At 46.9% G+C, this 267,452-nt stretch overlaps 4 protein-coding genes and 1 long non-coding RNA gene across 13 annotated transcripts in view; 3 read left to right on the top strand and 2 right to left on the bottom strand.

Annotated features, from left to right (window-relative positions):
• The window catches only part of LOC105470562 (clarin 3), a 15,194-nt gene extending 3,157 nt beyond the window's left edge, over nt 1–12,037 (bottom strand). The window contains exons 1-2 of the mRNA XM_011722668.3: nt 11,648–12,037; nt 2,683–2,862 (exon numbers count right to left, since the gene is read on the bottom strand). Coding sequence (XP_011720970.2) covers nt 2,683–2,862; nt 11,648–11,876 — 409 coding nt within the window. The 5' untranslated portion in view covers nt 11,877–12,037. The remainder of the gene's footprint in view (nt 1–2,682; nt 2,863–11,647) is intronic.
• Nucleotides 12,038–24,482: 12,445 nt separating this feature from the next.
• LOC105470569 (protein tyrosine phosphatase receptor type E) lies at nt 24,483–206,068 on the top strand. Of its 8 annotated transcripts, none has more exons than XM_024789393.2 (21): nt 24,483–24,689; nt 101,429–101,451; nt 161,372–161,487; nt 166,635–166,734; nt 167,009–167,082; nt 168,793–168,929; nt 174,381–174,471; nt 179,234–179,310; nt 179,972–180,008; nt 181,387–181,484; nt 184,511–184,630; nt 186,683–186,846; nt 188,242–188,377; nt 188,850–188,999; nt 189,361–189,454; nt 190,999–191,075; nt 192,192–192,326; nt 195,611–195,736; nt 196,624–196,790; nt 198,548–198,683; nt 203,056–206,068. In XM_024789393.2, the coding sequence occupies exons 3-21, from the start codon at nt 161,379–161,381 to the stop codon at nt 203,128–203,130; spliced, it is 2,103 nt and encodes a 700-aa protein (XP_024645161.1). In that variant the 5' UTR covers nt 24,483–24,689; nt 101,429–101,451; nt 161,372–161,378; the 3' UTR covers nt 203,131–206,068. The 8 variants fall into 8 exon arrangements, with proteins under 8 accessions (XP_024645161.1, XP_024645159.1, XP_070925025.1 ...); XM_024789391.2 differs by lacking the exon at nt 24,483–24,689 and adding an exon at nt 24,952–24,970 and having other exon boundaries at nt 186,686–186,846; nt 203,056–203,777; XM_071068924.1 differs by lacking the exon at nt 24,483–24,689 and adding an exon at nt 24,953–24,970.
• LOC139356160 (uncharacterized) lies at nt 49,132–57,513 on the top strand. The gene is made up of 2 exons (XR_011607576.1): nt 49,132–52,348; nt 53,998–57,513. It is a non-coding gene; the product is annotated as an uncharacterized lncRNA (long non-coding RNA).
• A 6,679-nt stretch (nt 206,069–212,747) lies between the features above and the next one.
• On the bottom strand, nt 212,748–241,924 carry LOC105470588 (marker of proliferation Ki-67). 2 transcript variants are annotated; one of them, XM_071068922.1, is made up of 15 exons: nt 241,614–241,924; nt 241,114–241,283; nt 238,718–238,796; nt 238,509–238,624; nt 234,843–234,909; nt 232,007–232,052; nt 230,445–231,521; nt 228,937–229,112; nt 227,623–227,935; nt 227,414–227,532; nt 227,133–227,304; nt 224,246–224,401; nt 216,460–223,295; nt 214,839–215,273; nt 212,748–212,863 (listed from the first exon to the last, which is right to left on the bottom strand). In XM_071068922.1, exons 2-15 carry the CDS (start codon nt 241,203–241,205, stop codon nt 212,798–212,800), a joined length of 9,750 nt encoding a protein of 3,249 aa, XP_070925023.1. In that variant the 5' UTR covers nt 241,206–241,283; nt 241,614–241,924; the 3' UTR covers nt 212,748–212,797. The 2 variants fall into 2 exon arrangements, with proteins under 2 accessions (XP_070925023.1, XP_070925024.1); XM_071068923.1 differs by lacking the exon at nt 230,445–231,521.
• Nucleotides 241,925–258,649: 16,725 nt separating this feature from the next.
• LOC105470602 (uncharacterized) overlaps nt 258,650–267,452 on the top strand; it is a 167,501-nt gene continuing 158,698 nt past the window's right edge. Inside the window, exons 1-2 of the mRNA XM_071068705.1 lie at nt 258,650–259,151; nt 259,246–259,657. Coding sequence (XP_070924806.1) covers nt 258,650–259,151; nt 259,246–259,657 — 914 coding nt within the window. The remainder of the gene's footprint in view (nt 259,152–259,245; nt 259,658–267,452) is intronic.

Genomic DNA, 267,452 nt, shown 5'->3' with positions numbered 1-267,452 from the left:
CCTGTGAAGAAAATCAGGGCCCTCAAAGGGTTACTTTGGGCAAAAGTCAGGCCTATCAAAGCATTAGGGTCAAGAAGCCTCAAGGGGCATTTAGAGGAAGCCAATCTGTGCGAGGCCTTCTCCTAGGCAGGCAGCAGAACGCAATCTGCTCCTTCCACATCAACCTCTCAGGCTGCTTTCTGCCCACCTCACAGCCTCCCTCTGTGTGTGAGAACTTGCCCCTGAGCCAGGAAAGGAAGGTGGCAGGAATTCCCTCTCTATCCAATAATTCTTTGTGGATAGGAGTAGGCAGGGCTGCAGGGAGGCTGTCTGGCCCCTGTTTTTATTCCCAAACATGCATGAGGCCTCTGCTATATGCAAAGCCAGCCCATACTCCACTGTGGAGGAGCAAAGATGTGGAAGCCACAGCCTATGGAAGAGGTGGCAGACTTTGAACCCTGCAGGCTGCAGACACAGCAATGCTGGGCCCCTGTGGTTTGGCCGGCGCCACACCTGGCCCTCCACTCTGGCCCTGGCACCTGTTTTCCCTCCAGGAACGCAGTCTTCCTTTCCCACTCACCCCTGTGGCTGGGGAAGGGCCGACTCCAGCCCCAGCTCCAGGATGGGCAGGTAGCCTTAGTCAATCAGTGGATGGCTTGGGGAATTCAACCCTGCTGGCCACAGAGATTGGTCAAGGGATGGGAGAAGGGCAATGCCAGTGCAAAGTAGCCCAGGACTTTCTTTGAATTTGAAGGAAATGAGAAGTTTTTTTCTCCTGGGGCTGCCACCATCAGCAATGAGCCCAGAGTGGCCAGCAGTCATCTTATCTTCAAGAGGATTGATCCAGCCAATTAATGAATGATGGAGTCAACACCGAGGATTCTGATAGATGGAGCAATGGCAGGAAACAGTCCTCATGACACGGGCCAAGACCCTAACTCGAGCTGTGTCTGAAGTCACTGCTTCTCGTGCTTTCTTAGTTACATCAGCAAAAGTAAAAATAATCTATCTCTTTGCCCTGGCCATGGGTACCAATTGGTTTACCTTTGGTTTTGGTTGACAGGGGTGAACCATCATCATGCAAGTAGCTTGGGCAAAGGACTCTGGCATTCAGGTGAGTATATCTGATTTTGTAACAAAGTCCCTTAACCTCTGACACTCAGCTCTGCTCTAAGAAAGAGAAGCAGTGATATTCATTCTATAGGACTGTTGTGCCTCATCCACAGTGGCTGCCCTTTAAATTGGGGGATTTATTTGTTTTTACCACCAAGCAATACAAGCACAGAAAGAAAGAGCCAGTCATATATGAATGTGGTTAAACCAGCCTGACCCCAAATCCTCGGAGCTGGGGTGTGATTATGTAATGCAACCCAGCCCACCTGTAGTCCTGGCTTAATGCTTTTCCATTTTAAAAAGCATCCCTCACCGTCCTACCTGTGCTGCGCTGGGGCCGGTTTTTACATCTCAACTCTACATCAGTGATCTCACATTGGGAGTTTGAAAACGGTCACGTGGCTGTGCTTACACCATTCCAATCACCAGGGCTTTTTTCTCTCTTTGTTTCTCCCCACTGGAGAGCCAGTTGTTCATACTCCTCAGCACATCTCTACTACATGGCATGGAGCTGCTGGCCTCCTCCAGCCACCTGCACCTGCCTCGTGGTAAGGATGACACCCAATGGAGGGACAGGATGGTGCTGCTCTCAGCCCCTCCTTTCAGGCTTCCTGACATGTCTGATATCCAGAGCCTCCTTCTTGTGCTTGAAAATTTCAGGCCTGTGTTAAAATGTGTCACCTGAAGCTTCTGTGAAGCCACCTCAGAAATCATTTCCTTAGGACAGGCTTCATTCCCAAGGTCCAGTTGCAATGATGGAGAGAGGGAAAGAACAGGGGAAACCTGGCTGCCTGGGGGGAGCAAGGCCCTGAAGACAGCTGAGCAGGGCAAAGAGGCACTTCCCTGGCCCTGCTCTGGGCAGATGGGCAGCCGCAGAGCCCTGGCAAAACCCAGTGAAAGCCAAAAGACTGTGAGTCAAAGCTGGGACCCACTTCCCATCTGGGCTCCATCCTCCCAGCACCACACCCATGAAACAAATAAAATAACCAAGCAACACCACCCAGCCACACTCCAGGCTCACAGGTAGCCCACAAGAAAGGTATTGCCCCCAGATTCTCTTATGTGCCATTATCTGTGGCTCTGTGGCACAAGCATGCAGAGATGTCATGTGTGGAGACTAAGTGGACTCTTGTCATGTGGAAGAGGAAAGAGAAGGAAGAGTGTGCCAGTGTGTTCATGTGTGTGTGGGTATGCACATGTGTGTGTGTGTGCATGTGTATGTGTATGCACATGTGTGTGCTTCTATATGCCACACAGAGCTTAGTTTGGAGTTAAGCACATGGCAGGAGCCCGGTCAATATTTTGTTGACTTTTGTGCATTTTGACTTCTTCTGTTAGAGTCTCAAAAGCAAAGGCTGGCTTGTTATAAGTCTCCTCAATAGTGTATTTAAAACAGAATTATATTTCCAGAGATGCTTCATAAACACTTTGGATTGACAAAATAAACCCCAGCCCTTAGCTCATGGGAGGTCCTCATAGTTTCCTTGGTGTAAACGTGACTGTATGTTCATGCGTGTGTGAGAGGTGGAGACACGGGGACAAGAGGGATGCGGTCCTCTGCAGAGCACCGGGTCTCACAGGGCCACTCACCGCTGAGCCCGTTCCAGGTGTACACCCCCATCGGCCCCAGGAACGTCTGGTAAGGGTTGCTGATGCTGTTGTAGAAGGTAAACCCAGAGCTCAGGAGCGACGTGAGCAAACTCAGGACCAGGAACAGGATAGTCACCAAATGCAGAGTTTTTTGGGAAGAATTATTCAGTATCCCTAAAACTAAAATAATGTTTTGTGAGTGCATAGCACATAATGCAAATACCAGCTCTGGGCTGGCATTCCTCCCCACCCTACCCTCTTAGGTACTTGAGTTAGCAGTTGTTGGATGTCAGTAGAGATATCAGGAACCTCCAAGTCATGCAAGAATAAGACCTGCATTCCCCACAGGAGGCTGGTTGTTGAATCAGTGGTTGGATGGGTATAACCGCGACACTACAGATAACTGGATATTGAGCCTGGTTTTGAAGTCCCTTAGGAGAGAGTTTGCCTTCCTGGATACTGGCAGCAGGGCTGGCTAGCCTTCCCACTATGAGCTCAGGCTCCGTCCTTGCCAAGGTGCTTTTCACAGTTTCATCAGTGCCCCTGTTGCTCTAAGCACTAACTCGGCTTCCACTTGGAGGCACTCACAGGACGGGTCACCCTGAAAACTTGTGCACTCTGAGAATCCCATAAGCCCTGTGGTGTCTGGGGTAATTCCATGAGTCAGGGGTGGCATCAGCAGAGAAAAAGCTAAGAAAGGTGACCAGGAAAGTGGAAGCTGAAGGCTGACATAAGAAATTGACTTCTGTTAGTGCAAATTGAGGTGTGAGTCCTACTTCAGACTCCACTTTCCTGGAGACAGAGAGGACCAGATGCCCACAGGGCTCCAATGCTGGAGGCGGTTGGGAATTTGCCCGTGAGTAAGCCTTGACTCTGCTTTCCAAGGAGAACTCTTCTGAATCCTAACAGCATTGCATGAAAAGTACATATTTCTTAAGTGCAGAGTAGCTCCAGGCATAGAAGGACACTCATAAAATGAAGCAAAGGTGCCCTGGCTGTCAGTCCTGGGTTCCTGGTTTTGCAGGCTTCTGACCCCCACCAGCCATATCCTCCACCTGCTCTTTTGTGGAGGATGCAAGGCCCAGGCACCACAGGGGTGCACTTACATGTAAGCCCAGCCCAGCCACGGGCTGTCAGGGTGCGTGAGGCCCTGTGGAGGAGGCCAGTACATTAAACAGTGTTTACAGGGACGTTCCACGAAAGTCACCAGGACATGGGAGAAAGCGATTTGGGAGAAAGTTCTGAGTCACAGTAAGGCCACAGCAACATCACTGGGAACAGGTGGGTCAAAACAAGTGAAAGTCTCTTTCTTTCCGTGCTGGTTTCTCTGATCTCCAGGGAGAGAGCCTTGGAGACCTCACATCTTTATCTGGAGCAGCTTGAAAGAACAGAAAGCGAAAAGGCCAGGAGGATCTCTGTTTCCTGGGCCTAGGGGTGGTATTCCCTCAGCGTATGCCCACGGATCGAAGGTCAAGGAGTTCCTAATGGAACCAGAGTGTCACAAAGAATTCAGAGAACAGGCATGGGAGGTGGGAGACCCCAGGGTGCTGTGGGCACCCATGGGAGGGGCCACCAAGTCCCCTCCCCTTTCCCTCCCCGCATCACCGTAATGATTGAAAAATGCCTCTTTATGCTGAGCCCAAATCTGCATTTCCACAACTTAAACCCAGGGGTCCTAATTCTCCTTTGGGAATCATACAAAATTCACTTGCTCCTTTCCTGCCTGGCAGCCTGTCCAAATATTTGAGGAGGGATATAAATCCCAACATGATTAACAGCCCATGTCTCTGGAGTATTCTTTGTTGGGTGTGACTGCAGAGTCCCTGACAGCCTGGCCCGCTACACATACTTTATTCTGACTCTATTTCTCTTTCTCTTTTTTTCTTCTTTTTTTGGAGACAGGGTCTTGCTGTGTCACCCAGACTGGAGTGCAGTGGCAAGATCATCGCTCACTGCAGTCTTGATCTCCCGAGTTCAAACAAAGAATCCTCCTGCCTCAGCTTCCGGAGTAGCTGGAACTACAGGATGTGCCACCACAACCACGCTCAGCTGATTTTTTTAAATTTTTTCTTTTTGAGTTGGAGTTTTGCTCTTATTGCCCAGGCTGGAGTGCAATGGCATGATCTCGGTTCACCCCAACCTCTGCCTCCCGGGTTCAAGCGATTGTCCTTCCTCAGCCTTCCAAGTAGCTGGGATTATAGGCATATGCCCCCACGCCCGGCTAATTTTGTATTTTTAGGAGAGATGGGGTTTCTCCATGTTGGTCAGGCTGGTCTCCAACTCCCACTATCAGGTGATCTGCCTGCCTTGGCCTACCAAAGTGCTGGGATTACAGGCGTGAGCCACCATGGCCAGCCTTTTAAACAATTTTCTGTAGGGACAGGATCTCACTATGTTGCCCAGGCTGGTCTCCAGTTCCTGAGCTGAAGTGATCCTCCCTCCTTGGCCTCCCAAAGTGCTGGGATTACAGGCATGAGCCACCACACGTGGCCAGATAGACACGGGGCTCCCAGTGAGACCCGACACTCCCCTTGGACAGGAGGATATCCTCACTCCATTTTTGAACCTCTTAATTCTATCCGTTCACTATCGTTTTCTTTTTTGGCTTTTTAATCAGCAGTGTTCTACAAGGAAGAAAAGTCTCCTCCCACTGAACAGACAGTAGGCATGAAGGAGATGTGGCCGGCAGCTTGCAACCAGGTGCCTGAGACACAGCCTCAGGGGCTGCTGGCAAAAGGGTCCTGTGGTAAAGACGCTCATCCAGAGAGAGCGGGCATCCCAAGTGGTGCTGGTCTCAGGGTAGAGCTTCCTAGACCAGGAGTGGGAGAAGCCCCAGAAGCAGCAGTGACAGGTAACCCAAGGGCCCTGGCTGCAAGGGAGAGTGAGAAAGTGCAGGAAAGAAAAGGGCAGGAGAGAGAAAAGGGCAGGAGGAGGGCAAGGTGGATATGCCTCACAGTGGTTGGCATGGCCGCATGTCCCTTGAAAACCCATGGGAGAAGGGAGCAGACCAGGAGATGACCGGGCAAGCCTCAGCTCAGTGGCATGAGGCTGATGGCTTCACCACCGTGGCAAGGGAACATTCTGCTCCTCAAGTGGAACTGGGGACTGTGAGCAAAGTCCAGCTCGCACAGGTACAGCCTACTTGAGCTCAATGATGACTGGACTATTTTGAAATTTCTGCTAATAACTCATAGAACACGGTGAAATTCTCAGCATAGTCTTGGGCTATGCATCCCAGGGAAGAGCTCTAGCGGGGCATGGGTCACACCAGCCACTGCCTGCTGCCTGGGTGGGGATGGGTGGGACCTGCTGGGCCTGCCTTCTGGGTGAGTGGGATGTGGCCACCTGGGCTGGGATGGTTCCCATCCCTGACCTCAGGTGACGTCTCTTGCCTCTGCCTATTGCGCACTGTGGAGGTGCAGCGGATGCGGGATTCATATTGCTACAATTTAGCACACACTTGTTTTGAAAGTAGTAGAGGATGACACCGGAAGAGAGGAGGAATAAAACTACAGCACGTAGGACACGCCTGTTCAGGGGCACAGGTCAGAGGCTGCAGCTGAGTCACTGCTGAGTCACCATAAGGGGAATCGCTTCCCATCCCACACTCGCCAGCTCCTCCTGGACGCTAAAGGGAAACTCCGAGGTCTATCCCAAAGTTTGCTGGGGACTAAATGAACTCACTCCTTAGCAAAGTTTGGTAACCAGTAAGAAGTAATTTGGTTACTTAACTAGAAAATAGAAACTTCACTGTTAAAACAAAAACAAAAATTTAAAAATTTAAAAAGCTGTGTCCAAGGCCCCTGAAGTGGCTTGCAGTATTTTTCTGCTTCACACACTTCGTAAAAGCGGTTTTTGGATATTCATTGGTAAATAGTTCACATTCCATTTTTTTTTTTTCAGAGTAAATTAGAAAGTGACAATTGAATTTAGCTTTGTTTGTGACTTTTGGTAAGGTCTAATGATGTGACTTTTCCAAAGGGAGTCATTTGGGGCCTGTTGACTCATATTTTCTGCATTTTAAGGTGACAATTCATCTTGATTCTAACTGCTGGATTTTGAAATTATTTTCCGGCTTTCTGAATTTCCTGCCACACAGGTCTGACAGCTGTATCTCCCCTCCAGCTCCTGGCTCAGAACTTAGACAATAAAAGCTGAAAATTCAGGGAAAGTCATCAAGAATGAAATGACAATAAACTTACATAGCATCTGACAGCTGCTCTCTGCCTGTAAAATTAGCAAACACATTCCGTTCTTTTTCTTCCTTTTAGGGGGCAAGCGTGTGAATCAGGAAAGCCACCTCACAGGTGGCGCTAATTGTCCCAGGAAACAGCCAAGAACAACGTGGCCACAGAGGAGAGCGCCTGACCCGCAGATCCCGCAGCTGGGAGGCAGAAGCGTGCTGCTGGGCAGTGGATAATGGGTGCCGCTGAGAGCCGTCCGGACATCCGGGCTCCCCACGCAGGGAAATGTAACCCTTCAGGCCCCACTGGCCATCTGCCTTTTGAGTTCTGGTTCTCGGTAAGTCCTCGGACATCAAGGGAGAGCCCATGGCTTTGTGAGTGGATGGGTGGGAATTACCGTGACTCCCTCCATAAACACCTGGTCACCAGGGAGCCTGAACAGGGCAGCTCCCAGTACCTGAGGGAGGAGCTCGTTCTATCAACAGATCTCCAAGTGTGACCTGGTAGCTCTCCCAGGGAGCCCAGGCTGGTGCCCCAGCCTCTCAGAAAGTTGCCAGGGTTCCTTGGGGAGAAGTGGCCTGAGCCTGGGCGGGCACCCTGTTTGTCCTCTATACTCTCCCCTCCCAGTGTGGTGACATCCCTCGGGGCAGAGGATGAACACTGCTCTCCAGGAGACTCTCCTTATGCGGACAGGACAGGAGTAGTAAGGTGGGGGCTCTTTATGAATTCTGGAGAAATAAACTTCATTTGTTCTTCTCTTTGCAATTCATTAGTTTCTGCAGCAGATTTATTTTTCTAATTATTTTTAGCCTGGACTAATGGTGCAATGTTGAGCTCCCTGAGAACACGTGGAGGTCGGTGGAGAAAAGAGAACTAGCGGGCGGGGAAGTGCCAGGTGGGGAGAGACTCGCGCCAGCTGCAGTGGGTCCTGACCCGGATGCAGCACTGAAAGGCCAGCCGGGAGCCAAGCTTTCCCTCAGTCGGCCTTGCTTCCTTTGCAAGGTTGTCTAGAGCTTTTTGCCAATCAATTAATTTAATTTCAAGCAGGCCACATCCAAAGGACTTAAAAAGCAATACCCAGTACAGCAATGCCTGTCACTCTAGTGCCTGGCCTTGGTTGTTGTCAACACTGAATTAGGATCACCTGGGAAGATTTTTTAAAAAACGAGCAGGTCAGGGCCTCACCCCGCGGAGATTGCTATTCATCTGGTCCAGGTGGGGATGCTTCACCCGCATCCCAGGTGATTCTACCTTCCGCTGCAGGCAACGTGACTGCTCAAAGTCCCACATATCTGCAAATCAGACTGTTCTTGGAACCGAGAACAAAGAGTGCAATGTCACAAGAGGAGAAATATCTCTCATAATCAAGTCCAGCCTGGGCTGGTGACACGCTGTCTCCACAAAACATCAGAAAAGTGGCTGGGTGTGGTGGTGCTTGCCTGTGGTCCCAGCTACACCAGAAGCTGAGGCAGGAGGATCTCTCGAGCCCAGGATGTAGAGGCTGCAATGAGCTATGATGGCACCACGGCACTCCAAACTGGGCGACAAAGCAAGACCCTGTCTCAGAAAAGAAAAGTCTTGCCGGGTGCGGTGGCTCATGCCTGTAATCCCAGCACTTTGGGAGGCCAAGGTGGGAAGATCACTTGAGGTCAGGAGTTTGACACCAGCCTGGCCAACATGGTGAAACCCTGTCTCTACTAAAAATACAAAATTTAGCCACCCGTGGTATACATTCCTATAACCCCAGCTACTAGGGAGGCCGAGGCACGAGAATTGCTTGAACTCAGGAGGTGGAAATTGCAGTGAGCCGAGATAGCGCCACTGCACTCCAGTCTGGGTGTGAAGCAGCCTGGGTGATGAAACAAAACAACAACAACAACAACAAACTATCATAGAAACTTTTCCTGTCAAAATGATTCTGTAAAAAATACGTTCTGGTCAGCGCGTAGGCTGAGTAATATTTGAAATGACATTCACGGGAATTCCATGTCCTAAATGTGAATGACTCATCTTGCCATGATTGCCAGTGTGAGGAAACAGAGCACACCATGCTTCCGGATCCTGACCACATTTGCAAAACACAGAGTTAAAGGAATGACTTCCTTTTACATGGCACCCAAGATCCAGAACTGAGAGGGAGGTGGGTGGCCACAGTGTGAGCTTACACCTCCTAGCAGCTCATTTTTCAGGATTCTGTCCTCCAACGGGGCTTTGCAGGCATGTGTTCCCCCCAAACCCTTGCTTCCATGCAGACCTGCACATACCATGCCCCAGCAGTGAGTGCAGGGCACCGATTTTAACTGAGGAAGGGTCTTTCTCTCACACTGGATGGTGAGCCCTCCAAGGCCAGGAACCATGTGCAATTCCTTTCAGTCTCCTGAGCCCCTCATACACGCAGCAGCTGCTCAGGGAAGTGTTTTGGAACAGAAATCAGATCTCCAGAACTTTGGGAGTAGCAAAGACAACCTGCTCACAGGTGGACATACAGGACCTGCCACTTTTCATCTGGATGTTGGGCAAACCAGGATGCAGCCAGTCAGCCTGAGCTGCCTGTACCCTCCAAGTTACACACTGGAGAATTTCCTTACCAGGTCTGAAGAACGATTTTCCCCACAGATTGACCAACGTTGGCTGAATTACTTTGGCACTTTGAAATCAGCCGTCATTGCTTCCTTCTGCTATTTTGTTTCAAAATCTACAGACAAAACTGGCTCAATGTGATAAATACCATGCAGAAATACAGCAGAGCTTTGCAATAATTATTACTCTTGGGAGACTCTTGATGTGACCTCGCCCTAGCCAAGAAGCTCATGTGGTCAACTTCTCAATTGGAACGGTCAGTCCACCACTGTTGGGCAAGAAAGGGGCATTTATACAGATTTGATTCTACTGCCCATGGTTGGTTTCTGATTTGAAAGAAGCCCCGGGTGGCCATGAGAAACCATAGGAGAGCACCCATGTCTCATTGTGCACACTGCAGGGCTGCTCCCAGGTGAAGCGTCCCAGGATTGTTAGCAGCTGAACACCACAAGTTGAAGGTTCCAGTAAGATGACTTTCCCCTGTCTGAAAGAACTGCTTACAGGTGTTCAAGCTCAACGATTATTACAATCATTGGCAATGAAGGCCCCCTAGGCTCTGAGGGGTCCTTAGGTGTCAACCAGAGTGACAGTGCAGCACCTTCATTCATTGGGTGGCGGTTCACCTTCTGCAGCACCAGGAGGTTGGGCAGTGACTTGTGGAAAGTCAGAATGTGGCTCCTCAGTAACAAAGACTGAAAGTAGAGATCCAGCAAAGGGAAGGCAAATATTCTGCCTCACTGTGCTCTCACCTGGGCTGCCGCACCTACCTGGCCCTGGGCCCTTTCAGGGACGAGTGCCTGCTCTGGTCCTCTGACATCACCATGCTCACCTGCATGCACACAGGGCTTTAGAGCCAGGTCCTGACCCATCCTGGCCTCCTCTGAGTCTCCATGCATAGAGATAGTTGATGCTTTCTTTGAAGCCATTTATCTCAAATTGGAAATCAACTGGTTCCAAACAGACACCATATGGAAACCAAAAAAAAACTGGTAGGTTTTGTCTCTTACAATTTTTTAAATGTGTCTGAGGTTTCAGGACACTTTTTGGTTTTGAAAATGCTATTCATATAACTGAAAGCATGACTGAGTCTTTGAAAGTTGCTGGAAAGCCAATGTTCCCCATCCTTATGGGAAGCTGAGGTTGACACCAGAGGAGATGTCCCTGAAAGGCTCTGGCAATGCCCGGGGAGACGCTGCTTTTGCTAACATCTAAATGACAAATGTATAACTTGGGAACACAACCAGGCTGCTTTGGATTTAAGAAAATAGTTTCATTAACAAAGTCATAAACACACTAGAGCTAGAACCTACAGCTAGTGTCCAGGACTCAAACTTCTTTTTGCATTACACAAGGACTAAACATTACATGTGTATAGGGTAGAAAATGATGCATATTTATGAGTCAAAAGGTAATGATTGTATGATACCCAGTAATGTCTGTATAATACTAGCATACAACTTTGTTCAAAACAAAGTCCATTTAATGTGTTACATAACTTACAAATGTTTTTAAATTTAGAAAACATGAAGGTAGGTATCAAACTTCAAAAGCCAAATAAGTAGCTAAATCAACTTATTATTCTCAATGAACTTTTAATATTCTTCCATTGAGAGGATGGCATTATTATATAAGAAATCAGGAAATAAAAAGTTTAGGAATTCCTATCAAATATACAATTAATAAATTAATGGAAATTTAATATAATTCCCAACGATTAGATATTTTGGAGGTAAATTCAAATCAGTTAAAGAAATGAACTTGAGAAACAGAGATAATTAATTTCCCATTTTACTCTTTCCTGCATAGATGCCACTTGTGAAATTCTAGACAGAGGTTGTGGGTCCAACTAAAAACCCAGTCAATACAGTTAAAACATGCATTCCTACTGGCTATTCAATGCCATATTGCTGTCACATATTTTTACTTATTTACTTGTCAATCAACTTGGTAGGTGTTATTTAAATATCACCACTGCTGGAATGATTTAGACTATTGTACTAATAGACACAAGCAGAACTGAGGAAGCTCAAATAATGGCATGGCAAATTTCCAAAATTATCTTGTATTATTAGACTTGCATCGTCAGCCTAACCCAAAACTTACAAAGAAATTATTTTTGAATGGTTATTTGGCCCAAATATAGAATGACATAAACCTGAATTCAATCTCATGATATCCATTCAAATTAGTTTATCATTTACCTGCAAAGTTTTTGTTTGGTTCTGCAAGTCCGTGACTCAATTCTTGACTACTTTCCCCATGAAAAAGTCCATAAGTGATGAAAATGCTCCCATTTGAAGCAGAGTCTCTAACAGCAATTGTACTGGTGATCCATGCTTGTGTCCCAAGAATCGAGCAAATTACAATGAAAGACCCAAGGCTGGTGAAAAAGCTTGATAAGAACATCAATGTCTTCTTTGTGGTAGGCATTTTCACAGGAAAATAAGTTCTCTAGGACAAAAAAATGAATATCTTCTTATAATACTTTTGGACCTTATCATTTGAAGTCTAGTACTTAGAAATAGAGTGTAGCACTTTGTTGTCAAATATAAAATCTCACTCTTCCTAAGGAAGGGTTATGCTAATGGACATTGAACTCTGAACATGGTCATAAAATTTACAGTAGCTGAACTTTGGTCTGGAGTAAGAGGCTGCTATGGTTACAGCCAACCAGCATGAACAAGGGGTGGGTATGGTCTTCCCAGGGACTTCCTCAATCACACAATTAATTTATAATCCTTGGCCAAGTGTCATGGAAGCAAGTTTAGCCTACCATATCATGACAGGAGTAGAATTCCTAAATAATAGGGTGTGGAGGATCTGTATTCCCAAAGTGTTGCTGAGTCTAGCAGACAACAACCATGAAATCCCAACTTCTCCAAGAATTATTGGAAATATGTAAACATATACTTCTCTATTGTGGACATTTATGTTGTTTCAACTTCGCAATTATGACTGAGAAAGAACACACAAATATCTTTAGGCATAAACCTTTATTCATAGCTCCACTTATTTCCTTGCTTAGACTTCTAGAAGTTTGATAAAGTCTGTGGATTTTTCTGAAGTTGTTGCTATGCATTGCTCAGTTTCTTTACTCACTGGTGATCTGACTCTTATAATTGTTCCAAGAGGAAATCCTAAGGAGGGTAAGCCTTTTGTCGAGTATACTGTGGAGTGGAAAGAGAAAAGCTTACACCTCCTTATGTTTTATAGCTCTCTATTTTAGACTTTGTATCAGAGAGGTATGGCTTTCAAACTTCCTCTTTCAAATTGGATCATATTTGTGTATTATTTAAATTATATCTTGAGAAGTTTCATCTTTATCACTTTTTAGTACTCTTATAGAGGTGGTTCTGAACGTTCTTGCTTTCGGTCATTATATCTGTATCCACCCTGTTGAGTGGTAAATAGTTTATAAATGGTCATTTCTGGACTTTAGAAAAACTCTCCCATTTGGCTAAAAGATCATTTCATTCATAGCATGTTTTCCATACCACTTTTTACTGTATTCTTTGATTATTTAGTAATAGCATATTAAGTTGGTGCAAATGTAATTGCGCTTTTTGCCATTGAAAATTGCATTTACTTTTAATGGCCAAAAACGCAATTACTTCATCCTCTACTTTTCTTTATTAACACCTAACTTATTTGTGGAATTAGCTGATCATCTGTCTTTTCCGTTATTGTGACTAGATGACATGCTCTAGGAGGTGGACATGTTTGTTTTATGTACCACTGGATTCCAGGGACTCTCAAAGAGCCTGGCCCAGAGAAGACACTCAGCAAACATTTGTTCAATAAATTATTGGAGATACGTACACACATACTCTACTACTGTGGACACTTATGTTGTTTCTATTTCAAAATTATGATTAAGGAAGAGCAATGCATGAACATCCTCATGCATGAACCTTTGTTCATATCTCTGATTATTTCCTAGCTTAGACTTCTAGAAGTGAGTCAGTCTGTGTATGTTACTGAAGCTGTTGCTACACATTGCCCAGCTGCTCATTAGAAAAAGATACCAGTCACCCGCCATGCCCTTAATACAGTGAAGGTACACACTTTCCTACATCCTCAAAACATGTATATTATTGGAAAACTTACTGATTTTTCCATTTAAGTCTATTAATTTTAACCACACTTCTAAAGGGTGGGACAGAATTTCAGTAGTTAGTTTCTTCTGGCCCTATTCCTAGTGTGGAAAATAATTTTGTATTTATTATTGTATTTTGTATTACATAGGCCCATTACAAAAATGTATTCAAATGGAACTGGCAAGAATAAAGAAGAAAGTAGATATAATAAATAATTTATCCTAGAAGAAGTAATTGTGTTCATAGTTGGGCAAAGACTTTCATACCGATAGCTTTATGTCTTAGCTTCCTGCTGCTATAACTGAATACCCGAGGCTGGGTGATTTATAAAGAACAGAAATGTATTTCTTATGGTTCTAAAGGCTGAGGAGTCCAAGGCCAAGGGGCTACATCTGGTGAGGGCCTTCATGCTAGTGAGGACTCTGAGTCCTGAGGTGGCACAGGGCATCATGGTGGCCAGAAAGCAAGTGGGCTGACAGTGCTAGCTCAGGTCTCTCTTAGTCTTCTTATAAAGCCACCAGTCCCACTCCGGAGAAAACCCATTGGTCCATTAATCCATTAGTCCATGAAAGAATTAATACACTCATGAGGGCAGGGCCCTCATAACTCCATTGCCTCATAAAAGTGGCAACTTTCCATACTGCCACACTGAAACTCACCAATATGAGTTTCAGAGGAGACAAACATCTGGTGTAGCATCATGCACACATTTATAATAAAACCGAGTCCTACTCTATGTTCTATTTTATAATCTGCTTCATAAAAATTTCAACAAATTGCCATGGCAATCCTTTCATGTCAATAGATCACGTTTACCATTGTACAAACCAACCACAAATTATTTCTACAAACCCTTTTTGGTGGACATTGAGGTTGTTTCCAGCTTTCCACTGTTGTACCCATGATGTGGTGATACTCCTTTTATGTTCAACCTTGCTAACCTTTCTAGGATTTCCTTGAGATAAATTCTGAGAAGGAGAATTGTTGAGTCAACAAAAAATATGTGTACACTAGCAGAAAGTGTGTCCCAATTTAAATTTCTACCAACAGCATTTTGCATTAGAGTTCCCAATTTCCACAGCTTCCCCACAGCATAGTATTGCTAGTATTTTTAATCTTTCACAAGCTGGGAGACAAGAAGTAGCTTGTTGGCATTATTTGATTTTTACATGTCAGTTAGAGTTACTATATTTTAATAGGCTTATTACCCATGTGTAGTTTTACTCACACAGTTTTCTGTTTATGATGTTGGCTCATCTATTATATAGAGACGTTTTTTATTCATGACTTTTTGTAAAGACAGTAAACTTTTATCAGTTCTGTGTATCTTGTGGATATATATATATGTATACTGAAATATATTCATTGAATATATATATTCATTTTGTTATTTGCATTTCAATCATATTTATACATTTATACATTTTAAACATTATGTGTAGATATTTTACTGGCTCAAGTTAAAAATGTCTATGTAACCAAATATTTCAGTCTTATACTTTATACTTTCTGGATTTGGTATCCTAACTCAACAGTTATTAAGGCTATTTACATATCAACTCAAGTTTGTGTGAAACAGAAAAGTGATTTTTTTTTTTTTAAGATACAGGATTATTTCACATTACCCAAGGCGAGGTGACAATGAGAACTCAGGAAATTGCTAGAACCAGAATTTCTGTTGTCTTCTCTGCTCCTTACTGCATATCTGTTTCATTTCCTGGGTCTTTTTCTAATATTAAATTTTATCTTTGCTGCTATTCTATTGCTGTCTTTTATTTAGTTTTTCCTTTACTAATTTTCTGAAATGAATGTTTTATTTTCTTATTTTGTTTTTGCATTAATAAAATATTTAAAACCATGAATATTTCTCTCTCTCTCTCTCTCTCTCTCTCTCTCTCTATCTCTATCTCTATCTCTCTCTCTCTCTATATATATATATCTTTGGCTAGGTTCCATAGGTTTTTATATATGTAAATCGGCATTTAACATCTTTAAATTGCATTTTTTATTTCCTGTTTGTTGAGGACAAAGTTTGTAAGATAATTGTATGATAGCATTATTTCTATTTTGGTTATTTGTTTCCAGTTTTCTATAATTTTTAATCAAAGAATGTGATCTTAAAATATCTACTCTTATGGTTTTATTGAGATTTTATTTGTAGACAATTTATAATCAATGCTTACAACATTTTATGTCACTCTATGCTATTCCATTTAATGGATTTACCCTCATTTATTTAACGATGTTTCATTTTGGCCATTTTGGATATTATTAAATTTTTTGCTTATATAAATTTGCTTGAATACAGATCATTAACTATATCCTTAAAATCTCAGGAGAATTGCTGACTCAGATAGACATTTTTAGATTTATTATATTAAATACAGATTGACCCCAAACTGGCTTGCAATTCATAATCCCACCATAAATGTAGGAGAAAGCCCTTTTTTCTCTAGCACTGGAAAATGTTTGTAATTTTACATGAAATATTGCTTTAAGTTACCATTCTATGGTCTGCTTTTCTGTCACTATAGTTTTGGCTTTTCTATAATTTCATAAAAATGGTATATTATAGTAAGTAGTCTTCTGTATCTGACTTTATTTTGTAGATTCATCTAGATATAGACACACATTTGTTGATCCACTCAGCAGTTGATGGACATTTTGGTAGACTCCAGTTACATCGATACATTATATTTGTTAAGAGGAAAGCTGTTATGCATTTGAGTACAAGTCTATGTGTGGATACCTGATTCCTTTTTCTTGTGTAAATAAATAAGAGAGATATTACTGGAACATGGTAAGTGTATATTTAACATTATAAGAAACTGACAGACTGATTTCTCAAGTGGCTGTTCTACTGTGCATTCCCACAAGAGATGTATGATAGTTTCAGTTGCTCCATATCCTCACCAGCACTTGCTATTATAAGTCCTTCAAAATTTGTCATTATAATGAGTGTTTACTGATATCTCACTGTGGTTTTTATTTGCATTTTGCTAATACTAATGATATTGGACATCTTTTTATGTGTTTGTTTGCCATTCATATACTTTATTTGGTGAAGCCTCTGTTGACATCTTTTGTCCATTTTCTTATTGATTTGTCTTCTTTTTGTTGAGTTGTAAGAATTCTTTATATTTTACACTCAAGATACAATGTTTATTAGATATATGTTTTACATATATCATATATTTATTAGATATATGTTTTACATATATCATATATTTATTAGTTATATGTCTTGCAACCATTTTGTTTCAGTATCTGGGTTGTTTTTTCATTTCCCTAACAGCGTCATTGAAGAGCAAAATTTTAAAAATTTGGTGAAGTCTCACTTACCAATTTTTTCATTTTATGGAATATGGTTTAACTATTATATTTAAGAATTTTTTGCCTAATCCAAGAGCACAAAGATTTATTTTCCTGTGTTTTGTTCTAGAAATTTTATGCCTTTAGGTCTTATATTTAAGGTTATAGTCTATTTTGAGTCAATTTTTGTACATGATACGAGGTAAGGGCTGAGGTTCATTTTTATGCGTGTGGCTAGGATGTTGTCCCAGTTTGGTTTCTTGAAAAGATTATCCCTTCCCTGATGAACTGCCTTGGCGTCTTCTTTGAAAATCAGATGACCATATCTGTGTAGGTCTCTTTCTGGATTCTCTATTAAGAGATCTTTCTTTCCAGTCCTGTGTAAGCTCCAGGAACTGTTTGTTACTCGGCTTTGCCATGGCTCCCTGCCTGGTCTCCATAGCTTCCTCTGAGGTATGTGCCTCGGCACTCAATTAATGATTCCAGGGATCCCTCTAGATTTCTACAGCTTCCCTCTGCAGCTCTCTCCTCTCCAGCACTCACCACCAATCCTAGCACTTTGGCCTCCTCAAACCTTGGTTTCTTTCTGTTCAACTCCAGAAGACCATTGGCTTCTTTCGTTTCCCCTTCTGCACCATAACCTGGAAATTTCCTCCTTGAAAACTTCCTGGGGCAATTGTCAGTCTTACTTCACGTGTTTCTTTTATCTCAGGAATCATGGCCTTGTGCTGCCTGATGTCTGATGTCTATTATAGAAACCATTCCTTCATATATTATTTTCTGTCTTACTAATTTTTTAAGACTATAGGGCCATTCTGGCCTTCTTATTCCATCACAGTCCAAGGAGGTAGTCAGCCTTCACTGAATGACCACACAGCTGTCACATTTTCTTTCCCTTAGAATTTTGTAGCTACCACTTTATTGTCTTTTTGCACTGAGCGTTGCTATTGAAGAGTCTGAGGCCAGCCATATTTTTTCTCTCTGTATGTGACTGAGTTACTCTGATAGCACGGTTATAAGAGTCTGTTTGTGAAGTGCAGCCATACCCACCTAAATTTTGTTTAGATTATTCTGGTTCATTTTATTCTCCTTTCATGTAATTTCTCTTTTCAATTTGCATATTCAGTTTATTACAGAAACATTTTTCTGTGTCATATTTCTAAATTGTGTGTTCCACTTGTTGAAATTTTACTTGCAGACACACCACTTATCCTCGTATTGGGTTGTCTTTGACCTTCATATCCACTATCCACCCTCTTGTAATTGCTTTATTCCTTTTATATTTTTGCTGTCTATTCACTGTGACTTTCTTCCACAATGATAATTCATTTTTAGCTAAAACTTTTTCCAACTTATGTATTAAATCTTAAGTTATATGGCTTGGACTCTCAACTGGTTTTCTTTGAAGTTTTCTTTTAACTTATCTCTGTTGTTTTATATCTCATTATTAGTCCCTTGTGTAACTGAATCTTTCTTATTATAAGTAAGTTCTTACATAGCATAATACATGCAGAGGAAACTGCTTCCGCCCATTGGATTGGATGTTTTTCCAGCCTGAGGTGTGCTTACCCTTTCTTTTCTTTTCTTCTGCTATGTTGGTGTAGATCCCATTGGATTGAATGTTTTTCCAGCTAAAGGTGTGTTTACCCTTTCTTTTCTTCTCTTTTGTTTGGGTAAATCCTAGGGTATTTCTTTTCATCTTGCTTAGTTTAACATGAGCAGTTCTATGCAACCATTGGTTTATACGAATCCATGATTAGTGAGTTCCCCTGACATCCTTCTTACCTTATCTGGGGCTAATTTGTCTTAGCTTCTCCATGCATCACTCTTTGACTGGATGGTTTTCTATCATTTTTTTCCTAAATACATCCAGGAGGGAAAAAGTGTACAGATCTTTGCCAAACATGTAAGTCAGATTGGCTTAAGCTCACAGAAGTTTGGGGTGAGGGAAATCTTCCATGTGACATGATGCAGGGCTTCCAAGAAGGTTTCCAGGACATCATTTTGCTCTTTCTGCATCTCTGGGTTGCGTTTCTCTTGGCTCTGCTCCCAAGTTCATGGACTTGGATCCTCATTCAGAACTTTTATCCTCTCAGCTTCAAGTTTATTGCAAGAAAGAATCGTATGCCTCTCCCCTAGAAATCTCTCAGCATTTTACTGGCTCTAATGCTGCCACACACCCACACACCTAGAGCTGGACAGAAGCAGGGAGAGGTCTTGTTGTGTTGTAATTAGGATTACTGCTGAGTTTGGGGAGGCAGAATCGATGATCTTGCTTCTACAAGCTCTTAGCTAATCAGAATCTCCATGCAGTCAAGGACCTTTTCTAACTAGGCTTGGTAATTGCACAGGGCATGGCAATGGGGACTATCTTGCCCCTCTCCTCAGAGTAAGAGGCAGCCTGAGACTCTGCCCCTGAACAGGAACTTCCTAAGGGATGGGCTAGGGCAGACTGAGTCTGGGTGTGCATAAAAGGAAGGTGATGTCAGAGCCTGTGATGAAGAGGCCTCTGCAAGTTGAAAACAGTCTAGAATACGAAGCCCTCACTGCCATGCTTTAGGAAATGAAATATGTAAAAACTAAATTTCTATTGTGCTTAGTAACTGCTAAGAAATAAATATCTGTATCTCATTCTTAGGAGAGCTTTCCTTAGTGCTGTATTATGTCTCATTACCAACTTTTTCCTCAATTGCAAGAGCAAACTGAGATTATATACCAGGTGGAAACTAGGTGAATAATACATCATCCTACCAGTGATAATGTTCTGTGGATTATGAACTTCACTGTAAGAAATAAAGAATTTATGTCATAAGTCTTATCATTTCTCAAGTTAGAGGAAAAATATCCTTTTGCCAAAGTATAGATATTTCTGAGAGTCCTGTGATTTTTGAGTGAGGAACACGAGTGTATTCAATGCATTATGAGATCATCTGAAGCAGGCCATGGAAGGCGCCAGTCATGGTGGTGCATGCCTGTAGTCCCAGCTACTCAAGAGGCTGAGGCAGGAGGACTTCTTGAGCCCAGGAGTTCAAGATTGCAGTGACCTATGATCACACCACTGCACTCTAGCCCGGGTGACAGTAAAAGACCCCATCTCAATGAATAAATACATAAAATAAAATAAAACAACACTGAGACACATTTTTATCAAATTTCTTGAAAACAGTGATAAGGAGAAGATTTTAAAATCAACTAGAGGAAAAGGGTACACCACCAAAACTACTGATAATAAGCAATAAAGGATGAATCTCAGAAAGAGTTTGCTGCCTAAAAGAAATTAGAAATAACATACTACATGATTCCATTTATATGAAGATACAGAGTAGGTAATACTACCTGCGGTGATAGATTTCAGAATAATGGCCATCTTTGGCAAGAGTCGGGAGATTCTATCGGGGGAAGAAACATCAAAGAACTTTCTAGATTGATGGAAATGTTTACTGTCTTGAGAGGAGTATGCATTTCACTAGCTTATACACTTGTCTTTACTCATTGGCATATCCCTTAAGATCTGTACAATACATGTGTACTATTCATCAGTGAAAAGCAATTCAAGAAAAATAAAAGAGTTCAAATGTGGTAAGGATCTGGGGGAGGGCCTAATTATTGTTTTTTTCTGGGTGAGTAGAGGAATCTTCCAGCAAAAAGACCTGTCCTCTTGATTTCAGTAATTGTTAACACTTGGGCATAACTTGGAAAAAGAGGAGAGGGAGGAATAGTTGGGTAATGTAAAAATAGATAGTTCTGAACCTATTCATTATTCAATCTGGTACATCCTAGAGATCAGAATAACCATCCTGACTGTGGTTACTAAAAGTTACCTCTTGGTGGGGACAGGTCCTGAACAAAATCATTGAAGGACTCTGGTGTTGTCTCAGTGTATTAGTCTGTTCAGACATACGTGAGACTGGGTAATTTACAAAGGAAAGAGGTTTAATGGACTCACAATTCCATATGGCTGGGAAGGCCTCACAATCACCACAGAAGACAAAGGAGGAGCAAAGGCACATCTTACATGGCGGCAGGCAAGAGAGCATGTTCCCTTTATAAAGGGAACTGCCCTTTATAAAACCATCAGATCTCGTGAGATTTATTCACTATCATGAGAACAGTATGGGGAAAACCCACCCCCATGATTCAATTGCCTCCCATAGGATCCCTCCCATAACACATGAGGACTACGGGAACTACAATTCAAGATGAGACTTGGGTGGGGATGCCGCCAAGCCACAGCACTCCGTTTTCCCTTCCTTGCCCTGCCCCACAGCCAATCAATGATCAAGAACTGCTTTTTTTTTGGCCGGGCACGGTGGCTCAAGCCTGTAATCCCAGCACTTTGGGAGGCCGAGACGGGCGGATCACGAGGTCAGGAGATTGAGACCATCCTGGCTAACACGGTGAAACCCCGTCTCTACTAAAAAAAAAAATCAAAAACACTAGCCAGGCGTGGTGGCAGGTGCCTGTAGTCCCAGCTACTCGGGAGGCTGAGGCAGGAGAATGGTGTAAACCCGGGAGGCGGAGCTTGCAGTGAGCCAAGATCCCGCCACTGCACTCCAGCCTGGGCGACAGAGCAAGACTCCATCTCAAAAAAAAAAAAAAAAACAAAAAAAAAAACCCTGCTTTTTTTCCTCCTAAGGCTGAATAACTTTATGAGAATGTTTCTGTATGATGTTTAAAAGCAACTTCTTATGTGCTTTCCACACATTGATTTGCCTTTTTTTTTTTTTTTTTTTTTTTGCTTATCCTCCTAGACAGTATTCCTGGCCTCAGCATTTTAATTTTAATTGACATCTATTGGGCCCTCTAAGCGTGATGGGCAGTATCTGATTTTCTGCAGAGAAACCCAAAGGCCCAGTCCTCAAGTAAAACAGAAGACAAGTAATTGCAGTTAATATCAATAATTGCAGGAGCACTGCCTCAAGCTGTGTTTTAGAGGAAAGGAGCTAAATGGTTGGGTGTAGGGGAGGCCTGGGGAGAGCAGGCAGATGGCCAACCGCTGACTGGCCTGAGACAGGATCAGACAGCCAGTGTGCCAGGGAGCTAAGAGGACTCTGTGGACTCAAGAAGGGCTCTAAAAGATGAGGGCGGTGAGGTGTTCAGGAGGGCAAGAGGCGGGTGAGCTCCTCAAAGCCTGGGAGGAGGATAGGGGAATTGACTCTGATGTCAACAGGGACCTTGAGCCTATGAGAGGCAAAATGAAGATGGTGAAGAAGGATGAAGGGCTTCCCTGTGGTAATCAACAGGGCCCTGGCACAAACACCTCTGAAAACACGCTTCTGTGTGACAATGATGAATGCCTGTAGACTTTAGAAAGAGCTGAGAATTTTTGGGGTCCAGCAGAGAAGATATTATGAGGAAAGAAGAGCCATCTGCCTCCCCATCATGTTACCAAGGCTGTTCACTTTCCAATAGCAGATGTCTGACAAAGGCAACTTGTTTCTATCTTCTTAGCTCACAGTCTCTGCCTCCTCAGCCCTGCAGCGTTAACAAGCAAAACTGTGCTTAGCAGAGCTTTGTAATTATGGCCTTCATGTACATAAGCCTGGCTCTGCAGACCACAACAGCAGAAAAAGCCAAAGCCTGGTGACGTCATGGGCTACCTGGCCCCACCTCAACCTGGGCTGTTCCTTGGAGATGCACTCAGGAGGGAGCCGCCCACCCTGCTGGGCTCTGAAGTGACCAGGCTGTCTGCTGCTGCTAACTGGGGCCCATCCTCCTCTGCTCTAACAGCCCAGACACCTTCAGTGAGTACCTCATGGCTACTGAGGTTACTTTAGGAGATTGAGTCTGAGGAGCCATGGAGATCAGCAGAGCCTAGGCTGCTGGAGTTTACAGCCCTGGGGGTAGGGAAAGAGGGCATGACAGACACCAAAGGAGCAAATAAAGCCACAAGTAATTCCAAACTGTGATGGGGGCTGTGGAAGAGAGTGGCAGAAGAGATGGGTGCAGGGTGATCTTCCAGAAGCCACCAGTAAGAAGGAACCAAGTGCATTGGTTGGAGAAGCCCCAGGCAGGAAGGAGCTTGGCTCTGGCACTGAGAGAAAGGAGCCGTGGTTGGAGCCCAGCGGGCAGGGGTGAGAGGCTCAGAGCAGCCAGGAAAGTCAGGCAGGGCCTCGTGGGAGTTTGGATTTTATTCTTCATGGAGGCTTTTAAGCAGGGGGCTAGCAGGACCTGGTTTCCACTTTGTGAGGTGCCCAGGACCAAGTGTGAAGAATGGATCATCTGGGAGAGTGGGTGGGAAGCTGGGGAGCCACTGCAGGCTTTGGAGGAGTACAGGCAGTCACAGGAGGGAAGGGCGAGATGCATGGAGAAGCCGGTGGGAAGCGGACTTGGGCCCTCTGGGAGGTGGACTGGAGGTGGGACATGGAGGCAGGGATAGGGACGACTGCAGAGAAACCAAGTAAGAGCAAGAGGCAGGTCTGAGACAGCAGGAGACAGCCAGGAGGAGCTGAGCTTGCAGGAGAGGGCCCCAGAGCGATGCTGTTTAGTGGTTAAACATGCGGATGGTGGTTAAAGGTTTGGGGCTAGAAAAGGCCCCCAGGGACAGAAATGGGCAGGGCAGGGCAGGAAGGTGGAGCTCAAGTTCTCCACCGGTTTCGCAGCTCTCTGGCCCCTGTGGAGGGGAAGTCCCACTCTGGGCAAGTCACCTGCTGGTGGCCTCTGCCAGGAGGTGCCCATTGCTCTGCAGCCTTTGGGGTCTGTAGCTCTGTCTAAACAGACTTCAAGTATGCTAAGAGTCGTCGGCTAGCAAACGGTGCAACGTGGGGTAACACACCCTAAGTGCCACTTTCTCCCCATTCATTCATTCATTCATTAGCCTAATGAGCTGGGCCCCTACCACAGAATGCAGCTTCCCTCATGAGGGTTGGGCCGTGGCCCCACCCAGAGGGCACGACACAAAGGTTCAGAACCAAGATGCCACCAATGTCCTTTCTGCTCCTCCCAGGGAACTGCCTTTTCTCTGAAACCTCCCTAAATAGCCTGAGTGAAATCCCCTGGAAGAAGTCGGCTAGACAGCAGGCCCAGTGCCTGATTCGGGCGCTCCTCTTTCTCTTCGTGCGTTTTTAACTTTGACAGATGCTGCCTTAAGGACAAGCGAGCCCTCTTCAACATCCCCCAAACAGGCGCCTTATCCCCACCTCTTTCCTGAGGAGGCCACCAGGCCCAGCGACCTCCCAGCTCTCCCAGCTTCCTCGCACCAGAAGCGCACGGGGTGCCCTGCGAGTCCCATACCTGCTGCAAGACCAGGGCGAGTCCCCAGCCAGGCCACTTCCTGGTGCACAGGGATAGGGCAGGGAGAGGCAGGGCCTTGCCTTTGCTCTCCTCCACATGTGAGTGCCTGCCATAACTTGACCCTCTACGCACCTGGGTCCCGGCGGAGGGGCTGGGCCAGGCCTCCCCGGAAGGGGCACCGGCCTTGGGTAAACGGACACCCACAGTGCCTAGGTGCTCTCAGGGCAGGGCCTCAGGGCCATACCCGCCGCGCAGGTGGGGCGGGGGCCCTGGATGCGCTCCCCGCGCCGGGCACCAGGCGTCGCCCCCGCTCCTCTCAGCGCCCGGGCCCCCGCCCCCGCCGCGGAGCCGCAGCCGGAGCTGGAGCCGAGGCGGCGGCGGGACCCGGCCGGCCGGACAAATTTCCTGCTCCGCTGCGGACGGCGGGCGGCAGGAGCCGGCGCGAGCGGCTTCAGGAACCCACGGCCTCTGCGCGTCCCCGCGACCCTTCTTCGCGCCCGGCAGGCACAGCCGGGCGCCCCGGAGGGCGGCGGGCGGGCGCCCGGGAGATGCAGAGCCGCCGCGGCAGCGAGACCTGCGCGACCGGACCGGCCCCCCCGAGGTGAGCGCGCGCGTGCGGGCGGGGACACTGCGCTCCTGTGGGGGACCGTGCGCCCCGGGCGGCCCGAGCAGGCCGGGGACGCTGCCTCGGCCGCCGCCGCGGGAGGGAGGGGCCTCTCGGAGGCTCAGAGTCCCGACCCTGTCCCCGCCGCCCCCGCGGCGCGCCCAGTACCAGCGGCTGGGGACCGCATGACGCCCGACCCTGGCCCGCGGCGCGTACCCTCACCCGGAGTCCCCAGCCCAACTTGGCGACCACAGTGGCAGTGCTCACGCTCCCTCTCGGTAAACAGGAGGAGGGCGCGCGTGTCTGCGGGTGGCGACAGTGCGCGGGGGCCGGCGGCAGGGCGGCGTACGTGAAAGCGAGCGACACCGAGAGGGGGTGCAGGCCTCGCGTGGGGGGCTGCGCGCACCGAGGCTGTAGGCTGGCGCCTTTGAAGAAAGTGGCTCGAGTTGTGCCAACTCCGGGAGGGGCCGGCGCGCTGCCAAGATGCTGCCCCACAGCCAGGCGCCCGCGCCTTCCCAGGGAGGCGGGCAAGCGGAATGCAGCAGCCGCGCGGGGTCGGAGATGCGGCGGGGAGACCCTGGCAGGTGGTCCAGGCCGGACTGCCGCGATTTGCAGGGTCGATGACCTCCCAGGGCTCTTGGGCACAGAGGCCAGCGCGGTGCCAATTCTGAGCGCTCTCGGGACCATCTGGGGAAGGCCAGGCAACCCACAGGATGGGGAGGCAGAGCCAAGCCGGATGGAGACCGCGCTGGACCTGACCTAAATTCCTTCCAGGCATGCAAACCTTTCCAGAAAGGTTAGCCAATTATACTTGCAGAATTATGATATTGATTTGTCTTGAGTCGTGACCATTCCATCAGAGTTTCAATCCAGGAAACTCAAAGAAAGAATATAGTTCTCTGCTTGTATTTTAGAGTGAATGAGCGTATGGGTGAGTTGAATGAACACCAGCAGAGTGATCACGTGATCCAGAAATTACTGTGTCCGTGTCCAGTCAGCTCTGCCTTTGGCCCCAGGTACGCCTTGACCCAGGGCGTCTGGAGGTCTTTGTGTCCCAAAGATGAATGAAGTTCTGCCTCTGCACACTAACGACTCTTGCCCATTTAAACTGTGTGTAGGGGTGGTGGGGGTGGAGGGGTGTTTCCAAAACTGGGAGGCTAGGCCAGAGGAGGGCCTGAAATGGTAGGGGCCAGTGGCTGCGCAAGCATCTGACCACCACGGTCACTCGGCCAGCATGGTATGGGCAGAGCTCTGTGGTATGAACAGGGTTGGGGTCTGTACTTACCAAGCATAGGCTCTTGGCATTTGGGGAGCAAAAGGTCAGAGGTGAGGTAGAGCAGGCCCAAGAGGTGGGGGCTGCGCTGTCAGTGAGAGGGGCCTGAACGCAGCACCCAGCCCTTCCCAGACAAGGCCCTGCCCCTGAACGTGACCTTGGGGGCCAAGATTTTTGTTCATTGATGTTGGTGATGCCTGTGAGTCACCACCGCCCCCTCCCTGCTCCAACAGACCGTTCCCATGTGGACAAGAGCTAGGAGCTAGATTTGTCTCTGGAAAAGGTCAGGTCACTGGATGTGTCCAGATGGCTTGGGACTTAGTCATACACTCCCTCATCAGTTCCAGTCAAACCAGTTGAGGGCAGTGGATGAGGGCATTGTTGTCTTTATGTGTGATACTTCTTGGAGGCCCTGGGTGGACACAAAGTGAGGATAATGCAGAAAGCCATACAGAGGCCACCTCTCATTTCTGTGGGGGCCACCCAGCTGAGAGAGACACGCTCCCTGTGTCAGCACCCCCACCTCCACGGAAGCCTGGAGGAGGTCCTGAAGCACCCTGCCCTCATGGGAGCCCCCTCTTCTCCAGGGATGCATGTGTGCAAACCATTGTCCCTGAGAGTAGATGTGGCTGTGCATGTACATCATTGACCCTGAGAGGAGAGGTGGCTGTGTGTGCAAAACATTGTCCCCGAACCCCAGTAGAAGATGCAGTCACAGTGGGGGTGATGGCAGATGCATCAGTTTCAACTCGTGAAAGTATGCTTCTCCCAGACGTGCCTCAGTGGGTCCACTGTGCTCCATTTCCACCACCAGTAGCCTAGTCTAAGGTGCACCACTGATCCATATTCCCTCCCTGAAGGCTAGAGGTGTGTTTCTAGGCCCGGCCACTCCTCTGCAGTTCTCCGCAGCTGCCCACTTGACATTTATCCCTGGGATATCAAATGCCGCTTGACTCAATGTGTCAAAATCAAACTTGTGATCTCTCATCCCCTTCCAGTACTTTCCCAGTGTTGTCTTTATCCATCCAATTTCACCAGCCTCCATGTTGCTTCTGAAATATATGCCAGACTATAGTTTCCATGAAGAGAGGACAATATTGTATCTCCAGTGCCCAGCCATGTACTTGCCAGTGGAGCCTTGGGGACTACTGGCCACGGATGAACAACTTGGAAGTGAGATCTTCCCGAAGTACATGTGCTGATGGAGCAAGCGTGTGTCTGTTGCGTGGATGTTGTATGGTTGATAGGCAGCCACACATTTTTGCCGATGTGGATGGGCATGGTCCATCCAGGGGTCATGTGGCCAGCCCTTCTGGAGATGCTGGACTCACCTGCTAAAATGACTGTTGGCTTGGACCAGAGACACCCCAAGTGACCTCCCAGGGAGGCAGGCTTGGGAGCAGAGAGGGAACAGGATCGAAGCTGCCCTGTATTCCCTTGCTAGACAAGTCTTTTTCATTCATAATGTCTGAGTCACCCTTACAGAAGTTCTGTTGCCAAAGCAGGAATGAATGTATCCATTAGGGTAAGACTGGCCTTCTTAATATTTGAATATCACTTGGGAAAAAAAAAATTACAGTTCTAAGAACATCTCTAGTTTTTCTTTTGGCTTTTTTCCTGCTGAACCAATGGCTTTGTCTTCCATGAAGCTCCCAAAGCTTTCCAGATCCCAAGACTCAGCTCCCTGCTCTCAGTCTCCTTCCCCTTTATCTCCATCTTAGGAACTCCTACCCATACCTCAAGGTCCACCTCAAAAGTCTCAGTCTCCACAAAGCTTTCCTGGCCCCCCGACCTGAGAGGAATCTCTCTTACTCTTGGTTCCATAGAACGTTATTTGTGCCTGTCCTAAAGCACTTACTGGACTCGATTTTGATTTCCAGTTCACTTGCTCAAGTAGTTTATCTCCTCCACTAGGCAGCCAGTGCTTTAAGGGTGGAGGGTGTGTCCCTGAGAGCTTGTACTTTGGGTTCACTCAGTCAAATTCTGACTCTGGTGCGACCTTGGCTAAATGACTCAAAATGTAGACTTCAGTGTTCTCTTCTCTAGAATGGGAGTCATCATTGCTACTTCCCAGGGCTGCTGCTGTGAGGGGAACATAGGATACATATAACTGACAGGCCACATGGCTGGTATGCAGTAAATTGTGGTTATCTTTCCCCTACAACCTCTAATGCTGTGCATTGCACATGTAAGAATCAATGAAGTTTGAGGCCGGGTACAATGGTTCACACCTGAAATCCCAGCACTTTGGGAGACCGAAGCACGCAGATCACTTGAGGCCAGGAATTCCAGACCAGCATGGGCAACATGGTGGAACTCTGTACCAAAAACACACAAAAAATTAGATGGGTTTGGTGGTGCACACCTGTAGTCCCAGCTACTCAGGAGGCTGAGGTGGGAGAATCATCTGAGCCTGAGAGGTCAGGGCTGCAGTGAGCCATGTTCACACCACTGCACTCCAGCCTGGTTGACAGAGTAAGACCCTGTCATGGAAAAAAAAAAAAAAAAAATCAATGAAGTTTGAATGAATACATGAACCAAGCAAAAACCATACGAATAGATACCTTTTGTGAATCATCCAGATTGGTAAGTCAAATCAGTATGGTGGTGACATGCTAAATAACTTTATTTTTTGCATGACAATCTAAATGATTATTATGTAAATTTTGTGTGATGAAGTATTTTAATCCCATAATGTTATCACTTACCATGAAGGCCATCATTCTTCAATATTCACCATTGACTCCAGTGATCGATGAGGCAGAAATGCAACTTGCTATGCACATTAACCAGGCTCGTGGCCTGAATGAAACCTGGCTGCGTGTGAGGCACTGCAAAAGCAAACAAAACCCAGCCCTGAGAAGCAGTGTGGCCTAAAATGAGGTGTATGGAATCAGGGTAAGAGAGCAGCTTCTAGACCAGAACATAAAGCTAGGAAGCTGTGGCCAACCCTAGAAACTCTCAGAACTTCACTTTGCTTATCCAAAGAAAGGGGCTATCCTGGGCCGTCTCTGAGCCCCTCACAGCTGCCACACTTCCGCCCGATTTCACCCCTCCTCACCACTGGGCAGGAAGGGCTGCTGACTCTGTACAAGGCTGGATCCCAGGCAGGGAGGCCGCCTGTTTCTTGGCTCAGCACTTGGGCCACATGTCTCCCTGCTCTGGACACCAAATCTAGAGAGAGAGTGAGGAGAGGCCTGTGGGTACATGTAGCATGCTGCCAATTTTAGGTACTGGCCCTGGACATACCAAGAGTTTATTTTGGAGGATTAACTTCTCATTATTTTGTCACTAGGATTTTCTTTTTCACCAAAAGCGGAGTGCTGGGTGATATTTCAGATGGTTGGGATTTTAGATCATCCATACCTGAGGCAATAGGGGTTGATCGAATGTTTACTAATCCTTGAGCAGACACAGATGAGCAGTTGTGGGGCCGGTCACTGCTGGATGTGGGCTAGGAGACCCCTGGTTTGGGGATTATGAAGGCAGCCTCCTTTTCTTCCCTGGGATCTGGCTGCTGTTCTCCCAGTCATACCCATCATGGTCCGCCCCGTCCAGGTGTTCCATGTGAGGAGTTTTGATGTGGTGCACAGCCTTTGAACTGTTACAACACCCTGCTCACAGCCAGAAATGTAGACCCCAAGTCTTTCTTTCAACTCTACGAATACTTCAGAGGCTTTGATTGAACTTATGAAATAAAAATTCTTAACAATATATTTCAGAAAAATAAACATATCCTTTTATATTCATTCCCAATGAAATAGGGGCCAGATAAAATATTTTAAAAGGGCATCTGTTTTTAAAAATGTCTTTCAAATGCAATCAAGAATGTTCAGTTAATCCAGTCTGTTATGTATATTGTAACGAGTAACAAAAGAGGCAGATAAATCTTTCTCCCAAAAACAAATATAAAGTCCAGCAGGGAGTAGGGAAATGTTTGAAGAAAAGAAAATTATTCTTAGTTATGTGCTAAAAACCAACCGCGTTTTGGGCAGGTGCTTTGATGTTAGTGTTTGTTGGGTGGAGAGTAAAGAATTGATAGGAAAACTTGTTCGGATCCCAGGTCTGGGTGCTGGCTACACATTTGATCCAATGGAAGGGCTAGCATGGGAACAATAGCGTTTGGCTGTGAGCGCCCTGGGCAGGTACATGACTCTGTCATCAGCTCCCAGGGATGGACAGCTGGTCCCACAATGCCTGGGGTTCAGAGCTCACTCTGTGCATGTATGTGACATGGAGAGATGGACGAAGGTAATAGAATTGAGTAAGAGCCTGTCCAGGTAGCAGTGGAGGAGGCCAATGGCAGAGGCTCTCCCTGCCGTGATTTTACTGTCTGAATACCAGTAACAAGTGGAAGCCATGGGACTTTATTTTCAAGGGGAGGTGACACAGCCTGGGGCTCAGGGAAAGGACTTAGGAGCAGAAGGACTGGTTTCATAGAGGCCCATGAAACTAAGGCTCTGGACAAGGCAAGGGACTTCCCCTGGCCCAGTGTGAGCCCAGGTCTTTACAGGGGGGAGCATGATGCCACCAAGAGAGCTGCATGGGGAGCGATGGAGGTGGTACGCAGAGGCCTGGCCCCATGCTCACCAAAGGGCCAGTGGTCTTACACAAGGCAAGGGACCAGGGGACCGGAATCAAAGGCCTGAGGTGATGTGAGCCCTGACTTCTCCTTTGCCACAGTCCCTTTGTCCTCAAGGCAAGTCACTTAATTTCTGTTCAATAAATACAGAAACATAATTTTTGGTTATTAATGTCCCTAAATCTGTTTGGACATTTCCAGCTGAACATTAGTCACCAGTTTTGTACTAGGGAGAAAATTAGTTCCATCTTTCTTCTCAAGTGCGATTTTTAAATGTCCTATCACGTAGCTACTTGATTACAGTGTATTATTTTAAATGACCTCTGTACTCAGTCCTTTTATTTTGGCGTCCTCTCACTCCAGAAGGACTTGGCAATTTTCAGTCTGTGTCTCCGCAATAGGGCTTTCATAGGTCTGTGGTGCAGACTGGTTTGCTCTCCCCGACTCCTCGGCTAACATGCACAGGGGCGCTCTGAGGGTCGGGAACGCACCCACGAAGCACAGCCCAGACAAAATGGAAGCTCCTGTCCAGGCAGGTTCCCGGTGAAACTCAGGGGAGCTCCAACCTTCCTTTCTTCTCCAGTTTATAAAGAGGCCAGCCTCAGAGGTGGACACCTACTTCCATGATTTGATGTCTGACCCTGGGACTCTCCTCTCTACCCTGCCCCCACCTCATCCACCAGCCTTTTGGTCTGAAATCCTTGTCATGGGGTAAAGCTTTTTATTTTGTTGTTGGAAACACAGCATATGGTTTGCCTGTGTGTCCCCTTCAAATCTCACGTTGAAATGTGGTCCCCAGTGTTGAAGGTCGGGCCTGGTAGGAGGTACTGGATCATGAGGCAGGTCCCTCCTGATTACTAGCACCATCCTTTTACTGATGAGTGAGTTCTTGCTCAGTTAGTTCACATGAGATCTGGTCATTTTAAAGAATGTGGCACCCCCCACCCACTCTCTCTCTTGTTCCCACGCTCACTGTGTGACATGCTGGCTCCCTCCCTCCTCTGCCTTGATTGGAAGCTTCCTGAGCCTCACCTGAAGCAGGTGCCAGCATTATGCTTTGTGCACAGCCTGCAGAACTATGAGCCAATTAAACCTCATTTCTTTATAAATTACCCAGCCTCAGGTATTCCTTTATTGCAGCGCAAGAACAGACTGACATACACAGCACAGGCGGAAATACAGGCTTCGCAGACAGTGGTGGCCTGTTTTCCTGACACCATCATTATTCCCAGGACAGGTGCTACTCTTAACTCTTCCAACCCCATCCACTTGTTACAAAACACACTTCCAGAAAAAGGCTAGGTTGTTACTGAGGTAACATGGGATGGATCTTTGGAGATGGGAAGGCCTCCAGACTCCTCTGGGGAAGACAAAGTAAATCCTCGCTATGGAATGCTCTAGCTCGTTTTCTAGATTCCAGAGAGACCTGCTAGTAAATTCAACTAAGAGGTTGGTGTTCAGCACAGAATATTTCCTACAGATGTCGGTGTTTCTTTCCAAATCCTTCCTCTCTTCAGGGTACTTTCCCACTGTTCTACTGTTCTACACGTAGGAGAGAAAGCATTTCTCAGATGGTGAGCTTTTATCTTCCAATGGTTGTCAACTAAGGAGACCTGGAAGTTCCCTTTCCACCTGGAATGTGAGCCCTGCGTGCGGGGTATGAGATAAGGACCAAGGAATGACCCAGGACAATTTCAGAGCACAGGGGTGACATATCCTCATGTCAGGATGTGTAGCTCATATTCAGACCCAAACACTCTGAATCTCTGAAGCAGAAGCTCTCTTACAATTCCTGGGGAGGAAATAAGTATGAATTAATAAAAAGCCTGAATATTGTGGATTTTTATTACATTCGAGATTTATAGTAACTCAATCCAGGCCAACAAAACGTTGCCTTCAGGTACTTACTTTAATGAATAGAAAGCATGTAAATGCTCTTCCAAAGAGAATAACACATTTTAGCAGCTTAAATATGTAAAAATAAAACTGTACAGTCTTAGTTGCACTAGGAAGTCTACTTATCAAAAAAAGAAACTTCTGTTTCCAGCCACATTATTTCAAATCATCCCAAAACTTACATTGTTACTAGTAAAAATTTTTCCTTGTGATTAAGTATGGTTTTCCTCTTTCTGAAAGCAGCCTTAGTTTCATAAACAGTTGAACATTTAAGTACTGGATGAAAAAGTACTGTGAACCAGTAACCTCGTCTTTAATTTTGAATTGCTGTTTACTCAGCACTCTCTTTTCCTAAGCTCATAGCAGCCCGTCATTCAGTGCATCAGTAATTCAATAAATTACTTTTTGCCAAGGTTGCAAACATCAGCTAAAGTTCAGTCATCTATTGGAGATGTAATCAGTCTGTCCATTTAAATTCCTTTGCGCAAAGTCCAGATTTTGGCCCAAAGTAATATAAAAATGCAAGAGCCAGAAATTTAATAATTTTATACTGTGTTGTGCCAAGCCAGGACTATTCTTAGCTAGCCAACAAAATTCTTTCAAAGGATGTTTTTTGGTTTTCATCAAATGTAGGTAGTGTTTAGGAGTCTGTAATATCATTTAGAAGGAACAAGTGGAAGTATTAAACCTGTATTGACTACCTGCAGTATATAGAGGATCTATGACTTACAATGGTTTCATTATAGTTTCTCAAATTTACAATGGGTTTATTGAGTTTTGGGTACATTTTCAACTTATGATACATTCTATTTACAAGGGGTTCATCAGGATATGACCTCACTGTAAGCCCAGGAACATCTGTACAAGCACTGCTTAGCACTGGAGTTACCAAAAAAAAGGCACAATGGCTTGTGACATCCTGTGGATGCTCCAGGTCCACAGGAAGACAGAACTCACTTCCAGGGAGTGTTAAATGTGATGCTGGACACTCTTGTGGAAGAGTGGAGACCTGGAAGGGCCTCCCCAGGTAGCGCAGTGACATGGTCTGGCTCTGTGTCCCCACTCAAATCTCATTTTGAATTGTAATCCAAATAGTGATCCCCACATGTTGGGGGAGGGACCTTGTAGAAGGTGATTAGATCGTGAGGGTGGTCCCCCCATACTGTTCTCATTATAGTGAGTGAGTTCTCATGAGATCTAATGGTTTTATAAGTGGCTCTTCCCCCTTCACTCTGCACTTCTCCTTCCTGTCACCTTGTAAAGAAGGTGCCTTGCTTCCCCTTCCACCATGATTGTAAGTTTCCTGAGGCCTCCCCAGCCATGCTGAACTGTGAGTCAATTAAGCCTCTTTCCTTTATAAATTACCCAGTCTTAGGCAGTTCTTTATAGCAGTATGAAAACAGACTAATACAAGCAGGCTTGGTTTACTGGGCCATTTCATAGGCAGCTGACAGAGATTGAGCAATCCAGACAGAGGGGCTGCCATGTACTTGCTTGGCAATAGGAAGTGGTGTGTCCTGTCGGGGAAGAGCAGGTGTCTGCATGGAGCTGTAGCCCAGGGACAGAGGGGATGGGACGAAAGAGATGGAAAGTTTTAGGATCACCCCAAACACTTGTGCACCATCTAGGAGTCTGGATTACATCTGATGGACCAGCAGTTCTTAACCTGTCTTAAATTATGACCCCCTTTGAGATTCTAAGGAAGACTATGGACTCATTCTCCAGAAAAACGCATGTGTGCACACAGTCATTTTTATAGTTTCAGTGAGTCTTTCCTAACACCCCTCCTCCCATCCTGAGGCTCACAGGTTCCAGGTGTATCCCGTTTGTGCGGCCTGGCCAGCCTCACAGAGCCCAGCAGCATGCTCAGCTGTGAGTTTGAGAAGGGGCCCCCTGCTGGCTGTGTGTGGTAAGCCAGAATAGAGGTGATGGGGGAAACCGACTCAGCAGGTTGGATTCATAGGCAACATGACCATGCGGGTGAGAGGATGAGGGTGAGAACCAAGGCCCCGCAGTTTTCCGCCAGGGTGACTGGATGCATCCGGACCAGACATAGGCTTACGGGATGATGATGCACCCAGGATGTGAACTGAGTTTGAGGGTGCCAGAGGGGGAAGCCGCTCCAACATGTGGAATCCAAGCAGCCGATTCCAGCAGGGAGAGTCTGTCCAAAGGGAAGTGAAGAGAGTTTTTCAGCATGAAACTGATGGTGCCAATGTTTGTGCTTCATGGCGCTAAACTGTCATCTTTCTTTTTATTAAAAATGGGCTTACAGAGCCAGGTGCAGTGGCTCATGCCTGTAATCCCAACACTTTGGGGAGCTGAGGTTGGAGGATTGCTTGAGGCTAGGAGTTTGAGACCAGTCTGGGCAACATAGTGATACTGTTTCTAAAAAATATTTAAAATTAAGCCAGGCATGATGCTGAGTGCCTGTAGTCCCAGCTGCTCCGGGGGCTAAGGCAGGAGGATCGCTTGAGCCCAGGAGGTCGAGGCTGCCATGATCATGCCACTTACTCCAGCCTTAGTGACAGAGCGAGACCCTGTCTCAGAAAAATTTTTTTATTTTGAAAATTGGGTTACACTGTACATTCTTGGGGTCTAGACAATATTCCTAATAAAATGCCATGTAGGCAGGGCATGGTGGCTCACACATGTAATCCCAGCATTTTGTGAGGCCAACGTAGGTGGATCACATGAGGTCAGGAGTTCAAAACTGGCCAGGCCAACATAGTGAAACCCTGTCTCTACTAAAGATACAAAACTTAGCTGAGCACGGTGGCGTACTCCTATAATCCCAGCTACTTGGGAGGCTGAGACAGGAGAATCGCTTGAGCCCATGAGGCAGAGGTTGCAGTGAGCTGAGATCATACCACTGCACTCCAGCCTGGGTGACAGAGTGAGACACCATCTCAAAAAAAAAAAAAAAAAAAGCCATATAATGAATCACTGAATGATGGTTGTTGTCGTCAGAGAAGTCGGCTCACAGGGGGTGATATCTCCTGCTCCCACTTACAAAGCAGGTGGGAATGATCTCAAGAAGCTCTATGAGGTGACCCTCGGCCTCTGATGGGGACAAACAGGAGTCACCGTGCTCTGTCTCTGGCTCCCATGACTCTTATCTAAAGACCTCAGGCTGGCTTGGGGCACCACATTTAAACTTCCTTTTAAAAAGGAGCAAATTGGCTGGGTGCAGTGGCTCACGTATGTAATCCCAGCACTTTGGGAGGTCAAGGTGGGCAGATCAGGAGGTCAGGAGATCGAGACCATCCTAACACAGTGAAACCCCATCTCTACTAAAAACACAAAAAATTAGTCGGGCATGGTGGCAGGCGCCTGTAGTCCCAGCTACTCAGGAGGCTGAGATGGGAGGATGACCTGAACCCAGGAAGCAGAGCTTGCAGTGAGTCGAGATCACGCCACTGCACTCCAGCCTGGGCGACAGAGCGAGACTCTGTCTCAAAAAAAAAAGAAAAAAGAAAAAAAGGGAGAAAATCTATATGGGAGAAATGAAAATTATGAAGGAGCTTGGGGGAAAGGCCGAAAAAATCTTGGCTATTCATATAAATCAACTCCCAGGGCTGGCTTTATGGCTGTTGGGCAACCCCTGGCCAGTCAGCATCCTGGCAGTTGTCATTTGGCAGAGTCAGAGGGCAGACACACAATGACAGCAAGAGCAAAGGTGGGCCCTGCCCACGAGGAAGAGCCACGGCTGTTGAGCATCAATGTGTATTTCTCAAGGAGCATGAAAGAGACTTTTTGCAAAATTGCAAAGAACTGGCCTGACTGGGAAGTGCAAGAATTATCTTCCCTTCAGAGAAAAGGGAAGTTTAACGGAGGCCTCCTTGGGCTGGAACACATCTCAAAGTCATGGTTCTCAGAAACCCAGGGTGCATTTATGGACAAGTCTATTATGGGAGTTGTAGTTGTATCTTGAAGATGCAAAGATTCATTTTGTACCTTTATTTTACACATCAGACCTTACCCAGGTACCATTCTGTGCCAGGCAGTGCCTAGGACTGAGGCAGATTTGGCTCCATTGATGTGCCCAGAAAATGGATTTCATTGCACACTGAAGGACCAGCCCTTAAATGTGTTGTCGTCAAATAAAAAAAGAAAATTTCACTAATTTCTGGTGATTTTCTCAATAACCTTTCTCATATATTTGAATGTAACTAGAAATATGTTTTTTGTCCAAGTCTTTCAGTTCACCAAAAACCAAAGTTAAATTTTACCCTTGCAACAATTTGAGAAGTTTGGCCAGCAATTTGATCTCCCTATTTAGAGTCAGAGCTGGAGGCCAGCTGCAGATGAGGAAAGGGAGATTTGTCCCGGGGCACACTGCCTGTTCCTGCCACCCGTGGGCTGCCTTCTTCCTGTTCTGTTCTGTGCTGCCCCTAGTGGACTGACCCCTTATCCCTCCCTCCTGTGCCTGCAACGCAGCTTATGGTGCTGGGCCTCGGGAAATGGAGGGCCCTCATCTGCATCCATAAGAAGAAAGCCCGGGTTATTCATCTGTTTAGACAGAAGTGCATTCCAACCTTTAGCAGGATCTGAAGGTGACAAGCTATGACTTCATTACTGTGCATCCATCTTTTGTCTGCTTGGCCCTAGTCCTCTGGGTGTGGTTTCCGCCTGGCAAATTACTTCCAGGAGGTGCTTGAGAAGGCAGTAGCGTGTGGAAACATCTTATGTGCAGCATGCTTTTGTTTACAAATGATTTATTACTGGTTATGTCAAAATACACATCCTGAATGAATGGGCAGTGCTGGGTAGAAATCAGTGACGTCAATCGTGGTTATTTTACTTAGCAGTGGATTTTTTTTTTTCCTTTTCAGTGTAGTAGTAATTTGTAAATGCTTTAAGGAGGTTATGCTTTCTTTAGTGGCTTGGCATCTTGGAAATTGGAGCAGCCAGGCTTGACGTGCTGTGTCCATTTTTAGCCCTAGCAGGCAGGAAGTGTGGCCATGCTCTCCCAGGGTAACTGCTGCGAGTTTGTGGCTAGAATGATGCTGGGTGGGAGTTCCTCAACTGTTTGAATGCAATGGGCTTAGCTCATGGTAAGAAAGTGCATGGAGCCTGGGAAGCAATTGGTATCTGGTTACCCTGAGCTCAGCCTCTAGTAACAAATGACACAAGGCGTTTGTGAAGGCTGGAAAGCCTCTGTGAGAAGAGCACCTTGCATCCCACGGGGAAGGGGCAGCCCCCTGGAGCATGAGGGGTCTCTTGCTGCCTCTGCTTTGGGTCTGGCTGAGGGGCCACTTTGCTGCCTGACCCCCAGCCAGGATACGAGTTCCCATTGCTGGTGGGCGTGTGACAGCCCACGTGGCCACAGCACCCTCCCCTCTGCTTCTTCAACCCTCCTAGGTCGGGGAGTTCCAGTGGCAGGGCAGAGAGACCATTCCCCATGGCTGACTCAGCTACAGTCCACCCAGAGTGCGTTTATCGGCAAGTCTACTACAGAGGCGCTGTACCTGAGCCTGGAACAAACCTTCTTCTTTCATGGACTTCCCTGGTCTCTCCAGGACACCTCAGTGCAAATGCAGCTGTGTAATGCCACCCCACACACAGAGGGGAGGGGAGCGGGTGGGCTCCATGTCAGTCAGGGACCTTAGGGATGCACGAGATGGAAATATGACTCAAGTTCAGTCAAGTTCGTAGGGGCGTTGACTTACAGAACTGAAAGCTCAGGTACAATTGGATCCATAGGCCAGATGTTGCCATGAAGGCCCTGACTCCCTCTCATACGTGCTCTGACAGACTCAGTCCTGTGGAGCCTCCAGCAAACTCACATTCTGTCTTCCCTGTGGAAGGAGAGAGCTTTTCCCTACAGATCATCCCAGACGTGAGTCTCCTTGGCTCTGACGAGCCAGGCTTGGATAACTCAAAGCTTCCTCAGTGTCTCGGGCTCGCCCTGTTTTGATAATCCAGGCTTGGGCCCCGTGTCCTCCCAGGGACCAGAGGTGGAAACACAGCTCCTTTGGCAAGGGTCCTATTTTCAGTGGGGGTCCAGGGCAATAAATGAAATAATCATTGTGATAATACCAGCGATCACTGGTGTTGAGGGTGCCCTTGCTGAGTGCCAGCCAGGTCCTGCTCTAAGCACTTGGACGTGTTAACTCGGTCGGTGCTCACAACTGCAATACCAGGTGAGGTATTTTTGACAATCAGTGCATTTTTGACAGAAGGAACTGGAGGCCTAGACAGGGTAGCAGCAGGGTGGGGATTTGAAAAGGGACTGAGACCAATAATCCCCAAGACGGAGGGGTGATGCCTATGTGTGGGAGCAGGGGCCACACGGCTGCTTGGGATGGGGTGGGAAGAGGCGTCCTGTGGCCCCCAGGCTCACTCAGGGAGCAGTCAGATGGAAGGCTGGGGTAGACACCTGGGCCTGCCTGGGAAGGGTTTTAGAATCACAGGAGGGACTTGAGCTCCCTCTTGAACTGGGGGAGGTGATGCCAGGGATGTGGAGGTCTATAGGGACTGGGTTGGGGGCACAGAGCTGGGGGCCAGGAGAGGCTCACCGAGCTATTACCCAGCAGGGCTGTGCCTCACAGTCACAGGGGAAGTTCCTAAGAGCCTCCTGCTCGGACCCTGCTCTCATGATTGGCTCCAAGTTCTACAGTGAGGCCAGGACAGTAGAATTTTTTACAAAGCTCCCCCAGAGAATTCCAAGTGTGACCAGGGTGGAGAATGGCAGGGTCTTCTGCAGGGTCCCAGAATGAGGTCAGGACTTTCTTCGATGGGGAGCGCAGGATGGGAGCCCAGGAGGAGTGGGCAGGGTGCTGTGGCTCAGGGTATCGGTGGAAGAGAGGCATCGATGCTGAGTCTGACGCCCTGTGCTGGGGAAGAACTCTGCTCTTGCAGGAAGTGAAATTGCTGGAAGAAATTGCTAAAGGAAAGCAATTGAATAGAATTGTCCATGACAAGTTGTTAGTGGATTCATGAAGTCCAATTTTAAGAGCTGCTTTTTGAAAGAAGGATCCTGGAGAAGGGCTCACTAATGAGCAAGTTGCTGGTGTTGGGATGTCAGGCAGCTGTGCTGATGGAGGTCAGTCCCAGCTCCCCTGAAGCCACAGGAGCCACCACATGTGGTCATTTACACAGTTTCATTCATTCATTCACTTTCTCAAGTTCGTTCAACACATATGAACGGAAGGCCTTCTGGTGCTGAGACTCCAATGGTGAACAAAACCCACAGGTGCGCTTGCGTTCTTTGCCGCTGGATGCCTAACCTGAATCTGGGGGTCCTGTGAGAGGCAGTCTCCTAAGGGGCTGGCTGTGCTGAGCCCAGCCCTGCTCTGGAGACTTCGTGGGGCGAGGGGGCTGGGGGCCATCGAAGGCTGCTCTGAGGTCGTTGTGTTGTCCGTGTGGGATTGAGAAGGCCTCATGCCAGGACCTGTGCTCTTCTCTCCCAGGTGGGCCAGGGCCATGTGTATTCATTAGGGGCCTGTCATCCACTTGGGTGCTTAGGACAGAGTGGTTGCCCCAGCTCTCTGCTCCACAGAACCCCAGTTGCCACACGTGATACTTTTGCTAGGCCTTCTTCTAAAGAGTTCCACTGAGCCCGTAAGAGATGTGTATTCCTGCCACTCTGTTCCCAGCCACAACATAAAAAAGGGACTGAACTCTATGCCAAGGTGGGTGGGCTGAGAGCCCCTGGCACAGCGGCTTCTGTTGGGCCATTTCTGCCCAGGTTCCTTTCTCCGGCTCCCTCCCTGCTCCTATCCCTCCCTCTCTGCCCTCTCTGGCTTTTTCCATCGTCAGCTTCACCTCTTAGAACCTCGTCTTCCAGAACCTCAGGCCCTCCCTCAGGCCCTCAGCTAGTGACCCCAGTTTTGGTGGAGGGACTGACCTCAGCCCCAGCCCTTAGTGGCAGCAGTGGCAGCTCTGTGGGCAACTGTGGCTAACTTGAGCCTCTGGCAGCATTCCCACCTGCACTCCTGCCCCAGGCAGAGGCCTGGAGAGCTGGTGCTCAGCCCGGCACAGCGGCTGGCATGCCATTCTTTTGACATGAGTAATAGCAAAGCAAGTCCAAGAAATGTCCAGTGTTTTCTCCCTGTTGTTGCCCAATTTCAAAGAGATAATCCAATCACCTTATCAGGTGAGGGGTGGGGCAGCCTTCCCAGAAGCAGACAGAGTGCTGGGGACACCCTGACATGGCTCAGGAGTCCTGGCTGTCCAGAGTGAGTGCTACAAGTCTGGAAAGAACCTCACAATGGAATCACTTGCCTATTTGCTCCTGATGTGAAAACCAGTTTGAATTTTTTTTTTTTTGAGACAGACTTTTGCTCTGTCACCCAGGCTGGAGTGCAGTGGCACAATCTCGGCTCACTGCAACCTCTGCCTCCCAGGTTCAAGTGATTCCTCTGCCTCAGCCTCCTGAGTAGTTGGCATTACAGGCACTCGCCACCATGCTTGGCTAATTTTTGTATTTTTAGTAGGGACTGGTTTCACCATGTTGGTCAGGCTGGTCTTGAACTCCTGACCTCGTGATCCACCCACCTCAGTCTCCCAAAGTTTTGAATTATTTTTAAAGGCTCCAAGGAGAGCGTTTGTTTTGAGAGAAATTCTGTCACGATATCCAGCCCAGTGTGAAGACACAATCTTCCTTTAACATAGGATTCAAACCACACACAGTTTACTTCTGGGTATCTCTGTCAGGATCTTGTTCATTTCCCACTGCCTGATGTCTGGGTGGTGGAAGCTGAGGCCCCTGAGAAATCAGAACAGACCCAGGGAGTGGTGGGAGTGCTACTTTTCCACGTCTGGTCTGGGTTTTGGGGGGTGATGTCCCCACAGAAGGCTTAAGCTGGAAAATATCCATGATGAGCCCAGGGTGCATTTGGTGGAGGTTTAAATACTGTGTCAAGATGCATACAAATAAAATTAACCACGGTGCATGGCAGAAGATGTCTCTGGGAAACTGAGTGTCTGAACAAATGAAAGAAACACAAGAGAACAAACTCTTAAGCTTTTTGTAGAGAAAGAGTTTGTGCTCGAAATAGGGACAAGTTATAGGGTGACAGTCATGACAGTTTTCAGCAGGGAGGGCAAGCGAAGGTGGGTGAGCTTGGTTTGTTGTTGTTGTTGTTGTTGCTGTTTTGAAACAGAGTCTCCCTCTGTCGCCCAGGCTGGAGTGCAACAGTGCGATCTTGGTTCATTGCAACCTTTGCCTCCCGGGTGCAAGTGATTCTTGTGCCTCAGCCTCTCCGGTAGCTGGGACTACAGGCACCCACCACCGTGCCTGGCTAATTTTTGTATTTTTAGTAGAGGCAGGGTTTTGCCATGTTGGCCAGGCTGGTCTCGAATTCCTGATCTCAAGATCCCAAGCCTACACCTCGGCCTCCCAAAGTGCTAGGACCACAGGCACGAGCCACCGCATCTGGCCAGGTGAGCTGTTTTTAAGACACAAGCTCAGGCAGACATGGGATTGTCAGCAGGATTTTTACCATCAGGTAACAGTCAATGTGTTCCCCTCTGCCCAACGTCCCTCACTGTACTCAAGAAATATCTGATGACCCAATAATAAAAGCTTACAAGATTAACTGGGATAACCCAGTTTAACATTCAGTGAAGTCCCACTGGGCTGCAGAATATGGAAACATTGACCCATATAACTTGGCATTTGTATCCTTTCTGGAAACTCTCAATAATGTATAATTTTAAAATCTAGGAGTTACGGAGCGTAAAGTAGCTGAGCTTTCTAGAAAGCAGACATTGTAACGAGTGAGCAAAGCAAGAAAGCCTCAGTCGTTGGTACCACCTCTATTTTAAGCAGAGGCATGTGGAGCTCCCTGGGATACTTGGAAATGCACATTCCCAGGTACTGCACAGGCCGTTCCTATGAACTATGCTAACGCAGTCTTCAGCACAGCCTTCTGTTTTCTGAGCTCCAGGGCAAGGTTGGCAATTTTGTCCCATCTCACCTGTCTGAAGCCAGAACACCTGAGGACTTGGCTCGGGCTGGAAGATCCACTTCCATGGCCGGTGGATGTTGGCCATGGACAGGAGAACTTTGCTCCTTGCCGGGTGGACCCATCCACAGGACTGTGTCTGTGTCCTGATGATCTGGGAGCTGGCTTCCCCCAGAGAGAGTGATCCAGGAGAAAGCAAGAAAGATGCTACAGTGTCCTTAGGACCTAGCCTGGGAAGCCACATTCTGCTGTTTCTTTGACATCCTGTTGGTCACCTGATTTAACCTTATTCCTCCAGGAAAGAAGGGCTGGCGGTTTCCCAACAGTATGTATGGGTGAGGGATCCTCATTCTTTTATGACCCCGGGTGGATTAGTTGAGGCTCCCAGCAGCATCCCGGCAAATCTGACTGGTTAGCTTAGTGAGAAAGGGAGCTTGGCAGACGGCTACCGCAGGGTTCTCAGAATCAATGGTGAAGCTGGATAACTAGGCTGAGAAAACAGGCAGGAGCCCAGAAGCTAGCAGCCCGAACCATGGTCAAGGCCAGGCCACAGGAAGCTTTTAGTAAGAATGTGGCCTGTGGTCCATGGCCACTGAGCCTGCTAGGCCCTTCCAGCTGTGGCCTCTGCGACAGTTCCAAAGCATCCAGGGGGCTATCACCCTAAAGACCAACATCTTGGGTAGGATTGATGGTTGGAGTCTGTGTCACCCCCTGCCAAACCCTAACTGCATGGGGGAGGGAATGTGAGTGGACAGGAAGGACCTCCCCCGGGAGGTGGAGCACTTTGGAGTAGCAGCTGACAGGTAAAGGGCACCTCACCAGCCCACAAAGGACAAAAGGCCAGCCTGTCTATACTGAGCTCAAGTGTCATTTTTGGCTACAAGTATACCTGGTATTACAGTATTAACGTATTCCTGAAAAGTTATGTTAATTGAAATTGTGCTTTATATACACTGGGTAAGCTTAATACCCTTCAGAAGTCCATAGCTAATCCTTTTGTGAAGCAGCTAATCTTTTTAGAGAACAAATGGTCACTTCTTAACCATTTCTTTCAAGATTAGGAGTCTGTTGTGTTTTCTCACGGCTGAGTAACCAGTGTTTAAGTTTCCTCTTTTGCTCATGGTGAAGAAATGTTACTTTATAGAAAGCTGCTTGCAGCCTCTCATGCCGAATGAAAAAACAATGAGGGGTTTTTTCCTTGATTTTTAATCTCCACTGTAATCAACTGTCTTTTGCAAGGAGTACAGATTGTTGAAAATTTTAAAGAGCTTATATGATTTTATTCTTACCAGCAAGGCTATTTTAATATGAGCATATTTTAAAACTAAGAATGGCAGGATCTGAATGAGTGAAGAAGCAGGCACTGTGAGTTGTTCTGTGGCAAAGCACATTTGGACATTCACCTCCAACGTTTCTGTTTTTCTTCTGTAAGGAGCTTTCAGACTATATATAGCAGAGGTATTTTGTTCGGTTTCCTAGAGTTGCTTTCACATTTCCTGGATAACAGCATGCCGGGAGAGGAGGCTGGGGTGGGCGTGGGGAGTAAGCCTGAGAGGTTTAGACTCTACTCCACCAGGTCTAGCGATGGGTTCTGTGTGTCCGAAATAGTCATGGTGTCCACAGGAGAGGAGAGACCTAACAAAGGAGGAACTAGACAGGGAATGAGTTGGGAAGCCACTGTCACAGTCAAAAACCGGAGGGGAGAAAGAGGGGAAGTGAGAGAGACCAAGGGAAAGAGAGTTGTCTCTCTTTTTTTTGAGATAGAGTCTTGCTCTGTCACCTAGGCTGGAGTGCAGTGGTATAATCTTGGCTCACTGCAACTTCTGCCTCCTGGATTCAAGAGATTCTCCTGCCTCAGCCTCCTGAGTAGCTGGGATTACAGGTGCACGCCACCACACCTGACTAATGTTTGTATTTTTAGTAGAGATGGGGTTTCACTGTGTTGGCCAGGCCAGTCTCAAACTCCTGACCTCGTGATCTGCCAGCCTTGGCCTCCCAAAGTCCTAGGATTCCAATCGTGAGCCTCCGCGCCGGGTCTCTCTTAACCCAAGAGAGAGGATGGCAGGCGAGTAAACTGGATGCCCCCGCCCCGGTGGTTGGGTTCTCGCTCACCATTAGGGAGCTAGCATGTTGAATATTAGTGTATTTCTCGATATGTCTAACTCAGCTACTTTTTCCTCCAGCATTGGAACACACAGCTATCATTGACTGACGCCAGATGAAGTACTGGCTTGTATTTTCAGGGGCTGGATTCTTAAAAAGCACATTCCTTTAAACACTAGAATCCTACTCAATGTGGCAAGACAATCCCCGTGAGAGGGCATAGCAGGTAACGGTGGATCCATTCAGCAGGGTTGAGTTTGCTCAGTTTTAATATATGTAAGATGTGGGCCCATATTATGATTAGCAAAACCAGTGCTTGGAGATGGAAACTAAGTTGTTCAGGGTCATGTAACCAGAGGGTAACAGAGCTGGGATCAAGCCCCAGTTTGTCTCCCCAACCCAGGGCATCTCTGCAGACCTGAACAGTCCCCCTCCTGGTGGAGAGGAGCTTCCTGGAGGGGGTGCCGCCTGGGAATCAGGGCAGCCTGTTTTATGCCACCTTCTGGAATTGCAGACTATGATTCGGAGGTTGTCACACCTTTGAGTAAAATACATAGCTGAAGAAAACTCAGAAAGTAACATTTTTGAGTGGGTAGCTTAGTTGCATCAGTGAAAGGGAGTCATTTTCTTGATTCGATTGTACTTTTAAAAGAGAATACTAATACCTATTTACCTGGTGCATTTTAATGAATGAGTTATTATTTATTATTATTGTACAGTATTGTTGAAAGCATGATGGCTTTCTTTTATACAGCTTTTTCCATATTTCATATTGCATTTAAGTATAGAACACAGTAATCATCATTTTTTTTTGGCTAACAGAATTGATGCACTCTTCAAAAACTATTAGAGAGAATATTGATTTCCTGGAGATAAGAATCCTGATTTGCTTTTTTTCTTCAAGATTGTAAATTGCATTAGTGGTAACCGTCAGATTTATGGTTAACGTAAAACTTCAAGAAGGGTAAATTGGATGACTCACAAACCTCCCATCATCAGTGTTTGCTGTTTACGCTTCCCTGGACAGCCTGTCTCATGCAGCATCCAAACAGACTTTAAAATTCCTTTAATTTAACACAGAACCTTCCGCTGATGAGTTTTTTGCTTTGTTTATCTGGTCATCTCTGTGCCCTTGTTTCCTGTCCTGCTCTCTCTTTCAGTAAATCTTGTTTGCTATCAACAGCCCTGTGTTTGTGTCCTTAGAGCTTGGAATTCCTGAGCGGGAAGGAAATGCTAGGAAACTTAATGCAGATATGTAATTATTTTACTGTTTTCAAATGTACAGGGACCATCGGTTGAACTGATGTATCCTTCCTTCTTCTGGAAGTGCTCAGTGGGAATTCATTTCCCCTTTTGCATATCTTTAATGGCTTAATTCCAGGCACCTAGACCCATGTCTCCTGGATGCATGACAGATTAGCTGTGCTGGGTTAGACTTACAGGCTTATCTGGAATTCCGCACCCATCTACAATGCTGATTGAGTGAACAGCAAACATCTTACTATGGGTACAAACTTGGAGGTGTTTATTTGGAAATTTATATCTACCTTCCAAATAACATCTTGGAAAGCACACTGTTTGGTAGATGAGGCCTTATTGATGATGTCACTTAGAAAAATATCGTAGCATTCATTTTTATATCAATCTTCATTCAGCCCAATATTTGTGGCTGAACAAAGCACTGACAACATGTCAGAGGTGAAGGTCATGGTCAGTTGCCTTTCACATGGGAAAACAAAGATTAGCTGTGTAGCTATGGAAAGCAAATGTCTGTTAAGTACAGAGGTTGTTGTTAATAGCTTTATGTATTCAATTTGTTTGCAATTGTCAACATCTCATTAGTTGTAAGCCCAATGACACTGCTTGCTGTTTCAAGTTACTTTTAAATTACACACATGCTACTTAATCTTAAAAGCAAAATTAAACGTTGGACAGGTTTACATTTCAAGCTACAACATGAGACCATTGTATTTGGGGGTAAGGAGTTTAACATGCATTGTAAAATAAAATTAGGGGGTACTTTGCATTCACAGCGGCTTATGTAATTAGGTTCAGTCAACTGTAATCTTGCAGGTTAATGTCTTCCATGATGTATGCTGTGTAAATAGTAAACTTACATATCCCTTAATACATCTGAATTATTATATAAATCCTTAATACTAATACAGTAAAGTATTTTAAGCAAATTACTTGGAAGTGTGAGTTGCATGGCAAGTAGGTAACACTGATATATTTTTAAGAGATCAGCAAAGATAAATATTTCATTTATTTAACAAATATAGGTATTTATCAAGTGTCTACTTGGTCCAGGTACAGGGGACACAAAGATCTGAAGACCATAGTTACTGTCCTCCAGAATCTGCTAACTGAGTGTGACGTTTCCGGAGGGTTCCCTGGAACACGGATCCCCAGTGCCCTGTTGGGTGTAGACAGAAGAGTTGGGAACCACAGGCTGCAACGGGTGGGTTCTCTTTGGAGTTTGTGGATAGAGTTCAGAGGGCCTGCAAATCTAGATGGAGAAAACATTTGCACTTTTATTTCCATATAATTGGCTTCTTTTGTAATCCTGCATATCCTCTGTGCCTTTAAAACATTGTTTTTAGGCCTGGTATGGTGGCTCACGCCTGTAACCCTAGCACTTTGGGAGGCTGAGGCAGGCGGATCACTTGAGGTCAGGAGTTGGAGACCAGCCTGGCCAACATGGCAAAACCCCATCTCTACTAAAAACATAAAAATTAACCAGAGGTGGTGGTATGTGCTGGTAATCCCAGCTGCTTGGGAGGCTGAGGCAGGAGAATCACTTGAACCCTGGAGGCGAGGTGAAGGTTTCAGTGAGCCGAGATTATACCATTGCACTCTAGCCTGGACAAGAGAGGGAGATTCCATCTCAATGAAAACAAAAACAAAAGCATTGTTTTTAGAATTTATTTTTTAAATTACGTGCGTGGAGTGAAAGTCACTCATTTTTGGTGTACAGCTCCATGAGTTTGGACAAATGCAGAGTTGTGCAATCAGTAACACTATCAAGACACGCACATCTTACCACCCCACCTCCGAAAAATAAAATCTGTCATCGTGCACCTTTATGTCAGACCCTGTAAGCCCACCCCTAGCCCTGGTATCCACTGATCTGTTCTCCATCTTTGTAATTTTGCCTTTTCTGGAATGTAATATATATGGAATTATTTATAGCCTTTTGAGTCTGGCTTCTTTCACTTAGCACATGGATTTAAGAAACAGCCTTGTGTGTATCAATAGTTCATTCCATTTTATGGCTGAGTAGCATTCTGTTGTATGCATGTAGCACAGTTTGTTTATCCATCTCCAGTTGGGGGACATTTGGGTTGTCTTCAGTTTGGGGCACTTAATGAATAAAATGGCTGTAACATATGCATGTAGGGTTTTGAGTAAACCTAGGTTTTCATTTCATATGGATAAGTAGATAGGACGGGATGGCTGGCTCACATGCTACGTGTGTTTAACTTTATAAGAAACTTCCCAACTACTTTCTGTCATGGGTTCACCATTTGCTTTTCCACCAGCAGTTGCTCTGCATCTTTGCCAACATTTGCTATTGCCAGTTATTTTTTTTTTTAATTTATTTCTTTTTTTTAATTTTTTTTTGAGAAGAAGTCTTACTCTGTCTCCAGGCTGGAGTGCAGTGGCGCAATCTCGGCTCACTGCAACCTCAGCCTCCTGGGTTCAAGCGATTCTCCTGCCTCAGCCTCCCAAGTGGCTGGGATTACAAGCACGTGCCACTATGCTCAGCTAATTTTTCTACTTTTAGTAGGGACGGAGTTTCACCACGTTGGTCAGAATGGTCTCAATCTCCTGACCTCGTGGTCCACCAGCCTCAGCCTTCCAAAGTGCTGGGATTACAGGCATGAGCCACTGCGCCCAGCCTGCCAGTTATTTTTTCCTTTGTAAGTTTTTGCCATCCTTATAGGTGAGTAGTAGTATTTCATGTCAGTTTAAATTTGCATTTCCCTAGTGACTCACAGTGTTCAGTATCTTTTCAGGCCCTTATTTGTATATAAAGTTGTTTATCTCCTTTAATAGTATGTGTTCAAACCTTTTGCTTATTTTTAAAATTGTGTTGTAAATGCTACATATTTTATTGTATGCAATTAAAAGCATTATTCTGATGATAAGTTCCCCAAGTGGCCCAAAGGATTCATGTTCAAAAAAAGATTAAGAACCTTTGAAAGACACACTGACTTTAAAATGTTCTTTACATTTTTGCATTTTCTCATGACACGTCTACTTTGCTGAAAGTCTGCCTCAAGGCAGAAGCTGGCCTGTGATAGAATATTTCTCACCCCATTTCTTTCTTTCTTTCTTTCTTTCTTTCTTTCTTTCTTTCTTTCTTTCTTTCTTTCTTTCTTTCTTTCTTTTTCTTTCTTTCTTTCTTTTCTTTCTTTCCTTTCTCTCTTTCTTTTCTTTTCTTTCTTTCTTTCTTTTTCTTTCTTTCTTTCTTTCTTTCTCTTTCTTTCTTTCTTTCTTTCTTTCTTTTTCTTTCTTTCTTTCTTTCTTCCTTTCCTTTTCCCTTCCTTCCTTCCTTCCTTCCTTCCTTCCTTCCTTCCTTCCTTCCTTCCTTCCTTCCTTCCTTCCTTCCTTCCTTCCTTCCTTCCTTCCTTCCTTCCTTCCTTCCTTCCTTCCTTTCTTTCTTTCTTTCTTTCTTTCTTTCTTTCTTTCTTTCTTTCTTTCTTTCTTTCTCTTTCTCTCTCTCTCTCTCTCTTTCTTTCTTTTTCTTTCTGTTTTTCGTATATGAAGAGGGATTTCCAAATGTCACCGTCAAGTTGGTCATTCCCTCTGCCGCCTTCCCAGGAGCCGCAAGCCATTTCTCTATGCTGATTTCTGAAACTCTACCGCCCTCTTTGCATCTTTACCCAAATGGAAGGAATCCTAGGTTGTGGGGAAAATGTGAACTAGCGTATTCCAGAAAAATGACCCCACTCCACCTTAGGAATTAGGAGTTTTTTCTTAATGCAGGACAAAAGTCTGAGTGTGTATTTTATCATCACTTATCATGCACATTTTATTATTGTTTATCTCCACACCACCATGGGCTTGGGATATTTTTCTGCCTTAATCTCTGTTTTTTCATCAGTTTCCCAGTAGGGACTCATCTCCTAGCAAAAATGTTTTTTAACTATTTGGGATATTTTTTAAAGCCTTTTGTGGACCCTTTTATATGGTCGGCTAAGTTTTGACTTAGTCGTCACTCATTCTTTGAGTCAAGTTTCAATACCGTCTTCAATGGTTAATGTTTCTTGGAACCATAAAGCTCATTTATGATGAATATATTAATTTTATTGTGTAGTTCTTCTATTAAGGAATATAAAAAGAAATTTAGGGCACTTAAAGTGGTTCTGTATTATTTGTATTTGAATTCAACTTACCATTGTCCTCCTCCCATCAAAAAGAAAAAAACATTGACAAAGAATATTACATGCAAAGTCTATATCGAAAATTAACAGGCCGGGCGCGGTGGCTTACGCCTGTAATCCCAGCACTTTGGGAGGCCGAGATGGGCGGATCACGAGGTCAGGAGATCGAGACCATCCTGGCTAACACGGTGAAACCCTGTTTCTACTAAAAAAAAATTCAAAAACTTAGCCAGGCGTGGTGGCAGCGCCTGTAGTCCCAGCTACTCGGGAGGCTGAGGCAGGAGAATGGCGGGAACCCGGGAGGCGGAGCTTGCAGTGAGCCGAGATCGCGCCACTGCACTCCAGCCTGGGCGACAGAGCGAGACTCCGTCTCAAAAAAAAAAAAAAAAAAAAAAGAAAATTAACATGCCGCGTTGAAGAACTCTGCCATGTGTGAATTATTAATATTACTGTTTTAGAATGAGCTTTATCGATAAATGAATGTCCTACATTTTGTATTTGGCCTTTTGTGGCCAAATATATGCAAACTTGTGTTATGTGCTTATGTTTTGGAGTATAGGAGCTATAAAAAAAGATGGTTCCCCTCCATATGTGTACAGTTCTTCCGGGGAAATGAAGACATACACAGGTGGAATGATAAGAACAGTGACAAAGAAGGGCCGCATGGAGTTTCCTTCCGGCCTTTTGCACGTGGCAAGCAGGCCCCTCATTGCAGCTGCGGTTTTTTACTCTGCTTTCCCTGCAGCGACAAAGACAGGAGCGTGGAGAAGGGCACGTGTGCTCTTTTGCAGCTTGAACCTGTGCTCGAACCACCCTCCCACACTCCACTCCCTGCTCAGATTCCTCATGCAGCAGTGACAGAGTACCACGCACTCAGTGGCTCACCCTCAGAGAAGCCTGGGCCTGGTCTACCCAGCTGCTTCTCTGCTCATCGTCTCACTTGACGAAGTCGACGGGCTGCAGGGTCATGTGCCTTTCCAGAGGCTCAGGATGAATTCACTCCCAAACTCATTCAGGTGGTGGCAGAATGCAGTTCCTTGAGGTTGTGGGACTAAGATCTCAGCTTCCACGCAGGCTGTGGACTGGGGGAGGTCCTCAGAGCTAGAGGCTGTCCCGATGCCTTAGCAGGTGGCTCCTTCCTCCATCTTCAAAGCCAACCATGTGTTCCCAGTCTCTCTGACCCCCCTTCTCCCTCATCTCTCTGGCTCTCCTGCTCCTCATCTGCCTTTAAGGGCTCATGTGGTAACACACGGTGCACCCGGTGATCCAGGATAATCTCCCTACTTACAGTCAGCCGTTTAGCAAACATAATCCATCTGCAAAGTCCCTTCACAACGGTACCGGGATTACTGTTTGATGGAAAAGAACAGGACTGGAAATCTTGGGGGACATTTTTGGATTCTGCCTACCACCCCCTCCGTACACACATAAACAGCAAAATGACAAAATTCAAGGCTCTCCTGAGTGACTGTTTGCAGCAAAGAAAGTTGTTTCCATTTCAGAGACAATATGTGCTGAGATGATTTTGTGATATTTACACATTTGGTGTTTTATCCTCGTGGACTACATTATACATATCTTTAGGAATACTCTTTACATAAATTAAGATAATTTTCTCTTTCCTGAAAACATAACAGCATGCCACGCGTTCTGGATGAAAATGAGGAACTGTTTACACCACGGGCCCAATTAAACTCCGCGAGAATTCTGATGTGTGATAAAAATGTGCTCAGATGTATAACATATTTTAAGTTTCCTAGGACTTTCCTTGCAAACATAATCACAAATTAATATTAAAAAGCTATTTAATTACAATATCAAGAATGTATCAAAGGCTCCCTGGCATTTAACAGAGAAAGTTATGCTAAACATACGTCATTATTCTCCTCCATGCAGTTGTTCGGGGTGACCTCGCTTAGCTGGGATTGACAAATCCACCCCAGGTGGCAGGGTGGAAGAGCTTGGAGTTTGGAGTTAGAAGGTCTGGGTTGAATTTTCTCTTTCCAGGCCCCTACCCCTCCAGGCTGGGCCAGTTTGGGAAGCCAGTCCCATGGTTTCCTTAAACCTTGATTTTCCTCATGGGCATGATAATCCTAATTTGAGATTTAATGAAGTCATATCGAAGAAAATACTTTGTAATCTATGAAGCACAGATGCTTGCTAAACAACTTCCTGTAAACATACGTTATCCCCCTCCCCGCCCCCACACGTGCGCGCACACACACACACACACAACTCCGGTGATTGGAACTCACTCATCTTTCTTTCTCACAGTTGGTTTGAAAACTTTTGGGTTTCTGAAATGAAGGTTCTTTGCAGAGGACAATCTTGAAAAAAAAAAAACGATGAAGTTTGATTTCCCTGTTTTCTTTGCACTGTAGGGGTGTTCACTGAGGTTGCAGAGCACCAGCCGTGTCTGCAGAGGAGTTTGCACCTCACTGGTGTGCACTGTATTGCTTCACCATTGAGAGCCTGAATGTGAACCTTGTTGTATTAAGGTGATATTCTTGTCCTTCATGTGTTAGAATATGTATTTGCTTTGAAGAGAGAGTCAGACTCCCTGTCTTTTGGGACATGCCTTTGAGATCTGCCTTTCGGTAAATAAGATGCTCTCCTCAAATTGAGCTGGGTTACCTCTCTACATTGGAAAATCTAAATACTTCATAGAAAGCTTGGTGATGGCTTGAGTTTCCCAGAATGCCGCATTCATCCCCAAGGATGAGTCATGTCTTTGGGGGATGATGGGGCTTCGACACTGGACACGTGGACACTGGACAGGAAGTTAGAATCCAGTCTCCCAGCCCTCAACCCCATGCTCCTTTCCGTGGGGAAGGAGGAGAAGCTCCGCCCCACCCCACTGGCCTGCTCTGCTGAGATTGTGGAGCGCTGGGAAGCAGGGGCCGAGCCTTCCCCACTCTGGGCCTAGGGGCTCTGGACATTGTCTACACCGGGGAGGTGGTCAGCATAGGTGCGTGGGAACTTTCTGGAAGGAAGGAATGACCCTTCTAGCCATCGGACGGTGGTCATCCGTGAGCCTCAGCCTCAGGAGGTGGGTTCCCTTCAGGCTCCAGCTCTCAGGGCAGCGCCCCCTGGGAGCCTCCTTTTTTAGGCCCGTGAAGAAAGGGCTGCCAACGTTTGGGGCCCCCACTATGAGCACAGCCCCCTCTCTCCTCCTCCATCCCTGTCCCTGCCTCTACGTACCTCTGCGGCATTTGCAAAACCCTTTTCTTAGCAGGTGGTCCCATCTGTGTTTGCCCTTCTCCTCCCGTTTCCATGGAGAGGCTGGCACCGGGACGCGTGACTGACAGTGCTGTCTCCCCCAGCAGTCCCCTCTGAGTCTGTCGGGTGCGGTGTGGGCTCTGGGCTCCACCCTACTCCTTCCTTAGCCCCCTCCCACTGCCCAGGCTGCTGGGGCTCCCAGCTCCCGTGGTGCAAATGTGGCCTTTGCTGGAGGCAGGATGCAGTTGTGCCAGGAGTAAGCAGAGCTTTTGTGACCAAAATCAACCCCGGGGCATCTCAGGCTCTAGCGCTGGTGGGCGTGTGAGATCATTTCAGCCCAACCCACGTCCCAGGCTTGAATCCCATTACCAGGGGCAACGGATCCTTCTTGTCCTTTCCCAGCCTGGTGATGGACATCCACTGTGTCTCCACGCAGCTGGCCACTCTGTGGACAGCTGTTTGTGACTCAGCTCCTCCCAGCCTGAGCGGCATCTGGGCCCTGCAACTCCATCCTTTGCTCCCCTTTCTTCCCCCGGGGAGCCTCTCATCTCCCTGGTTGGACCCCATCTCCAGCTGAGGGCACCTTCTCTGACCTGTTCTGAGGAGCACTCTGGCTTGATGACACTTCCGGTTCCCTCCCAGGGTTGTGCTGGGGGCATCAGTCTCTGAACAGCCCCTCCCTGAGGGCTGCCATGTCCCCTTAGTGCCCAGGCATGTCAAGCACTGCTACAAACCCAGACATTCCCAGGGACCCCTCCACCTCAAGTCCATCATAAGGTAGAAGCTTCTGGAAGGGGTGAGACAAAGGGGCCAAACATTTAGACTAAGCCTCAGAGCTGCATGATTCCTTCCTGTAACTGTGAAGCAAATAGATAGATATTTCTCTGGGTCTGCCATTGAGGCTTTCTTCCCTCTGATCTCACCCCAGGTGCCTTCCTAATGTGCAGGTGACGGTTGCCTCTGAGCTCAGGCTTGCAGCTTCTGAGATGCACTCTCCTTTCACGACGAAGCATTCTGCAGAGGGAAAACCCTCTCTGCAGTCTCCAAGCTGTGGCCCAGCCCTTCCTTCATCAAATGGGATGCAACTTTCGTTCCTTACTAAAATCTGGAAGTCACCCTCCATTTGGAAGATATCCCAGGGGTTGATGTCATCTTGTAAAGGGGACAGTGCCGTTTTCTATCTCATACTTTAAAAAGACAAAACCAATAACTACAAACCTCATTCACCACAGCGTGGGAGAGGCAACCCCACAGCAAAGCTTATGTCATGTTTCATAAATGGGTATGGATTTAGGGGCTGGATTTTTAAATAAAAACTTATTTTGAAACTTGACATAATTTGAGCTGTTTATGTTATAGATGTTATGGTATTAATTAATAGTATGTATTTGCTATGTCTGGGCTTGCCTGGACTGCTGGTCCTTGCCTTTCTTTCTGACACAGAATTCCCAGGGCCTCAACCTGCTTCTGTCTGGAAGTGACAGCCCACTCCACAGGGGTCTTCAGATAGGAGTAGAAAGTGGTGCCCTGGGCTCTTCTGGCTCTAGAGAGTCTGACTCTAGAATCTACGAAGCCTTCCAGCATCCCTAGCTTCCCCCTTGCAGTAATCCCATAAGGGAAGTGTTGTCCCATGTTACAGGGAATCTGGGGGTGGGGGGGCGCTGAGAGATGTCATGAATTATTCTAACGTTAGTAACTCTATTGAAGAGACTGAAACCTGGGCCTCATGGACGTTGTGACCGCCACCCCCCCCACCCCGACCCAGAACCTCCCATCCTGACTCGCTTAATATTTAGTACCATCGTCCCCTGGAGGATGGTCTAGTTGGCAGTTAGCTGAGGATTTCTTATTCTAATTTCATTTCAACATGGCTGTTTGTTGCTGTTGTTCTCTGAAGGACCTTATTAATGACTCTTGCTGCAGTGCAGGTGGCCTGTCTGGGAATCAGTACGGATGTTGACATCTGAGACTCTACAACACCCCCAATCTCAGTCCTTCTCGCTCCATAGGCAAAGCCATTCCCTGAAGACCTAACTCTGAGATTTTTTTTACTCCTGAAAATGCCTGGACAATAAATAAATGCAAGCTGACGGTGTCGACGCCAGTGACCTACCTAGCTGCATCATTTATTAATGGCATCAAGGCTTCAAGAATGTGGCTTAACTTGTATTTATTCACATGATGATGCTTTTTTATAAATCTGCATCTCGTCCTCCCCTAGGAAGAAAAAAAGGGCACCTCTTCATGAGTCACTTGATTAAAATTCCTCTCCAGTACTCTGTACCATCCACTCATATTGGAATTGTTGAAAATCAGGTGATTTGCAACTCCACATTTGCCCAAATTAAACCACGAGTGGAATTGATAATAAGAATCCTGCATTTTCTGAGTTGGAAGGAGGTTCTAGTGATTCCCCACACCAGGGATGGCGTTTTACACGTGAAGAAACAGAGGCCTCAGGGCTGTTTCTGATCCAGGTAGAATCAATACCTCAGTAGGGAAAAGGGGGAATTTTCTTGCTTGTGCTTTTTTTAAAATAAGCTATTTGTGGCTGGGCGTGGTGGCTCATGCTTGTAATCCCAGCACTTTAGAAGGTCAAGGCACGCAGATCACTTGAGGTCAGGAGTCTGAGACCAACCTGGCCAACATGGTGAAACCCCATCTCTAATAAAAGTACAAAAATTAGATGGGCGTGGTGGCACATGCCTGTAATTCCAGCTACTTGGGAGGCTGAGGTGGGAGGATCACTTGAACCCTGGAGGCTGAGGTTGCAGTGAGTTGAGATCACCCCACTGCTCTCAAGCCTGGGTGGCAGAGCGAGACTCTGTCTCAAAAAAATAAAAATAAAATAAGCTACTTGTAAGGCCTGTGTGTGTGGGTACATGCATGTGTGTAAACTCTGTGGCCTGTGACCCAGATATATTAATAAATGTGTAAGAATAATTCAAGTAGGTAACACTCTCTCACATTTTTTAGAAAAGGAAAGAAGGAAAATGTGTATTCCCCTGTATTTCAGGGTGGCAGTCGGTTGGGGTGTGATGCGGCTTAAGGGTCACAGGAGAGCTAGCCTCTTGCCAAGTGCTGCCACGACTGTGTGGACAATCTCTTGTGTACTCTGGGGACCCAGTTTCTTTCCTGTGAAGGGAGTCGACAGAAATGAAAAAGATCTCTGAATGAGATACTCGTGAAGGAGCCAGCATAGCAGCCCCTTAATTAGGGGGAGTGTGCTGTGTCACTGAAACACTCCTTGTTTGTAATCGGGGAGCTCTCACTGATCAGTCAGGACTCTAATTGTTGAATAGAGTCAACAATTAGAAAAAAAGTCATAGTCTCCTAGGAGACACAGATAAGTGAGCAGACAGGGTGGGGTGGTCCCAGCACCTTGGGACGAGTGTCAGGGCAAGCAACAGGCAGCTGGGTGCAGTGGTGTGAGCCTGTGATTCCTGCTACTTAGGAGGCTGAGGTGGGAGGATCGCTTGAGCCTGTGAATTCAAGCCTAGCTTGGGCAATTTTCGGGAAACAGAATAAACAAAAATTGATGTTTTTTGAAAAATAAGTTTGCATTTTCTTCAATTCAAAACATGTTTAGAATTGATACTACTTTTTATAGCTTTAAGGCATATTTCCCATCAATATTACTTCTTAATATATGTTTCTTTTGCTACAGATAGGGAGTGTGTACATTGATAAAATTAGTATCAATGGTATTGTAACCACCTGGAATTGGTAAAATAGCAGCAGTGCCAGTCACCTTTCTTAGAGCAGAGATTTCCAGGAGGCAGTATCTTCATCCTCAGGACCCAGGTCTCTCTTCTTTGACCCTGCCTCGACCCTGACAATCCCAGGGCACTCTGCGTTGGAGTAAATTTGGATATGTGTTCCCAGATCTTTGCTGAAGAGCGCAAGGAACCTAGCATGCAAAGCTGGCCACTACGGATACCCTTTTCCCTCCCTTTGAACAAAATTTTATGAATGCCTTTCTGAACAAATAATATGAGCTAATCCTCATCATTCATTACATTTAAAGAGCATAACATGCCATTGAAATCCTTTTCCAGATGTTTCAGCAAGTGAAATCATTTGTGGTTCATGCTATAGCTTTTTCAGTAACATGACTTGAGAAATTTTTCTTCTTACTAATAAAAGGGAATCATTCCAGCAGTTAAAGAATTCATCTTGGAAGCCTCTGGTTTTTCATATGCTTTACTTTTAAAACTTCCCCTTCTGCTGTAGCAAACACGAGTGCATGTTAGGTTTCATCTTTGGAAGATGAATGCAGCATGTGACTTTTCAAACAGGGATCTCACATTTTAAGTCTAGTTATTCCAGAATAAAAACAAGCCAGAGGCCCAAACACAGGATTCTTCACTGTCATTAGCAATTTGGGCACAAATCGTTGAAGGGTCAGTTGGGTGCAGTTGTGCTGGAGGATACATGGAGAAAACCATGTTCCAGTCTAGTTCTGATACACAGAAATTGAAAGAGCAACACAAGGAGCCCAGAAAAAGCCGGGCCAAGATGAACAGAAGGAAGAGATAGACTCTGAAAGGAGAGGCAGGAGGAGGCAGGTGTGGGCAGGTGCAGGCAGATGTGGGCCGGTAGAGGCAGGTGGAGGCAGGAGGAGACAGGAGGAGGCAGGTGTGGGCAGGTGCAGGCAGATGTGGGCAGGTGGAGGCAGGTGGAGGCAGGAGGAGACAGGAGGAAGCAGGTGAGGGCAGGTGCAGGAAGATGTGGGCAGGTGGAGGCAGGAGGAGACAGGAGGAGGCAGGTGAGCGCAGGTGCAGGAAGATGTGGGCAGGTGGAGGCAGGAGGAGACAGGAGGAAGCAGGTGAGGGCAGGTGCAGGCAGATGTGGGCCGGTAGGGGCAGGTGGAGGCAGGAGGAGACAGGAGGAAGCAGGTGTGGGCAGGTGCAGGCAGATGTGGGCCGGTAGAGGCAGGTGGAGGCAGGAGGAGACAGGAGGAGGCAGGTGAGCGCAGGTGCAGGAAGATGTGGGCAGGTGGAGGCAGGAGGAGACAGGAGGAAGCAGGTGAGGGCAGATGCAGGCAGATGTGGGCCGGTAGGGGCAGGTGGAGGCAGGAGGAGACAGGAGGAAGCAGGTGAGGGCAGGTGCAGGAAGATGTGGGCAGGTGGAGGCAGGTGGAGGCAGGAATAGACAAGAAGAGGCAGGTGCGGGCAGGTACAGACAGATGTGGGCAGGTGGAGGCAGGTAGAGGCAGGAGAAGGCAAGAGGAGATAAGAGGAGCCAGGTGTGGGCAGGTGCAGGCAGGTATGGGGAGGTGCAGGCAGAAGTGAGCAGGGGGAGGCAGGAGACAGAAAGAGGCAAGAGGATGCCAGCTGCCTGAGGTGGCTGACAGCCTTACCCAGCCAAGGTTCATGCCCATCCTATACACCCATCCCAGGACCTTTCTCTAAAAACTCCGCTCTGACTTTGGCATTTCCTTGAATAAACACCCCGGAAGCATCTCCCTCATGCAGTAATCCAGTCTGCCTAGCCCAGTGAACAAGGGTTCTACAAGAGCCCGGCCAACCTGGGATACCTCACATCCCACCATCCTTGAGGCTTTGCACGCTCACAACCTTCCTGATGGACTGCACCTGTGCACCAGGCTGCTCCCCTGTATCCACCTCTCATTCAAGTTTCCTTCCTCTGGGAAGCCCCCAGGCACTTCTTTTCTGTCCTGCAGTGGCAGAGTCCCTCTACTTCCCCTGCACCCAGCACATTCCTTCCTTCATCAGGTGTTGCTGCACCTCTGCTGCTGGGCAGGCTTAGTGCCAGGCACTGAACACACAGCTGAGTCCCAGATGGATGTCTTAGTGTCAGGAGACAGAGTAAAGTGCTAGGCCTATTGTCCACCGTTTCTTGAGACAGGGTCTTGCTCTGTTGCCCAAGCTAGCCTTGAACTCACAGGCTCAAGCTATCCTCTCACCTCAGCCTCCCGAGTAGTAGGGATTACAGGCTTACATCATTGCACCCAGCTGCCTGTTGTCTGCCTTGACACTCGTCCCAAGGTGCGATGACCCAGTTCACTTGTCTGTGTCCCCTAGGAGACTGTGACTTTCCTGCAGGCAGAGTTGTACCTTCTCATCTGTACCTTCAGTGCACTCAGGCAGGGAGTGCCCAGAAAATGCTTGGGGAATGAAGACACGAAAGGTTCCCCCAGTGAGTCCATACAGAGCAGAACGGCAAGCAGAGTGGGAGGCACCAAGCTGGCAGGGCAGGGTCTTGTCCCAGATGTGCTGTGTCCTGGAGAACGATGTGCTAACCACGTGCAGGCCGCCTGGGATGGGGAAGAGCAGTGGAGTGAGTCTCCCCTGCCTGGTGGAAGGTGGAGACCCTGTGGCATCTGAGGTCAAGGTCAGTGCCACTGGGCTCGCAGGGCTGTTTCTCCAAATGTTAGAATAGAGAACTTCAGATTAAACTTCCCCTCTGCCTACTCCTTCCCCATGTTGGCATTGCTGAACAGCCACCATTTAGCAATTGTGGGAGCAACACCTATTTACTGAGGGTCCATTCTGTTCTGGGCCCTGACACAGTAGCCCCAGGAGGTGTCACAAATGCAAGAGTCATGCAGGTGTCATCATACATGAGCCGGGGGAGCCAGGTGGGCCTGAGCCGAGGGGAGCAACACCTATCCCGACCACAGGGGTGCCCTTCTCAGGCTCAGCCCGCTGTGGGCTCACAGGAGCACATCTGATTTTTCAAGAGAAGCTGAGCATCTAGATTTTTGTGTGAAATGCTACAATTTAAAAATATAAACAATGAATGTAAACAAATCTTACACAAGTAAGCTAAATAGGAGCCATTTCCTAGCTGCACTTGGTTTCTGGACAGCCAATTTTCCACCTTGATTGATGAAAGAAATAACCAAGAATGTTTATTTCTTTACTTCCAGATCTCCATTCCCCTGTTCTTTCTACAATACAACTCCCACCCCTTCCATCTCACTAAAGACCCATTGACGCTCCTGTTGGCTCTATCTCTACATCCAGGATTCCTTGGTTTGTGGCCACAAGCCTGGAAGCCCTTATTCTGATTTGCAGAGTAGGGGACAGGTGAGGGTTGGGCCGAATGCAGCGCCACCAGTGAGAAGTTGGGCAACCTTTGATCTCATCAGTGTGGCCCAGACTGTGTCACCAGTAATGGAAAAGGCAAAGAAACCAGGCAAAATATTGATGTTTGTCTGCAGAGCTGAATGTCTTTTTATCTCACAGAAAAAAAAAAAAAAAAAAAGGTCAGCCTCCCCTGAAATGCAGGCCAAGCCCCCTATAGTCCAATCCAGAGCATTTCGAGTGTCACTTGCCATGGAAGGAAGCTGAAGACCACCATGTCAGAGAAATGAGAATGAAAGAAAGAGAAGGAGAGCTATGATATCCAGGAAGATGGTTTAAGCACAGGGAACCAAGGAATCTGGTTCCATCTGCTAGCAAACTGAGGCTCTAATCAGAAACGGAAGAATGTTGAGGAAAGGCGATCAGAAGTTTGGGTGCTGTGCATCAACCTGTCTAAAATGAAAAATTTTAAATGTGTTTTTCTTTAAATTATACAACATCCTTGATTTAAAAAGCAAATCAACCAACAAAGGTATGCCTTTGTGGGCACTCAACTTGATCCTTTGTCTTTATGTTAAAAACCAAATCATGCACAATGTCCATCAAGGGATGAATGAATAACCAAAATGTGATCATACATGCAATGGAATGCTACTCAGTCATAAAAAGGAAGCAGCTCCTCTCATTTGCCGCAACACGGATGAATGTGGAAGACATACTGAATGGAATAAGCCAGTCACACACAGATAAATACTATATGATTCCACTCACATGAGGTTCCTAGAGTAGTCAAATTTGCAGAGACAGAAAGTTGAATGGTGGGTGTCAGGGGCTGGAGAGAGAGGGATGGAGTGTTATGTTTAAGAGGGACAGAGTTTCAGTTTGGGAAGAGGAAGAAGTACTGGGACTGACTAGTGATGATGGCTGTATAACAGTGTGAATGCACTGAATGCCCCTGAACTGCACACTCAAAAAGGGTCGAAATGGTCAATTTCATTTTACGTGTACATTACCACAATTTTAAAAACTCACACAAGAGCAGGAATTTCAGGGCCGCATCTGTCATCATAAAACCATGGCACTGTCGAGACTCAGAAGCAATTTTAATCACATGGGCCAGGAAACCCGTGACTTTCTTATCTCTTTGATCTGATGGAAACACCAACATTTTTTTCATGTTTGATTCTTCTCTTCCCAGCTCTGCCAGACATCCACACATCCTGTCTAATGAAAACAGTAAGACCATTTAAACTCTAGAGGTCATTTGAGGAAATCATCCCTAAATGTGTAGTTCAGAGTAAAAAGTGCTCATGTCAATAACAACTTTTCATAAATTTGTTTTTCTGAGCATCACAGTGGTATTTGTTCATCTCTAAATATCTGGACTGTTTCAAGATGATTTTTTAAATTTTTATAAGGAACGCCCAGACTTGCCTGGCTGCCAGTCTCTCCCACTCCCTGTAACCCTTGTGTGGAGGAATAGGTTGCTAATCCTCTCCTAGAGTGTCTCTGCCACCAGCCTGGAGGGCACTGGGGCTCCATGAGTTCCTGCGGTTCTTTGTGCATGTGAGAACTTTCCCGTCATTTTCTCCCATGCAGGAGGGAGACGGCTACCTGCTGGGACCTTCTGGACTGCCTCTGAGTCTAGGTTGAAGGAAGGTCGGTGAAGATCCCACCCACAGTGAGACAATGGGGTGGTCACAGGGAAGCTCCACCCACCAACGCCCCAAGCCCCAGATGTCCTGCTGCCTGGAATACTCAGGCTTCCAGGGCAGCTGAGGTGACTCTGATTTCATGTGCTCAGGCAGATGGCATTGGAGAGACTCAGCCATTTTATTCTGCAGTTGGTCAGCACTTCCCAAGGGGATTTTGTTGGTCTTCTCCAAACTCTCTTAATTCCAGGCCTTCGCAGCCTCACATTTGCTAGTCTTAGAACAGAGCTAGGGAAACCTGTTCCTCACGAGCTGGATAGGCAGACAGGAGTGACCGTGCCCACTGCTGGGGTGGCAGTATTGGGCATGGTGTATGAGTGTGTGTGGGTTGATTTGGCTGTGGACTCTGGGTGGAAGGAGGAGGAAGTAGTTCCTACAGGCATTAAGGGGCTGGGAAGTCTAATAAGAAGCAATAGGGCTGTCCCAACAAGTGGGGCATTCGTGCATGGCAGAACCTAAGGGCACACAAAGTTACTCCTGTCAGGAATGTGAGTCAGCCAATGGCCAAGCTTTGACTTTGGGCCAGGGTGGAGAGTGGCAGCAAATCATGGTCCTGCTGCTCGAAGGGCTGAAGTCCAGGGAATGTTACTGCACAGAGGGCCTGATAAGAATCCGGGGACCAGAACTGGGGTATAAAGTGGGAGTGAGAATTAAGAGTAAGACCACAGCTGTTGTGTCACATGCAGCATGATAGTCAGGGATGGATGAGCACCTCTGGGAGGTACTTGATAAATATTGATTGAATGGCTAAATGGTGGGTGGGTGGATGAATATATGGATGATGGACAGATGGATGGATATGTGGATGGATGGATGGATGGATGGGTGGATGGATGGATGAATGGATGGATGCATGCATGGATAAGTGGATGGATGGATGGATGGACGGATGGATACATGGATGGATGGATAGATGGATGGATGGATGGATGGATGGATGGATGGATGGATGGATGGATGGATAAGCGGATGGGTGGGTGGATGGATGGATGGATGGATAAGTGGGTGGATGGATAGATGGATAAAGGGATGGATGGATGGACAGATGGATGGATAGCTCAGTGAGGTTAGAAACGTAGGCAGAAACTGGATCGTCAAGGCCCTACAAGGAGTTTGCACATAGTAGAAGGTCATTTGAGGAGATGGAGCAGGAGAGTGACAAATGGAGCTGTGTATTTGAAAGATCTCTCTGGCTCCATGTGGATAACAGGCTGGTATAGGTGCAAGATTGGAAACAAGAGACTAGCTAGGGGATTGTTGCAGTGAAAGAAGATAGTGGCATAACATTAGGTAGGTGGCAATGAGATGGAGAGAGTGGGCAGATGCCACACATTTTCAGAAAGGCTGAAGATCAGGAATCAGTGAGTGTTCTTTAGATGTGTGGGGAAAAAGAGGGCGGCATCTAGAATGACCCCCAGTGGGCTGGGCAGCTGGGGGGATGGTGGCACCTTCTATCAAAGTAATGGGGGAAAGGAAGAGAAGGCTAGGGGTGGATGGTTGTGACTGCCATGGGCCAGGAGCGCATGGATCTGTTTATAAGCCTATCTCCTTCATTGGACCTCAGGAAAGACCCTCTAGCTTCTTCACCCCTCCCCTGCACATCCAGAGCTTAGTGCAGTGCCTAGTACCTAGTTGGTTTTTGAAGTGATTGGAGTAAAGAGTGAGTATGCAGCTGGGATTAGACAGTCTTTAAAATCATTCCCTGCTTAGTTGTGCTGCTGTAGCAACATGCATAAATGGGAGTGAGAGGGGTGACTTGAGGAACAGGCAACTCAATGTGGAGAAGCTTCCAGGGCAAGCAGGTGGAGGAGAAATGGCGTCTGTGCCTGACCTCATACCTGAAGCCCGAGGCAACATGCCAGCCAGACTTTGGGCTCCTTGCCCATGGACACCTGTGTCTCGCTGGTGCTCTGGGCTCTCCTTTGAGGAGGCCCCTGTCTCAGAACAAATGTCACAAACAATGAATGCCATGCTTCAAAGGAAGCTGATGCATGGAGTGTGTGTCACCTTCCTCCACAGGAATGGGGTTTGGCAGTGATCCAAAAGCTCACTGTTATGACATGTTCTCAGGGAAGTAGGTCATATGTCCTCAGGGTATTCAGAGAGGCCTGTGAGTGTGAGATGTTTGGGCTGAGCAGGGTTTTCTTCCTCTCAAGGCTCCAAAGGGTGGGCCAACAGGTCATTTGGTTTTTCTCTCAGTGATATGTTTTTCTCCTCAAGATTCATCACCCTTCTCTCCTCCTCTGCTTGTTCTGAGGTAAATGGACACAGAAATGCATTCTCTGTTTTATCCTTCATCATTGCTAACTCCTGTGGGGTTACTGACATCATGGAGTTCTCCTCTTGTTGTGCGTATTGTACTCATGAGGAAAAGGTTGTAAATCACCTTTTCAGGATGTTCTGCCTTTGACCTACTATGACTCTGTGGAGTATCCCCTACGGAGCTCTCTGTGGGTCTCTGAGAGGCATTGGTGTGTGGCTGCATCTGGCACCTCGAGGTGAATATGGGCCAGGAGCAGATCCAGGAGGAGGACAGCAGAGCATAGGAGGTGGCTGGAGAAGAAGGTCAGATGCTGTGGGGTCAGTAAGTGCCTGTCAGAGAAGCACCTGGGAGTTTGTTTCTGGCTAAGGCCAGCAAGGGGTGCAGGCTGCATGACTTCCTTCTTCTGAATCTTCCTTTCAGAGTCAGGAAGGGGATGGGGCTCCTTCAACAGCAGGTGTGTGAGGAGGGAATCAGGCAGAGAGTTTAGTGCTGACAGGAGAAAGAGGGCCTTCTCTTTTCTCGCTGTTATTCCAGAAATATATTTGCTTTCCTTTGCAATTCTGAGACAGAAACAACTCAGGGAGGTCACCAGATGACCTTCAAAATGAAGTTGTCGAGCTGCTCTTGGGGGGCTTCTATTGTTAGATGTCTAGTTTAGAAAGCTTCCACAAACTTTGCACATTCTGGGCAAACCCACAACAAAAAGCTTTATTTTTTACACTTTCCTTATCCTACTTCAAAGAGATTTTCATTTTCTTGATCCTGTGTCCCAAAGATGTGGAGACATTGTACTCTCCATTGGGAAGATTGTTCCTAGGATAAAGAATGTGGTATAAACGAAATTATAATTCTTCCAATTATTACATATTTACATTAAAGGATAAATGCATAAAATGCATTGGAATCCTCTAATAATTCAAAATAAATATATGCCTCTATTTAATTTAAACATGAAATTAAATTATTTATTTACTTCATTTGTGACTCTGCAGCAGGGCCCAAGTACAAAGAGAAAACACACATCAAAATGCTTGGCGAACGAATGACTATTCGTGTATAATACCATTTCACTGATATTGATAACCTACTATGTGGCCGATCCTGCTCAAGGGCCTAGGGAGAAAAAGAACTCTCTGCCTTCATTTCAGGGCCAATAAGTAAGGATATATGCACAAGGATGTTTATTGCGGCAAAAAATAAAACACTAAATTTATAATGGCAAGGCCTGTCAACAGGGAAAGGTTGAAAAGAGATTGATTCTGCGTCTGCATCATGGAGCAGTCTGCAGCCCCTGGGAGGTATTCATCAGACCTCCCAGGCTGGCAGGGAGGGATTTCCACCCTGCGTCGGTAAGAAAGAAGAGCAAGATGCACTTGCACATTGCACCTGTGCACACTTGCGCATCTGTAATTGCAGGTACAGGGACAAATGCGTGCACAGACACACTGCAGGTCACAAAGACTGCATGGGGCCTAGAGTGAAAGTGCGTACAGAAAAGGGGAGGAGTAGGAAGAAAAGAAACAAGGAATCACAGAACACAGCAGCTTGTGCCTATAATCCCAGCACTCTGAGAGGCTGAGGTGGGAGGATCACTTGAGCCCAGGAGTTCGAGACCAACCTGGGCAACATCACGAGACCCTGGCTCTGCTAAAAAATAAAGCCAGATGTGATGGCTTGTGCCCTTTGTCCTAGCCACTGGGGAGGCTGAGGCAGGAGGATCCCTTGAGCTCAGGAGGGTGAGGCCACCATGATCGTGCCACTACACTCCAGCTTAGATGACAGAATGAGACCCGATCTCTGAAAAAAAAAAAAAAAAGGCTATATGTTTTTAAATATCATGTATAGTGTGATCGGTGTAAAATTGCATAGGCACAGAGAAGACAGAGAAGGGTTTATGCCATGGGACAGCCACGAAAATGTTACAGCACTGCAGTTTACTTTTAAAAAAAAATACTGTTGTGCATTGTTCAATTGTTTTTATAATACAGTGATCACATTTATTTAGTGATTGGAAAAGAGGTTATATTTTAGTTTTGGAAAATTAAGTAAGTGTAGATGTTAAAACAAAATAAATAAAAATTCTCAGAGGTATCTGCGGCTAAAGTGGGCCAGATTCACCTGCATTCAAAAGCTCCTCGCCTAGGAAAACCTCCCCTGGATGGTCTTCTTCAACTGTTAGGCAATAGTGTTGACGTGTTGCCACACCCCGAGGCCCATTCTCCCCTATGCTGTGTGTTAGAAGTCTGTCTCTCATTCTAAAGAATTCAAGTTTGTCCTATGGGTTTACATTTTATTTATCTCTTAATGCTTACATCCTCTGATGCCTCTGACATTTTACCTTGTCTTTGGACAAATTTTCACAGCATTTAAAAGGTATGCTCTTAAAAAGGTATGCTCTTACCTACCTTTTCTGTGCCTGGCTATTCTCCCATATGTTATAGGAGGCCTCCTTTCCCTGGACCACATCATGACCACCCGAGGGACCTGCAGGTTGCCAGGGCATCACCTGTCGTGTTCTTTTATGGGAAGAATCTGGATTGGAGCACATGAGCTCAAGAAAAATCCTGGACTTAAAATTCAGTCTACAAGCTAAACTGACATTGTCCTGGACCCATATGATGGGCAAAGTTCAGAGTCTCTGGAGTACAGGGAAGTAGGTCAGGGAGTGGGGAAACTGAGGCCTGTTGTGGGACTTCTTGGTCAACTCTACTTAGAGGGGTTGAGCCAACCCCCATTAAATCCCTTCTCATGTGACAGCATGGGAAGTGAGATGGAGAGGCCCATCAGCTAAATGGGATCCACACCGTGAAGGATGCCCCATGCCATGCCCAAGGGTTTGGGTTTTCTCCTTGAAGGGGTGAAGAGCTGCTGAAGCTTTTGGGCCCTACGGATGCTTAGATGTATGTTGGGCCACTCCATTGGCCCCCGGGAGAGCAGATGGGGAAGGGTGAGCCTAGGCTCAGAAGACCAGCACAGGGTCCTGAGCTTGGGGATGTGCAAACACCATCACCCCATCCTTTTTTGTTTAAGAGAGACTTTATTTTAGGGCAGTTTTAAATGCACAGCAAAATTGAGTGGAAGGTAGAGAGATTTCCCCTATGCCCCTTAACCCTACACACACAGAGCCTCCCCACTCTCAATATCCTACATGTCATCATCACCCAGAGTCAATAGTCTGTGTTTGGACTCACTCTTGATGTTGTACATTCTATGCATTTGGACAGATATATGACATGTATCTGTCCACCATGGCCGTGTCATAGAGAATAGTTTTACTGCCCTAAGCATCCTCTGTGATCCATCCATTTTTTCTCCCTCCCTGTGAACCTGGCAACCACTGATTTTTTTTACTGTCTCCATAGTTTGACCTTTTCCAGAATGTCATGTGGTTGGAATCACATAGTATGTAGCTTTTTCAGATTGGCTTCTTTCACTTAATAATATGCATTTTAGATTCCTCCCAGGCTTTTCATGAGTTGATAGCTCATTTCCTTTTAGCCCTGAATAACATTTTATTGTCCAGATGTACCACAGTTTTTTAGCCAGTCACCTACATTGTGATGGTTCATTTGAGGTGTCAACTTGACTGGATTAAGGAATACCTAAAAACTTGGTAGCGTATTTTGGGGTGTGTTCTTCCAGAGGAAGTTAGCATTTGATCCTGAGTGAATTAGGTGGAGAGGGTTCACCCTCAGTATGGGTGGGCAACATCCGATCTGCTGGGGACCCAGACACGACAAAAACAGGAAAGGTGACTGTGTCGATCTGTCTGCTGGAACTGGGATACACCCTGTCTCTCCTGACGCTGGACAATTCCAGGCTCGTCAGCCTTTGGACTCCAGGACTTAGGCCAGTACCCCACCCCCAATCCATCCCTTGGTTCTCAGGCCTTTGGCCACAGACCAGGAGTTTTACCAACACCTTCACCGGTTCTGCAGCCTTCAGATCTGGACTGAACCATGGTGCCAGCATGCCAGGGTCTTCAGCTTGAAGATGGCCTGTTGTGGGACTTCTCAGCCAACCCTTATTAGCAGGGTTGAGCCAATCCCCAAGTAAATCCCTTCCCATGTGTCTGTCTAGCTATGCATATTGTATTAGTTCTGTCTCTCTGGAGAACCCTGGCTAATACAGATTTTGGTACCAGGATTAGTTCTAGAGGAAACAATTTTAATTTTTGGTTTTGGAGTTTCTGGAATTGGCTCTCTAACCTGTTTGGAACTAAAATTTCTGGAAACTCTACTTCTAATAGCATAGAGAGCACTCTGTATGTATATAGTAAGCACGTAATAGCTCACATGCTTACTGTTTGTAAATATGCAAAATAAATACATCGATACTCCTAATTCACCACTTATAAAAGGCAAAGAATTTAGAGACTTTATACCTGATATGTTTGAACATTTGAGGAAAACCAAAGAATATACTAAGGGTGATTAGTTGCTCCTAGCGCGGCTGGACCAAGTGATGAAAGAAAGGGGTGAGCTCTGGTATTCACATAAATAACCTGAGTTTCTACATGTGCCCTGGGTCAGAATCTTCTCTCTCATAGCCACAGGGCTGAAATTGCTGAAAGTCAAACACAAACTTTGTCCCTCGATTGACTGAATTACCGTGAAAGCTGAGTCTCAGCTTTGCAGAAATTTGGGATGGGGAAATGTGGGGAGACCTTAATGAGGCTAGGGACATTGAGCTCCGAAATTCTGATGAGTCTTGTTTGCAAACAGTGACCTTCCCTATCCCAGAAATAAATCCCAGCTCTGCCTGAGGGGATTCACTCTGATGGGACTCACAGCCTCCCCTGAGCCAGTTGCCAGGCAAGACAGTGCTGAATCTCTCTGGACCCGCCCCCACCAACCCTCTTTGCTTCTAGACCTACTGTAACTAAACTCAAGTCCCAGCAGCCCCTACAGGTGAGGAACACAGTGTGCCCCATGAGGAGGTGGCTACCCTCCAAAAGAACTACTTTGGTTTTCTAATTTAGAACAAGCAGAAATCTGGGGAACATGTGTAGGAATGGATATTAAGGGCGTGGGCTAACAGAGACATAAAGGAAGCCGACTGAATTTATTGATATGGACTGACTGAGCAGAGATTCTGCAGTTAATGCTGCAGTGCAGGGAATTTGGGGAGGTGCTCAGTTTGTTTCATTGGTTGGCTGAAATGTGGGTCAAAAGATGGTCCACCATGACTGAGTTGGAGATGCCTGATCTCCTTTGATTTACTTTAAAGGAAGGGATCCAGAGGCATAGGGAGGATGGAATGCTAGAGTAGATTTGTCACTTAAAACCAACTCCCACACACTGGGAGGGTCCGGAAGACAGGCCTTTCTCCAAAACCTTGAGAAACAGTTTTTTGGGGGGAGCGCCAGCATCCCTGAAGAGCTCCGTGATTGCTCTTCTCTGTAGGCTGAACTTTGCAGTGGGAACCTCAGTCACTCAATTAGGAAACTTAAATGCTATGGGAATAATTGGATCCTGGGATGTCAGGGGCCAAGTGGCAGCACTCAGCTATCAAAGGCAAGGTGGATGTAGTTACCGTAAGGTACAGCAGAGGCAAAGCAACAATCAAAATGGTCTGACTCATGTAGATCTATGGCACTGGCTAGTTAATCGTGGTGTTTCTAAAAGTGAAAAGATAGGACGCCTACTAAATTCTTACCTGATCTGTATAAGCAGAAAACTTTCAGGTCAACTGCACAAAAGTCCAACTCAAATCACGAAAACTGAGAGTTGTGGCTCCTCAACAAATCCCCAGACTTGAGCCGGTTTATAGACTCAGAACCCTTTGGGTGAAGGAGGGGCTAGGTTCTCTCCAGGAAGGACTCTGGTAGACTACCAAGAATGTGTACTGTTCATCTTTCTCCCGTCTTTCCCTAAAGGGATCTATGGCCTTTTACCATGGGAACTGTGTGCTGGGGAGAGGGAAATAAACAGACATTTTGAGAACTACTGGACACTGGCTCTGAACTGACATTGATTCCAGGAGACCTGAAATGTCACTATGGCCCACCAGTTAGAGTAGGGCTTATGGAGGTCAGGTGATCAATAGAGTTTTAGCTCAGATCCAATTAACAGTAGACTCAGCGGGTCCCCAACCCCATCCAGTGGTCATTCCCCCAGTTCCAGATGCATAATTGGAATAGACATACTCAGCAGCTGGCAGAATCCTCACATTGGCTCCCTGACCTGTGGAGTGAAGGCAGTTATGATGAAAAAGGGTAAATGGAAGCTATTAGTGCTATCTCTGCCTACAAAAATAGTAAATCAAAAACAGACCTGGAGGGACTGCAGAGATTAGTGCCACCATCAAGGACTTGAAAGATGCAGGGGTGGTGATTTCCACCAGATCTCCATTCAACTCTCCTATTTGGCCTGTGCAGAAGACAGATAGCTCTTGGAGAATGACAGTGAATTATGATAAGCTTAACCAAGTGGTAACTCCAATTGCAGCAGCTGTACCAGTTGTGATTTCATTGCTTGAGGAAATTAACACATCTCCTGATACCTGGTATGCAGCTATTGATTTGGCAAATGCCTTTTTCTCCATCCTTGTCCAGAAGGCCCACCTGAAGCCGTTTGCCTTCAGCTGGCAAAGCTAGTGATATACCTTCACTCTCCCACCTCAGAAGTATATCAGTTCTCTAGCCTATGTCACAGTTGTGTTGGCAGGGATGTTGATCACCTTTCCCTTCAATAAGAAATCACGCTGGTCCACTATACTGATGACTGAAGGAAATTATACAGTGATCCATTTCCAAGACAAAGTGCCTTAAATCAGCTTAGGTAAGCAAAACTGCAGAAGAAACAGGATGTAGTACGCCCCTGCTTAGATAGCCAATGCCTGCTTGTTGTGCCCCATGCCCCCACCCAGCCCTTAGTTGCCCTCACCCAAACCAAAAAAAGTTTAGTCTAAGATGAAAATTTATTAGCCTGCAAAATAGCTCTCTTTGTCTATTCTTATCAGCCTGCCCAGCTACTTAGGTCATAAGTCAAATACTTAAAGAGTCCCTGAGCTAACAAGGATTGCAATGCATTGTGGGCTGCAACAAAATGCAGCAAGACAACCCTAATAAAAAACACCTAAAACCCCTACCCAACAATCAATAGGCAATGTCCAGGAAGATTGTAAACCCATAGTACTCAGCCTATAAGGAACCAGGAGAGGGACCTGTGCACTAGGGGATAAAGTGCTTGTTACAACTGTGCTGGGTGTGCCTGCCTATCAGACACCCAATCTTGCAAGACTGTCATGAAAAGTCTCACTTTTACTGTTCTCTGGGTGTCTGAGTCCATTCTTTGGGTTTGGTTGGGTAAGTTTATTTCTCACAATGACAATATGCTGATTGGGCCTAGAGAGCATGAAGTAGCAACCACTCTGGACTTATAGGTAAGACATTCATGTGTCAGAGAATGGGAAATAAATCAAGCAAAATTTAGGCGCCTCCTACCTCAGTGAAATTTCTACAGGTCCAGTGGTATGGGGCATATCAAGATATCCCTTCTAAAGTGGAGGATAAGTTGTTGTATCTGGCCCCTCCTACAATTAAAAAAGTGCTTAGTGAAACTATTTGGATTTTGTAAGCAACACATTTCTCCTTTGGGTGTGTTACTCCAGCCCATCTACCAAGTGACCTGAAAAGCTGCTAGTTTTGAGTGGGTCAGAACGGGAGAAGGCTCTGCAATAGATCCAGGCTGCTGTGCAAGCTGTTCTGCCACTTGGGCCATGGGACCCAGCAGACCCAATGGTGCTTGAGGTGTCAGTGGCAGATAGGTATGCTGTTTGGAGCCTTTGGCAGGCCCCTATAGGTAAATCACAGTGAAGGCTCTTAGGATTTTGGAGAAAGGTCCTGCCACTATCTTCGGGTACCTACTATCCTTTTGAGAGACAGCTCTTGGCCTGCTGCTATATCTTACTAGAAATGAAACACTTGATTATGGGCCACCAAGTTACCATGCAACCTGAACTACTCATCGTGAACTGGGTGTGATCTGACCCACCAAACCATAAAGTTGGGCATGCACAGCAGCACATTATGATCAAATGGAAGCAGTGTAGATATGTGATTGGGCCAGAAAAGGTCCTGGAGGCACAAGTAAGTTACATGAAGAAATGTCCCATATACCTATGGTTCCTACTCCTGCTGTGCTGCCTTATCTCTCTCAGGCTGCACCCCATGATCATTTGACAGAGGAAGAGAAGACCAGGGCCTGGTTTATAGATGGTTCTGCATGATATATAGGCACCACCAGGAAGTGGACAGCTGCAGCACTATAGCCCCTTTCTAGGACGTCCCTGAATGACAGTGGTGAAGGGAAATCTTCTCAATGGGAAACACACTGGGCAGTGCACCTGGTTGTGCACTTTGCTTGGAAGGAGAAATGGCCAGATGTGCAATTATATACTAATTCATGGGCTATAGCCAGTGGTTTGGCCAGACGGTCAAGGACTTGGAAGGAATATGATTAGAAAATTGGTGACAAAGAAATTTGAGGAAGAGGTATGTGGATAGACTGCTCTGAGCTGGCAAAGGAAGTGATATTTGTGTTCCATATCAGTGCCTACCAAAGGGTGACCTCAGCAGAGGAGGACTTTAATAATCAGGGGTAGAAAATGACCTGTTCTGTGAAAATACTTGTCAGCTTGTTTCCCCAGCCAATTCCTGTCATAGACTCATGATCTAAGTGGTCATGGTGGCAGGGATGGAGGCTATTCATGGGCTCAACAACATGGACTTCTACTCACCAATGCCAACCTGGCTATAGCCACCACTAAGTGACCAGTCTGCCTGCTGCAGAGATCAACATGGAGTCCCCAGTATGGCACCGTTCCTTGGGGTGATCTGCCAGCCACCTGGTGGCAGGTCGATTACACTGGAGCACCTTCATTGTGAAAGGGGCAGTGTTTTGTCCTTACTGGAATAGACACTTTGGATATGGATATGCTTCTGCCACAGCTACTATCTGTGGACTCACAGATCACCTTATCAACCATGGTATTCTGAACAGCATTGCTTCTGACCAAGGAATTCACCCAAAGCCAAAGAAGTGCAGCAGTGGGCTCATGCTCATGGAATTCACTAATCTTACCATGTTCTTCATTACCCTGAAGCAGCCAGTTTGGTAGAACGATGAAATGGCCTTTTGAAGTCACAGTTACAGTACCAGCTAGGTGACAATACCTTGCAGGGCTGAGGCAAGGTTCTTCAGAAAGTTGTATATGCTCTAAATCAGTGTCCAACATATGATGCTGTTTCTCCTATAGCCAGAATTCACAGGTCCAGGAATCAAGGGGCAGGAATGGAAATGACACTACTCAGCGTTACTCCTAGTGACCCACTAGCAAAATTTTTGCTTCCCGTTCCTATGACTGTTAGCTCTGCTGGCCTAGAAGTCTTAGTTCCAGAGCGAGGAGTGCTTCCGCCAGGAGACACAACAGTGATTTCGCTCAACCAGAAGATAAGGCTGCCACTTGGCAACTTGGGGTTTCTCATGTCTCTGAGTCAACAGGCTAAGCAGGGAGTTACGGTATTGCCTGGGGTGACTGATCCAGACTACCGATGGGAAATTGGACTACTGCTCCATAGTGGAGGCAAGGAAGATTCTTCGGGAATACAGAAGATCCCCTGGGGTGCCTCTTAGTACTGCCATACCCTGTGATTAAGGTCGGTGGGAAGTTACAACAAACCAGTCCAGGCAGGACAAATAATAGCCCAGGCTCTTCAAGAATGAAGGTTTGGGTAACTCCACCAGGTAAAGAACCATGACTATCTCATGATACAGAGAATAAATACATGTATACATACATACATATATACATACACACATAAAATCATGACCAGTGAGGTGCTTACCAAAGGCAAAGGGAATACAGAATGGGTAGTAGAAGATAGCAGTTTATCAATACCAGCTATGCCCATGTAACCAGTTATAGAAACAGACTGTTATGAGTATTTCCCCCCTATTTTGTTAAGAATACGTCCATGTGTACGGATACATATAGTAAGCAAAGATCTTTGTTTTCATTCCTCTCTTATTCTTTTCTCATGTAACAAGATTTTCTGAACTTGTATTAGTACTCAAGTGTTGTTAATTTTGTATCATAGTATTTAAGTTATGGGATATAAGGAGAACAGTAAACATCAAGCAAGGATTTTTTCTGAAGAAGGAATTATATTCATTCATTTCACACTACTATAATAAAAAACTACCTGAGACTGGGTAATTTATGAAGAAAAGAGGTTTAATTGACTAACAGTTCCACAGGCTTAACAGGAAGCATGACTGGGAAGCCTCAGGAAACTTACAGTCCTGGAGGAAGACGAAGGGGAAGCAAGAACCTTCTTCACACGGTGACAGGAAAGAGAAAGAGAAGGGGGAAGTGTCACACACATTTAAACCGTCAGATCTCATGAGAGCTCACTCGCTATCATGAGAACAGCAAGGGGGAAATCCACCCCATGATCCAGTCACCTCCCACCAAGCCGCTCCTCCAATTTGACATGAGATTTGGGCAGGACACAAATCCAAACCATATCAGGGATTAACATGATTTGGTTGTATGCAGGACAGTTGCATTGTGTCAGGTGAAACTATTACCTTGTCATTATCTTATTTGGAAATTAAGTATGGTTTCAGGAGATGCATATATATAGATGCCAAGTTGACAAGGGGTGGGCTTGTGATGGTTAATTTTAGGTGTCGACTATATTAAAGAGTATCTAAAAACCTGGTAAAACATTATTTTGGGATGTGTCTGAGGGTATCTCCAGAGGAGATTAGCATTTGAATCTGAGTGGACTAGATGAGAAGCCACACTGCCAGCATCCCAGGGACTTCACCTTGCAAACAGTCTCTCAAGGGACTTCTCAGCCTCTACAATTGTGTGAACCAATCTCCCTAAATAAATCCCCTCTCATATGTCTATGTATTCATCCTATTGATTTTTGTTTCTCTGGACAATCCTGACTAATACAGACATCTTGGTTGCTTCCAAGTTTGGGCAATTAAGAATAAAGCTGCTATGTATACACACATGTGGGTTTTTGTGTGGACATAAGTTTTCACCTCATTTGGGCAAATGCCAAGGAGTGCAATTGCTGGATCATATGTTTAGTGTGCTTAGTTTTGTAAGAAACCACTAGACTGTCTTCCAAAGCAGCTGTGCCATTTTGCATTTGCAGCTATAAATGAGAGTTCCTGTTGCTCCAAATCCTTACCAGCATTTGGTGTTGTCAGTGTTCTGGATTTTGCCTGTTACAATAGGTGGGTAGTGGTGTCATATTGTTGCTTTAATTTGCAATTCCCTAATGACAGATGATGATGAACATCTTTATATATGCTTATTTTCCATCCATATATTTTCTTCGTTGAGGTGTCTGCTCTGGTCTTTGCCTGTTTTTTTAATGGGATTGTTTATTTTCTTATTGTTGAGTTTTAAGAGTTTTTTTTATACCTTATTGATTAAAAACCCTTTATCAAATACATTCTTTGCAAATGTTTTCTCTCCAGTCTGTGGCTTGTCTTCTCATTACTTTGTCAGTGTCTTCTGCAGAGCAGGAAGTTTTTAATCATTATGAGATTCAATGTATCAATTCTTTCTTTTATGGGTCGTGTTTTTGGTATCGTATCTAAAAAGTCATCCCCTTACCCAACATCATCTAGATTTTTTCTATTATTTTCTACAGTTTTATAATTTTGCGTTTTACATTTAGGTCTGTGATCTATTTTGAGTTAATTTTTTGTGAAGGGTATAAAGCCTGTGTGTAGATTCATTTGTTGCATATGGATTTACAGTTGTCCCAGCACCGTATGTTGAAAAGACCATCAATTTTTCTGCCTTTTATTGCCTTCATTCCTTTGTTAAACATAGTTGACCATATTCATGCGGATCTATTTCTCTTCCATTTTGTTGGATTTTTTCCTTCAGATTTGTTACATAGATAATCATGTAATGTGTGAGCAAAAATATTTGCATTTTTACTTCTTAATCTGTATACCTTTTATTTTCTTGTCTCATTGCAATAGCTATGACTTCCCATATGATATCAGAAAAGCTCTCCATTCTGTTCCAATGATGTATTTGTTGATTATTTTACTGAAGCTTTATAGTTAAGTCTTGGGGTCAAGTAGTGTCAGTCCTGCAACTTTGTTCTTCTCCTTCAATATTGCGTTGGCTATTGTGAGTCTTTTGCCTCTCCATATAAACTTTAGTATCAGTTTGTTGACATCCACAAAATAACTTGGTGGAGATTTGGACTGGGATGGCATTGACTCTGTAGATGAAGTGAAAGAACTGACATCTTGACAATTTTTAATTTGTTTATTCATGAACATGGAATGTCTCTCCATTTATTTAGTTGTTATTTGATTTCTTTTATCAGAGTTTTAATATAGATCTTGTACCTATTTTGTTAGATTTATGCCTAGGTATTTCATATTTGGGGGTGCTAATATAAATAGGGTTATGTTTTTAATTTTAAATTCCACTTGTTCATTTCTGCATACAGAAAAGTGACTGACTTTTTTGTATTAACTTTATACCCTAAAACCTTACTATAATTACCTACTAGTTCCAGGAGGTGTTTTTTTATTATTATTCTTTCAGATTTGTTACACAGATAATCATGTAATCTGTGAACAAAAATATTTGCATTTTTTACTTCTTTTTTTTATCTTTAAACTGTTCCACAAATTTTATTTTTTTATTTTTTTGTTTTTTTAAATTATACTTTAAGTTCTAGGGTACATGTGCATAACGTGCAGGTTTGTTATATATGTATACTTGTGCCATGTTGGTGTCCTACACCCGTCAACTCGTCAGCACCCATCAACTTGTCATTTACATCAGGTATAACTCCCAGTGCAATCCCTCCCCCCTCCCCCCTCCCCGTGATCGGCCCCGGTGTGTGATGTTCCCCTTCCCGAGTCCAAGTGATCTCGTCGTTCAGTTCCCACCTATGAGTGAGAACATGCGGTGTTTGGTTTTCTGTTCTTGCGATAGTTTGCTGAGAATGATGGTTTCCAGCTGCATCCATGTCCCTACAAAGGACACAAAATCATCCCTTTTTATGGCTGCATAGTATTCCATGGTGTATATGTGCCACATTTTCTTAATCCAGTCTGTCACTGATGGACATTTGGGTTGATTCCAAGTCTTTGCTATTGTGAATAGTGCCGCAATAAACATACGTGTGCATGTGTCTTTATAGCAGCATGATTTATAATCCTTTGGGTATATACCCAGTAATGGAATGGCTGGGTCATATGGTACATCTAGTTCTAGATCCTTGAGGAATCGCCATACTGTTTTCCATAATGGTTGAACTAGTTTACAATCCCACCAACAGTGTAAAAGTGTTCCTATTTCTCCACATCCTCTCCAGCACCTGTTGTTTCCTGACTTTTTAATGATTGCCATTCTAACTGGTGTGAGATGGTATCTCATTGTGGTTTTGATTTGCATTTCTCTGATGGCCAGTGATGATGAACATTTTTTCATGTGTCTGTTGGCTGTATGAATGTCCTCTTTTGAGAAATGTCTGTTCATATCCTTTGCCTGCTTTTTGATGGGGACATTTTTTACTTCTTAACCTGTATAGTTTTTATTTTATTTTCTTGTCTCTTTGCAATAGCCATGACCTCCCATATGATATCAGAAAGGAGTGTCAAGAGAGGACATTCTTGCCTCGTTCCTGATCTTGGTGGGAAAATGTCTGGTTTCTTACCATTAACGTATGACATTAACTATAGGTTTTTAATAGCTGTCCTTTATCGACTTGAAGACATTTCCTTCTATTCCTTGTTTGTTGAGAGTTTTCATCATGAGTCGGCTTTGAATTTTGTCACATGCTTTTTTTTTGCATCTGTTGATATAATCATGTGATTTTTCTTCTTTAGCCTGTTGATGTGATGGATTAATTAATTGATTTTCAAATTTGAATCAACCTTTTATACATGGGATAAATCCCACTTGGTTACGGTGAATAATTATTTTTATACATTTTGGATTTGATTTGCTAATATTTTGTTGAAGATTTTGCAGCTATGTTCATGAGAGATATTGGTCAATAGTGTTGTTGTTTTTTTTCTTGGAATGCCTTTGGTTTTGGTATTAGGGTAATGTGGGCCTCATAAAATGAGTGTTCCCTGTGCTTCTATCTTTTGGAAGAGATCATAGAAATTGGTTTAATTTCTTTCTTAAATATTTGGCAGAATTCACCAGTGACCCATCTGTGCCTGGTCCTTTCTGTTTTAGAAGTTTATTAATTATTGATTTATTTTCTTCAATAGATATAATTCTATTCAAATTGCTTTTTTTTTTTTTTTTTTTTTTCTGAGATGGAGTTTCACTCTTGTTGCCCAGGCTGGAGTGCAATGGCTATAGTGGCAGGATCTCAGCTCACTGCAACCTCCGTCTCCTGGGTTCAAGAGATTCTCCCACCTCAGCCTCCCAACTAGCTGGAATTACAGGCATGTGCCACTACACCCGGCTAATTTTGTATTTTTAGTAGAGATGGGGTTTCTCCATGTTGGTCAGGCTGGTCTTGAACTCCCAACCTCAGGTGATCCACCCACCTCAGCCTCCCAAAGTGCTGGGATTACAGGCGTGAGCCACCGCGCCTGGCTGAAATTGCCTATTATTTTTTTAAAACAGAAATCCAGGTTAACGACAGGTTGGGGCTTGAGGGGAGTGGAGAAAAACTGCAAGAGTTTCCTAAAAGCTTACCCAGTTCATGCATTCACTCATTCATTCATTTGTACATTCATTCATTTGGTAATTCACTCAATAGCCACCGACTGAACCCGTTTACCAGAAATAAGTCCTGCCTCAAGATGATAGCATATGCCTTTCTTATGCCTTCCTGGGCATTTTCTTGAATTACTTATATTTTTTGTTTTTAATGTGTAAATACGTGTACCCAATAATTCAAACTCATTAATTTATGTTTGTAATAATTGTTGAAATAAGTTTGACAGAAGGTAACCTTTCTGAATTTGCAAAGAAAATGATTGCCAGGCAAATTTAAAGCAGAAGTCCATTGTGGGGAAGATCCTGTATCCAAAGCCACACACTTTTCAACCAGCTTTAAGCACTTTGTCCATAGTGTTGAGGGCACAACTATGGAGTCAGACCTTCCCCAGTATGATCCTGGGTCAGCTACTTCCCAGCAGGGTGACTTAGGGTTGTCTCCTTGTCTCTTTAATTCTCCTTTCCTTGACTGTGAAGTGCAAATAATAAGACCCACCTTGCAGGCTGCTTGTGAGGGTCCATGAGATGTTATGAAGCTTCTAGCACGTAGAAGTGTGCTAGGCACCAGTAGAAGTGCTTGGCAGGGCACCAATGGGAACTCTTGCCTTTATTATTAATACATTCAAAGGGAGATTTACTGATACTCTCTGTAGTACTGTAGGAGATGTGATGATATCAAAGCTAATGCCTGTCCTCATGGAGAATGTAATTCTTTGGGGAAGCCAGGACAGTTGCAGATTATTACTGTGTAAGACGGGAAGTAATAAAAGTCGAGGGAAAACAAGTGAATGGCAGACACAGTTCAGAAAGGAGACCGATCCCTCCGGCTTGGGCATGTTTGCTGGCATGCGGTGCCCCAGGGAGTTGAGATACTGTTGCTAAATGATCAGATGGTGTCATCTGGGGTGGCCACTGAAGGACGAGGCTGGCTGTGTGTGTGACAGCAGACCTGCTTCCCTACTGCCTGTGCTGTGCTTTCATACTGCAGACACCCAGCAAGCGAGCGCTGAGTTAGGTTCCAGAGAGAGTGAGTTCAAGAAAATGCATAGCAGCAGAAAAACCCCTCTATTGTTAATAGCAAAGATTTCTTATTTGTTCATTTGAAAGACCCTTTGTCAAATTCTTCTGGCCTTGAGCCCTTTGATCACTTCTGTGCACGTAAGTCTGGTGGATTCTTTCTTGCTCAGCACTCAGCTCTGGCAGCCGTGCCTCCCCGGAGTCCAGTCTGACTGTTCCCTGCAGCTTTACCTGGTCCTCTGCGAGCCTGAGCACTTAGGTTGCTCCATCTTTCAACAGCCCCAGGAGTTGTTCTGAGTCATCGTGGAGCTCCTAGCTCAATAAATGTGTAAACTTGCCATGGCCCGGATCTTGCTCTGATTTGTGAGCATTTAGCCATTAATCCAAATATGTGAAGCTTTTAAAAAAATACAGAAACAAGTAGTTCCCACTCACCCTTCCTCTCTGCTGTTAGTGTGCATTCAGACGATGCCAAGGAATGGGCTTCTCCAGGCAGAGCCGGGGCTTTGCGAGGGGTCTTTCTCAGCCACACGTGTCCAGCATGTATGTGGCCTTCTCCTGGGGCATAGAAGTACTTATTTCAGCCGACACAAATGAAAACGATTAACATTCAGCAAAATATCCCAGCTGCAGTCTAATTATTTCCTATGGTTGTTGGTGACAGCGTCCCCTTTTTGGAGCGGGGTTGGCTGGAGGCAGGATGAGAACAGTGTGGGCTTGTTGGGGAGGTGTTGTAAGGCACCCAGCACGGAGAACTGAAAAGGCCTCTTTAGAAGCTTCTCTCTGGGGCAGGGTGGGGGTGGGAGAGGCTATGGTAAAGACCCACAGTGGCCTGGGCTCTTCTCTCCAGCAAGATGCAACAGGACAGGGGAGGAGGGCCCCCAGGAGGCCCCGGGGGTGGCCTGGAACTTGAGAATGAACTGATGCTGGCAGGCACAGCCTTCTTCACTTCTTCACCAGGGTGAGCCCCGCCTTAGACTGCTCGGTGACACCTGTGCATAAGCGCTCCACCCCCAGCGAGAGAAAGCGGGCCGCTGGGACTGGCTGTCCTTTACTGTGTGACTGTCTCCAGTGTCTTGTCTGTCCCTTCCTACCTGTCACTGCACTTGGTAGTCACATAGTTATTTGTACCTTGGCATATTTATTCCTGTCTCCCCCGCAAGACTGCAGGCAGCACTGAGAACCCAGGCTGTCTTGCTCATGCTCTGCCACCAGGACTAGCCAGGCTGGGCACCCCAGGGATGCCCGTGGAGTGAATGAATGAGTGAATGGATGAGTGAGTGAAAGAAGATATGAAATTGGTTCTACAGGATGCCCGGCCTGCTGTTACCACTCAGGAGATGCAGCTCCAGGATAGGAGAAAGACTCCATTTTTCTCTGGGTATTACTGGGCTGTTTTAATTTCATTAAACAATAGGAATTTATTACCTGTTTTCTTAAGCTCTAAATAACAAAGGGCAGCACAGTAAGTGTTCTGTTCTTCCTCTTTGCCAGGGCCCAGAGGTAGAGGGAGGAGCAGCCTGTGGTGATGGGTGCCCATGGAGGGTGAGGAAGAGGCTGCAGAGGTCCCTGCTGCCTGGACACGTGGCTGTAGGCCCTAATGGAGAGGCAGCCCCAGGTACCACTCCCTGAACCTGCGGGAAGGCTGGCACAGACAGCACATGAGTGCAGCACATGCCAGGCCACAGGGCTCCTTCCTTTTAACTCTCAAGGCCCCATGAGGCAGGCCAGGTGACTGAGGCCCAAAGGGCAAAGTCACTTGTTCTGGTGGCTCGGCTGCAGGACAGCGACTGTAGGGCCAGTGCTCCATGCACCCGCAGCTGCTCTGCTGGACACAGACCTCCCCGGGGAAGCAGAGACCACCCTGCATCTGAATGGGGAGGGGTTGATGGAGTGTGCCCTGGTGACACAGGCTCTGCAGGGTGGGATCAGGCCTCCCGCTCAGTTCTGCGTTGGCTCTTGCCCCACAGGGCCTCAGTGAAGCCAAGGGAGCTCAGGGGAGCAAGAGTCTAAGACAGAGGCCCTCAGTGGGGCCACTGTGCCCTCCCCAGTGCCCAGGACATCAGCAGCATCTGGAGATAGGTTAGATTGTTATGGCCAAGGAGGGGGCAGTGTCACTGGCGGTTAGTGGGCAGAGGCCAGGGATGCAGCGGAACAGCCTACAGTGCCAGGCAGTCCCCAGCCCCCGCAATGTCCGAGGTGCTGAGGCAGAGAAATCCTGGGCTTAGGTCACGCCTGGGTGCACAGGAAGGAGCTTGCATCCCAGGAACCAGGGGCTGGGAGAGAGGGGAGCTGCGTGGGGGGCTCCGGAGGTCCCAAGTTGGGGTGCCCTTGGATTCCTATGTGGAGGTGGAAACGTGGGTCTAAAGGCCTTGACTAGGGATCTCGGGCTGAGAAACACTGGCTGAGGCTGCAGGAAAGATGTGCCTCTGAGGTGTGGGCCTGTGGAAGTCAGACACTGCGGCAGCTTGGCCCCCCTGGGGCCTGTGGAAATGCAGGTAACCCATGATATCCTAGGGTCCTGCTCCCACCCAAGAGAGGGCTGGGGTGAGTGGTCACAGCTGAGGGCCTGCAACTGTATGAACCTGTTCTCCACACCACACACAGACCAGCAGAAGCATCTGGAATGTTCCCGCAGCACCCCTGCATCTCACTAACTCCCATTCCTCCCTCCCCTCTCAGCCAAGTCCACTCCCTACAGGACGCCTTCCCTGACTGCTGCTCTGGGTCAGGTTGCATCTTCTCAAAGAACTGTATGTGATTTACATCCTTTGTTCACGTGAACACGTGATTAACCGGCTTCTGGGTGGATGCATCCTGGTGTCTTCAGAGTCCAGCACATAGTAGAAGCCCAGAAAGTGGTTTTTAAATGATTATCCTTTGTCCTTGATAAATAACAGAGGCGTCTTTACAGGGTGTAGAGGCAGAGCCGAGTTGAGACATCGAAAGTGGGCAGGGAAAGCGTCTCCAATCCTGGAGTTGTGGGGAAGCACTGTAGGTGCCTGTTTCCTCTGAGCTCACCTGGGGTGGAGTGTGTGTGTGTGTGTGTGCGCGCGCGCGCACGTGCACACATGCACACATGTGTGGAAGCCACGGGGCTGGAGATAGTCTCTAGCAGTGTGAGACAACCAGCACACCATCCTGGTGCTGAGCGCAGCTCCGTGTCCCTGTCTGGGAAGCCCATGGCCCTCGGGGCAGAAGTTCTGTACAGAGAGTCCTCAGTGGGCCGAGGCAGTGGTCTTCAGTCCATTTGCAGTTACCTTGCCCCCCCTCTGTGCCTGAGATAAAAAAGATGGTTTCTCCTTCATGGAGAAGGAGTTCGGTTTTATCAATACTTTCTTAAAGTGAGCCACAGGATTAGTGCTGGGCCCCAGGTTTTAAAATCTTCCATCTGATATTCAGTCTCTTTCCTGTTGTGACCACTCCTTGTAAAGGTGATTGCACTTGAAGCTGAACCCAGCGTAACTGCGGCCCGTCGCCCTCCCAGCTGGCAGGGTATCCTTTGCTTTCATTTTATTTATTGTTTGTTTGTTTGTTTGTTTATTTAATTAATTTATTTTTGAGACAGAGTCTTGCTCTGTTGCCTACGCTGGAGTGTATTGGCACGATCTTGGCTCACTGCAACCTCTGCCTCCTGGGTTCCAGCAATTCTTCTGCCTCAGCCTCCGGAATAGCTGGGATTACAGGCGCCCACCACCACACCCGGCTAATTTTTGTATTTTTAGTAGAGATGAGGTTTCACCATGTTGGCCAGGCTGGTCTCAAACTCCTGACCTCTGGTGATCTGCCCACCTTGGCCTCCCAAAGTGCTGGGATTATAGGCATGAGCCACTGCACCCAGCCGCCTTTGCTTTTATGAAATTTAAACTTCTAGGAATATATTTTCATAGATGATGTTTCTAGCTGTCTTTAAGAATTAATGAAGTTCTTAGTTCCATTTTTTTTAAGTCCTTGGCTAACTGTGGACAGTTCTCAACTGTAAGGGAAAGATTTACGTCTTTATTAATAAGCCTCACTGTCTCTGAAACTCTTTTCATATTCAAAGGGCACTCGCATTACCTGGCAATTATTCTTTCTCAATGAGGCACAGGTTGGTGATATTTGGGAATATGACTTTGGGGAATACAAACTCCGTTTAAGTAATGATTTTGAAAAAAATCTCTCTGCACCAGTGAATGCCATGAACAGTTTCATTTTCAGTAAGTACTTGCAGCCAGTTGTCTAGTTGTCAGAAGGCGGCCTTATCAGTGGGCTCCTGGTGTCGGCGTTCTGCTGCTGGAAGGTCAGGGAGTTCCCTGGACCCCACGGAAGCAGCTGTCTCCATGAAGGACAGGGACCGTGCCGCCAGCCTTTCTTTTATTCTCCCACTGACATGGGATGAAGGCATTTCACTTTTAAGCATCTTTTTTCCCAACTTCTCAGAACCCTTTGAAGATCTTGCACTTGACTTCTAAAATTCAGTCCAATTCCTTAATAAGTATGTCACTATTACAAGTTGGCTTTTTAACTTCTTAAGACGCATCTTTAATTTGAACTTCCATAACCATATTTTTATAATTATCAAATGGCAGGAAATAGATGCTGACTCCCTTAATTTTATCATTCTAAATGTCACAAGAATGGCAAGGCTCTTTAAAAGACAAAAGAAGTTCTTCAATTAGGAATTCCCATGGTAACCAATATAGCTCGATCTTTTTTTTTTTTTTTCTTTCTGTGGCTATTTAAAGTATTTAAATTGATTTACATCCCTGTGGAAATGTGAAGAAAAAGCCTGGATCCCATACATCCATTCCACCTGGAGTTTGGGGGTTCTATTATAAGCCATGTTCTTCTTTTGATTCCTTCCCAGTATCTGCAGTGGAAGGTAAGGGTTTGCCCCTAAGCAGACGCCTTTTAAGTTTCCTTAACTTAGGAAGAAGTCATGATTTACCTTTGTATTCCTTTTGCAGTTGAAATTAAAACACAAATATATAAATTATCTCATTTTGTATTGCTCTTACACTTTATGTTGAACAGTAAATATAAATGTATTTTAGTAGCCAGACGTTAGAGGATAACACTGGCTTAATTTGTGCTGAGTGTGGAGCCCCTTCTGGGTGCAGTGAGGGTCTGAGCCTGTGAACCTCGTATCTGCCCAGCTCCTGCTGGACAGCATCAGAGATCTGCTGACTCAGGGTCCAGCCAGTCTCCACCTCTTCTTGGAGCAGGACACTGCACACCAAATTCACTGGTACTGCAGCCACAGCCCTGGACACCTGGATACGTGCATTTTCCCATCTTCTGCCACACTGGCCCTTTGCCTGAACTCCTCCTGGCCTTCAGTCTGAGGTCCCCTGGGGGCCACGAATGGCTCTGCAAAGTTGCAGGTCCCGATAGTGGGCTATGGGTGCTCCCAGCTGAGCACATTCATGACTCTCACACTCACTGTACAAGGAAATGAACATAGTATGCATGGATCCACCAGATCTTCACTAAGCCTCACAGCAACCCTAAGAAGAGGACAGCCATATTTATCCTCATTTCATCCGTGAGGAGGTAGAAGCTCAAAGAGGTCAGATGCTGCATCTGGGGTCAGTGTGGTTTTTCTGCCTCTGGGACCCCCTACCCATGAGGCCAGTGTCCATCCCCCTCAGCAGGTGCGTGGAGCCCTCTGGACACAACATCTTACTAGGAATTGCATGACAGTTACTGATCATTTATCTTTTAAAATGGGTCAAGAAGCTGAAGGGAAGATGGGAAGTTTCTCAGATGTCACATATTGACAGATATTATAGCCAAAATACACACAGAGGGGAACATTTTAGAGAAGGTTGTGGCCATGATAAAAATCAGCATTTATTGAGCTTGTGATATGTGGCAGACACCATAAAGTGTGCATCGTAGACATTACCACATACACCCCATGCAGCCAGAGGGTGACCAGCCACCTACTTAGCCAGGGACTGAGGGGTTTGCTGGGATGGGGGATTTTAGTGTTAAAACAGGGATGGTCCTGAGCAAAGCAAGGGGTCACCCCACCCACCACCCCAAGGTTAAGATGGACTTACCTTCATTTTGTAAATAGAAAACCCATGGCTCAGAAAGTTGAGGTAACTGCTCAGGCTGCTCTGATGGCAAGAGGTGCAACTGAGGCCTGGACCAATACCTGTCAGAACCCAAAGCCACATTTTTTGATCAGGACACCTTTGTTACGGCTGTGAGAAGCAGTCCCTCCTGCGATGGAAGTCTCAAGGTCATCCATATGACCAACACCTTGAAAAGATTTAGGTGATAAAATTGAGATTCTTAATTCTTTTGGAAAAAAAAAAGATTAAAAGATTAAAATCAGAAAATTATTTTCAAATAAAGTTTATGCCAAAAGATACAAAGACTTGCTCTGTAAGAGATAAAGTGTTTTGTGGCAAACAAACATTTCAAGGGCAAAGTCAGGCCGGCCATCCTGCTCTCTGCCATCCTGTAAGTCTCTCCATGCTCATGGTCATCTGTCGCCCAGTGTGAAGACTGCTAAAGGCAGATGACATGCTCAATGTTTCTCAGTTGACCATATTTTTTAATTGAGTTTTTAGACAAATTAAATTAATGAATTTGTTTGCTTATTCATGCAGAGTAAAAAGCAATACCCACTCTACTCCAAAATAGTAGCTCAAGCTATGTTTTTGCAAATTGATATGGTTTGGCTGTGTCCCCACCCATATTTCATCTTGACTTGCAGCTCCCATAAGCCCCACGTGTCAAGGGAGGGACCCTATGGGAGGTAATTGAATCGTGGCAGCAGGTTTCTCCTGTGCTGCTCTCGTGATAGTGAGTAAATTCTCACAAGATCTGATGGTTTTATAAAGGACAGTTCCCCTGCACACACTCTCTTGCCTGCTGCCATGTAAGATGTGCCTTTGCTCCTCCTTCATCTTCCACCATGATTGTGAGGCCTTCCCAGCCATGTGGAACTGTGGTCCATTAAACCTCTTTTTCTTTATAAATTACCCAGTCTTGGGTATTTCTTCATAGCAGTATGAAAATGGACTTACACACAAATTATATTAAAACGCAACATCCTTACAGAAAAGTCTGTACCAGTCATAAGCACACAGAGCTCTGAACTTCCAAGTAAGGCAGCACCCAGATCAAGGAATGTGACAGACCCATTCCCCCAACCCAATCCCCTTGTTGCTCTTCCAGTCCCTTCATGCCTCCCTTCCAGGGATAACCATTGTCCCCACTTCTGACACCATAGATTAGTTTCGCCTGCTTTTGAACTTTATATAAGCTGGATCATAGATTATATCGAAGTATTTTTATGTTTATTGAATATCTACTATGTGCAAGGTCTTGCATAGCTGTTCACTGAATGTGCATGACTTGGTTTTGAATGCCTCCCAGGTTGCTCTATAGGTGTGTGTGTGTGTGTGTGTGTGTGTGTGTGTGTGTGTCCCTGGATATAGATCACAGAGTTGTCTTAGCAGTCAGTCCTCAAAAGGCAGGTTCACCTGGTGGCCAGCTCACATACTGTGTGTGTTCAGGAAGGCATTCCTGCCATGTAAATGTCATTTAAATGTGGCATATCTATGAATTCAACAGGGTAATTTGGTTCCTATGTTGTTGGAAAGTTCTCTGAATGCTGAAGTCATCTGCACTCCAGGCTTGAGTAAATAACTCAGGACAACGAAGAGAGGAAGTTGCTGTTAGGTTTGGTGGGGGGAGAGGAAGGTGACATTCACATGTCCTCTTGTACAAGGGCCACCGTGTGAAACCTGATGTCCAGTGAAGACACAGCCATCCAAATAGATCACTGCTTTCCAGCCCCAGGGTCTACACAACAAAAACACTTCCCCGTTGAGGCTATCTGGTGAATTCTGCCTCCAATGTCCTGGGAGCAGTCAGCCAGAGCCCAGGGCAGGGGGCCTCCCCAATCTCCATTCTGCAGATCATTCTTTCTGGACAATTCATGCTCTTTCCCACACAGAAATGTTTGAGGCAGTTTGTGGAAGGAGCATTGTATCAGGGTGGTTCCTAAATCAGGTGGATTAAGGTATGGACGCTGTCTTCACCGCTTGCTTGTCAAATAACTGAACTCCTGACTTCTTCTTTGAACTCTGGGCTTCTAATCTGTGAAGTCAGAGTAGTGATAACTGGGTAGTTGTGAGCATTAAGTTTAAAAATATGTTGTGGCAGCACTTTGCATGAGCAGACTGTAGTATAAATGCCAGCTCCCTTTCCCTGGCGATAAGAAGTGATTGTGATTGTGCATTAAGTTCTGGTTTAAGCTTCCTGGCTGACAAGGCAAAATTGAAACACAATGGTTTATATTGTTCTAGTCTGATTCAAAGAATGTCCCTAGTTTTTCAGGAAATATAAACACTTTCCTGGTGTTACATTCTAAGACAACTTTATTTTGTAAGCCTAAATGATTCAGTCAGGGTTTCCAACAATGGTTTTCACCCCCAAAAGATGGAGGATTCCCCTTTCTATTTCCATAGCGTGTATCAATCCTTTAAAAAATACTAATCTGAGGCTATGATAGTGCAACACTAAATTCGGAAGGCGAACACCATGGAGTTGGAATTGCATTCTGTTGCTCCATTTCTTTCACCTTCTCTTTTTAGTGGACATCCCATAATAAGAACATAAATGGAAAGGGCAAGCCTGGAGTGACAAAGGGAATCCTCCATTCACTCTGCACAATGCTGCTGCTGGGCTCAGGACGTGGAGAGGGCAGGGGCTGTGAAGACATCCTGGTGTCTTTGCAGGGTCGCCGTGAGGATAAAGGGGATGGGCCAGCTGTGGTGGCTCAGGCCTGCAATCCCAGCACTTTGGGAGGCTGAGACAGGACTGTTAAGGCCAAGAGTCCCAGACTAGCCTGGCCAATATGGTGAAACCCTCTCTCTACTAAAAATACAAAAATTAGCTGGGCACGATGGTGCACACCTGTAATCCCAGCTACTTGAGAGGCTGAGGCACGGGAATTGCTTGAACTTGGGAGGCGGAGGTTGCAGTGAGCTGAGATCGGGCCATTGCACTTCACCCCGGCAACACAGCGACACTCTGCCTAAAAGGAAGAAAAGGCGGGGGGGATGATGCAGACACGAGCTTTGTGTGTGTTCTTGTCATATCACATGTAAAGGAGACCGTCAGACTGGGAGTCTTTTCTGTTACAAAATTATACATCTGGAGAATCATGGCGAGCAGGAATTCTGTGTGAGATGCTGGCACGTGCCTCCTGCACTTCATGAAAGAGCCTGTTGGTTTGGGAGCATCCATGGCTTTGCTCTTCGGGCTGCTGGCCATGGGGACCCTGAGTCCCGAGCTCTTCAGAAACCCTGGTGCTGGGGAAGCGAAGTTGTCTCCTCTCTCCGTTTGCACAGAAATTCCAGAATTTGGATTCTTTTGGTAACCTCGAGCTGAATGTTCAAAATGTTGAACGTTAGTTTTTTTCATTTTTCATATAAGTACTTACACGCACGCATAAAACAGAGCCAGTAACCAAGGGCTTTTCCCAGGCCAGCAGTGGCCTGGGAGTCCAGCCCACACTCCCAGACTCCAGCTGGGAGACACAAAAGGAAGGGAACTTGGGTGGGGACACCCCACGGTGATGAGGTCCTTGGGAGCCTCCAGGGCCTCCAGGAGCTCAGCTGCCACCCAAGAGCACCCTAAATCTCAGAAGCTAGCCAATCCAATGGAAGGACGGTAAGGTCTTTTCAGTGTGAACACAGCTTTGAGGATGAAAGGGTTGTATTTGCAGAATTAGTTGGAATCAGAGCTCCAAGCCTAGAATGTCCTCCCACCCTCTACCCACCCCAGGACTGGATTCCTGTCCTGTGAGGCCAGCTGAGCTCTCCTCCCTCATTACCTGTCCCCAGGTACAGACCTTCCTGTCACACCACTGATAACTCATCTGTTGCATTTTTTCATGTATCCTGAAGCATCTATGCAGTAGGCATTCAATAAATACCTGCTGAGCAGTGGATTACATAGTATAGCCACAGATGAAATGATGCCTACGAACCTCCTACAAAACTCCTGTTTTATTATTTCAAACTCTGAAAACTCACAGTTTGGACTATTCTTTTGTTAATCCTACAATGAGTTAAGTTGACTAATGGACACTCAAGTTTCCATCATGGCTGCGCTCACAAAAAAGATCACCTGGTATTTTCCCTTTGTTACTATGGAAGATCTTAGGTGGATCATATTCCTATTCATGTCATAGGAATCGTTTACTGGAGAAGGGTCATTTCATTTCCATTATGTTTTGAATGATTAGTCGTTTCAAAAATAAACCATCCCTCCAGGTTAAATTTATCTGGGACTCATGGTTGGATAATCTTCTACGTCATTAAAATTAATTGATGTAGCAAAATCAACTGCAATCATTATCCTGTCCCATATCGGTGGCAGAACCAGGAAGGTGCTCACCATCTACACACGGCGGCAGAGGTCTCTCTGTCCTTTGTCCTATGCAGAGACCCTGCCTGTAAGTCTCACTGAACTGAAAGTTAGGTCAGGAGTCTCCACATGACCTGACTGAGAGCTTCATGTTGTCAAGAGTCCATACAAGGCTAATGTGACGCTCACACTGGGGCTGGTACATTTGAACAAACGGTTCACTTCAAACATTCACATCCCAAAAAAGGACCCCAGTGGGCATAGGGAGTCCAGCCCAAGACGAAGTATCAGGGAACTGTTGGGAACACGGAGCTTACAGTAAGAGACCTGGGGTAGGGTGGGGATTGGCACCCCCGTGGAGGGCGTCTCCATGTTCTCGATGCTTCTGCTTCCTCCTCTAGAAGGCAGGGAGGACCCTTCTCAGCTCTCCGCACTGTGTGGAGGAGTTGGTGAGATGAAGCCTGCCCAGTGTTTTCACTCGGTGAGAGCCCTGTGCATGGTGCCCCGGCCTTGCTGTCCTCACAGGTACTAGCGCATTCCAGTTCCTTTAGAGAATGAGCACTGGGGTAAGGAGGGTCAGATGTGTGCCCATCCTGGCCTGCAGTGAGCGCTTGTCCCTCACGAGGCAGTTCCTGGGGAAAGTCTCCAGCATGCGCGATTTGCAGTTTAGCGTAAACGGAATGAGGTTTATTAGAATCTTGGCAGCTCTAGAAGGAGACTCTCAACTCTCCATTGGCTACAGAGCCCGGCCAGCCATGTGGGTGGCTCGCTCAGGCCGGTCAGAGGTTCCTGCTGGGATGGCCAGGGGCGCCGGGAGAGCTTTCCCTTAGCATATTCAGACCTCAGACTTCCTGGCAGATTCAGCTGCAGCATTGAACTTCAGGCAGTTTTCCTAAATTCAACTTTCAGAGCTTTTACCTTTTCAGAGACCCAGCCTAGTTTACAGAAGCCCAGCAGAAACTTTTTTTCAATTTGCGTGTGACTTTTAGATGAGTTTGGGGCTGTGTGGGAAGATGGTATTTCAGCATCCTAGGCAGGGGCACATCCTATAAACTGGGTGCTTTGAAGCCATGGTGCTGCCTGATCATGAGGGTAACACGGGGGAGGAGGAATCCTCGTCAGTGTCCTGTCTGTGGTCTGCTGGGCAGTGACCACTTCCCCTGACCGCTGCCTGGGGACTGCTCCTCCACACACAGCTTATCTCCCAAGAAGCGATTCCTGGCCCAGGCACCAAGGGCCCAGGGTTTTCCTAATGTTGAGGACATTGTTGCCCAATGGCACAGAACGTGGGATTTGGAGTCAGATCTGGCTGGATTTGATTTCTGGCTCAACCTCTTGTTGACCACGTGACTTCATGCATGTTACTATGTTACTTCAGGGTGGCCGTGAGGATCAGACAGGATCCTGTATGTACAGTGTCTAGCACTGTGCTCCAAGGACCATTTGTCCCCATAAATGTGATTATTAGGTAGCAAGGTGGTGCTATTCTGACCATTGGGCATGTGACCCCACCCACGGCCAACCCCAGGGTGCGAACAGCAGCCTTTCTGTCCTTACCTGGGCCTTACCCTCCACTGTTTCCAAGCTCGTCCACCCAACGTTCTCTCACTGGATCATTACCATGATGCTGTGGATTATCAGTAAGTATCAGTGACCTCATGTGTAGTGGCCGTTGAAGCACAGAGAGGTAGAAGGGCTGCCCAAGGTCACCAGTGGGCAGGGATCTGGCTGGAGAGCACATGCTGCTGCTTCTCCCTCCCTCAGACTATGGATTATAGGAGAGACCAGCAGCCATGCAGGTGGCAGGTGGGTGGCCTGGGGTTCTGCAGGTATGAGCAGACACACATCAGCCCCCTCTACCACCAGCCTCTAATGTCCCCACATCACACAGAGGCCTGGGACCGTCTGGCTGTGCGGTGCAGCGTCTTGAGCACATACACTTTGGGATGATTCCTTGAGTTGTAAAGAAATAAAATAATTTTCCTTGAGAATGACGGATACACTGCTTAGCAGTGGAAGAGGAGAGCTGACCTTTATAGGTAGACAAAACAAAATGCCTGTCAAACATTACACTTTTGTTGCAGTATATTGTTCCAGAATGGAGCGCTGCATATTTTTGTTATAATGCTGTTTTTGTTTCTAAATGAATACTGCAGTGTTCTTTTATGTGGAGGAGGGATTCATTACTGGTTCACAGAACTTTTTCAGTGGTGGGGAAAAATAGGTGCTTGTCCTCAGCAATGCGTATCAAGCCTAGACACATTTCTGTTAGGAGCACAGTGATTTGTGAATTCCCTGACAGCTTACCTTTTATTATGAGCTCTATTTTAAATGGAGATGTGTAGCTTTTCCTCTTCGAGATGATATAACAGATACCCAGAATCTTCTCTGTTATCTCTGGTTTGTTTTAAAGCTCGCCTCTTTTTTGTGCATTTTACAGGGATTCTTATTTATGAACTAGTTTAAATGGTTCCGGTCAGGCAGTTATTGTGGGGTGGAGGATCATTAAACCAAGAATATTTGCAAATGTTTCAGCAAAGTGGCTAGTTGATTGGCAGATTTTTCATTCATCAGCTTTCCTAATTTTCAGAATCTTCCTAAGGAATATCTAACAAACATCTCTGCTCTGAGTACCATATTCCTGAAAAAAAAATTGATCTGTTTTCAGGATAGGTCTCCCCTTTTCTCATGCTAATATATTTTCTTAGTCTTGGTAATGTCCTATGCGTGCCTGTGAAGGATGCACCACTTCTTGATAGCTCTGCTGTCAATGGTAACACTTCACCCAGGCCCCCAAGCCAAGCCCACAGTCACCCTTAGCTTCCTTCCCTTTCCCCACTTCTCACATGCCTCCAAAGCTTGTGAGCTCTGCCTCCTCTATCGTTAAATAGCTGCCCCCACCCCCGGCCACCCACCACTGCCCTTGAGAACACCTTTTCATCCTGCACCTGGACCACAGGTGTGGCCTCATTAGTCAGGAATCCGCAGTCCACACCAAGCCTGGTCCTGTCCCTTCTTCCTCTCTGCAGCCATCACAGTGACCTTCTCTGCAGAGAGCAGAATGGGAATGCCCAGGCTTGCAGACTTCTGCAGCCCCCTTGTGGCTTCAGCCCAAAGCCAAAGGTCTCTGCAGCATTCCGGGATCTGCCCACCTCACATCCCAGGCTAACAGTAGTGATTTATTGGTCCAGGCCTTATACTGAGTTCGGTGTCGGGTCCTTACCTCCTTTACTAACCCAGCAGGTAAATGTTATTATCTCTATTTCGCAGATGAAGAAACTTAGGCTCAAAACCATTAAGTGACTTGTTCCAAGGTCAAAGCCAGGCTCCAACTTATTTGCCGTTTCTAGAATGTTCCATACACTCTCTGGCTTCCTTGCTTTTGTTCATGTGTTCTTCCTGGGAATTTTCTTCTTGAGAAAGATGCCCTAACTTTGGCCAAACACAGGTAAATGTTCTGCTTCTGTCTTTCATGGCTGCTGGGCTTGCCACGACCTAGCACTGCTCACCCCTGCATTTCAATAATCTGTTTATAAGCCTGTCCTCCGGACTTCTTTTAGGGTAAGGAGTTTGGGGTTCTGTCCTTGTATGTTTTTAATCTCTAAATCCTAAGCAATTGGCACAGAACTAGCACCTAGTAGATGCTCACTAATGTTAAATGGCCGGTTTAGCATATTGATGTACTCATTCAACTAGTATTTTATGAGTTTCTGGTACACGCACAGAACTTTTCATATACTGAAGATGTTCAAGTCAGAGATAACAGGGTTTCTATTCAGAAACCAGCAAATTAGCCATGGATGCTCTGTCTTTGGGGGTGGGTCTGCACCTGCCTTCATCATCTGTAAAGTGTGGAACATACCTGTCCACCTCATAGCGCAGCTGAAATGGCAGCAAACATCCTTAATGTTAATCCAGAGTCCTACTGTACTGTGTTGTTTTGGAGATGCTGTGAAGACACAGAAAGATGGAAGGGGCGGGCAGGGAACAGCTGGGCACCAGGAGGGATACAACCAGGGTGGCCCAGAGGGCTCTGAAAAGACGTCGAGGAGCGAGTAGCACTTGACCTACTGGATCACGTGGCATCTAGTGGGTTTGGGTGAGACAGGCTTTGTGGGGCAGGGAGCAGCATGCGGGAAGCAGGGGGACTGTGCCGTGTTGGAGCCTGTGAGACACGGTTGTGTGAGTGAGCGGCCTCTGGAAGGTGGATCACCGTGGTGTCTGCCTGACTTGATGCTCTTCCTGGGAGCTTCCAAACCTGTTAAGCAATCCAGAGGGCTGTTTACCAACACACGCTACTCTTCTCATCCATGCCAATCTCATCAGCAAACGTGCTATTTCCCTTATTCGTGAACAATTATTATCATTATTTCATCATAAAATGATCTTTCTGAATAATTATTTAATGCCAGAGCTCATCCATTGTGCCTTAGTGAGCATTGCTTTGCCCTGGCCTCTGGCCACAGGTTACCGTGGACAGCCGAGTGTCAAGATCATCACCAACTAGGCCCTTCACACACGTGCTTAGCCTCATCGCAGACCTGGGGTCACCTGGTGAGAGTCAGGTGTGTTTCCAATCGGCACTCTGAAAAAGAAAACCTGCAAACACTGATTTAACATGTCTGAGTATTAGAGATCATTTTCTCTGGGGCTCACTGAACAGGCATTAGCTCAAGAAACACATCTTTGGCGTGCTCAGTTACCATGAGCGTCAGGCGCCCAGCAAGCCTGTCCTGAGTACATTTCAGAGTCTGAGCCCAATTGGAGGAGCGAGGGAGGTAGAGGGGAGTAAAACAGGCCTCGTTGTCGAGGACTGCTCCTCCGGAGTCCCACTGCACTGCCCAGTGTGGGGAGTCCTTGTGGCAAGCTACCCTATGTCTCTGAGCCTCAGTTTCCCCTCTGCCAAGTGGGTCTAATAACAAACTCCCCATGTGAGTATTGAGAGGATGCATTGATCCCTGTTGGGTGCTTAGCGGGGAGTCTGGCATGAAGTTCCTGTCCTTACAGTGACTGTTTCTTCTGCAAGGGTCTTCTCTTGGTGGCTGTTAACACCATCCATCCCTGTCCTCAAACACTAGAGCCCCTGCCAAGAAGCTACTCACTGGGCAAAGATTTTTTTAAAAAAACACGACCGTGACTGTCACTATCTGAAAAGTGTCCATGCCCAGCGCCAAGAGGTGGACAAATCCCTAGCTCTCCCGTCTGGGGCTTGGAGGGCACCCCTACACCTCAGAAGGGAGCCCGGAATCAAATTGCCATGTTTCCAAATTTGATGCTGATAATAATGGCATAGACAGACGAGGCAGTATGGAAACCAGCAGACACTTGTACTTGCAAAGAAGGATTTGTCTGGCTTTCTAATTTGCATGTTTCCTAATCCAAAGAGGGTGCCTCAACCGTGGAGTAATTAGAGAGTATGTGCCTTGGTCGGGGGAGGAGGGAGCTTGAGAGGCAGGCAGAGATGCACGTGGATCTGTGCTGAGCAGCTGCCCATGAATAATTTCTAAAAGTTGCCAAATATTTAGAAGTCCTGCTCGTCTGTCATAGACTGGCAAAAAGGATGGTTGAGAAAAATGGGTCTTTTTTTTCCCCAGCCTTAGCAACATTGTTTTAAAGATTTCATCTCCTTTTCAAGGTGGTTTGAGGCTGTGGGGTAGGCAGGATCAGATTCTACTAAACTTCTTCATTTCAGGGAGGGCTTCCTCCCCCGAGTTCAGTAGCTCCTTCTGTCCTGTCTTTCATGCATTAGAAAATATAGACATTAACAGCTTTACTGTTGCCTGGAAGGTAAACAAGGAAGCTGTGAGTATGACGTCAGTGCGAATCTGAAGCCTAGATGATTCAGAAACGTTTTGCATTCTTCCATCATTTGAATTACCCACTGGAAGCAGAATGTAGTTGTCTGCTAGAATGCAGAGACAGCCACAGGGCCCGTGGCTGCAGTTCCGTCCATTCCCACTGCACTTCATTTAAGTGATGAGGTCTCTGTTATTATTTTATTTGGAGTAATGATCCTGCTCTTTTACCAGTCCATCTAAAGTAATGGTCATGGTGCTTGAGTGTTACTGTGATTGAGGGTGAATGACAGTTCTTGCTACCCCAGTGTTCTAATTGATCAGGACAATTCAGTGTCTTTGGGGAAAAACTGGAGTCCAAGAGAAGGCAGCCAGGATTGAGGAACTTGGCTCCGGGGGCTGGTCATTCACAGTAAGACTGCTTCAAGGTCAATATCACTGGCATTTAACGGCTTGAAGTGGAGTTTTATTCTTGTATCCTTTCTTTATAAAATTGTAATACATCATGAAAAGTTCACATTTTAGATATACACATAGAAACGTGTAGGTAAACATGTTAAAATAAAATGTAAATGCACTTCCAAAAAATTCTTGCAGGTTGCTACTCATTTAAAAGAGTAGCTTGGAGATACACATGCTACGCAAGCCACTTCAGCAACCTACATTCTGCCCACTCGAATGTTTATGGCGCTTTAGGCCAAGGGTGTGTATAAAAGGCATTTTCCTTTTGTCTGAGTTTGGAAAGATTGGCCAGTTCTGTTCATTTCAGAAGTAATTTGAATGTTTCCCTTAAATGGAATAGTTCCAAGGGACTGATTCTAAACGCTGTAGTTTTATTTTCTTCTTTGCAAGGTTAGGATGCACAATAACGTCGCTCGGTCTTTCCATATCTTGTGAGTAATCGGGACCCAACCCAGCAGCCCAGCCGCTTCCTGTGGGCGCCCTCACTGGCCTGACCTTGCCTGCCCCTGCCCCCCTTCCTAAGGGCGGATTTCCCCTGTTCCAATGTTGTCACACTGCCTTTTTCCCAGGGCCTTGTCGGGCTTCCTCCCTGCCTCTGTTCCGTGGAAGCAGAGTGGCTGCAGCTGTGAGCTCCAGGGACTCACCAGCCAAAGCTCCAATTCTGTGACCAGGCTGGTCCAGGCCTCTGTGGGCCAGGCTACTTCCAAAGACCCACTTCTCCCACAGTAAATATATGGCCATCCCAGGGCTTTCCTTTCTGGAGCAGAGAACTTAATGAAGCACTCTCTAGGACTGGAAAGGATTTTGAGGAATAATCCAGTATCATTATTGCCATCTGCAGAATGCCTTTCCTACACCATTCCTACACTAAAGGAATTATAGCTTCACTGGGAGGAAGGAGATATAGCAAACAAACAAACAAACAAACAAAACAAGCAGACAAGACTGGGTATAGTGGCTCATGCCTCTAATGCCAGCACTTTGGGAGGTCAAGGTGGCCAGGTCGTTTGAGCCCAGGAGTTCGAGACCAGTCTGGGCAACATCAGGAGACCTTGTCTCTACAAAAACTACAAAATTAGTGGGACATGGTGGTGCACGCCTGTAGTCCCAGCTACTCGGAGGGTGGCTGAGGCAGAAAGACTGCTTGAGCCCAGGAGGTCAAGGCTACAGTGAGATATGATCGTGCCACTGCACTCCAGCCTGGACTATAGAGTGGGACCCTCTCTCAATTTAAGAAAAAAAAGTAAAATAAAACAAGCAGACAAACGTACATTGCAATGTAGGATGGCTTCCCCTGGGAGGCCTAGCCGGGAGTGGGCTCAGCAGCCCCAGGCAGGCATCGCCGCTGCCCTGTCTCCTCACTCTGTGATGCTGGTCCAGAGCCTCACCAAGCCTCAGTGTCCTCATCTTTAAAGTGGTTCTCGCCAACCGGGCTTGGTGACTCATGCCTGTAATCCCAGCACTTTGGGAGGCCGAGGAGGGTAGATCACTTGAGGTCAGGAGTTGGAGACCAGTCTGGCCAACATGCCCAAACTCCATCTCTAGTAAATATACAAAAATTAGCCAGGTGTGGTGGTGGGTGCCTGTAATCCCAGCTACTCAGGAGTCTGAGGCAGGAGAATCACTTGAACCCAGGAGGCAGAGGCTGCAGTGAGCCAAGATCCCGCTGCTGCACTCCAGCCTGGGTGATGGAGCGAGACGCCATCTCAAAAAATAAATGAATAAATAAAAATTTAAAAACAGTAAAGTGGGTTTTGCCTTACCTACTAGGATAGTTGTTAGATGTGGGAGAAACCCCACAAGCAGTGCCCAAGGCACTCCACAGCCCAATAAATCTAAACTCATCTCTCCTTCCCCTTACCCGTTCAAGAGAACAACAGGAAGCTTTCCAGTGAGTGGAAGGACATTGTGTCAGCTTTTCACCGACCCCACTTCGCGAATCTGTCTGCTCGAACCAACCTCCCCAACCCCCAGCTTTTAAATGTTCCTCTTTCACAGTTTCAAACCTGTAGCTCAATACTACAGTAGCCATCGGCGTCACAGTATTGGCCTAATGGAAGTCTTCACTTGGTAAAGGTTTACTTTAGAGAACATTATGATTGGTCTTTGCTCTAATTCTTTAAGAAACTGATAGTTGTGGTTTCATACTATCATGTGTGAGCCACAAACCAATAAAATACATGATCTATTTGTAGAACAAAAATTAGCGGAATGTTGTAGTGCACACCTGTAGTCCCAGCTACTTCGGAGGCTGAGGCAAGAGGACCGCTTGAGCCCAGGAGGTCGAGACTGTAGTGAGCCATGATTGCACCACTGCACAATAAGGCAAGAGTTCAGTGTATTCTTGCCTTAGTTTTTAAAGTTAGCTCCAAGTTTAATTTCAAATTATGATTTGTGTTTGATTGGGGTTGTCAATCGTGCAACCATTGACAAAGTGCCAACAGGTACTACCAAAATTGGTCTTTTCCCTTGTGATTTTAGTCTGGTTTTACTCAAGCCTGCTGCTGCTGTCTGCAGCCCCGCTCCAGAAACTTCTGCATAGCATTGGGTTTTATTTTACATTAAAAGGAATCAGCATTGCATTGGAAGATTGATCATTTCTATCAATCCTCTTGAGATATTGGAGGTATAACTTCCATTCCTGGCTTCTTTCCTCACTTGGCTCCAGTCAAACACCACGAGTCACTCTTTTTAGCATCTTTTCTGGTTCATTTTGGAGAGTGGAAAGGATGTACTCTTGTAATAAGTTATTCCTACAAAAGAGCAGTTCCCCTATCTGCAGTGATCCTCAAGTAATCATTTATTGCCCAAAAACCGATTCCCTCTCAATCCCCTGCCATCGTGCTGTATGTTATACTGGGTTCCACTGCACCCTGGAAACCCTCTGTGCTTTAATATGTTATTCAACAGACTTTCCCCAGTTGTTTTATATAGCTGCCCCAGTAGACGCTTTGGTATTATATAGACTGTCTTATACATTTCATTTATAATTGTTGTTAGTATATATAAATCTTTTTTTTTTTGTATTAGTACTTTGCACCTTGTAACCTTAACTTATATATTGCCTCTAGTGGCTCTAGTGGCTATTTTTGAATCCTTTGGTATTTTCTCTGTAGACTATTATGTCATCTGAGAATAAAGTTTTATTTTTTTTCTTTTCAGTGCTTATGTCTTTTAATTCTTTTTCCTAACTTGTTGCATTGGCTGTGATTTCCAGGATAATGTTAAATAGGAGTGGGACAAATCCTTGCTTTCTTCCCAGTACTGGGGAGAGGTATTAAGTCTTTTCCATTAAGAAGAATTTGAGCTGTAGATTTGCCCAAATAGACTTAAAATTCCTTAGTAACCAGAAGTATTTTTTCTGCTTCTTGGGCTTCAAACATACCTCATGGGTCAGCTTTTAAATGTATAATAATATGCATTTAAATATATTTTTTAAATATACCAATTTATAACAACTTTTAATTGTATGCTGTAGAGTCTTTATTTGATTTGATTTAAAATGTCTAGTTTTATCAGGACTAAGATAGCAAGCAGTCTCTTTTAGTGGAAAACATCATGTACTGAATTCACTGTTTAAAAACAGTGACAATCAAAACGTGCTTCCACCCTTCACCAGTGCAGACATACACTGATGACTGAGCAAGGACTCTTTCACAGGTAGATAGCAGCCTAATCAATAATCCCAGTGTGAGGCTGCCATGCTGACCACTCAGAACAGAACAAGCAAGCTAAGTTCATCCACTGAGGAATGAGTCAACAAAATCTGGTATATCCATGCAATGGAATATTATTCAGCCATTAAAAGGAATGAAGTACTGATACTTGCTACAACAGGGATAAGTCTCAAAAACGTAATGCTATTATAAGTAAAAGAACCCAGTCACAGAAGGCCACATATAGTGTGAGTCCATTTATATGAAATATTCAGAACAAGCCAATCCATAAAGACAGAAAGAAGATTGGTGTTGCCAGGGGCTGGGGAGAGGATGGAGCTTGGGAGCTAGTGAGCTAATAGTGGGTGTGGGGTTTCTTTTTGAATGATGAAAATGTTCTAATATTAGATTATATTGATGGTTTCAAGTTGGGTGAATATACAAAAAACCATTGAACTGTACACTTTAAACAAGTGAACTTTAAGGTGTGAAAATTATATCTCGATAAAACTGTTTTTTTTTTTAAATAACATGAGAGCTAAATTAATGGGAGGCTGGGCATGGAGGCTCATGCCTGTAATCCCAGCACTCTGGGAGCCCGAGGTGAACAGATCACTTGAGGCCAGGAGTTCGAGCAGCCTGGCCAACATGGTGAAACCCCTTCTCTACTAAAAATATAAAAATTAGCCGGGTGTGGTGGCACATACCTGTAGTCCTGGCTACTCAGGAGGCTGAGGCAGGAGAATCGCTTGAACTGGGAGGTGAAGGCTGCAGTGAGCCAAGATCGCCCCATTGCACTCCAGCCTGGGCGACACAGCAAGACTCCGTCTCAAAAAGAAAAATTAATTAATTAATAGGAAAGGTCAGGCTAGATAATGATTAAGCTAGAAAGCTGGGGAAAGGGAGATGCCCCAGACTAGGTTGTAAAAGGCTCTTTTGAGGGGAGGATGGGCTAAAGGAACTACTTGAAGGGGAGGGAACCCTGTAGGCCACAGCAGAGGCAGCTGACTGACAGAGCATCTTGGGGGCTACACCCCGCCATCAATTGACCATTAGAGGTTGTATTAAAGTTTGGGGTAGGACATAGTTAAAAGCTGATAATTGCAGCCAAAAGAAGTATCAACTAGATAAAGAGATCTCCAGGAGACCCTGAACAATGAAGCAAAAATGGGATAGTCGACTAGTGCTGTACAGAAGGAAATGGTTACAATTAGCAGCCAACTCCTGTTAACCAGAAAACTAACTGTTTTTTTTTCTTCTTCTTTCTTTTTCAGACTATAGCCTTCACGTTCCCTTGGTGAGTACAAAACTTTTTAAAAATTATGTCTGTTGTACAGATAACTAGCGTAAGATAATATGTGGGATTTAATTATTAGAAGAGCATTGTCTTCTTGAGAAAGAAGGCCATATGGTCAGCGTGTTATATTTGAATTTTATGCCTTACCTTGCTTGAACAGGCTCATATCACACCTTTTTGTTACATCATTTGTGTGTGTGTGTGTGTGTGCGTGTGTGTGTGAAATTTGGCTCAGCTGCTTGATCTGCTGAAATGTATTGTTGAGGACACAGTTTCTACATCCTTTCCTTTCACTGACTTGTCGTTGCTTTTAGAAGGGTCTAGCTTTATCTCAATGGCACACATCCGACCACTGTTCAGGAGCGTGGGGGCACATAATTGCATTGATGGTAACTGCTTCTCAAATTGGTCTGCTCTAGAGAAAACTGCTGAAAAGGAGCTTCTCCGGATTGCACGCTCAGTAAAAGCAGTATCAGGGTGTCGCATAATGTTATGCCTTTTGGGTCCAGGCAATGGCAAAATTCCATGGCCTTAATGTCCTTAGAAAAAGAAAACTTTAAACAACGGAGCCCTTTTGCAGTCTACTTAATCAATTTAATGCTGTTACGTTTCCTAAACAAATCGAAGGACGAAAATCTAAGAGCTTTCGCAGTGTCTGCAGTGTGCGGGCGAGTGGCGCGTGGACTTCTGGGTGTGTCTACTTTCAGCGGGCACCATGATGCCAGCCACCGGGAAGCTGTATTTCCTAAATGTATTGCTTTGTTTGAAAGGCACTGACTCCGTTCTGGAATCATTTTCAGGTCAATGGATCAATTATTGTGCCCTGGTTGGCCCTCTTTTTTAGGCAGGGTACCCTTTGTGGCACTGTTCCATCTGGGCATCAATGCTTGTGGTCATTCTTGGTGTGATCAAATGCATTTTGACTGTACAGATTGTTTCTTTCTTTCTTGGTAAGAAATGTTAAATAAAAGTAATGATTGATTAAGCTAGAGAAGAGGGATGCCTTCATCTGCCACCTACTAAGTTAATTTTGTTGTCCATGTTCTCCATTGCATCATTATGAGACGTTGTTGATTCTGAATGGGGAACTCTTCTTGGGTAAATGTCAGTGGTGGGATCAAAGAGAAGGATCGTTACTGGAATCATATTTACAGGATGGAGGATTAACTATATGAAATCTGCAATCCCTTATTGCCTCAGAATCCTATACAAGGAACGTTGGCTGGTCGATACTGGTTCGAATGCTTATTAAACGTGGCTTTTCTTAAAAGCATTGGAGCTGCGTGCTTTATCGAATGCAAGTGTGCCTACCATGCTAGAATGAAATATTTGAGTGTCAGACCCCACAGCTACAGCTCCTTTTAAAATATAGGGCTCAGATTATGATTTGTTACAAGTGTGTGACCTTTGCACCCCTTGTCTCTCCACTCAGTATTGGCCCCTCCGCACCCCATTTTGCCTTCTGCCACTTCCAAAATTTCGTATTTTTCCCGGCAAGTTGACCTGCTCCCCATCAATGAGTCAGCAGCTCCCGCAGCTGAGTGATCCTGTGACAGGTGCTTCCAGGGCTCCTCCACCTCCTGGCATTGTCTCAAACCCGGCAAGAGATTCAGAAGTGGGTGCCCTGCCCAAGGGTCACTGACTGTGTGTCCAGGAGCTGACTTCCTTTCCTCCCTGCATCCACCATGGGTAGTTGGCAGCCAGAGCAGCTTCAGGGGGCACCTCCCTTTTCCTGGTCTCATCCTTCCTTTGCCTCCATTTCTTTCTTTCTTTTCTTTTCTTTTCTTTTTTTTTTTTTTTTTTTTGAGACAGAGTTTCACTCTTGTTACCCAGGCTGGAGTGCGATGGCATGATCTCGGCTCACTACAATCTCTGCTTCCCGAGTTCAAGCGATTCTCCTGCCTCAGCCTCCCAAGTAGCTGGAATTACAGGCAAGCACCACCACGTCCAGCTAATTTTGTGTTTTTAGTAGAGACAGGGTTTCTCCATGTTAGTCAGGCTGGTCTCAAACTCCCGACCTCAGATGATCCGCCCGCCTTAGCCTCCCAAAATGCTGGGATTACAGGCATGAGCCACCGTACCCGGCCCTGCCTCCATTTCAGTGGGAAAGTAAAGCTCTGCTTCAGGAAGATCCGGAGTTCGTAGATTAAGGGTACTTCTGATTCCAGAAATCTTTCTCTGGATACGAGGAAAGGGTTTCGAAGCCTGGGTCTCCTATCTGTGCTGCCTTGTCTGCTGCCTTCCTTTGGGACCTGCCTACTGGGCCACTGATATGGTTTGGCTCTATGTCCCCACCCAAATCTCATCTTGAATTGTACTCCCCTAATTCCCATGTGTTGTGGGAGGGACCTGGTGGGAGATAATTGAATCATGGGGGCAGTTTCCCCCATACTGTTCTCCTGGTAGTAAATAAGTCTCCCAAGATCTGATGGTTTTTTATGGGGTTTCCACTTTCGCTTCTTCCTCATTCTCTTCTCTTGTCTGCGCCATGTGAGATGTACCTTTCACCTTCAGCCATGATCGTGAGGCCTCCCCAGCCATGTGGAACTGTGAGTCCAATAGGCCTCTTTCTTTTGAAAATTGCCCAGTCTTGGGTGTGTCTTTATCAGCGTCATGAAAACGGACTATTACAGCCGCCAAGGTAGAATATCAGACTGATCTATTAGCCCGTTGCATTTTCACTGCTAAGCATTTGAGACTTGTATGGAACATCAGGATATCTATTAATGGAAGGGAACTTATTTCTCACTTGTGGGATTCAGAGAAGTGCTTTTGAGTCAGTTAGAACTAAAAGGATAGTCCACCTTGGGCAGGGTGGATAAGCCCCCTAAGACTGGAGATGGTGCCACAGCCACCACCCACACTGGCCAGCTGACTGCAGAGGAGCCTAGTCACACGTGCTGGATGAACACATCAGCCTGTGCGAGCCTTCATTTCTCTCATCTATCCATCACTTCCTAGGATGTGATGTGACATTTAAGTGAGATGACCCAAGGTAGGCGTTTAATAAAAGCTAGCTATGGACTGGGCGTGGTGGCTTACGCCTGTAATCCCAACACTTTGGGAGGCCAAGGCAGGTGGATCATTTGAGATGAGGAGTTCAAGACCAGCCTGTCCAACATGGTAAAACCCTGTCTCTACTAAAAATACAAAAATTAGCCGGGTGGTAGTGGCACGTGCTTGTAATCCCAGCTACTTGGGAGGCTGAGGCAGGAGTATCGCTTGAGCCTGGGAGGTGGAGGTTGCAGTGAGCCAAGATTGCGCCACTGCACTGCAGCCTGAGTGACAGTGTGAGACCCTGTCTCAAAAAATAAAAATAAATAAAAGCTAACTAATTGTGGTTATCACTGCTACTCTTATTATGATCGTCATCACAGAATCATCGCAACTGTTTCCAAATTTAAGGAAGATATTGAACTGGATTGTAACATATATGCTGGTACCATAGTGGGTATCAAAAGGAGTTCCCTTTACTAGCAGTAATCCACTTTTTCACTTCAAAAAACTGTATTAATATTTGACATCCAGGCCGGGCGCAGTAGCTCACACCTGTAATCCCAGCACTTTGGGAGGCCGAGGAGTTCAAGACCAGCCTGGCCAACATGGTGAAACTTGGTATCTACTAAAAATACAAAAATTAACTGAACATGGTGGCGGGGGCACCTGCTACTTGAGAGGCTGAGGCATGAGAATTGCTTAAACCTGGGAGGTGGAGCTTGCAGTGAGCCAAGATCACACCACTGCACTCCAACCTGGGTGAAAGAGCAAGACTTGTCTCAAAATAAATAAATAAATAAATAAATAAATAAATAAATAAAATATCCAAAAAAATGAGTCAAGTCTTTTTTCCTGTTAAGCTGGATTAGTAGGGGTCTCTTGAGTAGAGTCACCCGTTCCCATGTTTTCCTTTCCTTTTTCTTTGTCTTTAACTATAGGTTTGTGAAAATAACACCATAGTTCATATCAATGATCAAATATGACCAAAGTTCCTTCAGCTGGAGAATGCTTACAACTCTCTGGGTCTCTCACATAGTATTTAACGCAATGGAATTTCAGAATTGAGAATTTATAAAAGACATATCGTTCAGGTTTAAATATTTTCTCCAGACTCTTTGAGGTCTTATGTTGTTATACCTAAGGGTATCCACGACAAAGTAAAATTAAATGATTCTGTAACTTGATGATTTCACTCTGGTTCATGGAAATACCCAAGGAATAAAAGAAAACGAAATTAACGTGTGAATATTCAGCAACTGTGAGTTTCAATTTTAAAACATACTTAGGCTTCCCTTCACTCACTTGCTCTTCTTTAGTAATCTGTTTCCTCCTCTGTCACTTTTAAGAAGTGTGATTTTTTTCTCTTCTGACTCATTTATGTTTCTTGATGTTGATTTGAACGGCTACCATGACAGAAAAAAAAAAAAATCCGTTATTTTTAAAATAAAGTTCAGGGTTCTGACAGGCAGGGGGACCACTCCAAGCTTGCTTCTGGCTGCGTCCGCTGGGGTGATGTTTCCAGCAGGGCAGGAGCTATACGCCCCGGGCCGGCCTTCGGAATCCCAGAAAGAAGTGAGAAGCGTGGTGGGCAGAGCACATACAAAATTAAAACTTTCTGAGACATGTGATTCCTGTTTCCCTTCTTCATCACATACTTGAGTTTTTTATTAGCACCAATGGATTCCATGGGTTTCTATCCGAGCCACAGTGACAAATTATTCTCCTGGTGACTGAATTAGAAGTTGACAGTAAGTTGGAAGAATGCCTTTGGATCTGACATGACGAACAGATTAATCCTTCATGTATTTCCATTTCCATTCCTCCCTCCCCCCGGGAAAGTTTCCGCATTCTTTCAAGAAGTGCCTCCTAAAAGAGCCTAGTAGGTAATCCTTTGTCACAGAGCAAAGGCCTGAGCGTTAATCAGTCACAGTTTCCCCAAGAGGAAATAGGAACACAGATTTCCTATATAAACTCATGTCTCGTCACCGTGTTCACAGCAGACCCAGTTCAGAGTTGGAATTCTTCTAGAAATCCTTTCTCAGCTGGCAGGGAAACATGGATTCTCCAAGGCCAGGATGGTTTCCCAGCGTCTTCCCAGGAAGACAAGAGGTAACGGGGGAGCTCAGAGGGGCCTTTCTTTTCTCTTTGGTTTTATGTCATGGTTGCTTCTAATATAATTTCTAAAGTATCTAAAAATCAGGCTAAAGAATATTACCAGGAAGGCGTCGTTAAATGAAAATTTGGCAAGCCTCTTAGTTACCTTTATCCAGCTCTGTGCAGGAAATCTGGGATCTATGCTTCAGGAAACCATTTCCAGTCCACCACGCCTCGGTCAATAGTGCCCTGGGGATGGCACAGAAGCATTGTCTGTTTGGGCCTGTGGGTTGTCAGACAGCCAAGAATCCAAGGTGAGGTTCACCTTTTTAGAAAAACAGTCCCTAACAATTGCTGGGGACATAGGCCGGCTCGATGACACAGGAAAATCCCACCCATTGTAAACTGGACATTTTCTATCTTTGTAATCAAAACTGCCCTCTTCATTTTTCTTAACAACTAGATTTGTGAAATGGCATTTTAATTAAAAGTGACACACAGAGCAAGCGTGAGGGACCTGGTCTGCAGGCCAGTGAGCTGGTCTTCAAGGAGCTTGTCTTCAGGCTCCTGAGGACACAGGGCTGGTACTCTGTGTGTAAGGCTTTCCTGCCTGTGCAGTTCATGCTGCAGAAACAGATGATATTGTTGGCTGCAGATGTGTGCCAACTGCCTAAGGGATGGCATCATTCGTATTAGGAGAAAGAAGACAAGAAATTTATAAACACTTTTGGGTATGTGAGTTACAGAGAGATTTCTCAGACCCGGCGGTACATCAGGATGAGGTCTGGTGCCAAATGCAAGGGCCGTGAGTGGACCAGTCCTACCAGATATATGAACTCACCTCAACTGCAGCTCCATCCCCTGGGGGTGGCCCCCTGTGGATTGAACAACAGGAAAGAAGAGCACATTGGCTCAAAAATGACCATTTGCAGTGACTTTTTTTTTTTTTTTTTTTTTTTGAGACTGAGTCTCCCTCTATCACTCAGGCTGGAGTTCATTGGCACAACCTTGGCTCACTGCAAACTGCCTCCCGGGTTCAAGAGATTCTCCTGCCTCCACCTCCTGAGTAGCTGGGATTACAGGCGCCTGCCACCACGCCCAGCTAATTTTTATGTTTTTAGTAGAGATGGGTTTTGCCATATTGGCCAGGCTGGTCTCAAACTCCTGACCTCAGGTGATCCGCCCACCTCGGACTCCCAAAGTGCTGGGATTACAGGCATGAGCCACCATGCCCGGCCTGTGGTGACTTTTTAAAGCTGCTTATACACATGAACATAAAGATAGAAACAACAGACACGGGGAACTCCAAAAGGGAGGGGGAGGGAGGAGAGCAAGTGTTGAAAAACTATCTATTGGGTACTATGTTCACTACTGGGGTGATGGGTTCAATAGAAGCCCAAAGCCCAGCATTATGCAATGTACCCACATAACAAACCTGCACGCATACTCTGGAATCTACAATAACATTTTTTTAAAACTGCTTATTATGTTGCAGAGTTTGGTAAAAATTATTTAAAATGTTAAGAAAGGAAGGATCTGTGTGGAACTACTGAACAAAAACATGTCATACAATAGATTTTCTGAGTAGCTTTTCTCCTTGTTTTGAATAGAAATAAGCATAAGCAAAAAAAACAAAAACTGGATTTGTGTTTATTTTATGATGAGGGCTGATTCAGTTCTACCAACTTTAAAAAATATGTTGATAGTATTTAACTGATTTCAAAAAACTCTACCAAGATTCATCTGCTGTCAGAAATGGTGCAGATTTCATGTTCAAGTGCTATAACATATACCTATAGATAGCTTCTTAAAGCTATATATATTGTATTTTACATATACATATTATGTATTTAAAGCTATCATGTTACCATGTTGCTGCTGAGAAATGAATTTTTTAAAATATCATGTTTGTGGAAATTATTATTTAGAAAAACAGGATTTGCTCCATTTCCTGTTTTTCCAGATAACTTATGTGCCTTATGCTTAAACAGAAATTGCATTTCTGATAAGGCACATACATAGAGAGCACTTATTTACAAAGCAAGCTCAAATTCATGATTTCATGTGGGTCCCCTAAACACGAGGAGGCAGCCGTCCAGGCGTGCCTCGTCACCTCTCCCTTAAAGAGGGGAAAACAGAGACCCAAGCAGGCTGGATAAGTGAGTTGTAGGACAGTGGAAAGGAAGCGCCAGTCCCCTGCAGTGCTCCCTCAGACGGAAACGGTGCTCCTCTCCAACTGAAAAAACAGTCAGCTCTCATTACCACCACCAAAGGTGAAGTTCAGACCTGCCAAAAGAAAAACTTTTCCATTATGAAAAACATGATTTGACAGTTATGCAAGTGACAGAGAACATTAACAAATAAGAGCATATCCTGTGGATTCTGTGGATTCTGCAAACGGTTTGCTGGTTGATAATTATATTTTGGAACAGTTTTATGATCACTTGAGTTGATCTTGGCCAGAGTTCCCAATTATTTCTGCATGTTATCTGCTGACCAAATGCAGCTTTCTAATCTCTTTTCACATACTTGGCACGTTTCCTTTCCGCACAGCCAATAATTCGTTCGTTCGCTCACTGAGGGTTTATCAGGGTTTATCAGGTATCTCTTGCAAGCTCATGATTGTGCAAGATCTTGAAAAATGAAGTGGTTGATTCCAGTTCTAATTTCAGGAAATATTTCTTAGACAGCCAATATTTGAGTCCTTTCTCTACTAAGTATAAATGTGTGTTTTGCCCAGGAGCCTAGCAAAATGATTGATTAGAAAGATTTTAGTTCTAGAAAGTCATATTACTCCTGTAATCCCAGCACTTTGGGAGGCTGAGGTGGTTGGATCACTTGAGGTCAGGAGTCCGAGACCAGCCTGGCCAGTATAGTGAAACCCCATCTCCAATAAAAATACAAAAATTAGGCTGGCAAGGTGGCACGTGCCTGTAATCGCAGCTACTCAGGAGGCAGAGGCAGGAGAATCGCTTGAAGGCAGGAGAATCGCTTGAACCCAGAAGGCAGAGGTTGCAGTGAGCCAAGACTGCACCATTGCACTCCAGCCTGGGCAACAGAGCATGACTCCATCTCAAAAAAAAAAAAAAAAAAAGAAGAAGAAGAAGAAGAAAGTTGAATTACTTAGACTTGTCACTTCATTACTCTAAGTCCCACCTTCTTGGTCTAAAACATAAAGGGCTGGGTGAGAATTGTTTAAAGACATCTTCAAGACCTAGAGTTCTATGCTCTAGGGTGGTGCTGGTCTGGATTTGGAGTTAGCAACAGAAATCCCCAGAAAGTAACTACTGCAGGTGTCAGCCATGACTGGGACCAGCCGCACTCATCTCCTTGTCTTGCAGGATGAGGTCTGAATGTTTTGGGGTGAATGTTTTGTCATCTTCCTATGAGAAAGCAGCACTGGCCTGGGGGGCTTGCTCCTCCTGCCTCCCTCATTTGTTTTTCCTCTCTCACTGCTCTCCAAAAGAAGCGAGAACATTTTTTTGAAACACATTTTATTAATGGAAAATTTTTATTTGAAATATGGTCATTTTCTTTTTATAATATTGCTTATATTCAGGAAGGAAAAGCTGAGAATCCGTGGGCTTTGATTTTAAAACTCAAACAGAAATGTTAGTTAATAAAACAAAGGTATTTTTCCCACTGTTCTGAGGGCCGTTCTGGCAAATGGTTCCGGGGGCCGTGTGATGGTTTATGTTACTAGAAGTGATTCACTGGGAAGGTGAACCACTTCATCTCGTCAGAAACCATGGAAACCCTCGATACCACTCTGCTCCCCTCTTAGGGGAGTTCTCAGCAGAAGACACTGGAAAGTGGATGTCACTGGGATGAAGTTAGAAATCCCAAAAGTGCACTATTTGAGCAAGATCGAATTCAAAGGCATCACTGTTTTCAAAACCTGTTTTTGGCTTCCTTCCAATCTGAAGCCAACACCGACGTTCTGTTATGCTGTTTCCCGTTGTGGGTGGATTGACTTAATTTTTAATGAGTGATTCACCACTCATGGCTGTATGTTTTCCGCCTGCTGAGCTGAGAATTAAGTCATGTTTCCTTTAAAAAATTCTTTTTGATATCAACTGAGTAATGTGGTTCGCAGTGTTTGAGACAAGGAGACATGTTAATATCACTTAAAAGAAGGCATTTAACCTGACCTAGGCTCTTAAGACATGGCAATCATGACGCCATCATGACTGGAATGCTCTAGAAAAGGAGCCTGTCTCATTCAGCTTTCAAAAACATTTCTTTCTATAAGAATATTTTCCAAAGTTGTGCAATTTTTTGAAACATTTTTTGAGGGTAGTACAAATCCAATCCATTTGGGAAGTCACGTGGCAGGTTTCCTAATGGGAAGCCTGGTAATATCGTGCATTTCCCCACACTGTTCGCAGTGTCTCACGCCTGTCCACTCTGATTACTCCAACTGGCCTCTGCCCATCCAGCAGGGGTCTGGCAATCCTTTCTGATCCATAATTTTTATTAAAATAGCACCAGAGGTACTTGTGGCCACCAGAGCTATTTAGCTCCTGCCTTGGGCCCCACCCCTTACCAAACTATTCCCTCTCCTGGGCCCCTCAACACCACTCCTTCAGGATGACTCTGAAGCACAGGCCGCCCCATCTTTACAGTGAGTCCCTCCTGCCTGACCTGAGCACAGACCAGTGAGCCCACCGAGTGAGCAGTTGAAGCTCATCCCTGTGCCCAGCACCTCAGGGCCCCCAGGATCAGATTTTACCCAGTAGAACCCAAGAACCTAGAGGATGGGAAACACAGCCAGCAAGGAGGCAGCAGGAGGGGTGCAAATCAGAGGGGTAAGACAGGGAGGCTGGAGGGGCAGGTGGAGCATTTGGGAGTCAGTCGTGGGGAAAACAACATGACCAGAAAAGGAGCAGAGGTGGGGCCTGCGAGGCTCAGGTGCCGAGTGTCTGTGCTAAGCAGCCACGTGGGGGTCAGCAGGTCACCCCTCTTCTAAGGACATCCATCTCCCTAGCCACCCAGTGGAGCCACCTCTGCAAGGCTCTAGGGTTCTTGCCATCCAGGTTGGGCCCTCAGAAGAAACTGAAAAGTTCTAGCACAAAATTCATAGAACACTGAAAATACAAGGGGTGGCAGCTGGGGGTCGCTTTCCTTAGGGGACGATCTGCTCTTATCCCAGCATCTTGGGCCTTGGCTCAGGGCTTCCTGAAGCTGAGCTTCCCTGGAGAGGAGGCCCCCTGTGCAGGGCAGCTGCTCGCCAGTGCTCCTGGGCCTAGGGGCACTCAGGAAAACACCCGGGTACCCTCAGAGCCAGACCGCAGGCCTGGAGCCACTCCTTTTGCTGATGCACTTGCATCAGAAAGCCACACACCTGCTCTAGAAACCTAGGTACCAGGTCTAAAATCCAAACACAGCATCAGGAGCCCAAATACCTGGTTAGAATCCAAGTCCCCAGTCAGAAAACTAAATACCATGCAACAAATCCAAATACCTCTTCAGAAACCCAAATACGTGGTCAGAAAGCCAAGTACGTGCCCAGGCATTTGTAATAACCGTGTAAGTGGGAGTCTTCATTTTTCTCCAGAACAGGTAGCCCCTTTCTGAAATTCGTCATAAAGCTAAAAAAAAATAATTGTTTTATTTCAGTGAGGCTGTAGTGCATTTTTTAATGTGTCTGCTGTTTGTATCACAGTGTGCCTGGGACATTTGAAAAAGTTTGAAGTTGCCCCTGGGCACAGAATCTAGGGTCCTGATTGAAAATGAGCAGAGGGTTGAGGAAATAGACTCACTGAAATTGCATATTCAGGTCTATGAAAGACAGAGAACTACATCAGGGGTGTCACAGCAACCTGGGGGATCCTTCTCTAAGTTTCTTAAATCCCCAGGAAAGGATTTTCTTCGAGGACGTGGTTAAAAGGAAATGAACTACTAATCTTGAGAAATGAAAAGTCAAGTTCAGAGAATGGCCTAAGAGTTCTGAGTGATCAGAGAGTGCATGCTTTCTCTAACTTCCATTTTCTACTGTATCCATAATTTATATGATGTGTGATGCATACATGAAGCTAATGTGTGGTGGGGCCACCACAGAGGGACAGAAAACAGCTGATGTGGAAGCCATGCCTGACTGTCACAGATGGGGGTGGGGGGCCCGGGTCTCAGCTCCTGGAGGGGGCGAGGGAGCCCATTGTCCTGGGATCCCCAGGGCTTACCCAGCGTGCATTGTGCGTCGGGTCTCAGGAACCTGCGTTGCTGATGGATGTGTGAATGAGTGGACAGGCGTGGAGGACGGGGGAGTAGGGAGAAGACAGTTCTATCTTCGCGTTCTTCACAGAGCCTGGGGCAGCACTTAGCACAAACAGGGCTGGCTACTTAAAACCCGGGGTCACTCGTTCAAAAGGCAGGAAAAAAAGCTTTTTACTTTCTTCGTGTTCTCTCTCTGGACCTTTCATAGTGCTGTGTGTATGTGTGTGTGTGTGTGTGGGTGTGTGTGTGTGTTTTACCTTTTATTTAATGTCACATTCCCCCAGGCACTAGGATACTCTCACTGCCTTCAACTGGGCAGGTAGAGGGCATCCATCCAGCCCCCATCCTCCCTGTTGAGGAGTCGGGGGAGTCTCAGTTGCTGGCCGGGGCAGGAAGTGGACAGTCAAGAACCCAGCGGGGCGGGGGTAGGAGGTGGGCCAGGTGTGAGGTGAGGGGCCATACCCCGGCACATGTCCCATTGCCCCACCAGAGTTCCCTCACAAAACACAAGTTCGGAGAGAAAATTCTTATGACAGGTGAAGGTAGCAGTTACAGAGCATTAAGCCCTAAGCACGAGGGACTCTCTTCTGAGTGAGGGCCTGAGCACTGCTCTGCTCTCGCGTCCCCAAAGCCCACCCTGAGTACGAGAAGTGAGGGACAGAGTCCTGCAGCGTCCACCCCGTGGTGACTGGTGAAGGGTTTTCTTTTCCAGGGGGAGCACAGCCAGAGCTCTCTTCTCTGAGTCCATCATTAGTTTCCGGAAAAGCCTTCCCTGCCCACCCCATCTGAGGCTACCTGTCTGACTTCCAGCCCCAAGTTACTTTCTGTACCCCCGATTTACTTTATGTTGTCATTAAAGCGCTTACCAGTATTTGGAACTGTGGTATTTACCCATTCTCTCACCCGCAAGAACGCAGGCCCCATAGAATGGGGATCCGATCCCTCTGTCCCCTCGCACAAGTGCTGGCATGAGAGAGGCATCCAGTGAATTTTAGGTGCATGAATGAATAGTCCTTACATGACTTTATATCCTTTTAGAAGCAAGCTGGATATAAATAAATAAATGAAATCGGTGGCTCACGCCTGTAATACCAACAGTTTGGGAGGTCGAGGCGGATGGATCATGAAGTCAGGAGATAGAGACCATCTTGGCTAACACGGTGAAACCCGTCTCTACTAAAAATACAAAAAAATTAGCCAGGCATGGTGGTGGGCGCCTGTAGTCCCAGCTACTCAGGAGGCTGAGGCAGGAGAACAGCGTGAACACAGGAGGCGGAGCTTCCAGTGAGCGGAGATCACACCACTGCACTCCAGCCTGGGAGACAGAGCGAGACTCTGTCTCAAAAAATAAATAAATAAATAAATAAATAAATAAATAAGTCAACTAACACCTCCAAGTGTCTCAGTCAATTTTCAGTGATTTTTCTCTGTCCAACACCAGACTAGCTTCAGTGATTTCTTTCACTGATGTGGCCACATTTGTTTTGTTTTATTTTGTGGCCGTGCAGCCCGATGTCCCAGGGGCTGTTAGTCCTCCCGACTCCCTGCTGGAACACAGGGGAGAGCCTCATTCCAGGTCTGCACTGGCCCCAAACTGGGCCAAGACTGCACATTTCAGTTCACTTTGGGTTTCTGATACCAGTTCTCTCCCCAGTCCCCCTTCCCTAGGATTCCTAAGAGCTAAGGGATGTGCCCACCAATCCAAGCCACCTACTAGCATGGAACTTCTGTCTTGAAAGGGATATGGTTTTGAACCAGTCACTGGGAGATGCGTTCTAAGGTGAGGCCTTCCTGGTCGATAAACCCGTAGGTGTCGCCCACCAAAAAGAGTAAATCTGACCTCAGCCCCGTCCCACGGTGGTGTCTATTCCATCAGGGCAGAGGGGCAGCAGCTGGCAAGAGAGGCTCAACCCCCACACTCCTGAGAGCCAGGAGGCCCCAGCATTCAAACTCAGGCTTCACAGATCCACACATCTTTGTTCTCAGAGAGGGGAACCCAAAGTGTGTCTCCCAGTGAGTTCTGAGGATGAGGGAATTATGAACGCACCATGTCCGCTTGTGAGATAAGCTGACCCACCTGGTTCCTCATAGTGGGAGGTGGCTCAAGGGTCAAGTGGCCCATTCTACCTGGTCCTCTTGGTTTTCTTCCATCCGCTTCCCTGGAGATGGTTATGTGCTTTGCTTCTTACTAACAGTAACGTATCCAGAAGCCAAGGCAAGCTAGGAGGAGGAGTGAGATCTGGATCTGCAGAGCCAGAATAGCAAAATTACGCAGCTGAGGCTTAGCTGACTGTCCAGACCCTGACGGTGGGGTTTAGAATTGGACAGCATCCAAGCCGTTCTGTGATTTCATCAGCACCATCATGCAATAAGCTGTTATAAACACCTATATGAAAACCTGTTTTCTAACGATGCTGCAACATTTGATTAATTCTTCTGGATGCGATAGCAAGATGGCTAAAGCAAGCATTGCTTGCAGTTATGATGAATTTGCTGAGTGTCAGAGGAAGATTGCCAGGCCACAAACTAATCATTCTTAGGTGCCTCATTTACCATTCTGTCCATGTTTATACCAACTCTACACGAGCGTGCACGCACACACACACACATGCGTGTGAAATATTCCAGACCACCTTGAGCTAAATGAATTTGACCTCTATTTATAAAATGTGCATTAGCGTGAAATGGAGGGGGGCTTTCTTTAAGGGTTCAGCAAGCCATCTAGCCCACATGTTCCTGTCTTAGATGCCAGCCTTGGTCTTAAAGAGCCTAGTTTCTAAGGGAAAATTCATGTCATGGACATCTTGTTGCCAGGAATCAGTGTGATTCACTTTTCATTTCAGGATGATGTTGAGTCTCCTGTGTTATTCCCAGTGTGGACGTGGAGCAGTGACTGATGTCTAATTATTTGGAAGGGAGAGAGCTTCTCTAAGAAGGACATACAATGTCGGAAACTTCCGTTGCTTGGCAACACGTAACTTTACCTATGTTTCACCAAAGGCAGTTTAAAGGGCTAAAGACGCCCATTCATGCAACAGTAGGTTACAAGGAAGATCTCAAAACCTGCCCTGTCAAAATCACTCTTTCCACCATAGAAATAAACACCGAAGAGAGGGTTTAAGACATGGGTGTTTGCATGTTGCACATCAGTAAGGAGGGTGGGAAAGAAGGCAGTGGTGCCCCCATTTTTCTGGAATCATACTATGTACATGCCCTGTTAAAGTTGATTCAAATCACTCATTCCTTACAATAAAACCTCCAACCTGAGAGTCCCCTTCAGAATGTATGCCCCTGCAGCTTCCCCAGTTTTTATGACTGTGGTATCTCGCTGGAACCCGTGCCAGTCCCTTCCCATCCAGCTAGTATGCCTCCCGGCATTCAGCTTCAGCCCCCAGCCTTGTTTCATGTCAGCAGCTGAGCTCATGAAAACTCTTCTTTCCAATGAAGGAGGAGGCTGAGAGGTGCACCAATGGCTAGATCCAGGCACACGCAGGCTCCAAGTTCACAGAAACAGGGCCGTCATGTCCCGGCTGTTGGGAGTTCCTGTGAATGCGACAACCCTCATTTCTTTTTGAAGTGGGTGTTGTAAGAAGCATGTCTGTTCATTGTGGCAGCCTGAGTTTTGGAGGCCCCCACAACATTCTTTCCTACGTGGAAAGAGTTTTCTTTTTAATTCAGAAACAACAAACCTTCTCAGCCTCAAACCAGGCCAAGCTGATAGTGTCATGGCAAAAAAAAAAAAAGAAAGAAAAAGAAACAGAAGAAATTAAAACAGGCAACGCAAAAAACAAATAGAAAAAAAAGAACACAGTGCAACAGTCAAAATCAGGTTAACTTAACGAATTTGGGCCGAACTTAGGTTTAACATTTCCTTGAAGTCTGGCTTCCATAAACCACCTGTCTGTTCCGAACAGCCGCCTCTGAAGTACAATCCAGCTTATTTCTCCCCTTTTGATCAATGCTTTTCCCAGGAATCAAACCCAGCTCTTAAGAGCATTTGTAATGAAAGCTGAAGACAGCTGACCATTGGCCCTGAACACCCAGGTACACTCTTGAGTTTGCCCACAAGGAAAAGTTATGGAGTCCATATGCTCCATGTTCAAGGTAATCTCCCAAGTTCCTCTGCTGCTGCTGGCTGTGAGGCATTAATATCCCCCCACAACCTGGACTCAGGGGCTGCAGCCTCAGAGGACCAGCATTGTGGAGTTCAAGTTCAGTTCAGCACTTGAATAGTAGTACATCCTTCAGGAAACCAGGGCACTGAAGACTGAAAAGCAGAGTCAACAACATTCATGTATATTTTAAAGCCAGAGTTCACAGATTAGAGACCATAGGAATTAATATAAGTACATGTACATGTATTTGTGGCTATGTGTACTAGTTACAAATAAGAGACAAGAAAGGAGATATACAAATGGGGGAACCAAGCATATTCAAAACTGAATATGGCAAAAGTTCAAATGAATGTGAACTAACAACAGAAAATATAGTTTCTCATTTCTAGACATATAACTTCTGCTTTTTCAAAACCATTTCTCAAGTTATTGATGATAATACAAATTCTGTCCTTAAATTGCTTAATGAAGGAGAGTAAATTAATGTATTTTAAGATGATCTTTCTGGTTTTTTTGTTTGTTTGTTTGTTTTTGAGATGGAGTCTCACTCTGTCACCCAGGCTGGAGTGCAGTGGCCAGATCTCGGCTCACTGCAAGCTCTGCCTCCCAGGTTCAGGCCATTCTCCTGCCTCAGCCTCCCAAGTAGCTGGGACTACAGGCGCCCGCCACCTCGCCCGGCTACTTTTTGTATTTTTTAGTAGAGACGGGGTTTCACCGTGTTAGCCAGGCTGGTCTCGATCTCCTAACCTCGTGATCCGCCCGTCTCGGCCTCCCAAAGTGCTGGGATTACAGGCTTGAGCCACCGTGCCCGGCCCCGATCTTTCTGTTTTTAAGTCCCGCTGCTTCCGTCACATTTACACTGGCACACACGGACACTTCCATCTGTCCCCATTCGTCATCACTGTGAGATGAAGCTGAGAGTTCGATTCACTAAGTTTTATATAGCCAGTACCATGTGAAACACATGATTTGATTTAAGTGTGTGGTGTGACTGCAATGGGAAGCAGCCGAACACACAGCAGCAATACTGCAACATCACCATGACAACCAGTGGAAATAATGGCCCCCTTTGGGAATAAAAGAGATCTCAAATCCTGTTGCAGAGTCAGTAGCACTGGCTGTCTGCAGTAGAGATGGTTTTCGATGATTGTTTCAGAAATTCCTTATCAACAGAAAATGAATGAGAAGGGGAGTTTTCAGAAGATAAATGGATTTGCAAACAACTAATGCGATCATCAAAATCACCAAGGAAAGCAAAGCAGCGACTGGGGAATCTGAGGCTGAAGTAGCAAGGGCATTCCCCCCAGGCTGCTATTCCAGTCGCTGTGAAAGCCTGGTCACTGTCTTTGCCACGCAGAGCGCATCTCTGGGAACGCTGTCGATCTGTGCCTCCATCTTTTAAAGCTTTCCATTTCTGTCTGGATTTTGTCTTTATGGGAGGCAAGAATAATAGTGAATTGAATGAAATGGAATATATAAATGTCTAGCACAGTCCTTGGCACATAGAAAGTGCTCTCTAAGCAGTAATTCACATCAAATTCTGGGGACAAATGAAAGTGAGTGCCTGGCACTGCACGTAGGAAATGTAATCGTCTTTTAAAGGAAAAGACGTGACAGCAGACCATCCTCCCGACACGATGTGCTGCGTTGGTGCGTTTACGTGTCTGTTCCTTCTGAAAGACTCAAAATTGTGTTGGAGCTACGGGTGCGCGTTTGTAAGACCTGCACGAGTGACCACGCCACTGGGAAGGGCACTTCTTTATGAAGTCGCCATATTCCCAGGGAGACTGGTCAACCCATAGAATGTGAAATGAAACTATGTGAAAAACAATTCCCCTTTGTCACAGAGAAGGAGAACTTGGTGAGACTGGGCAGCTGCAGGAGCCTCAGTTTTTCAGATAACAGAACAGAGTAAAATTTGAGGGTACATTTCCCTTTTTGTTTTAGGAAGTGCTGTAGAAGGGGGCAAAGAGATCTTTGATATGAGAAGGTATTTCTTCAAAGCAGCATCGTGCCTGAAATAGCATTGTTCTTTACGCTGAGAGAAGGGGAAATGGGAATTTGCTGTTCAACGGGATTAAAGTTTCAGTTACCAGAGATGAACAAGTCTGAGAGCTCTGCTGTGCCACATCATGCCTATAGTCACCGAGACTGCATTGTACACTTTTTTGTTAAAAGGGTAAATCTCATGTCAAATGTTGTTACAACAATTAAAAAAAAAAAAAACCATAGACCGTATTTGCGGAAAGGCACTAACCATACATGTGCTCAAGAGCTCTTTTGTGTTTTCTTCACTCCATGCTGTAGTTCAATGTAGTTTTGCTTTGCAAGGATCCTCGGAAAGTGTGTCATCAGCAATGACTTTTATTTCAAAACTACATGTGAACCACGGGGGGAAATCATGATCGATGCTGCTCATTGTCCTTTCTTCCTCCCTGTGGGCTGTGCATCCAACAACTCATCCTGGGAGCAGGGTGCTCTCGCTGTCTGTTCCTCTCTGAGCTCAGTGCACAGAAGTATTCTGCTTACCCAGCTGGGACTGCCGACTGCACCATGGAGCACGCGGGTTGCCCGGCTCTCAGCAGCCACGCTGGATTGTATGCCACCTTTCTTACTGACTGATTATGAACTTAAAAAAAAAATCACACTGCTGCAGTGAATTATACATTTATTTTTAAGCATTTATTTCAACTCGAGATGAACAGTCTCTCCTGTAAATTTCTCCCTGCTGGATCTTTGCTCTGGTTTCTGATGACATAGTGTGAGTGCCGGCAGCCGCAAGCTTCAGAAGGAAAATTACAAAGGGAATACCCAGTAAATAATGTATTGCCTTTCGCATCAGTAGCCTGCTTGGGAATGTTCAGATTATCAGCCCAGGAGACTCCAGTGCTGTGGACATGGGTCTGACCGAGTTGGTCACCTAGGGGCTACTGAGAACGCGGGGCTCTGTAAGTATCCATGGATGCACAGCGCAGACGTGGAAAGGGATTCCCAGAATGTTCCTTCTGTTGCTGGTTTAGATTTTGAGGAAAAAAAAAATACATTTTCTATGAGTCTTTAATTTAATATTAAATGTTGCTACTGGTTGACAATTTAGGAATGTCACAGCAGTTCTATTCCTCGTCAACTCTGTGCTTCAGCCTCTCTCCCGGTTTCTAAAATGTAACATCCATTAGTTGGTGGGGTAACAGTTTGGTTCAAATGAGTTTCTGCCTGTTTTATGTCTTCTACTTCATTCAATTGATACTTAACGTATAAGTAATCTCTCTTTCACCTAACATAAAAGAGCTAAACTTTCTTTAAGCAAACAGAACACCCTTAGAATTTTGGACCCGCACCCTTCAACTAACATGAAAATGTTAGAGACATTTTGGGAAATATTTTATATGGAAACTGACTAACCAAGGATTTGAAATGTCACAACACAAAATTGGAGGGGAGAGTTTCTCTAGCTGCGTTTCTTTTCTCCCTCTCTTTTTTTAGAAGCATACTGCTTTTAGTTTAAGACCATATCCTGTTGAATGAATAGCCTACGTTCTCAGAAACTGTATATTTGATAAATGCTCAAATTGTTTTTAAATTGCTAATGCTCCCATGTGGGTAAGCTCAGATATATTATGGCTCACCTATGAATTGGTTTTGATACTTATGATGAGAACAGACTTCCTGCTGAGAATAAATATTAGATTTCATTCGATGTGGTGCTTCGTTTAAATCAGTTTATCCCCGAACCTGGTTTGTTTGTTTGTTTGTTTTTTCCTGCAAAGTGAAGGAGGCCCTACAAGCTCTTGCACTGCACTCAGAGGAAAAGTCGTCCCTGGCACCGTAAGAATTCCACCAAGCCTCACTCACTTGGGCAACTGCCCAGAAATGCTCAGCGGTGTTCAGACACCTCATGTCTCAGTAGGTGACCGTGCCCACTGAAAGGAAGCTACCACTCCAGGACCATGCCCTCTCCGTTCACAGTCATGGAGAGTAGGGGGGTCTTTATGCATCTGAACTCTGCAGGTACCATCATGAGTGGCTACAGTTCACTTTCAACATTTGCTGTATTTTGTTCACACTAAGAGAGAATATTTGACTTTCATATTAGAGAAGCTAGGCTAAACAACTAATCATGGTTTACCTATACTGTGAAAGGGCTTCCATCAATTTATCTAATCAACTTATGTTCCTTCCCAGTTACTCTGTGTGCAGAGAGATCGGATTGTGTGTGCGCCTGTGTGTGTGTGTGTGTGCGTGCGTGTGCGTGTGTGTGTGTGTGTGCGTGTGTGTGTGGGTGGGTGTGTGGGTGGGTGGGTGTGTGGGTGTGTGCGTGTGTGTGTGTGCGTGTGTGTGCGTGTGTGTGTGTGTGCGTGTGTGTGGGTGGGTGTGTGGGTGGGTGGGTGTGTGGGTGTGTGCGTGTGTGTGTGCGTGTGTGTGTGCGCGTGTGTGCGTGTGTGTGCGTGTGTGTGGGTGGGTGTGTGGGTGGGTGTGTGGGTGGGTGGGTGTGTGGGTGGGTGTGTGGGTGCGTGTGCATGTGGGTGTGTGTGTGTGCGTGTGTGTGTGCGTGTGTGCATGTGTGTGCGTGTGTGTGGGTGGGTGTGTGGGTGGGTGTGTGGGTGGGTGTGTGGGTGCGTGTGCATGTGGGTGTGTGTGCGCGTGTGTGTGTGTGCGTGTGTGCGTGTGTGTGTGCGTGTGCGTGTGTGTGGGTGGGTGTGTGGGTGGGTGTGTGTGTGTGTGCGTGTGTGTGTGTGCGTGTGTGCGTGTGTGTGCGTGTGTGTGGGTGGGTGTGTGGGTGGGTGTGTGGGTGGGTGGGTGTGTGGGTGCATGTGCATGTGGGTGTGTGTGTGTGTGCGTGTGCGTGTGCGTGTGTGTGTGTGCGTGTGTGCGTGTGTGTGCGTGTGTGTGGGTGGGTGTGTGGGTGGGTGGGTGTGTGGGTGCGTGTGCATGTGGGTGTGTGTGTGTGCGTGTGTGTGTGTGTGTGTGTGTGCGCGTGTGTGTGGGTGGGTGTGTGGGTGGGTGTGTGGGTGGGTGCGTGTGTGTGTGCGTGTGTGTGTGCGTGTGTGCGTGTGTGTGCGTGTGTGTGGGTGGGTGTGTGGGTGTGTGTGTGGGTGGGTGTGTGGGTGCGTGTGCATGTGGGTGTGTGTGTGCGTGTGTGTGTGTGCGTGTGTGTGTGTGTGCGTGTGTGTGCGTGCGTGTGCGTGTCTGTACTATGTATGGGACATCACACGGAAACCGGGGAAGGAATGCGTTTATAGAAGTAGAAAGTTCTCAGGAAGTCTTCAGCCTTGGATCTGCTTCCACACTGAGCACTTGGTGTCAGTGTGCTGGAGAAAGGCTGATAGTAAGTGAAGTGTGGGCACGACTAGAGTGCCGGAACTTTCCTTGCATAGTATTTTATCCCAGTCACGCACTGGGGGATTCTGGACATTTTGTCAGACCCCCATTTTGATGGAGATTTAAATCCTTCCACTCCCGGAATTGCTTCTTCGGGCCTGTTCAGTGCTCTGTGTGGTTCAGTGGCCCACCCTCATCCCCAAGAGTGCCTCCTACTTCAAAACCCCAGGCAGACCCCCATCCCAGTGCATAGGCAGGGGCTGCCGGGTGCTCAGGTCCCCTGTCCCCGGAGGAAACTCCTCATAGAGGCAAATTAAGGACTATGCCCTCCCTTTTCTGACGTAGGGGTCTCCCACGGGATGATGACATGTTCTGGGAGATAAAATGGGAAATTTCTTAGTATTAGGAACACAGGGTGCCGTGAAAACCAGCCACACATTAGGTGGGCAGACGTAAGACAGCACGCTGTAATCTGGAGTAAGGGGCACTGGAAACACCACTGGGGCCCTACAGGTTGACAAGGCTATGGGCGCACCTGGTTTCTCCTTTCTCCCATCCCTCATCAGTAAACACCATGACCCTCCTGACCCCTGGCAGCAGCAGGGGAGGTGGCAGTCTTCCCTCTCACCTGATCTTTGCAGGCTGGAGGGCTGTCTTGCTGGCTTTGCTTGTACTTGGTAGAGCACAGCCACTGCCTCGAGCAAAGATCTAGGCTGAGCCAAGGCAGGACTGTGAGTCCCAGTCATGGGGACCCCCGGGGCAGCCACGGTCTCATCCATTGCCCCCTCTGACAGCCAGAGCCTACATGTCTGTGGAGGGAAGAGCAAAGCTGTCAGCATGAGTATGTGCGTGTTCAGCTGACTGTGGACTGATCCTGCCTGTTTATTTCTGCTGTGATTTCAGGGTGCTGAGGGCATCAAGGGGGAACAAGGCCATCAGGAGAAAGTGGGCGAGGACAAAATTATTTCCAGGGAGTTTGTATAAAGGTGGTCACTTGCAGGGGAGCTGCCTAGGGAGGGGGCAGGTAAGACACTGCTGTTCAGGAGGAAGTCAGTAGCGGGGAGCACCCTCTATCTAATTCCAGGGGCCCTACCAATCAGAACAGGTGCCAAGGAAGGAAGATGCAACAGTGCGTAGGTTGGCAGGAAAAGTCAGTGATATCAGAAGGATGGATACAGGGAGGGCCAGGCCTGCTCCTGGCTGCTGGAGCCCTGCGTGACACATGGCGCACGCTCAGGCAGCCATGTCTGAATGGCTGAAAATGATCCGATGAATGATGCAATACCAATTGGCTTTGCAGTGTTTGGGAGTCAGTCATATGTCTGGTTTTTTTTGGTTTTTTTTGTTTTTTTTGAGACAGGGTCTTGCTGTGTCACCCAGGCTGGAGTACAGTGGTGTGATCACAGCTCATGACCTCCTGGGCTTAAGCAGTCTTCCCACCTCAGCCTCTCAAGTAGCTGGGACCACAGGCATGCACCACTGTACCGGACTAATTATTTTCATTTTTTGTAAAGATGGGGTCTTACTTTTTCACCCAGGCTAGTCTTGAACTCCTGGCTCAAGTGATCCTCCTGCCTTGGCTTCCCAAGGTGCTGGGATTACAGGCATGAGCCACCGTGCCCGGCCTGGGAGTCATATGTCTTATGGATGCTGGGTTTTTTGCCTCTGCAGATGTGCATGCACAGATAGACCATGTACAGTCTTGAAGAGCAGAGTGGACTGTGGCTCAGACACCAGGTTCAAATCCTGGCTTGTCACTTCCTTCCTGACTTCAGGAGGTAACTTGACTGCTGTAAGGTGGTACCTTCCTCGTTGGTGATGAGAGCCATAGCTAAGATGATTCTTGTAAACCACTCAGCACTTGCCTGCACGTGAGTGAGCCCTGTAGAGTGTAGCTGCTGCTGTTGCGGCTGTTTCCTTCTCTGTGTTCTCCTAATCACACTGGGTAGTTGTCATTTTTGGGAAAAGAGACGTTATAAAATGTTTTCCAATACATTAAAAATATTAACACTGTTGATTCTTTTAGAATCATGCTGTGTAACTCTTACTTTAAAACTATACTCTGTTACATTCATCCCGGTAATAGTGTTTAACAAAAAGGGGAAAAAAAAAAAAAGAAAGTAGCATAATAATATCTGTGAGCATTTTTAAGTGTGAAATAATCCTGAATAGCTACAAAATTCAGAGGACATTTTGCGCTATGCGTCTGTGGCAGTTCATGTGCGGACATCAGGCTCTGGAGTTCTGCCAGCATTTTAAAATTAGAACTAAAGAAATGCGCCCCAACTTAATTAGTATAAATGTTGCCGTGCAACTTCTAATAATGAGTGTAATTTGCAATACATGCTCACCATGTAATTTAGCACAATGGGAACCCACAGACTGTAGGACTAGTGTTTACTCAAGAGAAATGATTAATACAGAAAGGAACAAAGTTTAGCAATTGGAAGCCTTTGCAGGGGCCCCATGGATGCCTATTGAGATCCTCCCATTTATATCACCCCATTGGCAACACCCCACCGATTCCCGCCCCAGAGCATCTGCCAGGACCACAGAGAGAAAGCTGTGTCATCTACTTAGTTGTATGACAGTTTACACATGAGTGGGTACCTCAGTTTCCTTCTCTGTAAAATGAGGGTGATAATGGTCCTAACATCTTATTGTTGGGGGGATTAAATGGGTCAATGATGTAAAGCACTTGGGAAAGGGCAGAGTGTGCTGCGCGCAACAAATGTCATGTGTTGATAACGATGATACTACGCTGATGACCATCTTTGCAAGTGTGATCCTCCATGGGGATCTTGGATGCCAGGCTGAGGAGGGTGCCCTTCATCCCAAAGCACAGTACATGTTGGTCTTGGGGTGATTTGTCTTTACTGAGGTAAAGTTCACATAACATAAAATTCGCCATTACGAAGTGTACAGTCTGGAGCATTTTGCACATTCACAGGGTTGGGCAGGCATCACCTCTACTTAGGTACAACACATTTTCATCATCCAAAATGAAGCCTGAACCCACTAAGCAATCAGTCTCCACTTCCCCCTTCTCCCATGCTGGCAACCACCAATCAGTTGTCCATCTAGATTGATTTACGTATTCTGGATATTTTCCATCACCATCCAGTATGAGACCTTTTGTGTCTGGCTTCTTTCATATACCAACATGTTTTCAAGTTCACCTGTTCTGTAGCATGTATCGATATTTCATTCCTTTTTAGGCTGAATCTTATCTCATTGAGTTACTATGTTTTGTTTACTCATTCATCAGTGGATGAGCTTAGGTTGGTTTCTGCCTTTTGACTGTGATGAATTATGTGCTATTACGGTAGTCATGGATGAGTTTTTCTTTGAACACATTTTCAGTTCTTTTGGATATATACCTAGGAGTGGAATTTAAACATCATTCTATGGTTAAATTTTGAGGAACCACTAAATCTTTCCATCGTGGCTGCACCATTTTAATTCTTACCAGCAATGTCTGGGGGTTCTAATTCTTCTACATCCGTGCCAACACTGGTTTTCCTTTTATTTTTTTCTAAATTATAGCCATCCTAAGAGGTGTGAAGTGGTGTGTGATTATGGTTTGGGTTTGCATTTCTTTAATGAATAGTGATGGCGGGCATCTTTTCATGAACTTTCTGGCTGTCTGAATGACTTCTTTGGAGAAGCATCTATTCAATCCTTGGCCTGTTTCTTGGGTTGTCTTTTTGTTGTTGAGTTGAAAGAGTACTTTATGTATTCTGGCTACTACGTCCTTACCAGATAAATCATTTGAAAGTATGTTTTCCATTCTGTAGGTCATCTTTTCACTTTACTGTAAGTGTCTTCTGATGCACAAAAGTCCTGAAATGATTCCAGACAGAGACTGAGTGTCACAGTGAAAAACACTGCATTAGAAAGTGAGAGACTCCTTCCTCTCTTCGTTCTCTTCCCCCCTGCCTTATACCCAGCGAGAAAGGCTCAGCTTGGTGCTGGTGTGGCCTTGACACCTGTCTAGTCCTTGCTTATCCGCCTTATAACAAAGAGAGAACAGGCTCTAACCCAAGAGCCTCACACAGGGCCACAGGAAATTCATAGCCTGCCTTCCCCATCTTCACTGGTGATACTCAGCCTCCTATTTATACTGATGACAAAGAGTTTTAACATAATGTATTTGATGTTTAAAAAAACGGGTGAGTGATATGATAAGGCTTTTGGAGGTGCTAAGAGAATAGCAGACTGTGGGAACTGCTGCTGGACGCCTCTGGGCGTCCCTGAGTAGGTGACAGATGGGGGATGCCCAAGGACCCTCCATCTGGGGATCAGATGTGGGGTAGATGGAGGACGCTGGGCAGACTGGCCATGAGCCAGCAGCTGGGAAGCCATTACTGACTCCTCAGTGTGCCCCAGGAGTCTTCCTGGACACCGTTCCCCATTCTTTCTCCCTTAATCCTCTCAACTGCCCAGCAAGGTGAGGAAGGCCTTGAGCTTCAGGGCTGAAGAGAAAGAAGGGAAAGGTGTGAAGGTTGGCTGAGAGGAATGTGGCAGGACTTGGTGAGGAATGGATGTGGGGGAAGGAGGGTCTAGAAGGATCTAGAAGGATCCATGGCCAGTGAAGGGAAAGATGGACAGACACGGAACTAGAAGCAGCATTTGAGAAGCCTCTTCACGTTTTTCATAGCTTGGCCTGTTTGAGTTTCCTGCGACTGCTGTAGAAAATTACCAGAAATTGGCCAGGCGGGGTGGCTCACGCCTGTAATCCCAGCACTTTGGGAGGCTGAGGTGGGTGGATCACAAGGTCAGGAGATGAAGACCATCCTGGCTAACATGGTGAAACCCCGTTTCTACTAAAAATACAAAAACAAAATTAGCCGGGTGTGGTGGTGGGTGCCTGTAGTCCCAGCTACTCGGGAGGCTGAGGCAGGAGAATGGTATGATCCCAGGAGGGGGAGCTTGCAGTGAGCCGAGATAGCACCACTGCACTCCAGCCTGGGTGGCAGAGTGAGACTGTCGGAAGGGGAGGGGAGGGGAGGGGGAAAGGAAGGCAGGAAAGGAAAGAAGGGAGGGAGGGAAGGGAGGGAGGGAGGGAAGGAAGGAAGGGAGGAAGGAAGGAAGGAAGGAAGGAAGGAAGGAAGGAAGGAAGGAAGGAAGGAAGGAAGGAAGGGAGGGAGGGAGGGAGGGAGGGAGGGAGGGAGGGAGGGAAGGAAAGAAAGGAAGGAAAGAAAGGAAGGAAAGGAAAGAAGGCAGGGAGGGAAGGAAAGGAAGGAAGGAGGGAGGGAGGGAGGGAGAGAGGGAGGGAGGGAGGGAGAGAGGAAGAAAGAAAAGGAAAGGAAAGGAAAGGAAAGAAAGGAGGGAGGGAGAGAGAGAGGGAGGGAAGGAAGGAAGGAAGGAAGGAAGGAAGGAAGGAAGGAAGGAAGGAAGGGTAACGGAAGAAGGAAGGAAGGAAGGAAGGAAGGAAGGAAGGAAGGAAGGAAGGAAGGAAGGAAGGAAGGAAGGAAGGAAATTACCAGAAATGTAGTGACTGAAAGCAATAGAGATACGTGGTCCCACAGTTCTGGAGGCTGCAAGTCTGAAGCCAAGGCCTCAGCAGATCAGTGCTCACTTTGAAGGCTCTGGGAGAGACCCCTCCTTCCCTCCTCCAGGGTCCATTGGCTCCCGCAGTCATTGGCATTCCCCGGCTTGTGGCTGCCTCCCTCCAGCTTCCACCTCCATCTTCACGTGACCTTCCTCTCAGTATACTTGGTGTGCCACCTCCTCTTCTTATAAAGACACCAGTCATTGGATTTAGGGTCCACTCTAATCCATCATGACTTCATCTTAACTAACTACATCTGCAGTGACCCTATTTCTAAATAAGGTCACATTCTGAGGGTCTAGATGGTTATGAATTTGGGGGACACTGTCAACCCCCAGTACTGTATTGTTTGCAGGTGGCTGATGACCCATTCCCACGGAAGGTCTTGAGGCATGACTGACACCATTGAGTGTCCCAAACCAACCTGGTGCATCCACTTTCACTCAGAAGTTCTGACCTCAATTGGCATTGGCACCGTCAGGGTCCCTGGAGATTTCACAGAAGAGCCCGGAAGCAGATTTTCACAGACAAGTTTCAACCTGAGCACAGGAATCGTATACCCAATCAACTTCTAGGTGCCTCTTAGGTACTTAACGTTGACTTGAAAATCATTGCTTAATTTAGGTCTATTTCCTGTCTGAACTAAATGGAGTCCAGGAGGTTTATAGTCTTTCATGCTTTTGCTAAATTATGTTTTACTTTGTTTCCAACTAAAAATGAGAGCTCAAACTATAGTTACACCATGTTGATACAGGGTTCCGTCTTTATTGCAAACTTGGCCACACAGAGCTAGAAGACGTCTGAGTGTAGGGATCATGTTCTTTGTCTTTGTTTGCCTCACTCTGCCAGACCTGGGGTACAGCAGCAAGGAGACCCGTAAACATTTGGGGGGATAAACGAATAGAGAAAGCATAGTCCGGGTGAATGGAGGGGCCTTTCCTGCACCCCAGAGATGGTGTCAAGTCCCATAAAGACTCTTTTCTACCAGAAGAAAAGTATTTCTGTCATGGCTCTGCCATAAAGTTTTCTCTCTTCTCCTTCCAACCTCCTCATTGTCATTGAATTTCAAATAAAAGGATACTGTGTGCTCAAAAGCAACACCAGAGTTTGATACAGCTCAAGTACAACTCCACAGCTCCTAGTCAGGTCAACTCTTACTTGACCTGAACATTTCTAAGCACAATTGAATAAACTCAAATTCTCACTGCCTATTTCCTCTTTTCCTACTACCTGATTTTCTAGAAGATTGTGACATTTATTTACTTTGAGGTTTCTCTCTCTTTTTTTTTTTTTTAAGTAACCAAGTAAGGGGTTCTCTCTCAAAAGACATATAATTCTGTGACTCTCCATTCATAAATATTTGAGGGGATGTGGCTGAGTGTTTATAGAGACCTGGGTTGGGGAAAAATACTGCTCAACTCCAACCTTTTTTCATAAACCTTTTGGCTAGTTCATTCACTCCTTGAACAAATATTTATGAAGCACCTATTTTAATGACGCAAGGCTTTTTCCAGGTAGGCCAGAATTAAAATGAAGTTCTGAGTGGAGACGTTTAGAATCCACAGACCACACAGTGTTAACCTCTGTTAGTGCCAAAATAACCCATGGATATTATTTGGGTAGGGGGAGGAGTTAAAGTAAATATTTCCAATGGATTTTTGGAATTTACAAAATGTGTGTCCATTTGTCCTGAAAGGGGATGTTTGTCTGTTTCAATAGAGCTTCCCATGCTTGTCCCGATAAAATCTTACAGTGTTTCAGAATAATTCCCAAGTCCTGTGAGCTATGACCCCGGAGATGTGGGTTTCTGAAGTCTGGTTGCTTTCAGACTGCTGGGATTTGAATTCAGGCTCTGCCGTTTTACCAGCGGAGCAGCCTTAGGCAGATTCCTTAGCCTCTCTGATCCTCAGTGTGCACAGCTGGAAGGCAGGCACCATGAGAGCCTTGGACTGTCTCAGCGAGCTGCTGTGGGATCAGACGCGTTCTGCAGAGAAAGCGCCATGAAGACTTGATGCCCCGATCAGCATCTACATCTTGACTTTTGTTCATCTGCACAGCTTGCTCGGCTTCTGTCCATGATTGTCTCTGAAATACGCGGCCACCTTCTGCCTCGCACACCTCGTTCCTACATTGATAATCCCTCCTACATCCCAATACTGACTTAGGGATGGAACCCTGAGCTTCTCATCACCCCTGCTGCTTACAGGGGTTCGATTGGTGCTGGTAGTCAGCTTCCTCCAGGAAGAAGGCATCGCTCACCACTGGGGAGGCGCAGGAGGCTCCACAGCACATGTGCCTGCCTGCAGAGTCCCCTGTGCTGTGAAAACTTCCCAAGGGAGACAGTGCATCCACCGTCTCTCTGCAACCCTGCTGGCTCGTCCGCCCTCGCCTCCCTGCCTGCCTTTCACCCTCCCTGCCTCTCTCCCTCCCTCCCTCCCTCCAGGTGCCTTTGCAGCCTCAGGGGATTCATGCTGCACCTCTGGCTTCCTCCTGGAGCTTCTGGAAGGTAAAATAAAGTCCCTGGGATGCCAAGCTCTCTCTGGACCTGAAAAAGCCTCCCATCAAGAGAGAGAAATCCTAGAGATTCTTAGCAAAAGTTTCAGGAGCCAGGGATAGTGGGACGGCCAGTCCTGGGTTTCTAAACCCAGTTGATCAATATCCCCTTTATTCTAGTAGGTCAGGGGCCTCTGGAGTTGGGAGCGGTATTTCCTGGGAGACAGCCAGCCCAGGCTATTGGAGCATCCCGCCTTTGCTCTCAGTATGGGAAGGAGCCCGACACACCTGGGCTAGTCACATCTTCCCAGAACCTACTGTGCTAACTCTGGCCAGGACTCAAGGATGTAAGAATTAGAAGACGCAGGAGCAGGGGCACAGAGCTGCTGGCCCTTTCTCAGAAGCGCATCAGCTGAATAAATGCACCAAAGCCTCCAGGCATCCAGCCTGCGTCCTCATCCTGCCAGGGCCCCTGCTCCTCCTGTCACTGATGAATGCGGCCAGTCAGTCAATCAACAAACCTGCATGAGTTCACTGCCCAGTGCTAAGTCCCAGAAGTGACAAAGAGAGAGAGAGAGAAAAAAAAACAGAGACAGAGAGGAGTCTCTGGTCTGGCTGGCGCTGGGTTACTTTGACCCCTGCAGATCTTACCAGGAGTGCACCTTGTCGGTCAGGGGCTGCCTGGAACTTCAGTGCTGGAGGCCCGGCCGGCTACAGTGTCACCTCCACCGTGGTGCTGGCCATCACTGCAGGCCATAGAAGCACTTTTTCTCCTGGCAGCTGGGAGCTGCAGCATCCGGGGGGGTCTCACTGTTCAGCGGTCTGCATATTCTGAAGGTTTATATCTTCAGGACTGAAAATTGGGGTCCCCTTTAGATTTCTATCTCCTGCTTGGTAACGTCAGTACATAATAAGAGAAATAAAATGGATTTTGTTGCCTTCTCGTTTGGTTGCCTTTGAGCCAACACATTTTAAAGTGTTTGTTTACATTCCAGAAAAGGGTAAAACGTCAATGGCAGGTGAGCTTGATGTTCTATTACTTCCTGAGAAATCAGGGATGTTTCCTTGCATTCGTGAACCACTTGGGGAGAGCTGAAGGGTGCGGCAGCTTCTGTAAGACTTGGTCTCTGCCTCAGGGCATGGAGCTGACATTTGCAAAGGCCCCCTGTGTGCCAGCCAGTGCCAAGGGCATGCTTCTTCCCTGTGGAGCTTCCCCCGAGGTACAACGCGGTCACTATTGTGCTCATTTTACTCTGAGCCTGAAAGAGCTGGCCCAGGGCTACACGGCTGGTGGACTGGAGCTTAGGTCGTCCTGAACTTGTGGCCCAGGCTCTTTCCAGCGTCTGTGCTGCTAGGAGAACAGCTGTGCCTTGAAAGATGATGAAAAGAATTCAGCCGTTTAGGTTTTAGAACTTGGGCTTTCCCAATTCCCAATTCCTTCATTGTTTAAATATTACCAATGAAATGGAGAAAATCTATTTAGCACATTATTGTAGTCATGTTTCATATTAAGACAACAAAATTTCTCTCTGGTTTCTGCATGGTGGCCTCACCTCCCTCCATGGCCAGGGGTCAGGGGGACATATGAGTCACCATCCAAGTCCTGACCCTCATGAGAGAAAGCAGGCAAGACTGATAATTACACTGAGCAATGACCATGAGCTGAGATGGTCCAGAGCCAATAGGGGCATGTGGTCGCCCTGTTTATAGCACATCTCACGGTGATGAGGGCCATTCATTCATTCACTCACTCACTTATTCATCCCTCAAGTCCTTCCGGGCAGCCCCTGGGGGCCAGGCCCTTTGCTGGCCATAAACCAGGCCGACTCGTCCCCAGCCCTTCCAGCCTGGATCCCTGGGGGGCGGGGGGGTGTGGTTTTAGCCCCTCTGTTCTCATACCGGAGATGACTTCCCATTTTACAGGTTGCCAAATATACATGAGTGCCCACACACAGAAAATGGCAGAGCCCAGGGACTCTGAAGCCCAGTGGTCGAGCTATGCCCAGCCTTTGCTAAAGACAGCAGAGAATGGCTTGGCTTGGGGAACTGAAATTTTTCCTTGCCTGAGAAATACAAGAGCTCCTCCCTTTGCCGGGGCACAGATCCCATCACCACCATGTCAGGGAAGAGACCATGTGGTCCCTAGCCCAGTCCTCTCTGCCTCTTTTTCTCTCTCCTACTTTCTTCTCCTCTCAGCTTTAGATCCCCAGCCACAAACGTCAAACCCTGGCTTGTTAAACAGCTGGTAACCCATCCATTAAGCGGAAGGCAGGCAGAAGGTTCGTATCCCAGGAGCCACCCGTCTTCCTGAATTGCCACCCCTGTCCTAAGCATGACACTTCATTTGTACATACTTTGAGTTATAGTCTTCAGGATAATTAATTTTAGTATGTATGGAAGAATCGATTCCGTGGGAAGAAAGCCAATTTCCTGAACATGGCATGCAGTTTGATGGGTAATTCTCTCTCTCATTCCAGGCAAGGAAATTCCATTTGGGTGTTAAATTTCTTGGCTAGGGTAGAGATAACAGACCCACAGATTGTAAAATTCCAGGCTGGGAGATGGTGTGAGGATGACTGCTGGGAATTCACGTGAATCTTACAATGCTAGTTCCTAATTAATCACGGTAACACAGGGAGTGAATGGAGAGGAAAACTATTTAAGAACAAATGTTTGGGCATTGGTGAAGTGGTTATTTAAGGGAGTGCAGGTACCAGAAACCACGTTTCTGGAGTGATCCTGCAAGGATGCTGGTTGAGTGACTGGGGAACCCCGGAGGAAGCGCGAGTTAGGAAGGTTCTGGGCATGGCTTGGGCGCACCAGGTGGGTGCGCGGTGGACGTTCCTGTGGCTTACCCGACGGTGCCACCTGCTGGTCACCTCTGGCATAGCACCCGGGGCTTCAAGCTTGGCGCATGCGCAGAAGCGCCCCCGCAGCCCGCCCGGATCCCTAATACTTCCAAATTCAGATGCTAAGTTGAGTTCGTAAAATGCAAAGTTATAATACCATTTCACCAGAAATTCCTTTTAGGACACTCCTGTTACTCTATGCTTCCTCTCTCTGTCCTATTGGGCTGTGGGCATCCTAGGAGCTCCCCCCTCCAGCTCAGGAGGGTACCATGGCTGGCGAACAGCCGAGCTCAGCAACTGTGGGTGCCTCACACGTGCCAGTTCACAGGCAGTGGCCTAGACACCTGGAATGTGGCTGTCACTGTCCCCCTCCCACCAGCTCAGAGCAGAACCTGGGCCAGAGAGTCCACCTGTGTCCTCACCCATCCTAAGGGCGGAAACTGTCCCAAGATCAGGGAAGGGAAAAATCCTCTAAGAGACAAGTGACTTGCCCAGGGTGACAAGATAGAGAGCCCAGGTGTGAACCCAGGTCCACCTGTCTCCTGGCTCAGAGTGACAAGATAGAGAGCCTGGGTGTGAACCCAGGTCCACCTGTCTCCCATGTTGGGGCTCTTTTCAGAGTGCTGGCCGCCTCCTGGAGCCTCCCAATGCAACTCACCCTTGCAACTCAAGGGTGATTTTAGGGCAATAAAATGCTCCAGGATAGCTCTGACCTTGTGGTCACTCAAGAGTCTAGCAACTTCCTGGCCAATAAGCCAAACTTCTCCTTGCCCTATGCCTGTGAGGTCTGGCCGATCCTCCCCATGAGGCTGAGCTGGTAAATATCCAGTGTTACCTGCTACCCTTGCTTTGCTGAGAAGCCCCAGATGAAGCTCCTCCCCACAGCAGCGAGGCACTCCCCAGCCTTGAGAGAGGCCCATGCCATCAGTTTTGTCCTGACAGCTGTGCTGTTGACCGCCTGGGTTTCTGCTCAGCTCAGAAGTCATTAAGGTGCACCTGCTACTTGCTAGGCATGGATGAGGCATCATTTCCTGTCCTCAGGAACTTCACAAGAGCAGAGATGGGGACTAGCTCCGGTGGCATATTCAGCACCTAGGACACCTATGTCAAATACAAGGATTCCAGCAAATTTTCAAAAGGTTGGCACCAGCCACTCCCCACAACCCTACTTTGAACCCACTGAAATCTTTTTCAGGGGAGTGTGGTCTCCCAGTTAGACTAGAAATCCCTTGAAGGCAGCAAGGTTGTCGAATCTTGTTAATTAAACAAGACCTCCTTCCCTGCTCTGCGTCCAGAAGACACTCAGTAAATACTTGTTAAACAAATAAACACATTTCTATTACTGGCTCTTGGTCACTAAAATCAGCATTTCTTTAAAAATTCATGAGCACCATAATGCTTCCCAGTGTGAGAGCAAGCCACGTTATGAAATTGGCATGAATTTTCTATTAAAGAGAAGAGTATCTATTTAATAATACTCCCAAAGGGTAGCTTTTTGGGTTACTGCTGTGCTGCGTTATAATTTTCTATAATTACATGGTGTTGATTGTAGTTTACCAACAGAGTGTCAGTAAAGAAAAACGTAACCCTGGAACCATATTACTTCAAGTGTGCAGCCTTACCAAATGGAAACTCATTGGTTAGCTGGGTCAAGGATGGCTAAGAGAGTGTTCTCCTCCAAAGTCATGAATAGAGGAAACATAAATTTGCCCTGCAGCTCTCAATGTGTATGGTCAAAACAAATAGCCAGGGGGATCTGTTAGGAAACCCTTTGGGATAATCTAGAAATGGAGGGAGAATCCTATCTTTGAGCGCCCCCAGGGGCTGCTAGTAGAAAGGAGTTTGACGGACAGCAGCTTTAAGGGGCAGCACCTGTTGAGAAAAGCAATCCTGTAAATGGTCGCATGGTAGACAGAGAATGGATGTGCTGTGATCTTCCCCCCAGATTTATATGTTGAAATCTGATCACCAATGTGCTGGGTTGAGGAGGCAGGGCCTTGGGAGGTGACTAGGTCACGAAGGTAGAGCCCTCTTGAATGGGATTAGTGCCCTTACAAAATAGGCTCCAGGGGACCTATTTGCTGAGGACACAGCAAAAAGGTCTCTGAACAGGCAGAGGGCCCTCCCCAGACACCACATTCACTGGCACCTTCATCCTGGACTTCTCAGCCTCCAGAACTGTGAGAAGCTTCTGTTGTTTTTAGGCCACCCAGTCTAAGATATTTTGTTATAGCCACTGGGCTAAGAGAGTGTGTAGAGGGAGTTTTCCGAAGGCAGGGCTGTGTTTGTTGTGTTCACCTTTGAATGCAAGTAGGGGCCAGTAAGTAGTGGAATGCACGCATGTGTGCGTGCAGGAGGCTACCATGGACTTAGACAAGACCCGATGTGCCCCTGCCTCTGCCATTCTCTTGATGTGTGCCTCAGGCCAAATAGCCTGTCCTCTCTGGGTCGTGGTCATCTCTGCTCTAGAAGAGGACTTTGATCCTCCTTCCCAGAGTGGCTGAGTGTAAGACAAGGGAATGTGAAATCACTCAGCACATAATGTCCGAGGGCCGCAATCGGCTCTGCCTGGGACATCCCTTGGCATTGGATCTGGCAGCATTCAGGCCGGAGGTTGGTGGGAAGCTACTCTCGCCCCCAGACTGGCTGGCAAAGTAGGAGATGCACCACCCTCGCAAGTCTGATGAGGACCAGGCCTTTGGCAGGGACCCCGGCCCCACAGGTCCCCTCCAGGCACCGGCAGAGGGTGCGTCCCCTCACAGCTGGGGTGTCCGGGGAGGTCATGAAGCAGCTTCTCTGAGTTATAAAATATGGAGCTTTCACTCCTTAGTTGCGATTTGGGGTCAAATGTTCTCCCAAACAACCGGAGGAGCAGTCATAAAGAATGCATGCACACTGTTTGGCCCAATTAACATTCTTCAGAAGATGGGGCAATTCTTTGAAGTCTGTTCCTTCAAACTGCGTGTGTCGAGGGGGACGTCGACACACCCCTGTTGGGCTGGGCCAAGCTTCTGCCCTAATTAGATATTTACACAAGAGACCCAAGCGGGGACGGTGGATTTATTTTTAATAAAAGAAGATTAAAATCTGTGTATCTGCAGCATATTAAGGAAGACTGAACCAAATTAAAAACCCTCCCACAACTTTGAATAGTGGGGGCCTGGAAAAGGAAGCATTTCACTTGGAATTTACTAAAACTTGTTGCTTTGAGTCAGGAAGAAAAAAGTCAGCAATCCCCCTTCCCCCGTCTCAACCCCAACTTCACCTTGGCTTGTTGGTGCTCCCAGTGAGGGCGCTGGGGGTGGTCAGCCGAGCCCTCTGCATTTGACCAGCCACTGTAAACCCAGACTCTGCGGCTGGGTGCCCATTTGTGGAACTGCAGCCCCAAGTTGGGAGGAAGGAGACAGTGGAAGTGACATGGCTGGGAATGGGATGGGGTGGGGGCCACTCTGACACTCTGAAAACTCAGGGACCAGCCCAGAGGGTCACACGAGAGTGCAGGCCACACCCGGTCTTCCCAAGAGAAGACAGATCTCCAGACTTTCATGCAGACTCCCCTGATTTTAAATATTTCAAACTAATCTAAAACCTTTGTAAACATATATACTTCCTCTTCCAACCCAGAAATTCCACTTACGGTCATTGACCCCAAATACTTGAAGAAATGTGTCCACAAAAAGACCTGTACCCAAGCATTCATAGCAAAGACCTGAACCCAAGCACTCATAGCGGCTTTGTTTGTAAGAGCAAAGTAACTGAAACAACTCAAATGTGTATCAAGAGGAGAATGCGGCCGGGCCTGGTGGCTCATGCCTGTAATCCCAGCACTTCGGGAGGCCAAGGCAGGAGAATCGCTTAAGCTCAGGAGTTCAGGGCTAGCCTGGATAACATAGGAAGACCTCATCTTTAAAAATAATAATAATAATTAAAACCTGGCCAGGCATGGTGGCACATGCCTATAGTCCCAGCTACTCACTTGGGCCCAGGAATTCGAGGTTACAGTGAGATGTGATCTTGTAACTGCACTCCAACCTGGGGGACAGAGCAAGACCCTGTCTCTAAAAATAACGAATAAAAAGGGGAGAGTTGGAGAGCAGATGGCAGCACAATCACATGACTGTATGCTGTTTTACAGCCAAAAGGAATGGGCTGCGGTGCCCATGACAAAGTGGATGGGCCTCGAAGCCTGTGGCACTAGAGAAGCATTCGGACATGAGCTGCACGGTTCCACTTAGAGGAAGTTCAAGGACAGGCAAAGGAATCTTCTCTGAAGGTGGAGATCAGAATGGTGTGGGCTTCCTGGGGTTGTGGGTGGCGACTTTTTAGTAGACTGAAAAGGGACAAGAAGGAAGTGTCTAGGATAGCGACAGATGTCCCTCCTGGGGACTAGGGTGTGGACCATATGGGGGTCTGCAGCAGACATTTGCCCAAACTCATCACACCGTAGGCTTAAGATCCATGCACTTGACTCTATGTAATTACAGCTTTTAAAAAAATTTAAAGCTTTCAAAACACAGAACAGGTCAAACCCAGTAATGTAGGTCACATTTAGTCAGCGGGCCCCCACTTGCAGCTTCTGTTACAGTAAATGTTTACCCTTATGTTAACTAGGGACCCCTGGCCCCCAGGTGGAGACACATCCCTCACCACCAGCCATCTATGTGGTGAGAACCTAAAACTACTCTAAAAACGTGTCTGTGTTTTTAGACCAGTGCCACAATGCCTGGCCAATTTTTTTAATTTATTTTTTTAGAGATGGGGTCTTGCTATGTTGTCCAGGCTGGTGAGGAGACAGCTGAGGGTTCAGGGAGCAGCATGGGCCAGGCTGATGGTGGTGAGCAGAGGGCAGTCCAGTGGCCTGGGAACAGCACCCAGGTGGCCGAGAGGTACCGGTCTCTGGAGAGGTTGGCACGGCTTAGAGGGGAATGGATCAAAAGAGTTCGGCAGGGCAAGTGGGGTGGGCATTAAGAACATTAAGAAGAGCTGGGAGCTACAGCAATGGGAGGTAAGAGACCTGGCACGCTTGCTGGAGGGGCCGTTGGGCACATTGTGGGGGCTGCTGCCCATGCTGGCCTCAAGAAGCAGTCTGGGTTCAACTCCAAGGGCAGTAGGATGGGGTGAGAATTTTTTTTCTTTCTCATCGACATTTTTTAGAGGAGTTTCAGGGTCACAGCTAAATGGAGTGGAAGGTACAGAATTTCCACATGCCCACCCCACACAGGCACAGCTTCCCCCACTGTCAACATCCTGAACTGGGATGGGACATTTGGTAATTGGATGACTCACTCTGGGACAGTGCAGTCACCCAGAGTCCATACCCTACGCCACACTCAGCCTCAGTGGCCACATTCTGTGGGTTTGGACAGATTTACGGTGACTGGGACCCACCAATGTAGTATCCAAGGAGCTTCACTGCCCTAAAAATTCTCTGTGCACCGAGGCTTTTAGAGGCACAGAAGCTTTAGCTCTGAAAGCTGCAGGGGGCAGTTAGAGGGGTCAGGCTGTAGGCTGTGGCACAGGAGGTGGGTGGGCCTCCTCCCCCAGCCTGGCTCAGGCACCCACTGGGCGTCCTTCCACAAGACGACCTTCTTGGGGCTCCACTTGGGTGTCCTGCGTGCTTCACCCCGCAGGCAGGGACAGGTGAGGAATAAATTACCCAGCAGGAGCCCGCAGGGTTGTGACATGTGAGGGTCTGGCACAAACTCGCTGGGCTTCTCATGCCCACAACAGATTCAGTGCCTGCCCTGCAGAGCCCAGAAGCCCTGGGCTGAGAGTGGAAATTCTTAGAGCAACAGAGAGGGGAGCCCGTTCTGGAGTTGGTAGGAGCTTTGGGGCTGGGGACGTGGGTGGTAGGAGCTTTGGAGTAGGGGGCATGAGAGTGACTTCTGAGACCCGACGTCCTCTGAAACCTCACATCTAAATTGCACGGCACATTCCTTCTTGACTCCAGCTGGGCCAGAGGCTCCCTCCCGGCTGCCGGATGCTGCTCCTGGCAGTGCTGGTCACAGCCATCGGACCCCCAGGGACTGGAGGTCCCTGCGCAGCGGTTCCAACTGCATCTCACACACGTTACTGTCATCTCGCAGATCTGTGTCATCCTGACTCTTAAATTTCCTGTCTTGTAGTCCAATCAAAATAGGTCTCACTGACCCAGCCAAAATCTATATGCATGAGGCTTTGACGATGCAGATGTTTCCTGCTATTCCTAGAGCAGGAGGCGGCGTTGGCCAAGGCCTCATCAACAGCGGTTCCCAGAGGAGTGGGGCTGAGAGAGACTTGGAGGGAGGAGAGGCCACTTCCCCACAGCCTGCGTCTCCTCTGCAACCAGGAACCGTCACTCTCCTCTGCTGAAGCCTGAAGCTGCTCTCAGCCAGTTCTTCCAGATCAGCACCCTCAGGAGACCTCAAGAGTTGAAAACCAAGACAACCAGAAAATGGGGTACTCCCGCCAGCCTAGCGGGGAGTACTGAGCCCTGGGCTCTCCCACCTTCCAAGCCACTCCAGTGCCTATCTCACATTCTCTGTGTCTCTGTCTGTCTCTCTCACACACACACACACTCACACAGTACACACACACACACACAGCACACACACACACAGACACACACTCACACAGCACACACACAGACAGACACACAGATACCCAGTGTTTCAGCGCATTTCTACAGAAATGACTCATGTGCACACTGCACCAGGGAAACACCACATTGAAATCGAGGACTCTAATAGGTCATAAGCTGAGGGTGCATTTTTTCACCCCAGGCTTTGGGGTCTCCCCTGGTCCCTGGGCCCCCTCTCCCCTCCCAGCCCCAGACAGGATCGTGCAGCGGTTCCATCAGGAATTGGGAAGTTGAGAGGCCCGACTTCCAATCCCAGCCCTGCCCCTTGCTTGCTGCATGACTTGGGCCCATTGCTTGGCCTTTCTGAGCCTCAGTTTCCCCAGCTGGGGGAGTAAAGATGTCAGTTCCTGCCTCATAACATTGTGAGGATGAGACAAGAAAACGCAGGTGGATCGTGTAGCCTGACACCCAGTGCTCAGATCTCCACACAGTGCTGTTTTTGCGAGGTCACTGCCTTCCTCTCACCCTAGTGTGGCCTCAGCCTCCAAGAGGCCTAGAACTCTGGGAAAGGAGCAGTCAGGACAGGACACGGCTCTGGGCTTTTCTTGTTTCTCTAAAATACTTAGAGTCCGGGGTCCTTTGTGGGATCTGCCTTGAGTAACCAGAGCTGGCATGAAGGGAGTGGGAACCCTGAACGTGGGTTTGCCATTCCGGGGCTCCCTGGTGGTGTGTCCTGTGTCAGCCCGTTCATTCATTCATTCATTCATTCATTCATTCATTCTTTCACTCATTCATCTAAGCACGTGTTCATCAGCTGCCCCCTGCGCATCCACCATGTGCATTAGGGTTCTCCCCAGGCCTCTTTTGTGTGGGGAGCCCAGCCTGAAGCCAGACTGTGAGTGGGATGGGAGGGGTTGCCAGACAGGGTCTTCCGAGAGTTGTTGGCCACACAGCACCCATGGTGCCTCTCCCAGAGGACCCCTGCCCCTCATCTGGGCAGCGAGGATGGCTGGGATGGACGGCCTGGCTTTGCCCAAGCCCAGAGCAATGGTCCCTGTAAAGTGATGTTATTACGTTCTCAGAGAAATGCCCAGAGTCCCTCAGGTTGGTCGACATTTGTTCCTTGGACTCCTCAAAGGCTTTGCCAGAGGGTGGAGGCTGTGTGCGTGCGCGCGTGTGTGTGTGCGCGCGTGTGTGTATATGTGTGCACATGCACGCAGGGCACAGGGCTGTGGCGTGATTGTCAGATCGGAGGCAGAGTAATTGTGCTCAAAGCAAGAATAATTAATAATCCCACACTTTTCCACGGTGGACCTTCTTATTAAAGTGTCAGAATTTAAGCAGCCCAATGTTGTACATATGGATGTAAATGAGATCAGCATTGTCCACTCGAACAGCTCTAACTTTTTTCTCTCAAGTGGTACATCTTGCACTAACACAAATCCATTTTTTACTTGACTTTGATTTGCTTATTAATATTATGATGCTGAGTTCAGGTATATGATCAGGTTAGAAATATAATCAGTTTTTCACTGAATGGCTGTTATTTGGTTTCCAGTAACAGAAACCTGTTTAAGGATATTTCAACAAAAAACCAAACAACTGCTGCGTCTTACTGTGGCTCGGTATTTGGGTTTTAGAACAAGAGTAACTAGATAACCCTGGACGTTTTCTCTTCTCGGTTTATATTTTTAAAAAAGAAAAAGAAAAACAGCTCGGTTTTGACATTAAGGAAATGGCTGGTAGCTTCTGGTTTCCCTGGGCAGCCCCGCTGGGAGATGCTGGTCCTTACTGCTCACTGCCCTCCTGGTGTCCCAGCGGCGGGATAATCCAGAGCCCACCTAAGACAAGCTCTAACCCAGATGAGCTCACAGTACTGCCATCCTGCTGCATCCTGAGCGGGCAGTGGGTTTCCAGCGTGGGGCCATTGTGGGTGATGGAATTTAGAGGAAGCGGCGTGATTTGATAGAGGTGGTTCAGCCGTAGCTCAGCCCTGTGGGTAGAGTGTCTTTCCCCCCACCTTTTTTTTTTTTTTTTAGACGGAGTCTTGCTCTGTTGCCCAGGCTGGAGTGCAGTGGTGCAATCTCGGCTCACTGCAAGCTCCGCCTCCCAGTTTCACGCCATTCTCCTGCCTCAGCCTCCCGAGCAGCTGGGACTACAAGCGCCTGCCACCTCGCCCGGCTAATATTTTTGTATTTTTAGTAGAAACGGGGTTTCACCATGTTAGCCAGGATGGTCTCGATCTCCTGACCTCGTGATCCGCCTGCCTCAGCCTCCCAAAGTGCTGGGATTACAGGCGTGAGCCACTGCACCCAGCCAAGTGTCTTTTTTTCAGGTGGGATGGTAGTAAACTCAATGAGAGAGCATTTTGCACATCAGGCTAGACCCTGCATCTGAAGTGGCAGAGGGCATTCATTCTCCAGGTGCCACACAGGCCTCTGAAGGGACTGTGACCTCCTGGGGGCAGGGGTGTGCTCCCGGACCTCCTGTGAGCCTCCTTAGCACTCAGCAAACCCCCGCATGTTTGGGGATATGCGCTGAAATGAGCCAGGTGGGATTTAATGGATTCTGAAGTACAACTGTGCAGCCTCAGGTTGCCTTCGGCATCCAGGCCCTCGGGGCACCGCCATGCTCCCCAGGGCATGAGGTTTCAGAAAACACAGTCTGTTCCCAGAATTAGCACAATCAGAGCCCTGGTGAGACGGTGAAACTACTGTCCTTGGCCTCCAAAGCATAGAATGCCCCCAAGCCAATGAATGGTCACGAAATTTCCCACCTCCTGTTCCACTCACTTGCCAGTCACTCAGAGACAGTGCCTGCAGTGAGACCGTGCCCCAGAGTCTCACCACAGCCAGTCACAGAACCACAGGTGCCTGCTATGAAGGAGGGAAGAAAGGCCAACAGGCACAGAAAAAATAATCTTGCTGTTCTAAGTTTTTTGCTGTATCTCTTACCACGTGCTCCCCGTGAAGCTGCTTTTGGCTGGAGGGTCAGCCTCTTTGACTCTGATGGCAAGTCTACATTCCTGTTCAAGGCTTTGATTTCCAGTACAGTCGGCCCCAGTGTTCAGGACTGATCCTAGAGGATGCATCAGTTATTGATCATCAATAGTTTATTGTCCTATCACTGCGTCTCCCCTGGACGCGGTAACGGAGGTATTGGTTTATTCATGGATCCTGTTTGAAGGACATGACAAATTGATTTTCCGACACAGCCCAGATAAAGTCAAATGAAAGTCACAAGGTAGAAGAGGTGGTCTTGACCTGATCATCACATTGAAAATGCCTTTACCATGTTCGGAAGCCCTGGAGAATCTCACAGCACCACCCAGGCCCCTCCTGAGTCGGCAGCACTGAGTCCCCAGGTGCACCCAGCACCCTGCTCCCTGAGAAGCACTCAGGCAGGGCCTGAGACGATGCCCAGCGAGGAAACAGGGCAGGGCCAGGGCTGCCCCCAGGCCTTGTGAAAGTGGGAGCTGTGCCTCCACTTTCCTGTCCCTGCAGGGGGAATCCCAAGGCCCCACTGGGCATTCTCCAGGCGTTTTATGAAGCTCGGGTTCAGAACAGGAGGTGCCCGGCAGCTTCGGAATCCATGGCCCAGGGCCTGGCCTGCCCCGTGCTGACTGCCCCAGTGAGAGGGAGGCACACACCTCCCTGCACTCCTCCTGGCCACTCTCGCACAGTTCCACAGGGTGCTGCCGCTCTGGACTCTGCCCTGTCCCTCCGGAGGCCCCTCCAGAAGGTGCAAGACCATGAGAGGGCCCTGACTCACGGGAGCTCATGTTCAAGTTCAGAGAGAAAAGCAGACAGGGAGGCACGTGGAGCAGTGGACAGCCAGCCATCATGACCAGCGGAGACAGCTAGCAGGGCTCCCCAGGCAGGCACAGGAGCCTGGGAGGGGCGCTGGAGGTGGGTGTGATGCCAGAGTGGAGTCCTGTGAACAAGGGCCGGGAGATGACGGTCGACTGGAAAGAAACCACCATCGCTGCTCCAAAGTCACCCTTGGAATTATAGTGATCTTGACAGGCTGTGGCAGCTGAACGTCTTCATTAATGTGAAAAGACAATCATGAAGACAATGAAAATGACTCTGAGCGCCTCTCCCGGGGAGTAGAGAGCGCCATCTGCATTTGCGATAGTGGCCCCCATCCGTAGTTTCACTTCCACAATTTCAATTACCCACGGTCAGCCGTGGCCTAAAATACATGAATAGAGTGAACAAGATATTTTGAGAGAGACCACGTTCACGTGACTTCGGTAACAGGATATTGTTAGAATTGTTCTATTTTATTGTTGTTGTTAATCTCTTACTGTGCCTGATTCATAAAATAAACTTTATGTAGGTATGTATGTATGGGAAAAAGCATAGTATATATACATTATATAGGAAAAAGGATAGTATATATGCATAGTATGTATAGGAAAAAGGATAGTATATGTACATAATATGTAGAGGAAAAAGGATAGTATGTATATATAGTATGTATAGGAAAAAGCATAGTATATATACATAGTACATACAGAAAACAGCACAGTAACTATGTTCTGAAATAGGTGAGTAGAGTACAAGATATATTGAGAGAGAAGAGAGAGACCACGTTCACGTGACTTCGGTAACAGGATATTGTTAGAATTGTTCTATTTTATTGTTGTTGTTAATCTCTTACTGTGCCTAATTCATAAAATAAACTTTATGTAGGTATGTATGTATAGGAAAAAGCATAGTATATGTACATTATATAGGAAAAAGGATAGTATATATACATGGTATGTAGAGGAAAAAGGATAGTACATATACATAGTATGTGTAGGAAAAAGCATAGTGTATATACACAGTACATATAGAAAACAGCATAGTAACTGTGTTCTAAAATAGGTGAGTAGAGTACAAGATACTTTGAGAGAGAAGAGAGAGACCAAGTTTACATGATTTCCATGACGGCATATTGTTAAAATTGTTCTATTTTATTATTGTTGTTAACCTCCTAAACAGCGCCCAACTTAGAGAATAAACTCTACGTAGGTACGTATGTGTAGGAAAAAGCAGAGTATAGTCTATCTGTGGCTTCAGGGGCTCTTAGACCATATCCCACACAGATAAGGGGGGAACTGCTCTCTATAAATTGATGGTGCTTTCCATTAGAGCCACGGCAGTTTCTAGTGGAAAAAGTAACAAGTCTGCAAAAGTGTTGAGGGCAGTGTCCTCGGTGTCTGTTAATGGTAGTTTACTTTTGTCTGTGGAGGTTAACCTTGCTGTCTTAGGGCACACTTTCGTGATCATAGTCTACTCTGTTATAATAATTTGGTCTTGGTAAGATCCAAAGACTATCCCAAACACAATTATCTTGTCACTGCTTAGGCGGTAATTTTTAGTGAGTAAAGGATTCAATCAGTATCTTTGGTGGTATTGGTGGTATATGTTATTTGAAATGACAATCAGCTGCTACAAGGATGGGAAAAATTAATTATTGGTAATCTTCAAATCTCATGAAGAATTGTGAGACATTGTACATTGTTCTCAAATTTTAGATTTGGTAAGGAAACGTTTGTCTTTCATCTTTGGTTTTATGTGACCCCCATTCAGGAATGAAGATTTATCACTTTAAGGTTTTCAGGGACTTCCTTGCTTTGTTCTTTCAAGACAAGAAGGATAATTTTCCTCTTTAGGGCGGAAATGTATCCAATAAAAGTCAGGCTATACATAGTTCATTCTGTCTTATTTGGCCCCAGCTATTGTAAAGTTCACATGCTTTAAATGGGTAATTAGCCAGTGGGCTTGTTGGTTGTTGATTAAATGAATTCGAGTATGGCTTTAGGGTCTGAGAAAATGTGCTTTCGAGAAGCTTCCTTGTGTCTCCAGCTGTCTGTGGGTCTGTCGTTTTTATTGGAATCAAGATAGACTTAATTCTCACAGAATAAGCTCTTTACTTTTTATTCATTTTCAAGAGGACACTGTGCATAATTGGAATTATGCAAATTAGAGAATTAGAGTTTGGCGCATAGGAAATTGAAATTATCCCTTAACAGACTTCCTGACCCGCCAGCGTTCTTACCGGTCCTTGGCCTGAGTAGAGTGCTGCTGAGTCCTCGGGCAGACCCTGTGCCTGTGCTAGTCCCACCCCCTCAGCATCTGGGCCTGCCCAGTCCCAGCCAGGCAGGGAGCCCCAGGAGGAAGCCCATCAGGGGACTTCCTGTGGCTTTAAAATTTCTTTTGCTTTTTAAAAAATTCTTTGATCAAATAAAGTTTAGTGTATAATCCACAGGTGTGCACTTGAGGCTTCTGCAGCATTTACATAAGAAAGCATTGAGCAGTGGCTCACACCTATATTTCCAGCGCTTTGGGAGGCCAAGACGGGAGGATCACTTGAGGCCAGGAGTTTGGGACCAGCCTGGGCAATATAGCAAGACCCCATCTCTACAAAAAGTACAAATGAAATTAGGCAAGGATGATGGTGCATAACTGTAGTTCCAGCTACTCAGGAGGCTGAGGTGGGAGGATGGCTTGAGCCCAGGAGTTTGAGGCTGCAGTGAGTCATGATCATGCCACTGCACTCCAGCCTGGGTGACAGAATGAGATCATGTCTCAAAAAAAATGAAAAAGAAAAAGGAAAAAGCACTGAAATGAATTATGAAGCATTATTAACTCTTAGACATCATGGATTTTTAAAATTCTTTTACGATAAATTACCACTCTGTTACTCTGCCACATCAGGGAATGGGGTCAGTGCTGTGACTCCCTAGTGAGGACCCATGGCTTAGGCTTCTCTGTCTTAGCTTTGCTGGAGCTTCTTCTTCACTCAAGGAAACCCCATCTGCAGATTCCAAGCCTCCCACTGGGGAGGTGAGGTCAGGACGTGGTCGTTTGAGTATGGAAATAGCGATAGATTTTATTGCCCCACTTACAGACGAGTAAAATGCAGACATCACCTCCATAGTCACCCACACAGTCAGGAGTAGGCCTGGGCGTCGGAGCTGGACCCTGTGCCCTCATCCTGAGCTCCTCCCAGACCCTGCAGCCTCTCCACGCAGCCTCACGTGGAGGGAGCTCAGTGCCACTCTTCATCCCCACAGGAACTCCCTGAACCCTGGGGCCTCCATGCCTGCACTGGATTCGGGTCCGCGGGCAGCGCTGCCTGCAGAGCCCTGCATGTGGGGCTGGACTTTTCCACCAGAATGTGCTCCAGGGGACCCAGGGAAGCGGCCACTCCCCAGCTCCCAGCAGCCTCCTGGGTCACCCTCTTTCCCAGGGCACTGTCTGTTCCCCAGGGACCTCAGATGCCTCTGAACACACTGGCCTGTGTGTATAGGGGCAGGGGACATGTGTATAAGGGGAGGGAGACACATCTTTGTGTCCATGGCTGCCTTTCTTTGGCCACCAGAGCCAGGTACTTCCGGGGGTACAATCTCCCAGGGTGTGCTCAGAATTCAGTTTCCAGCCTCCCGAGAGTCTCCCATGTATCTCTGGAAACCCCAAAACAACTCATCCCTGGCAGGCCAGGCATGCATGCATGGTGGGTGGCTGTGTGGCCTGACCCTGCATGGTCCAGGTGGGCCCCAGGCTGCAGAAGAAAGAACACAGCACTTCCTCCCTCAAACCCCCAGCGCCTCTCTGGTTGGCCAGCCAGGTGCAGTGGGCAGATGCTTCACCATCTCTGACCTCCCTGTCCTCATCCATCTGTGTTCCAAGGCAGAGGGGCGCTGCCTGTCTGGGGGACTGTTAGGGGAGGGTCCAGCAAGAGGCCCTCTGCAGCCTTGCCGGCCAGCACAAAGCAGTACATCTTTATCCCTTCCTCCTTTCCACCTGGCTGACACCTGGCCTTTCTCCTATCTGTCTTCAGTGAAGGAAGATACAGAACAACACCCACTTCTAGTGAGTCAGCTCGGGCTTGTCCAGAGCACAGCTGGTCCACTCCCCAGACCCCTGGAGGACACTGTGGGTCCATTCAGGTCCCTGCAGTGAGAGCCAGACCAGGGACACTACCAAGTCTCTCATCCTTATTTCTCTCTGCCTGTTTCCTCTCCCACTTTTTCTCTCTTAACACTTGGACTTCTTTGCCAGTCTTTTAGTAATGTTTCAGTGATTTTACATTTAGACACAGGCAATTACTTTTGTTCAAAAGCATTCAATTCCAACCTTCACCAACTGAGATAAAAAGCAAGCCCTTTGCATCCTTTTCTCTTTAACAAGCAAAACCGTCTCCAAAGAGGCCAGCTCACCGTGGCTACGTCTGAAACTTGCTGAGTCGACAAATTTTACGGTTAAGGGTTTTTTATTGTTATTCTTTAAATCTTTCATCCATGTAAGTATATTCATACTTGAAGCTTGGAAAATGTCTGAATTGTGTTTCTCCTTCAGAAAACATACTTTTTTTATTTGAGCTTTTGTTTTTCTCCATGTATAACAAATAATCATCTTGCCCTATGAGTCATATTGTCCTGATTTCATAGAAAACAGGTGCAGTATTAGATACAGACGCAGAGAGGGTCAACCCACAGCTGTGGTTTTCATGCCTGTGGGCAGGACTTATGATAGTCCCTATTTCCTAGAGGGGGTATTAGCAGGCAATGAGGTGACGCTTAGGTTAGAAGCACTTAGCACAGGGCCTGGTATGTACTCAGTGTCCAAAAAGGTTGATTTGTATTATTAGCAGTTATTCTGAGGAATTAACTCTGGCCTCGCCAGCCTGTGCTTCCTGCGGTGAGAGGCCTGATGGAGCCCAGTGGTCTGTGTGGCTGTCTGCTTCCGAGCACTGTCCCTCCTCGGCTGCCTTTGTGGGGCCTGCATGGTGGAGGGATGCCCAGCACCCCAGAATTCAGCCCCCACTGACCAGCACCCCATAGGATGCAAGTCAAAGTGGGGCTCTGAGGTGTAGTTTAAAGGAGGTGCTTGTCCACTGGCCAGGAATGCCATTTCCCTGTTGTAATTATCCTTGTTGAGGCTGTTCTGCTCTCGGGTTTATCAGAAGATAAAGGGGTCAGCCTTCGCCTCCTGACCTTTGCTTTCCTTCCTAACCCAGAAACATGTGGGTCAGCACCTGCATGACCAGGATGGAGACTGGAAGAGTGGGCCATGGAGCCTTTGGAAAGGTATCCGGGCGTCATTTCCACACCAGCATGCATGTTATTTCTCCGTGCATGGATGGATAGGCCTTGAAGAGCCCAAAAAAGCAGGCTAAGCTCGCCTGAAAGGGGATAATCCTTGGTGTTTCTCTTTTTGCCTAAAGATCCTGGATAAATGAACTGAGACAGACCCCAGTCTGGACCAGAGATGCTGCCCCTGCCGTTTGAGCCCACCTGGCTGAGAGAGGGCAGGTGACAGTCCCAGGACACCCACAGGAGGCCACTCAGGAGCCTGTATTTTGGGCAGAAACAAAGAAGCTGAGAGGCACAGTGAGGTGGGACACCTGCACGCTGAGGGTCTCCACCTCCCTAAGGCAGGACAGGTCATGGCAGAGGTTTCAGGGGAGGGTCCTGACTTTGGCTGGGGGTGTGGGAGTCTCCAGAGGCAGCGAGCCCAGGACACTGATGGTGCAGACCGCTGGATTTCCGGAGAACACTGTACTTCACCAGCCTGCGTCAGACACGTGATTCACAGAACTTCTCCAAAGGAGGTTAGCCATGTTTGCCAGGCTCAGGGAGAAGTAAGGAGGCCTCCTCACCGTCGGTTAAATATGGGATCTGGATTACCCTGCACCTGTCTCCTGCCCAGTCCCTTCTGCGATCTCAGGTGGCCTCACTCCTGGCAGGCAGAAGGGACTCAGGTCACACGCAGCCACACTCAGGGATTAGGACCTCAAGTGTATCATTGAACCTGCTGCCTACCGCAGGCTGGGAATTGCTGGGCCGTGATCTCCTCCATCTTTTCTTTCTCCAGCTGCCTCTGAAGGTCACATAATCTGCATTTCTTAGGAAAAACAGGGCAAAGGTGAGATGGTACACAGAACACCTGGCCCTGGCTCAGCCCCTCATGTGGACAGGCTGCCAGGGCCACCGCCCTGCTGCAGGAGGGTCACCCTCAGCGCCCAGCAGAAGGGGTGGCCCCATTCTGTCCCTGAGACCCCACTCCCTCAGGCACAGCGGAGCAGCCCACTGGGACCCAGGGCTCCTTGGCTCTTGGGTTGTGCAGCCTTCATTCCCAGAGCACAAAGCCAAGGCCAGGAGCGGGAATCTGTCCCCAGCAAGAAGCCTCCATCCCTGGGGAGGCCTTGAGACCCTCTGGGATGAGGCCCTGTCCCCACCCGTGGCCACTCGCTTCCATGCTGCCCCAGGCCAGCCCTGGCCACCCCAGATGTCTGGCCCCTGTCCTGAATGCTATCCCCTCTGGCCTCGGCTGTCCTCCTCTCAGAGCGCTATCCTGCTCTGTCTCTGCTCAGGGTCCCCCCAGAGGCCTCCCGCTGGGATTTGTCTCCACTTTTCAGTTGCCTTTTGCCCCACATGCCCCGTCCTGTGGTTATTTACCATATGGGGACATCCTCCCTCTTGATTGCAGACTCCTCAGAGGCAGATAAGAGTGGGTGGCTTTCATCCTCCAGCTCCTAACTCCGAGCCCACTGGGCTGCTGTGCTGTGGTCCATGTGAGTCATCAGATGCCCCACGCGGAAGCCTCGTGGGGGCTCAGGGCCCCAGCTGGGGGCAGAGCACCTCCAGAATCCTCCCAACCGGCTGCAGGCTCCTAGTTCTTGGTGACTCAGTGGACGGGAGACCCGCCTACAGGTTTCCAAGCTGCTGCCTTTCTCTAACACATGGGTGGGTCCTGGCTCCCGGCACTGTTGTTCTCCACTTGCCCTGACCCAGCACCCACTGTGAGCCAGGCCTGTGGGCGTCAGCACCAAAGACCAGAAGAGTCACCAGCCTATGGGGCATCTGAAGCAGGCAGCACAACTGACCCTCTCAGGCCAGACACCACCCAGGGCCTTCTCCCTGACCTCGGTTACAGCAGATGAGAAGGACGCCGCGGGAGAACCGAGTCAGGATGCCCAGACTGGATGACTTCCCTGCGGGCGGTGCACTGCTGAAGGCCCGTGGGTCTCCTTTCTCTGGGATAATGCCAGACTCCAGCGGAAGCTTTAGTCTATTTCTGAATAGAGAAAATCTGCTGAAAAATGTCTATTTTCCAGCTGAATAACAAGCCTTTCAAGAAGAGGAGGATGAGGAAAAGATGGCATGTGTCCAAGTTGAGCTGAGACGGACTGTAAGCCCAGGCCTGCCTAAGGCGCCCACAGTGGGCATCACCAGGGCTGAGGCCTTAGGGACCGCCAGCTTCCTCCACCCACCTGCCTGCACAGACAGCTCTTAGGCATCAATGCCTCAGCAGTCAGATCCGCCCAGGCTGCTTCTGAGTTTTGTGGAGAGATTGCTTTTCTGGGGGCGGGGACAGGACACTTATCTCCATCCCCCCACCAACCATCACAGGAGAATGAAAAACCTCAAAGAAAAACCCAGGGGGCACACACAGGCACAGACCCCAGTGGAGATGCAGGCTCCGGAATTGCAGGCTCCTTTGTGGAAACGGCAGAGGCTCCCCACGTGGGCTTCCCTCACCCCTCCGAGGCCCTCCCAGGAAGATGTGGTGGCAGAGACCGTGTCCACTCAGCAAACACCGCCGTTCGCTTTGCTGAGTTTGCAGTTTCCCACAGCACGGCTGCTGCCCTGGCGAACAATGGGGCCACGCCATTATAATAACCAGCCCTTGCCTGATGAGTTACAGTTTACACGACTCACTCATTTGTGATCTCATGGGATTCTCCTGTTTCACTAATTGGGAAGCAGGTGCAGAGAGGTTAAGTGTTCTGGAAAAGGCCCTCCTCTGGGGGTGGAGGGAGGAGAAAGAGAGAGAGAGAGAGAGGATGAGAGTTAATGAGAAAGAGAGGCAGAGAGAGATGTCAAACCAGCTGGGTCTTCAGGCTCCGTGGCCTGGGCCCTTCAGAAAGTGCCATGAGTTGACGTGCTGGAGAGAATCCGCGTGCCAGTCCCTGACACCTTATTTCTTCATGGTGATTCCTTCAAAAACACCCGTGTAGTGCCTCCTTTGTGGCAGCTCTGAGACGGCACCAGGGTAGAGACCTGCATGAGAGTTGGCCCTGCCTTGAGGGGTGCCACATGCATGGATAATCCTGCCAGAAAGGTCTTCCTGGACATCTCTGAACACTGAGCGTTGGCGTTGCCAGGGGAGTCCTGGTTGCCCGTGTCCTATTCAGGTTCTGTGGGTTCCCAGGGCCCTGTGCTCTCTGTTGCCTGTAGGCCTCCCTCACCTCCCCAGCCCCCTTGGACTGGCTAACTCCCCTTCTCCCCAGGCAGCCCTCCAGACCCCTCTGGACAGGGGCAGGCACCCGGCAGGGCGCCTCTACCACATTGTGTGCTTCCCCCGCCTAACACATCGCAGTTGCATTCTATTTATTGAAGGCTTTTCTCTCTCTGGCTGAATCGCAAGCTTTGGAAGTAGGGAGGTGGGAGGAGGGGCCAAGGCCAGTGTTTGTCTTGTTTAGTTGTCTCTCCAGATCCTGGCAGTCAACTCTTAGTAACCAATGCTGAATGAATGCATGGGTGAATACATAAGCCAACCAGCAGGCACTCATGAGTCTAGAGAGTCTCCCTCAACTAGCAGCTGCATGGATTTCTTTGAAATCAAAAGTGTAGCATAAACTTACCCACAAGAGCTTAGTCCAGCCATCATCACTTTTGGAGGTCTGATCCAGGGTGGGCTGCACTCAGCGAGGCCTAGGACACAGCTGGCCAGCATCTCCTCTGTCAGCCACACCGCTGAGCAGAGGCTCTGTGGAGGGGCTGCAGGCCTCAGCACTGGGTGCCCTCTTCTCAGTGGGAGACAGCAGGAGGGCTGTGCTGTTTCCAACATTCCCAGCACCATTGTTTCACACCGTTACTGCTGAGCCCCGAGGGCAGATGGATGGAGCCGTGTTGTGTGGGCCCTGCTGTTTTCCGGCCCAGGGTGTTTCGGGCAGTGGTTCTGTTTCCCATATTGATCTTTCCCACGGCCCTGCCAGGTAGCCTCTGATAAAGCATATCTCTTCTGAGTAAGCAATGGCCTAGGGACCATAAAGTACCTGTGAGTGTGACTCTGCCAGATGAGGGGCAGGTGCAGCCATCGGTCGGACCTGAGCAAAGCTGCATTCCTTGCCTGGCTCAGGTGTGAATCTTCAGGGCAGCAAAATGTGGGTGAGACTGAGTAAGGGGAAAATCAAGATGTGTTTTGTTGAGAGAAGGAAAAATATGAGCAGGTCTCATGACAGAGGGCTCAGAGATCTAAATCTTGGAGGGCCCCAGGGCTCAGTTCCCACCACACCACGCCGTGTCTCTGCATTCTCTCCAGGGGACCGTATTTCCCTCTTCAACGGAGACAGCCCTATTTTCTGCTTGTTGTCCCTGTGTCCTGTCCACTTTCACATTTATTCCATATTTTTCATCTTACAGCAATTGAAATTTAAACTTTTTTTTTTTGAAATGGAGTCTCATTCCATCATCCAGGCTGGAGTGCAGTGGTGCAATCTCAGCTCACTGCAACCTCCACCTCCTGGGTTCAAGCAATTATCCTGCCTCAGCCTCCTGAGTAGCTGGGATTACAGGTGTCCACCGCCACGCCTGGCTATTTTTTGTATTTTTACAAGAGATGGGGTTACAGCATATTGGCCACAGTGGTCTTGAACCCCTGACCTCAGGTGATCCACCCGCCTGGGCCTCCCAAAGTGCTGGGTTTACAGGCATGAGCCAGCATGCCTGGCTGAAAATTAAACTTTTAATGTTGAAATACTTGCATTAACAGAATCCAGGAAGGTTCTATAGGCTGTCCACTTGTGCCTCCCAGCTTCTGCTATGCTCTCCTCATAGGATGGAGACACCTGTGCCAGGAACAGGCTGTCTCTAATGGTGACTAAATCTGGAAGATGACAGCCACCATCTTCTCTCTCTTCATCACCCTTTCCTAACACAATGTCAGTAACACTTACCTTTCAAGGACAACAGGCGGGTTAGAAAAGAAAAAGTGCCCTTGGAGAAAAGTTGATTAGAACCAACTCCCATTGGCATCCCAGTATGGTGGGAGGAGGCTTCAAGGCTGGGGCTCCTGCTGGCCACTTGTGGTACCAGCCAGTTGAGCTGCGGCCCACACCATGACCTGTGAGATGCCATGGTCATCAGCATCTGTGGGAAACATGAGAAATTACAGGGTAGGGGATTTTGAAATATTTGTAGGAAATCAATACAACTTGTAAAAAACAGTCTGAACTCTCTTCTTCGATGGGCTTGGGCATTTATTGTGTGGTGTGAATCTGCAACTCTATTTAAATTATGTTTCAGTAGAACTTTCTGAATTTGCCTTAAACTTGTAGGTCAGGAATAACCAGAAAAGACGTATCAAGCCCTGATTTTTTTTTCCAGAAAGTTGATGATAATGTTGGAATAATTTGTAATTTATACCAAATACTTATAAACATTTATTAACTACCTCGGGGGCTGTAATGGTATCGCTGACCACATAGAAGCAAGAAAGAAATAAAAAGCTGCTAAGAGATCATCAGTATTCACTAAGTGGCTGCTTGAAGACCCCTGCGCCTGAGGATGATAAATTGAAGGTGCTTTGCCAACTGCTCACAAAGCATGACTTTTCACTTAGATCAAACAAGTATTCTCAGCTAATTTTGCTCATCTTCAATTCCAGGTTTCACTGTGAAACCTGGAAGGTGAAGTGATAGCTGTTAGTGCTCCCAAGGGTAGAAGAATTTCATGAACCATCAGATGATGCCAGTGTTACATCAGTGTCGTTTTCAAGCAGTGATTTTCAAACAAAATCAGTCCATTCCCATAGTGGTTTTATTTTTTTTTAAATTCATTTCATGGAATCCCAATACAACTTGGATGTTGCTCCTGTCAAAGGCAAAGCCTTGACTTAATTACTAATGTCACAGGAAATGCAGTGGAAGAATCAGCGTCATGATAAAATTATTTGTGGGGGAATTAGGAATATGATATTATATAAGTGTGGGTAAAGCTCGGCATTTGTAGTAAATGTATTGTACTTGGAATTGATCGTGGTGTACACATCATTTATTTACTTATTTATTTATTGGAGATGGAGTATTGCTTTGTCACCCAGGCTGGAGTGCAGTGGTACAATCTTGGCTCATTACAACCTCCGCCTCCTGAGTTCAAGTGGTTCTCCTGCCTCAACCTCCTGAGCAGCTGGGATTACAGGTGTGCGCCACCTCACCCAGCTAATTTTTGTATTTTTAGTAGAGACGGGGTTTCTCCATGTTGACCAGGATGGTCTCGAACTTCTGACCTCAAGTGATCTGCCTGCCTTAGCCTCCCAAAGTGCTGGGATTACAGGCATGAGCCACCATGCCCACCCTCACAGCATTTATAATTGTGTCCAAATTGGACATCTCATCAGTTAAAATAGAAGCCGTTGTCAAAATTTATAAATAGTTACACGTACACAGAGTAACTAAACTGCAAATTCATGGTAATTAGGCTGATGTTGAATTTTTAAGACACTGCAGCTTTGTAGTATGCACTTTCTCTCTCCTGCTCATCATCAATCAGATTCTAGAAATGTTCGAGGCTTCAAAGAATTATTTTGTAAATAAACCTAAGTGTCCTAAAAAGATGGTGAACCTTTCTGCAAACAAGGCCCTAAGTGAGTTTAGTTTAGTTCCAAACTAATTGGAAATATATTATAGAAGGATTCAATAAATGGAGCACCCAACCCCACCACGCCCTGCCCCCTGACACACACAGAACTCTTGGCTTTTGAAAATTTTATAGAGTTACAATTATTGAAAACAAAGGTTATGGCTGGGCATGGTGGTGGCTCACACCTGTAATCCCAGCACTTTGGGAAGTCAGGGCGGGAGGATTGCTTGAGTCTAGGAGTTTGAGACTAACCTGGGCAACATAGTGAGACCCCCCATCTTTACAAAAAAAAGTCTTAAGTTTTGCCAGTCATGGTGGTGCACCCCTGTAGTCCCAGCTACTTGAGAGGCTGAGATGGGAGTATCCCTTGAGCCCAGGAGGTTGAGACTGCAGTGAACCGTGATGGTAGCACTGCACTCCAATCTGGGCAACAGAGCGAGACTCTGCCTCAAACAAACAAACAAACACACAAACAAATGAAGTTATGAACAGGAAGACACTAAAACTTATTTCTACAAAAACAAGGAAGCAATAAAGTGAATTAAATGATGAGAGCTCACAAACTGCTAATCTGAAAATAATGCAGGCAATTTTATTTAAAAAATTAAAACATAAATATTAATTATTAAACATTAATAATAATATTAATAAAACATTTCCCTCAACATTGAAAAACATATTGAGGGAAACATATTAGGAACAGATAAGGCTAAGAAGTTGATCAGAGCCTGTGAATGTGTGCCGAGACTAAGTATCATTTTATGCTCTCATTTTATTTTCAGATAATCAATACCAAAAGGTTTTTTCTTTTCTTTTTTTTTTTTTTTTGTTGTTGTTGTTGTCATTGAAACAAGGTCTGGCTCTGTTGCCCAGGCTGGAGTGCAGTGACATGATCTTGGCTCATTGCAACCTCCACTTCCCAAGCTCAAGTGATCCTCCCATGTCAGCCACACAAGTAACTGGGACCACAAGCTCGCATCACCACGCCTGGCTAATTTTTTTGTATTTTTTCTAGAAATGGGGTCTTGCCATATTGCTCAGGCTGGTCTCAAACTCCTGAGCTCATAGCAATCTGTCTGCCTGGGCCTCCAGAAATATTTCTTCTTAAATATATATATAAAATTAATATGTTATTTTGTTTTCAGATTAAAAATATTTTGTGAGAAGAACTACTTAATAGTCTTCCAGCTTAATAAAATCAAATCATTTGTCAATAAATGTTTTAGAGAAGCATATATTTTGAACCATTATAGCCCCCTCGTTTGCTCTCCAAGAAGTCCTGGTTTGGATGAGAAATTACGTGCGACCCATTCCAGGGGCTCTTTTTAAGTGCAGTGGCTTTGAAACCTGAGTATGGCTCCCAAATCATTGTCTCCTGCTTCCTTGAGAAGAACCCTCATCTGTTTCTTAGTTGAAAGCAAAACAGCTGCAGGTTTTGACCATGTAGGTGATGGGTTTGGGCTGCAGAGAGAAAACACTACCCTCTTGGAGCTGCAGGGGGCAGTGTGGGTCAGTCCACAGCTGGACATCCTGGGCCAGCTGGAAAGGGCACTTTCGGGTTTGGTGGGGCCAGAGGGGTCAGCTGGGCAGCTCCTGCCCAGAGGCACTAGCCCAGGGATGGCTCCTTGCCCTCAAATGCCCTGAAAGCCCCAATTATTGAGGTGGCCAGGGAGGAAGTCAGGAGCTGGGAAATGGGGACACAAGACAGCCCCCACTCTCTGGGGTCTCCTGGGCTGGTGGAGAGGTCCAAAACCCAAATCACCTTACACAGGGCCAGACAGTGTGATCCCAGGAAAGACTCCATCTCAGGTAGCTCAACCTCAAAATCTGGTGGGGTCAAGTAAAGGGTGAAGAGAGAGAGGGGACCACTCCAAGAGAGGGGGCAGGGATGTGGGGAAGTGGATGGGGCTCAGGAAAATCCCTTTCCTACCCTTGGTTGTGCACCTCGACCTGCCTCCTGCCCTCCCCCCAGCCCAGCCACTGTTTCCCAGTCTCTTGCCCAGCTCCCTTCCTCGGGCCCTGTTGCAGTGACTTCCTGCAACTTGCTGCCTTGACCCTGGCCTTCCTCTCCAATAACCCCCACAAGGAGTGCCTCCCCCACATACTGCACTTGCAGCCCACCTCTCCTTCTGACGAGGCCCCTAGACACCAAATGCAACTGCTACAGGCAGTCTCCTGAGGAATGTTCCACCATCCTCTCTAATGCAGCCTTTCATCTTCAGTAACAACAGGACATTGCTCGTAAGATTTCAGTAAGAGGCCGGGCGTGGTGGCTCACGCCTGTAATCCCAGCACTTTGGGAGGCCGAGGCGGGCGGATCATAAGGTCAGGAGATCGAGACCATCCTGACTAACACAGTGAAACCCCGTCTCTACTAAAAATACAAAAAAAATAGCCAGGCGTGGTGGTGGGCGCCTGTAGTCCCAGCTACTCAGGAGGCTGAGGCAGGAGAATGGCATGAACCCAGGACGCGAAGCTTGCAGAGCTTGCAGTGAGCCGAGATCGTGCCACTGCACTCCAGCCTGGGCGACAGAGCGAGACTCTGTCTCAAAAAAAAAAAAAAAAAAGATTTCAGTGAGGGTTGATGAGGTCATTGATCTCAGAACCTCAGATAGCTTATCCCGCTTCATAGGAGCTCGGTAACTGGGAGCTTATATTATTGCTTTATGCCTCCCACTAAAAATCATCCTTATCCCCACCCTAGAGCCCCCATTCTCCTTGTCTCAGCTGATGAATGATGCTCCCTCCCACCCCAGCTCCCAAGATGGAAACCCCAATACCTTTGCTGCCTCACTTTTCACCCACATCCCACTGATCACCACTGCCATGGACCCTACCCTTGAAATCCTTCTCGACTCCCTCCCTCCTTTCCATTCCCATTGCCCCTGGCTTGGTCTTTCTTAAACACACATTGCTTAGATCAATACGTCTCAAATGTTGATGAGCAGAGGAACCACCCAGGAACCTTCGTAAAAGGTGGGAGGTCTGGGACGGTCCTGAGACTCTGCATTCCTCACATGCTCCCAGGTGATGCTCAGGCTTCTGGACCACTCTCCAGCCGCAAAGGCTACCCTGTGTCAGGAGCTGACGCGCGGCGTCCAGGGCTCCCTCTGGAAACTTTCATGGCGACTCATGGCTCGTAGCCAAGGTTTTTGAACTTCAGCCTATATAAAGCCATTATTCCCCAGATACTCTGATTTCTTCCATCTGGAGTTGGGCACAGGAATGGGCATCGTTCCTTCGTGCCCCCAGGTGACTCTAATAATGTAGATTGTTAATGGAAAAACGAGCCCCTAGGGCCAAGCCAAACTCTAGCATGGCATTGAGGGCTTACCCAATTCCTTTTCAGACTTTTCCTCCTCACTCTTCTTCTCCCACGTACCGGAGAACCGTGAACTGCCTGGACAGTGGGTCCTGTCTGGGCTCCCTTCGCTCCTCTGTCCCCTGCCTGCATCTCCCTCTGCCTTCCATCCTGGATGACTCACTCTACACTGCATTTCTGGGGAAGGTTTCATTAACTGCGTAGAGGAATCATTGCTCCCTCACCTTTGCTCCTTGGCACCGTGGCCTTGTCTCCGGAGCATGGGAGTGGGGTATCAGGGTGGCTATCCTTCTGCCTGTCCTTCCTCCTCAATGAGCCACTTTAGGGCAGAAACAAGACTATATTCTTTGCATCTCCAGGGCCTACCTGGCTGCCTGACCCAAGGACTTGCCCAGTGAGGAATATTAAAAAGACATCAGATGGAATAAAAAGACAGATTTATAATGAAATAGATAGCAGGTTGACGGTTGAGGGGAGTAAATATACAACCTGCTTTATCATAAATAAACTCCTTTTCTCATATCAGTCCTGGAAATCACATGTAATTTATGCTCTACATACTCAGCATTTGGTAGGCTCACAACACAAACGGATGAAATACAAATCCTTAAAATTCTGCATGGTTTTAATCACTGTTTCAAGCACCATTTGGACCAGGTCACTCGTGCAAGCCCACTGAGAGTGAATGGCCAGGGACTAGCAAGTTGTCATTGGCTTTAAAATATAACGGGGACAGAGCCGGGCTCCAGCGGGTGGACAGGCTTTGAATTCTGCAGGTTGTTGCCCACTGCCGCTCGTGTCAGGAAAATCACCTGCGGCTCCCCTGAGCACTTCTGGACCTCAGATTCTAATAGATGAACAAAATGATCTTTGTCTTTCTCAAGGATGTCAGCCTCCTCTTAGATCACTGAGCATTTGAAGAGGAGGGTTATCAAATTAATGCATGAGATGAGACAATGTTTCAGCTAGGAAGTCTGCATCTCTGGAGTTGTATTAAACCAATTAATATTCCCCAATCAATTACTCTGTAATTTACTCAAGTATATTAAAAGTATTGTGGCAGTGTGCAGTAACAGATTTTTAAAAACAGTGTGTGCCTACATGGGCAGAGCTGCCTGTTGTGGAAGGGCCAGGGCAGCTTGCAGCGGGGGTGAGGGCTTCTGTCTCCAGGGTTCCTGGGTTCAAATCACGGTTCCTCCATGTCCTCCAGCCTGACTTTGGGCCAGTTCTTTATCCTTCGGGAACCTCTGTTTCTCAGCCCTGTGGGGTTATTGTGCAGATAATACAGATATAAAATACCCAGCACATAGTAGGTGCTCATGGAATTATTTGTGTATATGGCTCATTTTACAAATCTAAAATGTGTATTTTGGAAATTAAAAAAGAGGAAAGAAGTAAAAGTGCTGATTGCCACCATCGTAGTTGTTCTGGGCTAATTGTTATAATGTCCTCATAATGGTTTCATCTTAATAGTGGTGATTACTGAAACACAATTAGGATTTTTCACACTCATTCAGATATCTTCTCTAATTACAAGCATTAGTGTTTAACATGTGAGCAGCCGGGGAATGGATGTTTCTTGGCCTCAGTTCTGAAATGGGGTCCATTTGCATCCCTGAGGGAGGTCTCAGGCAGGAGAGGGCTGCTGGTGGGGACAGGCTGACCTTGGATGGGGTTCAGGGGGTGGGGAGTGGAGGGGGGCACACCTCCACTGCATGTCTGCAATGTCAACAGCAAATCCCATTCAGCAGGTGCCACTGCCCACCTGCACCTGCCAGTGAGGCTCTAGTGACGGGTTTCCACACCACCAAGCAGTCACTGCCACATTTAGTGATGCTCTGATGTTCTGGCAAAATGGAGTGCCAGGTGAAGATCTGAGGTGATGGCCCACGGGTCCTCAGCATGAAAGAGCCTTTTTCTGTGCTGAGCCACTTTACAGTCTGGGTCTGCCCCTGGGCATTCCTACGCCCTACCCCCAATAAACATTCACCTGCATCCCAGGGTACTCAATTGGCTCTGTCAAGATGAGTGGACCATGGCCCCATCCTTACAGAGGCAGCTTACCTCCACTTCACCTGAGAGTTCAGACACGGCCAGGGTCAGAGGCAAGGGTCAAGCTGCAGCCAGGCAGAGCATGCTGGAGCCAGACCAAGCATGCAGGAGCTAGACTGAGTGTGCTGGAGCAGCGAGGAATAGAGAACTTGGCTGCAGCCGGGCGATGAGGCTGCCTGAACTAGGCCCTGGAGGATCGACGTTTCCCAGGCAGAGTGAAGGAGGACGAAGAAACAGATTGAAAAGCAGTGTCTTGCTGGGTGTGAAGAGGACAGCTGGCTAGAGAGCAAGGCTTGAATGGGAGGGGTAGAGTTAGCAGGGTGAGTGGAGGGTGGATGGTAGAGGGTCCAGGACACCAGGCTAGGTCACCCAGAAGTGATTTCTCCTAAGTGGTTCCGGGGAGGGCAGGGGTCTGGGATGAGATCGCCCTGGGTTCCAGTCCCCGACCTGCCCCCACTAACCATCAACCAAGCGGGTCCTCTGAGTCCTGGTTCCCTCCTTTGAGTGAATGTCCATAGTCAGTGACCGTATCCCCCTGGTGTTGCGAAGGCTCAGTGAGATGATCCGTGAAAGTGACAGGCAAACGTCTTGGCTCAGAGGAAGCCCTGAAATGAAGTTGGCTCTTATCCTCATCATCACTGCCCGGCACCGGAGGGTCCCACTGCTGCTGCTGGATGACCTCTGAGCCTGTCCCTGCCTCTCTGCAGGTCCACCATGGAGCCCTTGTGTCCACTCCTGCTGGTGGGTTTTAGCTTGCCGCTCGCCAGGGCTCTCAGGGGCAACGAGACTACTGTCGACAGCAACGAGACCACCACGACCTCAGGTAAGGACCCATGCCCCTCTCCCTTTCCCTGGCTGCCTCCCTTACTGCCTCCTCCTGAGCTCCTGGGACCATTCAGAGGGTGAAAAGGGGCTTAGGGTAAGAGAAGAATGGTGTGGCTCAATTTCTTAGTGTGCTTTTCATAGTTTGTGCCTCTAACAACAGGAAGGCTAAATAAGCTAGTTTAGCATTTGGTTGTTCAGCAAAGCTTAGTGTTCTAGAGGTGTCCCATCTACGACCCCAGCTGAGAGTCAGGGTCAGCCTTGGCTGGAGGCGGGAGAGCAATAGGGTTAAAAATCCTCCAAAATCCCGTTGTGCAGAAAACCAACCATGAACATACATGGACGAGGCGATGTGACAGTTAATGTCCCTGATGTGACAGTTAATGATATGAACTAAAGAATTATTCTTAGGCCAAGTGCAGTGGTTCATGCCTGTAATCCCAGCACTTTGGGAGGCCGAGGGGGCGGATCACGAGGTCAAGAGATCGAGACCATCTTGGCCAACATGGTGAAACCCCATCTCTACTAAAAATACAAAAATTAGCTGGGTGTGGTGGTGCACGCCTGTATTCCCAGCCACTCAGGAGGCTGAGGCAGGAGAATCACTTGAACCCAGGAGGTGGAGGTTGCAGTGAGCCGAGATTGCGCCGCTGCACTCCAGCCTGGTGACAGACCAAGACTCTGTCTCAAAACAAAAAAAAAAAAAAAAAAGGAATTATTCTTAATATTTTAGGTCAGATATTGGCATCATGGTTAGTTTTATTTTTAAAAAGAAGAGTCCTTGCCTTTCGAGATACCTGCTGAAGCGTTCATGAGTGGACTGTGATGTCTAGGCATTATGCAGAAAAGACAAGAGGGAAGTGGGGGTGGGAGCTTGTGAGCAAAGTCACACCGAGGGCCCCACATGATTTTCTAACCCTGGACAAATGTCCTGCAAATGTACCATTGGTCCCAGGAGGAGGAAAGAGTGAAGATTTCTGGCAACAGAACCTCCAGTGAGGAGAGCAGTTCTAAGTGCCCACCTGTCTTTTTCCTCTTCATGTTGAAACCTCAGAGACATCTAAAACCCCAAAAACGAGAGACCAGAAGCTGCCAGCAAATATAAACTTGCCTCTTTGCAAGCCAGTCCTTCAGGGGCAAGTCACTGATGATTCAATGAGTTATTTCAACCCACAATCCCGACTTTTCTTCCCAATGCAAATCAACTGGCCACTTAGAAATATCTGACAAACTGCCTGGATGTCCCCTCACATCCAGGAGTCACAACGGCAGAACATCCATTTGCGCAACAGTGGGGAAGAATCTGCCCGGGTTCTGCAGACAGTCCCTCAGGTGGCTCCGTGGGCACCAGCAGGATGACGTCCACTCCACATCTGAGGCTTTTCAGTTTATTTGAAAACAAAATTATTGGCTCCCATATTGCCACAGACATGGGGTGTTACTTTCAGGAGAAGGACACTGTTATGTGACCTCAGCACCCAGAGCAGAACTAAATGTGAAACTCACACCTTGGTCCAGCCTCTGCCAGGGCCTCAGCGTGCTGAGCAAGGCTGCTGGTCCACAAGCAAGAGGGAAACGGGCCTCGGGTTATAAGGCGCAGATGGGCTCCTTTGACCTAGAATTGTAGAAGGGAACCTGACCCCGTGAAGTGCCCTTTAAATCTTCATCTGACCCCCGGAAGAAGTATGAAGGACCATTTCAGATGATAACACGTTGCCACAGTGTGCCAAAATAACAGGAAGCTGTTTCATTTGTTCATTGAACAAATTATATTCAGTACTCATCCAGACACATTCTTTTACAGAAGGAATTGAAGGTAAATGTTTACAAATTATATAATAAAATAATATGTAGAAGAACACAATGGAAACATGAGTAAAGAATATGACCAGGCAGAATACAAATATCTAATTATGTTTCACTAATCATGAAAAGATGCTCAACTCTCTAGAAATTAGAGAAATGCAAGTTAAAATAACATTATCATTTTACCTATCAGATAGACCGAAATGAAAAGGGTCGGCAATATCCCAGAGAAGAGAAATTGCTCCATTGCCCACTATGGGCAGCATTCTGCAACCTTTGTGACACCAGGGACCAGTTTAATGGAAGACAGTTTTTCTGTGGAGTTGGTGGGGGGTGGGGGTGAGGAGGGCATGGTTTGGGGATGATTCGAGTGCATTATATTTATTGTGTACTTTATTTCTATTATGATTACATTGTAACATACAATGAAATAATTATACAACTCACCATCATGTAGAATCAGTGGGAGCCCTGAACTTGTGTTCCTGCAACTAGACGGCCCCTCTGGGGGTGATGGGAGACAGTGACAGATCACCAGGCATCAGGTTCTCTTAAGGAACAAGCAACCTAGATCCCTGTCATTCACTATAGGGCTCGGGCTCCTGTGAGAATCCGGTGCCACCACTGATCTGACAGGCGGCAGCGCTCAGGCGGTAATGCTTTGCTCACCTGCTGCTCACCTCTTGCTGTGTGGCCCAGTTCCTAACAGGCCACAGACTGGTACCCATCCGTGTCCTGGGGGGTTTGGAGACCTCTGCTATGGATGAGTGTAGAAGTTGGAAACTTGGGGCTGCCAACTTGGCAATTGTGTTAAAATGTAACAGGCGTAGAGGCTAACATAGAAGCTATCCTACAGAAACACTTTTGAGACACAAAGATATATATATATGTGTGTGTGTGTGTTGCAGAACTGTAGGTAATAGCAGAAAAGTTGGAAACAACTTAAATGTCCGTCCTATTTTGGTCTATCCAAAAAGTGGAATCCAAGCAGCTATTAAACAGAATGAGGAAGCTTATCTGGGCTGACGTGGAAACTCTCCAAGACAGACAGCCGTACCAGAAAGGCAAGCTGGAGAACTGCCCCGCGGTGCATTTCATCTGTTTCTTTCATATTTAATGTGGCTATATGGGGACGTGTCTTAAAATTGGTAGCACTTCACAATTATAATCAGTATCATTTTTTTTCTTTCTTAGTGGTACTTAAAATAACGATACTTTTTACAATCCGTGAAGCTTTGGATGAAACGAGAAGAGTAGTATGGTCTATTTATTTCCCAAACCTGCATATTTATGAACGTAAATTTATAGAAGAAAATGTCAGGAAAGATACGCTTTGAAATCTTAATTATGTTTAACTCTGGCAAAGAGAACAGGTTCCTGAACATTGAAAATTTTAGGCCAGAGTGAGCTGGGACCTTAAACCATTGTCTGTGCACCTGTCCTTGAGTGAGCCACATCTTTCCAGCATGGACTTGCTCCGCCTCTAGGGGCCCTGGGGGAAGGAGGGCTTGGCATGAAGGTGGGAGAGGAGAAGAGGGACGGAGATAAGATGGGGGCCGCAGTGAGAGCAGCTGTGCCCTGGGGCAGAACTGAGGTGGTCCCTGGAAGACCCCAGCTCTGGGCTGGAGCTCAGGATGAGCTTCCTGAGCAGAGGGTGCTGGGTGGTCACACTGTAGCCAAGGTTGCCTTTGTCTGCTCCAGAGTCACATTCAAGCCTAAGGTTTTCAACTTTCAGGATCAGATTCTGTATAAGCAAACATGCACACACACACACACACACACAAAGTTGCAAGTGTACATACGTATAAAATCAGTGTGAACATACACACACACTTTGCTTTGGGCAATAGCTGGACAGTCATTCAGGAAGAAGGCTGCTTCAGGATGACCACCCTGGGGACTGGTCACCTTGACCTCTGTCCCACCCCGTCGGAGCCACGACAACATGAAATGAAAATAGACTATGACTGGAATTTCCTTCTCAGATGCCTCCCGGCCTCCTGTCTGGACCATGTTGGTGCCCAGAGGACATGTTTGTTTTCTTCCTGGTTCACACCATTTTAAAAAATTGTATTTCAATTGAATTTCTTACCAATATTTAAAAATCAGAAAATGTTTACATAAAAATATGAATTTCTTCTTTAGGAAAGTGGGAAGAACTAGGCACTGTGGGCACCCCTTGTGCTTGGCCCCAGTGGGCTGGAACTCAGCAGTAGCCGTCCCTGCAGGCAGGACACGGGGAGTCCCCACTCCCGCCCCCACTGGCCTCCCCGCGCCACCCGGGGATGTTCTCGCCTGCCCCTTGGGTTGGGTTTCTGATCCTGATCTCTGGCCTCCTGAACAGAGGCAGCTACTACCCCAATCGTTGCCTTCCAGGGGCTTCCCCAGAAACCTGGGCGCCACGGCAGTCATGCTGAGGGCCTGTTCACTCAGGGCAGAGTAAGGTTTGCGCTTTGAGGCATCCAGGGCCTCTCTGGGTCCGCAAGAGAGGAGTCCAGTGGGCTTCTTGGAGGTGGGGGCCTTTGAGATTGTCCTCGAGGAGTGGGAACATTTTGGTGAGGAGGGGGCTGTGTGGCCGGCTGGGGAGGAGCAGGAACAAAGTCCGACGTTGGGAGAGTGGGTGGGGTCCAAAGATGGCAGCGAGGCCACCAGGGCCCCTTGGAATTTGGGCTGGTGAGCCAGGGGCAGGTTCTGAGCAGCAACAAAACCGCTGAGCTGGGCCTGGAGCTGCGGTCTCTTTCCAGGTGAGGAAGGTCAACCTGTCAGGTACAAAGGACAGAGTAAGAGGCAGGTGGTGGCTGGGCACTCGGCCTCTGACACGTGGAATCGGGACCTGGAGGCTCTGGAAGGTGGGGTCACAGTGCGCTGGGGCCACAGGCCTCTACCCAGCCCCAGGGGCTGGCTGCCTCCCTATGCCAGAGCTCCTGCCCAGCCCAGGGGGCCCGAGAGCTGAGCCATGCCAATTCAGCCTCCTGCACTGTCTTAGGGCCCTGCAGTGGACACCGGCCCCTTCACCCTTCTCCAGCTTCTTAGCAGGAGAGCCAGGCAGCCAGGCAGCCAGGCCGTGTGGGGGTCTGCGGAGCTCACCCCTGTCATGCCTGCCCCAGGGATCTTGGACAAGTCACCTCACCCACTCCTCAGACCTGGATTCTTTCTCTGAATCAACAGCAACAACCAAAGCTACTTCTCTGTTATCTCGTGGGGCCTTTTCAGGATGATGGGTCCACTTTGCAAACTATAGTGTGGGGTTCTGGTGTCCAGGAAGAAGAGCTCATGGAGGGGGACTCTTGTGCAAACTGTGAAGCGAGGTCAGGGGTTAGGGTCTTTCTGCTTCTCCTGCAGGCCCTCCGGACCCAGGCGCCTCCCAGCCACTGCTGGCCTGGCTGCTACTGCCGCTGCTGCTGCTCCTCCTCGTGCTCCTTCTCGCCGCCTACTTCTTCAGGTAGGAGTGTCCTGGCGCACTGACTTGCCCCAACCAGCTCAGAGGAGGAAATGAGCCTTCTGATGCTGCGGGCGTGGGCCGTGCAGCAGAGGGCAGCTGGAAGGCTGGGTGGCTGGGCCTGGGAGACACACAGAGGCCAGGCCTTAGCACGGCTCAGCCATGAGCAACAGGAGTAGCTTTTCCCGGCTCACCTGGTGGGTATCACTGTGCCGAGCGCTGTTGGCTCTTAGGGAACCTGGAAGTGTGGAAACCTAACAAGTCCTGTGTCTCTAAGGTTCAGGAAGCAGAGGAAAGCAGTGGTCAGCGCCAGCGACAAGAAGATGCCCAACGGAATCTTGGAGGAGCAAGGTACAGAAGCTCCTCTCTGGCTGGGGCTTGGGGGGAAAATGTGTTCTTTTTCAACAGACACTGACGTGCTTTCTCTCTTTAACATTCAAAGTAAATTTTGAGGTGTGCCTTGCCACTTTCATCTCACTTTACCTGGTATGATGCTGTCGTTTAGAATTTCACTATTTCAAAACTTTGAGGATCATTTTTCTCTCTGGCGTGACACGGACGTTTGAGACATTTTTGTTTGTGGCTTTTTTTAGAGAGACTGTTCATATCCTGTCATTTTCACAGGGTGTTGACATGTAACACTTTTCAGTGAGGCCTTACAATGGTTCTCAGATAAGACTGTCTGGCTCATAAACTATTCAACTGGGTTTGTACTGCTTTAGGATCAAGCTGGAGAAAGGGACTCGCTCTACTAAAGTGCTTCATGTTTACAGAGCATCAGAGTCAGCTGGGAGCATTTCCAACTTCTCGGTCAGAAGTATAGTTTCTCACTTGTTGTTGCTACTTACAACGGAACATTGTTTTTCTCTCCATACATCGAGATGAGATGACCGAGAAACGTGTGTAAGGCAGAGGCCACAAAAATATTACTTCACACCCCAGTGACTACAACTTCCTGGAGTCAGCTTCCTACCTAACTGCAATCAGTTCTATGGTTTGGGGGAACACACGTGCTGTCAGACTAAATTAGACTCTTCAAACGGACCTTAGATAATTAAAAGAATATCACTAACAAGGACCAGCTGAAATGGAGCCTCCCGGTGCTTGTGGGACCCGAGCCCCTGGTTAGATGATAATGTGGCCCCAGGTGCTGTCTTCCTGCCCTTGTTCCAGCCCCCGGTTCCCTGCCCTGCACGTTTCAACGGCAGGAACGGGAGGGAAGAGGGTGCGGCTGGTGAGTAGCAAGGCAGCTCAGCGTCATTCATTCTGATCCTGTCTGTCACTTGGAGGAATGAGCTTTGGGTGAAGTTTTTGACTGGGCTTCAGAATGGCTCTGCAGGTAGGGACAGGCCCTTTTGCAAGTGTGACAGCTGGGTTATCGTGCTGACCCATGATATCATGCTGGGTTGTCAATATCAGCTCATCCTCCAGGAAGAGAAACACATGCCCATGACTGTTCTTGCCTCTCATTCCGGACCTGGGGAAGGAATGTGTCCAAGAACTCCCTTATAATGTGTACTTCTCCTTCTCGATGCCCCTTGTCACCCTCCCCAGACGAGGGTGCTTTTCCCTTGGAGCTTATGGGGTTTGAGGAACCAGGAATATTTGTTATGAAGAAGAAAAGGCTGAGAGAGACTGTTCTGAGTTTGCTCCCAGAAGCCATAATTACTCTTTCTTATTTCCAAACCTGGAAAGCTGAGCTGGAGAGTGAGGCAATCTTGAATCCTTTTTTAGAAGGAACAGGGGCTGGAGGGAAGGAGAGGCAGAAGGGTGGGTGGATGAGTGGCCTAGGGAGGGGGACAGGGTGTCTCCCATGAGGGAGAGCAGGTGACACTGGGCAGAGGGACGCCTGTCACTTGTAAATGATGTGGATGCCTCATAGGAGTCGAGTGTTTGGAATAAGCTGCTCGGGACCCGGCTTAGCCCAGCTATGTGATTTGAGAGAACCGTTCCAGCTCCAGCCTGGTCATTTCTTCAGGAATGTCGTTGGTCAGCTTGGTTACTCAGTCACCTGTCCAGGAATGTGGCTCAATGGCCCCCATGTTTCTTTTGATCCCACAGAGCAGCAAAGGGTGATGCTGCTCAGCAGGTCGCCCTCAGGGCCCAAGAAGTACTTTCCCATCCCTGTGGAGCACCTGGAGGAGGAGATCCGTATCAGATCCGCTGACGACTGCAAGCAGTTTCGGGAGGAGTTCAACGTGAGTGTGGGGAGGGGCCCCCTGCTGGGTGCCCTGTGGTCAAGACCTGTGAAATCCAGTGTTAGAGTTCAGGAAGAATTATCCCAAAGACTCAGAACCCTTGCATTGGTTACGACACTGTCCCATGAATGGGCGTGGGAGGAAACCTGGTTTGTGGCGCAATGCCCTTCGCCAATGCATATTTCCTCATTTATAAGATGAGACAGTTGAGTTAGAGGTTTGTGAAGCCTCTTTCCACCTCCCACACTCTGAGTGTCAAGTTTTAAAATCAACTGTGACAGAAACACTGTTATCTCGATAATGTAGAAGGCTAGGGCCTGAGCACAGCACAATATGACAATATCATGGTGAAAGCAACAGAGCCCCAAACCATCCTTTCATGGCTTCTGAGAGCTGGAGCATCTAATCGGAGTAGGCGATGTTCCTCTTCTGAACCACCACCTCAGCATTAAGGAAGCAGCTGTGAGCTGCCTTGAGGGAACACAAGCTATATCTGCTTGTGTATCAACATGGGTGGGTGGGTGGATGGATGGATGGATGAGTGGGAGGGCAGATGGATAGATGGATGCATGCATGGATGAATGGATGGATGGATGAGTGGGAGGGCGGATGGATGGATGGATGGATGGATGGATGGATGGATGGATGAGTGGGAGGGCAGATGGATGGATGGATGGATGGATGGATGGATGGATGAGTGGGAGGGCAGATGGATGGATGGATGATGGATGGATGGATGGATGATGGATGGATGGATGGATGGATGGATGATGGATGGACGAGTGGGAGGGCAGATGGATGAATAGATGGATGCATGGATGGATGGATGGATGAGTGGGAGGGTGGATGGATGGATGGATGAATGGAAGGGTAGATGGATGGATGGATGGATGGATGGATGGATGGATGCATGAATGGATGGATGCATGAATGGATGGATGCATGAATGGATGGATGAATGAGTGGGAGGGCAGATGGATGGATGAATGGATGATGGATGGATGAGTGGGAGGGCAGATGGATGAATAGATGGATGCATGGATGGATGGATGGATGAGTGGGAGGGTGGATGGATGGATGGATGAATGGAAGGGTAGATGGATGGATGGATGGATGGATGGATGGATGCATGAATGGATGGATGCATGAATGGATGGATGCATGAATAGATGGATGAATGAGTGGGAGGGCAGATGGATGGATGAATGGATGATGGATGGATGAGTGGGAGGGCAGATGGATGGATGGTTCATGGATGAATGGGCAGATAGAGAAGTAGACAAACAGATATGAGGATGTGTTGTCTTGGATTTTGCTATTCAGTATTTATCCTTGGTTATGTTTTGAATTTTATGCATCTTCACCTTCTTGCATGTGGCTGTGCTGAGTGTTGATCGTAAAGAGGATAGGTTTTCAGCAGAATTGCTGACTGGTCCTGGCTATGCCTGTTGCATGCTGGCCCTGGCACATCAGTTAATCTCCTTGAAGTTGTCTTCCACCACCTAGGAAGGGGCAATGGAGATGGGCCTGTCTTATTTACCTTGAAGTTGGAATGGGAGGCTGAGACGATGGATATTGTAAACAAGTGTTGTGCAGTTGTTATATCTGAAGATGGCATGAACTCTGCTGCAGACATGGGACTTAACCCAGAAGCAATGTGTGAAGGCACGGGAAGGTGGTGGCACATGTAAACTGTACATTGCTTGTTTTTTTTAGCACAAGACTCCTCTGCCTTTATCTCGCTTCCTTTTTATTGTTTCCAAATGTGTCCCCTTTTTTGGAGAAATTAGGTCATATTGAAAGACAGCTTCAAGCACTATTGTGTTGCAATCTCTCAGCCTGACAACAGACCTTCTCATTTTCAAAATAACTATCCAAGTTTTCAGCTAGCAGATCCCCTTCCCCACCCTTCTTATCCTGTTTCCCCTTGCACTTTTGTTTCCCCAAGTGGCAGGGGCTGGGCTTGCTGATGGGGGTGTCTGAGTCAGAACCAGCTCAAAAGTGGGGGCCACTCCCAGGGAGGGAGTCCGGGAATAGGGTGGGGTAGGTGAGACATTCACCCCAGGCACAAAATTTAAGGCAGCACCAAAAGCTCAGTAGTGGGATAAATGATATTTTAACACAACACTTAAAATATCAAAAGTATCAGGAAAGGTAACACAGGAAAGGTAACAAATAAAATGTCAAAATGGATGCAGGCAGCCCCTGGTGAAGAAAATAGCATGACCATAAAGGAAGATAGGCTTGGGCTGACGGTTTTTCCCTGTTGCCCTGGGCCCTGATACATATGGCTTGTCACCACACAGCTACTCACCCTGCCATTAGTTAAAACTTTCATATTTTGTTCATCATAGATTTTGTGCCTTGATTTGGACTTTCAAAAATATTGCATTTGAATATAATTTCCCCTGGTTTTGGAATTTTGGGGGTACCCCATTAAATTTTGCACCCAGAGGAAGTCCCTCATGCTCTTCTGCCACTGTGTGGCCCTTGGCTGAACATTGGAGTCCCTCTGCTCAGTGACAGGCAGGGTAGAGATGCGGTGGAGGGGAAGAACACTGGACCCGAAGTCAGGATCACGGAGCCTGATCCTGTGTCTGGGGAACCCTGGGGGAGCTGCTTTTTTGTCATTGTTTCGTTTGTTTGTTTGAGATGGGGTCTCACTGTGTCTCCCAGGCTGGAGTGCAGGGGCCTGATCACAGCTCACTGCAGCCTCAACCTCCCAGCTCAAGTGATCTTCCCACCTCAGCCTCCCAAGTAGCTGGGACTATAGGCATGTGCCACCATGCCCACTGACTTTTTACTTATTTTTTGTAGGGATGGAGTCCCACTGTGTTGCCCAGGCTGTGCTTTTTCCTCATCTGTCCAGTGAAGGGCTGGCCATGTCCTGAGACCATGTTCATGCAGCACCCGTCCTCTGAGAGCACTGGAGCCTGCCATGGCCAGCTTTCCCTCGGATCCTAAGAGGGACATGCTCCCAACCCCATCTTTCTTTTCTCTTGCCCTCTGATCTGAACTCCTCTCCCCAAAGTCATGAAAGGGAGACACTAAAGGGAGACACAGGAGTCTCAAAGTGGCCGATCCAGTTGAGTTTTGACATGTGTGCATTACCAATTCAAAGTGCGGGCAAACTTGGTGGGGATGAAAAGGATTTGGTATTGGGGTCCGTACAGAGATTGGCTCACGGCAATCTCTGCCTCCCAGGTTCAAGCAATTTTCCTGCCTCAGCCTCCCAAGTAGCTGAGACTACAGGTGCCCACCACCACGCCCAGCTAATTTTTGTATTTTTAGTAGAGACGGGGTTTCACCATGTTGGCCAGGCTGGTCTTGAACTCCTGACGTCAGGTGATCTGCCCTCCTCGACTTCCAGAGTGCTGGGATTACAGGTGTGAGCCACCACACCTGGCCTAATTTATCTTTTCACAGACTTTATTTTAGAGCAGTTTTAGCTGTACAGAGTAATTGCACAGAAAGTACAGAGTTCCCATATGCCCCTTCCTCCCCTGCGAGCAGTTTCTCCTATGATTAGCTTCCTGCGTTCGTGTGCTTCAACTGCTGCAACTGATGAACCAACACTGCACTGTTGTTACTAGCAGAAGTCCACACGTCAGGGTTTGTGTGTTGTGCGTGCTGTGGGATTTGACAAATGCACAGTATCATGTACACACCATCCGGTATCACGCCTCCTGTGTATTTTCAGTGCTGGGGCCAAAAAAAGCTTTCGCGCGTAGAAAAAGAGAAGGCTTTAGAATTTTACCACAGATGTCAGGCTTAGATTAGGTCGAGAAGGTCAGTATGAAGATGGCTCTGATGAAGAATCAGGAACTACCCAGGCGGCGTAGGTGCTGTGGCTGGGGATGAGGCCGAGAACCACCCATCACCCTTGCCACAGTGCCGCCAGGCAGGTCCCTCCACATAAGCCACCCTCTTGCCTCTGCTTTTTGGAAGGGCCTCATCCTGTGGCCATGGGGTTTGGTGGCTCCAAAGCAGAGGCAAGAGGGTGGCCTATGGTGCCCCACCATGGGCACCGGCTGGTCAGATCTGAGTCTGCAATTGGAGAAGCTTCCTGCCCTCGGGAGAGGAAGGCTCGGGACACCTGTGGGCGGCAGGTCAGGCCCTGCCCCGCGTTGTGAGCAAGCCCAGGCCTGCATGACTTAGATCCAAAGCTACACAGTGAGGCCTGCTCCGCTCTCCTGGGTGGTTGCAGCGGACCCCTCACATTCTCCCACATTTGAAGAAGTGGGCATCCTCCTGGTGGTCTGGGCGCTGCTCCAGGCTCCTGCCCCTTGCTCGCTGGGTGACCCTGGGCAAATCTACAACACCTCGCTTTGGCTTTCAGTTTCCTCACCCATAAAACGGGGACCATCCTAGTATCACCTAATAGTAGGTGAGTTGCGAAGGCTGGGGCAGATGACCTGGCTCCTTCCACCGTACCTGGCACACTGAGGCGCTCGATGCATATTGATACATGTTACTGGAATCCCAGTGGCCCCGGGTCCAGCCACTGGTTGGGTGTAATGTCAAAGGACAGGACTCAGGGCTTCAAGAGGATCTTCACACTATGCATTGTGGGGAGCTCACCTGAGCAGCAAGCAGATGCAAGACAGCTGGAGGTGACCAGGAATCAGAGGTGGCGGCTCCAGGCGGCAGAAAGAACTAGAATTCAGGCCACTAGAGTTCACACTCAGCTATGTTGCTCAGAGGGGATAGGGGCCCGGCGGCATTCCTTTCACACCTGTCTTCCCTGACTGGGACAAAGGAGTTAGTTAGGGTAGTGCTTCCCAAAGACGTGTGCACTGAAGCCCTGGGGATCATGGTAATATTCCTGCTGATTCTGTGGGTCTGGGGTGCGGCCAGAGAGTCTGCATTTCTAAAAAGCACCCTCCCAGGCGTGCCCATGCCCATGCTCTGGTCCACAGAGCACGCCTGGAGTCTTAAGCAAGATCAGGACTGTATCTAAGGCCGTTTCCCACCCCTCACCTCCCAGAACCACTCTATTCATCCTTCAGCCCCAAAGTCACAGCATCCCACTGTAAATCCTCTGCGTGCCTGTCCTCGCTCCCCCATCTCCCAGTTCACAGCTCTGTCGCAGTCAGTTCTTACCAAATCACAGGCGCCTGCTCTAGGCCCGGGCCTGTGGGCCCTGAGATACCATGGAAACGCAAAGGCAAGTCTCCACCTTCATGCAGTGTAGGGTCTGGCTGATGAGACCGTCACTTTGACCACACCGCTGTTCACCCCACAAGAGAGAGCACCCTGGGGAAAGCCAGGGTCTGTGTCTCCTTCATTCTCTGCCCCGTGCCTGGTACAAGGTCTGAGGCAGAGATGGACTATGGACAGCAGGTAGTTTGCTCCACGTGTTTTCGCAATTCCTGTGTTCAGTAGGGAAACTGACATGGGCATGGTGCTTGAAACCATCACATTTCATACTAATGCTACATTTTCTTCCAGTCATTGCCATCTGGACACATACAAGGAACTTTTGAACTGGCAAATAAAGAAGAAAACAGAGAAAAAAACAGATATCCCAACATCCTTCCCAGTAAGATTTTATTTTATGTTTTGCATGATCAATGGTGTTTGCACTAAACTCAGCTTTGCCTTGCAGCTCCCCATGACTGCGGGCCATTCCTTTGCTCAGAGGCCAAAGATTGAGGCCCCAAATCTGTCTAACTGCTCAGCGTTTGCACCTAGGACTCCAGAATGTTCCTCTCTAGGTGGCAGTCTCCCCGCACAGGCCCTGGGCACCTTGGTTGCTGGTGGGTCTGGCTGCCAAGCCTGTGCTTACTGTTGAGACCTGGGCTGCTTGGGGCCCAGCAGGTAAGGTGCTGTTTCGTGGCCATGGGTGCCAGCTGGCAGGGCCTCTCCTATGGAACTCAGGCCTGGCACCCAGTCTAGGCCTGCGAGTGGCCCTGGGCAACTCCCTTCCCTCAGACTCAGTGCTTGTGGCCACAAACTGCAAATCCCTAGAGTTGTCTGGGGTCCTGGACCAAGGACAAAAATGACAGAATATGAAACTTGTAGGTGGGCCGCAGCTTTGTAGGAAGGCTCTGAATCGACCTGATTTAACCCCAACAGTACAAGTGGGCATGGGTTGGGAAGCATGGGTGCCAGAAGGTGGCAGGGCCAGGGAGCAGATGGATGTGTGCGGGGGCGTGTCTCGGTGACCTGGGGGCAGCTTTCACAGCCTGTCTTGGTGCCAAGACAAACCCTGTAGGTTCTGAGCCGCCTTTGTAAGAGCTGGCCTGGGCCAGGTGCTGTGGCTCATGCCTGTAATCTTAGCACTCTGGGAGGCCGAGGCAGGTGGATCTCCTGAGGTCAGGAGTTCAAGACCAGCCTGGCCAAGATGGTAAAACCCCATCTCTACTAAAAATACAAAAAATTAGCCAGGCATAGTGGTGGACGCCTGCAATTCCAGTTACTTGGGAGGCTGAGGCAGGAGAATCTCTTGAATCCAGGAGGCAGAGGTTCCCATGAGCCAAGATCACGCCATTGCACTCCAGCCTGGGGAACAAGAGTAAAACTCCATCTCAAAAAAAAAAAAAAGATCTGGCCCAGCGGCGGGGGTTGGGGGGTGCAGTTCGGGATCCTTCACCCCACCTGGGCCCCTCCCATTGTCTGCTTTGCCCATGAGGCTAACAAAATGGCATCCTCAAAGGGCTCCACTAAGTTCAGGTCTAAATCCTGAACCTGCGGCCTCCCCCTGGTCCACAGAGGGAGTCACCCCACCCTGCCAGGGCCTCGGTGGGATGGAGGAAGGCAGCCCATGTGGGCCCCGGAAGGCTGCTCACTGCTGCATTTTTCGGACTAGAATTGACTTCACCTGTTCTGTATGTCAGAGCAGCTACGGTCTATCCGATCTGTGGTCTGTCCAAACTGTGCACTTTTTAGAAATAACTCTGTCTCATTTTACATGCATAGGATTGACATGTGGTTTTTACAAAACTCATTGTGAACCCATGATCCAATGAAAACTGGGAGAAATCCGTCAACTAGTCTTTCAGTCAACACATATGTGTAGGGGTGGCCAAGGCAACACCAGAAAGATGGGTCAGGAGGCCTTGACAGTGGCTCAGACCATGGCTAGATCCTGCACGCTTTGGAGGGGATTTGTTGCCAATGGGTGGAAGATATCACAGAAAGAGGGGAGGCAACTTACATGGCTTGAGCAGCTCAAAGGAAAGGAAGGCTGTGGCAGGAGGAGGTCTGAGATCTTTAGAATAATTTGTGTCAAATGTGGGATATTTCGAAATTAGTATCAATGCTTAATTTATTACCTTAATTGAGTGGTTTTAAGTTGTGCCTTGATTTGCCAGCCATACGAGTTAAGAAACCGCTCAGTGCTAAGCACATTCCTGAATTCCTCATTTTTCTCAATCAGTAAACCTTCATCCCTTAAAGGTAACATCATATTGTTAATTAAGACTATTTATTTGGCACCTCCATGGAAGCAGAATCATGGCCAAGTGTGGGCATTACGTACACCCAGTCCCCTCCTCAAGGTGTGATGGCCCAGGGCAGAGCAGGGACCTCACCTAGGAGTCCCCCACCTGGGAGAGGCCCGGCCCACCCACTGCAAGTCTTCTCTGAGCCACATTCTCAAGTCTTCTCTGAGCCGCGTTCTCTAGGTTGTGCTACGGGAGTCAGTCAGCGTTTCCTCCAAGCCTGAAATCGTAGTCAGATTCAGAATGAGTTTTTCTAGCTTCCCCCGTAAGATCTTTCCCCTGCTCCTGGCAGGAGCACCACACCATGGGAACCCCAGGGCCCAGGCAGCCTCCTGGGGCTGGGGGACTCTGCCGTGTTTCACACAGGTGGAAAGACGGGTTTACAGAACAGTGGCATGGAGACGCTGTGGCCTGGTCAAGGATTAATGGGGTGGCATCTGGCATTAGCTATCAGGAAGACTTAAGGCTGAAGGGACATCGGGCAGAGAGCTCTCGGGGCTGCTCATCCGCCCCCAGGGTGACATCCCCTAGTATCACTTAGGGTGGGACTGAGAGTCACCTGGGGGAGAGGGGAGAAGGGACCCAACTTCCCCAGCCCCTGGCACCTTCCCTGTCTTTCCCAATCTTTCAACAGAGTCCTAATGTGGCCCTTGGCTCTGGGCAGGCCTGTGGCCCTGGGGAGCTCTGGGGTCAGAAGTCAAGGTGCTTTGCATGTCAGGCAGGCTTGACTTCTGCCTATAGAAAGACTGTGGCTGATGGCAAGCGAGGCCTCTTTTCTGGAAAAGTGCCAACAGCTGATAATTTTAGGAACTAATGTTTTGAATGTGAAGTGTGACTTTTTAGAATAAAAAGACAGGAAGCTCTTAGAAACTGCAAGATTCTAAATCTAAGCAGAAGGCTATATTTTACCCTGTGCTTTTCTATAGCTGTTCTCAAAGCATAAACCATTCCAAATTATTTTCAACTAGTGTAATGTGTTCAGCAGAGCTATTTCTGCCTGGGCATTGCCACTCCCTGAGCAGGAGGGTCTCACAGTGAGGTCTGCAGGACTGTAAGTTTGGGGTCTGACTCCCTGGCCACCCTGTGTGGGCTATGGCTGTCTCTGAGAGCGGTACCTGCCCTTTCTCTGCAGGGAGCCAGACGGAGCTGGCTTAGCCATCGGGGATCCCAGGCCACTAGCCCGCGGCCCGCCCAGCAGCCTTCCAGGTGAAGGTGAGATAGACAAGGCATGACCTGGGGGCCACCCGGCTCCGCATCACAAACGCCATAAACACACACAAACGCCACAAACACAACCCACCCTGATCGAGGACTAAGCAGAGAAAGCAGGGAGAGGACCTAGAGTTACTCAACACTGAGGAAGGAGGCTCTAAGCTTCTACCACGTGCCAGACTCTGTGGCCAGTGCAGCATAAACGTCCTCAGAACAGGCCTTGTCCCAGCCTGGCCCAGCTGGATGTTCCTGGGAAAGGTCACAGAAAGAGCAGGGCCAGGCCTACAGCACTTTTAGAGGCCCATGAAAACGTCTTCATTTCTCTTCAGATCACATACAAAATATGCAAAACCCATTCTGGAGTGCATCTTTTCACTAGCGACCAACCCAGTCCTAAGATAACCTTCTTGATAGTTCTATGGAGGAAGGTGGGAAGGCAGAAGTGACTGCGACCCACAAAAGTCATGATGGAGCCCTGACGTGTGTATACACACACACTACACACACACCACACACACCACACATACTCCACACAAACATACCACACACACACCACACACATACACACCACACACATACCACACACATACACACCACACACATACCACACACTACACACATACACAACACACACACTACACATACACACCAAACCCACATGCAGACATTCACACAGCACACACTACACACATACTACACACATACACCATACACACCACACACACCACACATACACACCCACATGCACACCACACACACAATACACACACACCACACTCACTACACACATACCACACACACTATACCACACACTACACACCACATACAACACACTTATATCAAAATATACACCACACACACATCATACACACGCTACACCACTCATACCACAAAAATACACACAGCACATGCCACACTTACATACAGATACCACAAACGCACAACACACATGCTTGTACCAGTATACACACCACACACATCAGGCTCACACACTACACCAGTCACACCACAAACATCCAGACGTGCACACACACCCCACACACAGCACTCCACGGTCAGCCTTCCACCCCAGAAAACCGCTTGTGCAACAGGCTGGATCTACCAGGCACTCCTCACTGTGCGCTCGCCTTCCAGCCCTGGGGCAGACTCTGGTGGTGGGACTGAGGGTTAGAGTCCCCGATCCTAGACCCCCACATCCACTTGTCCTCGTGGGGCTGGTGCTCATTTCCCTGGGAAGCCTTAGAGAGTGGACCCAGTTCTTCTGTCCTGGGGCTCTTTTAAGTGCATCCACACTTGGCAATACTGGGGCCCAGTGCACGGTTCATGAAATACAGCCCTTGCACTGCAGGGGCCCAGCACATTCTGCTGTTCTTGTCTATGTAATGACCCAGCGGCCTCCGTCCTGGGGACTGAAATCCTACCCTTGTCGGCATCCCACAGCTGAGACAGTCCGTGTTCACCAAAGCAGGTGCATCCTCTCTCGGGACACCAGTGGTCTCCATGGGAACGTTGAGGAAGAACATCTCTGCCACCCCCGGTGTGGCCGTGAAGCTACTTTTTCCCTTCCCAGGAGCTGACACTGCAGATGAAGAGACAGCACTGTGATTCCTGGTCCTAATATCTTGGCTTTGTTTGGGTTTTTTCCAGATGACCATTCTAGGGTGATTCTGAGCCAAGTGGATGGAACTCCCTGTTCAGACTACATCAATGCTTCCTACATAGATGTAAGTGGGCAGAGGTTTCCTATTCCCCTAGCCCAGCTGAGGCATGACCAGTGAGCACTTTCTTGTCTGGTGCCAGGAGTGTAAATTGTCACAACCTTTCTGGGCAGTTTGGCCACAAGCACAAAGGGCACAGAACTGCCCATGCTTTACAAGCTAGCATCAGCATCTGGGAATTTGACTTCGAGAGACAGCGATAAGCACAGAGGATGTTCATTGCAGCATTACGTATATTCCTGACCAAATAGAACAGGAAGCATGGGCACTTAAACAGATTGTGGTAAAACCATGTGCAGTGGATTACTAGAACTCCATTTGTATTGATCTTTAAGAGATCATTTAATATAAATTATAAAATTCTCATTAAAAATGCAACATAAAATAAATTGTACATGTTCACCCAATTAGAGGACAGAATGTCTGCACCTCTCTACTTGTGTGTGAGTCTGGGAAAGGTTTTGCAGGAAAACAGACTAGAGAGGGGACGTATGAAATAGGATTTGTTATTTCTGGAATTGCTGGTGAGTTTTCTTTTCTTCTTAACATTTTCCTGTGTTTTGCAAATTTTCCATGGTGAATATGTATTGCTTTTCTAACAGCAACAACAAATCCTTTCAGCAAAGATAATTCTGAAAAAATATAAATCTGATGTTATTTTTTCTAGGGTTACAAAGAGAAGAATAAATTCATAGCAGCTCAAGGTAAGCTTTTTATTAATTTCTGAACGTATTTTTGGTAAAATGATGTGAATAGCTCTCATTTCCTTGTCTGTAGGCCAACAAGACCAAGGACTTACATTGGATTTTTGTGCACATGTTTACACCTAACAGACACGTTAGATATCCATTCACACAACGGATATGTGTATACAGTCAGAGAAACACACACTTATTCCCACACCTATACGGTGTGAACACAGGGCATGCAGTGGCCCCGGCTGCCATTCCAGCATGTTAATACTTGCATCAGGTAACCTTGAATTTCTCTCAGCTGGCTGAGCCCTACATGGCCCCAAAGTTTGGGGGTGGGTAGTAGGGTGAGTAGCTTTTCAGATCAAGGCCATAACCAAGAAGATACTTCAGCCGTGAAAACATGCCCTTCACCTTGCACAGGGCTGGCTCTCCCTTGTGTGTTGAGTACTGAATCCAGCATCACTCCGTTCCACCAGAGGTTGTCATCTGCAGGACCTGGTGCACATGCAGTTAGGTATCAGTGGAGCTGAAACCAGATTCCTCAGACTTCCTTACTCTTAGGCCAGGAGTCTTTAGGGCAATGAGCTCTGAAATTCACCGTGTGTCAAAATCACCTGGGAAGTTGTTAGAAATGCAGAATCTCTAAGAAAAAAGGACACGCATGTGCACATGCAGAGGACATCAGGAATGTGCCCAGCTGGAAACCCCAGGAAACCTGACGATCCTGGCTGAAACAGATGAAAGCATGTGTTTCTCTCTTGCCAGCAGACACCCACAGGGAGCCAGGCCAGAGTGGGACAGCAGCAGGGCCAGGGGCTTCCTTATCTCCCGGCCCATCCCCCTCAGCATGAAGCACTTAGCTCGGGGCTGCAAAATAGCCGCAGCTCAGACAGAAAGTGGACAGGGGCAGAGGACTTTCTCCTAGTGACACTTTGTCTGTTGGTCAGATCCCTTCCGGAGGGACTTTAGCTCATATCGTATTGAACAGCACCATGCTGAGAGTAAGATTTTGACAAAAAGGAGGGGATTGGGAATGCAGGGGGAGGCCGGCCAGTCTCTGCCTCTCCCGAGGCTTTCATCAGCTCTCCCACACTTGGCTGTGGACCCAGCCCTCCTCTGAACCCTGCTTCTTACCTGTGAATGTCATAACTCAACCTGGGCCCAATTATCTTGCCCACTGAGGAGTTCCTAGCTGGAGTGGGTGAGTGGCAGGACAGGCAGCCCCTACCGGTTCTGGAACACTTCAGGGTATGACGTGTGTGTCCCCAACAAGCCTGAGAAGGGAGTGAACAGCTATCCAGGGGCCAATGGCCAGGGTGCCGGGGCTGGGACCCCAAAGTGACTTCCCTTCATGCCTTTTGACTCCGGAATTGTCCTCTACACACAGGCCCCAAACAGGAAACGGTTAATGACTTCTGGAGAATGGTCTGGGAGCAAAAGTCTGCGACCATCGTCATGTTAACGAACTTGAAAGAAAGGAAAGAGGTGAGTTCCAGGCATCTGACCCCGGTATCACTTCCTTTCAGCTGCTGCTGCCGGGCTGGGGATGCTCTTACCACTTCCCCTTCCTACTTCCCTCCCTTCCTCCCACTATCACTGCAGAGAGCACCCAAACACATGCAGTGGCTGACAGCATTTTCATCACGAAACAAATCCCCTGTCTCCCCAGCATCTCCCTGTTATCTAATCTGTGATAACACGATGACACAAGAGTTTCCTTTTTTCCCAAGTGAGAGTGGCCCCCGGCCAGCCCCAGGCTCTGCCTGCCTGGTGGGAGACATGAATCTTAGAAGTTAGAATTTTAGGATGTTGAGCATGTCATGCGGCAGACCTCAGACTAGAAATGAACATGATTTCACGCTTATTATCCAGACTAGAGAAATGCATTTGAAAAACATGGTATATTGAAGAAATGTTGATTTGTCATCCAAATATATTTAATTAGCTGTTTCTAATTCAAAAAAGGATGCATGTACATTATAAGAATTTGAATCATTGACAAAGAAGAAAAGTTGAACTGATTCGTTTCCTAATGTAACAAGTACTCATTAGCATCTGCTGTGCTGGGCCAGCTCTGTCCCAGGTGCAAGGAATGGGGGCTGAAATTCAGGGCTGAGAAGTGGGGGCTGTGGGAAGCCTGTGGCGGGGGGCGGGTGTTGAGTGACAGGCAGGGAGCCATGCCATAGGCAGTGAGCTCACTCTCCAGAATGAAAGAAGAACTGGGAGCCGGAGGGACACTTGCCACAGGTGGGGCGACAATTAGGAGGCTGTGCTTCTGGTGTGTTCTGGCTTGAAGGCTCAGTTCAGCGGGAGCCATGTGTCCTGCCCAGCCCGCTCAGGGCCTGCTGTGTCCTGAGCTCCTCAGTCATCCGCTGGCCTGGCCCCAGCAGTTCCCAGGCATCGTAGCGAGGACTGTGGGGAAGGGCTGCCATTTTTAGATGGGACTGCCAGGCCGTAGGGAACTCAGCTGGGGCAGAAGATGGGTGGCAGGCGCCCACAGGAAGGGCAGGCTGGGAGGTGCTCTGGTCCCCACAGTGCCACCTTACTAATTGCCACCCAAAACACAGGAAGCAGCCTCCAGCCACCGTTTCTGGTCAGGAATAGGGTGGGGGCTTTCATTCTGCTCTCAGGGGAGCTGAAACACGGCCACGGAGGGCCACCCCTTTGCCCTTGCAAATCTTGCCTCTGTCATCCTTTGTCATGGGGAAGAGTGACAGAGGGAAGTAGGGGATTCCCAGCACAGGGCTCTTCACCCTGCCTGCACTGTAGCGGCCATGGAGGAGGACACCCACGCGAGGGAAAAGGAGGCTGACCCTTCTCCAGGAGTCTCCCTGTGACCTGCGGCTCATAGGACTAGTCTTCCTGGGGCTGGTGCTCCACGCATGAGACCAGCACAGAAGCAGTGGGGCTCAAGGACGCCCCTGCCTCCCCCTTTCAGTCATTCTGCTGAAAATGTCACTGGCATTTTCTCTCCATCTTCCTCCATAGCCTCCTACTGGATTTTTCCACTCCTGTGACTCAGTGCTGGGCTGCTGCTGCATCCTGATTCTCACCAATTCAGATGAAATCATTTCTCAATAGAGTTCCCTTTTTCTTAATTGCTCACACTTCTGTTGTGGTTTCCTTGGCTTCCACATCCTGGGCTCTGCATTGCAAAACACAGCTGCCCTGGCATCTCATGATCGGGTGGGAGGGAGGCAGAGGGAGGGGTATAAAACCAGCCACCAACACTGAGCCCTTGAGAGGCTGACACGTTCTCAGTTCCTACCGGAGAGCCTTCCAAGATGAGAAGCTCAGGAGGGTCCCCAGGGCTCCCCATAGGGCCAAGACTTACCCAAACCGGGACCTGTAGGCATTTGCAGTTCCCCTGGGCTGCATCAGAGATGCCCTGTGACCCGCAGCCCTGCCCGGAGCCAGGAGTAGGGAGGGGGAAGTTGTCCGTGGCCGTCATAACACGATGCTGCTCTCTACTAAATACCAGATGCTGTTTGTTTCATAAGATTGTTAATCCTGAGTCTTGACCATGAGCTGTGCTGCTCAGGGGCCACTCCCTGCACGTGCTCTCCGATGATTGGCAGGCTTGTTCCATTCCAGAGATGTTTATCTGGCAGATGAAGTAGATCTTTTCCCCCTTGAGGTGGGTCCTCATTCACTCGTGAAGTCCACGCTGATGGAGGACGCCAACGGGCAGGTGCTGCACGCGGTGCTGCAAAATGAAAGGGCTGCTGGAACATGTATTTTGGGTCATTCTTGCTTCAGAGTTTGGGGTAAAGAAATGCGCCTGTCTGTAGCAACGCACCCTCGTGAAGTCCACACTGATGGAGGACACCACCGGGCAGGTGCTGCGGGCGGTGCTGCAAAATGAAAGGGCTCCTGAAACGTGTATTTTGAGTCATTCTTGCTTCAGAGGTTGGGAAGGTAAAGAAATGGGCCTGTCTGTAGCAATGCACCTTCTTCTGCAGACTCCACGGCAGCCTCGTCCCTGCTAGAGAAAAATGAAGATCATTAGGCCAATCACAGGTTCATCACTCTTGAACGGCAGACTGGCAGTGGTGCAAATTAACTTTGTCCTTAGTGAACTGAGCAGGAAGAACACAAATTGCTGAATCCAGTGGGAAATGCCTGGGGAAGCACCATCCTTGCCCTCTGGCCTGAGGGTCATTTGGAGTTAGGTACCCAGCTCTGAAGGTTACAGGTTCAGCATGACTGGTTGATGGTCAGTTAATAAAATGTATGGGATTCGTGAATGAATGAAGAAATGAGACATTGTTGGTGTCTACATCAGAAAGCCTTGGGGCATCCTAGCCATAGTCTCAAGGCTGCCTTTCACCAGTTATGCAGCCTCAGTTTCCCCATTCATGAGGTAGACACACGTGAACTTGCTGTTTCTCAGCTGTGGGAGCTGTGTGACTCCAGCTGGTGTGTGTGAGGCCTTCTGTGGTTGGGTGGAGGGATGTCATGATGCATTGCACCCACAGATCTATTTGCTTCTATTAAATTGTTCCGTGCAGGAAAAGTGCCATCAGTACTGGCCCGACCAAGGCTGCTGGACCTATGGAAACATCCGGGTGTGCGTGGAGGACTGCGTGGTTTTGGTCGACTACACCATCCGGAAGTTCTGCATACAGCCAGTAAGCATCTCTTGTTGCTGACCTTCCAGAAAGATCATTCTCAGAGAGCATGATGCCCAGAGTTAACACCCTTCTGCATTTATGAAGTGCTTTGCTCCCACCCCGGCACTGTCGCGGCCCTGGCTCAGAGGGTGCAGTGGCCAGGCTGTGCTGGGCAGATGTGCAAGTGGGCCAAGACACCAGAGGCCGGTGCACAAGGGTCTGCAGGCAGTGCTGGGGGCTCCTAATTCCCAGCGACTCCTCTGGACCTCTCCAGGAAGAAGACCAGTCATTGGAGGGGTCTGGGGTCCTCCCTCAGTAGCACAGTGACATTTCACACACTGGAACTTGGAGGCGGGGTTTTTTCTAACACGTTTCTAACACGTTTTGAATTATGTCTGAAATGTCCTCGTTATTTTCCACACTTGGGTCCTGCTAGTTCCACCACCCCAAAGGGTTTAAGAGAGAGATCAGTAAAAATATCTGTATACAAAGCAGATGAAATCAAGATGTAGAAGAAAGTTTAAAACCATAGAGAAAAGACAGAAGACCATTTTGTCAGGATTTAAAGATAGAGTGATTGGCATAATTAGGTCACAAAATAAGTGTCTAAGATTGCAAGAAACCACAGCAAAAAAGGAAAAGGATGAGCTGATCATTCTCATTCTATCCCTGCTCACATCTCTCCCAGAAATGTGCACACAGGCATGCACATGCACACATGTACACACAAACTCCCACACACAGGCACACATGTACACATGCATACACACACACACAGGCACGCACATGCACACATGCACACATGCACACACATACACCCACACACAGGCACACAGGCACACATGCACACCCATACACAGGCATGCACATGCACACATGCACACATACCCACACACAGGTATGCACATGTACACACATACTCCCACACATATGCATGCACATGCACACACATACACCCACACATAGGCACACACATGCACACACATACACCCACACGCATAGAATTGTACACACGCACACAGTCACACACAATCACATATGTACACACACATACACCCACACACGCACACATCACACATGCACACACACCCACACACATCACACATGCACACGTACACACATGCACACACATTCACACATGTACATTCACCAACACACATTTTCACACGCACACACGTGCACACATGCACTCACATACACGCACACAGCTGCACATATGCACACATTCACACATGTGCACCCACATACACCCACACACACACGCACATTCACACAAATTCACACACATACATCCACCCATGTTCACACAAGCACACGTGCACACACATTCACACATGTGCACACACATTCACACACATACATGCACGAGTGCACACATACATGCACATTCACACACATGTGCACATAAACATGCATACATGTGTACACATTCACACGTGCGCACATGCATAAACCCCCACACACACATGCACACATGTGCACACATACACATGCATATGTGCACACACATGCACACGTATCTACTTCCAAACACACTGTGTATCACCTTCCGTGATCTAGGCGAGAGAATTAAACTCATGGTCTCTGGGTCCGAAAGCTGAGACAGCCTCTGAGGGCAAGTCTGGGAGTCTCCAGAGAGCAGGCCGAGTGCATCGTCTGTCCTCCCAAATGTAAGACAGCTTTGCACGAGGAAGGATGTGCTGTTGGTGATTACTTAGCACCACAGGCATGGGGTGGGACTGTCCAGGCGAAATGGACCATGACCGCCCACTTGCACGGGGGTCTGTGAGCACGCAGACCAGCTTTGGGGATGAGTCTGGCTGCTTGGGCCCTGCCTGACCTGGACATGGACGGTTGCTGCGGGCCCTGCCCTGTGGCCCCAAAACCAGCACGTGTTCCGAGTTGGCAGGGGTGAGGGCCAGGCTGTCTCGCTCGGGCAGGCCCCCTGTAGATGGCCCCTCCCCCATGCAGCCCCAGCACAGGGGAGCCCACCACATCCTCAGAATGAGATGCTGGGGAAGTGGGGGGGGGATTGTTGTACCCACTCTTATCTCCCCATGTCCCCCGCAGCAGCTCCCCGACAGCTGCAAAGCTCCCAGGCTTGTCTCACAGCTGCACTTCACCAGCTGGCCTGACTTCGGAGTGCCTTTTACCCCCATTGGGATGCTGAAGTTCCTCAAGAAAGTAAAGATGCTCAACCCCGTGCACGCTGGACCCATCGTGGTCCACTGTAGGTACGCTGGGGGGCCACGGGGCGGGACCCTCAAGGGCAGGCCACAGTGGGAGGACTCACCCTCATATGGGCAATGCCAGGGGACCAATATCAGGGTGGGCAGAGGTTTGGGCAGGGCTGATGTGAACACAAATGTCAGTGACTGAGCCAGGCCCCAAGAACCCCACAGGAGAACGCTCAGAGAGCTCCCTCTTCATCCCAGCCGATAAAACCCACCAAAGCCAAGGGGCTCCGGTTGATGGTGGGAATGGAGTTCCGGGCGGTTCTTCTTGGCCGCCCTCACCTCTTCCTGGGAATCCCAAGTCACCTCTGGGAACCAAGATGGAAACCAGGGAAACTAGGCTTCTGCAGGAAGCCCCCCAACACACACAAGTCCTTATGGAAGAGCACACCACGACTCGGACTGGCCCCCACAGCAGAGTCCTCCAGACCACGCTGTCCTGGAGACCAGGGTCCGAGGACCAGGATGCCCTTTGCCAGCTGCCACTTCATCCTCGGTTTCCTCGCCTGTGATAGGAAGGACAGCCTTGGAGGCCTGTGACTTGCATCTGGGTGGGCTTTGCACAACACGAAAAATTACTCAAATGTACAGCCAGGGCCACGCCACAGCCCCCTGTCCACAGAGAGCCCCACTTGTTCCTGGCAGTGATTGGCCTCACCAGGGTATCACTTTGATTAGATACTAAGTGTCCAGCTGTTACGGACAGATTCATCCTGAGTATCACAGCACTGCCAGGGACAAAAGCCACCTGCACGCAGTGATTCAGGCGCTCTGCACCTGTCATGCAGCTGTTCAGGAGAAGCTGTCCAGGAACCCTGGCAGAATGGGCTTTCCCCAAGTCTGAGCAACACTCCCTTGCTGGGGCCAAGCAGAGGCTGGACCCCACCCCACCCCACCTCCAGTGTAGCCCATACTGGGAGGAATCTGCAGATCAGAGAACAGTAATCTGACAGATGCCGCCCCATTTAATGCCCCGAGTCAGGGGACCTGGTTTGCCCGGTTTGACAGAGGGGGAGGCTGGATCCCAGAGCTGTTGCATAGTTGATCTGAGGTCCCCTCTGCTCCCAAGGGGGCAGACCTAGGATGCCAATCACACATATAAGAAGAAGACACTGTTTAGTAAATGAGAAAAATTCTCCGCGCAGCCTAATCCGGGGCTTACTGCACCAGCTGTTAATGTGCCTCTTAGTAGAGTGTTCGTGATTATCAGAGGATCAGCCTGAGATCACTTTACTGAGACCGCAGCTCCCTCTGGTGGCCTCACTATGGCTTTGCTCCTAATTAACCAAAAAAAAAGTTGCATCGAGTGACCTGGGTGCGCAGGCATCTTGGGACCTATCATTTACTTCGGGAGGAGTGTGACTCACGACGCAGCATCTTTCTCTTTCCCCAAAGCGCGGGCGTGGGCCGGACGGGCACCTTCATTGTGATCGATGCCATGATGGCCATGATGCACGCGGAGCAGAAGGTGGATGTGTTTGAATTTGTGTCTCGAATCCGTAATCAGCGCCCTCAGATGGTTCAAACGGATGTGAGTCATGCCTTCCTCTTGCCCTGGTCTAGCCTCCCAAAGCAAACCCAGATGCCTTGGCCACACAGGCGTCCAGGGCCCTGGCTCTGATAGGCACGTGGCAACCGGCCTGGGTCTGCTCTGGCTTCCCTCCCCATAGCTTTCCCTGCCCATGCGTAGGACCCTGGGGACTCCCTCATCCTCATCTTTCCCTTGTATCCTCATGGGAAATGGGGCAATCCTACTCCCCCAAACAGCGCATGTACACAGCACCTGGCATGCTCACCAATGTGAGGCTCTGCTGCTACCGTTCTCCTTACTCAAGGGCATAAGTGGTCATTATCCATGGCCGGTACTCTGCCTCTTGCCCCACACCTCCTTGTGTTGGCAAAAAGAGAAAAAGAAGAGAGCCACCCCCTGTGGTCTGCCAAGCTCCACGTGGGCCAAGGCTGCAGGGCAGCGTTGAGGATGTGGTCACCCGGCCTCTCTGCAGATGCAGTACACGTTCATCTACCAAGCCTTACTCGAGTACTACCTCTATGGAGACACAGAGCTGGACGTGTCCTCCCTGGAGAAGCACCTGCAGACCGTGCATGGCACCACCACTCACTTCGACAAGATCGGGCTGGAGGAGGAGTTCAGGGTGAGTATGGCTGACCCTCCTCTCCATTCTGGTGTAAGCAGCCAAGGACATGGAGAAAACAGGTGACCATTTAAAGGAAGCCTCTTTCAATCACTTTCCCTCTTAACTGACCCTCAGAAAAAGCAGGGGCAATATCCGAGCTGTGATTTACAAGGGAAGATGGATCAGGTGGCTTTCAGAGCTTCACAGCAGCCCTGCCGGGCACACATTTCTATTTCCCAGTGCTAAGGAGGCTTCCTGGGGTGGAGAGCGATGTTTCCTTTGAGCAGGTGCCCTTGCCAGCAGCGCTAGTCCTCGACTGAGCAACGTGCTCAGGAGTGTCAGAGGTTTAACTGTGTCATTATGTCCTTCTCTGCTACAGAAATTGACAAATGTCCGGATCATGAAGGAGAACATGAGGACGGGCAACTTGCCGGCAAACATGAAGAAGGCCAGGGTCATCCAGATCATCCCATGTAAGGCACCCATGGCATGGCTGGGGTGGGACTGGGGTTGGGCTGGTGCCAGAGGCTTTTATCCCGGAGGAGCCATTCACCACTTACCCCTGTGCACCAGGATCAAGAGCAGGGTGCGGACAGGTGCAGTAGCTCACGCCTGTAATCCCAGCACTTTGGGAGGCCGAGGCAGGCATATCATGAGGTCAGGAGATGGAGACCATCCTGGCTAACACAGTGAAACCCCGTCTCTACTAAAAATACAAAAAATTAGCCGGGCGTGGTGGCGGGCGCCTGTAGTCCCAGCTACTCGAGAGGCTGAGACAGGAGAACGGCGTGAACCCGGGAGGCGGAGCTTGCAATGAGCCGAGATCCGGCCACTGCACTCCGGCCTGGGCAACAAAGCGAGACTCCATCTCAAAAAAAAAAAAAAAGAGCAGGGTGTCGTCTGGCCCCAGGCTAAGGGCTCCTGTGTGCTGTGTCAGGTGTCAGGTAGAAAAGACACCCGTGAGGCACCAGCCGACCCAAACAGTCCTGCTCTGGTCTCAGGCAAGCCGCTTAGGACATGAGCTTGCAAGTGCGGGAGGGCAGCCGGGGCTGGATTGCAGACGAGGGTTTCACAGAAGCTGGAGATTTGCTGCAGGCACGACTTGGTGCCTTAGGATTCCTTGTCTCATTCCTTATCTCCCCCAGCCTGGGCAGAGGCCCACCTCCCCCTTACACAGAGGGCCTGAGCCACCTGGCCGAGGCCATGCAAGCGAACTCAGCTGAGACCATCTAGGAAAAGGCTGTGGCCTTGAGGAAGACAAGAAATGGGCCCAGGGTGGAGTCAGGACACTGGTCTGCCGCCCAGGTCATGGGAGAGGGAAGGGGGGCCTGGCAGGCGCAGGAGGAGAGGAGGCAAAGCTGGCAAGAAGACAGGGCCACACATAGTGGGCGGCGGGAGAGTCGGGAGGCTCACCAAGTGAGAAAAAGAGAAACCTGAGAAACCCGGCCCGAAAGCAGACTCCACAGGGATCCGAGGAACTAGAGAGGGAGGGGGAGATGCTCCGCTTGGGAGGAGGGCGTGTCTCATTAGAGACATCTGGATGGAGTCACAGCTCAACAAACACCAGCTAGAGACAGCTGTGGGCAGGCCTGCTGCAGCACGGTCTCCCGAAGCACTGTAGGCGAGTAGAGCTCCCAGGGGCCCTGCCATCTTCAGACTCCGGCCCCTGGTCTTCTGGAGCCCCGGTGTCCTGCTGGCCACCCTAGGTTGCTTGCTTAGCCACATTCCATTTACTCCTTCAGTGCAATATTTTTAGTGCTTGTATTTTGGTGTGTATTATATCGATTCCTGAAAAATGAAGATGATAATTGGGTTGTTTTCAGGGTTTTCCTTCAAAAAGAAACATACCCCTGAGCCACTTTAATTATCCTCTTTCATAATGTAGACTTTCCCAAGAGTTGGCTTTACCTAGTGATTTTATTAATCAGCTCTATATTTTGCAAGCTTGTAGCAACGGATTAAAGTTACCAAGGTGGGACCCTTTTTGTAATAACTAAAGGAAGATCCTGCTTTGCAGATGACTTTAACCGAGTGATCCTTTCCATGAAAAGGGGTCAAGAATACACAGACTACATCAATGCATCCTTCATAGATGTAAGTATGCTGGCCTGGGTTGTGTTGATGCAGATGTGTTGCCTTCACACGTGACCACACAGACTTGATTAGCTTGTTTTCACAATGAGAAAGAATTGACATGTTTCCAGAAACTCAACCATTTTTGTTAGCAGAATTACTTTCTTAAAAGAAAAAAAAAAGTGGCAAGGCATGATGGCTCACGCCTGTAATCCCAAGACTTTGGGAAGCTGAGGCAGACAGATCACTTGGGGTCAGGAGTTTGAAACCAGCCTGGCCAATATGGCAAAACCTGTCTCTACTAAAAATACAAAAATTAGCTGGGCATGGTGGCAGGTGCCTGTAATCCCAGCTACTCGGGAAGCTGAGGCAGGAGAATTACTTGAATCCGGGAGGCTGAGGTTGCAGTGAGCTGAGATTGCGCCACTGTACTCCAGCCTGGGCAACAGAGCGAGACTCCTTCTCAAAAAAAAAAAAAAAGGAGACTTTGGAAATGGAAGGACATAGACTCGCTGCTAAGTAATTGGCTCTTTTTTCATTCTGCTTTGTATATATAGTTATTTTTCTTTTACATATCTGTCACATACCAGTTATATACCCATTGCCTCTGTGCTCTTTCTCTCGTGTGATTTCTGCACTGTGTACTCACGCGGACAATACAGTTACGTGTTCAGGGCACACAGACAGAGGCCGTCTTCATGCACAGCGCAGTTCGCAGAAGAAGGGCAAAAGGGGGAATTGCAGCCAAGTGTATGTTAATATTGCCATTTTCAGATGAGAAAATTGTGCCAGAATCCAGGGGACTCCATGCTGATCTAGCTGAAACACACAGAAACATGTCAGAATCTAAGTCACCAGGTGCTGTTCAGATGGCCGCAGGCGACTACCAGTTCATAATACCCATTTGTTGATGACCTCAGGGGCTGATGGTGACGGTTATGGTTTCAGATAAGCGAGCCTCTTGACCTGCTTGTCAGGTGTGTGCCTGAGTGCTCGTGCCAGCTGGGGTCTGGTGCCAACCATGGAAGATGGGAGAGTTTTCCTCATTAGGCCTTAGGCTGTCCTGAACTTAGAGAGCAGGTAATGGAGCCAGGATGGAAGGAAGCTGGACGTTAACCTCTGCGCCTCCATTTGAAGGGCTACCGACAGAAGGACTATTTCATCGCCACCCAAGGGCCACTGGCCCACACCGTTGAGGACTTCTGGAGGATGATCTGGGAATGGAAATCCCACACTATCGTGATGCTGACGGAGGTGCAGGAGAGAGAGCAGGTGAGGAGCGCCGCCCGGTCCCGGCCCTCCAGGGGCAGCCTGTGCACCTGAGGCACTGTCGCCATTCATTACAAATATCCCACCCGCCTTCAGTGCAAACACATGGGTGAGACCAAGCCAGGACCACTAGGGAGGGAGAGAGGTTGGAAATGAAAAAGGTTTCATTTCACCCTTTCCCTTTTTGGGAGTGAGGTTTAACCATAGCTACCCGTTGCCCTTTATTCTTAGCCTACATGTTATTTAGCCTGCCCTGAAATTTTGCCATTTGGTATTGGCCAAGATTATAACCTGTTGAAGAAAAAGACATTTATTGGCTTTTTTCAAGACATGAAGACATAGGCACTGATATGTGTGCCTAATGGATATTGTCCTAGTAAATTGAATGAGTTAACTCTTCCTTTTTACAGAGATCCACCCCTGGCCTTCTTGTATTGCATTTATTTAATAACATAATAAACACTCGTGAACTCACCACCCAACAGTAAACCCAAGGTTTTACCAACAATGTACATCTATCTGGGTGCTCCCCCAAGACATACTTACTGCTGTGTATTTGTGTTTTTATTCCTTTGCTCTAAAAAGGAACAGCTTTACTGTCATATAATTCACCTATAATTCGTGCAATTCATCTTTTTAAAGGGTGCAATTCAGTGAATTGTAGTATATTCACAAAGTTGTACAACCATCACCACTATCTAATTTGAGATCATTTTCATCAACCCAAAAGGAAACCTTGTGCCATTAGCAGTCACTCCTCATTCCTTCCTTTCCCTAGCCCCTGGCAACCACTAATCTGCTTCCTGACTATGGGTTTGTCTGTTCTGGACATTATTATAAGTGGAATCATACAGTGTGTGGTCTTTTGTGATTGGGTTCTTTCACTGAGCATCATGCTTTCAAGGTTCATCCATGTTGTAGCATGAATCAGTAAATCATTCTTTTTTATTGACAAGCAGTATTCCCTTGCGTGGCTATACTACATTCTGTGTATCCAGTCATCAGCTGATGGACATTTAGGTTGTTTCCACTTTGGAGCTATTATAAATAACACTGCTTAGCTGGGTGCGGTGGCTCACACCTGTAATTCCAGCCCTTTGGGAGGCCTAGGTGGGCAGATTACGTGAGGTCAGGAGTTCGCGGCCAGCCTGGCCAACATGGCAAAACCCCGTCTCTACTAAAAATACAAAAAGTAGCTGGGTGTAGTGGCGGGAACCTGCAATCCCAGCTTCTTGGGAGGCTGAGGCAGGGAGAGTCGCTTGAACCTGGGAGGCAGAGGTCGCATTGAGCTGAGATCACGCCATTGCACTCCAGCCTACGTGACAGAACGAGACTCCATCTCAAAAAAAAAAAAAAATGCTGCTTGAACATTCAGGTGGTAGTTTTTGTATGGACATGCTTTTTCATTTCCCTTGGGTATATACCTAGGAGTGTATATACTAGGAGTGGAATTGCTAGGTCACCTCATAACTCTGTCATAAACTTACTGTTTGACATTTTTGAGGACCTGCCAGGCTGTTTTCCACAGTAGCTGCCCCATTTTCCATTCCCACCAGCAATATATAAGGTTCTAATTTCTCCACATCCTCACCAACATTGTGATTGTCTTTTTGATTAAAGCCATCCTAGTGGATATGTTCTTTGCTTTTTTAAAAAATATTTTTAAATCACATCTATTTATGCCTACAGAGACTGTTGTTTAGTTTTACTTGTGTTTGAACTTTATATAAAGAGCATCATTACAGCATGTTGTCTTCTGAGACTTGCTTCTTCCACTCAAACCTGTGCTTTTGATATTGTTCTGTGTTGATGCTTATGCTGCGGTTCATTCGTCATCATTATTTCATTATATTCCACCTCACAAACTATATCCTGCATTAGCTCACGTATTCCTTCTCCTGTCATGGACACTTGAGTTGATTTCATTTCATTGTTTTACAAACAGTGCTACCTGTACATTCTTTTTTTTAAACTTTAAGTTCTGGGTACAAGTGCAGAATGTGTAGTTTTGTTACATAGGTATACATGCGCATGGTTGTTTGCTGCACCTGTCAGCCCGTCATCTAGTTTTTCAGCCCTGCATGCATTAGCTATTTGTCCTAATGCTCGCCCTCCCCTCCCCCTCCACTCCACAACTGGCCCCAGTGTGTGTTGTTCCCCTCCCTGTGTCTGTCTGTTCTCCCTACCTGTATATTCTTGTACATGTCTTATGCTGCACTGGGACTAAGATGTATCAAAGAGCCAAAATGCTTCATTGAAGAGTATGTGAAAGTTTGAATTTGCAAGATAATTCCGAATTGCTTTCCAAAGTGGACATCAGCAATGTATAAGAGAGATCATTCATCTGCATACCTAGTATGGCATTCTCAAGGTGCCCTAATGATTGTTACTTGAAAATTAACAAAATATTGTTCGTTGTGTAATTATTGTGTAAATATTTTCTTTTTGTGGCTCTGATTTGCATCTTTCTGATTCCTACAAGGTCAACCCCATCACTTCATGTGTTTGTGGATGACATATTTCCTCTTGTGTCAAATGCCTGTTCCTGCCTTTCACTGATTTTTCTATGGGGTTATTTGTCCTTCCTTATTGATTTATAGGAGCTCTTTACATAATCTTGATACTAATTCTTTACTGGTTTTATATATTGCAAACATCTTATTGCAATCTGTGGCCTGTCTTTTCACTCTTTTAATGATGTCTGTTGATGAAGAAAAGTGAATTTTACTGTAATCCAATGTTTCAAATTGTCGCATCATGATTGGTTAGCTGTTTGGGCTCTTGTCTAGTAATCCTTGTGTACCTCAAAGTGAAAAGATGTTTCTTCTTCCAAGAGTTTCACAGTTTTGTTTTTCACCTTAAACCTTAATCCATCTGGGTTTATTTTTATTAAGGTTCAAGGCCACTACACGTGGAAGTGCAGGGTGTTCACTGCTCAGTTCTAGGAAGAGCTGGGGACACTCACATCAGCCCTGGTAGAGTATGAGTCAGGGATCCAATTTCATTTTCCCCAGGTAGAAAACCAATTTATCCAGCCCCATTTATTGAAGAATCTCTCCTTTCTGCCATATGTTAAGGTTTCATATATATATGTGTGTCTGTTTCTAGACTCTGTTCTGTTCCCTGGGTCAACAAGCATTAAAAGGCATTTATATTCATATTCATTTTTTTTTTTTGGTCAGATGAAATACATTAACTGGTTTGAGAACAATTCTGCATTATAAACTCAAAATCGCCAGCAGCAAATTATTTATTATAAGACTTACATTTTTATTTTATCCCCTAAGGATAAATGCTACCAGTATTGGCCAACCGAGGGCTCAGTTACTCATGGAGAAATAACGATAGAGATAAAGAATGATACCCTTTCAGAAGCCATCAGTATACGAGACTTCCTGGTCACTTTCAATCAGGTATTGTTGAACTAGCTCTTTAAACCCTTGTGAATTTAGTGAACCACACCCTCCCTCCTGGTTCTGCTTGTCATTGAACCAGAATGTGGCCCTGCACCTGTCCTTTTCCTTCACATAGTCCCATCGGCTATGAATGGCCAATGGGTTTCAGAGACAGTGGCAGGCCTCCTGTACAATTCTCATCTCCCTGGCCACCTACCTCCCATTTATCTCTCAGGAGAATTATATTAGCCATTAGTTGGGGCAGGAGGAACAAAGGGGACTAATGAAGCCACAGGGGCCTCTCTGGGGCTCTCCTCCAGATGCCTTCTCAGAGCCACCCAATTGTCCCCATTTCCACTGGGTCCTTGGTTCTGCTCACCCTCTCTCCTTGGCAAAGAATGAGGACTCGGGGTCAGCCGTGGGTAGGATGACTCACTTGTGCACAGGACTTGATGCTGAGCTCCAAACGGTCAGTACCATGAAATGCACCTGCACTGTCTCCTCCATGCCAGCCACAGAGCCACCCCGGCCGCCAGACTCAGATGCTGCTCCTTTGAGCTTTGAAGGGAAAGGCTGGACCCTGCCTTCTTGAGAAAGTGATTCCCTTCTCTCCAGCAGAGCTGCCAAGGATCCCGTAGGGGTTGGGCGGTCCTCGAAGGGCTCCAGGGGATGTGCTCTGGGCGGCTTGCTCCGCCTCGCAGAAGGAAGCACAGCCAACCACTTGTCGCCTTCTTTAGGGCAAGCAGTTTTCAGCCTTCTCCTTCAGGCTGCCTCGGTGGGGACGCTGGCAGCACAGAAGGCTCAGGGAGGGCTCCCAGCCTTGGCCAATCCCTGAGAAGGCAGGTGGGGCTGGGGCCTGTTTCCCAGCAGGCAGGCAGTGCTGAGACCCCCTCTCCTCCCTGCAGCCCCAGGCCCGCCAGGAGGAGCAGGTCCGAGTAGTGCGCCAGTTTCACTTCCACGGCTGGCCTGAGATCGGGATTCCCGCCGAGGGCAAAGGCATGATCGACCTCATCGCAGCCGTGCAGAAGCAGCAGCAGCAGACGGGCAACCACCCCATCACTGTGCACTGCAGGTGAGCCCCCAGCCGAACCCTCCAGGTGGGGTGGACACAGGCTGCACGCCCCCAGTACCCGCAGCTGGGGGCAGCAGAGCCTTGTCACTGCCCCGGCCATGCTATTCCCTAGCGTCTCCTCTCTACCTCTCCTTACACACACGCACACACGGCTTCACTTAAGTACATACATGTCATCGTATCATACATAAGATGCATACATGTCATCTTAACATACATGCAGAATGCACTTCAGAGGGAGAAGTTAGGAAATCACTCAAACACACATTTCCATGTGCTTTTGAAGTCATCAAAAATTGCCAGGCAGAGCTCGGAGGAGCACACTCCCGGACTTCAAGTTCCTGGGCAGGTTTTGAGAGACTGCCTGGCTGAGCTGCTGTGCCTACACCCGCCCTCTCCCGTTGGCTGGGATTCCTGGCCACATGAGGAGTCCCAGCTGGGATTGTAGCCACGCTGGTCCTGTAGCCTCAGCCTGGCTCCCAAGTCAGGCCCAAAGGCAGAGGGACACCCGGGGCACGTGGGACACCACTTAATCCGCAGATGAAGGCATGAAACACAGCATTCCCGAGGGCAGATGCACAAATCCGGCCAAGCCCACGGGCCGCCCACTCGCCTGCCTTCTGTGCCTCTGTGGTTCTGATCCTGCTGTACACTTCTGCTGGCAGGGACCTTGACACCTGGCAAGGTTCTTCCAAGCAGGAGCTTGGGGTGTTCTATCCTTGGGTGGTGCTAATGTGCTCCTAAAACTGCAGTTCCATTTCTTGTCTCATACCAGTGGTGCCCACCCTTTGTGACTGCCTTTCACCCCCACCCACTGTCCCACCCATTATAGCTGGCAGAGCTCTCTCCCTGCCTGGACCCCGCCGGGGTGCACTCCTGGCCTGGCCAGTAGGTGGAGCACACACCTCGGTTTTTGGTTTTCCTGGCACCTTCCAAGTAGTCATTTAGGATAAACTCGAAATGAGTTCCATGGGGCACAGGAGATGCAGAGGTGAACAGGATCCCACCTGTGGGAAGGCAGATGTGGGACCGATCATTGCGGCAGGTCAGAGGCCTTGGAATAAGCCCACACGTGAGATTATGGAGCATGGAGGGCAGCCAGGCATCTCCGGAAGACCTGCTGGAAGAGGCTGGTCCACCCCTCCTCCTCCAGCCCAGTACACCTGGGCTCTCCTACCAGGGCCTGGGCTCTGCTCTTGTGGGGTTTGTCAGCAAATGACCATGGTAAATGGAGGTGACTCAAATCGGCCTTGCTGGGAAGTGTCAGTTGACTGTTTCTGCTTGTGAATGTCCTTAAACTGCCCCTCCCTTTCAGCATCACCGACACCCCCGGCACAGTAAGGAAGGGGGTATGCCAGGATTACCTCCTCCCTAGACCTGAGCTGGGAGGGTTTGCATTTCGGACAAGTTCCCAGGTGCCAACCGTGCTGCTGGTCCAGGGACCACACTTTGAGAACCATTGCCCTACACAAGAAGAGGGGAAATGGTGACACTTGCTTAAAAACTTGTCACTGGTCCTGACTCATTTTATAAAATATTGGTCTACTGTAATTAGGGAGGTGTCTTAGGAATTTTACGTTTGCTAAATCTTGCTCAGAAGCTAAGCTACATACAAATGATCCAAAAAAAATTCAGTTACGCTGAGATCATTTTCAGCGATTGTTGGTTCAGTGCTGATATGCAGGGGTTGGTTGTCAGCTGTTTCTCATCCCCAAGTGCAAGTCGGATGATCTGCATTAAGCACTTTTTCTCTGCAGTGCCGGAGCTGGGCGAACAGGTACATTCATAGCTCTCAGCAACATTTTGGAGCGAGTAAAAGCCGAGGGACTTTTAGATGTATTTCAAGCTGTGAAGAGTTTACGACTTCAGAGACCACATATGGTGCAAACCCTGGTAAGAATCTGAATAAGGATGTTACCAGAAGAGTGGAGAATTATTTCATGTTGTATTTGATACATGTTTCATTAAAGGACCTTAAGTACATGGGGGAGGTGGGAAGGTAAAATTCCCAGGGAAAAGGGCCAGCTGCAATGTTTCGCAGTAAACCTCTGCAGAGCCCTCCTTCCTTGGGTTCTCTGACTTGCGTGTCTTCTGGGCAAGACCCAGGAGGAGGGGCCTGTCCACCAGTTTCAATGTCTGAGACCACTTGGAGAGACGCACTGAGGATAGGAGCTTTTGTGTCAAAGTGAACCATTCTGCGAGATTCCTGTGTTCACTGAAAACCATACTCTTATCAAGTTCAGAAGCAGCACTGAAATGTAAAATCCTGGTACCTCTCATTTCAATGTTATACTCATCCATGTGGCTTATTTTCCCTGCCTGGGTCTCACTCAACCTCGGATACTGTCCAGGGGCTGCAGGAATCCCTCTAATGTATGAATACTTTTCCCCGTACATTCGCTTTCATTTCGAGGACTCCTGCTTTCTGGTTTTCAGAAGCGATTCCTCCTCACCAAATACGCCTATAGTTCCTGCCACTCACCCAGCGAGTACGATTTTAAAGCCTGTTACAACGCATCATTTTCCCCAAAGCTTCCCACTTCAGACTTGTCCTCCCTGCCTGCTCACTCTCCACGCTAACAATCCTGGCTCACCCAAGCCCCTGTGCATAGAGAGGAGGGAAGGAGGCCCTTCCACACCCGCCTCACAGCAAAGCACAGCAGGAGTGAGGACACCTGAGCTGAGGGCGGGTCTGTCCATCCACACCCCGATTGGGCTAGAGCGCGGTTCTCCACCCTGACTGCACAGGAGACCCACCTGGGCACGTTTACCGTCTTCCGTTGCCCAAGCCGCCCTCAAACCAATTAGGTGGAATCTCTGGGGGTGGGATCCCTATATTGAAAGACACCCCCTACAATGTGGTATCAAAATGAATACAGGTTTGAGAGCCAGTGGACTAGAAAGCTGGGTGCCTCCTGGGTCCCTCTCCCTCCTAAGTCTCTGCCGTCTGTGCCGGGATGGATACCTGGGTGGCTGAAAAAGATGGGAGAAGCAAGGCACCTAGGGCTCTCCTGCTGGTCCCGGAGCCCTGGCCCCAGCACTGCCAGTCCTTGAGGGCTCTGGGAAGAGGCTGGAGGCCTGATTCATGCCTCCTGGAGGTCATGCCTGCCTCTGATAGTCCACGCTGCAGAAATACACAAACTACAGCAGTTTTGCAAGTGGACAAAGTGACAGACCATGCCCAAGAGAGGTTTTAAATCAAAATAACAATAGTAATTAATAAACACTTAACAGGAGTCCCGGTGCAGTGGCTCACGCCCATAATCCCAGAACTTTGGGAGGCCGAGGAGGGCGGATCACTTGATCTCAGAGTTCGAGACCAGCCTGGGCAACATGGTGAAACCCTGTCTCTACTAAACATACAAAAATTAGCTGGGCATGGTGGCACATGCATGTAACTCCAGCTACTTAGGAGACTGAGGCAGGAGAACTGCTTGAGCCAGGGTGGTAGAGGTTGCAGTGAGCCAAGATCACACCACTGCACTCCAGCCTGGGCAGCAGAATGAGACTCCATCTCAAAAAAAATTAAAAAAATAAATTGATTAATTAAATAAAAAAGACTTAACAAGAACCCCTCAAAAAGAAATCCAGTTTTGAAACTATGAGCCAGACTTTCTGGTTTCTTTCCTGTTGTTAATTTTACGCAGGATTCCCCAGGCAGTGCAAGTGGCTTTCGTCCTGCCTGCCCAGCCACCTCAGTATGAAAGAGGCAGCAGGTGTCCCTGCAGAGATTCGGCTTCCACTGTCCTCCAGATTCACGGCTGGACTCCCTCGGGGCTCTGTGAACTTGGACAAGCTCCTTCCACTTTCTGGGCTTCAGTTCTTTTCTGTGGAAAATAGGGGTGATGGTGTGTTAGAATGGTTAGATGGTGTGTTAGAATCACTGTGTGAAATTTGCTTTAAGTACATCAGGGGCCCTACTAGTGCCTGGCCTCTGGGACGTGCCCAACGACCTGTAGCAAAGACCATCTCTCTAAGCAGCAGCATACAGCGTTTCCCTAGTCTTTTTGGGGACTCGCAGCTCTCATTAATCTGCCTGGTCTGGTCAATATATTCTATTTTCGAGACCATCTAGCCTCCAGGTGTCCTCCCGTCTCAGCTCTGCTCTTCCTGACCCCAGCTTGCCCCTCCATGCTCCCTGACTGGGAAGCTGCCCTCAGATGTTGTATGGCTGTCACCTGTGCTCTCTTGCCTGGTAACAGCTTGACAGAGCACTTTGCAACCTGACTTTTAGAGTCAGGGTCTAGTCCAATGCCCAGCCCATGGCGAGGGCTCCAGAGCAAGTGGTGAATCAGCAAACGAATGAGGGAGAAGTGAGTCACTAAATAACCATCAGGTGTTGGGTGCAGTGCAACCAGGTGCCTTACAGACGTCTTTCTCATTTCATCTTCACCAGCTGCTTGCCCTTGTGCCTGCTTCTGTTCACAAGGAGTGTTCTGCAGGCACCTCCAGTTAGGACGGTTGAGAAGCCTGCCCGAGATTTTCAAGTATTAAGTGTCAGAATGAGATTCAAACTCTATCTGACTCCAGAAGGGAAGGGCTTAACTAGTACTCTATGCTGCCAGACCTCATATGTGGCAGGGATATTTTGGCAAAAAAAACACAGGCGCAAAAACATCTTTGAATAAAGAGATGATGGCTGACATGCAGGTTGATTTAGCCCTGCAGGTGGGCACAGTGGCCCCAGAACCAGTTTCCAATTGCTGAGCACTCAGGGAAGACTTGCTTCCAGCATCCTAGGTAGGCTTTGGTTGGAACTGACATTCCAAAGGCCGCAAGTACATCTGTTTTCCTGGAGTCTGTGGCTTGACCAGAAATGTCTGTCTGTGACCTGAGGTGTGACTTGTATCATCCCAGCACACTCCAAAGTACACTTCATCCATCACTGGCCCCAGTCACTTGTACTCAAGACAACATGGGATGGTCAGCAGTTAGCTGCTGTGTTTGCTATGAAAACAGAGTAATTAGTGATCATCTCCATTTCCATCCCAGACTGAGCCAGCTTTGATATTCAGTCGATGTTGTTTTAAGTTGATATTCGGTTGATGTTGCTTTAAGCTGTTTGCCTCTTTAAAGAGAGCCTGTATATTTATTGAGAATTCCTTCTAGGAATTCAATTCCTTTTCCTTCTGAAGGCTGGGTGATCAGCTGTGTGTCTTAGGAGCCAGAAGTGAGGACCCTAGAATCTGGTCTTGGCTCCTCCAACAACTTCATGCAAATTTAGGAGCAAAGTTTCAGGCTCACCTTTTCCTTCTCTGGAAAACCCAGCTCCTTCCCATCCTGGCCAGACCGGGACTCAGGAAGGGCTAAGCTAGCTGTTTGGCGTCTTTCCATCCAAAAGCATTTAGATATTTGTTCACCGTGTGCTAAGAAGAGCCCAAGTCGAATGTGTTGGAAAGAAGCAGGGAGGTGCTGAGGACAGCTCTTGGCCTCTCCAGTTTCCCAAGCCCTTATGCCAGCCCCAAGCTCAAATATCTCACCCAGGGGTCTGGGAGGACCAGCCTATATATAAAACAATGTCCTTCTTGTATAGTAAATTTAGGCTTTAAAATAATCTAGATGTGCATTTTATTTAACTTTTATAGATTACTTTCTTACTTTATGAAATTTATCTGGCAATGTTAGTACTCTGATTTTTTTTTTTTCTCTTTTTTTTTGAGACAGGGTCTCACTATGTTACTTAGGCTGGAGTGCAGAGGTGCAGTGGCACAATCTTGGCTCACCGCAATCTGCCTCCTGGGCTCAAGGAATCCTCCCATCTCGGCTTCCCGAGTAGCTGGGACTACGGGTGTGCACCACTATGCCCAGCTAATTTTTCTATCTTTTTTGATAGAGATGGGGTTTCACCATGTTGCCCAGGCTGGTCTGAAACTCCTGGGCTCAAGTGATCCTCCTGCCTCAGGCTCTGAAAGTGCTAATATTACAGACATTGAGTCATTGCACCTGGCCTGGTTTTTTTTTTTTTTCAATTCAAAAATAGTTGTTTTCCAGTTTCAATGTGAAAGCTACAGACATTTTACTCAGTCCATTAAATACACTAACTTGAAATGTTAATATACTAACTGACACATTCGATGTAGGAACATAGCTTTATTTGGAATTCTGTATGTGCCTAAAAACCAATTATGATGTGCATAAAGGTATATGGTATTTTAATGAATAGTCACACTTATTGATGCCTTGTTTTTGACTATCTCTCCTGATTAAATTAATCAAATATATTTTTGGGAATAACATTTTAATGTGTCCTTGTTTGTCTTTTCAGGAACAGTATGAATTCTGCTACAAAGTGGTACAAGATTTTATTGATATATTTTCTGATTATGCTAATTTCAAATGATTCCTGCCTTAAAATATTTTTTAATTTAATGGTCAGTATATTTTGTAAAAATCATGTTAATTTATTTCATAGTTGACATTAATATCTTCCCTAATTTCTTTGTATATATTTTGTTATGCCTTAAAGGCCACCTGCTATAAAGTTGTTAAATCTTAAATATGCTTTTTAAAAATTGGAATAATGTATTAAGGTCAAATAATATCTCATAAAATATATATTTCTGCTAATATTAGTAAATATATTAATTTTTCATTAGATTCATATGGTTTAATTTCACACATTCAACACCTTTAAATGTTGTAATCTTAATATGCGAAGTGTGCCCCCGCAAGATACTAAACACAAAGCTCATATTAAGAAAACAGTTGAGGACTCAGAAGTCAGTTACAAATGCACTTTCCTCACACTGATTTCACAACCCCGAACAGCAGCATTTTTGGAAGGCAACCTGTTCCTGATGATACAATGTAAATGGGGACTTCTGTAAAGTTCTCAGTTCCGGCCCATGTGGTTTATCTTTACATTTTAAAGATGAAAAAATCTTTACAACCTGGATCCAGGTCTAAAACACACTAGAGTAGCCGGCGAATGTAAGTAATATTTAAAAATGCTGTGTCTACACCATCAACACTGTGTCTACACCATCTTGGCTGGATGAGAAGAGATGTAAATGCCGGGTGGTCCCGTGGTCCCATGGACCCGTGGCCTTGGGTACAACAAAACCAGCCATCAGAGTTGCACCCCGAAGCACCACCTGCTGTCCGGCTGCCTGTCTGGCCCAGACAACCCTCAGAAAATCAAACCAGCTGCCTCTCCCATTGTCCCCTCCCATTCTGCCACAGCAGCCTGTGCTGCTCCAGTGCTATGCCTGGAGGCTCAACACGAAACGTCCCATCCAAACGTTCAGATGAACTGAGCACCTTACACACGTAATACAGAGGAGCACACATTGGGATAGAAACAGTAGAATAACCACAGGCAATTAAACTTTAAATTTTCTGAGCAACATTTTGGTATTTAAACATTTCTTGTAAAAAGCTAAGATTGTTTGTAAGAAAAGAATCCCTAAAACCTAGATTTATACCATTTTTTTAAAGTCCCACCTTTCAATGTTTAATAAAAGAAAAAGAGAAATCCTTAATCTAAAAGCTAAATTATTTTTGAATGGAAATACTACTGAGACCATTGACCTTGGATAACAGTAACGATCCCATTGCCAGATAAGATTGGCTGATGGGGGAAAAAAAAATGGGTGTGAATGTACCAACATTGAATTTTATAGCAGTTATCTTTCTATGGCCATTAGGTACCTAGCAGATGAGCACAATATAAACAAAGAGATATCTGGCCTCCCTTACTACTAAAAGCATTTAACACGTGCATTTTTGGTACGTTTTTTGTTTCCTAAAAGCTATATAAAGGCCTTATTTGACATTTTCACTGATAACTGATCGCACCCTCGTGTTGCAGTGTTCGTCCCTATTCATTGATGGTGTGTGCAAATGCAACCCAGGACACATTATTGTTCCATAATAGGCTCACAGGGAATCAAGCTTCTCGCCCACTCCATGGCTCCGAGCCCCATCCAAGGGCAAGACTTGGTGCCCAGCTGGAAGGACGAAAGCGCACTTCGTGACCGCCATCCTCACCAGCTGCACGCCCGGGCTGCACACTGCTGAATGTGCTCTTCTCTCCTTCTCTGTACAATGATTCAGCATCTCGGTGGAAGAGGAAAATGGAGCTTTTTGAGGTTCACCAGGTCCCTTTTGTTTTCATTGTTAAAATTCCAAACCCAAAGCCTTTTTTTGGCTGAAGGAGAAGAGAGGGAAGTAAGTTTCTGTTCAGCACCTGAACCTAGAAACAGAGCCAGCTTGCTACAATGAAGGTGACATTTCTCTGGTCATTTATTTGAGAGTTTGAAGTCAAAGTAGAGGGGCACAGGCTTTGGTTCATGTCTAGGAGCCCTCTGTCAGAATCCTTGAAGCCCTTTAATGGTCTAACCGGCATCTCTTGTATCAAGAAGTACCTTTAAGGTAGGCCTTTTCAGGGTGCCCTCAGGAAAGGGCCCTGCTCACGTTTTATCCTGTCCCCTTAGACCAACCCCCGGTGTCCACTGCAGGGGTTCTGCCTGTTCCCAAACCTTTTCCATTCCAGGAACAAAGGAGAAGCCACTTTCCCCGGGACAAAGGACTCTCCCTTCCGCTGTGCTGTCCGGGGCAGCATTCCGCTTTAGTGGGGAAGTCATTAGTCTCATGGCCTCTACCGAGGTCCCAGTTCACACAATCTCCTGGGCCTTAGGGCAACTCACACTGGGGGAATCAACCCCTGGGGGACTCAGTATCTTCTCCGTGCAACCTGGAAAGTTCATCTCTTCTTTCCTTCGGTCAAAGAAAGTCCATTGTACATAACAAAACAGCCCCGAACAGCCCAGTGCCGACACCGTTGTTCCTTTCACATTTTCCTTTGTTGCATGCAGTTGGGTTCAAATACCAAATAGTGATTAGAAGATGACCATTCTGATCTGTGTGTGATCTGGTCACTGTGTGACTGCCTTTATGGTTTCTCTCCATGTGCTATACGAGTGAAGAATGCATACCGGTGTTTCAAAAGGTATTTTTACGTGTTTTTAAACGCTTTTTAAAATGAGCCTGACACCTGTGTGTCAGCATTTGGAGACATACCCATGTTATTCTTTTAAGTGTATGATTACGGATACTTTTTCGTTTGTTTGTTTAACCAAGTTGTGTTTAATTTATGTGCAGTCTTTATAATATATGTATGTTATTACAGTTTCAACTATCATATTTTCTTTAATTACATTTATAATTTGATCTTGCTCTGATTATAATGCCAGTGAATGTTGCTGAATTCTTTGTATATGCAAATTGCAAGATTTAAACCATTCTGATGCAAGGATAAACCTTTACTTTGACTACCAGCCTGTGTCTTTTTCTTCAGATCTCTTACTTTTATTCCTGTACAAAAAAAAAAAAAAAAAAAATTGCCTGCTATAAGATGGGGTTTGCTGTTGTGGGCCCTTTTGTTATTGGTTTCTCCCTGAGTCTGTGGGTCCCAATGTCCCATCCTCGACAAGCAGCGTCCACTCTGCTGTGGATGTGGTCTCGGCCCTTCCCCTGGGGTAAGCAGACCTGAACATGTGAAGGTGCAGGCACAGCTGGACACAGTGGGGAGGGGCAGAGGGATCCAAGGAAAAGGAAGTATGGAAGACGCATAAAGAAAGTCACCAACTGGCCATTCACCAGGGGCCAATGAACTCAAATAGCACTGCCTGAGACCAGTGCCTCAGAAGGAGCTGAGGTCTGCAAAAGTGCACTTGCCAGACCAGCCTCAAAAGCAGCTACTATCAACAGAAACACAGATAGGACACTGAGTGCTGAGGGACCTCAGGAGAGACAGGCAGGTTGCCAATGGCACCGATGAGTGTGTGTGTCTCAGCAAGCCACTCAGAGGAGCATTACTGAGACCACCCCGAGAACTCCACTCTGCAGAGATGCACAAGGGGTCTCTCCACATCTTATGCATGAAGGAGCAGGATGCTGGAGCGCTGACCCACAGCTCTCATCCACCAGGTGAAAGGTTGGTTCCAGGGCTGCCAGCTCCCTGGCACATGCATGCCCCACTTGTGGGCCTACTGTTGCCAAAATCAGAGGATCACCCAGGGACAGTGGCACACAACATCCAGGCATCTGCTGTGGTCACCAAGCTCCCAAGCTTGGCCTCTAATGGCTTGCATATTGGGCGTGGCAGCTGTGTGTCAGTGAGGAGCAATGTTCATCCCAGGGGGGCCTTGGGCCACCTGCTGGGTTGCTGGGAGGGCAGCTCCGGGGCTCAAGACAGCCATGCCCCAGCCAGATCTCACACTGCCACCACCACATTCAGTGCCCACAGCTGGTCTCCCACTTGGCCCAGGGTCTAACAGAGCCAACTGCCTCTTGTCTCAAAGGATGGGGCAATACCAGCAATATAGGGAGACATGTTTGTTACAAACATTCAAATCAAACAAATACACCAAGAGCATTTAGCCCGTTTCCTGACTCCTCTCCCCATCTCATTCCATTGATAACTTTGGAGTACATCTCCAGACAACACTCTGCAATTTAAATCTGTATAGTTCCAGAAACATATACATTGTTTGCTTTTATGAACAACAGTCAAACTCCTGGTATATCATCAAATCCAGGACTACCATTGTCAAAATCACTTTATGTTCTGCTAAGAAAGCAAGAATACTGCCATTTATTCCTGTAAGATCCCACCAATTTTGTGATAATCCTGATGTTAAGGAGGTTAATATGTGAAAGCACTGTATGTTACAAGTGACTAAATCTGCCACATATGGGCAGTTTTGCAGATGGCCCTCTTTGGTCAACATCCTGCCTGGCCATGTCAGCACTTACAGAGCTACCTACTTCTGTGTAATGGCTGCTTGGCATTCCACAGTATAAATATAACGAAGTCTGTAGAGTCACCTCCACCTCCCCAGTGACAGACATTAACTTGTTTCCACGCTGCAATTCTATAATTCAATTGTATAATGAATACTCCTGCATTTGTGTATGTTTGCTAATGTGCAGACTAGTTCTATGGGAGAATTCCCTAGAAGTGAAGTTTCCAGGTCAAAGGGCATGCACATTTTAAATTTAAGTAGAAAACACCAAATTGTCACTTCCAAAGGATCTTCCCAGGCACCAACTCACCAACAGGGCATGATGGCATTGTCTCCCTAGAAGTCACTCACCCAGGACATTAGCAAACCTTTTAGTTTTTGCACACCCGAGAGGCAAAAAAAAAAAAATCAGACTTCATGTGAATTTGCATGTCCCAGAGTTCTATTGGGTTGAGCATGTTTTCATACATGCGTTATTTATGTTTCATCAGTGAAGCACCATTCAGAGTTTCATCCATTTTCCTCATTGTGCCAATTGAGTTTTCCTTGTTGGTTTATTGTCAATCTTTTATTATTATTATTATCATCTTGTTTATTGTCAGTCTTTTGAAAACACCGGTACTAACCCTTTGTTTTTCCTATTATAACTGTGCCCCCTCTGTTCCTTTATCGGAGCGTCTCTGACAGCTGTTTAATGTACTTGCCAGGAAGCAGCACCAAGTAATGCACCGACACTGTCACCCGGCATGTTGTGGCAACATCCTAGTCTCATCTCAAATAAGACTCTGGGCTTCTTCCAGGGATCACACCAAGTTTCAAGAAACACTTCACAGGATCAGGTTCCCCTCCAGAATTCTAGGCTAAAGGAGCCCATCTGTGCCTTAGAAACCAAAACCTGTTTCCCTCTTGCATATGGACCAGCAGCCTTTGCTATAAGCACTCAGAGGCCCCGGCAGAGGCTTGACCGAGGTGTGAGCTTCACATTTGGCTCTGCTCTGGATGCTGAGGTTACATGACAGTGCCCTCCTTCTGAAAGGAACACATCCCCACTCCATCCAGAAAAGCCCCATGGATGAAAGTTATGTCATCCTGATGTGGCTGCGTTGCCACCTGCAGGAGTGTCTGCCAATGACCATGCACCTGGAGGTTTGTGTCACTGAGCGGCCAGCATGTGGCTGAGGTGTGGGGTTGCCCCTCCTTTCCCAACCACTGAATCCTGTCCGAGGTTGCCTAGAGCATCCTGCCCTCACTGATAGCCCTTTCCTGAGCAAAACCTCCCTCAAAGATGCAAACGGACACCATTCAGAACAGAGGCCAACAAACACAACAGTGGTTCTTTGGGGCCCTTTTGTGGTGAGCACTAATGCTGTGATTAGAGAGGATATCTGAATGAGCACGGAAAATCCCAGTGGTTTTTCAGTAATCACTATTAAGATGAAAGCATAAGCACATTATAACAATTAGCCCAGAACGACTATTATAGTAACAATCAACATATTCACTTCATTCCTCTTTTCTTATTTTCAAAATATGTATTTTAGGTTTATAAAGTGAGCCATATACACAAATAGTTCTCATTCCATGAGCACCTATGTGCTGGGCCCTTTATATGGGTATTATCTGTACAATATCCTCTCAAGGGCTGAGAAACAGAGGCTTCCAGAGGATATGAAACTAGACCAAAGTTAGGTTGGAGGTGATAGAAGAGACAGAATTCCAACCCAGGACACCCCTATGCTGCTGTGGCCCTTCTAAATTCAGCCACTCTGTGTAACTTGCCCTTTTTTGAGCTGTTATTAAACAACACTGTGGCACATTAAAAATACTTGAGAAGGCCACGCATGGTGGCTCATGCCTATAATCCCAGAACTTTGGGAGGCCAAGCTGGGCAGGCCAGGAGTTCAAGACCAGGCTGGGAAATATAGCAAAACCTTGTCTCTACTAAAAATAAAAAAATTAACCAGCATGGTTGCAAGCGCTTCTAATCCCAGCTACTCAAGAGACTGAGGCACGAGAACTGCTTGAACCCGGGAGGCAGAGGTTGCAGTGAGTAGAGATCACACCACTGCACTCCAGCCTGAGAGGCAGAGTGAGACCCTGTTTCCAAAAAAATGAGAGAAAATCATTTAGTTAAGTAGCTACAGTTGACTTTATGGAGTCGCCGTTTGCCATGTTGACTCTCAATGACAGCCCAGGATGTGGGCTGGGGCCTGACCCCTCTTCCCTGACCAAACTGACCACTGAGCATGGCTCTCCCTCCCTTCCTCCTCAGCCTCTCCAGATGGTGAGGAGCCCTAGATGCACCCACCTGCAAACTTTTATCTCACTACAACAGAAAGACCTCTTCTTCAGGACTAACTGACCTACTGCAGGCTCCTGCCCTTGGAACTTGCCAGCAAATTCACTCGCAGGATCCATGTCAAATCAGGGTTGCCAGAGGAAAGTCAGGGCATGTATTTTCATCTGCTGACTTGGGGCTGCCCTGGGTCAAATCCCCGTCCCTCAACTTAGCACCTCTGTTCCAACAAAGCAGACACGGCTGTGGTTGCAGGTAGTTCTCGAAATACAGCAGGCCATTCCTGCAGGACTAAAAGTGGCTGCGATGACTTATTGGCCAAGAGAGAAAATGACCATCCAGTCAAGTCGTAGAAATGAAAATGGAACGTAATGAACCAGTCTCTCTTACACTGGCCTGTCTGCCCCACCCACACTTAGTTTCTTTCCCCACTCTCCCTATAATAAAAATACCATGGGTTTTAAGACCATTTCATCACACACTTTATTGGGCATCTCCTGTGGCTGGTCACTGGGATATAGTAACCAGGAAATACATAGTCGGCCCTCATGAATGAACAAAACTTACAACCCCAGGAGGGGAGCCAGAAACTCAATTAGTGGTTTGGTGTCCACAATGCTACGTGCTACAAAGAGGTACAGAACAATTTCAGGCAAACTACGAACCTGCCCCAGCCTGGAGGACAGGCATGGGGTGAGGTAGCCCACAGGCAGGAAGCCGCCCTTAAGCTGAGTTCAGGACTGGATGCAATGATCCTGGTGGGGCCGGAGTGAAAGTTCCAGGCAGCGAAAACAGCAGGGAGTGTGTGCGGGCTGGGGATGCCTGCCAAAGGCAGGCAGGAGACAGTGGGTACAGTTGAGTAAGAAAGCTCAGGAGAGGCTGGGGGACCAGATCGCACAGGCCCTGGGAAGCGAAAAAGTAAAAACAGCTTCTATTTATTGGGAATGTCCTATCGCACGGAAATTCACTTGGAAACTGAAGCTCAGAGAAGTTACCATGCCATGGTGGGAAAGGGTGGGTATTTGTTCTCAAATGTAGTCAGCCCAGGGCAATGGGCAGCATTTGTCAGCGCCCCCCCTCCCCACCATACAAAGTGAAGGAGGGTTGTGTGGAAGTGGTGTTCATCTACTAAACACAGCGGTAGCCCTTGAATGAATGTTTCTAATCCGTCAACAGCCCCGGAAAATGAAAACCACTCTTAGCATGTTCTTGAAATACTAGACTTACCAGGGTGAGAAAAGGTGCTGGCCCACTTCAGCAAGACTCTAAAGGATTTTTCTACTAAACAAAATATTCCACTCCACAGGCATATGGCTAGATACAATTTTTCTCTATGTAGGGTTCATAATTACTACTAAGTCTGAAGTGTTAGAACAACTTGATCATAGCAACATTCCTACCAAAGGTTTTGAAGTTGGCCTACCTAGAAGGAAGCATTTATGCCTCACACCTTCCAAAGTGCCTCCACTAAGAGCCGCTCCTCCTTGAATACCCTCCCCTGTTCTGCCCTGGCGCAATCCCCGTACTCTTTGCAGCCCTGTGAAGCCCTTAGATGTCCCCTCCCTGCCCTTCTATTCCCTCCCTCAAGCAGAATGTCATTCTCCCTTATGATCATGGATGATGCTGTTATAACACTATCATGGCAGCCAATACAGCACAAGTCAGTACCACTGATTTCTGCATTCATTCAGCGAATATTCGTGTCACGTGGCTCCCCGCCAGACACTGGGGAGACAAGCGTGGAGATGGGGGTGCAATGACCACACAGGGCACTTGCTGGGGGACAGCTACCCTGTCTGGTGTGTTATCCTCACCTGCACCTGGCAAAGTGGGTGAATGGGGAGTCCAGACAGGTGACCTGGGGGATGGTGGGCTATTCTCTGATTTGGGGAACACAGAGAGGAGGGGGGACAAACTGGAAAGTAAATGGAGATGAACAACAGTTATGTCTACAGGCCTGAAGCTGGAGAAAGATGTCTGAGCTTCAAAGGAGATTTTGGAGGCAGCGGCTCACAAGGAAGCGATCCTGAAATCGTGGCTGAAGGGCTGAGTGCTCAGTCCTTCCAAGGACGATGATGCTTTTCAGAGTACTGGTGTCACTTCATATACCGGGTGGCATTGGGCTGTCAGAGTCAGAAAGAGAACAGGCAGGAGCAGAATCAGTAAACTTCTGAAGCTTTCAACGACAGGGAAGCTGGAGAAGATGAGGAGCCAGGTTGAGGTCATGATGCGCCACAGCCCGGGACCCTGAGATTCCACGGGCGAATGTCTCAGGTGAGAGCAGTCCTAGTTAGAAAAGTATTCCTGAGAGACAAAGGCAAGCCATGAGTCACTCCTTACAGAAACTCACTCTTGGTCCCTAAAGATGTGCTCACAAGTCATTCTCTAAAGCACTTTATTTTCAGAAAGGACACCAAAAATAGGACTGTCCTGTGCAGATGTCCAATTGCCTTAATGTGGGGAGCAAATGCCCTGGGCCTAGCCATTGGAGACAGATCTTAAAAGCTCCATTCATCGGTGCACTCACCCTCTCATTCATGTTTACCAAGTGCCTGCTCAGTGCTGGGACAGACAAGCATAGATGTTCCTGCCATCATGCCCTGGAGGACACAGGCAAACATTTAAACAATGACAGTGTGGCAAGGGTCACAGTTAAGGCTGCTGTAGGGTGGCTGTGGGTGATGATAGACCTCAAGGCTTCATTCCGCAAAGCTGAGAGCAAAGCATGGTCCAAACTCCTTCCCAAAGCCCCCAGTGTTCAACTGTTCTCAGTCCAGGAGCCCAGCAGTGCTCCCAGTGGAGTTTACGAGGCCGATTCAGACCCAGCAAATCTAAAGTTTTCTTCCCTTAAGCAGATTGACAGTCTTACTTACAGAATTCACTTGTAATTTATGACAAAAACTGTACTAGAACTTATCACAAAACTAACTTTATTATATTTTTCCCAGTTCGATTTTTTTTTGTTAAATATCTTCACTGTCCCGGTGACTTCTGGTTCTTATTTTCTTGACGTACACAATGTCCTCAGCCTGTGTGGGAAGGAAAAAAAAAAGATCTCTTAAGTAATTTAAACACCCATTTTTGTAATCGACCTCCTCTGCAAAATGTCAAAGGCTTACTAGGTATTATGCTGGTCCTTAGTTGTAGAAAATGAATGTTGAGGCTGGAAATAAGTTTTAAAATATATTCCATTAACGTTGTTTTTCTTGACTTGAACTGCTTTTATTATGCAGTTTACACTTAAATAATGTGATCTTTTCATACAAAAGTTCCTAATGCAATTTAAGCTAATACATAATAAAACAAAATTTCTTCATCAATGCACACATTTTCACAAACTAAAAAATGTCACTCAGAAAAAGTGAATCCAACCAGGACTAAGTCTTTTGGGTCTTCTAAACCAAGCAGCTCCCAAAGACAGAACTATCCCCAACTTGCACGCAGGGGACCTGCCTTGGCCTTCACTCTTGCAGTTCTCACCTCTTGGCTAAGGGGGAGGGACCATGGTGAAAAGCATGGCTATAAGCTTCTTACTGGAAAAAATCTGTTATATATGCATTTTCTAGGACTACCGACACCCACCAAAGAACTCAGCAATAGAGGAGCATGTATGTGTTGGACGTCTCCTGGGTGCTTGTGTGTGAGAAGAGGCTGGAACGCGCCTGGCAGAACACACCGGGCCTGGCTCAGTCTTGGGCCTGGTTGCTCTGTGTTTAGGAATCACCCTAGTTAAAAGATTTGCTTTCACCCTTCTTTTGTTTCATTCTGATGAAGCAGCACCTTCCAGACTGTGAATTTGGTGAGCGCCTAGAGCCTGTGTTTTATTGTAAGATGGACGGGTGAACGTGCTCACCCACATCAGCTGTTGCATCCCTGGTGTCCCTGTGGTCTCTAGGACTTTGTCTGGCACTGTCAGATGTCTTCTGCTTCCAGCCTGCCCCAGAAGTAGTCTCTGACTTAGGACACCTGTGTGGGCATCAGTGTCCTTGTTGAGCCTCCCCTCTTCCCTCTCTGGAACAGTCTATGGGCATCTCCCCACTAGGACTTCCTGCCCACCATCCAGACACACAAGCCCTCCGCCTCCACTGGCTGCCTGGCTATGCAGCAGGTATTGGGGAATCTTTCCTCTTCTTGGCAGTTGAAGCTTCCTAATTTGTGCTGAAGGTCTGTCTGGACAGCTGTACTTGCCAGAATTCTGTATCTGAAGAGGTTATTGCTACATCAGTTTCGTTTGCTGAACTCACAATATGGTAGTTTTAGGTCCAAATTTTGTGTGTGCTAAGAATTACATTTATACCACTCACAAACAGGGAGCAATTCAACCTATTTTTATTTTAGCTAAATCAAGTATTCCCCAGAAGAACACTAATGGAATCTAATCATTCTTATCGATTTGTCCACATGCTTGTAATTATGTGTGGCTAAACTTGATGTGATTTCAGTAGCACTTAAAGCTCATTAGCTTAGATAGTCTCTGGCTAGAGGAGGGTTGGAGGGCAGAAGCACTCCCCACTGATCAGGAATTCTCACATAGTCAGCGTGTGTCTCAGGGCCACCCCAACCTCTGTTCCTTCTACCTTTCCAAAGAATTCCTTGGACATTTTTCTGTTTCAATAGTTTGTTTTTTTTTTGGGGGGGGAAAGAACTTTTCTGTTTCAATAGGTGTTTTTGAACTACAGAAAGGCTGAAGACAGCTACCTGCAATTGTATCATGAGGCACATCATAAGCAGTCAATTAGCCACTAGACAAATTCCTTTTCTTTCTGAAGAAAGTCTTCATAATGTGAATTTGCTATTTGAAGTGGAATCCCCAAAGCAGACACAACAAAATATAACTAAAATGACAAAACGTATGTCTTAGGATAATGCTCCTTCCATGAATGTAACTGGGAGCTGGCAGAGGGCTGTTGAAAATAATGCTTTTTGTTTGCCTTTGCAACCTTGGGCAAAAAAATAGATCAAAACACTGTCTCTTCTAAAAACGGAAAACAGTAAATAGCTTACCTTCTTTGGATTTTCTGCACACCTCTTGACACTCCGCGTTACTCTCTGCACAGATTCACTCTCCAAAGTGCTTGCTGCAGACTGGCTTTTCGTCTTTCTTGATCTCAAACACATGGAGTCTGAATTTCCTGCTTCTCCTTTCCCTTCCTGATTCTGCATGAGAACCCCTGCGCTCTTCTGCCCTCCACTCTCCTCTGCCACCTTAGGCTGGGAGCTCTTATTCGGTCTCACAGACCTCAAGCACCTTTTGTTTTCACTGACTTTGCCTCTAGGTATGGGTTTCCAGGCTCCGTCATCTGGATTCTGAATGTCCATCTCTGGGGAGGTCTTCATTTCATTTCTGTTTATTTCTATTCTTTCTGCTAATACCAGGACCTCAGTTATTTGCTGTTCTACATCAGTCTTATTTTGGCGTCTGGAGCGCAGGGATATTCCCTAAAGAAATGAGAAGACATCCACAGAATTCCAATAATTAGTAAAACAAATTCAAAATTCAACAGGGAGAACAATCAACAATAGTAAACTAAAAGGAGAAATCATTTGAAAATTACACACTGATGAATTTTCTAAGAAACCTGTCATCTAAGATAGTCAAGGTAATGCCTTGGTACTTTGTTCCTATGGAGAAATGACTGTCTCTGCTGACAAATTACAAATAAGGCATTCAGGATAAATTTCAATAACAATGCCTAAAAAGACATATATCAACTCTAATTTTTACAGTTTATAGAAAGAAGCTCCATTATTCATTCATTTACAGAGAGTAAATGAACTCCTATTCCTTTAACCATCACTGCTAAGGCAGAATAGGAAATTACCATTTCTGGAGTTTCCCCAAACTTCTCCGGATGCAGTAGGAACCTCTCTAACAATCCAGACAGTTTCCCCCTTCTCAAGAATACACACTCCCTATCGATATTGTTCTGATAGTTAAAATAGTGACATAGATATTATTTTTAACCCAGTCCTGGTCTTGGTGACAGTATCTAGAACATAGAACTGAACCACCCACCTATCCTCTGATCAATTTTTCAAACATATGAAGATGAACATTACTCATTTGGCTCTTGAGAAACTCTTCTAAGTTTGCATTAATCATTTTATCATTTTTGACTCGTTCTTTTCCCTAATTAGTCTGTTCCCTCTATAGGTCCCAAGAAGATTCTTTACCATGGCCTGCAGTTGTTCACTGTGTTAAATGAAACCCATTTGGGAAATGATAACCACTTATTTTTTTTTTGAGACAGAGTCTCGCTTAGTCGCCCAGGCTGGAGTGCAGTGGCGCGATCTCGGCTCACTGCAAGCTCCGCCTCCCGGGTTCACGCCATTCTCCTGCCTCAGCCTCCCGAGTAGCTGGGACTACAGGCGCCCGCCGCCTCGCCCGGCTAATTTTTTGCATTTTTAGTAGAGACGGGGTTTCACAGTGTTAGCCAGGATGGTCTCGATCTCCTGACCTTGTGATCTGCCCGCCTCGGCCTCCCAAAGTGCTGGGATTACAGGCGTGAGCCACCGCGCCCGGCCATGATAACCACTTATAATGTCAGGTTACATGCAAAGTATAACACAGAAACTGACAACTATCCAAGATGATATTGGGTGATGCTGTAATACTTCCTCTCACCTTATTTTCAGGGACCGAGTCTTGTAATTTGTGTTCCTCTTTGTTGGTTTTCATGTTGTTGCTGTTCAGCTCTACCACAGGTTCAATTCTTTTTGCAGAAGTCCTCAAACTTCTCTTCATGATGACCATGGGTTCCGGTGATTTGCCTCTCGCCCTGGGAGCAACCCTCTGCTTCTTGCTGGCTGGCAGCTCCTCCGTGATCTCCTCCGGCGCAGGCATGCAGCGCAGCCTCTTGGTTCCTGTGGCGCTTCCATCTTTGCCACCTCCGCTCTTGAAGGGCAGTGGGGGCAGGGAAGTGTTGCTTTTGCTCTGTGATTTTACAGGGTCTGTGGTACTTACCAGGTCTGCCACGGGTTCTACTTTAGGGGCCCGAAGAACTCTTCTGGATGTTTTTAGAGGTTTTCCACTGTCAGGTGTTTTCTTTGGAGCGCTTGTAAAGCTATCAGCAGCACCATTTGCCAGTTCCTCAGTGTGGCCTGGTGTTGGAGAGAGCTCTGGGAAGCTGGCCAGATCTTCTAGGGGTTGGGCCTTTTCCTTAGGTGCTCTTGGCCGTCTCCTGCTGCCAATTACATCTTCTGCGTCCAGCTTCCGCTTTACAGGTTGCTTAAATGCTTTCATGCCTTTGTCCTCGCCTACCGGCTCTTTGTCGGTGTGCGCGCTCTCCCCTGATGTTTGTGTGAGACTGCCGACTGCTAACAGCTCCTCCTTCACTGCTACTTTCTGGGCACGTGTCCTGGGCCGTCTCTTTGAACTTGTTGCAGTGTCTACTAGTTCTGGTGATGATTTGCAGGGTATTTTAGTGGTTTTGTCATCAGTCATTGATTCTTCAGTGTGACCCGGTGCTGGGTCTTTGAAGTCAGCCAGGTCCTCTAGGGCTTGGGCATTTTCCCTGGGTGCTCTTGGCCGTCTCCTGCTGCCAGTTACACTTGCTGCTGGAGCCAGTGTCTGTTTTGCAGATTCCTTCACTGCTTTGATGCCTTTATCTTCACCTACTGGTTCTTTATCTGCGTCCGTGGTTCCCCCTGATGTTTGTGTGAACTTAACTGCTGAAGGCTCTTCTTTTACTTGTACCTTCTGCACACGTGTCCTGAGATGCCTCCTTGTGCTTGCTGTGGTGTCTACTACTTCTACTGGGGGAGATTTGCAGGGTATTTTAGTGGCTTTGCCAGCAGTCAGTGGTTCCTGAGTGTGACCTGATGGTTCAGAGAGCTCTTTGAAGCCGGCCGGGTCTTCTAGGGGTTGGGCCTTTTCCTTAGGTGCTCTTGGCCTTCTCCTGCTGGGTTCCTCTTCTACTGGGTTCGGTTTCTTCTTTGCATGTTGTTTAAATACTTTGATGCCTTCATCACCACTTGCTAATTCTTTGTGTGTGTGTGTGCTTTGCCCTGATGTTTGTGTGAGCCTCTCAAGTGCTGAGAGCTCCTCTTTCACTTCTTTCCTGAGACGTGTCTTGGGGTATCTCTTTGTGCTCGTGGCAGTGTCTGCTGGTTCTGCTGGGGGAGATTTGCAGGGCATTGTTGTGTTTTTGTCAACAGTCATTGACTGTTCAGTGTGACCTGGTGCTGGGAAGAGCTCTCTGAAGCCAGTCAGGTCTTCTAGAGCACTGGCCTTTTCCTTACGAGTTCTCAGCTGCCTCTTGCTACCAGTTACATTTGCTGCTGGGTCCAGGATCTGCTTTGGAGACTCCTTAAATGCTTTGATGCTCTTACTATCTCCTGTTGGCTCTGTGTGTGTTTGCGTAGTCTTCCCTGACGTCCGTGTGAGCTTGTTCACCGCTAGGGGCTCTTCTTTCATGTCCACTTTCACCAGGGATATCTTGAGCCTTTGCTTGGAGCTTCTTGAGGTTTTGAATGACTCTGGCTGTGGAGATTTGCATGATACTTCTGTCATTTTGTCATCAGTCATTGATTCCTCAGTGTGACCTGGTGTTTGGAAGAGCTCTTTGAAGCCAGCCAGGTCCTCTAGAGCCTCAGCCTTTTCCTTAGGAGTTTGTGGCCGTCTCTTGCTGCCAGGTAAATTTCCCGGCAGGTCCAGATTCTGCACTAGAATTTCCATAAATGTGTTATTTTTCTCATCACTTACTGCTGGTTTGGGTGTGTCCATGGCTTTGCCTGCTGACGGCGTTAGTTTCCTGAGTGCTAAAAATTCTTCCTCTACGTCTGCTTTCCTGAGACTTCTTTTGGGCTGTTGCTTTGTGCTTGCTGGGATGTCTGCTGGGTCTGGTTGTGGAGATTTGCAGGGCATTTTGGTAGTTTTCTCATCAGTCGTGGGCTTGTCAGTGCCTGGTGTCTGGAAGAGCTCTTTGAAGCCAGTCAGATCCTCCAGAGGCTGGGCCTTTTCCTTAGGAGTTTGTGGCCGTCTCTTGCTGCGAGGTAAATTTCCTGGCAGGTCCAATTTCTGCACTGGAGTTCCCAGAAATGCTTTCATGTCTTTCTCATCGCCTCCTGATGGTTTGGGCGTGTGCATGGCTTTCCCTACTGACGGTGTTAGCTTCCTGAGTGCTAAGAATTCTTCCTCTACATCTGCTTTCCTGAGACTTCTCTTGGACTGTGGCTTGAAGATTGTTGGTGTGTCCACTGGGTCTGGTTGTGGAGATCTGCAGGCTATTTTGGTAGTTTTCTCATGAGTCGTGGGCTTGTCAGTGCATATTGGTGTCTGAAAGAGCTCTTTCAAGCCAGCCAGGTCTTCTAGGGGTTGGGCTTTTCTCTTAGGAGTTCTCAGCTGCTTCTTGCTACCAGTTACACTTGCTGCTGGGTCCAGTCTCTGTTTTGCAGTTTCCTTAAACGCTTTGATGCTTTTATCCTCACCTCCTGGTACTTTGTCTGTGTGTGTGGTCTGTGTGAGCTTCTTCAGGGCTGAGAGCTCTTTCTCTACATCCCTTTTCCCCAAAGGCGTTTTGGGCCGCCTTCTTGTGCTTGTTGGGGTGTCCACTGATTCTGGTGGTGGAGATTTGCAGGCTATTTTGGTAGTTTTGTCATCAGTCGTTGATTCCTCAGTGGGACCTGGTGTCTGGAAGAGCTCTTTGAAGCCGGCCAGGTCTTCTAGTGATCGCGCCTCTTCCTTAGGTGTTCTTGGCCACCTCTTCATCCCAGTTCCATAGTTTGCTGGGTCCAGCATCTGCTTTGCAGATTCCTTAAACACTTTGATGCTCTTTCCATCTCCTGCTGTCTCTCTGTGTGTCTGTGTGGTCTTCCCCGACGTCTGTGTGAGTTTGCTGACTGGTAGGACCTCTTCTTTCACGCCTACTTTCCCCAAGGATGTCTTGAGTCGTCGCTTGGAGCTTGTTGGGGTTTTGACTGGGTCTGGTTGTGGAGAATTGCAGTATACTTCTGTGATTTTGTCGTCAGTCATTGATTTCTCAGTGTGACTTGGTGTCTGGAAGAGCTCTTTGAAGCCAGCCAGGTCTTCTAGAGCCTTGGCCTTTTCTTTAGTAGTCTGTGGCCATCTCTTGCTGCCAGGTAAATTTCCTGGCAGGTCCAGTTTCTGCACTGGAGTCCCCACAAATGTGTTGATGACTTTCTCTTCACCTACTGCTGGTTTAGGCGTGTGCATGGCTTTGCCTGCTGATGGTGTTAGTTCCCTGAATGCTAAAAATTCTTCCTCTACATCTGCTTTCTTGAGGCTTCTCTTGGGCCGTTGTTTTGTGCTTGTTGGGGTGTCCACTGGGTCCGGTTGTGGAGATTTGCAGAGTATTTTGGTAGTTTTCGCATCAGTCGTGGGGTTATCAGTGCATGGTGTCTGGAAAAGCTCTCTGAACCCAGTCAGGTCTTCTAGAGTCTGAGCCTTTTCCTTAGGAGTTTGTAGCCGTCTCTTGCTGCCAGGTAAATTTTCTGGCGGGTCTAGTTTCTGCACTGGAGTTCCCGTAAATGTGTTGATGTCTTTCTCTTCACCTCCTGCTGGTTTGGGTGTGTGCATGGCTTTGTCTGCTGATGGTGTTCGTTTCCTAAATGCTAAAAATTCTTCTTCAACATCTGCTTTCCTGAGACTTCTCTTGGGCTGTGGCTTGGAGCTTGTTGGGGTGTCCACCGGGTCTGGTTGTGAAGATCTGTAGGATATTTTGGTAGTTTTTTCGTTAGTCATTGATTCCTTAGTGTGACCAGATGTCTGGAAGAGCTCTTTGAAGCCGGCCAGGTCTTCACGGACTTCAGACTTTCCCTTAGGCGTTCTCGGTTGCCTCTTGCTGCCAGTTAGACTTGCTGCTGAATCTAAGATCTGCTTTGGAGACTCCATAAATGCTTTGATGCTCTTACCATCTCCTGTTGGCTCTGTGTGTGTGTGTGTAGTCTCCCCTGATGTCTGTGTGAGCTCGCCAACTGCTCGGAGCTCTTCTTTCACGCCCACTTTCCCCAGGGATGTCTTCAGCCGTCCCTTGGAGCTTGCTGGGGTTTTGTCTGGGTCTGGTTGTGAAGATTTGCAGGCTACTTTGGCAGTTTTATCATTAGTCATTGATTCCTCAGTGTGACTTGGTGTCTGGAAGAGCTCTTTAAAGCCAGACAGGTCTTCTAGAGCCTGGGCCTTTTCCTTGGGAGTTTGTAGCCGTCTCTTGCTGCCAGTTAAGTTCTCTGGGAGGTCCAGTTTCTGCACTGGAGTTCCCACAAATGCATTGATATTTTTCTCATCACTTACTGCTGGTTTGGGTATGTGCATGGCTTTGCCTGCTGATGGCGTTCGTTTCTTGAGTGCTAAGAATTCTTCTTCTACATCCACTTTCCTGAGACTTCTCTTGGACTGTGGCTTGGAGCTTGTTGGTGTGTCCACTGGGTCTGGTTGTGGAGATCTGCAGGCTATTTTGGTAGTTTTCTCATGAGTCGTGGGCTTGTCAGTGCATATTGGTGTCTGGAAGAGCTCTTTCAAGCCAGCCAGGTCTTCTAGGGGTTGGGCTTTTCTCTTAGGAGTTCTCGGCTGCCTCTTGCTACCAGTTACACTTGCTGCTGGGTCCAGTCTCTGTTTTGCAGTTTCCTTAAACGCTTTGATGCTTTTATCCTCTCCTTCTGGTACTTTGTCTGTGTGTGTGGTCTGTGTGAGCTTCTTCAGAGCTGAGAGCTCTTTCTGTACATCCCTTTTCCCCAAAGGTGTCTTGGGCTGCCTTCTTGTGCTTGTTGGGGTGTCTGCTAATTCTGGTGGAGAAGATTTGCAGGGCATTTTAGTAGTTTTGCCAGCAGCCACTGCTTCCTCAGTATGACCAGGTGTCTGGAAGAGCTCTTTAAAGCCAGTCAGGTCTTCCAGAGCCTGGGCCTTTTCCTTAGGAGTATGTGGCCATCTCTTGTTGCCAGTTAAGTTCTCTGTCAGGTCCAGTTTCTGCACTGGAGTTCCCACAAATGTGTTGATGCCTTTCTCTTCACCTACTGCTGGTTTAGGTATGTGCATGGCTTTGCCGGCTGCCGGTGTTAGTTTCCTGAATGCTAAGAATTCTCCCTCTACATCTGCTTTCCTGAGACTTCTCTTGGGCCGTTGCTTTGTGCTTGTTGGGGTGTCCACTGGGTCTGGCTGTGGAGATTTGCAGGATATTTTAGTGGTTTTGCCGGCAGCCACTAATTCCTCAGTAAGAACAGGAGTCTGGAATAGTTCTTTAAAGCCAGCCAGGTCTTCTAGAGCCTGGGCCTTTCCCTTGGGAGTTTGCAGCTGTCTCTTGCTGCCAGGTAAAGTTCCTGGCAGGTCCAGTTTCTGCACTGGAGTTCCCATAAAAGCTTTAATATCTTTCTCATCACCTCCTGTTGGTTTGGGTGTGTGCATGGTTTTCCCTGCTGATGGTGTTAGTTTCCTGAGTGCTAAGAATTCTTCCTCTACATCTGCTTTCCTGAGACCTCTCTTAGGCCGTTGCCTTGTGCTTGTTGGAGTGTCCACTGATTCTGGTGGTGGAGATTTGCAGGCTATTTTGTTAGTTTTCTCTTTAGTCATTGATTCCTCAGTGGGACCTGGTGTCTGGAAGAGCTCTTTGAAGCTGGCCAGGTCTTCTAGTGATCGCGCCTCTTCCTTAGGCGTTCTTGGCCACTTCTTCATTCCAGTTACACAGGCTGCTGGGTCCAGGATCTGCTTTGGAGACTCCTTAAACATTCTGATGTTCTTGCCATCTTCTGCTGGCTCTCTGTGTGTGTGCGTGGTTTCCTCTGACGTCCGTGTGAGCTTGCCGACTGCTAAGAGCTCTTCTTTCACACCCACTTTCCCCAGGGATGCCTTCAGCTGTTGTTTTATGTGTGTTGGGGTGTTTATTCGTTCTGGTTGTAATGACTGGCAGGGCATTTTAGTGATTTTGCCCTTCTCACTCTTTGGTGCCTTGGCATGATCTTGGGTTTGGAGGAGATCCTGGCCACATGTCGTGTCTTTCGTGTGTTCTGTATCAGGCAAGCTCTTGAGGTCTGTCAGATCAGACGTTGGTTCACATTTCGGACCCCAAGTTCTTCTTGATCTCTTCACTGCTTTCGTCTTTTCATCATTTTCTTTTAATTCAATATTTTCCTTATATGTCTCAAAAGGTCTTTCTATTTCCTTCATCTCTCCTTCTCTCCTTTGTTGTAGTAGTGTTGCCTTCTGACATCTTTTTAGGATGCGCTCAACAATGTCTGTATTTGTTTCTTCACTCTTACTTTCTATAGGTAGCTTCTGTATACTTCTGAACTCCATAGACCTTCTTAACTTGTTTACGATGGATACTGTTTTTGAAGGCTCTGTCTCAGTATCTGAAGTTTTCGTCTCCACGGAAGTTATTTTGTAGGTGTTCCTGGGAGTTTTTGCTATGTTTCCATTTTCTCTAATAGACTGCCGTCTTAAGGGAGGGCTTGCAGAGCATTTATCAGATGGCTGTTTTGCTGAATTCTGTGCACTGAAGAACGCATTTCCTCCTGAAATAAAAACATATACAATAAATACATTCTATTAGTGTCTCATGTCAATCGAGTATTATAGCCTCATAAAATATAGTAAAAAAATAAATATTCAGCTTCGTATTCACTTAACAACGAGGCTACTTATGTGTCTATAAATCTGTTTTATTAGAGCCATGCACAATTAAGAATAATATTATTTGGTGCTGTAGTGGGGTCATCATTAAGCAAGTTGGATGCTGAAATGATTATAGAAGGTAAAAATATTGCTTAAGAAGGATCCTCCAAAGGTTGCCATGCCCTGTGTCATTGACGTAAATATAGGCATTTTTTCCTTCAAACATCAGAAACAAACAGCTGTTTCTTGCCTTAAATCACCAATAAAATAACATGGATTATCCTTGTGTGGTTAGGGTCCATATTACACAGGAAATATTTACCTACCACAAACATCTTCAGGGTAGCAAGCTGTTCCCTCTATGACAGGAACACAGTGACCAGTGCCAAATGAGAGATTAGACAGATTCTCATCTCCCATCTCACACTCATCCCGGGCCTGCTCCCACCTAGAAGGTTAGCAGGAATAATTGTACAGTATACAAACTGTTATCTTTTGTTTTGTAATTGGCAATAATTTTGAATTTGAGTAATTTATATGTAAATATGGTGAGACACCATTATACTTTTTTGCTATGTCTCCCTGGTTACTTATAATAAAGAAGCAAAAAGTGTACACAGGTCATTTACACACATTAACGGAGTCTTTCTTTCTATGTAAGTCAATGAATGCCAATGTTAGTTCAACTGCTGATTGAAATCTCCCTTTCAATTACAACAGAGAAGACGGACATGGTATTTTCTGCCAGGAACATTTCTTTTAGAGAAGTAATATCATACTGCTTCTAAAAACATAATACTGTATGTTCCTATCCCAAAACATCACAGTGGTAGGAAACAAGGAAACCGACCAAAACTCTCTGAGGTGGGCAGCAGAGGTTCTTCTCCTGAATTAGTTGCTTGAACTTGTTTTCCAAGCAAATTCTCTGAATTTGAAATAGCGACATGACATGTGCTTGTCAACTGTGGTTGCTCCTTCACTGGGGTCTTGAACATTTCAGCTATTCCTGTTACATGAAGACATATGAAAAGTGATTGACATATTGCTAACATGCAAACAACCATCCCAGTCCTCACATGTAACATGCAAATGGTGGGAAATAACAGCAGATTCCTCCCTTGAATTCCTGGTACATAGGCCTCATAAAAAGGGTGATTCCATCAATAATGTACTCATTTTGTAAAAAAGAAAGCAAAGAGAAGATATGTTATGCTCTTTGCTTTGCTTTTCTTGGAAAGGAAACAAATGAAGTTAGTTGACCTCTGTGGTCCTTCTAACTAGACCCCACACCTGAGCTCTGGAGCACGGAAGCTGGTGATAGGCTCCTGAGACCCACGGGCCTCCCTGCTGGGATCTAGAGGCCAAATGCCTTCATGCTTCTCAAAGTCTTGGGTGCTCAGTTCTAGGTTTAAAATACAAATAACATGTGCCCACATTTTAGACAATGACAAAGAGCTGCCCATTTTTAGTACTGTCAAGTAATAATATATATTTTTTAAAATTTTATATCATTATCATTCCATTTGGAATGATAGGAGGCCTCAGCCTCCCAAAGTGCTGGGATTATAGACGTGAGCCACCGTGCCGGCCATCCCCACTTTAAATTACACAAGTCAGGCTACAATTTACTGAGAGTGGGAATCGAGTGGAAACATTTCTTCAACAATCAATTGTTTACGGGAATCTTCTCATAGGGCTTTAAGAAAGTTAAGCCACCTAGGAAGTAAATCCTGAAGAAGCAAAATATTGCTCAATAACAACTGGTCCACACCTGGGATAAACTACTAGTGTAGCTGCAGGTAACATTTTAACACCAAAAAAAAGTAGTACTGATATAATCTCAGGAAAAAAATAATAACAAAGCAATTTATATAGAAGTTCAACTCTGCAAAACTCTTATCATCTCATGTCCTCCTTACTTGTATCATTCTGGCCTCACTGGATGCAAGTGCTATTTCAACCTGGCAGTCATACGCAAAATGTTCAGGGGAAGCCTGTTCTGAAAACTCCCTTCCAAACCAGTCCATTCACAAAAATCTCCCCTTCTACATAAAATGTCTAGGATTTAGTCTTCAGCAGATGCTAATGTTTTGTAATGAAATTCACTCATACTAACAGGTGAGAACTGCTTGACTCTAGGAAACCATCTTAAAAGAAAGAACGGGCCAGGCGTGATGGCTCACGCCTATAATCCCAGCACTTTGGGAGGCTGAGGTGAGCAGATTAACGAGGTCAGGAGATACAGACCAGCCTGGCCAACATGGTGAAACCCTATCTCTACTAAAAATACAAAAATCAGCTGGGTGTGGTGGCACACACCTGTAGTCCCAGCTACTTGGGAGGCTGAGGCAGGAGAATTGCTTGAACCTGGGAGTTGGAGGCTGCAGTGAGCTGAGATTGTGCCACTGCACTCCAGTCTGGTGACTGAGAGAGACACTGTCTCAAAAAAAAAAAAAAAAAGAAAAACAAAGAACGCTGGGATGCTGGGGACAATCCACTGTCCCACACACTGAGTATTTAGCATTTTGTTTTTCCTAGAAAGTATTTTTGAGGGTTTGTTTTTAACATTTTGTAACACACATATTAGAACATTCATACATGTTCATAATTTACAAGAATACTCATATATACATATCTATATTTTTTGTTTTGGTCTTGTATTTTTGTCTTCTTGGTTTTTTAAAAAAGATTAATGAACTGATCCGAATATGACTCATCAGAGGGTATGTTGCATCCATTACGGAGGAGTACAACTCTTACAACTCAATCTGCTAGAAAACAAAAATAAGGTTCCCCCTGTTCAATTCAACTCTCACCACCCTTCCAAATAGTACACGGTAAAAACTACTGGACAAATTATACAACACAAAACCTACAATCGCTCTCCTGCCACCATCCCCACTTTATTTTATTTTTTAATTTTTTGAGACGGAGTTTCGCTCCTGTTGCCCAGGCTGGAGTACAATGTCGCAATCTCGGCTCACCACAACCTCTGTCTCCTGGGTTCAAGTGATTCTCCTGCCTCAGCCTCCCGAGTAGCTGGGACTACAGACATGCACTACCACACCCAGCTAATTTTGTATTTTTAGTAGAGACGGGGTTTCACCATGTTGGCCAGGATGGTCTCAAACTCCGGACCTCAGGTGATCCGCCCACCTCGGCCTCCCAAAGTGCTGGAATTACACGCGTGAGCCACCGTGCTGGCCATTCCCACTTTAAATTACACAAGTCAAGCCACAATTTACCCAGAGTGGGAATCGAGTGGAAACATTTCTTCAACAATCAATTGTTTATGGGAATCTTCTCATAGGGCTTTCTTTCAAGAAAGTTAAGCTACCTAGAAAGTAAATCCTGAAGAAGCAGAATATTGCTCAAAAACAACTGGTCCACACCTGGGATAAACTATTAGTGTAGCTGCAGGTATAACAAGTTAACTCTCTTCACTGCAAAGCACCTTCCAGCTTTCTATGTATACGCTGCTCTCCAGGGTAAAGATATGCATTTGACATTTCCACACCTATTTCACGCAGGACACGTGATCCCAAAAATTAGTAGAGACTTGTCCTTACAAGCCAAACCAGCTTTGTCTTCCCTGAACACTAAGACCCCAGAAAGGTGACTCAGTCGTTTTTTATAATCCCTTTCACAGCAGATGAACATAGTTAGCAAAACAAACATTAACACAGTAAAAAACAGTAGAGTCAAAAGATTTATAAGATCTAAGGCTATGTTTTTACCTGAAAGATCTTCCTTGAAGTCCATTTTTTGGTTGGAAACGAAGTTGTTGAGCATTCTGTAGGGTCGAGCAGGCACATGTACTTTTTCAGTATGAGCCTTCCCTATTATTATGGTACAAGGAGAGTTTGCATGGCCTGTACTAAATTGACTGTGAACTTCGCCCACAGGCTTCTGTGGAAAATAGGAAGGAGGTAAACAGGACATTAAAGCATGAATCCACACTGAATGCAAGCTTCCATGACACCCGGATGTGTAAAGCAGCATACAGTGAGGCCCCTACCTTCGGAGTAGCAGGTCTTCTTTGCCTTTTGTTCATTGACCTTTGAGGACCATGTTTTATGAGTTTAGTTTGTGTTTGTTTTGCACCAAGTTTTACTACATCTGCCCATGATTTTGCAACTGTCAAAGGAAAAAGATGACGAAACTTTTCAAAAACTAGCATTCATGAAACAATTCACCTTAATATACGTGTTCTAACGCAAGACTAACCAATTAGATTGGCTTCCGAAGCACCACTTCTTCTTTTGGAACATATCATCTGTAAAATATCATGTTGACTTCGGCTGATAGATGCTCTCTTTGAAGGCAGGTTGCCGCTCTTTCTCCCTCCTCTCTTAGGAACCTCTGTCTGAGATTTGCTGCTGGAAGCAGGGGCTGCTTTGCAGGACCTGCGGCGTTGATCATTGGCAACTGGAGTTTTCCTAGGACTAGGAGCTGGAGGGCTTCTAACCAAGCTTTGTGCCTTCACTTCCACACTGATTTCTGAAGTTGACTCTTGTTTTCCTGATGGTTGAGGCTGTTCCTGACAAGACAAAATTGTTGACAAGAAGCTTTAACAAGGATGTAACATCTCTGGAATGACTGATAAAAACCTATTCAATTAAGAATTTCAGCTGTTTAAATCTTGAAGCATCAAATGCTTAAGCCACTGTCTTTCAAGACTATGGTAGAGGTGTGACTGTCTCAGTCATTGAAGGAAAAACAGGAAACAGAAGCAAGCAAAGTCTGAAGTGAGGTCATTTCAGGTAGAAAGGTGGAATGAACGTCCTGATCAGTGAAAGACAAGCAGGATCTGATCTCAGTCCCAGTAAATACCGGCCGTGGGCACCCAGGGCCCGGCAGCCCACATGGAAGGAGGGCCGCTTGCCCCTGGGAGCCAGTGTAAAATGGAAAGGGAGCCAGGCATCACTTTCCACTCCTGTTGGGAAGAGAAGAAAAGACAGCCCAGGCCCCATTATGAAGGTTATGAGCTATAGGGCCATGAGTTCCCAGGGGTGTAAAACCCAGGAAGGACAACACAGCAAAGGAAGAGGTAAGCAAATATTCTCAAAGCTGATGGTGTAAAAGCTAGGTGTGCCATTGATGATTTTCCTTTACACCAGGTAAATGCCTTAACTATAGCCTTGTAACTCTAAAAGAAAGTAAAACAATCCTTGTGGGTCAATGTGGTAATGTATCCAGAATCTTTGTAATTGGTTGTTCTGACGGTGCCTGCAGGTGATTACACAGTGCTGTAAGCATGAGTGTCTGGGAACTTCTGCATGAAAAGGACAACATCAAGGACTCCCCCGACTTGGTCACATCAGCACCATGGTCAGGGACGCAGGGGCTCCTTTGCTGGCACCCGTATCAATGAGCTTTCATTTCGTCTTTTTAAAAACTTGTTTCTTCAAATAAATAAATAAGTAAATAAATAAATAAAGGTCTTCATCATAATTCCACTTGTGTCAGTATTTGGAAAGGAATATGTACCCGACGTGTGAGCCACTGGATGTGAATGGGAATGCTAATTGTTCAACTCACCTTGATGATTTTCTTCAGGACAGGTGGAGTGTGCGTTACCACAGACTTTCTTTTGGTTGGGGTTTCTCCCCTTTTGAGAGGCGTATTAGGAGGCAAGTTTTCATCAAACAATTCAGGTCTTAGGTGCCCACCAAAGGACACACGCCTTCTTTTCAAAGGTATTCCCTCACTCTCATCTAAAGTAATGAATACAAACGTGAAAAGAGCAATGAAAAAACACACTGAGACTAGTGATTTACTTCACATTAGTATTAAACACGAACCAAGTGAAAAGCCATCGAAACACCACCCACAGCACGCCTCCATTCTTGCAGTCCTGGCGAAGCTAAGCTACTAAGGGTTCCTAAAGGATTGCGGAAGTGGCCACTAAGACGTCAAGTTCCCACTGGACAGTACAGAGCCTTTCCTTAAAATGCTGAAACATTATGCACGGACATAGAAAGGAGGAGTGTGCAGCAGTAGTTTTCACCTTGGAGTAGGGGGACGACAGCCGGAGAGAACTCTCTAAAGACATGCACTTGGACCTCACCCTGACCTACCCAGTGACCGGAATGCATGAGCTGTAAAAACTCCTCCAGGTGGTTCTGAGCTCAGTCCCGGCCACACATTTTCCTGAGCCACCAGTTAATGTAAATCCCTTGCCTAAGTGATGCTTTCCCACGAGGAGGCTTGGTGGAACACTGAGACTGATGTTACAGGCCTTATTTTATCGATAGCCTCATGCCCCACTGCTACGGGCCACCTGCAGAAACAGAGCCTGGAGTACGAATACCGCGTCTATGGCCCAGACAACTTTTCTTCTAATAGCCAATCCCTAGGAGTGTAGGAAGCTCCCAAGGAGCTAGCATATCTGCTGTGAAGGTCCTATCTCTGCCACTGCCTGGGTGGCCTTGGGTTGTCCGTTTCCTCATTTGTGACACAGATCTAAAAAGACAACCTAGCCATGGGCACTGCTACTGCACCAAGGATCAAGCGTTCATGTCTGCCAAGCACGTGGAAATCTGCCTGGCATATAGACTCATGGGTACAGTCCAGTGTTTACAGCAAATTGTTTGTAGGACACTCTGAAACCAGAGTATCAACACCTGAGAACTACCACTATGTTCAATGATTTCCAGTGATTTATTCCACACGACCAAACTCATATGATACAGTTGATTGTAGTTCAGAACTCCATGTGAAAAGCAATTATGATTATTCTCTTTTCTATTTTGTGATAGATGGAGGAGAATCAAATATTTTTGGGGCCACCCTATCTCCTTCAATAACCCCTGCTTCATGCTTCCCTGACAACCTCCATCTCCTCTGTCATTTCTTGTTATAATTACCTAGGCCTTCAGCATTCATCTGTCAGCGAAAACAGCGTGCGTGTCTGTCTTCTCCCTGTGCCTTACGCGCTTACATTCTCTTCCACAAAGCTAATCACTACTGAATGAAGGAAGATCTCATAGCTACATAGAAGTTGTTCATCTTTTAGAAAAAACAAATTTACAATTAAATAAACTTACTAATGGCATCACCAAAGTTGCTGATATCAACTGAACTAAGACCAGGTAACCCAGAGCACATCTTTCCAGCGGTAGTGTCCAATTTCTCAGGCTTGTTGAGGGAATCCTTTTGGATCTTCCTTTCAACCTGAGTGAGCCACAGAGTTAAAAATGGCTCATTGTGAATTTCAGTTTCTGTAGGCGGAACTTCCACATCTGTAGGAATACTTCCTCTGGTTTTGGAAGAGAGATTTTCTGGCTTAGCGGCAGAGTCAGCTGTGTCTTCAACTTTAGCTGGTGTTTGATTTCTAGTTGAAAGCTTCCTGGGCGTGAGAGTTTTATCACCAGCCTTGAAGCCTTCCCTTTTACCCAGATGCACAGATTCTCTTCTCCCAGCAGTATACAGGTCTTTGTTCTTATGTTTTTGTGGAGAATTTTGTTGCTGTGAATATTGTACAGGGGTCTTCATTTTAGCTGGTTCACAGAGAGGAAAGCTGGCGCCCACAGCCTTGCTGGGACTCTGAACAGACTCCACGTCTCTTCTCTTCCCCTTGTTCTGGTCAAGCTCTCGTTCAGGTGAAGCAGGCTCTGCCATAGCGTGGTCGCTTCCACCAGATTTCGGTCTTGACTTACATGAGACCAATAGTTGGGTCTCCCCCTGTAAACCACCAGCACTTTCTTTTTCTGTTGTGTAATCAGTTTGTAATCCGGATTTTCTACAACACTGTAGAACATTTTCTTTTTGTGATTTTACATCCAACTCTTTCTTCATTGACTCATAAAGCTTCCTAAAGGGAGATTCATTTTTTTTGCTATTGTCAAGACATTGCGTAGTGGGAACAGACTTCAGTTCGCCGTAATGGCTCACTAATTTTACCCTGGAAATTTCTTTAAAATCCCCGGAAATGGGATCAGCTGCATTTCTGACATTATATCCAGCATGTTCTGAGGAACGAACATTAGGTGTTCCCTGAGCAACACTGTCTTTTGAGTCATCTGCGGTGTCTTCTTTGACATTCTTGTTATGTACCTGAGGACTTTCTGAAACTTTTCCTTCAGTGATTTTTGAATAGGCCTTGGAATCTTGAGCTTTCTCATCTTGGCAATGAATTATGAAATAAGAAACAGAAGTTCAACATTTTCTCAATGATTAACATTTGTGGAATTCAATATTTTAATTGTTTCATGTTGTCTTAAAGCTAGCTTTTACTTGGCCTATAAATTATTTAATGCCTAAAACTTGCAAGTCTTATGATACTAGAATTATGATTCAAATAAATAAATCACATTAGCTCCAATAACCAGTATGAAATATCACATGCTATCTAACTATTGAGAACTGAGTTGACAGCTGAACAGGCAATTTTCTCATATCTAGAGTCTCTCTTAAGCACAGCACACCATCAGCCGCCAAGGGCAAACAGTTAGGCATCTGTCTGTTGTTGACATGTTAAATGACACCTTCTCCACTTCTTACAGGCTAGACATTTAGCACTTGCACTCTTGCTGCCCCTTCTTTGCCAATACGCTTCGCAAAGACCTGATCTTCCAGGATTCTGGAACAAAACCCAACCACTACTCACCAGGGTCAGGAGAGAAGCTAGATCTTGAGACACGATGTGCTGGCTCCTGTAAGTTGGGAAAATAAGAGCAGTTATTTGCAGGCCTTTCTAAATACTGACAGTCACAACAGTGAAAATATTATTGATTGTTTTCTGGCTGGGCGCGATGATTCATGCCTGTAATCCCAGCACTTTGGGAGGCCAAGGTGGGTGGATCACTTGAGGTCAGGAGTCTGAGAACAGCCTGGCCAATATGGTGAAACCTCATCTTTACTAAAAATACAAAAAATTAGCTGGATGTGGTGACGGGTGCCTGTAGTCCCAGCTACTCAGGTGGCCAAGGCAGGAGAAGTGCTGGAACCCAGGAGGCGGAGGTTGCAGTGAGCAGAGATTGCACCACTGCACTCTAGCCTGGGCAACAGGGCGAGATTTCGTCTCAAAAAAAAATAACAATAAAAACAACAAAAAATTGTTTTCTTTACCAAACCACTCCTATGACTTTTAAAGACTGAGAAATGAGCTCAAGTCAATTGGGAGCCAGTGGTCAGGATAAAAGTACTTCTTAGCTGACTCGCTAAAAAATAGTGAGTGATTAATAGGAAACAAACTCGAGGCTTAAAATTACTAAAATCAAACCTTGGTGCGTTGTTATAACTTCCTTTAAAGTTATTTCCCAATATCCTATTGCGGAAGAACCAAAGTCAATATTAAACATCACCTACACTGAAGATCTGTAACCCCCCATGAGCTCAGAACTACTGACGGCTTCATCAGTTTTCTCAGAAATGGACCATAGGACCTGTGGATGAACTGAGGCTCCACTTGGCATGTGGGCCCTCTTGGCTGGTGGATACTTAGGGTGGATCTGAGAGCCTGGATTCACCCTAAGTAAATTCATGGCACAGGCACACATGGTACATTCACAGGTTCTGCAACCTCACAGCCTGGGAGCAGGTGCAGCGCCCCTACCTGGCTCCCCAGAGACAGCACCCTAACTTTCCTTCATATGGAATTGTTTCTGGAACGGTGGAAGAACTAAAGAATAACACATATATAAAACTTTTATAAAAGTCTGATGTCCCAAAGGAAGAAAAGCTTATCATCTGGATTATTAAGAAAATATCTAAAAAATATTACCAAAGGCAAGGAATCTAACTTCCTTAATCAATTTCAAGTTTCCTGATACATAACACCTTGCTTCTAAAACTATGTGAGGGATTTTTTTTTTATTTCCAATCTGAAGTGGAACAAGAATCTTATGACTAAACGATATAAATGAACTATTAATAAAATTATGAATATGTAAAGTATATAATCTCACTTTTGTTGGATGATTATATTCAATAGCCAAAAAATTGCTGTCGAATTGCTGTCATCTTTCCTACATACTCCATTTCAGTACTTACTGTACCACAGACCACTAACAGAACAAACAGTTCCTAGACTGTTGAGGGGCACATACCTAACCCATAGTTCAACTGGCTTTTTGGTTTATTTACTCCCATAGACTAGCAAGTTGCCTGGCGGCTGCAGCGTGGGAAGCCTCAGAAACTGGCTTCCAGCACAGAAACTGATGACCACCAGGCTCAACATTAAGGCTGTTCCTCTAGGGAAGAAGCAGTACTTTAAATGGCAGAAATGGGCTGGACATGGTGGCTCAAGACTGTAATCCCAACACTTTGGGAGGCCCAGGTGGGTGGATCACAAGGTCAGGAGTTCGAGACCAGCCTGGCAAATATGGTAAAACCCCGTCTCCACTAAAAATACAAAAATTAGCCAGGTGTGGTGGTGTGTACCTGTAGTCCCAGCAACTCGGGAGGCTGAGGCAGGAGAATCGCTTGAACCCAGGAGGCAGAGGTTCCAAGATCACACCACTGCGCTCCAGCCTGGGTGACAGAGTGAGACTCCATCTCAAAAAAAAAAAAAAAAAAAAAGGCAGAAATGTTGAAATTCAAGAGTACCTATTGCTAATTTCAGGTGCACCTAAGATAACTCTCCTAAGCCAAGATATTCCAAGGAGCTCATCTGAAACTAGCTTTAGGAGCACTCTAAAATGTAGAAAAAATATGAACTCTCAGGGCTTATCCTAAGCCTAAATCCCACTAAATTTCCAAGCACATGCCAACAATTGTGTTTTAATAAGCTGTACAACTAAAATGCCTCTTCCACACTGATATACTCAAACTATCTAAATTTCCAAGCATGTGCTGACAATTATGTTTTCATAAGCTGTACAATTTGAATACCTGTTCCACACTGATATACTCAAACTATCTAAATTTCCAAGCATGTGCTGACAATTATGTTTTCATAAGCTGTACAATTTGAATACCTGTTCCACACTGATATACTCAAACTATAGGATTCTTTCACATGACAAAGCACAGGATCCCTCTTCTTGTTTCATGGATCGTCTATCAAAATAGAGAAGCATCTTTGGCACTCACGATTTTCATAATGTGATTATTTCAGACACATAAAGATGGATGAGTACAATGACTGGGAGACAAAATGAGCCACCAGATAATGCAATTCCCAAATGCTACCTCTATGTGTTGGGGTTATCCTAATCACGGGCTTGCAAAAGGTTCATAACATACTCTAGAGTAGACTTTTTGGCCAAAAGTGTAAAACCAACTTAGTACCCTGATTTTGAACAACAAAGAGGAAATATTGTTTTAGATGATTTTAATATGTCTAAGCTCAACTTGTTTTAATACTTTAGTTACATTTTCCTACTATAACCAGTAACCACCCTCTTTGTAACTGATTTCAAGTAAGAAATCATCAAAGCATACATAAATGATTTCATATCATCAAAAAGAATCAGAGCCCAAACTTGGATATTTCCCATCACCTGTTCACGTATTTTTCTTGGGAATTCAGTTGACTTCCTTCCATTCTGAAAACTTTCATTTTCATACCTGCAGTGCATAGAATGACAGACACAGATCCTGATTAAAAATTTATACCCTGGGGAGGAAGTCTCCATATCCACTTAATGTCCAAGGATCAAGGAACAAACTTTGCGTTTGGTTCAAGATATCACCTTATATGAAGAAATAAATTTAGAGTTAGAAAAGTGCTCTTACACTAAAAACTAGGATTAGTTGCATCAAGTTTGTTTTGAAACACCACTGTCAGAGGTTGGGGACCCAGATTAACCTCTGATCACTGACGACTAGCCCAGGTATGATTTGACAATATTCCCAAGCATCTTCTATGACAGAAGCTAATGCACATGAGAGCAAAGTCAAGTTTCTTCTAGTTTAAGTCCATGGAAATCATCTGATGGCTTGGAAGGCCAGCCAGGAAGCCTGTAGGTAACTGAATCTTTCTCACGTTGTGAAGTCATATACTTTAGGGTAAATAAAAAGCTACGCTGACACTACAGGGTAACTACAAAGCTGTATGTTAGAACACTATGATCACTTCAGTTTCCCACATACTCAGTCTGTATCTGAACAAGACAGGTACGTCTTAGGAAGATCACATTTAGCAAGATACGTAATTATCCTGGCAAGCTTCAGTGATCAAGTCATAGAAGCAATCCTTTATTCTGCATAATGAAAACTTTTTGGCCTCGGTGAAATGACCTGATTTGAATTTATAGGCAACCTAAGTAAGATCTGAAGCAGTCAGACTGTACAGAGTTCGGAATCAAGTCTCCCTTTCTAAGATTCACTTTCTAATCTTTGTTGGATGGGTTTAATCATCTGAATTTATCTCAATTTGGATAATATCTTGTTTTGGAAAAATAGTTCAGCTCTCCAATACACATCAAAAGTTTCCTACCTATAGGCGGGGCGTGGTGGCTCATGCCTGTAATCTCAGCACTTTGGGAGGCTGAAGAGAGTGGATCACTTGAGGTCAAGAGTTCGAGACCAGCCTGGCCATCATGGTGAAATGCCATCTCTATTAAAAATTACGAAAATTGGCCGGGCGCGGTGGCTCAAGCCTGTAATCCCAGCACTTTGGGAGGCCGAGACGGGCGGATCACGAGGTCAGGAGATCGAGACCATCCTGGCTAACACCGTGAAACCCCGTCTCTACTAAAAATACAAAAAACTAGCCGGGCGAGGTGGCGGGCGCCTGTAGTCCCAGCTACTCCGGAGGCTGAGGCAGGAGAATGGCGTAAACCCGGGAGGCGGAGCTTGCAGTGAGCTGAGATCCGGCCACTGCACTCCAGCCCGGGCTACAGAGCAAGACTCCGTCTCAAAAAAAAAAAAAAAAAAAAAAATTACGAAAATTAGCTGGGCGTTGTGGTGCGTGCCTGTAATCCCAGCTACTTGGGAGGCTGAGGCACAAGAATCACTTGAACCCGGAAGGCGGAGGTTGCAGTGAGCCAAGATCACACCACTGCACTCCAGCCTGGGTGACAGAGAAAGACTCTGTCTCAAAAACAAACAAACAAAACTTCCTACATAGAAGTCTGTATTAAATAAAAATACTCTTTAAAAATGAGGGCAAACTTCCAAGAAGCACAGTAAAATAAATGACCAGAGAATTTAAGTGGTGCATTAAAAAAATAACTATCTAATACAAATGAAGACAATAACAGAGACAGAGATCCATTTAGCAAAATGGATTTTTAAATGACCCAAATAATATGTTGTCTACAAGAGACACAATTTTGATTCAAAGACACAATCCTTTAAAATAAAAGCATGAGAAAAGATATACCATGCAAACAGCAAGCAGAGGGGAACTGGAGTGCTATACTAACATGACACAAAATCACCTCAGACAAAAATTATTCATAGAGAAAAAGGACATTTTACATAAGGATCAATCCAGCAAGAAGATATTCCAGTTAAACACGAGAGTTCATCTGACAATAGGTTCCAAGAGACAACTTAAAATAAACCATAAAAATTATGAAAAGTTAAAATTAAGGGGGTGGAAAAAGTTACACTACACAAGCACTGACAAAAGGAAATTAGTTTAGCCATATTCATCATCCAAAGGAAACATTAAGCAGAAAAGAAAGCATTGCTAAAAATAGAGGACATCTCTAAATGACAAAGAGTTCCATGCACCAAGAAGATATAATTGTAAGTTTGTACACCATAGTACAGCCTCAAAATATACAAAGCAAAAACTGACAAGAGATAAAAACAAATCAATCAATCAATCCCCAGTAGGTGATTTGAACATATCTCTTAGAATAGTAGGGAAAAATTTATTAGAATATAGAAGATTTGAATCTAACGGGAGTGTGTGTATCTGTGTGTGTGTATATATATACACACACGTATATAAATAAAATATCTGAGGCACTGTAGAATAGTTTTCAATTACACAAGGCAGATTAGTAAAATAATTAACCGTATCTGCTCATAAAGCAAACCCTGACACATTTCAAAGACTGGACATTAGTCAAATGTCCATCAAGAATAAATGAACTCTGTATAGTTATGTATATTATTGTATATATTAAACATATTTTTTTCAGTGAAATACTTATGCCATGAGAAGGAACAAACTACAGAGATGCCCAACATGCTATGAATCTCACACACATAAAAGCACAAGCCAGGCACAAATGTATACATTCTTATATCACTGTTAAGGATTTTCATAAGAACAGACAAAACTGTAGTGTGTTCAGAGATCCATGCTTAGGCAGTGAAACTCGAGACATTTGATATCCTGAAAGCCAAAACGGTGGTCTACTTGCTGAGGGAAGGAAGTCGTGATTAGAAAACAGCATTTTAAAATGCTTCTGGAAATGTTCTATATAAGCTGGTGGTATATTAGTCTGCTAGGGCCACCATAATAAAGTCCCACAGACTGAACGCCTTGAACAACAGACATGCCCTTCTCAGTGCTGGAGGCCAGAAGTCCGAGAGCAAGGTGTCAGCTGGATTGGACTTCTCTGTGCCTCTCTCCTTGACTTGCAGATGGCTGCCTTCTTGCTGCCTCTTCTCGTGGGCTTTCCTGTGCATGTGTTCCCTAATCTCCTCTCATAATGACACCAATCATCAGATTAGGGCCCATACTAATGGCCTCAAAAAGCCTTCATTGCCTTTTTAAATGCCCTCTTTCCAAATACAGCCTAAGGTACGAGGGGTTAAGAATTCAAAATATAAATTTTGGGAGAGCACAAATCAGTCCTATTACAATAGGTAGTGATCAAAAGGGTATTCACATGATAAATTGACCCGTCTATCTTGTTTTGTACCTTTTTCTCTGAGTGTATTTTGCTTTAAAATAAAAAAGAATAGAAAAATCTCATGCAGTTTCACAACGCTTGGAAGAAAATAACAAACTCCTTTAGGACAAGGTCAACCTTCCTCTGCATAATTATTTGCACCCAAATCCTTGAATTCCATCACATTTTGTCCCAATTAGTCAGCTTCCTAGATCCATATCCTCTTAAATTAAGATTAGTGTTGAGAATGAAAACCTGAAATACTTTGACATCCATGAACATTAAAGAAGAATGACAGTTGACTACGACACTAATTTACAGTTAATCAGAAGATGACATTTACTGTTAGACCAATCAGCTTTTGCCTACCTGAAAGATCGATCAATAATGGTTATTACATCTCCATGTTTTAGCTGTACAGGCTCATCAATAACAGACCCATTTACTTGTGTTGGATTTGTGGAACTGAAATTATGTAATATTGCCTGCAAGTGAAAAAAAGGGGAAAATATGTAACTAATGAACAGATTGAAAGTGAACTAAAAGCTTTAAAAGTAGATCTCCAAAAAACCACTCACCTCCTGCTCAATGATTTCAATTTTGCAATGTTGTTTTGACACAACAGGAAGCTGGATACGGATGTCACATTCAATACCCCTTCATGCGAAAGAAGAAGGTTTTTTTGGTTGTTGTAACTTTTTAAAACATTACCTCAGTTTCCCAAAATAAAACACAATTTGACTAGAATGTTTGATCTGTAAACATAATTGACATAAAGGAGTAACAAAATGGGCAATGTAAACGATCTTGCATTTTGCAAAGAACTTTTGGAAGTATTAATCATGTAACTATTAGATCTTTAAAACAGAGTACATGAAAATAAGGGAAGACACTAGAATACAAATTGAATTACCTTTTATATAAAAAGCTATACTTAAAAGACACAAATAAAGGAGTACTTACATCAATTTTGGAAAATGACTATTTTTAATACTCTGTGCTTTCTCAAAAACGTTTGTTTGTAATGTTAAATATGTTTAGAGGTTTAATCATCCCCAAATGTGCTTATTTTATGCTAGCACTTTTGTGCATCAGTTTCTTCATATACAATAGAGTACATCATGTGATGTTCAAACAATTAAATGGATGTACATGTCACTAATTTGCCTAGCACATAGTAAATGCTCATTATGGGTGAGCTTTTCATTGTTGTTTTAAAACTACACTGAATTTACGGACAGATTCAAAAGTCTCTAAATAAAAATACTAACTTGTGCGCAACAAAAAAAAATCTAAATTCAACTTGTTTTTCCACAGAAAGCTAACACCACAGCAAAGTAGCGGAAGAGACAATTCCTAAACCTACACAAACTAATAATCAGAACAGTTCATTAGTAGGTTCCTAGAGTCTTCAGTGTGCCTGTTCTAGCCCGTGATCTTAAAAATTTGAACAAATTATGCAATGCCCTGTCTGTTCTCCATCTGAACCTTTGGAGTCTAAGAATCTCTCTTCCTACCCAGGTCATGTGACCAAACACTTAGGAATTAGTTTCTAAATTATAAAATCTTGCATGAAAATACATTCAAGGACTACTGTATGAAAAGCAAAAGGACTGCCACTTGAGATGAAATGTTTATATTTTTCCTTTTCAAGAGAAAGGTATCCATGGAAAGTGAAAAGCTACCTTAACCCCAAATAAAATAATTTGACTTTAAGGTAACAGGACATCTGAGCAAAGGAGAGACTATCCCCTACAACTGAGAATTTGTTTGGCAGGAGGACGACTATGGGTGGATGGGTGTTTCTGAGCTTTGGCACTGTTGACATCTTGGGTCAGATGCTTCTGTATTGTGGGGGCTGCCCTGAGCCTGGTAGGTTGTCCACCCTGACCTCTCCTTTGCGATGACGGCACATGTCCCCTTCCTGTATTGTGACATGGAAATTCAAATGACTCCTGGAAGGTAAGATGACCCTCCTGTGAGAACCACTGCTCTTAAGCGATTGCAAATCGGTGGCTCCAGCCGGTGTTTCTACTGACCCTTGCCAGAATGCTAGGTATTGATCACACCCCCTGTGTAGTAACAAGACAGTCCTTGCCTTTGGGGAGCTCAGCCTAGTGGGAGACAAACCCACAACTCACCCATGAAGCTGTGGGATGGGAAACACAAGTTTTCATGCAAGGCTTCCTCGGAGGTGACATTTCACCTGATGCCTGAATGATGGAAATCACACAAGTTTGGGGAAGGGGAGAACTTTCCCATCATAAACTTCCAAGTGTGTAAGAAGTACCAAGGTGAACAAGGGCTTGGAATGCCTTAGGCAGGAGGAACAAGGTAGGGATGGGGTTGGGAGGATGGGGTGAGGCCAGGATGGGATTCAGGGCCCAGACCACACAGGAAGTGACCCCTTCTCAGACCTCTAGTGGGACACATGTCAGAGGCTGATAGGGGCATTGTTAGCATTTTGCCTGTTATACAGGGACTGTGTTATTACCACCACCAAATGGGACAGCAACATAAGAGAAAATGTTCTCAAACTCCAAGCAGGAAGACTTTCTGTCCCATTTTCCTATTGCCGCCAAGAGGCAAGTGTATGGCTTCCTTCCTCCATTCTCTTAGGGTCCCCAGTGGCCAGTGATGTCCAGTGTGGAGGGACCCGGGGGCGCAGTGTCTTCAGACGCCTGCCTGAAGCCAGTGAGGTATGAAGATTATCTATATCTTTCTTTATCGTAAGATTAGAAAATCGATTTTTTAAATTGGCTTGATTTTTAAAAACACTTATACAAACACTAGCATCAAATTTATATTTGGCAAAACAAAACACAACTATGTCAACTTAGTAACGAATGGGAGAAGCACCAAGGAAAAGTGACAGCAGGACCCAAGCCTAGAGCGCGTTTCTGGACCGTGTACTGTGACTAAGATATTTTCCTCTTTCTCAGCTGAAATGTCCGCGCGCGCCCGCGGGGCTCACCTTCCAAACAAGCAGGTACTGAGGCTCAGGGGAAAGTGGGGACCGTCGACCCCGCTCCTTTTGATAGTAACCAGGCGTCTCGTGGGCCCCATTTTCTAAACAAGGAGTATAATCCGTAGGGGAAGGCCAGGTACCGAAAGGTTTGCAGAAGCAAATTTACAACTCTTCCACTGCAAAAGAGGTGCGGGTTACTCTGATAGCAAAGGAGCTAAGAAGAGCCGCGTGCTCAGTCCACCTATCCCCGGCCACACAGGCGCACACCGCAGCTAGCCAGCGGGGACCCCAGCACAACCCGACCGCAGCCCCTGGCGCCCCAAAGTCCCGCGGCCGGAGTGCTGTCGCCAGCGCCTGCGCCTCCCGGGAGCTTCCACCCAGACGCCCTCGCCAGAGCCCAGGAGCAGTCGGGCCCAGGCCGCGCGTCCGTCCCCGCAGAGCTCGGGGTTCCCCGCGGCTCAGCCCTCGACCCCGGACAGCTCCCAGGCGTCCCGGCCGCAGCTCACCTGGGACGATTCGGCCCCCAAGGCCACTTGTCAAACCACCGCTCGTCAAGTTGCACCCAAAGTCCGCCGCAGGAGGAGCCGGCGCCGCGCTCACCTTCGCCTGGTAAGCTGCGCCCGCCACGCGCCGCACACACCCGGCCGCAGCCCGCCGGGCCGCGCTCGCTCCGCCCCGGCCTGCGGTCCCCGCTGCTCCCGCCGCCGCCCCTGACGGGGACCCGGTGGCCCTACAGGTTACGTCCCCGGGCGCCCGGCTCTAGGGGCTCCCGCCGAGTCCTCCCGCCCGCCCGCTGCGTCCGCCCGCCACTTCCTTCCTCCAAACCGGCGCGCCCGCCCAATTCAAACGAAAACGGAGATTCAAATTCTGGCGCTAAGCGCTGCGATTGAACGGGAAAGCGCGGCATGGAACCAATAGGAAGGGCGCCAGGGAGTGGGCGGGGAGGGGAGGCGGAAACGGGGCTCCTGGGGCGGGGCTGGCGTGTCCGCGGGCGAGCCATTCATTCATCCGGAGGAAAATACCTGGGTGCAGCCCGGGCGAGGGCGACTGGCGGAGGGCAGAGGTGGAACACGCTCCCACCGAGATAACCCGTCCTGCCATCCTTTTCTTAAAGGACCAAACACCTGGGGCACTATAACGTTACTCATTGCCAGGAGATTTAAAACTGTTAAAAATTGCAAACAGGAGGGACACGGTGGCTCACGCCGGTAATCCCCGCACTTTGGGAAGCTGAAGCAGGAGGATCCCTTGAGCCCGGGAATTCAGAATCAGCCTGAGGCACCTGGAGAGAACCAATCTCTAAAAAAAATTAGCCAGGCATGGTGGCGCGCCTGTAGTTCTAGCTACTGGGACAGTTGAGGTGGGACGATCACTTGAGCCAGGGCGGTCGAGGCTGCAGTGGGCTGAGATGGCGCCACTGCACTCCAGCCTGTCTCAGAAAAAAAAAAAAAAAATTGAACCCTTCCTCTTCAGTGCATACATCTTACCAAACACAACCAATTATATGGTTTGGTGTGTTTGGTGTGTCTTTTCCAGCTATACGTGTATTCTCTTTCAAAAGCACAGAAAAAAGATCATAACATACACAACACGGTTCTATATTTTGTGTTCTCTGCTTTTAAATATCCTGAGGCTATCTCCACCCAGTACATTCTCGCTTTTACTCTCTGTTTGATGGCTGCAGAGCACTGGGCTTCGGGAAACCATAATTTACTTAATCTTTACTATTGCCACATATTTAGGTTTAAAATGTTTTGTTATTAGAAAACATTCTTCAATTAAAATGCCTTGTGCATGCCAAGATGGGTGAATCCTAAAATAATTATACACAGGATTCTATCAGGGTCTGCTTCAGTTGCGCTGGTGGCCATGTGGGCTCAGTGGGCCACCTGGGGTGAAGTAAATGGAGCCCAACCATGGTTTTGGTGACAACCTCCCTGCAGCCCCATCTCACCTCCTCCAACTCCCCAGCAACCCTTGGAGCTTGGCTTCCTTGATCAGGAGCAAGCATTCTCACTGTTTGGAGGGGACCCCTAAGGGCTTCCTATTCCTTTCAGGGGAGTCCATGAGATCAAAACCATGTCTCTAATGGCCCTCAGTGTTACTTGTCCTTCTTATTCTCATGCTCCCAAGAGTGTGGGATGCGGTTCTGCAAATACAGAAGCAGTGAGGAGACTCCCATTGTCTCCGTTTCAACCAGGTACTATAGAGATTTGCAAAAATGTGAAATAAAGTGCTGTTTTCATTTTGTTGTTGTTTTGGATAATGCAGATTTTTTTCCATAAAGATAAGTTATTGGTGTTAGCATCAAACAGGTGCATCACTATCTTAAAACGAATCAATAAATGAATATTTTTAAATTCCTTAGCCTTAAAATATATAAATATAGCTAGATATAACCCATCCACATTCACAAAACTTCCTGGTGGTTCTCAATCATTCTTAAGAGTGTAAAGAGACCACAAGATTGAAAAGACTGAGCCCTGTGCTCTAGAGCAACTACAAAGATATCAGCTGCTGATGGAAACAGAGAAACTGGGAAAGCAACATAAAAGCATAGGACAGCAACTCTAAATTGTATGGGCCAAGTCTCATGTAGAAAAATTCAATGCAGGGAAACTATTACATAAACGTTTTAGGGGGCATGAGTTTCCATGTTCTTTCCATTAAACGATCAAACAAAGCTCACCACTGCATAACCCCATAAAATACAACTTTTCACATCCTAATTACTGCTTGTTTCCAGGGACAGTTCTTCCACCCTCATGGATGCAGCCTAATTAGAACTAGAAGGTACTAGGCCAGGTGCAGTGGCACATGCTTGTAATCCCAACATTTTGGGAGGCCAAGGTGGGTGGATCACTTAAGGCCAGAAGTTCAAAACCTGCCTGGCCAACATGGTGAAACCCCGTCTCTACTGAAAATGCAAAAATTAGCCCAGTATGGTGGTGTGCACCTGTAATCCAAGCTACTCGAGAGGTTAAGTCAGGAGAATCTCTTGAACCCAGGAGACAGAGGTTGCAGTGAGCCAAGATCACACCACTGCACTCCAGCCTGAGCGACAGAGTGAGACTCTGCCTCAAAACAGAACTAGGAGATGCTAGAATATCTGTCCGATAATCCAAACACTAGTGAACACAGAGTACCAATTCTCAAGAGACAGCAGGAAATTAAAGGAAAGATACAGGGGAATGGTCAGAGTGGTGGATCTTAGATCCATAGGAGAGCCTGTCTTTAAACTGTTTTATGATAGACTTTTGCAGTGGGGCTTTCTGTTGAATTTTAAACTTGGCCCAAAGCCTAAGACTTCATAATAAACGCAGATCTCTGGACTGTGAGGAGAGCCCTATGCCTCCCGTTCCCAGGCTGGCCTCTGGCCCTGTGTCTCCATCCAGTGTGATCAGCGTCTCTAATGGGGTGTGGAACAAAAGCTTGTGGCTAGAGCACCAGAGACCCAAGATGTGCAGGAAGAGACTTTCCAGGGGTTATGTGGATCTGGGGAGTCTCAGGGAATCCATTTCCAGATCCTCACAGTTCACACTCTCTCATGCCCAAAATCAGTCAGCCAGAGGACAGGTCTCCAAAGGAGTCCATGCCCCAGGGCCCTTCTCACCCTTCTTACTCCCAAGCTGCAGATCTCATCTGCCTGAAACTTACAATGCACATTGCCCCAGGCAACCAATAACGGAAATATCCAACAATTCCCTTAACTGTGTCCATCCATCTGATTAGAGTATATACTTACAATAAAATTTGATCTTATGTTTCATAAAAATGTAATTTGAAACATTGCAAACATGAATTTTAAAATATTCATTTATTGATCCATTTTAAGATAGTGATAGTGTTGTTTCATCAACTGTTTTAGTAAGTATGTATATAAATACCTGTGTAATATGTATGTGTATGTATACATAAAAAAGAAGAGACGCTAGGCAAGGTGGCTCACGCCTGTAATCCCAGCACTTTGGGAGGCCCAGGCAGGAGTTGAGGCCAGGAGTTGGAGATCAGCCTGGGCAACATAGCAAGACCCTCCATCTCTACGAAAAATTAAAAAAACAATTAGCCAGGCTGGTGGCGTGGGCCTGTAGTCCCAACTCTCTAGGAGGCTGAGGCAGAAGGATTGCCTGAGCACAGGAAGTGGAGGCTGCAGTGAGCTGAGATTGCGCCACTGCACTCCAGCCTGAGCGACACAGTGAGACCTTGTCTTATAAATAAATAAATAAATAAATAAATAAATAAATAAATAAAGGCAAGGAAGAGTTTCAGATAAGTAGAACAGAAGTGTATAAAAGACCCTTTAATACAAAAGCATGTGAGGTGCCTTAGGATAAATTCGGAGGGGAAAGTGAAGTAGAAACACGCAAAAAGGACTCCTGCGGGGAGCTACCTTGGAAGACTTTCCGTCAGCCTGGGCGAGTCTTGGAGGGGCGGCCCTGCCGGCAAGGGCGGTCTCTTTAGCTCTGGCTCCTGTCCTGTTTGTGAGTTTCTTTCCTTCCTGACTTGAGGCTCCTTCCAACATCTCAGCTCCCAGCCAGCGGTCCCAGTGGACGCCCTCGGCTTGGAGGTGGGGGGGCGGGTTTTAAAGTTCACAATCCCTGACCCCGCCCTCATCCACCGGGGCAGGAAGATGGAGGCTCAGTTCGTGGACACCCTGGGCTCGGCCTCCTGGGCTACTGGCGCCCCCAGAAGTGTCCACGCGAAGGCCTGGATTCCGGCGGTTCACCTGGCTCACTGCCCAGGCCCTGGGACCCTAGAGTGGCTGCAGAGAGGGGCGCTGCACCAATCAAGAAAGCACCAGGGTCCCGGAACTTCACTATCTCTGCCCCTGCCCCAAAAAAAGCATCACTGTCCCCAAGCGCCCCCCATTTCCAATTAGTGGAGATAAAGACCCTAACTTAGGGGTACAGGGCGGGGATGGGGGAGGCCAGAAATTGCACCCCTGGAGAGAAGTGGAGGACTGAGGGCCTTGTGAATGGGGCCATGGCACTCTCTCTAGCTCAAAATTTAGCGGGAAGAGGGTCGGGGGGTGGGGCGGGGGGGAAGTGCGGGGCACACATCTACGAGATCCTGGAGTGTGCGGTTGTTGTCAGCTCCAGCCCTGAAACCCGGGCACATACAATACCCAGCAGCATCTGCCTGGCTTCGACCCGGGCCCAAAGCTGAGCTCACTACCTGGAGTCCAAGCTCCTGTCCACCCCGTGTCCTTGGTTCCCTGGGCAGTGAAATCAAATGAAAAGCAGTTGACCTCGGTCATCTACCAACCAATCCCCAAGTGGAACTCTGACAGGAGGACAGGATTTAGCCAGTGGTGCCTTCACCTCCTGCCTCCCCTCCAGGTTCTAGTATCCTGGTGCCCTTGGGCTCTCTTCTAAACATCTTGGGTCCGAAAGTTATGAATTTAATATAAAAAGAAAACGCGCCTACATTTTATAAAATCACAGAGGGCTGTTCATATTTAGTGTTGTCAAGTAAACATGTATTAGAAAAACAGCTAGTATCACCATATTTCTATTTTAACACCAAAAAGTAGTATTGACATAATGTCAGGAAAAAAAAGAACACCAAGTAAAAAACTTTAAGTGGAAGATTTAAGTTTCTGAAACATTGGTATTAATCCATGTTCTTATTTTCTCATCGTGATAGGGATGGATGAAATGCTCACAGCTGGAGTCCATCCACACGATGTTTCTGGGAATCTCTGTTTGTGAAGGTCCCACCCAATCCTACCAATCTATCCATTTCACTTTTTTTTTTTGAGACAGATTCTTGCTCTGTCCCCCAGTCTGGAGTTCAGGGGCACAATCTTGGCTCACTGCAACCTCTGCCTCCTGGGTTCAAGCGATTCTTCTGCCTCAGCCTCCCAAGTAGCTGGGATTACAGGTGTGAACCACCATGCCCAGCTAATTTTTGTATTTTTGGTAGAGATAGGGTTTCATCAAGTTGACCAGGCTGGTCTTGAACTCCTGACCTCATGATCCACCTACCTCAGCCTCCTAAAGTGCTGGAATTACAGGTATGAGCCCAGCCTCCATCTCACTTTCAATATTTCTTCTACCACAGCTTTTCAGACCTTAAATACCCCAAATAGTCTTCAGCAGATGTTGGTGTGTTTGTATCAAAAGTTACTTATATTAGGGGTGAGTATTCTTTGAATCCCTAGGAAAGTGTCTTCAAAAAAGAAATGCTTGAAATAATTCAGTGTTCCATGTGCTGAGTATTTAAATGTCCATTTATTTTATCTGAAAAACACTTTAATATTATGGTATTCATAATAATCATAGTAATGTATAAATTTACACATACATGATGCCTCAATAGATGTGCCTAACAGGTCACACGTACTCAAAATATTTTGCTGGGTGAGACATTCTGTGAAAAACTTTGCTACCTCCTTTTGCATTCTTTTTTCTTGCTTTCTTTTCTTTTCTTCTTTTTTTTTTTTTTTTTAGATAAATGTGTTGATCTTTATGTGGTTGTTTGGCGAGTAGCTTCCATGGGCTACACTGAGTAGCACAGCAACTGTTCTGTTTTAACATCGGCCATGAAAGCAAACAAGATTCCTTCTCAGCTGTTTAATCTCAAAGCCTCCCAAAGCATCGCAGTAGAAACAACTGCTCGATTTATATAACCCAGGAAGATTAAACCCTGGGTGCCTGGCATGGTTCTAATCCAGTACAACCACCACCATGTTGATTCCCACTTTTACTCAGATGGAGATTCAAGTAATTTCCTCAACTGAAACATTGGTTTAAGAAAAGCATTTTACAGTGCGTTGTTTCCAGAAACAGCTATGCCCCCTGGAAGGAAAAGACATCTTAACAACACAAAATAGTGGTCAAAATCAATTACTTAACACTTATTATAAAGTCAGTAAGAGAGGCAAGTATAATAGCAACAGCTTTCCTCACCATAAGGCAGCTGCCAGGTTTCTATACATCTTCTGCTCTCCAAGGTAAAGATGCACATTTGACATCTCCATACCTATTATGTGCAGGACACGTGATCCCGAGAAATTGTCAGAGCCTTTTTCTTGTACTCCAAACCAGCTTTCTGTTCCTTGAATATTAAAACTCCAGGAAGTTGCCTGGCTTATTTATACCACTATCCCTCTCACAGCAGACAGCCAGATATAGCACACAGCAACACAGTCACAAATAGTAAAAAGGGTTATGATTTGTAAGACAAAGGCTATGTTTTTAAATGAACGATATTCATTGTAAAAATTTTGTTGAAAACACAGTACTTGTACCTTCTAAATATCAATAAATAAAACTAATAAAGATTTGAATCTAATGGACACATACAGACTGAAGACTGCAACCAACAGTCGTAGAATCCACATTCTTTTCAAACACATAAGACAGATTAGTAAAAAATGCAGCCATATCGGATCACAAAGCAAATGCCAACACATTTCAACAACTAGAAGCTATTGAAATGTCCATTCAGAATGATAAAATTGTGTATAATTATGTATATTATTTATTTTTCTTTCTTTCTTTTTTTTTTTTTTTCCAGAGACAAGGTCTTGCTCTGTCACCCAGGCTGGTGTGCCTTGGCACAATCATAGCCCACTGCAACCTCAAACTCCTGGGCTCAAACGATCCTCCCACCTCAGCCTCTGAGGAGCTGGGACTACAAATACACACCCTCAGGACTGGCTAATTTTTAAATGTTTTGTAGAGATGGAGTCTCACTGTGTTGCCCAGGCTCGTCTTGAGCCCTGGGCCTCAAGTGATCCTCCCATCCTTGGCCTCCCAAAGTGTTGGGATTACAGGCATGAGCCACTGCACCTGGCAGGTATATTATTTCAATCAAATAGTTAATGTAAACAAATGACAACTACAGTCAATATTTTACGATTCTCGTAAAGACTAGAGACATTAGACATAATTACATGCTTATTATTTAATTTTTATGAAGTTTAGTAATGTCAGACAAAATAAAGTGTTCAAAGATGCATGTTTAAAAATAAAACTCAGGCTGGGCGCGGTGGCTCACATCTGTAATCCCAGCAGTTTGGGAGGCTGAGGCAGGAGGATCACTTGAGGTCAGGGGTTTGAGACCAGCCTGGCCAACATGGTGAAATCCCGTCTGTACTAAAAATACAAAAATTATCCAGCTGTGGTTGCGGGCGTCTGTAGTCCCAGCTACAGGGGAGGCTAATGTTCTGTGCAGGAAATGCATGAGGGGAGAAGAAAAGGCACACACACAATACCTTTAAGGGTAAACAAGGCAATGCAAATATAATAAGGAAATGGTATAATAAGCAAATATATAATAAGACAATCAATATAATAAGCAGATTCATATAATAAGCAAATTACAATGAAAAGAGGTGAAGCGAAAAGATATTTACATTCACCAGACTGTGGAGGATTCACCACCAAACTGGGAAGCAACATCCTGGGCTCCAGAGTCGGCCACTCGTCTGTGCAGACAAGGAGGAGTTTCATGAAGCTTCCACATAGTCTGGGACCCTAGCTCTTCTTGTAACAGAGGTTCAGTTACGAGCGCCCTTCGTGATGGGGCTCAAAGAACACAAAAAGGTCGGCTTGTTTTTGCAATTGTCTATTGTTTTTCGATAACTAACGTATAGGAATAGATTGAAATAGGGATTTCTCCGAAACAGTGCTGGATGAACCCCTCAAGGAGCTTACACAACCTCTTCCGGGACTTGGTGACCTTGTTTCTGTCCACATCCAATTGAGTTCGCATTTAATATTTAACTATTCCTCCACAAGGCTGAGGCAGGAGAATCGCTTGAACCCACGAGTTTCAGTGAGCCGAGATCGTGCCACTGCACTTCAGGCTGGGTGACAGAGTGAGACTCAAATAATAATAATAATTATAATTAAGAACAATTTAAGACTGGGCGCGGTGGCTCACGCCTGTAATCCCAGCACTTTGGGAGGACGAGGCGGGCAGAGATCGAGACCATTCTGGCTAACACGGTGAAACCCTGTCTCTACTAAAAATACAAAAATTAGCCGGGCGAGGTGGCGGGCGCCTGTAGTCCCAGCTGCTCGGGAGGCTGAGGCAGGAGAATGAGGTGAACCCGGGAGGCAGAGCTTGCAGTGAGCCAAGATCATGCACTGCACTCCAGCCTGGGTGACAGAGTGAGACTCCGTCACACAAAAATAAATAAATAAATAAATAAATAAATAAATAAATAAATAAATATAAAAAATAAATAAAAATAAAACTCAAAGTATTTTTTACAATGTTATAAAAGCCACAGTGATAGACTCTGTGATGAGAGAAAGAAGTCGTGGTTAGAAGATAGGATGGAAGAAGCCTCTGGAAGAAATGTTCTATTTCATGACTTGGTTTAGTTACATGAGTGTTTGCTTCCTGACACTGAAACTCTAAGATTCATGCAGAGTTTTACATTCAGCCTTTTCCACAAAGTGAGTTCTTTTAGGACCAGATCACCTCTTTGGCCTGGTTATCTGTAGTCAAATCCTTGAATTTGATATTTAAGTCCAATTTCTCATTTTTTGAATGGATCCAAATTATACCACAGTGGCATAAAATTGTTTTGAGCTGAAGACATTTGAGAATCAACAAATGCAGACAGAAGCTTTGTCTGAATTACGCCTATCCTCACCCTATTATCAGACTATTAAGTTTACAGATAAGCCCCTATCTTCAGCTATTGACTAGCCACTTTCTTTGGGCCCTTCTGAGAATGGATATTAACAAACAAAATGAATACACTTTGTCTTTTCTCTTGTTTATCTTTCTCTTTAATCTGGTTTTTGTCATTTATTTTTTTTTTTAAGTCAGGGTCTCACTCTGTCACCCAGAGTGGAGTGCAGTGGTGAGATTTCAGCTCACTGCAACCTTCATCTTCTGGGCCCAAGTTCAGCCTCCCAAGTAGCTGGGACTATAGGTGCACGCCATCATCGCCATCACGCTTGGCTAATTTTTGCATTTTCTTTTTTTTTTTCCAGAGACAGGGATTCATCATATTGCCCAGGCTGGTCTCCAACTTCCGGGCTTAAGCAATCCACCCACCTCCGTCTCCCAAAGGGCTAGGATTACAGGTGTGAGCCACAGTGTCAGGCCAGTTTTTTGTCATTTTAATTTGCAAGACTCTGAACACTGATTCTAAGAGGCTAGAGGAAAAATTATTTCTTTCTGACAAATTCTAGGTCTATGTGCTATTCCATTGGGAAAATGTATTGAGAATTACAATCCAAAACATGTTAACATTCATCAACATTAGAGAGGGATCACTGTTGAACTGTTTCAACGGTTTATGATAAATCACAATATGACAGTAATTGTTTGCAAAATTAGCTTTTACCTACCTGAAAGATTGATCAACAGTAGTTATTATATTTCCATGTTTTAGCTGTACAGGCTCATTAATATCAAACCCAGTTAACTATGTTGGATTTGTGGAGTGGAAACGAAATAATATGGCCTGTAAGTAGAAAGAAGAGAACAACTGGTAACTAATCAATAGGTAGAAAGTGAAAGGAAAAGCTTTAAAAATGGGCTTTCAAAAGCCCTGCTCTTTCATCTGCATTTTGCAGTGTTGATGTGTCGCTACAGGAAGCTGACTGCAGATGTCACATTCCACTCCCCTTATTTCAAAAGAATGGAGGTTTTTGTCTGGTTATAGCACCTTCTAAACCAATTACATTAATTTTTATTTTATTTATTTCTTTTCTTTTTTTTTTTCCCCAAGACAGTTTCACTCTTGTTGCCCAGGCTGGAGTGCAATGACACGCTCTTGGCTCACCGCAACTTCTGCCTCCCGGGTTCAAGTGATTCTCCTGCCTCAGCCTCCCAAGTAGCTGGGATTACAGGCATGTGCCACCATGCCTGGCTAATTTTGTATTTTTTTAAGTAGAGACAGGGTTTCTCCATGTTGGTCAGGCTGGTTTCAAATTTTCGACCTCAGGTGATCTGCCCACTTCGGCCTCCCAAAGTGCTGGAATTACAGGGGAGAGCCACCGCGCCTAGCCTTGCATGAATTTTTCAAACAAACAAACAACAAATTCACTAGAATTTTTTTTTTTTTTTTGAGATGGAGTTTCACTTGCATTGCTCAGGCTGGAGTGCAATGGCACAATCTCAGCTTACTACAACCTCTGCCTCCTGGGTTCAAGTAATTCTCCTGCCTCAGCCTCCAGAGTAGCTGGAATTACACGCACCTGCTACCATCTCCAGCTAATCTATTTTTTTATTTTTTTATTTTTAGTAGAGATGGGGTTTCGCCATGTTGTACAAGCTAGTCTTGAACTCCTGATCTCAGGTGATCTGCCTGCCTTGGCCTCCCAGAGTGCTGGGATTAGAGGCCTGGAAAAAAAAAATAACATTGACTAGTATGTTTGAACAGTAAATATAATGATATAAATGAATAACTTATTGGGCAATGTAAGTGATTTTTCATTTTGCAAATGACTTTTGTAAATATTATATCAGTAACTATTTTAAACATTAGAAACTAAGAGTACTTAAAAAATCACAATAAAATACAAAAATACAAAGTTGAATTGCCTTTTATGAAAACAGCTATGCTAAATGACAAATAAGGCGTACTTGAGGTCAGTGCGGAGAAAGATAAATTATTGTTAATACTTTCTGCTTTTGTCCTCAAAACCACTGAGTTTAAAGTTTAAGTTATCTCTACAAGTGCTGTTTTTTATGCTGGCACTTTACTATGCTTTAGTATCTTCTTTTACAAAAAACAGGATCAATTAGTACCTCAAAGTATTGTTCAAATAAATGAGTTATTCATGTCCTTCTTGTCCTGGCACCTAGTAAATGCCCTTGTATGGTAGCCTGTGATTATTGTTTAAACCCGCACTGACAGCCTCTATAGTCTCCTAACTTTTAAGTTATTATTCTGTTAGCTATGAGAACATGTTACCTAGATTAATGTCCTCTTTCCACAAAGAGATAACAGTAGCAGTTCCACCAGAAGAGAAAATTCCTAAGATCACATTAAACTCACTAAAAGAGTTTATAGTAAGGTTCCTTGTGTCTTTGGTGTTCCTGTTCCATCCTGTGATTTTTTTTTTTTTTTTTTTTTTTTTTTTTTGGTGACAGAGTCTCGCACTGTCATCCGGGCTGAGTGCAATGCCATGATCTCAGCTCACTGCAACCTCTGCCTCTTGGGTTCACGCGATTCTCCTGCATCAGCCTCCTTAGTAGCTGGGATTACAGGCGCACGCCACCACGCCCGGCTATTTTTTTTGTATTTTTAGTAGAGATGGGGTTTCACTATGCTGGCCAGACTGGTCTTGAACTCCTGACCTCAGGTGATCCACCCACCTCGACCTCCCAAAGTGCTGGGATTACAGGCATGAGCCACTGTGCCGGCCCATCTTGTGATTTTAAAAGTTTGAGGAAACTGGCCAGACTTGGTGGCTCACGCCTGTAATTCCAGCACTTTGGGAGGCCAAGGCAGGGGGAACACCTGAGGTCAGGAGTTTGAGACCAGCCTGGCCAACATGGTGAAACCCCATCTCTACTAAAAATACAAAATTAGTGGGGTGTGGTGGTGGGTCCTGTAATCCCAGCACTTTGGATTTTTTTTCTTTTTTTTTTGAGACAGAGTCTCGCTCTGTTGCCCAGACTGGAGTGCAGTGGCGCGATCTCAGCTCACTGCAAGCTCTGCCTATCGGGTTCACACCATTCTCCTGCCTCAGTCTCCCAAGTAGCTGGGATTACAGGCACCCACCACCATGCCCAGCTAATTTTCTGTATTTTTGGTAGAGGTGGGGTCTCACCTTGTTAGCCAGGATTATTACTCACATAATTGAGCTCTTTGAGCGAACAGACAGACCTCCCAGGTGGGTGTGAAATGGTCTGAGAGAGCAGGAAGGATCTGGCTTGTGGTTAGGGCTGGGGCCTGTTGAGAGCTGGTGGCTTCAGGAAGCTGAAGCTTATCAGTTTGCGCAGATGTGGGGTTGGGGAGCGGGGAGAGGGAAGGGTGAGGCTTTAAAGTCACCAGCAATCAAACATCAAACATCAAAAATGGAGTCTGATTCCTTATGGTATTCAGTAAATTCTGTACTGAGAATGTCAGGATGAAGTCATGGTGTATTATCTTTCAAAATTTAAAATAAAATAGATTTCCTTATATATCCACTGAAGAGACCTTGAATTTACCCCATAGTTATGAGTGTCCTTACATTCTAGATTATGACCTTGAAAACCATTTTCCATTAAAGGAAGTCAAGTTTCCTTGTAGAAATGGTGGATTTCAGATGCAGAGCAGGAAACCTACAGGATGGTCCTGGAACATTTTGTCACATTAACAAGCAAGGATTCTATAAAAAACAAAACAAAACAAAACAATACAAAACCTACCGTGATCATGTCTGAAGGACCCAGGAGCCAATCTGAAGAGACCCGCCTCTGCTTAACATTGGGAAGCTGCGATCTTCGGTAAAAATAATGTCTGCCATAATTCGAAACACATCAAATATGTTTAAATTCCTCAAATTCACGATGATACTTTTCAAAAAGGAAGAATGGAAGAAAGAAGGGAGGAAGAGAAGCTCATTATATACCTTTGGACCATGCAGGGTGATATGGTTTGGATCTGTGTCCCTGCCCAAACTCATGTCAAATTGTCATCCCCCATGTTGGAGGTGGTGACTGGTGCAGATTCTTATGGTTGAACACCATCCCTCTTGGTGCTGTCACTGCATAGTGAGCTCTCCTGAAATCTGGTTGTTTAACAGTGTGTGGTGCCTCGCCCCTCTCTCTTCCTCATACTCCAGCCATGGGAAGTGCCTTGCTGCACCTTTGCCTTCTGCCATGAGTGGAAACTTCCTGAGGCCTCCCCATAAGCAGAAGCCGCTATGCTTCCTGTACAACCAGCACAACCATGAGTCAATTAAACCCTTTTTCTTTATAAATTACTCAGTTTCAGGTATTTCTTTATAGCAATGCAAGAATGAACTAATACAAAAGGAAATCAGCCATTTCGGCAAAAAAAGGGACAGGACCAAGCTTTCATCTGCTCATGGTGTTGGGACTGGACCCCAGTGTAACCACACAGTTGATCCTCAGGGAGTTTCTCTCTATAGATGTACTGAGTAAATGAATGGAGAAGGAAAATGGACGTAGAATATCATAACTATGTACAGCCTTAATGAAAAAATAAATCAAGGCAATTGTGTAACTCAAAGACTGCTCACAGCACAAAAGGAGACGGGACGTGGCATGCACCCTGCAGGAAGTGTCCACCTTGGTCTCTGAGTAGTCTGGAAAAAAATCACCCTGCAGGATCTGCCAGTTTACAAGAACCACGGGGAACAGGGAAACTGGGAAACTTCACTAGTGGAGTATCATAAACAAAATCCAGAATGTGGGTCACTCTACGGGATGAAGAATGCGATTTCTTCAAAACACTGCAAGGAAACCAAAAAAAGAGGGCAAGGGAACCAACTTTTTAATGTTATTTTAAGATGGCGTCTTGCTCTGTCGCTCAGGATAGAATGCAGTGGCACAATCTCAACTCACTGCAACCTCTGCCTCCCAGGTTCAAGCGATCCTCTTGCCTTAGTCTCTGGAGCAGCTGGGATTACAGGCACCTGCCACCATGCCCAGCTAATTTTTGTATTTTTAGTAGAGACAGGGTTTCACCATGTTGGCCAGGTTGGTCTTGAACTCCTGACCTCAAATGATCTGCCCACCTTGGCCTCCCAAAGTGTTGGGATTACAGGCGTGAGCCACCGTGCCTGGCCAAGAACCAACATATTTTAAAGCAGATCAAAGGACTTAGACTCACTTTCCTCTCACCAACAACTTTAAAACTGGACAACATACCTTAGGCAGAACTTTTCCGGTATTCTACTACAGCCATCACAAGGCTGAGATCCTTGAGAGAAGGGAGGCATATAACCTGAGCTCCTCCTTCCCCTCACTCCCAGATTTCAGTTAGGGTGCAGGGAGGTGAGACCACATGGAGAGGAATGGCCTCTTTGCTCTAAGAAGGTGGAGACTGGAGTTTGTGACTGTGGAGAAAGGTGGGTTTGTGGGTGAGGCTGCGTGGGAGGAAGCTGCACAAGGCAGGGGCAGGCAGTGGTCTGCCGGAGAGGTGCTGTCAGTCCTTAGCCAAGGGCTGGATTTGGAAAGTTCAAGGAAAGGCTCTGCAAGGAGACTCTGCAGGAAACAGCCACTGAGAGAAAAATCTGCCCACCTGGATTTTTATATACAAGGGATATGGTTTGGCTGTGTCTTCACCCAAATCTCATCTTGAATTGCAGCTCCCATAATTCCCACGTGTTGTGGGAGGGACCCAGTGGGAGTTAATTGAATCATGGGAGTGGTTTCCCCCATACTGTTCTCGTGGTGGTGAGTAAGTCTCACGAGATCTGATGGTTTTATAAGGGGAAACCCCTTTCGCTTGGTTCTCATTCTGTCTTGCCTTGCTGCCATGCTAAAATGCCTTTTGCCTTCCGCCTTCTCCCATGGTTATGAGATCTCCCCAGCCATGTGGAACTGAGTCCATTAAACCTCTTTTTCTTTACAAATTACTGAGTCTCGGGTATGTCTTTATTAACAGCATGAAAACAGACTAATGCACCAACGAACATGTCTTGTTAAAATAAGGGTGAAATAAAGCCACTTTCAGAGAAATAAAAACAGAACTCATTCCCATCACATCAGGGAAATGCCTTTTAAACCCACAATTAGAAAGTCACACCCACCTTGATGGTTCAGACAAAATAGACAGCAAACAGCAAATGGGGAGGAGGTGGGGCCAGTGAAACTCTCATACTTGGCTGGTGGGAACATTAATGGTAAAACTGTGCTGCGAAAACTCTAGGCAGTTTCTTACAAAGTTAAATAGACATCTTTCCTGTGATTCAGCAATTCCACTATGAGGCATTTGCTGAAGAGAAAATGAAGGCATGTTGCCACAAGAGACTTGGAAAAGCAACTTTACTCACTCTATCCAAAACTTGGGAACAATCCAAATAGCCATCAACAGGATATTTCCTAACAGAATAAATAACAAAATAAATTGCATTATATTCAGATGGTGAAATACTACAAAGGAATGAACAAAAATTACATGCACATGATATTGGTATGTGCAACACTGTGGATGAATCTCAAAAACATTATATAGGGCAAAAGAAGTGTGGCAGATAAAAGAATGTATTGTTTAATTCTATTTATGTGAATTTCCAAAACAGGCAAAAGTATTCTGTGATAATGGAAACCAGATCAGCTGTTTCCTCTGGGCTGGGTTCATGGGGAGAGGGAAGGGAATTTTCAGAGGTGATAGAAACTTCCACGTTTTGATTGATGTGTTGATCACACAGGTGGTTCACATTTGCCAAAACTCTTAGAACTATACACTTCACATCTGTTCATTTTACTATGCGTACATTTTTTACCTTAATTAAAGAAACTTTAAAAACTAACCAGATACAATTTATGGGGCTTATTGGGACTTGAATTGGAAAAATCAACTGTTAACTACACTTTTATGAAGCAGTTGGAGAAATTTGAACATTGAAATTTGATGGCATCCAGGAAATACTTTTTGGTGTGATGAGTGTATTATTAGTGTGGCAATGGCACTGTTATATTAAAAAGAGTCTTTATCTGTTAGTGACACACCCTGGAATATTTATGGAGGAAGAGAGATGATTTCTCACATTTGCTCCAAAATAATCCCTCAGGGGCGGGGTACAGTGTGGCTGAAGTGTCCTGGGGACAGGGGTTAATAGATGACACCTAGCTATGAACGTCAGTCTCTGAAGCTAGGTGATGGGTACACGGGGTTTGTGTATTTTCTTTTCTTTTTTTGAGATGGAGTCTCTCTCTGTCGCCCAAGCTGGAGTGCAGTGACTCGATCTCGGCTCACTGCAACCTCCGTCTCCTGCCTCTGCCTCCCCAGCAGCTGGGATTGCAGGACCGTGCCACCATGCCCAGCTAATTTTTGCATTTTTAGTAGAGACGGAGTTTCACCATGTAGGCCAGGCTGGTCTCAAACTTTCGACCTCAAGTAATCCACCGGCCTCCGCCTTCCAAAGTGCTGGGATTGCAGGCGTGAGCCACCGCGCCCGCCAGTTTGTGATTCTTTCTACTTACGTATATGTTAAAAATTTTGGCTGGGCGCGGTGGCTCACGCCTGTAATCCCAGCACTTTGGGAGGCTGAGACGGGCGGATCACGAAGTCAGGAGATCGAGCCCATCCTGGCTAACACGGTGAAACCCCGTCTCTACTAAAAAGTACAAAAAACTAGCCGGGCGAGGTGGTGGGTGCCTGTAGTCCCAGCTACTCGGGAGGCTGAGGCAGGAGAATGGCGTGAACCCAGGAGGCAGAGCTTGCAGTGAGCTGAGATCCGGCCACTGCACTCCAGCCTGGGCGACAGAGCGAGACTCCGTCTCAAAAAAAAAAAAAAAAAAAAAAAAAAAAAAAAAAAAAAAAAAAAAAAAATTTGCACTAGAACAAGGTTTTACAATGAAGTATTTCAGCCATGAAGAACATCAGGAAGTCAGTCGTGGCGGGCATGGGGTTCCGTGGCAGGGGTGGAGCTGGCAGGTAGAGATGCCAGGCCCTGGTGCCGGGGCGCACCCTACGCCTGGGGTGCCCGTGGAGACCCGCGTCCTGGGGAGTTCCTGGGTCCCGACAGCCTCAAGGCCCCTGGCTCTGGGCGGCCTCAGCGTTGTGGTGTCCCCCGCTGGCTTTCCGCACAGACAGGACGACCCCGCGTCCGGTGACAGCCCGACCCCTGTTAGAAAAGGAACTTCCCTTAACATTTCAAGTACACCAATTGCCAACATTTCAAACACAAATCTAGCTTTCTGGCTTCTCTTGAAAGAGCAAAGGATCAGGTCACCCTCCCAGGCCCAGACTCCACGGTCGGCTGCCGCCGAGTGGCCCACAGAGGAGGACCCGGCGCCCGCGCCCCCCACGCGGCGCCCCCCACGCGGCGCCCCCCAACGCGGCGCTCCCTCCGCCGCGCCCCCAGCTCGCGCCCCCGAAGCGCCCCCTCCGAAGCGCCCTCTCCGAAGCGCCCTCAACCCGCGTTCCCGCCCGCGCCCCCGCAGTGCCCCCTCCGCAGCGCCCCCAGACCATGTCCCCGGCCCGCGCCCCCAGTCGGCGCCCCGCGGCGCACCCGCATGGCCGTCGCGGGAGCTGAGCCCACGAGGCCCTGGAGCGCGGTGGCTGGGCCCGTAGCGCCACCTGGCGGCGGATCAGGGCCCCCGCGCCCTTGCGTCCCTGGAAGTGGGAGAAGGGGCAGGGGGCTCCACCCTGCACCACCACCCCCAGCGCGCTCCCGAGGCCGTTCCCCAAGGATGCGCGGGCCCCAGGGGAGAGCGACGCTGCCCGCGCGGCGCTTTCCTGGCCGCCTGGAGTCCGGGAACGGCGAATCCCGCTCGCAGCGGACCGAGGCGAGGCGCAGCGGGACGGGATCGGTGGGAACGGAAACAGCGGTCACCCGGAAGCCCAGAACCAGCGAGTACGCGGTGCAGTGTTCGCTTCCCAAACGTTGTGGGACAAACGCCTTTCAACTGTTTCTGGACGCCCGTGGGCCGGCGTTACCCTGTTGAGGTATTCCTTTCGATTAGCTTAGTATTGTTAGTACTGTTATTATTTGGAAACTTTAGCCTACAACGATATATTTATTAATTTGGAAAATGAAGACATATCTGCCCAATCAGCCACTCTGTTTCAGGCATTCACCTCTGGTCCGTTTGATCTCAGGCAGCCTGCTGAAAAGGATGAACCGGGCAGCTGGAGTTGTCCAGGGACACTGAGCCTGCGGGGCGCACGGAGGGGCCTCGAGCGCGTGGCCCTGCGCGTCCCGGGGGTGCCCGCTGTCCGCAGCCGCCTCGGTAGCTCCGCCACCACCCCTGGGAGATGGAACAGCGGGTGTGGGGAGGAAGGAACCCAGTTTTGGTGAAGTTCTAGTTCCAGGCTGCTAGAAGCGTTCTTCAGGTCAGCTCTGGAGAGGATTAGACTGGGAGAGGTCTGCGGGAGTCTGTTTTCAGGAGCTTAACGGGTGGCGAGCCCGCAGTGTTATAATTTTCATTGCGGGCCGGTCCTATCTCAGGCACTCTGCTGAGCTTTGCGGGTTTCTCCTAGTCCTACTCAACCACCCTGTGCCCCAGGCTCTTCCCATCCAGGCCAGGGCCAGGGTGAGGCCAGCAGGGAACCTGAGGTCCAGTACTTAAGGAAGCGCTCACTCTCAGGCCTGACTCTCCACCAGCACAACCCCGAGAGTGGGTGCCTCCTTAAATGTTGCACCCCAGGTGCCTGTCTCACCTGGTCCGGATCCCACCTTGCGAAGGAGGAATCCAGAGGTCAGAGAGGTGCGAATGCTTCCTTCCATGGCCGGACTGGGCAGATTGGATGCTTCAGAGCCGGGTTGTGAACCCGATGGCTTTGATTCTAGGGTCCTCACTCTGAATATCTAAGTCACCGGTTTCTTCTCTCCTCTCTAGGCGTCCCCAGACCCCGGGTGCTTATTTTGTTTTAAGGGTCACTTGCCCAGGTTTTGTTTTGCTTTGCTTTGTTTCATTTTGCAGATGTCTCAACTCTTGGTGGGTCTCTTGGCTGCAAGGCGGTGGAGGCTCCAGGGCTGGCCTGCCTAGTGTGTGAGGTGCCTTCATGGCCTGAGCTGAGTCCCTGCCTGGACTCAGACTGGTGGGTTGCGATCTGGAGCTGTATCCCTATGGCTGCCTTAGGGCTGAACGTTCAGCCTGACAAGTGAAGGCTTCTGCAGTAGGCAAGGTCTCACTTAAAGTACCCTTGCTGGCTGTACACACTAGCCTGCCCTCATGCCCTTCTCTCAGCACCCCACCGAGACCGCACTTGCCTCTGGGCAGTTATCAAAGACTGAAGTTTTATTTCCCATTGTAGTTTAGCTAATAATGGTGATAGTCACAGCAGCGTCTCCCACTGTCATGAGCCTGGCCTGACACTCCTTACACTTTGCCTTCTATCTCATGAACCTTCCCGACAATCATCTCCATTCACAGATGGGGACTGGAGCCTCAGAGAGGGAGGTGGTTTGGTCCATGCCACATGACTAGTCTGCTAGTCTGTGGCAGAGCAGGGGACCTGCAGGTTTGTCTGCAATTCTGTTGGCCAGACTCCCTCTCTGCGACTTCTCTGTGTCTAAAGAGACATCTGTCTGTTGAGAGTGGGGGCTGCTGCTGCCTCTCTGCTTTAGATGGCTGAACAGGGCTTCACCAAGGCCTTTCCAAGGGGTGTTGCCCAGTGGTTAGGGGTGGTGTGGGAAGACATGAACTAATTGCTGGGAGGCCCGTACTGTTGACAGGGACACGCGTGACTGGGGGAGAAGGCAGAGGCTCCAGCCTGGGAAGTTTGCTGTGGCTGCTCATAGTGTGGGGTCCACGGGAACAGACTCAGTGAAATGGTGGCAGTGGAGAGCCTGCTGTGTCCTTTGTGTGTTCTGGGCTCTTAGAATCTTGGAACAGCTCACTTGGTGCTTGATGTTTAAAGTAACCTCATTATCAAAATTTTGGAAATATTCATTTTGAGACATCAGCAATGTCCTTTTGTAATTGGGTACTTAGTTAGAAATAATGACCAAATTATTTCATGTGTTCTAAAACGTGACACTATCTGATCGGACATTTGAAAGGACTCGTTAACCATCAATGACTCCTGTACAATTAGAAGGGCAAAGAATCGGGTATATTTCTAAAATGTTACAGAAGCGACAAGTATTCAGGGTTTTTTTTTTCATATTTTGCATAACATCCATAAAATCATCTTCGTGCATAGAAATACATCCTCTCATGTGAGCACTAGCTGTGGAGGCTGAGAAACTGGGCTTTGGGGAGACATTTATGTTCCTTTCCACCTTCTTATCACAGTAGTGCTAACCTTCTCTGAGCTATAAAAGAGCAATAGGAACAGTGACATTGGGTTGATTTTGGGTATTGCATGAGATAAAATTCCTATCATTGGATGAATTGCATCCTCATACCCCAGAATTCCTATGTTGAATTCCTAATACCCAGTACCTCGGAATATGACTGTATTTGGAGATAGATCTTTAAAGATCAATCTTAAGTTAAGGTAAAATGAGGTTATTAGGGTGGGCCCTAATCCAGTCTGAGTGGTGTCCTGATAAGAAAAGATCAGGAGAGGCCGGGCGCGGTGGCTCAAGCCTGTAATCCCAGCACTTTGGGAGGCCGAGATGGGCGGATCACGAGGTCAGGAGATCGAGACCATCCTGGCTAACACAATGAAACCCCGTCTCCACTAAAAATACAAAAAAAATTAGCCGGGCGTGGTGGCGGCGCCTGTAGTCCCAGCTACTCGGGAGGCTGAGGCAGGAGAATGGCGGGAACCCGGGAGGCGGAGCTTGCAGTGAGCCGAGATCGCGCCACTGCACTCCAGCCTGGGCGACAGAGCGAGACTCCGCCTCAAAAAAAAAAAAAAAAAAAAAAAAAGAACAGGAGACAGGCAGATACAGAGAGAAGACCTGTGCAGACACAGGCAGAGAATGGCTGTCTACAAGCCAAGGAGAGAGGCCTTAGAAGAAACCAGTCCTGCCAACACCCTGATCTAGGACTTCCAGCCTCTAAAATGGGGAGGAAATAAATTCCTGTTGTTTAAGCTCCCCCGCCCCTGCCCATCTGTGGTGTTTTGTTATGGCAGCCCCCCCACACTAATGCAGTGGCTAGTTGAGTCCTAGTACGTACAAGGCCCTCAGGACACTCTAATGCCTTTTTCTTCTCTTGTCCTCCTTTAGGAGGCCCTAGACTTTATTAATTCACGACCTTCTTAAGATTGGGGACGGTGTCATGCTTATCTTGGTATCCACTGTATCTATCATGCACTGAAAGCCTGGGGCATGAGTGAGTGAATCCAGACACTATTTCTCCAGGTGTGTTCTGTGGCATAGAGTCCCAAAAGATGCTCCATTTGGCTGGGGGCGGGGGCTCATGCCTATAATTCCAACAATTTGGAGGCCGAGGCTGGAAGATCACATGAGGCCAGGAGTTTGAGACCAGCCTGGCCAACATGGTAAAACCCTGTCTCTACTAAAAATACAAAAAATCAGCTGGCATGTGCCTGTAATCCCAGCTACTCAGGAGGCTGAGGTACAAGAATCACTTGAACCTGGAAGGTGGAGGTTGCGGTGAGCCAAGATCACACCATGGCACTCCAGCCTGGGTGACAGAATGAGACTTTATCTCAAAAAAAAAGATGCTCCATTTGAAAAGAGGTCCTCAGGTGAGATGACTCGGGAAATACTGTATAGCATATTTCCTGCCTGAAGACTTGCACACAGTGTCCATGATCACTGTACATGAGTCTCTAAGAGGCTGCTCAGTAAATAAATACATTGGCAAACCTAACATTTCCAACCAGTTGACCACGGGAGTGTTTTGTATAAAACCCTTCCCATGTGCTGGGGAATGATGTTCTTCAAACTAGTTGAGCCAAACTAGCCTCAAAGACTATTTATTACTTTCATCTGGACAGAAAGAGCTCTGCAAAGCTGCAGAGGATGTCTTTGGCTAGCACCATGTTTTGAATAATAATAATAATTGCTATTATTTTTCTTTTTTTGAGATGGAGTCTCACTCTGTTGCCCAGGCTGGAGTGCCATGGTGCGATCTCCGCTCACTGCAACCTCCGCCTCCTGTGTTCAAGTGATTCTCCTGTCTCAGCCTCCTGAGTAGCTGGGATTACAGGCATGCGCCACCACGCCCGCTAATTTTTTTTTAATTTTTGTATTTTTAGTAGAGACAGGGTTTCACCTTCTTGGTCAGGATAGTCTCGAACTCCTGACCTCGTGATCCGCCTGCCTCAGCCTCCCAAAGTGCTGGAATTACAGGTGTGAGCCACTGCTCCCTGCCTCGAATAATTATTTTTAGTTAGGCACAGTTTAGTGAAAAGACAATGCAGTGTACATGTCCTAGACATTCTTTGAGAGCCGTTTTAAATAGTTTTTTGTTTGTTTGTTTGTTTTAACTTCATCTGATTTACTTCTCATAATGGCCTGTGGTTCCTTTTTTCCCTCAAATTCTGCATCTTAAGCCAGGTAGGTAAATGGAGGCTAATTAATTGATACCTGCATGTACATTTAATATGCATGCCTGTTTTCATCCATTTTACCCATTCTCCTACTTTAAAATCCTCTCCCGTCAATGTTATTCACAAAAGGCAAATGAAGGCAGTGTATTTGTAATAGCCAACTGCAAGAAACTCTCCAAATATCTGTCAACAGTAGACAATGGTGAGAAAGAATAAACTACGTAGAGACTTAATATTGAGGAAAAGGAGTCAGATACAAAGAACACATCCATGAGGCTCTTTGCAAGTGTTTACCTTGGGTGGAAGGTTTGCTGGGAAGGGCATGAGGCAGCGGGTGAAGTTCTGGTCTTGGTCTGGGTGCCTGGGGCCAGAGTGGATTTGCTTTGCAGAAGTTCACTGAGCTGAGTTTTTGTGATTTGTGCATGTTCCTGTAAGTACATCAGAGTCCAACAAAATGTTCCAAACTGCAAAAGAAAAAGGGCAAATGAAGCTTAGCTCGATTTTATTTATTTCCGGGAGGAGATAGAATTTCCTTAAGTTGTTTTTGTTTTTGTTTTTGTTTTTGTTTGACAGGATTTTGCTCTGTTTCCCAAGCTGGGGCAGAGTGGCACAATCATGATTCACTGTGGTCTCAACCTCTTGGGCTTAATGGATCCTCCCACCTCAGCCTCCCGAGTAGCTGGGACTATGGGTGCACGCCACCACACTCAGCTAATTTTTGTGTTTTTTTTGGAGACAAGTTTTCACCATGTTTCCCAGTCTGGTCTTGAACTCCCAGGTTCAAGCAATCTGCCCATATGGGCCTCCCAAAGGGCTAGAATTATAGGCATGAGCCACTGTGCCTGGCCCTTAGTAAGTTTTTTTTCTTTTTGATAATTATTTCAGATTCAATGGTAACTTCTAAACTTCAGAAAAGTCTTTAACAGAAATTCCCAAGGAAGTAGCTCCTACAAGAGAGAAATGGACTCCTTCCTCTCTTCTCTGTTCTCAGGTCATTTGTCCTGCCTCAGCCTCTCCAAATGGTGGGTCTCTGCCTGGGGAGGCTCTGGAGAGGCTCTGGGAAGTGATTCAAGACCAAGGGGAAGGAGAAAGGTCTGCTCTGGGCTCCTCAGCCCTGAAAGGAAGCCGCAGTGCCCTTACTGCAGTAGAGGTGATAAGCTCCAGAGATGTTTCATCCCAAAGACTTCCTAAGACTTCCTGGTCCACTGGGAACCAGAGGAGTGTTAGTAAACCAGCCTACATCCTTTTATTTTAGAGGGAATTCATACTCCTGTTAGTGCCCATCTCCCAGTGAAACTGTGTCCATGGAGGGAGAAATCTCTGGGCCTTTTGTTGGTAAAATGTTGTGGAGCTTACAGTTGGTGACCTTGGCTTGAGCTAAGCTGGATGGGGGGTAGAGGGGATTCTCTACATGCCTGAGGCTCCTTCATTGTTCCCTGCAGCCATCGTGGCAGCCCAGAGGTGACCTGAGCAGAGCAGCCTCCTCAGCCGTTGCTCCACCTGGAAGTTGTCTGGGAAAAAAAAAAAAGCTTTTTTAAATATGATTGTTGGCCACAAGCATATCTTCTTTTGAAAAGTATCTGTTTGTGGTTTTCTGAAGATAAAATGAGATGATCTATGGAGTTTAGAGGTGCCTCACACATTTATTTGCACTCAATAAACACCAGTGGCTTTGGTGTGGGAGTGTAAATGCGTTCAGCCATTGTGGAAGACGGTGTGGCCATTCCTCAAAGACCTAAAGACAGAAGTACCATTTGACCCAGCAATCCCATTACGGAATATATACCCAAAGGAATAGAAATCATTCTATGATAAAGACACATGTACATGAATGTTCACTGCAGCACTATTCACCATTGCAAAGACATGGAATCAATCTAAATGCCCATCAATGACAGACCGGATAAAGAAAATGTGATACATATATACCATGGAATACTATTCAGCCATAAAAAAGAATGAGATCATGTCCTTTGCAGGGACATGGATGGAGCTGGAAGCCATTATCCTCAGCAAACTAATGCAGGAACAGAAAACCAAATCCTGCATGTTCTCACTTATAAGTGGGAGCTAAACGATGAGAACTCACGGACACATCAAAGGGAACAACACATACTAGGGCCTTTCAGAGGGTGGAGGGTAGGAGGAGTCAGAGGATCAGGAAAAATAACTAGTAGGTACTAGGCTTAATACCTGGGTGATGAAATAATCTGTGCCTCAAACTTCCATGACACAAGTTTTCCTATATAGCAGACCTGTCCTTGTACCCCTGAAATTAAAAGTTCTCCCCCACCAAAACAAAAAACAAAAACAAAAAACAACTAAGGAATATTCCTTCCTAGAGATCTATAATCAATATCATAAAGATCCCCTTGCTGGTGGTTACCCAACTAAGAGTTCATGGAGCAACAGTTTAACTTTTAAAATCAAAGCTGTACATACACCTGATTTTCTTTTTTTTTTTTTTTTTTTTTTTTTTGAGACGGAGTCTTGCTCTGCCGCCCAGGCTGGGGTGCAGTGGCCGGATCTCAGCTCACTGCAAGCTCCGCCTCCCAGGTTTACGCCATTCTCCTGCCTCAGCCTCCCGAGTAGCTGGGACTACAGGCGCCCGCCACCTCACCCAGCTACTTTTTTGTATTTTTTAGTAGAGACGGGGTTTCACCGTGTTAGCCAGGATGGTCTCGATCTCCTGACCTCGTGATCCGCCCGTCTCGGCCTCCCAAAGTGCTGGGATTACAGGCTTGAGCCACCGCGCCCGGCCCTGATTTTCTTTTAAGATCAAAGCTGTACATACACCTGATTTAAAAAACAAAATAGGTTTAGAAGGCTTGTTACAAAGCACACACCCCTGCAACTCAGAGCAACCCTGTTTGGCCCACCTGCTGTTATTCCTTTCCCAGGAGGCAACTGCTTTGGATCCTTTTAGTTAACCAGCAGTGCAGCGACAGAGTCTGTGTTGTGCAGTCCTTCTTGCTGTCTCGTTGTTGAGCATCCTTCCCACTGAGGAGATGATAAAGCACACCAGGTTCTTCCCTGTCAACCCCGCAAACCCCACTCATGCCCTTACTATCCATGCATGCTTCTCATGTACTTACATTGTGATTGCGACTGCAACAGTGTCCATTCTTACAGCTATGTAAATGCTGTTTGAAGCTAAGCCATGTAGTAAATGATGGTTACCATTTACTTGATCGAAGATTTATTTTTTTTTTCCTGGAGTCAATTTTCTTTAACTTTTTTTCCCCTTGCTCTGTTTTATGCATTCATCACAGAGTCATTTGTCTTGACCTTCAAGATATCTACTTGAGGAAGCCTCTCCCAGAGC

This window comes from Macaca nemestrina, chromosome 9 (genome assembly GCF_043159975.1).
Source record: "Macaca nemestrina isolate mMacNem1 chromosome 9, mMacNem.hap1, whole genome shotgun sequence".
Taxonomy (NCBI): Eukaryota; Metazoa; Chordata; class Mammalia; order Primates; family Cercopithecidae; genus Macaca; species Macaca nemestrina.
The sequence above is the reverse complement of the archived record's forward strand: the minus strand, read 5'-3'. Positions and strand labels throughout refer to the sequence as shown.

Excerpts from the sequence above, each read along its gene's own strand:
- LOC105470569 (XM_024789393.2), top strand. The coding sequence starts at position 161,379 with ATGGAGCCCTTGTGTCCACTCCTGCTGGTGGGTTTTAGCTTGCCGCTC. Across the intron at positions 186,847-188,241 it reads CCCATCGTGGTCCACTGTAG|CGCGGGCGTGGGCCGGACGG; the intron begins GTACGCTGGGGG and ends CTTTCCCCAAAG. Across the intron at positions 198,684-203,055 it reads CACATATGGTGCAAACCCTG|GAACAGTATGAATTCTGCTA; the intron begins GTAAGAATCTGA and ends TTGTCTTTTCAG.
- LOC105470588 (XM_071068922.1), bottom strand. The coding sequence starts at position 241,205 with ATGGGGCCCACGAGACGCCTGGTTACTATCAAAAGGAGCGGGGTCGAC. Across the intron at positions 238,625-238,717 it reads TTGAAATCATTGAGCAGGAG|GCAATATTACATAATTTCAG; the intron begins GTGAGTGGTTTT and ends TTTCACTTGCAG. Across the intron at positions 215,274-216,459 it reads ACTCGGTCCCTGAAAATAAG|GGAATATCCCTGCGCTCCAG; the intron begins GTGAGAGGAAGT and ends TCATTTCTTTAG.